The sequence below is a fragment of the Paroedura picta genome, chromosome 4 (assembly GCF_049243985.1).
Source record: "Paroedura picta isolate Pp20150507F chromosome 4, Ppicta_v3.0, whole genome shotgun sequence".
NCBI lineage: Eukaryota > Metazoa > Chordata > Lepidosauria > Squamata > Gekkonidae > Paroedura > Paroedura picta.
The window spans coordinates 85,818,002-86,105,353 of NC_135372.1; the positions used below are offsets into that span (position 1 = coordinate 85,818,002).

At 42.6% G+C, this 287,352-nt stretch overlaps 9 protein-coding genes and 2 long non-coding RNA genes across 17 annotated transcripts in view; 6 read left to right on the top strand and 5 right to left on the bottom strand.

Annotated features, from left to right (window-relative positions):
- Nucleotides 1-9,176, top strand: part of LOC143835724 (uncharacterized) — a 12,008-nt gene extending 2,832 nt beyond the window's left edge. The window contains exons 1-3 of the long non-coding RNA XR_013230330.1: nt 1-1,290; nt 3,522-3,601; nt 9,155-9,176. The exon at nt 1-1,290 is cut by the window's left edge and continues 2,832 nt beyond it. This is a non-coding gene — a long non-coding RNA (uncharacterized LOC143835724). The remainder of the gene's footprint in view (nt 1,291-3,521; nt 3,602-9,154) is intronic.
- Nucleotides 9,177-15,771: 6,595 nt separating this feature from the next.
- On the top strand, nt 15,772-39,452 carry PDZK1IP1 (PDZK1 interacting protein 1). Its single transcript, XM_077333836.1, has 4 exons — nt 15,772-16,008; nt 34,918-35,026; nt 36,070-36,165; nt 38,496-39,452. The coding sequence occupies exons 1-4, from the start codon at nt 15,942-15,944 to the stop codon at nt 38,578-38,580; spliced, it is 357 nt and encodes a 118-aa protein (XP_077189951.1). The 5' UTR covers nt 15,772-15,941; the 3' UTR covers nt 38,581-39,452.
- Nucleotides 39,453-57,381: 17,929 nt separating this feature from the next.
- Nucleotides 57,382-58,299, bottom strand: LOC143835725 (small ribosomal subunit protein uS12). Its single transcript, XM_077333837.1, has one exon. It carries the CDS (start codon nt 58,290-58,292, stop codon nt 57,861-57,863), a length of 432 nt encoding a protein of 143 aa, XP_077189952.1. The 5' UTR covers nt 58,293-58,299; the 3' UTR covers nt 57,382-57,860.
- A 5,601-nt stretch (nt 58,300-63,900) lies between these two features.
- Nucleotides 63,901-88,568, top strand: LOC143835726 (cytochrome P450 4A4-like). The gene is made up of 12 exons (XM_077333838.1): nt 63,901-64,214; nt 66,097-66,238; nt 67,732-67,776; nt 70,574-70,701; nt 71,070-71,200; nt 71,294-71,448; nt 72,297-72,403; nt 72,801-72,991; nt 74,797-74,930; nt 77,974-78,038; nt 81,468-81,550; nt 87,610-88,568. The coding sequence occupies exons 1-12, from the start codon at nt 64,029-64,031 to the stop codon at nt 87,782-87,784; spliced, it is 1,542 nt and encodes a 513-aa protein (XP_077189953.1). The 5' UTR covers nt 63,901-64,028; the 3' UTR covers nt 87,785-88,568.
- An 8,863-nt stretch (nt 88,569-97,431) lies between these two features.
- Nucleotides 97,432-126,120, bottom strand: LOC143835727 (cytochrome P450 4B1-like). The gene is made up of 13 exons (XM_077333840.1): nt 125,846-126,120; nt 125,208-125,495; nt 119,558-119,699; nt 116,822-116,866; nt 115,714-115,841; nt 112,762-112,892; nt 111,072-111,223; nt 110,639-110,745; nt 105,118-105,308; nt 103,986-104,119; nt 101,394-101,458; nt 98,221-98,303; nt 97,432-97,961 (listed from the first exon to the last, which is right to left on the bottom strand). The coding sequence occupies exons 2-13, from the start codon at nt 125,445-125,447 to the stop codon at nt 97,793-97,795; spliced, it is 1,587 nt and encodes a 528-aa protein (XP_077189955.1). The 5' UTR covers nt 125,448-125,495; nt 125,846-126,120; the 3' UTR covers nt 97,432-97,792.
- Nucleotides 126,121-133,074: 6,954 nt separating this feature from the next.
- LOC143835729 (cytochrome P450 4B1-like) lies at nt 133,075-162,331 on the bottom strand. The gene is made up of 12 exons (XM_077333841.1): nt 161,922-162,331; nt 157,730-157,874; nt 155,653-155,697; nt 153,548-153,675; nt 151,496-151,620; nt 148,731-148,882; nt 147,605-147,711; nt 145,943-146,133; nt 141,775-141,908; nt 139,723-139,787; nt 138,150-138,232; nt 133,075-135,274 (listed from the first exon to the last, which is right to left on the bottom strand). Exons 1-12 carry the CDS (start codon nt 162,252-162,254, stop codon nt 135,103-135,105), a joined length of 1,680 nt encoding a protein of 559 aa, XP_077189956.1. The 5' UTR covers nt 162,255-162,331; the 3' UTR covers nt 133,075-135,102.
- LOC143835731 (uncharacterized) lies at nt 142,214-145,935 on the bottom strand. Its single transcript, XR_013230331.1, has 2 exons — nt 144,222-145,935; nt 142,214-142,776 (listed from the first exon to the last, which is right to left on the bottom strand). It is a non-coding gene; the product is annotated as an uncharacterized LOC143835731 (long non-coding RNA).
- Nucleotides 162,332-164,067: 1,736 nt separating the features above from the next.
- EFCAB14 (EF-hand calcium binding domain 14) lies at nt 164,068-204,212 on the top strand. The gene is made up of 11 exons (XM_077333842.1): nt 164,068-164,546; nt 170,337-170,485; nt 172,544-172,689; nt 176,772-176,870; nt 179,034-179,144; nt 181,960-182,058; nt 182,785-182,976; nt 190,394-190,474; nt 193,176-193,284; nt 195,289-195,417; nt 196,255-204,212. The coding sequence occupies exons 1-11, from the start codon at nt 164,308-164,310 to the stop codon at nt 196,428-196,430; spliced, it is 1,530 nt and encodes a 509-aa protein (XP_077189957.1). The 5' UTR covers nt 164,068-164,307; the 3' UTR covers nt 196,431-204,212.
- A 1,932-nt stretch (nt 204,213-206,144) lies between these two features.
- On the bottom strand, nt 206,145-207,520 carry TEX38 (testis expressed 38). The gene is made up of 2 exons (XM_077336323.1): nt 207,374-207,520; nt 206,145-206,724 (listed from the first exon to the last, which is right to left on the bottom strand). The coding sequence occupies exons 1-2, from the start codon at nt 207,390-207,392 to the stop codon at nt 206,222-206,224; spliced, it is 522 nt and encodes a 173-aa protein (XP_077192438.1). The 5' UTR covers nt 207,393-207,520; the 3' UTR covers nt 206,145-206,221.
- A 1,906-nt stretch (nt 207,521-209,426) lies between these two features.
- ATPAF1 (ATP synthase mitochondrial F1 complex assembly factor 1) lies at nt 209,427-224,123 on the top strand. Of its 2 annotated transcripts, XM_077333843.1 has the most exons (9): nt 209,427-209,905; nt 210,908-211,016; nt 215,058-215,108; nt 215,918-215,980; nt 217,279-217,329; nt 218,148-218,195; nt 218,437-218,532; nt 221,443-221,550; nt 222,332-224,123. In XM_077333843.1, the coding sequence occupies exons 1-9, from the start codon at nt 209,442-209,444 to the stop codon at nt 222,530-222,532; spliced, it is 1,191 nt and encodes a 396-aa protein (XP_077189958.1). In that variant the 5' UTR covers nt 209,427-209,441; the 3' UTR covers nt 222,533-224,123. The 2 variants fall into 2 exon arrangements, with proteins under 2 accessions (XP_077189958.1, XP_077189959.1); XM_077333844.1 differs by lacking the exon at nt 210,908-211,016 and having other exon boundaries at nt 209,788-209,905.
- Nucleotides 224,124-235,310: 11,187 nt separating this feature from the next.
- Nucleotides 235,311-278,369, top strand: MOB3C (MOB kinase activator 3C). Of its 6 annotated transcripts, XM_077333848.1 has the most exons (5): nt 241,611-241,809; nt 241,905-242,210; nt 255,887-256,376; nt 263,844-264,046; nt 277,078-278,369. In XM_077333848.1, exons 3-5 carry the CDS (start codon nt 255,959-255,961, stop codon nt 277,105-277,107), a joined length of 651 nt encoding a protein of 216 aa, XP_077189963.1. In that variant the 5' UTR covers nt 241,611-241,809; nt 241,905-242,210; nt 255,887-255,958; the 3' UTR covers nt 277,108-278,369. The 6 variants fall into 6 exon arrangements, with proteins under 6 accessions (XP_077189965.1, XP_077189963.1, XP_077189961.1 ...); XM_077333850.1 differs by lacking the exons at nt 241,611-241,809; nt 241,905-242,210 and adding an exon at nt 235,311-235,395; XM_077333846.1 differs by lacking the exon at nt 241,905-242,210.
- The last annotated feature ends 8,983 nt before the right edge of the window (nt 278,370-287,352 follow it).

The following is a 287,352-nucleotide window of genomic DNA, read 5'->3' on the forward strand; positions in this document are numbered from 1 at the left end:
GAACTTGAATTGTGCTTAGAAATAAATTGGGAGCCAGTGCAGATGGGCTGAGAATATATCTCAAAGTCCGATCCAGTCAGTGGAGGGTGAGTTAGTATTGCATGGATAGAAATGGAATCAGAATAGGGGCAACGGGCTATAACAGTTTGGCTGCTTGCAGATCCTTTGCCTGGCTGCCTTTCTGTGCCCCTGTGTGTGAGAGCAGATCCCAGCACTCTTTCTGTTAATGCCACCGAATTGTTAATGGCACTGATTATCTGCAGTAGATGCATCATCACTCAGCTCTTCCTCACTGTTTCACATTAACATAGCAACTCTGATGAATGACTTTTTAGTTCCAATTAAAAAAATAAGAGCCTCTTGTGGCACAGAGGTAAGGCAGCAGACATGCAGTCTGAAAGCTCTGCCCATGAGGCTGGGAGTTCAATCCCAGCAGCCGGCTCAAGGTTGACTCAGCCTTCCATCCTTCCGAGGTCGGTAAAATGAGTACCCAGCTTGCTGGGGGGTAAACGGTAATGACTAGAGAGGAGATGACTGAGAGGGGATCTGATAAGCATCTTCAAGTATTTAAAAGGGTGCCACATGGAGGATGGAACAGAATTGTTCTCCCTTGCCCCAGAGGGACAGACCAGAATGAATGGGATGAAATTAATTCAAAAGAAATTCCATCTAAACATCCGGAAGAAGTTCCTGACAGTTAGATCGATTTCTCAGTGGAACAGGCTTCCTTGGGAGGTGGGTTCTCCATCTTTGGAAATTTTTAAACAGAGGCTAGATAGCCATCTGATGGAGAGGCTGATTCTGTGAAGGCAAAGGGGTGGCAGGTTACAGTGTCCTGTATAGTGCAGGGGGTTGGACTAGATAACCCATGAGGTCCCTTCCAACTCTATTATTCTATGATTCTATGATTCTATGACTGTAGAAGGCACTGGCAAACCACCCCGTATTGAGTCTGCCATGAAAACGCTAGAGGGCGTCACCCCACGGGTCAGACATGACCCAGTGCTTGCACAGGGAATACCTTTTAAAAAACAAACAAAAGAGTATTGAGTTTGAAAAAATGAATTTCTCTGGAAGAACATGGCAGCATTTGCAGTGCTAAGCCAAAGTCCAGTTGATATAGTAAACTTCATTACCGGCATCAGTGAACTACCTACACTTCCCTTTCATATTTGCTTGGGCAAGAAGAGAGCCTTTCTGTGCCCCTGGAGATTCTATAAGTGGGCAGATTTGGCTCAAGCCAGGTGCTGATCTACACCATGTACAGCAAGGATCTGAAGGCTTTTACAGGTAAAGAGCCAAACAACATCAACATTCACCATATATACAAGCAGTGGTTGCATCTGTATTGGGATATGAAAAGGAACATTGGGACAGAAGGAAAGAAGGGGGGAGACCACCATCTGCTGGTATGATATATAAATATATGAGAAAGGGAATGTCAATTAAGGTGGGTATAATATTTAACTGTTTCTGAAATGTTTCCAGAAATAACTTGAAACATGGCCCTACATCAAAAATCTTATAAATGAAACATTTAAGGTTGTCAAGTGCCCTCTGGGGTGGGTGGGAGATGTTCCATATTCAGTAGGCCTTGCCAGCTGGTACTCCAGTGGGTAATGGGAGAAATATAGACACAATTGCTGTTTAATGTCACCTCTGGGGAATCTATGGAAGTGATGTCACACCTCTCTAGGAATCACTAGAGAAAAATCAGACAATTCCTCTCTAGGAATTGCTGAAAACTCTGTGGCAACTCCTACAGAGACGTGCTATTGTTTCTGGTGTGTCCCAAAAGTGAAGTCAAAGAATTGCTGCCACCCCCACCCCATCCTTATTTCCCGCTATAATTTCCTGCTGGTTGCTAGGTTGAGTCTGGCAACACTAACACAAACTGAGCAATGTTTTCTAAGATTAAGGACATTGTGGAGTCAGTGTCACATAGAATGTACTAGAACAAGTTAATTTTTCCTTGTATTAACTGCCACTCTTGTAAAACGTTTTGTGGTGGGTTACAGAAAATAAACCCGCAGATAAGTATGTTTAACATACTTATAGCTCTTAATATGAGGAGGGCCCCCTTGATGTTTCACACCCCAGCCTGAACCAAAGACCTGGTAAAGAGCTCCATTTTGCAGGCCCTGTGGAATTGTGAAAGCTCCTACAGGACTCTCAGCTCTTCTAGAAGCTCATTCTACCAGGTTGGGGCCAGGACCAAAAAGGCCCTAGCCGTAATTGAGGCCAGGTGAACTTCCCGAGTCCTGGGAATCACCAACATCTGATGATGAGAGTGTCAACGGTTATTTAAATTCCCAGTTATTCAATAATTTAGGCCTAACTGACAGCACCATCTATGCAAACACTTAAGGTATTTATGCAGGGCTACAGTATGACTCACACCTGTCTTTTGTTCAGCAACTAGGTGTGATCCATAGCCTGCATTTAGGTCCTGCTCACAAATGGCTGCCTCTGGGTATTTGGCCCCTCACTGCCCCGCTATATTTGCTTACTGCCAAGCACCGGTAACCAGTGGCTTCACAGATGGTTCTCCCCTCCTGCAGGCCAGAGGCCAGCCACTCCAGTCTAAAAGATTAGCGAAAGGAGAGTTAAGCAAATGAGTCTACCATCTCATTTATGCACAAGTCATGCAAAAATAAGTTTTCTAACAAGGCAGTGATACTACTAGTTTCCAGTCTTGTCACTTTGGACCACAGCAGGATTAAGTACAGCAACCTAATCTACAAGCACATTAGAATGTGTGAAAACAATAATCCCAAGAAGGAAACACATTATCTGGCCTTGTTACTTCACAAAGTAATTTGAATTAATTTTTCCCTAGAGTGGTTAGGGACCACTGCTGCCTGCCCTTCTCTTTTCTCTTTAGCTAATGAAGCTTTACCAGTGACTGTTAGTGAATTTCTATTAAGACCTCATTTTAAAGGTTATTACGGGGCAAAACAATTCCTGCTCCTGGGAAAGATGTCTATGAATTCGTAATTGTAAATCCATGTCTGGTAGGGATTAGCATTTGAAAGGAATAGAATTTGTGTGTGAACCCAGTTGGGGTAAGGAAGATAATTTCAGTGAGCAGAAGAAAAGCAATGTAACATTTGATTATAGTTTACACATTTAATTTTCCCCTGCTCAATTCTCTTGGATAATTATTTTCAGAAAATATTGTTTTCCTCTCTTGCTGCACCTCGACGATGAGCATATTAAAGTGTTTGGTGAAATAACCACTGACCTCTGTGTTATCCTCCTAGATTATATTAATATTCTCAATATTCCGCAAAGATATATGTGTGTGTATGTCAAAAGGGCTTTTGTTCAATGCCTGCTTGTTGTTACAGAAAGGAGACACTTGTAGGGTGATGTTATAAGAGCCTGAATAAGTTAATGAGGAAGTAAGATGTGGGTTAGTAAGTAAGTGCATAACTATGTTCACTGAGATGTCTGAGATTTTTTTTAAAAAGTCAAATTGTTATCTTTTGCATTTATATCCTCCAATTCCTTTCTTACAGTCCAGACGGATTTATGTAAAGAAGCAATGCCAAGGCAGTTGCGGAGTTGCCATGTGTAATCCAGATTTCCCTGTTTCAAGGTGGGCGGGCGTCTTAATTATTTGTTATCACCTCTGTTTCCTGTTTCATGCAACACGGCAGAGAAAGTCATTGGACTTGTTATGGTCTGGAACTGGCTCCTGGAATTAGAGTGCTCTGAATCAAAAGTGGTGAAATGATTCCAGGGAGGGGGCCATGTGGAGGCACCATGCATAAAATTGATGCAAAGAACTCAAGGGTGATTGGCCTTGACAAGGGAGCTGAGGAGAACTGGCAAGGCCCAGGAAAAAGAGCCTCCTCACAGCAGACCCTGATTTCAATTCCTTGAGAAAGTGTGCTGTGATGGAGGAGTGCCATGCAGGGATAATGCTGAGTAGATTGGCCTTATAGGATGGGACACTCTGCTTCAAAGAACATTCATCCATATGATTTAAGCCTCAAGCATCAGTGTTATATGCCAGAAACAGCCTGTGTGTGCATATACCCTGGCCCATTCCGCACAAGGTTCAATGTTGCAAATTGGTTTTGGAACAAAAAAATGCCGTTTTAAATAGTGGAATTCGTCGTTATGCATACCTGCCTTTGTAGTGGGATCCAGTTGCGTTTCTATCGTTCCCCACAGGTTTCCGGTCTCGGCAAAAATTGCTATCCAGGAAGCGATATTTGCCGAGCTTTGTCCCGCCCCTGGCTGTCAATCAAACGAGCATGCTCCCTTTAAGGCAGGTTTAAAAAAAAACACGTTGCAACAAATCTGCGTTGATTCGTTGCAACGGAGAGACCCAGCTAGCTAGCAGTTGGTGTGTGAGCTGCCATTTCATCGTTGCCATGCTCCCCCAAGTGAAAAAAAAATCCACCCCCGTGCACGGGTGCGATTTTCGGCCGAAAATAAAGGGAAAATAAATCAGCAAACGGGGCTGTGTGGTGCTTGGTGACTTAAAACAGAGGGACTGCAGCCGGGGAAGCCTCGCTGGGTGAATCAAGGCTCGCCGGTTCGTTGCTCTCCGCTTGTTCCGAGAAAAAAAAATGGTGATCGCTTCGCCGGAAGATCAGAGGAGAGAGTCAGGGGGAGGGACTTTGCTGAAATTGCAACAATGGTAACGCACAGAACTTTCCCACTAGTGTTGCATATTGGTTGCAAGAGTGTAGCGCTTTCCAGAGGGTGAATCCACTTTTTGAAGCGCTTTTTGCGACTCGGTTTCAGGAGTGTGGCAGATTGTGTACGACGTTGTGCACAACTGCATTTTAGTAGCGATTACAATTTGCCACACTCCTGCTACAAAGAATCTGTGCGGAATGGCCCCCTGTATTTGCTCTGCATGCCTGTGTGAGCTAAGCATACTACTTCAATTGTTGGCTCTTGAGCATTCAGCAGACCTTTTAGGAAGGACGAAGCTGTACCTTGCAAGATCACGCAGGGCTGTGGTCTTTGACAGCATTATAAAATGTCACCCAGCATTGGAAAATTGGGATTTGCACATGCAATAACAGAGCCCCACTTCCTGACACAACTTCCTGTGTTCACTGAACCCATCTTCCCAGTCCTTACTACAGCACAAATCGCATTTTTAACAATTGAGTTATCACATAGCCAATGTTTATTGCTTTTACACAATATCAGTCAGCTTCAAGATTCATAAGACTACCATGATTTTATCAAAATCTGCAGAAAAACTGATTGAAACTTGCAAAAGTTTCACTACAAGTGGCCTGGGCAACTGTGCAGTTTTTTAAATCATGCATGATGGTATCTTGCTCCTTGATTCTGAGTTTGTGCCAACAGCAGCTAGTAGCCAGCTGGCAAGTGTAACAATTCAAGCCATTAACTGGGTGGATAGCAAATGCAGTGCCCACACTTGAAAATACAGACCATTTAGTGTTGCCAAGTAGGAGTTAAACATTCCTGGAAATTTGGGGGTAGGGGTTGGAGTCTGGAGATGGCAAAGTTTGGGGCAGGGTAAAATGCTACAGAATGTTAGCAGAGTAAAATGCTACTGAATCCACTCTCCAGAGCGGCCATTATCTACCATCAGGAGGTCAGCTGTGATACTGGGAGCTCCCCAGACCCCACCTGAAGGTTGGCAATCCTATAGCTTCCACATAAGTAGGAATATTTGGATTTTCCTGGTCCTGCCTACATGGCAGTTATTTCCTCTTCCCCACTCCCCATGGCAGCCATATTTCTCCTCCAGGTACAACAGGGGGCTTTTTGAGTTTTTAAAAAGTAACTGACATACATGTGTTCCACCCTGAAAGAAAAAGCAGGAAAAAAAATCTCCACATAGAAGTAGCTTATCAATTTTGTATCATTCTGTCATTCGACAGGAAGGGCCATTTCGCACGGCTTCAAAGTAGCAGAATGGTTGCTATTTGGAAACGCTACTAATTTGCCATAACCCACGACGTCGTAGACAATCTGCAACAATCCTGAAACCAATCAGCAAAAAGAGCTTCGTTGTGGCGCTTTCAGGGGAATCCAGAAAAGTGGATTCACCCTCCGGATAGCGATACACTCCTGCAACCAATCTGCAACAGTAGCGCTAAAGACCTGTGCGTTACCATTGTTGCTGGTTCTTCAAAGTCCCTCCCCCTGGCTCTCTCCTCCAAACTTCCGGCGAAGCGATCGCCATTTTTTTTTCTCCGAGCGAGCGGGGATAAACGCACCGGCGAGCCTCTTTCTGTTTAGAGGCTTCCCTGGCTTCAGTCCTTCACCTTTAGTCACTAAGCACAAACCACTGAAAAGCCCGTTTGCTGAAATAAAGTCCCTTTATTTTTTACACATTAATTCAGCCGAAAATCGGGCCCGTGAGGGGGGGGGGGGATTTTTTTTTTATCACTCGAGGCAGCGTGCAAACGATCATACAATCAAACGACAGCTCACATTAGGCAGCTGGATGGGTCTCTCCGTAGCAACGAATCTACCTAGATTCGTTGATATGGGTCGTTTTTTTTTTTAAAAAACCTTTCTTAAAGGGAAAGGGGCTGTTTGGGAGCATGCTAACGGCTGCCCATTGGCTGCTTGACGGCCAGGGGCGGGACGAGCTTGGCAATAGCGCTTCCTTTCTAGCGATTTCTGCCGAGACCGGAAGCCTGTGGGAAACGCTAAAAAACGCAACTGATTCCACTACAAAGGCAGGTATGCATAATGACGAATTCCACTATTTTAAATGGCGATTTTTCATTCCGCAAACAATTTGCAACAAAGATCCCTGTGCGAAAAGGCCCGAAGAATTTCACCAAATATTTATGTTCAGACACTGGAAGAATAGCAACATTTTTTTAATCACTGAGGGCAATATAGATGAGGAGATTACTAAATGGTTAATCCTGCTCACTGTGATACGTTGACCCATTATACACAGGCCAGAATGCCCACAGTGGCGGTGGCAGGGCAGCAGCGAAAATCCCTGATTATGCATGCCCCTGCCACCAGCACCATAATTGGCAGCATGGACCTTTCAACCCACCTCACCCCGACCTACGGTGTCTCTATAGGGACACTGCACACCCCTGCTGGGTCCGTGGAGCTGGCAGGGGCATCCCCCTGCCCCCACCATAGCATGTGCAGGGGGCCCGCCCCCCACTCCTCCTGGCCCCTCCCCACCTCTCCCCCCCCCCCGGCTGCTGCCATTTACCCTGCCTGGCAGCCTCCCGGGCTTCCTGGCCCTGGTGCAAAGCGCATGTGTGCGCAGCACGCTGGGGCAGCCCCGTATGCCCCACCCCCATGCGTGCACGGGGAACGGCGGGGCATCCTGCCCCGCCACAATGGCATGGCAGCAGTGCGGAGTAGCTGCTGCCATGCATAAAGGATCATTGCCCCACAAATATGGTCTGCATCCATCTGTTTTTAACAGCAACACTACTAGGGCACACTGCAAGAAAGGAGCTGCTCCATATTGATCATGTTTTGAGGGAAATGCCACTTGCACTGTTTCTGTAAAATGTGAGTAGGGTTAGGCAAAAGATAACCTATGAAGTATGCAGTGCTATTGCATTTAAGTGACTTGGAAGAAAAAGGAGATCAGCCATTACTACTGTGGGAAAAACCAAGGAACCTTTCTGAAAAACAACACTTTCTTTTTTCTTTGTGTTAGTGCTCACCCTGATCCAGTGACTGCAGCATGATTCCTTGTTTGCTGCATCACAGAAAGAGGGCAAGTGCTTGAAAGGCCACTTTTGCTGTTCTGCATGTGGCTCTCTTATGAGTGCATCAGTCCTCGGCATCACTGGCTGGACAATGATGAGTGCACAGTGGATACCATGCCAGTAGACCCTCAGGATCATAGACTAAGAAATCCCATATTTGTCATTTATATATCCGTATAGTCAAGTCATCTCCTCCCTTTCTCCTTGTCTTAAAGGCACATCACAACATACGGCTTTTATAAAGGTTAAACAACTAATTGCAGGTGGTCACCTCTGCTGCTCAGTGGACACCAAACAGAATGAATTATTGGCTATCTCCTTTTCCCTAATCTATACCCTGCATCGAATCAGCAGTGAGATGGGAGCCTGTTTCCAGCAGCAAGCTGCATCCACTGATAAGTGGCAAGGCTGATAGCCCTGGGAAGTCACATGAAAGTGATCATCTGTCACGGAGGCCTACCCATGGGAGGATTTTCTGCCCTTCTTCTACCTTCTCCATTGACCCCAGATGGGATAGGAGATCTCCATTTAATTGCAAGGGGGTGCTTGGGCAGTTTATTTTTCTTCCCTCTCTCCCTCCCTCCCCAGTGGCATTTCTAATGGTGAAAACTGTTTATGGATTTGTCAAGAAATGGCTAAACCCTAACTCAGAGAAAACAGTTTAACCACAAGTCACCCTCTGGAGTGATGATAATTTGACTTCTGTTGGGTTATTTGGTGTCTGAAAGATTGTGAAGGCAAAAGAATGTCTTAATATTTAAAATTATGTCCAGCACGCTTGTGTACAAATATCGAAGAGCACACTGTTGGTGGCACCTGGGCATATGCGCTTGACTGGAATTATGTATGCTTCAGTTGCAACTCTTTACTTTTGATTTACTTCATATTTATGGGTTTAAGTTCTGCTTGGCTGATTCCAATGCTTTAGTTTGTTGTTTTCTTTAGGGTGCTAGAGTGCAAATCTACACAGCAGTTATACTCTGAACAGTAAACCGAGCATGCCAGAGAGTGGCAATGAACTATCCCCCTTCCTTCCCCACATATTGCTTCAGGCCATTGCTCCTCTCAGGTTTTTTTTTCTGGAACTGGAGCTAAGAAGGGAATAAACTTGCCTGAAGCAACCGTTGCAGAGACATAAAGGACTCGAATGGGAAAGGTTCTGTGCTCTGTTTGCTGATAGACGTTCCCAACGTCCCATCGCATTTTATATAAAGAAATGGGAAGGACGTATGAATGCTGGCCCCAACCCATCTAGTTTGGTCTCAGATTCCACTCAAACGTATGTGAATTAAGTCAGTCAAAATCCACTTGTTCTTGTTGGAATATGAAAGATCTGCATGTACACAATTGGGCAGAATATAAAGAGCGTCCCCTTTGGGCATCAGAGAGGATGTATATTTAGCATAGATAGGATAGGAACTTCCTGATGATTTTTGAATTATCTCCTCCAGTGTCCTGATTGGCTCAAAAGGGGACTTCCTTCTTTTTGAGCACACTTCCTCCCTGCTTGCCTCCAGAACTGTTGTTGAAGCAAAGAATGACTGCAGCCAGCTAGTTAGGTCTCTCTCTCTCTCTCTCTCTCTCTCTCTCTCTCTTTTCTATGCATAGCTGTTTACCTTCATGAATAAAATTATTTTATTCTTTAAACAGCCTGGAACCCTGATTTCTCTGCATACATACATACATAAGACTATTGTTTCCAGCCATAGGCCATTACAATGCGATCAATATCGTATCAATATAAAAACAGTAAAAGAATTAGAACAATATATGCGGTAGTCCATAGATAATAAAAGACAATAAGAATTCAGGTTTCTAGCTCTCTGGTGGCGTAAATTTGGCTTGAATGTTCCTTGCTGCTAATGCGAATAGTGAAACATTATAACTAATTAGGGGGTTGGTATCCGATAATAAAAAGACTGTTTTGTCCAAATTCGCAGGGAAGTTCTGGCCACTCAAACATCTCTCAATATATTTGGTTCTTGGCTCCAAGTATAGTGGGCAATCCAAAACATAATGATAAAGGTCTTCAACAGCAGGTTCTCCACAAATACATAGGCGAAGGGCAAAAGGTACCCCGGAAAAACGGCCTGAAAGTAGGGCTGATGGCATAACTTGAAAGCGTAAATGAGCAAACGCCATTTGAAGTTTTTGTACAGAAATGGTTACTAAATAGTCTGATCTGAGATGGACTGTTTTGAATAGTTTAAACAAAGGAGAAAAGGTAGATTTATTATTGTTTGTCTATCCAGTATGGCATCAGTATTAAAGATCCAATCTCTCAGATTAGACCTGTCAACTTGTGCTCTTAATAAATCACCTGGGATGGAACACCGTGATTGTATTTTATCATAACTGGCAAGTCGGAAAGGATCGGTATTCAAGGTTAGGGTTGATTTCTCTGCATAGTGAAACTCTGCCAACAATGCCAATAGCTCCATAAGTTTCAGTGGAATTTAGCCACATCTACATTTCGTTGGGTTGGGTTGATATGTTCAGATTCTCATATCAGTCTTGAGTCCTAATTGCTTTTTAAATTTCCACTGCTCTCAATGCTAGCCACCTTTAGATATAACGTTGTCAATTTTATCTATCTATATTGCAGCGGGGCCACTCACTGCATATTGTAGATGAAGCATACATTGAGGACCAAACTACAAACTACTGGGACATTTGTGTCAGATTTCCCAACATTAAATGCAGTTGTGTGTTTGTGACTGAAGGATACTTATTTGTTAGGGAAAGCAGTGGAGGGGCTCGGAACATTTGCTTCAGCATTCTAAGAGACCTCCCTCAAGTTTCTGTTTGCCTCATGGGAGAAAAGTAGAAGTGTTAATCATAGACGTAGTCTGGCTTTCAGATATCCAAAGATACAAGATCAGTTTCCATGGTTTTCAGCCTTTCTTTTTCTGTGAGCAAACTGAAGATGAGAAGACCCAGTTGCCCAATATTTGGAGGAGCACATTACAATTATGTCTGTCAAATGTAAACAGAAACTATTCCTCTAAAACGTTGAATGGCAACTTCCGGAACTGTCTTTATATTTTATGACCACCAATTCTTATGGTGAAGTCATGGGGTGAGAATCTGGGGAGATAAAATTTCCTGGTGTGATAGTTACTTACCACTTCCTTTCAACAACTGGCATGATTAACTTATCAGATTTTCCTTGGGCTATATATCTGGTTCTTTAAGAACTATTCCACTAACTATATGATACACAGGAAAGTTAGATGGATAATTTCCATCTGATTTCAGGCAATACACTGAAGGGCCTGTTCACGAGATTAATTATATTGGATTAATGAGCTTTACATTGTCATCTTCATGACAAGGAAAATTTAATAACCAGTTCTCCTTGAGAAAACAGCTGTTTGCGAGGGGCACTGGCCCTCTTACCCCCACCCCTATACGACAGTATCTACATAGGTCACCACAGTCCCCACCTTCCCATCCAGCCCCACATCTTTCAAAGGCCAGGCCAGGCAGGCCATGGAGGGGTGAGCTTCTACCTTCATACCTCCCACATTTCCCAAAGGGGGGCTACCTCCTTCCCACTCCTTCCACATCTTCCAAAGGCCAGGCTGGGTGGGGAAGGCCATGGAGGGGGGCTGCCTCTTTCCCACCCACCCCTACATCTCCCAAAAGCCAGGCTGCTCAAGACCACAGGGTATGGGCTACCTCCTTCCCACCCATCCCAGTCTCCCAAACAGCAGCCAGGGAAAGCTGTGGCTAAGGGAACTTAAAAGGCAACAGTGTGGAAGAAGTGGGTGGAAAAAGGGAAGGGACTTTTCACTTTGGGAAGACACAAAAATGTAAGACTAGGCATGGGGCATGTACTCTGTGAACTATTTAGGTGTCTTTATATAATGCAAGTGGCCGTGGGAGATCCTGGAAGGCAGCCCTTATGAATAATTGTAAAGTAGCTCTGGTCTGAGGCCACAGCAGTTTAACCTTTTTATTTGAAAAAAGTCTAATAGCATCTCAGATGTAGGGACTTTCAAGTTGAGTCCTTGGGATGTCTAAAGGTATTCTTTACAGGCTCCTTGATGTTATGCCAAAGCACATGACATTTTATTACAGCAGGTTCTGTTTTGAAGCAATTGGCCAAGCTAATAAATAATAAACCAGATCTGGAAATAGGAACTTTTTCTGTGTTGTTCTTTTGAGATAGCTGTTGGAATTGCAATCAGTAAGTAATTTGGTAAAGTCAGTTCTGAAGGGTTGTTAAGCTTTTTAAGGAGCTGAGCTGTACCTGTGTGCTCTCTAGTGACACATAATGGTGACTCTGAGGTTGTAGTGGAAAAATCCTAAAGACATGGCTGGGGATTCCTTTGAAGAAGAAGAAGAGTTGGTTCTTATATGCCGCTTTTCCCTACCCGAAGGAGGCTCAAAGCGGCTTACAGTCGCCTTCACATTCCTCTCCCCACAACAGACACCCTGTGGGGTGGGTGAGGCTGAGAGAGCCCTGATATCACTGCTCGGTCAGAACAGTTTTATCAGTGCCGTGGCGAGCCCAAGGTCACCCAGCTGGCTGCATGTGGGGGAGCGCAGAATCGAACCCGGCTCGCCAGATTAGAAGTCCGCACTCCTAACCACTACACCAAACTGGCTCTCTGTTTAAGAATGGGCTCCCACCCACTTCCTGCTTTTTCAGGAAGAGCAGATCAGTGTCCTTATTGCAGAAGCAAGCAGCAGCCATTAAGGTTCTGAGCTCTCTCAACCTGCTGATGTGTGAGATGTAGTCTGCCTGCAGCCTAGCCACTAAGGCTTGAAATGTGCTGTTTTTGTAACTACTCATTAAGTTTTTGTATTCTGCTTCAGTAAGGAGACTGAAGCAGATGAATCTGAGGGAAACTATACTTTTTTGTTATTTAGCGCACCCATGGGAGTGGAGGGGTGGTCCCAAGATGCATGAGAGTTCACCTGTCTAGCCTCTCCTTCTACAGTAGTGCCCTGGGGAAGTGGGACCCAGTTTCCTCCTTTGTGGCCCAACGGGCGGTGGAAGGCTGGAAGAGGATGGCCCCTCCCAAGAAGCACCCGAGGCTCCCTATTACATTGGGGCTGCTATGGCGTTTAGGCTGACAGCTAAAAGTGGTTTGTCTCTATAAGTTTGAAGGTGTGTTGGCCAGGGTGGCGTTCACACTGGCCTTTTTCGGGGCCTTCTGGAGCAGTGAGCTCCTTGCGCCTGCAAGAATAGCTCCAGCAGGCCCCACATTAACTGTTAGGGATCAGAAGATGTCCAAGAGGCAATTGGAGGTCACTTCTGTGCTATAAAACAGATCAAGTGGGCAGGGGCAGTAGGATCACATTGCGCAAAACCAGGCACAAAGGGGTTTGCCCGGTGCACAGTGTTCAAGCTTACTTAGCCATGTGCCCTGAGGTGTCTGGATATTTATTGGTGCATCGAGAGGGTCATGTTTCTCAAAGTACCAATTTATGGCAGTGCTCCTTTCCTGCCTGCGCAAACTTAGCATACAAACTCGGGGGCTTTACGCACCGGGATCTTTGTTGCAAATTGGTCACTGAATGAAAAATCGCCATTTAAAATAGTGGAATTCGTCGTTATGCATACCTGCCTTTGTAGTGGAATCCAGTTGCGTTTTGTAGCGTTTCCCACAGCTTCCGGTCTCGGCAGAAATCGCTAGAAAGGAAGCGCTATTGCCAAGCTCGTCCCGCCCCTGGCCGTCAAGCAGCCAATGGGCAGCCGTTAGCATGCTCCCAAACAGCCCCTTTCCCTTTAAGAAAGGTTTAAAAAAAAAAACAGACCCATTGTAACGAATCTGTGTAGATTCGTTGCAACGGAGAGACCCATCCAGCTGCCTAATGTGTTTGAGCTGTCGTTTGATCGTATGATCGTTGCCACGCTGCCTCGAGTGAAAAAAAAAATCCCCCCCCCCTCTCACGGGCCCGATTTTCGGCTGAATGAATGTGTAAAAATTAATGGGAAAATACATCAGCAAACGGGCTTTTCTGTGGTTTGTGCTTAGTGACTAAAGGTGAAGGACTGAAGCCAGGGAAGCCTCTAAACAGAAAGAGGCTCGCTGGTGCGTTTATCCCCGCTCGCTCGGAGAAAAAAAAATGGCGATCGCTTCGCCGGAAGTTTGGAGGACAGGCTCAGGAGGAGGGACTTTGAAGAAACCGCAACAATGTTAACGCACAGGTCTTTTTCGCTAGTGTTGCAGATTGGTTGCAAGAGTGTAGCGCTTTCCGGAGGGTGAATCCACTTTTTGGGATTCCCCTGAAAGCGCTACAAGGAAGCGCTTTTTGCAGATTGGTTTCAGGTGTGTGGCAGATTGTCTACGACGTCGTGCGTTATGGCAAATCAATAGCGTTTCCAATTGGCAACCATTGTGCGATTTTGAAGGCGTGCAAAAAGCCCCTCGGTTTTACAGTATACACTCTTTCAGGATCAGGGCCGACACATAGGCTTTCCGGCAAGGGGCATCCCCTCGGCAGATAATGACGCTGGGCAGGTGGCGGTCAAGGGCTTATAAAGGGTATGTGCATCCTGTGCAAGAAAATAACCGTTGACTTGTTTCAGGGCCACTGTTCCCCCGCCTGCTGCTGATGACTGTGGGCCAATTTTGTGTTCGGGGCACGGCATTATGTGGGAATCTGGCTGGACAGTTCATCTCGGCTTGGGAGGCCACCTGGCATTTTGTTAGTTGGGATATCAGGGACTCCACTGGCCAGTGTTGCTGGAGGTCGTTTCTGGAGCGTTTTTTGACCTCGGGACCCCAGATGTCATGTTTGTACACTTGGGAGGCAATGACTTGCCAGACACTAAAGGCCTGCAGTTGATAAAGCTCATCACACGAGACCTTGAAGCTTTGAGGAGGCGGCTCCCCATGTGTCAACTCATCTGGTTGTGCATAGTGGAGCGGCTGGTCTGGTGGGGGGAACGGTCCCCTTATCAAGTGAACAAGACTGTATGAAAGATCAACAAGGCCGTATCCAGGACAGTTCGGGCATGGGGTTGTTTGGTGGTTGAACATTGGGACATTAACTCTTTGGGCCTGGACATGTACAGGGCTGATGATGTACACTTGTCTAGTTTGGGTATGGATAGATGGCTATGAGGGATACAGGCCATCCTGCGGCATTGGCAGGTTGGCAGGAATGAAGCGCTAAGGGCCCCTGTGTTCTGGTGGCAGTAAGAGAGCCTTGCTGGGTAGTTCGATGTGGGCATTGGTCTTGTTAAGTTGGGGCCTCATTGAGGCAGCTTGGAGCAAGCTAGGCCAACCTGGATGGGAGGCTGGACACTCGCTGAGCCAGGTGGCCTCCATGTCAGAGGAGGTCTGCACATCTCTCTGGCACAGTAGGTTGGAACACTTCCCTTGGGAGTGGCTCAGCGCCTATGGGTGACCTGCCTCTCTGGATGGAGACAGGTGGCACCTTCATGCGCTGGGCCTAGAAGATGTGCAGTTAACACTGCTGGTCAGGTTCTCTTTAACCATGCCTATTTTGTTGCCAACTCTTGTGTGTTAAATTAATAAAAGCTGTGGCCATGTTTAAGCCATCCAGGTTTATGTGTCCTCCTTCCAACCCTCAGACCCGCCTGCAAGTCAAAACTGTTTTATTCCTTTAAGCAGCCTGAGGTTTCGGCCTTCTTTCCATATCTAACTCTGTTAACATCCTTTCCTTTCCTTTCCTTTCCTTTCCTTTCCTTTCCTTTCCTTTCCTTTCCTTTCCTTTCCTTTCCTTTCCTTTCCTTTCCTTTGAAATTTCCACTGTGAGACCTTTTATTAAATGTTAAAGATTTATTTGAGATTGTTTTTTATTTTCTTCTGCATGGTCCCAGATTATATATTATTTGCATTGTGTACTTCCTGACTTTAGTTCCTCAGCCATTTGATGTTCAGTGAAGTGCCTTGCGTCCAGTTCTTTGGGTTGCTTCCAAATCTCCAGGAACTTCAACTGCACTTGTACGAAACTGCAAAACAATCTTTAGTATGGAGCAAAGAGGAAACACACAGAAAAATTCCACCCCTACCTGTTTTGCTAGAATGTGTCAGAATTGCTTGCTTTGCATAGCTAATGGTGAGCTCAGCCCTCCCATTATTGTGTTTGATAATTTACTCGGACTATTACCTGGGCAGGAGGCGTGCTCAAACGTACCTTGGGACCTCAAATTTCACATTGGGCCTGCCTGACTTCTTCTGAGAGAGCACAGTCCCGTGCCTCTGCCTTCAGCAAAGAACCTCAGGTGCTGTTCAGGAAAGTGACAGGGGAGTCATGAACGTTCTTCTGGCTGTTACTTTTTCCCTTTTGGTTGCTTTGGAGCCCGTGAACTGCCAGACAGGTAATACATTTTATGTGATTACTTTGCAAACTTGATACTGCTTAACAGTGGGGGGGGGGGCGGCGGGGGGGGGGGTTACACCGGCATTTAGTAAATGTCACTTTTTTTTTTTACATTCTGTATCTAGGCACTTTCCTAGTTTGTGTTCTACAGGTTTTTAAAAAGTAATGCTGAAATTAAGATCATAGTGCTATTGCTGATATAATGTTGCTTAATGCTAGATGTGATTATTTGAATTTATGTTCCATAACTCCTTTCACTGGTCTAAGGCCCCCGCACCTCTTGCTAAGCAGATATCTATGTTGTTAAAAGTCTGGTGGCAAATTTCCACATAATCACAGGTGTTCATTAATATTTGCCCCTTTATTTTTCTGAATGTATACATACCTGGCCAAGTTTATGTACACACACACACACACACACACACACACTGCTTCTGGAGAATATGCAGATCTTCCATATTTCTTTGGACGAAGACAACGAACAATGCAGCAAGCAAGTTGTGAGAACGTCTTTAAACCGATCCTGCAGAGCGGTCTAAGTAAGCCCTAAGGGGGAGGAGAAAGGGCGGGCCCTGTCCGGGATAAAAACTTGGAGGAAACAATGAAAAAAGAAACAATGAAGCAAGAAATTGCCAGTAAACATTTCAGCCAGAGATTTCCAAGTGTCACTCCAGGGCCAATCGGCCCATTGCCCCATCGCCGCACACAAGGAGAAGCTGCCTTCCCCGATGGCGAGTCCTCCCGCCGGCTTCCCCTCGTCCCCCCACCAGCCACCTTCGCAGGGGAATGCAGGGCCGCCGCCCTCCTTTCCCCTTCAGTAGCTGCCGCCCAGGCCCGTGCTGCCCGCGCGGAGCTTCTCGCCACGCCAGCCACCAGAAGGCTTCCCGGGGCCTGGCGTGCCGCTGAGAGAGGCTCCACGTGGCCTGCAGTGCCTCGCCTGCGGCTACTGGAAGGCCAACGAGCCCCGTGGCCCCGCGTGCCCTGGCGAGGGAGGCTGGTGGTGGGGTCCGACCCTTCGTTGGGGATGGCGCCTCCCGGTGAGGCCCGCCCACGCCGGCCGAAGCCTTCCGCCGCCCCACACAGGGCCCCGGGAAGCCTTCGCCCCATGAAGGCTTCGCCAGGGACCGGTCCTGCCGGCCACGCCTGCGCAGCACGCGCGGAGCATCCTGCCGCGGCACCGAAGGCCCTGGGAAGCCTTCGTCCTGTGAAGGCTTCGCCGGGGAGGGGGCCTAGCGCCCATTTTATTTCAAAATAAAATGGGCTTTCCCCCTAGTAAATAATATTTCAATTCATAAAATAAAATAAATAAAATTCACAAATTACAGAGCATTCAGACTTAAAAGACACAAGAATGGAAATACCAAACCACAGGACCAGTAAACTCATAGCTGTGAGCCCAATCCACCAAATACTCTCTGGAATAAGACGGAATAAGACTAATAAGACTGCTTTTCATGCCTTCTTCCATGTAGTGAGTGAAGGTCCCCTCTTCACCCACTGCAGATGTTTCACAGTTACCTTCAAACAAAATCTCCTATCCATGTGCAATGCTCTGTGAGCAGTTCTAATGGCTGGGTTTCCAGTTACACCCTTGTTTCTGGTGAGTAAGAAAGAAACAATGAAGCAAGAAGTTGCCAGTAAACATTTCAGCCAGAGATTTCCAAAGCCAGCTGCTTGCCACAGTGCTTACTTTGTGATTTAGCACTGAACTGGAAATACAGGAAGTGGTAGGACAGAGAAGAGTTACAAGACAGCACATGTTTTAGTCCACTGTTGGACAAGAATTGCAGCCCATGGTGATCCTGGTGGTGCCCCAGTAGGGAGAATCAGAGTCTGTCTGTCTTTCAAGTAGACAAAAATAGTGAAGGGTAGCTGTGTAGCTCTGCAGGAAAGCAATTGTGTTCAAGTCCAGAAACACCTTAGAGACCAACAAGAGCAGGGGTAGTCAAATTGCGGCCCTCCAGATGTCCGTGGACTACAATTCCCAGGAGCCCCTGCCAGCGAATGTTGGCAGGGGCTCCGGGGAATTGTAGTCCACGGACATCTGGAGGGTCGCAGTTTGACTACCCCTGAACAAGAGTTTCAGGGTCTAAGCTTGCCAGAGTCTGACAAAGGGGGCTTTGACTCTCAAAAGCTTATACCCCCAAACTCTTTTTGTTTTGCAAGGTGCTGCTGGACTCGACTTTAAGTGTACTGATTAAACATCCCCCTCTGGTGGCAGAGGAGGGTCTGGAAACCCTAATAAGCACATCTCGCTGCACTCCTTTGCCTCTGGTGACCCTTGCTATTTTGGGGGGCTTTCCGCACCGGGATCTTTGTAGCAAATTGGTTGCTGAATGAAAAATCGCCATTTAAAATAGTGGAATTCGTCGTTATGCATACCTGCCTTTGTAGTGGAATCCAGTTGCGTTTTGTAGCGTTTCCCACAGGCTTCCGGTCTCGGCAAAAATCGCTAGAAAGGAAGCGCTATTGCCAAGCTCGTCCCGCCCTTGGCCATCAAGCAGCCAATGGGCAGCCGTTAGCATGCTCCCAAACAGCCCCTTTCCCTTTAAGAAAGTTAAAAAAAAAAACAGACCCATTGCAACGAATCTGTGTTGATTCGTTGCAACGGAGAGACCTATCCAGCTGCCTGGTGTGTTTGAGCTGTCGTTTGATCGTTGCCACGCTCCCTCCGAGTGAAAAAAAAAATCCCCCCCCCCCTCACGGGCCCGATTTTCGGCTGAATGAATGTGTAAAAAATAAAGGGAAAATACATCAGCAAACGGGCTTTTCTGTTGTTTGTGCTTAGTGACTCTGTGGAGGGACTGAAGCCGGTGAAGCCTCTAAACAGAAAGAGGCTCGCTGGTGCGTTTATCCCCGCTCGCTCGGAGAAAAAAAAATGGCGATGGCTTCGCCGGAAGATCAGAGGAGAGAGCCAGGGGGAGGGACTTTGTAGAAACCGCAACAATGTTAACGCACAGGTCTTTTTCGCTAGTGTTGCAGATTGGTTGCAGGAGTGTATCGCTTTCCGGAGGGTGAATCCACTTTGGGGGATTTCCCTGAAAGCGCTACAAGGAAGCGCTTTTTGCAGATCGGTTTCAGGTGTGTGGCAGATTGTCAACGACGTTGTGCATAACGGCAAATCAGTAGCGTTTTCAATTGGCAACCATTGTGTGATTTTGAAGGCGTGCGAAAAGCCCCTTGGTTTGTCTAATCAAATGGAACATAGGAGAGAGTCTCAGCTGCTCCCTCCCCGATTGTTCCCCCTCATCCTTTTGTTCCCATTCTCCTTGAGAGCCAGCATGGTGTAGTGGTTAACAGTGACAGACTCTGGAGAACTGGGTTCGACTCCCCACTCCTCCCTATTAGGCCTGTTGGGTGACCTTAGGACAGTCGCAGTTCTCTCAGAACTCTTTCAGCCCCCCCCTGCCTCACAAGGCTGTGGGGAAAGCAGGGGAAGGGGATCACAAACTGCCTTGAGACTCCTTAGGGCAGAGAAAAGCAGGGTATAAAAACCTCTTATCCTACTGAAGCTGAAGAAGTTAAGAGAGAAGGAAAGATAAAGGGGCAGGGGAGTTGCAAATATTGTTCTCAGGTCCAGCACCCTGATTGAACAGTGCCATATAATGGATTTCTTTCTTCCTCACATAACGTATGATCCAGGCCAATCAAGGTGCAAACCTAATTATGTTATAGAGTTATGTTATAGAGTTGAGGGCAAATAAATGCCTGAATTGAGGAAGATTAAAAAAAATGAATGCATCTTGCCATGTCCTGGAAAAGTACCAAACAGATGCAGCCGCTGACAGAAGGGGCTGCAGATTCTGGCTTTGCTGATTGGAGGGGGACCCTTTGGGGGGGGCAGTGTCTGCACATGGGAAGAAACAAGGTGAGGATGTGGTGCATTAAAGTCTGCCCGCTCAAGTGGGGAAATTGATCTCTGTAGTTCATAAATCAGTTGTGAATCTCAGAGAACTTCAGGTGTAACCCGAAATGGATCCCTTGAGGGAAATTATGGGGTATTATAATCAATTGAACATTTATTGAATACTAGAAATTAAGCCCGCTGCACTCCAAATGCAGCGGGCGCTAGTGGTGTGGTTGGCTGGAGGGGCAGAAGGAAGGGAGGAAGAGAGCCAGAGAGAAAGATAGATAGAAAGAAAGAAAGAAAGAAAGAAAGAAAGAAAGAAAGAAAGAAAGAAAGAAAGAAAGAAAGAAAGAAAGGGAGGAAGAGAGAAAGGGAGGAAGAGAGAAAGAGATGAAGGAAGAGGGAATGAAAGTCAGTTAGAGAGGGAGAAAGGAGAAAGGAAAGAATGGAGGATGAAGCTATGTTGGGAGGAAGGAAGCTATGTGGTGGTGGAGGACGTGGGGCATGGAAGTGGTGGCGGAGGCGAGCAGGGATGCATGGAGGCATGGGAGAGGCGGCAGAGGGTCAATAAGGCTGGGTGGAGAAGTGTGCACGGAGGTCCGCATAGAGGGGGGGTCCTGGGAGTTTAAGGGGAGAACGCGGAGGTGAGCGGAGATGGAAAGTGCTCGGGAGCGCGGGGGGGAAACGGGTGGCAGGAAGCGGCGGCGGAGGTGGGGCCAGATGGGGAGGGGGAGAAGGTGGAGGTGATCGGGTATGGGGAGGGCTTTGGAGTGGGGTGGGAGGACGGGTGGCGGGAAGCTGCGGGATGGAAGTGCGTGTACATGGCAAAGGCTGTGAAGCGGGGTGGGGAGAATGCGGTGAGCGGGGATGGGGAGGGCTTGTAAGGGGGGAGAGGGCATGGCAGAAAGTGGCAGTGGTGGGGATCGATCGGCTTTGAACTTGCCTGGTCAGGTCCCAGGCGTAGTCGGGGCACGGCAGGGCCGGCGGTCCCTGGGCCGCATTGGAGGGGCAGGCGGCGACGTGGCTGGCTGTCCGGGAGGCTGCCAATAGTGGAATGTAGGCTAAGGCCGACTGTGGTGGAGGGTGGGCGGATCGGGAGGCGGCTGGCTGGTGAAGTGCTTCATCATTTCCTGGGGAAGTGTGGGCGCGGTGGGGCCAGCGCTGTCTGAGGCGCATGGGAGGGTAGGGCAGGCTGCGAAGTTCGTTGGACGCGTTGGAGGCGCTTCGCGCCGGGGGCTCCCTTGCCGGCGGCCTGACGCGTCGAAGGCGCTTCGCGCCTCCCAACGCGTCAGGCTGCCATCAATGGAGCGCCTCAGACAGCGCTGGCCCCACCGTGCCCACACTTCCCCAGGAAACGATGAAGCACTTCGCCAGTTACTTCCTTGTCAGCCCGGTGGGAATCGGCCAGGCCGATGGTCTGTCCAGAGGAAGGGGCCAATCAGGCCCCTTCCTCATCACGGACAAAGCCCTCCCACCAAGGGCTTAGCAAATTATTTAGTCCGCGGCGCCCATGGTGCCGCGGGCATGTTAAGGATATTAGCAAGAGGCCATGAACTGCAGGATCTTTTTATCTGCATTTACAGGGTCCTTTTCCCAGGTGGAAACTCTTAAATAAAGGACAACAACTTAAGTTTCACTCAAGGAAATTTATTGGGGAAGATATTGGGAGACACACTTAAAGCACACATGAATAAACATAAAAGTTCCTAAGAAATAAAACAGAAGAAAATGGGGGGTTCAGAGTAGAGTCAGGTGATAGTTACCTATTCCAGAAGAGTTGCAGATCAGAGGAGACTGACATGTGACCAGCAGCATGACAGTGAAGGTCTACGTTGGGAGCCATAGAATCATAGAGTTGGAAGAGTCCATACAGGCCATCTAGATGAACTCCATGCTCAGAGCAGAGTCTAAAGCAGAGGTTCCCAAACCTTTTGGGGCTGCTGCCCCCTTGGCTTCCAGGCCACATCTCTTGTGCCTCCCTCTCACATACGTCTTTCCTGATGTTAGGTCTACTGCAAATTTAAAACACACTATATTGCCTACAAGAGCCTCTTGTGGTACAGAGTAATAAGACAGCAGACATGCAGTGTGAAGCTCTGCCCATGAGGCTGGGAGTTCAATTCCAGCAGCTGGCTCTAGGTTGACTCAGCCTTCCATCCTTCCGAGGTCGGTAAAATGAGTACCCAGTTTGCTGCTGGGGGGTAAACGGTAATGACTGGGGAAGGCACTGGCAAGGCCCCCCTGTATTGAGTCTGCCATGAAAATGCTGGAGGGCGTCACCCCAAGGGTCAGACATGACCCGGTGCTTGCACAGGGGATACCTTTACCTTTACCTTTTATACTGCCTACACTTCTTTTTTGGTTGTTGTGCTGTAGCTATATTTTAGTCTGGAAAAAAATATATAAGTGCTTTGTAAAAGTTATTTGTAATAGATACTTTTCCCAATTCAGTGGTACCAGGATTTAAGTCAGGCAAAGGATGCCTCACCCGGAATCTGCAGCCACAACAGTTTCATGTTGCATAATAGATTCAGGTGGGTAGCCATGTTGGTCTGTAACAGCAGAACAAAGTTTGAGTCCAGTGGTATTTTAAGAATAAGCTTTATTCTGGGTATGAGCTTTCATGTCCATGCATACATCTTCAGATACATAAATGTTGCATAATAGGAAGGCTTGCTGTGTTTAGCAGCTTCTCCTCTGAGTGGGTAGGTTGTTCCTACATGGCCTTATGAATAACTGCCCCAACCCAAACACATTATGGACGCTCCTGGTGCCTCTTTCCTGGAACAGAAAATGCCCAACCTTTGCCACACCCCAAAAAGAAAATAAGACCACATATTTCTGAAGCAATAATCTGTTGCTAATTATGGTGGTGTTGTCAAGAGGATTATGGAAATCATGAGCACAAATAGTTCCGTCAAAAGAAGGGCTAATGTGCTCAGTCTTGAATTCACTACTAAAATAGAAATGTACAGTATTGAAAAACATCTTGATGTTCCTGAATTTTAATTTCAGATTTTGAATGTTCAGTCAAGTAAAAGCTCTGGCTGCACAGGACTAGACTAAACTGACACAGGCCAGTAGGTGCTTTTCAACACCTCTCATATTGTTGGTGGCCATATATGAAAAACAGAAATCTGGTTTAAATGTGCATATTTTCTGATAATGTTTCTGAAATGATTGATGGTCACACAATGAGATGCATTTTGTTATTTCATTTATCTCCAGCATTTATTCTGACACAGAATTCAAGGGGGAATACAAGGTATTCCAAGGCAGTAACCAAATCCTGACCTTATTAAGCTTTTGCCAGTTTTCTGTGTCATGCGCCTCTTCCAGTTTTATCCCAGGACTTACATATAATCCAGTCAACCTTCTTGGGCATTGTAGTGATTGCTTCCACACCAGTCCTGGGCAGTCCCTGGCCTGCCCGACTCAGATCCTCAGTTGGCCTGTGGCAAGGGAATGCGGGTAAACCATGTTCCCTTTTTTGCCACAGGCAAATTTGGGATGTATATTGGGCCTGAGTTGTCCGGAAGGGGGAGTATTGGTCAGTGCGCAGCACGGCAGAGCTACTCAGGGCATTTCTTTTTATTTGTAAAAACCTGGTATTGCATTGTTATGCAATCTCATGTTCTTACAAGTAAAAAACTAAAGCAGGACTTTGCTGCCCTGGCTGCCTCATGCAGATGCAGAAATCTGGGGTTGATGAGGGAAGCAGGTCAAATGCTCCCCTGGATGGTACTGGGAAGAATTGGGCTGACCTACCTCAAGCTGGAAACCAGGCAGCAGTGCAGCGCAATGCCTCCTGTGCGGTAATGGTCAAAGACAGCCAGGGAGAGTAGTGATTAGAGTGCTAGACTAGGAGGAAGAGCAGGCACGTTTGGATTAACTAAGAGCCTCTCTCTCCTTCTCTCTCAGCCTAACCAATCTCGTGAGGTTGTATAAGGATAAAATGGGGGATACAAAAACTTTTATTTCACCCTGAGCTCCTTGGGCAGGATAAAAATGCACTAACTAAATAAATGCACATGTGACTTCAACTCTGAGTATCCAGTGTTAAATATCTGCAGTTGGGTTATTTGCATCCATTTTCATTCTTTTACAATAGTGATATTATCTTAAATTGATCTTTTATTTGCCCTAACTTACCATATCCCATCCAGAGAGTTTGTTTTGTTATTTTTCCCTGATGATAAATTAATTAAATTAATTAAAAATAATTAAAAAATTAAAAAGAAATTGTGCAAGGGCTGCTTCTACTCTGAAAGCAATACAAAGGCTTTGGAAAGCCTTCTCTTTCAAGTGTTTCATGTTTGGTCTTTCAAATTGAAAGGAGTTATCCCTGGACATTGTATTTAAAAGTATAGCTATACACTTTTATGGGCTACTATATTCCTGAGGCAGAATTAACCTTTACTTGCTCTGTATTCAAATTTTTGTGTGTTTTTTTAAATGTAGCTCCATCTTTTACATAACTAGTTTGCTCTCCTCTTCAGAAAGTTATCTCATAAGAGAAAAGCAGAAATTAGTACATGAACTCTCCCTTGTGCTTGATGTGTTCCTTGGCTCATTTGCAGGATTCCAGCAGAAAGGGTTCAAACAGTTTGGTGTAGTGGTTAGGAATGCGGGCTTCTAATCTGGTGAGCCAGGTTCGATTCTGCACTCCCCCACATGCAGCCAGCTGGGTGACCTTGGGCTCGCCAGAGCTCTGATAAAGCTGTTCTGACCGAGCAGTGATATCAGGACTCTCTCAGCCTCACTCACCTCACAGGGTGTCTGTTGTGGGGAGAGGAAAAGGAAAGCAATTGTAAGCCGCTTTGAGACTCCTTCTCAAAGAAGAAGAGAAAAGCGGCATATAAGAACCTCTTCTATTGTCCAGCCTTGGTGAATCCTGGGCTAAATCGAGAGAGCAAGCCTCTACAAAGTTCTCACTTGCTATCTTGCAACTTGCCTGTCCTTAGGAATGAGAACATATTCCGCCTCTGACACAAACAAAGACCAGACTCTTGTGTCCATAATATAGCATAGAAGAGAGATTCTCTGTGATTAAAGCTTTTCTCACCTGTACTGTTGCCCCTCCCAGATATTTCTTGCATAACTATTAAAAGTACAGGAGCTAGAGGACTGGGACAGACTCTGCAGGTTGTGTCATTTCCCATTCCCATCTCAAATGAGTCAGAAAACTCCATATGCAAACAACTTTAAAGATGAACTGGCATTCAGATACCCACAGACAACAAACAATGAGAAGAGAATGAAAGGTATGCATAGCAAGGGGTTTGTGTGACAGAGGATTATGTTTTGAGAAAACAAAGCTAGTGAAGGAAGTGTTTGTCAGCATGGAGCTAAAGGGACAGAAAAATTGTCACCTGCTGATTTTCTTTATCATGGTGTTAGTCATGAAGAATAACTGTAAAATAAACCCATGATTATTACTTTTTTAATGCAAAGCACTATGCAGAATGTTGTCTCTGCTAAATGAGGTTCTCTGAAGGGATATCTATGTTAAACTGGGGATTAGAGATAGTTCTCTTCCAACATGTACCATAACCAGCAGCCAAATGCAGGACCCAGTTTGGATCAGCCCAAAGAACTCCCAAACAGCATTTTCCCCAGTAGAAATTCCCCTTCCCTGAACCTGGAAGTTCATTTCAGTAGGGGAAAAAATCCACTATTAATGTCTAGGTTTAATGTCTAGGTTTTGTTTAAAGAGGTGATGCAATGTTCCCATAGTATTTAATTACTTTAAACCAATAATGCAAATTATTTTTGAATTACTCTGAAATAAAATAAGCTCCCTATCTAATGTGGATTGTGAATCACCTGCTACTAGGACTCAGCATTTTCATTAAGCTGCGCCCCCCCTTCCTTTCATGGCAGACAACTACAAAACCTATGAAAAGATGGGGGCAAATGCATTTACCAAGTACAAGAAGCTGTTTTTTCTTTTGGTGCTAAACGTATAAGTAGGGGACCTACATCCCGCTCCACACCTGCTCACTTGGTTAGCTGTATAGCCTTCCTCAGGGCCACCACCACTACTTCTGTTTGCCTAGATTACATGTTGACAGCAAAGGTAAACCATTTGGTTCCCCCTCCCAATTCTTCTCCTCCCCCAGTCACCTAGTACTTGAGGCAGCTGTTCCTCCTCCTTCAAAACAAAGGCTAAGACTTAAGAAGAAGAAGAAGAAGAAGAGTTGGTTCTTATATGCTGCTTTTCTCTACCTGAAGGAGGCTCAAAACGGGCTTACAATCGCTTTCCCTTTCCTCTTCCTGATGTATGACAGTCAAAAATGCCACAAGAGACACTTCTGCCATATTGGAACTCCCTATCAGGGAGGTTGAGATGCCAGGAGTGATGAAAAGATAAGCTGTTCAAAATAATTGTTGCTGCATCAGTTTCTTGATAAGCTTTAAAATCCTTTCAAGAACTACATTCCTTTCTGAGGAAAGTCTGCCAACACCTGAATGATGAACATTCATTGGGATGCAAATTAAAAACTTTGTAACTGCAGTTCCAAAATAAAAACTCCAGCCTGGATGGGAAGGAAGACACCAATGGGCAATAAAATGATCAGTCAGTTTCATTACTGTTTGATAGAACTGGTCCTTAGAGAGTCACATGATGGAAGACTTTCATATTAGGCTAATGTTTATCATACTGGTATATTAAATGTATTTCACCTTTAGGTCATTTTGTAATGCAGCTGGAGAAACTTACTTGGCAAGAAAACTGTTTGCCTGGACCCATGGGGTCTTGCAGCCCAATCCAATGCATATTGGCTCAGAAATAATTTCCACTAAATTCAATTTAATTAACATTCATGGATAATCCATTATGGATTCTGGCATTGTTTGTGTTGTACTGTTTTGTTGCCAGAAATACACCAGAGAACAACTGAAAGATGTCATAATCTATGGCAGCCTTTCTCAAATTTTTTACTGTTGAGAAACCCCTGAAAAATTATTCCGGCTTTGAGAACCCCCAGAAGTGGCACGATCATATATGATCATATCACCCAATTTTTGTAGGTTCCCTGGCAAATGCTAGAAAATTCTAGGGTCCCAGATCAAAACAGGAGGCCTAGGAAAGTGAGCAAGATATTGTTGGGCACTAGCAGCAACACAGTTGTTTCAGGTTCGAATCTTGGGTGTGTGAAGGGAAGCCCAGACTAAAGTTTTTTTTTTTTTTTCTGCTTAACATTTTTATTGAAAGTTTTACACAACCACACAAAAGACACAAAATCTATAAAGCATTACTACCTACACCCCTTAACCCCCAATATCAACTAATAATAAAGACACCTCCCCCACAAACCAAAAACATACAATAACAACAACAACAACAAAAACATTTAGGAAAGACCCCCAACCATCTACAAATCAGGTTCCTTAATTTTCGAATACCACATGCTCAAAAAATATTATTGAAAATCCAAATTTCACAATTAAATCATTCATTGACCATTCATAATTATAATATATATCCTTAATTAAAAATAATAATATGATGAAATACATATTTACAACTAATAAATGTTTACTTTAGAATACACTTCATCCTTGTCTTAACTAATTTATTCAACATAACCAATAATACTACTCTCATTTACCTTATTACTTTTAAGATAATTAACAAATGGCTCCCAATTTTTTATAAAACTATCTAGCATTTGGTCTCTCATTAATATTGTTAACTTATCTAATTCTGCATACTCCTTAACCTTATCCAACCATTCATTTACACTTGGTATTTTTTCATTTTTCCAGTATTGAGCATAAATTATTCTTGCTGCTGAAATCATGTAAAGTAATAGTATTCTCCTTGCTTTTACTATTTCAGGATCCAAAATATTTAATAAGTATAGTTCTGGTTTAAGTTTCAAGTCAAGCTTTGTTATTTTCCGAGTATATTGATGGATCTGTACCCAAAATTTTTTTGCCTCTGGACATGTCCACCAAAGGTGATAAAAAGTACCATCAACCAATTTACATTTCCAACATTTTGTTAAACCATTTTTGTATATTTTAGACAATAATACCGGAGTCAAATAACATCTATACAGCATTTTGTAGTAATTTTCCCTTATATTAGTTGCTAATGTAAATTTTATATCTCTTTTCCATACCATCTCCCATTGCTGAAGCTTAATAGTGTGCCCTATATTTTGTGCCCAACGAATCATTGATTCTTTTATCACTTCCTTCTCAGTATCTTTTTTAAGTAACATATTGTAGATCTTTGCAATTAATTTCTCTTCTTGTTCATATATACACAGATCAGCCTCATTTTTTAAATTTTCAAACTGATAAACCTGTCTATCAGTTTTGAATTTGTCATATAACTGTCTATATAGAAACCAATTGCAGGTACCACTTGCTACTGTTATATCTTCCTTCTGTTTAAATTTTATTTGCTGTTCAGAGTAATCTAACAGATCTTTATATTTTAGATACTCCTCTGAGTGCCATTTTTCCCTACCATATAATGCCTCATGTGGCGACACCCAGTATGGAATTTTTGGCCACAATTGGTTCTTATATTTAGACCAAGTTCTAAACAGTGCCCGCCTTATACAATGATTTTTAAATGTTTGATGTATTCCTGCTTTCCCAAACCAGAGGTATGCATGCCAACCAAATTTTAAGTCATGACCTTCTAACTTTAAAATATAATTATTTCTTAACGTTAACCAGTCCTTGATCCAAACAAAACTTGCAGCATGATAATACAGTTCTAAATTTGGTAAGTTCAATCCACCTCTTTCTCTACTATCAAACAAATTTATTAACTTTATTCGTGGTTTCCTTCCCTGCCAAATAAATTTTGATAATTCCTTTTGCCAATCTCTAAATGGTTTCTCAGATGATATTATAGGGATTACCTGAAATAAAAATAACAATCTGGGTAAAATATTCATTTTAATAGCTGCAATTCTACCTAACAGAGACAGTGGTAAATTCCTCCATTTGTCCAAATCTCGTTTTATATCACACCAAGTTTTCCTATAATTATTATCAAACAATGTATTATTTTTACCAGAAATTACTACTCCTAAATACCTAATTTTCTTCTCTATTTTAAAGTTTGTTTTTGCCTCTAAAGTCATTTGATCCTTCTTTTGCATATTAAGTGCCAAAATTTTAGATTTCTGATTATTTATTTTAAGCCCTGATACTAAGCTAAACTTCTGAAATATTGACAAAGCTTTTTGAGAAGATGATATTGGATCTTCTAATAACAGAACTATATCATCTGCAAAGGCCCTAATTTTAAATTCTTCTCCCTTAATTTTTATCCCCTTAATCTCATTATCTTCCCTTATTTTATTCAATAATATTTCCAAAACCAAGATAAATAATAATGGTGAAAGAGGGCATCCCTGGCGTGTACCTTTTCGTACATGACACATCTGTGAACACTGTCCATTAATCTTAATATTTGTTACCTGTTCCGAATATATCACTCTTATACCTTTCATAAATTTCTCTCCTAATCCCATCTTTTCTAAGCATTTCTGCATAAACTTCCAATTAACGTTGTCAAACGCCTTTTCTATATCTAAGAAAATTAAGGCTGCTGGTTTATCTATATGTAAATTCAAATATTCTATCACATTAATCACAATTCTTAAATTATCTTTAATTTGTCTTTTAGGAAGAAAACCTGATTGTTCTTTTTTAATATAGTCTTTTAAGACACTTTTCATCCTTTGAGCCAATATATCTGAGAAAATTTTATAATCATTATTTAACAAAGCAATAGGTCTGTAGCTTTTAACATCCAATACCTCCTGTTCCTCTTTGGGAATTAGCGTTATATACGATTGTTTCCATGAACTAGGGATTTCCATTCCTTCCAATATGTCATTCATAGTTATCTGCAGGGGCAGTAGTAACTCATCTATACATGTTTTATAAAAGATATTTGAGATCCCATCAGGACCAGGAACTTTATTCAATTTACTTCTTCTTACACTCTCTATAATTTCGCTTACTGTAATAGGTGCATTTAAAAGTCTCCGTTGGTCATCTGTAATAGACATTACATTATGTTGACTTAAATAGCTTTCAATTATTTTTTCATCTATTTTCTGATCCCTATACAAATTTGAAAAAAATTGAACAAAACGTTCTTGAATATTTTTCTCTCCTGTTAATACTTCTTGTCCATCTTTTAGTTTTATTATTCTTCTTTTTGCCTTTTCTTGTCTCAATTTAATAGCTAGCCATCTACTTGGTTTGTTAGCAAATTCGAAATTATTTCTTTTAATAAATTTCATTTTTTTCTCCATATCAGAATCCATTAACATAGAGAACTGCCTTTGAAGATCTTTCTGTTTTTGCCTTAACTCATCATTAAAGGGGTCTGCTTTAATTTCTTTTTCAATTTTTCTCAGTTCACCTATTAATTTTTTCTCCTTTTCTCGCTGTTTCCTTTTTAATCTTGCACTCAGTTGTATAAAAATACCCCTCATAAAAGCCTTAGCAGTGTCCCATACAAAGTAATTCTTGACTCCATTATTTAAATTGAATTTGAAAAATTCTTTTATTTGCTTTTTTCATTGTTCTACCATATCTTTGTTTTTAAATATTGCTTCATTTACTCTCCACATCATCCTCCCCCTGTTCGTATCCTTAAGTACCATTGATACAGCATTATGATCTGAGAATACTTTAGGTTCAATATCTACTTTTAATGTTTTCAAAGCTAAATCTCCTGAAACCCAGATCATATCAATTCTAGATAGTGACTTATGTCTATCAGAATAAAAGGTATAACCTTTCGAGTTCCCATTTTTCAATCTCCATATATCCATCAGATTCAAATCTTCTATCATATCAAAAAAAGGCTTAGGAAGCTTTCCTTTTGGATTCTTAACCAATTTACTTACTTTTTTATCTAATTCTAAGTTTACAACCCCATTGAAATCTCCCATTAAACACCAACTTTCATATTCCAAAGATGAAATTTTTTTAGTTAAATCTGTTTTCTCTCATTTGGCGCATATATTGCTAACATCATAATCTTCTTGCCTAGACAACTAATTTCCACCCCTAAATATCTTCCTCTGTCATCCTCGATAATTTTTTGTGGAGATAATAACGGATTAATATACATCACAATGCCATTCTTTTTAACATTATTTGAAGCTATAAATTCATTACCCAATGATTTATTAATTAACAAATTACTGTTATTTTTCCTAATGTGTGTCTCTAACAAACAAGCTACATCTATCTTTTGGTTCTTTAAGTAATGAAAAACCTTTTTTCTTTTCTGTGGTATATTCAAACCATTAATGTTCCAAGACCAAATTTTATAACTCATCATTCAATAATTAATATAAACAAAAATACAGGTTTTGAGTCTTATCCTCTTGATCCTTGATTTTCCTCTTCTGTCTTTTCTTCTTCAGTTGAAAAGTCTCTTTCAAATTTCTGCCAAAAATCTCTTGCCTGTTGTAATGTTGTCAATCTATATTTTTTTGTCTTCCATTTAAAGGAGACTCCCTCTATTTCTTCCCATTTGAAAATTATTCCATTCTTTTTCAAAGCTTCAGTCAGGAAGCCATAATCTCTTCTTCTTTTTAGAATACTAAGGGGGATTTCCTTCATAATAGGTATCTCCTTTCCTTCACAGACAAGTCTTTTTGTAAAATGCAGTTTTAACACATCATCTCTAGTTTTCTTCCGAAGAAAGAATACCAAAACATCTCTAACAATATTTTTCATTTTAGAATATCTTGAGTTCACTCTGAATACACGGTCTATTTCCACTTCTAAAGCCTCCTCTGTTATGTTAATAAATTCAACCAGTATTTTAATCATTTTTTCTCTAATATCTTCAGCCTCCTCCTCCTTAATTCCTCGAAATCTCAAAGTCCCTTCTCTCTGTCGCAGTTCCAGACGTGCCTGCTCAACCATCAAATTCTCATGAACTTTAACAATATTTTTCTGTTCCTCATTTATGCTTTCCATTTGTTCATTCATCTTTTTAAACTCTGAATTTAACTTTACAGTAACAGTTTCTATAGCTTTAAGTTGAGTTATTTCTTTTTTCAACTCTCCTAGTTCCACATCCATTCTTGACAACTTATCTTCCATTTTATTTAACTTATCATCAATGCCGTTTAACCTTGAGGTTGCATCAGCTTTAAAATTCAGAGAGCATTCCTATTAAATAGTCCAATTTAGTTGATTCAGAATCTGTACTATTTTTTCTCCTTGAGGTGGCCATATTCTCTCAAACTCTCTAAATATTTAACTCAATATAGCCTAATTCACCGTTTGATTTTTAAACAATGAATACCATATGACATATGCAGCTTCCAACTGACATATGCAGCTTCCAACTGAATACCATATGACATATGACATATGCAGCTTCCAACTCCTCTTTTATGTCTGCAGACAGCTTTGTTCAAAAGTCTTCTAATATATAAGAAGGGAGTCCTTGTTACTCTCAAGTAAATTGTTACCGGCAATTAATTATAGCTTGGTATAGCGAAAACTCCTTTTTTTACATCTGTCAAGACCATAAGTCAGCACGTTTCTTTTCCAACCTGGTATGTAGACAGCCTCCTTATTCAAATACATTCATCAATCTTCTTTAAATTGGAGATAACAGCCATTGCCGGCTATAGGAAAACACTATCCACTGAGTAGCTTGATGGAGCCTTATCTCAAACAGCTGGAACCCCTCGGAGTAAGTAACTTCAAAGTGTATCCACGCCGCTTTTAAAAGACTTATCGGCAGCCTGGACACCCCCTTTTCGCAGGGGGGTGGAAGTCTGACAGAGGAATAAAAAAATATATATCCTCTATCGCATACTTGCTCAGTAGTAGTGCTCAGCTAAGAAAGCTGAGCTGCCTAGCCCGCGATAGCCGGAACCGGAAGCCAGACTAAAGTTTTAATGGTAAGCAGTTCTGACTCAATCACTCCTTTGTGCAAGCAATTTTCCTTATTCCCCATTTGAATACCTTGCGTCTAGAAGCATATGCAAACTTTTGGCCAAACCGTTCCTTAGTGATACTTATCTATCTTTTCTTGGGAAACTTTGGGCTATTCTGCACCTGATAAATATAGTGAAATGCTTACCTTTTGAAGATGCCATAATTTTGGCATTATGCATGATGTCGCCAACCTCCCGTGTCCATCCAGCAAACCTCACGCAATGTCTGCCATTTTAAAGCAGTAGTTGGGGAATCACATAACGTGGATTCCGCAGCCTATGTAGCGCAAGCTACAGGAAAGCAACCAGAAAGTCACATGCTAAAGAAATGTACAGAGATGAAGAAGCATTATCTCTGCCTCCAATGTCCCACCCTCCCTCTCCCTTCTCCTGGGGGTGTTTTTTTTTAAAGATAAGACTGCCTGGAGTAATGAATAGGCATTCAATCGTGCAGGCAAAGCCAAAAAGAATTTCCCCCCAAAGTTGTCAGACAAAGCATTCCTATCTATATCCCCCCCAATCAGGAATGAGATTTTTTTTTTTTAAGATTCCATATTTGTGATTCCGTAAAGAAAATTAGCGGGCATTGCGGGCCCTTAAACACATTATGAAAGGGGATTGGCTGCCTGGCTTGACTGACAGGCAGAAGAGAGTTGCGTGTAAAGTTGCTCTCTTCCACCATTTTCAGCAGTGCTTGAGGAGTGTAAGAAACACAAGAAGGTGGCAGATGAAAGCAAGAGAGACAGAAGGTGAGGAATGGCCAGAGGTGTGATAATTTTTCGCATTACGGCATTTTGCTGGTGTAACGCTATTTTTTAAAATGTGTAGAAATTCTCTTCCAGTTATCAGAAACAAACCCATCAAGCTATTGTTTGGGCTTCCAGCACATAGCTCCTATCAGCAAGATTCAGTTTTGGCAATAAATATAGGCTTTCAGGTACATTATGGTGTGACCAGTGACCAGTCTACCTGTACTTTTTTCTGGGTATCACATCAAAATTGCAAGATGCCATAGTCCCACTGTATATCACATTGGTCAGACTGTATCTGGAGTACTGCGTGTAGTTCTGGAGGCCTCACTTCAAAAATGGTGAGGATAAAATTGAGAGGTTTCAGAGGAGAGCAACAAGGATGATCTGGGTCCTGCTCTTTTTAAATATCTGAAAGGTTGTAATTTAGAGCAGTGGTCCGCAACCTTTTTCGGGCTGGGGACTGGGGGGGGGGAGAGGGAGGCCCAGGGACTGGGGGGAGAGGGAATTGCACTGACGCCTGCAAACCAGCCAGCGCGCCTCCCTCCTCCCCTGCAGCGCAGTGCTCGCTGCGCTGGGAGCAATTGGCTGCCTCCTCGCACAGTAAGAGCCATGCTGCGGGGGGGAGGTGTGGTGCCGGCGTGCCAGTGGGCACAAACATGTGCCATCGCCTCCCCCCACAGAGCAGTGCTTGCTGCGCCGGGAGGCGGCGATTGCTCTGGGCGTAGTGAGTGCACACTGCGGGGGGGTGGGGTGGGGGAGGGAGGCGCACCTTTCTCCCCCTGCCACGAACCGGTACTGAGGCCCCCACTGCCCGGTACTGGGCCGCGGCCTGGTGGTTGGGGAACACCGACTTAAAGGATAGAACCCATGGTAATGGCTTTAAACTATGTGTAGGATGGTACTGGCTAGATATCAGGGAATAATTTCAGCAGAGGATTTGGCTGCCTAAGGAGGTGGTGAGCTCCCACTCACTGGTGTTCTTTAAGCAGTGGCTGGACAGATACTTAACCTGGATTCATTGAGCAGGGGGTTGGGCTAAATGGACTGTATAGCTCTTCCAACTCTATGCTTCTATGATTCTGTGATTCTTGTGCTATAAAATGTGACAAGTATGCATAGATACCTTGGTTTTACAATTTGGCAGAATGGCTGTACTGTCTATTCCTATTTAACATACCTTAAGTACCAGAAGTAAGTACCGCCTCAGTGCTAAACAGCAATAGGGATTTCCTCTGTCCAAAGATTTCACTGTCTTGGGGAGATATATTCCAAAGCCTGTAGAAATAGATTAACCTCCTAGTATTAGGATCTACTGTGATCTTGATTTATTCCTTTTTTATTTTTGGCAGTTCGGGGAAATCTTCAGCCATGGATGCAGGGTCTCATTGCACTGACTGTATTCTTGGCTCTGGCAGGGATTGCTTTCATAGTCCATAAATTCTGGTGCCAGGATAAAGAGTAAGTACTTTCTTTCCTTTTCTTCTATCACACAAAGAATGTCGAGGCAACCGTTCTGCCCTTCTTTCGCTGTCAATAATTTGCTCATGGTCTAGGATTTGGCATAGAAGCTATGCACAAAACAACACATGACCTTTTCTTTTCTCATCCATGTTTTATGGGTTCCATTGACTTGGAAAGTAACATTATTTTGATATGTGTTCTAACACTGAGACAATAGTCCAAAGTCTAAATATTGACTAAAAACATTCCCATCTCATTTTCTGTAATGATGACAGTGTTGTGAAACAGAATTTGGATGGAAATGGAAATCTGTTAGTTTTTTAATGGTACAAATTTAATATTAGTCCATGATATGAATATACAAATTTTAGCTGAAAATTAGTGGGTTAGATATAACAAAATTTTCAACTATCAAAAAAGTAGTATCCTTTGATCACCAACAGGCTGTGATGGGGATCATGGGACCTGCATGAACAAAACCTAAATAGGATTATTTATTTATTTCATTCATATGCTGCCCTTCCCTATGACTCAGGGCAGCTCATAAAGTTGAAAATACAACACACATACAAATAAAATAAATAATATTAATTTATAAAATTTCAATAAAATCACATGGGAGTTGTAGCAAGGGTGAAAATTGAGCAAGATTGAACAAAAAATCTGACTGGCTCCAACCCATAATGAAATTATTTTCCTTCATTGAAGTCAATTGATTTAGCAAGATGTTACTCTGCCTAACAGTGCATTGTACATAAACAATTAATACTTTTTCTGAAACAGCAGTACTTTAGTCAGTTTACAGTTCTTGCATGTACATCTATGAATCTTGCTGGGCTTCCATGGTATCTATGGTTGGACCAGAATTGTCTGGGTCTCATAATTCTTTTGTTTTGTTTTTCCTGCTAGACCAGTGTCTAATGAAAATGATAAAAGAAAATAGTAGTCAAATGAGATAAGAAAAGGGAGATATATTTGCATCTCCTGCAAACTCTATCCTCCTGGATTTCTAATTTTTTCCTAATGCATTATTTTGACAGAAAAGACCCAGAGGTCTTCAAAGGAAGCGACATGGGAGATATGGCCATTCCCAATGGTATAGAAGGAGATTATTCTACAACTGCTGCAGATTTCAGGTTAGGATCCTTTCCTAACACAGTAAAACTTTAACATTAAGCAAGTTATGTATACATTATAGGGCACTTGCTGAGAAAGTTAATTTCAAACTAACCTTTGTTTGGTCTTATTTACTTTGATTGATTTTCTGCCTTGTAACCTGACTTGATTGTATGGCAAATCTATCTATCTGTCTGTCTGTCTGTCTGTCTGTCTGTCTGTCTGTCTGTCTGTCTGTCTGTCTGTCTGTCTGTCTGTCTAGGGAACTTTTATGCCACCTTTCCTAGGGAACCTGTCTGAGGTTCCTTACAAAATAATATAATGAAACATAACTGTGGCAATCTGAACAGTCCTATGGAGCCCAGGTGATGTCAGGGTATACAGAATAGCCTGGCTGGGCAGAAAGATGGGCCAAGAGGGATGCCAGGATGCTATGTAGAGAGCTGGGCCAGCTCTGTTGGTGCACAACATTTAAAGATGGTCCAGAGAAGGCTGGGGTAGGAGAGGAAGCAGATTGTCTCTGGCTAAGTCTGGGGCCTCTTATGCATGGCGGCAGCTACTGCATACTGCAGTACTGCTACTGCCCGTTGCGGCAGGCCAGGATGCCCCACCATTACCCGTGTATGCACAGGGGCGGGGCATGCTGGGCTGCCCCGGCGTAGTGCACGCACTGAATGCCGGGGCCAGAAGGTAAGCCAGCACGGCGGGAGTGGGGTAGGTTTGGAAAGCCCGGGGAGGGAGTGGGGGGGCCCAGGCCCCCTCCACAAGCCCAGGTGGGGGCAGGAGGTCGCCCCTGGTCCCGTGGAGCCTGCAGGGGCGCGCAGTGTAGGGTCAGGGACACTGTAGGGTCGGGGCTGGGCAGGCCAACAAGCCTGGGACTGGCGATTACGCATAGCGCCAGCCCGCTGCAGCCCCGGCTTACCCAGGAAGCTGCAGAAGATCCCACAGTTGCTTACCACGGGCCTTCTGTAGCCCTGGGCCGGGATGCACCCGTACTGGCGGCAGCAGCGAGCGTTATCAGTGATTTTAACCGAAGCACTCCTGCCGCCAGCGCGGGCATTCTGGCCCGTGCATAAAAGGCCTGGGGCAGGAAAGCCTTGAGGAGATGGGGGTAGAAGAGGAGGCAGAACAAGGTCATGAAGGTACAGGGTGGGCATGGAGGTATGACAGAAACAATGGTGCTCCAACGGGAAGGCCAAGGAGGATCAACAGAGACTGGAACTGGTCTGAGGCCACAGGCAAGGGTTATAAGAAGAGTAAAAGTTATATATTAAAACCCTGCATTAAAAAACCCTGCCAGAGAATAAAAACAAATGAGACAGTTTAAAATGAATTTAACAATTTTGGACTAAAAACGCAATGTAAAATAATGTTTAAGACCAGTCCCTTTAAAAGCCTGGATAAACAAGAATGTTTTGGCTAAACATTCTAAAAGAAACACATCTAAAAGAAAGTAACATAGGCACCAGGAGAGCCTCAAGGGAAAAGACATTCCACAGATGAGGTACCACAACAGAGAAAGCCCTGTCTCTGATTGCTGCCTGCCTTACCTTTGAAGGTGGGAAAAAGACTACACCCCACCCCCCCGGGCCTCAGTAAAATTGTCAAGCGTTGACCGTTCCCCAGTGTTAAAAAGGTTGGGGACCACTGCTTTAAACTACCAGGCCCAATGTGAGATATGTTTCAGAGAAAGAAACTTCTATCTTTTATAGGACTGAGCCTGAACCATTGGATTGAATTTGAACATGAAACAGAGCTACCTTCTTATTTGTTTACCTTATAATTTCTGCTCATCTACTAAAACACCTGTTCACTGGTCAGTCAGGTGAAACATCCTGTTATCCAGTTCTGCTTTTCTACTCACTACAGAATAGTACTGTTTATTTCACACGGTATCATGTTAGTTGCAAAAGCTGGAAGTTATATTACTCAGTCCATAGACCCTGGCACCTATACAGTTAATTCCAATAGAATGGGAACAAGAAATGGAAACATTACAGCTTTACTTTGGCATGATTGCTTAGAATGAAGGGCAGCAGTGCAAATAATTCATATATTTACATCAAATTCCAGTTTCCAGGCCCTTCACATCAGCATGGTGCAGTGGTTAAGAGGTTCTAATCTGGCAAGCCGGGTTTGAGTCCCTATTCCCCCACATGCAGCCAGCTGGGTGACTGAACAATAGCATCAGGGCTCTCTCAGCCTCGTCCACTTCACAGGGTGTCTGTCGTGGGGAGTGGAAAGGGAAGGTGATTGTAAGCCACTTTGAGACTCCTTCTGGTAGAGAAAAGCGGCATATAAAAACCAACTCTTCTTCTTCTAAAAACTGACCTTGTTCTTAATATTTCAGCTGTGAAGAAGGCTTCCATGTCTATGAAAACCCTATTGAAAATGATTGTGGAAATACAATTGAAGTTCTTTCTACTGAAATGTAGCATCATCCCTGGGCATCATTTCTTGATTTTTGAAAAAAATATCTTCTATCCTACAAGCTCCATAGTCCACACATGATGACACCAACACTTACTCGGAATATGGATTTACTCACTCTACTTGATCTGGTGACTCCATGAAACTCAAAGCACTTTCTGTTTAAACCTGTGTGGTGAATTCATTTGTTGTTGCTATGGGTGAAGTTTGAAGGAACCAACTTTTGCTATGTGGGTTCTAGATTTTTCACATAAGGAGCTGACCACTGGAGTCTTGCATTTTTAAGAACCCATGTGGCTTCCATTTCTTAACCACATATGATTCCTTCTTAGTACATTAGCATATTTTGCTGAACTGCTATAGCCAGCCTATAAAGTCATTGTAAGTCTTCCATAAACCATTGGGATGTTCTCATTCACTATATGGGACTTTCTTCCCTAGAAATGACTGTTTCTCCTTGACAGTAGTTCCTTGTATTGTGACCAGGCAGCTTACAAAGAAGGAAGCAGTGACACAGCAACAGTAAAGTGGGAGGTATTTATGGTGGGGAGTGTATATGGTAATGTTCCACAAGGCTGCTATCATTTTATTTTTGAACTGCTATGGAATTGCTACAGAGTCCATCTGTTATGTGAGTTTGGAGAAGGTTAATATGAAGCAGTATGGCTTGTCTGCTTTCTTCCTTTGCCTCCATCAAAAGAGCATTTGTTATATTCTATTGCATCTTGTCTTCTATTCATTGGGTACAGGTTTTAAAATGCTCCCTTTCCCCCAACATAGAAACAAAATCCCGCTTATAATTTGCCAGTATTAAATGGAATTTACCATGCTATTCATATTTTATATGTTGTCACCAATAAAGATATATGTTTATATATATGTGTGTGTGTGTATAAATATTGTGTGTGTGTGGACATTCAGAACAACTTTTCAAGGTTTAGTGACCCAATGTGGTCAGAATTCCAAAGGGTATGAGTCTCATAGCTTGGATGTGTCCCACCATCAGAGAACCCCTTTGGGTCAAATCCCACAATCCATCAACAGAAAGCTTTGAGGGTGACAAATATTTCCTATGTTCCCTTCCCTTCCAAAGCCCTTTCCAGTCCCAAGAAACATTTTTCTCTGAGACATGGGATTTGAGTGAACTAATAGCCAGCTCTTCAACACTACTTGCTTAATATTTTGAGAACCAGACAAGGTAAGGTAATAGTAGGCAGTCTTAGCTGGGCTGTTTATTAAACATTCCTCTTCTTGCTGTTATGTGTGAAAAGTCCAAGTCTGAATTGGGCTTTGTTTAGTTTACCTGGTTACTTATTTAGCAACATTAACTGAAGGGCAGAGGCTGTGGAAGCAACCATATCCAATGTAAGAGTTGCAAATTTCCCACATTCCCCCCCCCTGAAATTTTGTTCTGCCTTGAGTTTCATGTCTTGTGCATTCCAGCTGAACAAGCAGGTTTTTTAAAAGTAGTGGTAGAATTGAAGAATGGAAGGATTGCCACCATTTGAATTAATTTGCATCTTAATCCTCCATGCATGCACAAATCTAGCCTGTAAAATATGTATTTCTGTTCATATAGTCTTAGTCACATGCTGTAGATTGGAGATTTAATCAAAGTCCTGCACTTTGTATGGAGTTGTATTCTGCCTCAATAATTAAGTCTTGGATCTTGCTCTTAGTTCACTTTATTTACAAACAAGAAAATACAAGCAATAACAAAAATATATTTCTTACCTTTCTTCCACCATGGAATTCACAGTAACATAGATAATGCCATCTAGGTACTGTACAGATCTATACTTTCAACACTATAATTATATCTATATCCTTCTAGCCATTTTCTGGGACCTAGCAAGATAAATTGGAAAGAAAGACTAATATTTGCCCTACAAAATGCTCCTCCACCTCTGGTGCCCTTGGCAATCACCTAGATATGGGCTGTCTTGGGTATCTCCAGTTTAAGGATCCTAGTTAGTAGCTACTGGGGAAACCCCTTCTCTGCTTGAGACTCTGGATAGCCATTGGGAGCCAGAGCAGACAAACTGAGGCACATGAGCCAATAGCCTGCCTATGTATTAGTCATTTAATTCAGTTCTAATTATGAACCCTCAGAATACTTCAGAATGTATGCCTTAACTGTTATGTGTCAGTTCCAGCATTCTCCATGGAAGTTCAGAGATGACAGATTAAGCCAGCATGGCCTATTTACTTCACAGTTCTTTGAATGAGTGGTTGAACATTGTTTAAATTGGATCATCTATTTAGGTTTTCCACTTTGTAAGCATTTTTACCACATAGACGTTAGAACTTTGTTTATGCTATAAGGCTACAGGTGTTAGGCATGTGTCAGAAATTTGCCCTTCTCAGTGAGTCCATGATTCAAACATGAGCAAGAGGAGCACGTTAGTTACCAATTAGATGCAGGGTGAATGTAACTGTTCTGTTTGTAAGGTGGCCTACAGCTGATGTAGTTCAGCCAAAAAGCTTCTCTTACTGGGATGATTTTAAATATAAACATGTGAAACAGAATCAGTTTTCAACTAGCATTTTTAAGTGGATGTACTGTCCTCTACAGGCTACATATATGATCAAAATCACAATCACGCTGGTGAATAACATGAAAACAAACAAACAAACAAAAGCAGCAGGATTAACTGCAGTTCTAAGCAGAATCTCCCTCCTAAGTCAATTGAAACCATTGACTTAGAAAGGTATAACCCTGTTGAGGGTTGCACTGAAAATGTGTGGATAGGCAAACTGATTGATTCTTTATAAAGTCAGTGGGCCAAGAAGTCAAGAGTTTGTCTTTGTTACTTTACAGTCACCTGCCACAATATCTCTTTGAATAACACAAGAATTGTGGCGATTCCATTCCATTCTACCTGAAATCTAGTTGCTGAGAGAGAGAGAGAGAGTCATTCTACTACAGTGGTTACAGAGCTAGATTATGCTTCTAATTCCCATTGTTCCACATGAATTAAATGGCCAACCTTGGACCAGTCATATACTCTTAGCCTAACTTGATTCCTATGATAGTTGTGGGGGTAAAAATGAAGAAGAGGAGAACAAGGTACACTCCTCTGGGTCTCCACTGTAGACAGGAAGGCAAGGTAGAAATGAAGCAAAGAAATAAATATCTGTGATGTTAGAAAGAACTGGATTTCCAAAGAAAATGGGAAGAGACTGAAGTCAACGGCATTGGTTTCTTGTGCATACACCTCTTGTTGGGGGACCTACCTTTATCACTTGGATACATGCTTATTTATTTTATAACATTTGTATACCATCCTCCCTAAGGCTCAGGGCAGTTCACATACGACATAACAGAACAATACATTAAACTGACTGAAACTAACAGTGAGCAATCCACCCATCTCTCTGCCAAGTGAAACTGCTTTTCTTCATATGTAAACACCACTTTGAGTGCAGCAAGAAAATAGCACCACAGGAGCACAAAAGGGAACCATTTGCATACGTAATTTATTTGTTCAGCTTATATACTAAATTTGTTATTAAGAACCCAAACTATAAGCAATGTCCATATTTCAGCTATATGGACATTGACCTATAAGCATCCATTCTAACAGGTATTGTGGAAGGTGTTCCATAACCCTACAAATATACAGCATAGAGTCATGAACTGTTAGTTAAAATGTCAGCCTGTAATGTAATATAAAAAAATTCTGTCTCTGGCATAAATCATACTGACTTCAGCCTGAGCAACATCTGAGAACATTATTTAAATTTTGGGGCACCAAGTTCCTCTGCCTTGTAAGAAATTACTCCGTTTACCTCAGAAACAGCACTGTTAGATATCTTTCTGCAGCAACAGCAAGAACAGTTTGTTGAAATGTTATTTCTATAGAGAGCTAAATTCATTTTTACTTTGACAGGTGTCCCATATATTTGACAGGTGTCCCATATATTAACAAGTTAAATTCTGATTTGCATTTCCTTAAGGAAACAACAACCCAAATTCTTAAAATTCTGGTGGCTCACATATATTTTGCCTTCCCATTTTAAGGACTATAAACTAAATCAAGAACTAAAATTTCCCACTTTAAAATCTGAGTTGTGTCATACCCCATTAAACTTCAGAATCTGAAAATGCCCACATGAATTAACTGTTCTGTTTCTAATCCATTTCTAATCTGAGTAAATGCATATAATTCCAATCCAGTTTTGGCATGTCTTCAGTGCCTCATTCTGTTTTAAGCAGAAGGAGATTGGGAGGTTCTGGGGAAGATTTTCTGGCCAGTCCTGAAAATAACTATCTATTTTAGGGGAACTCAGAGAAGCAAAACATGTCTATTGAGTAGATTATTGTAATAACAATGCCATTCACCCAGCAAGCAGCAAAGAACCAACTATTTCTGGAGAGGCTATAGAGAATAGAAAAAATCAGTTTAAAACTGTTTTATCTAAAACAAAGAGAGATCCCCGTTGTGTGTGCTACTTTGGCAGAAAGTGGTTGTTACTTTGGCGCACATCCTGGAGATACGTGAAATAGTAATGTTCACTACCATGGAAGCAGGAAAGTGTCTCAATGCCCAGGTGATAGCTAGGCAAGAATTTGGCTGCTGCTTTCTGTGTTTGGGTGTGCAGACCTACGGCAGCATGCAAGTTTTCTGCATCTCTGTTCATGTGAAGGAAAGGCAGCAATAAATGCCTTCCTTTGCTGGCTTGTATACCCAAAAGCACTCCAACAAACATCCCCTGAGCCTCTCCTTATCACTTTATTACACCTGCTAGAATGAATAGATTAAAAGGCAGTGGAGGGAGAGAAGGCATAAGAATCCTGCAGAAAGACTGGGTTGGGGGATTGTTAATTATTCTCCAGGGTCTCTAATCTTTAACGGGCAAACAGCATCACTAACTGTCTTAAACCTCCTCCTGGAAGACACTGATAATAAACCATCTGTATGAAGGAACCCATTATCTAGCCCTCTGCAGCCGCCTCTGACATGGCTGTAGTAGGAGATAATAAATGCACAGTATGTAATAATGACACGTCATTTACGATTATCTCACCGATACATGACCTTTTAGCTCTATTGTTTGCACTCCTAAAAAGCAAGAGAAAAGGGAGAATATTTGGCACAGAGCACTTGAGCGCACACACATCCATCTTCCCCAGTCCTGTGATGTAACCTCACTGTAAATGCAACTGGAACCTAACAGGGCTGCTTCAGTGGATTTACGGCCCATCCCCTCAGACCTCTTTAATAAATTGCTGCTTGAATTGCAGCCCTCGTTACCATGGAGATGCAGGGCGAAGGCTACAAAGGTACAGAAAGAACATCAAGCTAAGAGGAACCAATTGGGCCTAACCCTGTGGTGATTAGATTCCTTATCGCTATTACTGACCACCCCCTTCTCTCTCCAGCTCTTTCCCCAGAAAGAGTTGTTTTAAGCCATCCTCAAAAGAGGAGGGTCTTGGCTGCTGTTTCTAGGGCTAGTAACTCAATCTGGTTGTCTTGTTCTAAGTGCATGTGGTGCAATGCTGCTGGATGCAGCTGTAAATGAAGGGAAAGTTTTCTTCTGAGTGGCCTCTAGAACACCACCCCCAAGCAGGAAGCCAGGCCACAGCATCAAGCAATGCCTCTGTTGATGTGATAATCATGCGGCCAACAGCATTTCTTAGCAGCACAGTGTAATCCAGAGCTCCTGTACATACATAAAGGAAACCCCTGTTTGGAAATGAAAAGGATAATTTCAGATTTATGGGTTTTGTCTGCAGAGTTCGATGTGGGTGAAAATTTGTTCATTTCACCAAGTCTCATGTCCCAACTGAACAAGCCCAATCCTGTCAGATCTTGGAAGCTAAGCAGGGATGGCCCTGGATGGGAGACCTCCAAAGATTTGGATGGAGTTCCACCAAGGAATACCAGGGGTCATGACAAGGAGGCAGCAGTGGCCAACCCCCTCCAAACCTTCCTTGCCGACTGCCAGACAATCCTTGGCTCTCCTGGCTACACTGAGCGTGCCACACAATAAATAAATAAAACATAGAGTCACAGACTGTAGGTGTGAAAGGTGTTTTTGTTAAGACAACAGATTGTAATATAAATGTTAAGAACAAGTTGACTAGTTTGTATTTTGTGTTGTGCTTTTGCTCTCCTATAAAGAAGATAAAACAGTAATTGACTCATTAGGAGAACCTGCTTGATTAGGGATTCCAGAAGTGGGACTCGGGACCAGGGAGCCGCTGGCAGCACACACAAGATCAGAACAAAAATGAGGCAACAGGGAATATGTCTGCTTTATTATTATAATAATAATTACTAGTAACAACAACAACATTTCTAAACCATCCTCCCAAGATCAGCTCAAGAACAGCAATTAAAACAACAATAAAACAGCAGCATCTAACTAACAGCACTGGTTGTTGTCTTACCACCCAGGAACTGGCCACTGCTGGTAGGTCTCTCCCAGGGTGGATATCTAGAAGTATCATGACTATGAAAGAATATGTTTAGAAGCCTCCCCCCCCCCCAGAGGTTTCTTATAGCAGGTTTACTGTTTCCAGTTCTGTAGGAATTATTTCATCTGCACAGACAATAGGGATCCCCACTGAAGAGAGTGCTTAGGAGCAGGGCTTTAGCCAGCATTTCTTGCTTGGCAGTATTGTCACTATTTCAAAGAAATGGATGGAAAATAAAGTGATTTCCTCCCAAATTAAAAACAAACAAGCAATCTATTGAATTTGCTATCTGTGTCAAACATCTGAAGAGAGCAGTTATTTTAAGGTTTGATCCGCTCATAATAAACACCTTTCTTTGCCCTTTCCCACTCTAAGCACCATACCATCATTAGAGTCATAAGAGTGATTTCAGACTACTTGAACCTGGTAAGAGTTCAACAAAATTAGAGTCCAATAGCACCTTTAAGACCAGCAAAGATTTATTCAAGATGGTAGCTCACACATTTAAAAAAATTTTGTTGGTCTTAAAGGTGCTATGGGGCTCTAATTTTGTTGTGCTACTTCAGACCAACACGGCTATCTACTTGAATCTATGGTTAGAGTTAATAGTGATCTTGAAAAATCCACCCCAAAGATGAGGGAAGCCACAGAGCTCAAGAGCCCTGCAAATTTTATGTGTGTGGGGGGAATTGCTGTTCATTTTAAACCAGAAATTTTTCTATTCGTTAAAAAAATCAGCTTTTGAGCCATACCGTGACGTGTCAGGCCACAAATTAATTTCTTGTTAGGGTGAGTCAGGTGGGACAGAACGTCCACTCTAGCACAGTTTTGGCCCATGTGACCCCTAGACCAAAGTGCTTCATGTGTGAAGTCTTCTTCAGAAGCCATTTCTCTTCACATCATGAATGCTGGATGGAGAAAACTGTCTTTCCTATTCCCAAAGGGAGAATGCCATTTCTGTTCTCTCTTTAGCACTGATAGGTGCTAGGGATAACATATGAGGGTAAGTCAAAAAGGGTTGCTACAAAAACATAGAACCCTTTATTAAATAAAAATATCAAAATGTGAAGCTATTTTTTCTCCATATACTTAATCTACATCTATATACTTCTGAAGGCAGTGTTTCCAATCTCTCTAACCTTTCCCTGAAGAATGCTGTGCTCTTTAATTTAGACCACCACAAAATGGCAGTTTTGCTGGAAATCCAAGCAAAATAACATATGCTTTCTTTTCCAAAGGAACTGTTTGCTAGCATGTAAATGCTAATTGATCTCTTTTCCCCTTCAAGATGTAGCCCATGGACTATTAGGTATGACTATTTTGTGCTATTGCATTGTGTGCTCAGGGCTGCTTGAACTCCAAGTGTCTCAGATTCCTTACTGAAGCTTTGACCAAGAATTCTCCATGAATGAAGACTTGGAGATTAACTGAAGTGACGTTTCTGTTCCAGCTTCTAAAGATATTTGTACTGGGTATATAACTTTTATATAACTTTTGCTTTAAAGAAAAGGTTACCGGTTTAAGTAAAAATTAATAAAAGATCTCAAGAATGGCAGTTTTGGCATCCTCAAGGAAATCAAATAATGTTCCTTTTAAGTTGAATTTGGGGAACAAAAAGAAGCCTGAAGGGGAAAGATCAGAACTGTAGGCTGGATGGGGTAAGGTCTCCCAATGAAATTCTCATAGTACAGCCCTTATTACCCACAAAGAATGAGCAGATGCAGCATTGTGATGGGAAAAAAATCCTTGGCACAACTTTCTGGCCTTTTACTCACCGATGCAGTTTTCTTTTTTCTTTTTAAGTCACCGTAGTGGGTCTAAGACAAGTGTATTACTGAGAAAATGTGATTGTAGCCATCTTCTGATTGCAGAGACATGTTTAAACATGTTTTGTTTGGAATTAATCTGCGCATGTAGCAATACTTTTTGACTTACCCTCAAACTTATACGGGATGGGATGGGATAATATACTAAGCTAGTTTAAAAGCATCCCTTGTGCCTACAAGAAGCTCAGACCAACATTACCAGTGCCTGGAGAGAAATGGGTACTAAATGAATCTGGGATTTAAATGTGAAGACTGGAATGAAATTTAAGGCACCTTCTTCACATGCCATCTACTTGTTTTAAAATCTGATGTATTACTTCAGCCATTGTGTTAAGGGACAAATCCACCATCAATGGTTCAATAGACTGGATTTCTATTTTTGTTTTTCTTCTTGCTACAATAGACTGACATGGCTACCCCCTGAATCAATAGTTGTACATTTTATAGTATTGTAGCTATATGTAAAGAGAATAGACAAGTGGGTTTTACAACCAAAACATTCTACTTTTTGTAAGATTTCTAATCTAAAGGATAATTGAGAGTCAGCCTTTAAGATATTTCAAGCAAATGCTTGGAATATGTTTGCTGATATTTACTTGTTAACACCCGCGCCATCAGTCTACTTAATTATGCTCTCTACGGCCCTTTGCTGCCACCTGGTGCTTTTATTTGAGATAGTCTCAAAGAGTCTGCCCTCCTCTCTTTTCTTTCTCTCCTGAGGGATTCACACTGGGCTTCCAGAAAACATAGGCATTTCCCAGAAAATTTTATAGGCAAATTTCATTGGTGTCAAGGTGGACCCTATGATTGTGCTATCAGTGAGATCATTACACATTTACCACCTATTGTTGATATATCCCTGAGAATGTTCCATCTATTCACATTCACCTTGTGGTTTCCTCCTTTTATTTCCTTTTGTGCTAAAGCAGTCACAAAGGAATGAGAAATTCCCTTACATGTGCATTCTGTGCCCAACATGCCACACCTGAAATTCATGGCTGGTGTACGTATCTTACCCCTTATTGATTGCCCCTTTCCCCACATTTGAGCAGACTCTCCCAAAATGTTGAATTCCTTTACCTAACTTGCATCAGGTGCACAGCTCATAACACCAATGAGCATGGCTGATTGCAGGTCTGCACTGATTTTCCTCTGGAAGCTGGTCATCCAGAGTTTTGAAAGCAGTCTAAGATTGTGCTTGACTTACTAAATAAGCACATACAGTGGGCAACTAAGAATCTCAGATATGAATAGCAGCATGTGCAAAATATGGGAATGCAAATCTTTCTCCAGGAGGCAAATTGATTCCCCATGGAAATCTTTGATGGAGCAGTGGTTTGCCCTGGCAGGGGCTAGCAAGTGCTGTTGATACCAGGGGCCATTCCGCACGACTTTAATATAGCACTAAAGGTAAAGGTAAAGGTATCCCCTGTGCAAGCACCGAGTCATGTCTGACATGGCAGACTCAATACGGGGTGGTTTGCCAGTGCCTTCCCCTGTCATTACCGTTTACCCCCCAGCAAGCTGGGTACTCATTTTACCGACCTCGGAAGGATGGAAGGCTGAGTCGACCTTGAGCCGGCTGCTGGGATTGAACTCCCAGCCTCGTGGGCAGAGCTTCAGACTGCATGTCTGCTGCCTTACCACTCTGTGCCACAAGAGGCTCTTAATATAGCACTAGTCTTACACTAAAGTTTTTTTTTTAAGTTTTTTTTGTAAGAATATAGCACTAGTCTTACACTAAAGTTTTTGCCACTAAAACTGCGTTCCGCATGATGTCGTGAGCAATCTGCAACACTCCTGCAACAGTAGTGCCAAAATCGCTTCGTTGTAGCGATTTTCGGGGAATCGGGAAAAGTGGATTCACCCTCAGAAAATCGCTACACTCTTGCCAACAACCTGAAACACTTGCAAAAAAGACCTGTGCGTTCTCAATGTAGCGGTTGCAACAAAGTCCCTCCCCCTGGCTCTCTCCCCGGAACTTCCAGTGAAGCGATCACCATTTTTTCCCCCTCAGAGCGGGGAAAGCAACGAACCAGCGAGGCTTCATTCACCCAGCGAGGCTTCTCTGGCTACAGTCCCTCCACAGAAGTGCTTTAAAGCTCCCCTAAGTCCCCAAGCACAACACAGCCCTCTGTTTGCCAGTTCCCTTTAATTTCGGCCAAAAATCGCACCCGTGCGGGGGGGGGGGGTTCCACTCGGGGGAATGTGGTAATGATGAATCGCCAGCTCACATGCCAGCTAGATGGGTCTCTCCGTTGCAACGAATCAACGCATATTTGTTGCAACTGTGTGTGTGTGTGGTTTTTTTAAACTGTGCTTAAAGGGAAAGGGGCTTTTCGGGAGCATGATAACAACCGCTCATTGGTTGTTCCCTTTGATTGATGGCCAGGGGTGGGAACAAGCACAGAAAAAAATCGCTTCTTTTCTAGCGATTCCTGCGAGACCGGAAACCTGTGGGGAACGAATGAAACGCTACTGGATTCCAGTACAAATGAAGGTATGCGGAACGCTGAGATTCCACTATTTAAAATAGCATTTCCACTTTGTGAAAGCAATTGGCAACATTGGTCCTTGTGCGGAATGGCCCCAGGTCATCCCCTGCAGCACAGACTGGTAGAATCAGTTTGCCATTTTTGTTTGGCCTAATGGTAAACCCCTCGCCTTTGTCACAACAGTATCCAACAGAGGAAGCCAGTGCCTGTGGATGAGTGCATAGCAATAGCAATATGGTTTATTTCCAATGAGGACTGCAGCTGTGAAGTGTGAGGGTGTTTCCGCACAAGGACCAATGTTGCCAATTGGTTTCCTAATAAGGAAGATTCTCTAACCCCCTCATCATCTTGCTTGCCCTCCTCTGCACGTCTTCAAGCTCTGCAATGTCCTTCTGGAGATACAGGAACCAGAACTGTACACAATATTCCAAATGAGACCACACCATAGATCTATACAGGGGCATGACAATATCTGCCATTGGATTCCCAATCCCTTTCTTATTGGAGGGGGGGCAGAATACAGCCTTCTTTAACCCCATTGTAGATGGAGATTTTCTCAGTTAGATTGCCATTGGATGAATATTTTATTTGGCAAGTGTTACCTGTATGCAGTTTCCTTTTAGAAATAATAAACTGGGATCAATTTGAAGAGCAATGAGTTTTTTTCCACAGTTTGTCTCTTAAGATGGAATCAAATGCCATATTTAAATCAATAAAGGCCAGGAAAAGTTTGCCTTTTATATATTTTGCACTTAAGAAAAACAGTAGGGAGGTTCACCTGGCCTTGGCCCGGGCTTTTTCAGTCCTAGCCCCAACCTGGTGAAATGAGCTCCCAGAAAAGCTGAGGGCCCTGACAGAGCTGTCAGTGTTCTGCAAGGCCTGCAAGACAGAGCTCTTCTGCCAGGCATTTGGTTGAGGCCAGGATAGGGAGATCTGGTCCCTCCCTGTATAGGCCCTTGTACAGGCCTGGTAATGCACATGCTTGTCATCTGTGCAGGGTCATCTCTCCAGAGGTTGATGGTGTTTTTTCTGTGGAATTTGAGACCTGTTGTCATTGGCCAAAGGTGGGTGGGAGGAAGGATATAGCTTAGGTCTTCCGCCATTACTGTTGATGGTTATTGCTGTTGTGTTTTATTGTGATTTTATGTATTTATGTAATAGCTCTTGTGGACCTCTTTGTGAATTGTTTGGGAATAGTGGTCGAGAAATATAAACATAAATCAATCAATCAATAAACCAATCCTTAAACTGATGAAAATCAACCCTACCATCATGTAAGAATGCACAAATCTGGAGGTTTGGGGTTATTTGGTTGAGGAATGAAAATTTGCTATCAAATTAATTAATTAAGTTTCACTATGTTGTATGGGCAATGATGCGCAAGGTACTGTGATGAGGAGGTTAGTGACTGGCCTTGTCTTTCCTCACATCATATATATGTATTCCTTTCATTGCTTTAAGGAATGGATTGTGTTTTGCTTTTTTTTGCTGAAGTAGTATCACTCTCAAAAACAATTCTTTGTAACTGGGAAGGATTTAAGGAGGTTCCTGCATTGGATGGGATTCACCTGCTCTTATCTCTACTAATGAAAAAGAGCCCAGGTGTGATGCATCCCTGGAATGAGGAGTTGAGAGGCAAGTATAATCAATCAACCTTGTTTACTACTTAAGCTTAGGCATAAAAAGTGAGGTGTTGACTTGGCATGAATGGGCTTCAATGTAGGCTGGCTGAGTGCTGTACAGCTATTGGCTAGGGCCCATAGCTACTATTCTAGAGCTCCTGGTGGCTGCTGAGAGATATTCTTGCTTGGTATGTATGAATGCTATATTGTAATGTCTATGATATCCTATGAATTACAACTACCTGCTTTGTTGTTGTTAGGTGTGAAGTCGTGTCCGACCCATCGCAATACCATGGACAATGATCCTCCAGGCCTTCCTGTCCTCTACAATTCCCTGGAGTCCATTTAAGTTCGCACTGGCTGCTTCAGTGACTCCATCCACCCACCTCATTCTCTGTCGTCCCCTTCTTCTTTTGCCCTCAATCGCTCCCAGCATTAGGCTCTTCTCCAGGGAGTCCTTCCTTCTCATGAGGTGGCCAAAGTACTTGAGGTGGCCAAAGTACTTGCAAATACCATAGCCTTGACTAGACGCACTTTCGTTGGCAGGGTGATGTCTCTGCTTTTTAGAATTCTGTCTAGATTTGCCATAGCTTTCCTCCCCAGGAGCAAGCGTATTTTAATTTCTTAGCTGAAATCCCTACCTGCAGTGATCTTGGAGCCCAGGAAAATAAAATCTGTCACTTCCCCATCTATTTGCCAGGAATCAAGAGGGCCAGATGCCATGATCTTCGTTTTTGTTTTCTTCAAAAGGCAAATCTGCCTGCTAATTGTGCTCAATAAAAAATAGCAGTTTTTCTTATCCACTGGTGTGCTTATTGTTTCCAAATCCAAAGAAAAGAACCATTGCCAAGTTGTGTGGCAAAACATATGTCTATGCCAAATGCCATGCTTCTGAGTACAGCACAAAAACAAATGAAAAGTCAAAGTCAGATATTTATTTTCTTTTCACTTTTCTGTGCCACCCTTCCCTGGGGGCTCAGGGTGGCTTACAATGTATCATATACCAAAACAATATTGAAATAAGTAAATATTTAAAAAGAATTAAGTTTACACTAAAAACAAAAAGCGGCCGCGGCTCAGCGGGCCGCCATTGACGCCGTGGAGGCGGCCAGCGATGATGTGCCTCTAAGGGCGTCATCATGCCGCGCCGTCGCGCGGCCAGAGAGGGGCGGGGGCGCCCGGCTATATAAAGGCCGGGCGCTCGCTTTCAGGCCCTCTTCGTGCCGGACGCCGCGGGAACAGTCACCCTCCCACCCTCCCAGTTTTGGTTGTTAATTTTGTCGCAGCGCGGTCATGCTTGGTGGGGAGCCTGTTGGCAGAGAGGCCCGTTTGCATGCGGGGCTCCCTGAGGTGGGGGTCTCCGTAAAGAGACCGGCCAGTACCTGGGCGCGGCCTACCCGGCTGGGAGGCCAGGGGCCCGGGGGCCAAGAGGCAAGGGGGACCAATGGAGGCGGACGCCCTTTGGGCCCCTTGCGGCCGCTTCCCAGGAGAATCCGGGGTGAAAGGCGTCCCATCCTCCCGGCTGGGAGTGAGGCGTGGAGCCTTAGCCCCGGGTCTGTTCGTGGCAGCCGGACGGCTGACGGGGGTCAGGCTCCCTCACCAGCAGAAGGCCAACCCTCCGTTGGGGGTTGGGTGTTAATAAACGGCTGCGGCCAATTTATTCACCAAACATGGAGTCGTGTCTTCGCTGGGTCAGTCGCCTCCTGAAAGTCAATTAAAATTGATTGCTTCCTCTCTGATAGGGTGGGAAGGGAGTGGGTTGGGTGACCTGATGTTAACTGGAGAGTTGAGCATGCAGATGTTATCACTTATGATTATGTTCTACTTTTCCTTAAGAATCCTCCTCGAGAGGCAGATATATGGGAACTTCATGACCTAGTTTTAAGAGTTTCTGTTCCTCCCAATGCATAAGTTAATTATAATGTGCATCACATTATACTGTAATTGAATTATGAAATATGAACTTTATATGGACACAAGTCAGTACAAGATTGACTATTGCCAAACTAAGAAAAAAACTGGCATGATGCTGATTTCATAGCTGCTACTGGAACCTTTCCCCTGCTGTAGGTGCAAAGGTGAAAAAGACAGAAAGGCCTCTTATGCACTTGTCTTTTCCTTTGCTTTTACCCTGCATTCCCCTTGAGCCAAATCATTTCACTTTGCAAATGGGTTTGGCTTTCATTTTGCTTCTGCATGGATTTATAGAATCATAGAGTTGGAAGGGGCCATACAGGCCATCTAGTCCAACCCCCTGCTCAATGCAGGATCAGCCCAAAGCATCCTAAAGCATCCAAGAAAAGTGTGTATCCAACCTTTGCTTGAAGACTGCCAGTGAGGGGGAGCTCACCACCTCCTTAGGCAGCCTATTCCACTGCTGAACTACTCTGACTGTGAAAATTTTTTTCCTGATATCTAGCCTATATTGTTGTACTTGTAGTTTAAACCCATTACCGCGTGTCCTTTCCTCTGCAGCCAACGGGAACAGCATCCTGCCATCCTCCAAATGACAACCTTTCAAATACTTGAAGAGGGATATCATGTTCCCTCTTTTCTCCAGGCTGAACATTCCCAAGTCCCTCAACCTATCTTCATAGGGCTTGGTCCCTTGGCCCCAGATCACCCTCGTTGCTCTCTCCTGTACCCTTTCAATTTTATCTACATCCTTCTTAAAGTGAGGCCTCCAGAACTGCACACAGTACTCCAGGTGTGGTCTGACCAGTGCCGTATACAATGGGACTATGACATCTTGTGATTTTCATGTGATGCCCCAGTTGATACAGCCCAAAATGGCATTCGCCTTTTTTACCGCTGCATCACACTGCCTACTCATGTTTAGTTTACAATCCACAAGTACCCCAAGGTCTCGTTCACACACAGTGTTACCTAGAAGCATATCCCCCATCCTGTAGGCATGCTTTTCATTTTTCTTACCCAGATGCAGAACTTTACACTTATCTTTATTAAATTGCATCTTGTTCTCATTTGCCCATTTTCCCATTGTGTTCAGATCTCGTTGAACTCCCTATCCACCTAACTATCTGAAAATCCAGATTCCAGTCCTTCAATTTATTCATCAGAACATCATGGGGAACCTTATCAAAAGCTTTACTAAAATCCAAGTAAACGACATCAACCACGATCCAGCAAACCTGTCACTTGGTCAAAAAAGGAAGCCAGGTTGGTCTGACAGGACCTGTTGGAGACAAATCCATGCTGACTTCCTTGGATCACCAAATTGTCCTCCAGATGTCCCTTTAATATCTGCTCCATTATCTTCCCCACAACAGAGGTCAGACTCACAGGTCTGTAGTTTCCTGGGTCATCCTTCCTCCCTTTTTTGAAGATTGGAATAACGTTTGCTCTCTTCCAGTCCTCCGGGACATCTCCAGTCCTTAAAGAGGTCCAAAAGATGATGGACAAGGGTTGTGCAAGTTCTCCGGAAAGTTCTTTGAGCACTCTCAGGTGCATTTCATCTGGCCCAGGGATTTAGCTCCATTGAGGGCTCAGCTGATTTCTCTTTGCTGTATGTCCGTTATCTAGCCGCAGTGCTGTATTAAAATAAATTTGAATTTGTTGTATGTCCGTTTCTTTTCAAAGTCCTGTATTGCCCTGGTTTTTCTACTTTCTTGGCTCCCAAGGCAAAAGAAATCCACAAGCAAAGTAACTTCATCTGTTCTTCTCTCTGCCTCTGAAGCCATGTCTCCATCACCAACATTGTGCTGCAGTCTCCGTTCACTGGTCGGTTTCAGGCAGGGGCTGCTTTTTGAAATTGTATGGAGAGATTTTTAAAGCTTCCTTCACTTCTGCATTGCCATTTAGTAGAAGGTTTTCTTTATCATGCCAAGGCTCTGGTACCAATTAAAAATTTTTTTATAAGCCCTCCTCAATTCTTGTGAGAATTAAGGTTCAGCGTTAGTGTCACAAATCTGGTCACGCCCCCACTTGCCTGTGGCACATGGCCCCCATTGCTGTGGGGGGGGGGCACTGGCGTGACAAAGGTGGGTGGCAAATCTCTTCTGGCGCAGACTAGCCTGCACAGGCAGCTATTCAGCAGGACATGCACAAACGTGTGGCTGGGGTGTGGCTTTGGGCTTCCCGGGTTAAAAGGAGGGCTAAGACACATACCTGGCCTCCTTTGTCTCCCGCGCTGCCCAGGATTGTTGCTCCCATCTGCCCACCCTATTTTAATGTATTTCTAAAGGTTTGTTGTTTGCTTTCTTTGTCACAGCTGCGGTTTTGTTTGGGGCCGGATCCTTTGGGGCTGAGCCAGTGCCTTTGGCCAGGCTCTGCTGAGTTTGGGAGCCTCCTTGTGGGGCTGCACATGTGCATATGCAGCAGTGTCTTCCCACATAGGGAGATGGATGCAGAACATGGCAAGATGGCCAAGAAGGACCCCAATAGATGCTGATGCCCGTGGGCTTCTCCTTAGCTTCACTTTCCTGGCATTTCGGCAGGCCTGATGGAGAGGGGGAGCTTGACAGGCATGTTGCTCGGACCCCATGGACAGGCCTGCCGGTGGGTTCTCCTCCCCAAGGGACTGTGGTCGGCTGACTGCAGGATGGGGAGGAGTAGTTTGTTGGATCCGCCCCCGCACATTGGTTTGCCGATGCTCATTTGTATAACAATAAAAGCTGTGGTTGCAATCATGCCCAACTGAACATTATGTGTCTGTGTATCCTTTATGCGCCAGTACTGTCCTTAAGAGCCTCTTGTGGCGCAGAGGGGTAAGGCAGCAGAAATGCTGTCTGAAGCTCTGACCATGAGGCTGGGAGTTCAATCCCAGCAGCTGGCTCAAGGTTGACTCAGCCTTCTATCTTTCCGAGGTTGGTAAAATGAGTACCCAGCTTGCTGGGGGGGGGGGGGTAAACGGTAATGACTGGGGAAGGCACTGGCAAACCACCCCGTATTGAGTCTGCCATGAAAACGCTAGAGGGCGTCACCCCAAGGGTCAGACATGACTCGGTGCTTGCACAGGGGAAACCTTTACCTTTACCTTACTGTCCTTAAGGAGATGTAGCTAGATCACAGGCAGAAGAAGCTGTTGCAGGAGGATGGTGTAAGTCTTTTTTGACTTGCTCATTGACTGCTATGAGATTCTTTTAATGTAAATTTGTGCCTTCTGGCCAATGCCTTCTCAGAGCAATCAAAGGAGGGAGACACTCAGGTGTTTCCTACACGGAGATTGTGTGGTTAATAAGGTTTGCAATTTCAGAAGTAAGGAATACTTTTGTCTTCTGTGTTCTCTCTCTACCTGTGTTTGTGCATGTGTGTGTAGGTGTAGAGAGGAGTGCAGGACAACCCTCTACCCCCATCCCAAACAGCCCTTTCCTCCAGGGGAACTGATCTCTCCAGTCTGGAGAAGAGCTTTCATTCTGGGGGTTCTCCAGATCCTGCCTGGACGATGGCACTCCTGACTAGTGGTGGGGATGCTGGCCTCCACCTCAGACATGAAGATCCCACTTCTGGGGGTTCTCAAATCCTGAAGAATATTTCTGGGGTCTCTCAATGGTAAAAAGTTGAAAAAAGCTGACAACCATTTTTTTTATGTTTGACTGTATCATACAACTGTTTTTGATTTACTTTGATATTGAACTGAAGAACTTACTAACTGAATATTTGCATTGAAAGAAGAAACTGTGACAATTTTATGCATTATTTAATGTTTATTGTTATTAGCAATTACTGACATTCAGCATTTTTTTGTTTCCCACCTGGAGCCCGGCATCTCTGCACCTCCATAGGATCCGAAGCCAGTGCTTTTCTCCAGGGGGAGAAATGACCTGCAATTCTAGTAAATTCCCAGGTCCCAAACTTTCCCATCCTGCAACCTCTCTGCCACAGAGTCCCCCCCTCCCAAGTAAGCCCTTTCTTCTCCAGGAGCCTGGAGATGAGTTGTTGTTGTAGAATCCCCCCTCCAAAACAGCCATATTTCCCTGGGGAGCTGATCTTTATAGTCCAATTCCAGGAGATTTCCAGGCCGCAGCTAGATGTTGGTGACCCCGGGGTCAGGAATGTTTCTTGAGGTTTGGAGGTGGAACCTCAAGAGTCCAAGAGTGGGTATGAGCTTTTGCCATGTAGCCAGCCCCCAGGAAGGCCAAATGCTGGAACAGTTCAAAAGACTCTTTCTCATAAAACATATCCTTCCAGTTTAATGCTAACTAATGGAAGATTCATTTTGGATTCTGGATCAATTAATCACATTTGTAATTCTTTAGAATTTTTAATGAGCTATTTGATATGCCAGAAACATCTATTTTCATAGGGAATTGACTATGCCTTAAATCTACACAAAGGGGAAATGGATTTTTTTTTTTTTTTTTTTTTCAGATCTCACAGATTTTAATAGACCTGGCTTCTGAAACAATGTATACAAGTTCACATTTTTAAACTAATCAATGGGAGTACATCACACCAAGCCTCTCAGATTGCCGCGAACTCACATGTGAACAAATATATTTACTTAAATTTTCCAGACATTTCCAACTGACAGAAATATTCATTAATATTTTGCGATTTATGCTAGCAGTTTAATTTCTTTGGTTAAGAAACAGTCTTTTGCAATTTATGGTGCAATCTTATAGAGAACTACCCTAATTTAAACAAATTGATTCCAATGGACCTAGACTGTACTTACTCTGTACAGGACTGCACTGTTAGACTACAATGCTTTATGTACGTACTAGTCAGTAAGCTTCAGTGAATTAAATAGAGCTACTAGAGATTAAACAAGTTCTTAGTCAGAATGTGAGAATCCATTCATTCAGAAGATTCATAAAACCCAATTTACTCAAGACAATTAGTTCTTCACAGAATAATCCTTCCATGTTATAAACAGCTACACAATTATACAACAGTCCATAAAAGTTCTTTGTTAGATGAAGATATTTACTAGAAATGTAAGTAGCATCACAGGAATTACGATCTTGGTCTCTCTTTCTTGCCTTTGTACAAAGCTAATAGAGAAACATTGGCTACTTTGACAACTTTGAAGCGAACTCCTGGGATGTCACCAACAGCGTGACCCTTCCGACCAAAGCCAGCTACCAGAACTTCATCGTTCTCCTCAATGAAGTTCAAACAACCGTCATTAGGAACAAAAGCTGTTATTTTCTTGCCATTTTTGATAAGTTGGACTCTGACACACTTCCTGATGGCTGAATTCGGCTGCTTGGCCTCCACACCAACTTTTTCCAGGACGATTCCTTTGGCATGGGAAGCTCCCCCAAAAGGGTTGGCCTTCAGAGCGGTGCCCAGGTGAGCCTTCTTGTACTGCTTGTCATGCCATTTCTGGTCCCGGCGGTGACTGCGCAGCTTCCTGGCAGTACGGAGCCCACGGCACTTACCCATGCTGCAGCCACCGGGAAATGGATTTTTGATGAGAATGCTAGCAAATGCTGAAAAACCAGAAGCTGAGACAAACAATAAACACAAAGTAAATTTAGCGCAATCCTGCAGCCACAGTATGTGTACTGATGTTTGACATAAGAAGCTAGGGGCTATTGCTGCCATGAAACTAGCCAGACTATGAAAATAAATCAGTTGCCTGAAGGGTTCAATTCATTATCCTGTATTAATAATGATAGTAACTGTGGGCACTCCTATCTTGCTCCCACTACACTTGAATCCCCAAATAATAGTTTAAGGGACCAAGGTGCTTGACCTCTACTTCTCTACCCAGATAATCTCTCTGCTGTCATTTGAATCTTCATAAGCCAGAAGTAAGTCATCAATGCCATTTGGCATTATTGTTCTTGGTGTACAGGCACAAGTCAGCTTCACTTTTTAAAACTAACAGACAAGATGTTTCTGGTATCTTTTAAAACATGACTGAATTAGATAGTCCTATGAAATGGCAGGAGCCAAAGGGAAGGAGATGCCACTAACAAGAACAAGTTTCTCCATCCACACAATCCTAGAAAAATGTGCTATTAACAGCCAGCTTCATATAGTAGGCAGAAGGTATAGTTTTGACACATACGGGGTCATGCACTAGTGAATGCTTAACTGCACTATTTATTCATGCCCTAAACATGGAAGCACAAGGTACAGATTCCTCTGAAGAAATAAGGTTTATTTAATGGAAGAAACATGCTGACATCTTAAAACCAATCCATAAATCTCTTCATTTATTACCAATATAGTTAAAGTGTCACAAAGACAGTTCATGTTCACCCACTTTTTTGACAACATCACATGCTCAGAGTATCAAAATAGCCAATTCATTTTCTGCAGTGTCATAAAGTGTTGTACGTCAGAGCAACACTGTGGCAATTGCCTTGTTCTCATCACATGTTGTTCGGCCGGAGTCTTCTTGCAGGAGGCTTCCATTCCTTAGAAACTGCAGTTCATTGGAAGGTGGCAACTCATCCTTCTCATCCCTCCATGGACACTGTATACATGGCTACTGCTGCCAGCTAGATGGTAAGCCAAGTGGCCATAAACAATTATGTCTTATGCCTGATCAGGAAAAACTATACACACACACATAGATGCACAGACATAGATGCTTGAAAGGGCTGTCATGGATCAGTTGTCAGCATACTTGGAAGAAGCTTCAGTCCTAGACCCATCCCAGTCAAGTTTTCGGCCTGGCCATGGGGTAGAGACGGTGTTAGTTGCCCTGACAGAAGACCTCTGTCACCAGTTGGACCAGGTTGGGTGGGCACTGCTTGTATTACGAGACCTCTCAGCAGCGTTTGACATGGCCGATTATGGGCTTTTAGCTCACATCCTCGCTGATGCCAGGATCAGAGGAACTGCCCTTCAGTGGCTGATCTCCTTCCTCCGGGATTGCGGACACAAGGTAGCACTAGGAGAGAGCACATCAAGCTGTCACCAACTGGCATGGTGAGTCATAGAATCATAGAATAATAGAGTTGGAAGGGACCTCATGGGTCATCTAGTCCAACCCCCTGCACTATGCAGGACACTCACATCCCAATCGCTCATCTACTGTAACCTGCCTCCCCCTTGAACCTTGATAGAATCAGCCTCTCTGTCAGATGGCTATCTAGTCTCTGTTTAAAAATTTCCAAATATGGAGAACTCACCACCTCCGAGGAAGCCTGTTCCACTGAGAAACTGCTCTAACTGTCAGGAACTTCTTCCGGATGTTTAGATGGAATTTCTTTTGAATTAATTTCATCCCATTCATTCTGGTCAGTTCCACTGGGGCAAGAGAGAAAAATTCTGCTCAATCCTCCATATGGTAGCCTTTTAAATACTTGAAGATGGTTATCAGATCCCCTCTCAGTTGCCTCCTCCTTAGGGCAGAGTCTGCACTTACTTTATTTATTCCATTGTCAATCCTATTGAATTCAGATTGCTTTGAACTTGGGTCTTCCTCTCCCCCCCTCCCCATTGAAACAGGAAAGTGTTCTGCACGTGGTTAGGGTAGTTCAGAAGGGGGGGGGGAACCAAGCCTCTTTCTTTGTTTTCTTGAAGGGGGGAGAGAAGAGCCAAGGAGGGAGCCTCTTTCTTTTCTTGGAGGGGGGGAGATCGAAAAAGGCAGAGAAGGGAGAAATAATCCAGGACCAACAGAAGTTGTGAAAAATTAGGGGCTTCTCCTTTAAGGCAAGCTTGTAACATGAGCAGGTGTGGCCTATCAGAGGTTCCCTACCACGGAGCTTGCTTTTCCAACCTGGATTTGAAAAATATTGAGGATTAAAAGCACTCTAAGGTATCACACAATAAAGGTAGGGTCACTCCGGATCAATCCTTCTTGCTGCAGAAGGAAAATTTAAATTGCCCAAAATCCAAACGGAAATCGCATTCTGTGTAGACGGCAGGGACTGAATCAACCTGGGATTGTAATAAAAGCTCCGTGCAGTTTAAAAAAGGTAAAGGTCTTTCCTGTGCAAGCACCGGGTCATGTCTGACCCTTGGGGTGACGCCCTCTAGCGTTTTCATGGCAGACTCAATACGGGGTGGTTTGCTAGTACCTTCCCCAGTCATTACCGTTTACCCCCCTGCAAGCTGGGTACTCATTTTACCGACCTCGGAAGGATGGAAGGCTGAGTCAACCTTGAGCCAGCTGCTGGGATCGAACTCCCAACCTCATGGGCAAAGCTTTCAGACAGCATGTCTGCTGCCTTACCACTCTGCCACAAGAGGCTCTTTCCATGCAGTTTACACCTAGGCTAAACAGATCAAGCTCCCCCAACCTTTCTTTATACGTCTTGGTCTCCAATCCCCTCACCATCTTTGTTGCCATCCTCTGGACACATTCCAGTTTGTCAACATCCCTCTTCAACTGGGGTGCCCAAAACTGAACACAGTACTCCAAGCGAGGCCAAACCAGAGCAGAATAAAACGGTACCATCACCTCCCGTGATCTGGACATGATACTCCGTTTGATACTGCCCAAAATCCCATTTCCCTTTTTAGCCACTGAGTTACACTGCTGACTCATGTTCAATGTATAGTCTACTAAGACTCCTAGATCCTTTTTGCACATGCTACTGCCAAGACAAGTCTCCCCCATCTTATATTGGTGTATTTGGTTTTTCCTACCTAAATGCAGAACTTTACATTTGTCCCTATTGAACTTCATTTTATTCAGTTTAGCCCACTTCATGAGCCTGTCAGGATCATCCTGTAATCCAGTGGCCCCCAACCTTTTTATCACCAGGGACTGGTCAATGTTTGACAATTTTACTGAGGCCTGGGGGGGGGTAGTCTTTTGCCAAGGGATGTCGCCGCCACCTGAACCCCTGCTCCACCTGTGTAAGGAGCTGTGGAGGAGGAGCTGTGGCCCGGTACCGACTGATCCGCAGACCGGTACTGGTCTCTGGACCGGGGGTTGGGGACCACTAATCTGTTGCTGTCTTCAGTTGTGTTTGCTACCCCTCCCAGTTTAGTATCATCTGCAAATTTAATAAGTATCCCCTCTAATCCCTCATCCAAATCATTTATAAATATGTTGAACAACACAGGCCCCAGGAGAGATCCTTGGGATACTCCACTTGTCACTCTTTTCCAAGAAGATGCTCAACCATTAACAAATACCCTCTGGGTACGATTTGTCAACCAGTTATTGATCTACCTGATAGAATTAGGATTCATACCGCATTTTACCAACTTGTGAACAAGAATATCATGTGGAACCTTATCAAAAGCTTTACTGATATCCACATAAACTATGTCCATGGAATTCCCCTGATCCAGCAAGGTAGTCAGTTTCTCAAAAAAAGAGATGGTTGGTCTGGCAGGACTTGTTCTTGCAAAACCTGTGCTGAGTCTTAGAAATGACAGCTCTCAGTTCCAGCTGCTCCAGGACCGAGTGTTTGATTATTTGTTTCAAAATTTTGCCAGCTACAGATGTCAAGCTGACGGGTCGATAATTACCCGGATTCTCCCAGCTCTTCCTCCCTGATGGATGGCTGCCTTGAATCTCCCCCAGAAACATTAGCCAGCTACCTGGAAGCAGTGACGGGGTGGCTCAATCAGGGTTGTCTGAAGCTCAACCCTTCAAAGACAGAGGTCCTGTGTCTGGGCAGGAAGGGCCCAAGCAAGGAAATGTGTCTACCCACTTGGATGGAGAGCAGCTATCAGTGGCCCACTCTGCCAGGAACCTGGGCGTGATTCTTGATGCCTCCCTCTCAATGGAGGTTTAGGTCATGACAGCAGCATGGCAGGCCTTCTACCACCTTCACCAAACCAAAGTACTAGTGCCCTACTTGGCCGTGGAACATCTAGCCACAATGATCCATGTGACGGTCACCTCTAGACTGGCCTTCTGCAACTTGCTGTACGCAGGCTTGCCCTTGACTTTGATCCAGAAACTGCAACTAGTCCAGAACGCAGCTGCCAGCGTCCTCACAGCAATACCTCAGAAGTCCCACATTCAGCCCATCCCCTAGTAGCTGCGCTGGCTTCTGGTTGAATTCCACATCAGACTTAAGGTTCTGGTTACCATTAAGGCCATACATGGTCTGGGCCCTTTGTACCTGAGGGATTGCCTCTCTGCTTACACTGCCCAAAGAGCCTTGCAATCTGGCACTTTCAACTTTCTGGTGATGCCTGGCTCCAGGGTAGTTCGCTTGATCCCAACCAGAGCTTTCTCCATCCTGGCCCCCACCTGGTGGAATGAGCTCCCAGAGGAGATTAGGGCCCTGACAGAACTTAAACAGTTCTGCAGGGCCTGCAAAAGGGTGTTCCTCCATCAGGTATTTGGTTGAGGTCAACCTGAACCACCACTTCTCATGGGAACTCCCCCTGAGCCTCCCTCCTATGGCACCACTACAATTCCACCCAACCCACTGGGCTATCTTGATGCATTAATCTAATGTTTTCCATATTTTTCTACTATTCTGTGTTGCTTGCTGTTATCACTTTACCATGTTAAACTAAGTTATCTGTATTGTTTCTGTTTTCAGGGAGGGCAGACTATAAATATAATAAATAAACAAATAGTTTTCTTTCCTGGCAAGCATTCTGTAGAGTGTCAGCAGCTCACAGGAATTTTGCCTAACCAAACCTGGCTGTTGTGCAGGAGAACTTCCCACTGGGTCATGAGGTGGGGAAAAGGAAATGAGAAAAGTTGCATCTCCATTCTTATCCATGTCTGAAGGAAGGGGCTTATTCTCTGAAACTTGTTCTGATGTCTAAGATGCATTTATTTCATGATTATTACTAAAAATGATTTTGTTGTTTAGATCTGCTCTAGGTATTGACTGTGCTGCGGATGCCACTACCCTACAGGGTTTCCATAAGTCAGATGTGAATTGATGACAAAAATATTGAGGAGGGGTGTGTTAAAACTATCACTTCCTCAAGCTAATGTTTTCCCTGCACCCAGATATTGGTGTCAGCTGCCAGTGTAAGCAATGTGGGATGCAAAACAACTGAAATACCTGCAAATGTTGAAATGCAGGGTATTTTCTTTTGCTCTGCCCCAGGAACTTTGCTCTCTTTTCCTTGTATAATGATTCTCCTAGGGTGACCAAGCAAGTAGTTGAAAACATTCCAGCACGCAACACTGACTGAGAAGGAGGGGTGAAAGGCATGCTGGCTGCTGCTCCTATACACAGAGTAAAAAGCCAATGTAAAAGCAGTTAGGAAAGCAAAGGAATCTGCTGTAGCATGGCTTTCATGTCAGAGAGAATGATGATCACCTCTCCCCATGTTCTGCACTTACTTATTGGGCTCAGTTTCATCTTTTTGTTACTGAAAACTATTCAGTTATATTGGAAGAGAAAGGAACTGCTAAATGCCTTCAAGAAGTTCCCTGGACCTCCCAGCCATTGGTTTTATGGCCACAACAAGGAGGTAAGGAAGGAGGCTTTGGGATAGGGAAAAGGGGAAGGTTTTAATAGAACACCACAACTAAGGTGCAAAGTAAGATGGGAAGACTTCTATATATTTTTTCTCATTAAAATTTCCTCATTAAACACTGGCTATGGTTATCCTTATAATCTGAATTTGTACCTATTTGATTGAGAGCCAGTTTGGTGTAGTGGTTAGGAGTGCGGACTTCTAATCTGGCGAGCCGGGTTCGATTCTGCGCTCCCCCACATGCAACCAGCTGGGTGACCTTGGGCTCGCCACGGCACTGATAAAATTGTTCTGACCGAGCAGTGATATCAGGGCTCTCTCAGCCTCACCCACCTCACAGGGTGTCTGTTGTGGGGAGAGGAATGGGAAGGCGACTGTAAGCCGCTTTGAGCCTCCTTTGGGTAGGGAAAAGCGGCACATAAGAACCAACTCTTCTTCTTCTTCTTCTTCTTCTTCTTCTTCTTCTTCTTCTTCTTCTTCTTCTTCTTCTTCTTCTTCTTCTTCTTCTTCTTCTTCTTCGGTGCTGCCTTCTGGAATGGGAACCGCGCCTTTCATATTTATTAACTGCATGATGAATTCTAAAAATCTGTTAAATTTAGAAGTTGGGAATTGCAATAATTTCAATAAAAATAAATATATTTTTGATGTTTCCCGGGTTGTAGGAAAATGCCTTTTCTTTCAGTGACAGAATCTATGGAGATGTCAGAATCCACGGAAGTAGCCGATCCATTTGAGCGGATCGCTGCCGTTATCAAATCCCTTGTTAATTTAACATACAACAAAACCACCTCTGCAAAATGCTGGCAAATAGATTTTTTCAGTGGCAACTCATTTAAATTGGAGAAGAGTGCTGCAGCTTTTGTGGATATTGTGCTGCCATGCTTAGTATGCAGAGCTGGTTGTAACACAATTTAAATGAGATGCAGAGTCTGTGCAAAGTCCCACAAGGATTTTTTTTCATTTTGCCAAGTATGACGGCCCCATCCACTTCTCTCCCTCAGAGGCAAGATTCTCCCTCCGCTTTTCTTTCCCTTCATATATTGAGCCATGCTAGTTATTGTTTTTTTCCCTTCCTGAATAATTCTGGCTGTCCCACCCTGTCACAGTATAATATTTTGGGGGATTTTCTGCACATCTTGACCTGGAAATTGCAACTGGTAAAGAACACAGCTGCTATGGTCCTCACAGGGACAACTTGGAGGGTCCATTTCCAGCCAGTGCTGAAGCACTTACATTGCTTGCTGGTGGCATCCCAGGTCAAGTTTAAGGTTTGGTATTGATCTTCAAGGCCATTTGTGGTCTGGCCCCCACATACCTGAGGGACTGCCTAATACCTTATGCCCCCTGCAGGGCCAATCAGTTGGTGACCCCCAGCCCAAGGGAAGTGTGCCTGGCCCCGACCTGGTGGAATAAGCTCCCAGAAGAGCTAAAAGCCCTGAAAGAGCTTTCACAGTTCCACAGGGCCTTTGAGCTCTTCTGCCAGGTATTTGGTTGAGGCTAGGCCAATTAAGATCTATGGCTCCTTCCTTGTCTCAGCTGGGACAACATACTGACCCTCATACACACTTCCCTCCCTGAGCAATGGAATGGATAGAAGGGGTGCTTGTGCTATGGGAAATGGGTGGGATTTATTTATTTATTTGTTTGTTTGTTTATTGGCTTGAATGCCGCTGGAATTTTTAAGGGAGTGGGATCTTTTATGTATTTTTACTGTGGGGTTTTAAGCACTGTAACCTGTATTGAGCCAGTGGGTGTGGCAGGTAATAAATTTTTAAAAAATGAAAAAATGATCCAAGTATTTATGGGACAAAAAATCTGCTCTACGATTTTAACAAATGAGGTGCTTTATTACTTGTTATCATATTTTCTGTTGTAGATCCAACAAGGACAAGAATTTAAAAAAATCTCAGAATGGGCAGAAAAATACCCCTATGCCTTTCCTAGATGGTTTGGTGGCTTTTCAGCTAGTTTACTAATCAACCACCCGGATTATGCTAAAGCTGTGTTTGCTCGACAAGGTACTTATCTGTTATTCAATTATCAGCCTTTAGTAGCTAAATAGTTACTTTTGCAGAGCTGTTTATACACATATTCCTTATAAAAAACATTTTCCGCCAGATGGGTTCTGAGGAAGATTAAGTAAAATATTAGAATGATCAGGAAAAACACAACAATCATTAGCTGCAGCTAAACAACAATAGCAGCAAATATCAGCAATCTACTGTCTTTAATGTAGGGTTGTAACCATCAATACATAACTCATCAGGACCTAGGCAATCACACCCAGACATTAGGAGTGTGCACATAAAAGTGTGATTCTATCCTACTTTCCTCCATCCTCAAACAGCCTCCAAGACACTAATGCTGGATGCTGCAGAACTTGCATAGCCAAAGATCCGAATGACCTAAGGGGCTTCAATGAAGAGGTACAACAAAGCAATAACTTACCCACCTTTTCCATCAATGAACATTATGGTGGCATAAAAGTAGTTTTCCCAAAAAGTAGGGCTCATAATTAGAACTGCCCCCCCCCCAAAAAAACAGGTCAAATCACTGCCTCCTTGACCACAGGCAGCACAACTCCCACTCTCAAGGAAGCATTTACCACTCCTCTTACCCACTTGGCCTGCCCCATCTGGCAGTGTTACCTTTCTTCAGTGTGTATTTTTGTTCACTTTGCTCTCCCAGCCTCAAGAAACAGCACCAAGAAGGTATCAGGAGGATTCTGGAGAAGGGTAAATTGGGAAAGAACTTCATCCTTGTACATCCCTACAGATGTACTCTGTAGGGTTCAAGCCAAAGCAATCCTTGCTTCTATCAGTGGATACTACCCTCCTAAAAAAAACATAAAAAAGGAACAAAGAAGCCTATGTGAACCAAAACGGTTTTATGTGACAGAAATAAAAATGGTCTTGTGACAAATAAAACGAGCAAATTTGAACAGCTTTGAAGAGCTCCAGATGTCAACCTGGTATAAAATGCAGAACACAAGAGTACAGAGTACAGAGCAGGTTTTGTTCAAAACCAGGAGAAGGTTATTGAAGAGAGCCCCTTGAAATACCCTTATTTGTTTAAGAACATTTAACATCCAGTGGATATGCAAGGGACCTCCACTTGAATATAGAAGTTGTTTTACCACACTGGTGATTGAAAATGATATAAAACATATTTTATGTATATCTGTGTTTTTCTAAAACAATTGTGTGTACTTAACATTGACCTCTGAAGCAGAGCTGTATAGGTCAAAATGTTACGTCTTGGATGTTACGACATAACTAACTTATATATGTGTGACTCGTGTCACTCCCTACTGTTCTTATTGTTTTTTATATATTTATATATTTGCACTCCATGAATAAAATTCAGATGAAATACATTTTTTATTATAAAAAGTAGCATTTTCTGAATTTAAAATAAACCAGTCTTGGAGTATTCACCATAGGGACATTTAGCTCTTGACCAATGTTGTCCTATGCTTGATTATAAAAATCTTCTAAATTACATTTTTCAGATCCTAAGAGTATGCAGGTCTACAGGTTCTTTATTCCCTGGATTGGTAAGTAGAATTATGATTCATCCTTTATAAATATATATAGTATGCTTGGTTACCCAAGGAACAGAAGTTATAAGCAGAGAAGCTATAATCCTCTCCAGCCCTGATTTAGGAATCTTTTTAGTCTCTTTTTACCAGATTCTGAATTTGGTGCAGTATTTTTTATCAAGTAAGAGAAAGACTTTTCAAGTACAAAAAGTGGATGGAAAAAGAAAAGAAAAAGAGGAGACAAAAATAACAGCAATTCTCCTAATTATTTTGTATTATTTCTTAGAAATAGCTGTTAAAAGCAATCATCTAGACATTTTGATTATCCCAGATCATTCTATGCCCCCTTTAGTCCTTCGTGGAAATGTGCAACAAATAACTTGAATTTTCCCTAGATTTTTATCAAAATATTGGTGAAGCTTCATATGAAATTTAAACGATATGATGACAATTTAATGCAAATGTATTGTAAATTTCTTTTCCACTGTGTCTGGTTTCCCCATTTCAATACATACTCTGTCTTTTCAAACACAGTTCTTTTCAGAGCCCTTTACACTGATGATGTCATCAGTTTTTTGTTATCCAAATAATAAGTAGGTGGTCTCTGTTACATACTGTATTGATAGTGCCTGTTATATATTAATGATGCCCTGCTTTCTGGAATGCAAACATCTGCCCCCACCTACTATGTACGTAAGAATTTTAATTGCTTATAAAATGGAAACACTTTTACCTAACAGCCTGAAATTTGGTAGGGATGATCCCTAGAGTACTGGGTATAATCTCTGAAAATGGTATCCCGGCTGGATTTGGATGAGCTATATAGTCATAAATGTGTTTCCCCTTGAAACAAAGAATAAATATTTTTCAAATGGACATGTGCTGTACAACAACGAAAAAGAAGAATATGCATTTAGAATGAACCAAAACAGAAATGTAGAAATCTTTGTCATTCCATTCACTATGTACAAAAAGTTGCTTTTGGTCAATATCCATCCATAAAACGCCCGCGGCGCCGTGGGCGCCACGGACTAAATAATTCGTTAAGCCCTTGGGGGGAGGGCTTTGTCCGTGATGAGGAAGGGGCCTGATTGGCCCCTTCCTCCAGACAGACCATCGGCCGGGCCAATCGGCAGGTGCAAAGCGCCTGCCGAATGGCCCGGCTGATTCCCAGCCTGCTGGGAGCACGGCTGCCGGGGGCTCCCTGCCCGGCAGCCGGGGGCTCCCTGCCCGGCTAAGCGCCTCTCGCGGCTTCAGGCACAAAGGGAATCCCCAGCAGCCGTGCTCTGTGCGACTGCCGGGGGCTCCCTGGTCTAGCGCCCGCTGTATTTAGATACAGCGGGCTTGATTAGTAGTGTATTCATAAACTGTACTGTTTACACTGCAACCTCTCTAGGTCTCCCCCACCCAGTCCCAACCCCCACAATTAAGCATGCAGAATAACATCCTTAAGCCAAGAGAACTCATAAGAATATATGATCACTATCTGTAAACCGCTCCACAGGAGTGGTAGGAATAAAGCACTAAGGGCAATGTGGGAGGAGAAAGGGACGGGGTGAGTCTGGGATAAAAAATTTGAAGGGGCTGATCAGGAGCCATAAAGCGTCTGAGACACGCCGGCCCTGCTCTTTTCCCCAGGACAAAGCGGCGGCCTTGGGTGGGAAGGGGGCAGGGGGAGCGGCTTCATCCTGGGGAAAAGAGCAGGTTCGACGCGTCTGCGATGTGCGGGCCCTGCTCTTTTCCCTGGGACGAAGCAGCAGCCTCGGGTGGGGAGGGGGTTGGGGGGAGCTGCGGGGGCCTTCTGCTGGCCCCAGAAGCAGCCTCGCAGGGCTGTCCCTGCGCCCGGCAGAAGCCCCAAGGTGGCCAGGGAGCCGGCCAGGGGGGGCTGCTGGGCCCACACCTCTCTGCCCCACGGTGAACCCCTGAGCCCCCCCCCACTTGCAATCACACTCCGCCACTGCTTCTCAGCACCCAAGCACCCAGCCACCCACTACTCTCTTCCCCTGCGACCCCCCTCACCCCCTCTCACTCTGCCTCTTTCTCTCCCTCTTGCTTGCTCTGTTTCTCTCTTTCTCCTTTCCTTTCTTTCTCCCTTTCTTCCTTTCTTCCTTCCTTCTCTCCATCCATCCACCCACCCCTTCATCCCCTTTCTCGCTCCTATGCACCTTTCTTTCTGCCTTTCTTTCTCCCATTCTTGCTCCCATCATTTAGTGGGCACCAAGAAAGGTGGCACCACTGCTTTTCAAATATTATTTTCTGTCACGGCCCCAGACACTGTATGTCATTCAGTATATCTGTACAAAAAGGTCCATATTAGGAATGCCTTGCTCCTCTAAAATCCCAAGCATCCCTCAATTAGGGTATAGCCTCTTGTGGCTTAGAGTGTTAAGGCAGCAGACATGCTGTCTGAAAGCTCTGCCCATGAGGCTGGGAGTTCAATCCTAGCAGCCGGCTCAAGGTTGACTCAGCCTTCCATCCTTCCGAGGTTGGTAAAATGAGTGCCCAGCTTGCTGGGGGGTAAACGGTAATGACTGGGGAAGGCACTGGCAAACCACCCCATATTGAATCTGCCATGAAAATGCTGGAGGGCGTCACCCCAAGGGTCAGACATGACTCGGTGCTTGCACAGGGGATACCTTTACCTTTACCTTAATCTGTTTAGGCTCTGCAATATTCTTAAATTTCTCTTTCTTTCTTTCTTTCTTTCTTTCTTTCTTTCTTTCTTTCTTTCTTTCTTTCTTTCTTTCTTTCTTTCTTTCTTTCTTTCTTTCTTTCTTTCTTTCTTTCTTTCTTTCTTTCTTTTGTTCCACAGGCAAAGGGCTGCTGATCCTAAGCGGACCAAAGTGGTTTCAACATCGTCGATTGTTGACTCCAGGGTTCCATTATGACATTTTAAAACATTATGTACCCCTGATTGCGGATTCAGCCAAAGAGATGTTGGTAGGTATAATATTGATGTTGCTGTTTTCTTATATCTCTGAAGAGAGAAGAGTAAGATCAAGGGGAATAAGAGACTGATGAAAAATATTACATTTCTGTAACACTAAAAATACTTATACAACAAATTCAAAATAATGAAACTGACCATTATGTTCAATGAGCATGAAATGTTCAGTATGCTTATAAGCCAAGCCAGTCCTCCCCAGTCCATTCCCCTTGCACAAATGTACATAGTTCGTTAAGGTAGTAGTTACCAATTTTATCTTTGTTGAAAAATGTGCTCACATAATAAGAATGTTAACCATAATAGCCATTCCATTTAGCTATGCCACAGTGTCTTGAAAACTAACTTTCCTTATATATTTTAGGATAAATGGGAGAATCTGATTGCCAAGGATGCCATGAAGTCACTGGAGGTGTTTGAACATGTCAGCTTGATGACTCTAGACAGCATAATGAAATGTGCATTCAGTTACCAGAGCAATTGCCAGACTCATAGGTTTGTATTGTCTAAATCCAATAGTAATTTTTCTTTGAACTGTGACTATTATCATTAAAATGAAAAGATTTTAAAAATAAATTTTGTCTCCAGACAGTTGGATTATTATGTCAAAGCTGTATATGACCTGACCTATCTACTGTCTCAGAGAGCCCGCACACTCTTGCTTCGGAATGATCTCATCTATTGGTGCAGTTCAGATGGGCGTCATTTCCGGGAAGCCTGCAAATTGGCCCATGAACATACAGGTACCACCCCACTTTCCATTCACAGAATGAAAAAATACTAAAAAGCACATACTGTATGGCAAACCAATCATTAAAAATCCTTAGAATTGCAAAACAGGAACTGGATTAAACTTAAACATACTGAATAAATGTTAAAAAATTCTCTCAAAAAGCACACATGCATAACATATGCTAAATGCACCTTCACAGAAAATCCATCAAAAAGAGGCAAAACAGGCATTTAGTATACTGTCCTCTTTTAAATATATCTTCATCAGAAAAAAGCAGTGTGGAAGACAGTCAAATAAGTTTTAAAGTGATAACAAATATATGTTTGTATTCAAACATATATAACTACCCACTCATCCTTGCCAAGTTTCCTCAGTTCTTCTGTCTGTGTTAAACTACTCTGTCAGGACTGAATTCCAAATCTATCAGTACTCAGCTCTTCTCAGATAGGGCTGAAATCAGACTAAATTCTTCTCGGCATCCAGTTCAGACATTTTTCTCTGCTCATCTGATGCTAACCAGTCAAATCTGTTGGAACAGCCTGTCACTCAAGACTCTCTAGTTCTGTGAATAATCAACCTTTCACAGTCTGATCAGTTTACACAGCAATTCTAAGCCTTTAAAAGTACAGTCCATCACACCACCTTTAACCACTACCTGAAAAGACCATGCTAGAGACTGTGGGAGCCAAGTGGCCAGAAAAGCCATATGAGGTAGGACTGTAGTGAGAAAGGGAACTCAGGGAGATACCTCCACCTTTTTTAAATGCCAGCAAAAAAGATGATGGGAATCAATCCAGTGTTATGACTTCAGGTTAAAGCCACCATGTCAGTAAATATCTTCTCTAATACATGTCACAGAAAAAGTCATAGAAAACAGGAGGAGATCCTTCAAGGAGAATGGAGAGCTCGAGAAGATTCAGAAGAAACGAAACTTGGATTTTCTAGATATTCTTCTTTGTGCCAAAGTAAGAAACTTTAATCTGATGTCTTTGTTATGTGCTGTTAGCCTAACTAAATAACCATTCTTCCTATGTGGCATTGTGTATATTCCATGAAGACAGCAGGGGTAGCCATGCTGGTCTGAAGCAGCAGAACAAAGTTTGAGTCCAGTGGCATCTTTAAGACAAAGTTTTATTCAAGATAGAAGCTTTTGTGAGCAGGCACACTTTTTCAGAGTAAAGGTATTACTGGACTGTGTGTATTCCAATTAGGCATCAACAACATGTTAACATGTCCCAGATTTCATCTAACTTGAGTTTAAAAAGGAAGCCTTTTATCTTCCCTTGACTTTTTAATGTAGAAAATGTTTTTATGTCTCAATCAGTTTTGACTAATCTAATAGCACATCTTCTTGCTTATCAGGATGAAAATGGAGTTGGGTTATCTGATGAAGATCTGCGTGCGGAAGTAGACACCTTCATGTTTGAAGGCCATGATACCACAACCAGTGGTATTTCCTGGATCTTACATGCTATGGCTCAGAATCCCGGACATCAGCAAAGATGCAGGGAGGAACTAAAGGATGCTTTGGGAGAACGAGACACAGTGCAGTGGTGAGAATTATTATAACCTGATGTCTTTGTATTGTTTGTTTTGAATCAGTGATCCCTGACAGAGTTCCTAATACAGTTTGGTTGCAATTCAATATGTGCTTATTTTAAATAAACAGAATTTGGCCACTACTGAGTTTTCCCTACTTTGATTCATCTCATTGTTACCAAACCTTTTACCACTCTGGGATACTATTGCTTTTACATTCATGTGTGACCTCTCATCCAACCATAGCAAGCTTCCACATCTGGGGTTTATTGGTTTGTTTTAACTTACAGAGGAACCTGTTAATATGATATCAGCTTTTGATATATTATTACATGTTTTCTTGTTGGTAAAAAAAATCCCCAACTCATATGCTTTGGATTCCAATAGTGCCTTAAGATTATGTGCAAGAAAATACCATCGTAGAGTTGGAAGGGACTTCCAGGGTCATCTAGTCTAACCTCCTGCACAGTGCAGGAACTCACAACTATCTGCCCACCCAGTAACCCCAATTTCATGCCCAAGTGATTCCTCCCCCCAAAATCTCCAGAATACAACCTGGTCTGGAGGAAATTGACCTACCATACCCCAGTGGTGATTAGCAATTCCCTGAGTATGCAAGGAAGAGACAAATCCTGGTACATCCCTTCCTGCCCACCTACTCACAATTGCCTAAGTTCATAAAAACAGCATTTCTGTCAGATTACTATCTAGGCTCTGCTTAAAAACTTCCAAAGACAGAGAACTCACCACCTCCAGAGGAAGCCTGTTCCACTGAGGAACCGCTCTAACTGTGAGGAACTTCATCCAGATGTTTAGCCGAAAATTCTTTTGAATTCATTTCAACACATTGGTTCTGGTCAGACCCTCTGGGGCCACAGAAAACAATACTGCTCCATCTTCTATATGACAACCCTTCAAGTATTTGAAGATGGTTATCATATCACCTCTTAGTCATCTTCTCTCCAGGCTAAACAGGCAAAGCTCCCTCAACCTTTCCTCAAATGACTTGGTCTCCAACCCCCTCACCATCTTCATTGCCCTCCTCTGGACATGCTCCAGTTTCTCTATGTCTTTCTTCAGTTCTAGTGCCCAAAACTGAACACAGTACTCCAAGTGAGTTCCTACCAGAGTGGAGAATGCGATCTGGACACTACTTTCAATACAGCCCAAAATCCTGTTTATCTCTTTAGCCACCGAATCACACTACTGACACATGTTCAGTGTATGGCCTACAAAGACCCCCAGATCCTTTTCACACATGCTACCTCCAAGACAAGTCTCACCCACGCTATAGTGATGCATTTAATTTCTCCTACCTAAATGAAGAACTATGAGAGCCAGTTTGGTGTAGTGGTTAGGAGTGCGGACTTCTAATCTGGCATGCCGGGTTCGATTCTGCGCTCCCCCACATGCATCCAGCTGGGTGACCTTGGGCTCGCCACGGCACTGATAAAATTGTTCTGACCGAGCAGTGATATCAGGGCTCTCTCAGCCTCACCCACCCCACAGGGTGTCTGTTGTGGGGAGAGGAATGTGAAGGCGACTGTAAGCCGCTTTGAGCCTCCTTCGGGTAGGGAAAAGCGGCATATAAGAACCAACTCTTCTTCTTCTTCTTCTTCTTCTATTTGTTGATCATTTCATTATAACTGCTATCATAGAATTGGCCTCACAGGAAGAAAAAGAGAACCAAAGTTCCCAACATCCAGTGATGTATGAACACTTGCTTTATGCCCATGTGTTGCCTAATGGTTGGTAGTTACTGTCATGAATGTGAGTGAAGGAGTTGCTTAATCCTTGCTCTTCTACTTGGTTCTCTCAGGGAAGACCTTGGGAAAATGACTTACACCACCATGTGTATTAAGGAAGCCCTCCGTCTTTACCCTCCAGTCCCAGCTGTGTCACGACAACTTAGTAAACCCATAACGTTTTGCGATGGCCGCACCTTGCCTAAAGGTTAGTTTAGATTTGTCCTTTCTGGAGCCTAAGTTCTGTCTTTTAGCTATGTCTTTGTTTAATGTGAATAAAATATTTGGAGAATGAAACATTTGTTGTTAAAGGTTATATTTCATTCATTTCATTGAGAGAAAGTTAAACATATGCTTAATTATCCAGGTGAAGTAAATATACTGGCCTGTATCCAACCACATTCTGAAGACTTAAGAGGGAGCAGTGGTCTGCTGATTCCCCCACTAACTACAGAGGCCCCATTGTGCTGTTGTGAGGATCTGCTTATCTTTAAGAATAAAGGGTTTTTTGGGGGGGGGACTTGGGCCACCTTAAAAGAGAGGAATAAGTGAAAAATCAGCAAACAAGCAAGCAAAAGGAATGCTGTTTGCTAATTCAAATATACATAGTAACTATAGTAAAGAAAATGGGGCTTAAAATATTAACTTTAATAGGACCTTGCCTTTTAAAAATTTAAATAACAGTTCAACTCAATTTATTATGCAAGCACAAGTTCAAAAATAGTGTTGGGTAGCTTTCAATTTGAATTTAAGGTTTATTTTTATTGCAGAAATATAAAAGCTTTAAAAGTATGTTTCTGTTTCTGTTCAAAAGGATTTATACAAAGTGTCCATGGAAGATCCAAACTTGAGGCAGCTTCATATATCAGTATTATTTCTACTAAATCTCCAAGATCTTAGAACGATACCTTTCACCTAGGATCTTCTAAGCTGAGATGTCAAAGATTCAGTCTGCATCCTTCTGTATCTCAAAACCTGCTGTACCCAAATCACATGCCGTACTATTGAGCCATGATCTAGTACTAGGGTAAGGTGACCAGAATTTAGAAATCGTAAGGCGAGACGCGCCGCCATCACTGCCGCCGTGGCACGGGGGCAACCTGGGCGATGGCAGCAGTGGTGCGGAGGCCACCATCTTCCCTCCCTTCGACTGGGCTCACCTCGCCTCCTGAGTGCCTCTCCCGCGAGCCTCCCACGCACCTTTCCTGTCATGTGCACCTGCGCAGCGTCAGCGCAAGCCAGGTGGGGTCTGAGGGTGGGGTCTGATGTCATGTTGCCGATGATGCAGTGACACTTGTATTTGGGCATCACTTTATTATAGTGAAGATGAACAAGTAACTGTGTTTGGCAGCTGTAGTAAAATCACATTGTAACTCAGGCAACAAATCTTAGGCTCCCCTTTTCATTTGTGATGAGTCACTGTTTCTGATTTTTGTCACAAGAACAGTAATTAAAAAGAAGAAACTCTATGATAGAAGTAATTCTTACCACAGTTTTTGCCCAAACACTGGAATATCCTTGCATTGCTGGGTATGTGATGGTGTCACTTCTAGTGTACACCTAGGTTTTCTTCTGCCTTTGTAATTCCCCCATTGGCCAACTTATTGGCTTCAGGGCAGGCACCTAGGATCAGGGAATTCTTTGCCCCTGGTGGGAGCCTGACATGCCTCTTTAGTACCCACTGCTGTGAGAACAATGGCTGTTGTAGTTAAACAAATCCACCATAGCAGTTCCCCCCTGATATCTCCAATTGAACATAAGACCTAAGAATGTAAGAAGAACTCTGCTGGATCAGATCAGTGGCCCACCTAGCCCAGCATAGTGTCTCACAGATCGATTATGCACAGGGGAAAAAGGCTGGGCCAGTGCCTACATAACAGTGAGGCAAATCCCTGCTTATACATGACATCACCAAAGGCTCCGCCACCTCCTGGCCCTAGCCTGTTTTAGGGACTCCAATACCATGCATTAAGGGAATTATGATTTTTGTACTTTCCCTTTTTTAATGCAGGTTCCATTGGCAACTATGCTGGGCTGGGCCTGTGCATGAAGGGTAGAGCCAGGTTGTCCAGGCCCGTTTCCTCTCCCCTGCCTACGGTGTCCCAGGAGGGTCACAAAATGTCCTGCTTGACTCCACGGTGCTTTGCAACACAAAGAGCCAAACAGAGCGTTTTTTCACCCCCATGATGATGGGATAGAGTTGTGACTCTATCTCACCTTTGTGCTATGCCCCCCCTCCCCGCTGCCCTCCATTGCCACCACAGTAAGGCACGGTGGACCCTTTCTGTCCTGGAGTTGTGCACACGCACAACTCCAGGGTGAACCATGTGTGCCAGAGGATTTCTTTCCTTGTTAGCTAAACTAAAATTTCAGGTTGCAGAACTCAGTCCTACTGTACAATTTTTCATGTTGTTGCATGTCCGGTTGCTGGGAGACTGTATATAGGGTTCCTCCACAGTCACTTCAGGAAGACTCTGTTGAGCCAAGAAAGGATGGATGGGTGTGGCAAAGCAACATGGTGGAAGCAGCCGCTGCTCCTAAACCAGTTTCCCTGCACTATCTTTCCCATTCCCCTCCCCCCCATACAAGAAATGTGGTTGTAATGGCATAATTCTGAACAAGCTCAACATTTAACCATGACTCTTCCTGACAGGGAAGTGTCACTGAATATTAGCATAGAGTCATATCTTCTGACAGTACATTGGTCACAGTATTCAGAACATGTAATCTCTAGCACACATTTGATAGAAGGAGAAAAAGTGGTTATGCGAATCCTTAAGATATCAGATGAAGGGAGCTCATACCCCCAAAATCTTGTTGGTCTCATTATAGAACTCAAATATAGGATAAATCAGGAGCTGAAGTCATCTCTTACATGAATCACAATTTGCAAAGTTGCAGCACTTCAACTGTAGAACCACAATAGTTTATTTGAGCCCTTTTGTTATTTATATTTTAGTCCCAAGGTGACCTATCACAACAGAAATGGGGCATAATAAGTGATTTTCATTTCCTGTTTCTGCACCAACAAAGTTAGATGACATATTTATGAATCTTTACATTTAATAAAATTGTAACATTCATTGTTTAAAAACGTTACTTGTAAAAAGCCTGACAGAGACTGGAGCTGCAGCTCTATGAATACATGATTGTGGGAGGATATGTTCGATTCAGGAGAGCTCCTAGCTTGCTAGATGTTAACCTAGTTATCACTTTATTGATGTTAACTTGGTAATCACTTTGTTTTGCAGGTTCCAAAGTGGCAATTAGCATTTATAATATCCACCGAAACCCAAGCATATGGGAAGATCCAGAGGTAATCTGTTTCTTTGTAACAAAGACAAACAATAGCTTTCACCACTAATTCCAGAATATGTTAATATAGCCCAGGGATCTGCATATTTTAATTAATGACAAAAATATGTATCAATGAAGAATGTGTAAAGTCACAGCTACTGGACATGCTGCACATAGTTTGTGACATTTTTGTACTGAAATTGTTTATATTAAATCAGGATATGAAATTATGTTTCCTTAGTTTCTTAAAAATATTTTGAAATGGGTTTCTCTGTGTGTGTGAAACAGCCATCATCTCAGGCAACTTATGGCAACTGCAGGAAGGGGTTTCAAGGCTAGTGAGAAGCAGAAGGCATTTGCCATTGCCTCCCTCTGCAGAGTCTTCCTTGTTTGTCTCCCTTCCAAGTACCAACATTGTTTAGCTTCAGAGATCTGGGCTGAATCTGCACGGAGCTTTTCTCCAATCCCAGGTCGATTCAGTCCCTGCCGTCTCCACTGAATGCGATTTCCACTTTGATTTTGTGCGCTTCAAATTTTCCCTCTGCGACAAGCATGATTCATCTGGAGTGACCCTACCTCCCCCCCCCGCAATATCATAAAGTGAATATAACCCTCAGTGTTTGAAAAATCAGCATGAGAAAGCATGAAGCTGTCTGCTTTCCCTGAAACAACTTGCTGCTGTGTCTCCATGGTAGAGAAGCCCTGATTGGCCAAGGCTTCAATTCAAAGGCTTCCCTTTTATTATTATTATTATTATTATTATTATTATTATTATTATTATTATTATTATTATTATTATTATTATTATTATTATTATTATTATTATATTTGTATTTATACCCCACCTCCCCCCGAAGGCTCGAGGCGGCTTACATAACCCCGTCCCCTAAAACCATAAAATGACAATAAAAACCGATAATTTACAGTAATGGCAACAGCGATGGCATAATCTACTCATTTGCTCTCCGCATCCTCAACTACAGGAGGGGGGTGATGCTCTCTACCGCCAGTTTGTGAGGGGGGGCTGATCTTCTTTCCGCCCGGCCTCAGTTATAAGCCTGGCGGAAGAGCTCCGTCTTACAGGCCCTGCGGAATGCTGGTAATTCCCGCAGGGCCCTCAGCTCTTCCGGGAGCTCATTCCACCAGGTTGGGGCCAGGACCGAAAAGGCCCTGGCCCTAGTCGAGGCCAGGCGGGCTTCCTTGGGGCCGGGAACGACCAATAGGTTAGCCCCCACAGAGCGTAAAGCCCTGCGGGGGATATAGGGCAAAAGGCGGTCCCTCATATATGCTGGGCCTAGACCACGGATGGCCTTGAAGGTCAAAACCAAAACCTTGAACCTGATCCGGAAGGCAACCGGTAACCAATGCAGCTGCCTCAGAACTGGATGGATGTGAGCCCTCCATGGTGTAGCTGTGAGGAGTCTAGCAGCCGCATTTTGGATGAGTTGCAGTTTCCGGATCAAGCCCAGAGGCAGGCCGGTGTAGAGCGAGTTACAGAAATCTAGTCTAGAGGTGACCGTCGCATGGATCACTGTGGCCAGGTGTTCGGAGGACAGATAGGGCACTAGTAGCCGAGCCTGGCGAAGATGGAAAAATGCCCGGCTAGCTACCTGTTTAACCTGTGCCTCGAGTGTTAGTGAGGCATCAATGGTCACCCCTAAATTCCTGGCCTGAGACGCGATATTAAGTTGCGTCCCGGCCAGAAAGGGTAAGCGCGCTTCCTGATCTGCCCCCCTACGGCCCAACCACAGAACTTCCGTCTTGGAGGGGTTGAGTTTCAGGCGACTCTGCTCGAGCCATCCAGCTACGGCTTCCAAACATCTGGCAAATGGATCTGGGGGGGAGTCCGGGTGGCCATCCATGAGGAGAAAGAGCTGGGTGTCATCAGCGTACTGGTGGCAACCCAGCCCATAGCTCCGTACCAGTTGAGCCAGAGGGTGCATAAAGATGTTAAATAATGTAGAAGAGAGCACCGAACCCTGTGGGACCCCACAGGGGAGCCGGTAAGGGCCCGATACTTCCTCTCCCACGGCTACCCTCTGTGTCCGGTTTTGGAGGAAGGAGCGTATCCAGCGTAACGCTGTACCCCTTATCCCTGTACCGGCAAGGCGGCTCGCTAGCAGCTCGTGATCGACCACATCAAACGCGGCCGACAGATCTAAAAGAACTAGCACAGCAGAGCCACCTCGGTCAAACTGGCGACGGAGGTCATCCAACAAGGAGACCAACACAGTCTCCACCCCATGACCAGGGCGGAAGCCAGACTGGTATGGATTGAGTGCCGAAGTTTCTTCCAGGAACGCTAGGAGCTGGTCCGCCGCAGCCCTTTCCACCACCTTACCCAGGAACACTAAATGCGCTACTGGGTGGTAGCTTGCAGGGTCATGCGGGTCCAGGGATGGCTTCTTGAGGAGAGGGCACACCATCGCCTCCTTCAGCATCTCAGGAAACCCCCCCAACTGGAGAGAGCAGTTAACAATATCCCTGAGCTGCTCACCCAGCTTGTTCCCAGGCTGCAAGCTTGCCTTAAAGGGGAAGCCCTAACTTCTCTGTCACTTATGGTTCTCTACCTGTGTGAAGAATTAACCCTTCACAGTCCTTTATCTGTTTATACAGCATTTCTAAGCTTCTAAAAAAAAAATACAGCCCATCATACTGCATGGTCCTGTCCCTTTCCATGATAGTATGGTACCTAGAATCCAGCAACCAGAGTTGCATATGTGGTTCCAGTCACAAACTGCTTTCATCAGAGAGTTAATGGCTTGAGTCATAACATTTACCACCTGTTGGGAAAATGTGATGGCACAGAAACTCACATGCATAATTTGGGGTCAATATCGTTTATACTTTTTTATTTATATCTTCAACTTATTTTCCAACAAAGCTCTGCAGCCACAAGAATGTATTTAGTTATATATTTATTTATTCATCCATCCATCCACCATCCCTAAGGCTCAGGGTGGTTTACATAAAACAGGGAACAATACAGTTAACTCAATACTTTTAACAATAATACGGTAGAAACAGTTAGAAAATACAATAGATTGGTAGAACAATGGAGAGAACATTCACAACTATTGCGTACTAACAGCCCTGTGCACTGGATGGATCGGCAGTGGTTTCCATAAGAAGGAGGCTCAGGGGTCAATGGGAAGTGTTTGGTTGAGGTCAACCTCAATCAAATGCCTGACGGAGGAGCTTCCTTTTGCAGGCCCTGCAGAACTGTTTAGGTGTACTATACTGTACTTTAAGAAGTACTTTAAGATTAGTGTAATTTTAGAAGAAACAAGAGTTTGGGAATCTCAAGATTCTAACAAGAGTCTGCAAGTATCCAATACACATATGGCCTAGAGTTTGCATGTTACCTTCAAGTGCATCAAGATAGTTTTCAAAAGTGAAATAATGTATCAAAAGCTCCTAAAAAGTTATTTGCATTATCTTCCTCTAGGTGTTTGATCCCACAAGATTCTCATTAGAAAACTCTTCTCAACGACATTCTCATGCTTTTGTGCCCTTTGCAGCTGGACCAAGGTGAGCAGATTTTTAATTTTTGCTGATCACAATCTTTCTTTGCATTCAGAAGGCCCTGTACACAGAAGACTGAAAGAAGAAGAACAAATGATATATGACGGAACAGAAAGAGAAGAAGGCTAGCTTGGTTTATAGTGAAAGACAATGCTATCAGTGCTTGAATCAGTATATAGACCAAATACATTCCTGAGATCAAGTCTAGAACAATTATAATTGTATAGGAGACTTTTCCCTCCAAATATCATAAAATGATGTAAACTGTCTGCATGCACATCATTTCAAGGTTCAATATTTCCTCTCTGGGGCTGCTTTCACATGAACTGTTTCTTTCTGGAACTGTAACATGTTCATGTTTGAAAGGTTTTTTCCTAATATGATTTCTTAAAAGCATTCCAGCATGCTGGTTGTAATATAGCTGAGTCACAATCACAGAATCATAGAATCATATAATCAAAGAGTTGGAAAGGGCCATACAGGCCATCCAGTCCAACTCCCTGCTAAATGCAGGATCAGCCCAAAGCATCCTAAAGCATCCAAGGAAAGTGTGTATCCAACCTTTGCTTGAAGACTGCCAGTGAGGGGGAGCTCACCACCTCCTTAGGCAGCCTATTCCACTGCTGAACTACTCTGACTGTGAACATTGTTTTCCTGATATCTAGCCTATATTGTTGTACTTGTAGTTTAAACTCATTACTACGTGTCCTTTCCTCTGCAGCCAATAGGAACAGCATCCTGCCCTCCTCCAAATGACAATCTTTAAAATACTTAAAGAGGGCTATCATGTCCCCTCTCAACCTCCTTTTCTCCAGGCTGAACATTCCCAAGTCCCTCAACCTATCTTCATAGGGCTTGGTCCCTTGGCCCCAGATCACCCTCGTTGCTCTCCTCTGTACCCTTTCAATTTTATCTATGTCCTTCTTGAACTGAGGCCTCCAGAACTGCACACCGTACTCGAGGCGTGGTCTAACCAGTGCCGTATACAATGGGACTATGACATCTTGTAATTCAATGTTATGCCCCTGTTGATATAGCCCAAAATGGCATTTGCCTTTTTTACCGCTGCATCACACTGCCTGCTCATGTTTAGTTTACGATCCACTAGTACCCCAAGGTCTCGTTCACACACTGTGTTACCTAGAAGCATCCAGTAGGCATGCTTTTCATTTTTCTGACCCAGATGCAGAACTTTAGACTTATCTTTATTAAATTGCATCTTGTTCTCATTGCCCATTTTTCCATTGTGTTCAGATCTCATTGAACTCTGTCTCTATCTTCTGGAGTATTTGCCAGTCCTCCCAATTTGGTGTCATCTGCAAACTTGATGAGTAGTCCCTTCACCCCCTCATCTAGATCATTAATAAATATGTTAAAAAGTACCAGACCGAGCACCGAGCCCTGAGGTACCCCGCTACACACCTTCCTCCAGTCTGATGAAACACCATTGACAACAACTCTTTGAGTGCGGTTTTCTAACCAATTTCCTATCCACCTAACTATCTGAAAATCCGAATTGCAGTCCTTCAATTTATCCATCATGGGGAACCTTATCAAAAGCTTTACTGAAATCCAAGTAAATGACATCAACCAGATTTCCACGATCCAGCAAACCTGTTACTTGGTCAAAAAAGGAAACCAGGTTGGTCTGACAGGACCTGTTGGAGACAAATCCATGCTGACTTCCTTGGATCAACAAATTGTCCTCCAGATGTTTGCAGATTGTTCCCTTTAATATTTGTTCCATTATCTTACCCACAACAGAGGTCAGACACACTGGTCTGTAGTTTCCCGGGTCATCCTTCCTCCCTTTTTTGAAGATCGGGATAACGTTTGCTCTCTTCCAGTCCTCCGGGACATCTCCAGTCCTTAAAGAGGTCCCGAAGATGATGGACAAGGGTTCTGCAAGTTCTCCGGAAAGTTCTTTGAGCATTCTCAGGTGCATTTCATCCGGCCCAGGGATGTAGAAATGTACACAGTCTGGAATATTTCTGAATTACTCTCATGCAGTTATCAACAGGATTTGTGGCTCTGTAAAATTTCCCACTGATTGATGAAATCATGGACAGATTAATGAAAGTATCCCTGAGGTCCATCATGAATCAGTCACTATCCTGAGGCACGTTTCCTTGGCCAATGAAAGATGCAGTTATACTATCATTACTTTAAAAAAATTCTAGAGAAAAATTATGTGAATTCCTTTTGAGATGGGGAGGCAAGGAAGCTTGTAGCCGGACGCGGATGTTGGATTTTCGTAGGGCAAACTTTAATAAACTCAGAGACATGATGAATGTCATACCATGGACGAGAATGCTGGAAGGGAAGGGAGCATGTGAAGGGTGGGCACTACTCAAACAAGAGCTATTGCATGCTCAATCAATGACTATCCCAGAAAGACGAAAACAGTGCAGGAGCTATAAGAAGCCTATTTGGATGAACAGAGAACTTCAAGAGGAACTGAGAAAGAAAAGGGAAATGGAGGGAAATGGAGGGAAGGACAGAGCTCAAAAGAAGAGTACCTACAGGTTACTAGGCACTGTAGATCAATCATCAGAAAGGCCAAAGCTGAGAGTGAGTTAAGATTGGCCAGGGAAGCCCACTGTAACAAGAAAAGATTTTTCAGTTATGTGAGGGACAAAGGTAAAGTAAAGGAGGCAATAGGCCCACGGTTGGGTGCGGATGGACAAACTCTAACGGAGGATGCAGAGAAAGCAGAAAGCCTCAGCACCTATTTTACATCTGTTTTTCCCCACAGGTCAAAGGGTTTAGGCACATCTAGAGATGGCAGTAGCCAAGAGATAGTGTCTGGGTGGCAGGTTGACATGGACAGAGAGGTTGTTGAGAGGCATTTAGCTGCACTGGATGAGTTCAAATCCCCTGGGCTGGATGAAATGCACCCGAGAGTGCTCAAAGAACTTTTTGGAGAACTTGCAGAACCCTTATCCATCATCTTCAGGACCTCTTTAAGGACTGGAGATGTCCCGGAGGATTGGAAGAGAGCAAACATTATTCCGATTTTCAAAAAACGGAGGAAGGATGACCCGGGAAACTATAGACCAGTGAGTCTGACATCTGTTGTGGGTAAGATAATAAAGCAGATATTAAAGGGAGCAATCTGCAAACATCTGGAGGACAATTTGGTGATCCAAGGAAGTCAGCATGGATTTGTCTCCAACAGGTCCTGTCAGACCAACCTGGTTTCCTTTTTTGACCAAGTGATAGGTTTGCTGGATCGTGGAAATTCGGTTGATGTCGTTTACTTGGATTTTAGTAAAGCTATTGATAAGGTTCCCCATGATGTTCTGATGGATAAATTGAAGGACTGCAATCTGGATTTTCAGATAGTTAGGTGGATAGGAATTTGGTTAGAGAACCGCACTCAAAGAGTTGTTGTCAATGGTGTTTTATCAGACTGGAGAGAGGTGAGTAGCGGGGTACCTCAGGGCTCAGGGCTCGGTCCGGTACTTTTTAACATATTTATTAACGATCTAGATGAGGGGTGGAAGGACTACTCATCAAGTTTGCAGACGACACCAAATTGGGAGGACTGGCAAATACTCCAGAAGATAGAGACAGAGTTCAACGAGATCTGAACACAATGGAAAAATGGCAAATGAGAACAAGATGCAATTTAATAAAGATAAGTGTAAAGTTCTGCATCTGGGTCAGAAAAATGAAAAGCATGCCTACTGGATGGGGGATATGGTTCTAGGTAACACAGTGTGTGAACGAGACCTTGGGGTACTTGTGGATTGTAAACTAAACATGAGCAGGCAGTGTGATGCAGCAGTAAAAAAGGCAAATGCCATTTTGGGCTGTATCAACTGGGGCATCACATCAAAATCACAGGATGTCATAGTCCCATTGTATATGGCACTGGTCAGACCACACCTGGAGTACTGTGTGCAGTTCTGGAGGCCTCACTTCAAGAAGGACGTAGATAAAATTGAAAGGGTACAGAGGAGAGCAACGAGGGTGATCTGGGGCCAAGGGACCAAGCCCTATGAAGATAGGTTGAGGGACTTGGGAATGTTCAGCCTGGAGAAAAGGAGGTTGAGAAGGGACATGATAGCCCTCTAAGTATTTGAAAGGTTGTCATTTGGAAGAGGGCAGGATGCTGTTCCCATTGGCTGCAGAGGAAAGGACACGCAGTAATGGGTTTAAACTACAAGTACAACGATATAGTCTAGATATCAGGAAAACAATTTTCACAGTCAGAGTAGTTCAGCAGTGGAATAGGCTGCCTAAGGAGGTGTTGAGCTCCCCCTCACTGGCAGTCTTCAAGCAAAGGTTGGATACACACTTTTCTTGGATGCTTTAGGATGCTTAGGGCTGATCCTGCGTTGAGCAGGGGGTTGGACTAGATGGCCTGTATGGCCCCTTCCAACTCTATGATTCTATGTGGCCCATTATTGTCCTACCTGTAATTTTCCCTTCCTGGTCAAGATGATTATGGCACCAGCTGCAGACCAACACCAGGACTTCTTGGATAATTCATTTTCTGTAGACCCCCTTCCAGCATTTTTTCTGGCAGGCTAATGGCTTTAGTTGATGATCTTTATTTGTATGTAGACAAGGGCTGCACATGCTGAATTTATCAGCAGCCTTTGGTATGCCAGACCATGCCATCTTATTGAGATGCCTGGAGAAGAAGTAAGGATCAAGTGGTGTGCTTTGGATTGGTTCAAATAGCTCCTTATGAATCACAATCAGAGGATTTCTGTTGGAGAACAGTTGTCCTCAGTGTGGGTCTTGCCCTGTTGAGTCCTTCAAGGCCCATTGGCCAGGAGACCTCTTAAATAGTAAAGTTTTCCACAGGCTTGGGATCCTTAAAATAACAGCCTTGCATATTTCCAAATATTTATGAATATTTCCAGAAATGTTTGAGATCTCTGCTTGTCCCGAACCAACTAGCTGTCTTGAGCCTCCAATGCTGTAGAAAAGCCCTGATTGGCCAGGGATCAGTTCAAAGGCTTCCTTGTCCCCAAGCTGCACAGTTACTCTTAAAGGGGAAGCCCTAACTTCTCTTGGCAGAGATTGGCCTCTTGGTTCCCCCCCTCCTCTGCTGTTTCCAATCGTCTCCCCCCACTTCAAGAAAAGAAAGAGGATCCTGCTGCGCTTGGCTCCCCACCCCTTCTGGGCTTCCCTAATCACATGCAGAAAACTTTTCTTTTTAAATTGGGAGGGGGGGGATAGAGGAAGACCTGAGTTCAAATGGATCTGAATTCAGCACAATCCACAACTGAATAAACAAAGTAAGTGCAGAATCAGCACAGTATTCCCAAGAAACCACAGCCGTTTGTGGCCACAGGGCAAGAAGTGAACAAAAAAGGGGAGGGTTTCCTGTTCCTCCCCTCAGATACATGGTTGCAGTGAAAAGCCATCTGGGCTGACTCTATTGGCAGACCAGTCCAGCCAATCAGTTGCCTGGGGTCATCTTCGAAGAGCAGGGCTTCAGTGCTTCACCCTTTAAAGCTGGTCTGCTGCGTCTGTCTATTCTCAGTTGGCTTCAGCTTCAAGAATCACAAATGTCAGCTGGGTCTCCTACCCTACATATTGGTAGGACATTTTTCAGGTATGTATTTGGACAGTATATATCCAAGGACACATCCCTGTTTACACCTGAGCATTCTCTGTTGTGGCTCCCTGGTCAGGAGCCTCCACATTCCTATCATTTTGCAGAATGTGTAAAACAGTAATGGCATTTTTATAAAGGAAATGGGTTGTAGTATAATGGAATTGGCTCAGGGGGGATGCTTTTATAAAGATTATAGGATTGCAGATTATTTCACTATTTATTGTATGTACCTTCTTGCCATTACTATACTGCCTTTCACTTTCATAATCCATTCCCTATAGTGTTTACTGTGTGCCATATCTTATTCTTTTCCCCTATAGTTTTTTAATTTTGTAATCCTAGCCCGCACTGCTTATTCTTATGATGCCTTTTTGATTTTGTGCATTTTGTGATTTACCTTGATGCTTAGAAAGAAAGGCAGACTGTATTTAGTAACGGAAATAAGTAAATAAAATTTATCTCACTCTCTGTCTCTCTCTTCAATCAGGAACTGCATTGGACAGCAGTTTGCCATGAATGAAATTAAAGTGGCTATTGCCCAAATCCTGCTCCGGTTTGAAATCTTGCCTGATCCAGCAAAGCTTCCAATTCCGATTCCTCAGGTTGTCTTGAAGTCACAAAATGGGATACATATTCTGCTAAAAAAACTTGATGGACAATGAAGGATGGAACATAAATGTTGCTTTTGGACTGAAAGGAATGATTTCCCTTCATTACTGCAAATTTTGTGAGCACTCCCTTTAATTTCTGTACAAGACACAAGCAATTTTTTAATTTTAATTTTTAAGGCAACATGATTTTTAAATTAACAACTGCCATAAAACAATAGGATTGAAATAACAAAGGACTGGAAACATTTTAAATTCAAAGCCTGGATGGAAAAATGCTTTTACCTGGCTCCTAAAGTCAATAGGCTAGGCGCCAAGCAAGCCTTAAGGTGAAGGATGGTCCACAGAGAAGATGCCATCACTGAGAAAGCCCTGCTCCAGGTTGCCACTCACTCTGTATCCCCAGGTGAAGGCACTGAGAGAGCGAAGGGCTTGGCCCAGGAGCATGGACTCTGCAGAATTCCAATCCTGCCTTGTAGGTTCTGGAGAATAATGCTGGGAGACTGCTGCTCTGACATATAGAAGCTGTCCCAGGGAAGGAAGCACAGTTCCCTCTTGTCTCCTGTGTTATTCAAAATCTGCAGTGCTGAAAGTTGATATGCTATGTTTAGTAGCAACTTTCTAACTTTTCCTCAATTCCCACAACTTGCTCATTGGTGGAAGAAGGTGAAAATCTTCCTTTTCCCTAAAGATTTTATAGCCTAAATCAGCGTAGGTCAGCATTTGTTGATAACTAGCTTTATGGATATACTGAATTGTATTGCATCGCTGTGACCGTTTACGCCAGGGGTAGTCAAACTGCGGCCCTCCAGATGTCCATGGACTACCATTCCCAGAAGCCCCTGCCAGCGAATGCTGGCAGGGGCTTCTGGGAATTGTAGTCCATGGACATCTGGAGGGCCGCAGTTTGACTACCCCTGGTTTACGCTCTGGAAACTTCACTGCCCCAGCTTCCATGCAGGAGCACAAATCAGGGGTGGATGAGGTGCACCAGGCCAAATGTTCCACCATGTGGGTGCAGGAAGAGGTGGGAGAACCCGCCACAACTAAAACTCCAGCCTGCAGCCCAGCATGAAATCTCCAGTACATAAATGGTCAGTGAGTCACTATGCGATAACTGAAATACAGGATTATAATAATTGAACAAATAAATGTTTTGAGAGACATTACTTCATTAACTACATTGTCCTAGTCTTTTGAAACAAGATCTCATTCTATAACAAGCAGCTCTTATGCAGCAAATTTAAAAGCCTGAGAGCTTGATGCCTCCCCATTATGGCAGCTACATAAAGTTTAGGGGAAAGATGGTGGCTGGGATGTGGTGGCTGGGATGGCATCCAAGAGTTTCACCCACAGACCCACTGTCTCTCTAAAAATGTCTCAAGATCCCTATCCTGATTGGGCCTGGAGCATGGTAGGGGCGGGATGTTGATTCCCCTTTTCAAGTGGCACTTGGAAATGTGGGTGCAGGAGGATACCTGTCTACACAGATATATCTCTGCTTCAATATTTAAAGTAGGTGAGGCAACAGTAGCTTCAGAATGGGGTTGTCAACCTCCGGGCAACCTCTGGAATTACAATTGATCTCCAGACAACATAGTTTATTATTTATTTCTATATTTAAAACATTTATTCCACTTCTGAAGAAAACAGCTGCTTTAGAAGGTAACTGTATGGCATTATACCCTGCTGAGGACCTTCCTCTCTGTAAACCTCACCCTCCCAAGGGCCTCCCTTCAAATATCCAAGAATTTCTCAACCTGGAGCTGGCAGCCCTAGTTCAGAATGTGGTTACTACCTCAAACAGAAGCCCTGGAAAGCTCTGGGGGAGAGGCAACAGGAGGCAGCTGGACGTTCTGGCCTGAATAAATAAAGGAAAACAAGTGGAAAGTCTTTGATTGTTCCATAGAATGTCAAGTACCTAGAACACACTTTGGGGCATTGGCAGCCCCAGGATTCTGAGAATGGATGGCCCAAAAGGCTGTCCCTAAACCAAAAGAAGCAGCTTACAGTAGGGGTAGTCAACCTGTGGTCCTCCAGATGTTAATGGACTACAATTTCCATGAGCCCCTGCCAGCAAACACTGGCAGGGGCTCATGGGAATAGTAGTCCATGGACATCTGGAGGACCACAGGCTGACTACCCCTGGCTTAGAGGATAATGACAGGGCCTTCTTTCCTCCAACTGTTCTGAAGCATGGGAGGCCAGGATTTGGGTGGATAGGCCATTACTTGTGTAATGAAAGGCCGCAGTTACTACATTTCTTTGATTTTTTTCAGTGGCCAATACTCAGGAGGTATTCCTTCACATGAGGCTACCCAAAGGTTGCCATGCTGTTGGGGATGGGGTATGTGTGTGTGGAAGATCTCTAGTCCCCAGCAGGCCTTGCCCATTGGCATTCAAGTGGCTGAAAGGAGAAAGAAAATGTTTTTTTTTTAAATGCCATTGAGTGGTTTGAAAATGGAGGGATTGAATCAAATACATGCTGGTTAAATACTAAATGTTTGTCATACTAATAGGAGACATTTGTGATATTGTGTTGGTTAGAAATAAGCCCCTGAAAGTAGGAGACTTATAGATGCTGTGTTAAAAATAATATTCATTATTTGAGTAGGGGGGTCCTTCTTGGCAGAGGATATATAAAAATACAAGCCTCTGGACTGAAAGCTTTCTCAGATAACCTAGTGACCTGTTACAGATAAGCAGTCTGTCACAGAAAGCAGAGGGCCCCAATGTCAGAATGGAATTAAATCAGATGGGTAATACAGCCTGGTATAGTAAAAGGTGTTGTCAGAAGAATATTAATAGTGCTATATGTTATAGGGCAAAGAAAGATAATCGTTAGCAGGAAATAGATCACTAGAGAAGTAGTAGGAAGCCTGGTTTATGTCATAGTTGATGTCTGATGTACATTGTGGTCTATGTTAAAACTCAAGATAGATAAACTTTCTGTATAAATACAGCCAACTAATAGTGTCCTGGATGGCATTTTCCCTCTGCTCTTTGAGGAGAGAAGAACCGTCCAGCATAACTTTTTGGCCCAATAAATTATGCTGTTTTTCTGAGACTTTGCCTCTTTCCTGATTGGTACCAGGGAAGAGAACAAGGCACACCACCAAGACATCATTGCTGGTGAATGGGGTTTGAAATCACATCACCCCTCTTAAAGAATCACTGAGGGCCATTCTGCACAGATTCTTTGTAGCAGGAGTGTGGCAAATTGAAATCGCTACTAATTTGCAGTTATGCACAACGTTGTAGACAATCTGCCACACTCCTGAAACCGATCCACAAAAAGCTCTTCGTTGTAGCGCTTTCAGGGAAATCCCAAAAAGTGGATTCACCCTCCGGAAAGCGCTACACTCTTGCAACCAATCTGCAACACTAGCGGAAAAGTTCTGTGCGTTACCATTGTTGCAGTTTCTGCAAAGTCCCTCCCCCTGGCTCTCTCCTCTGATCTTCCGGCAAAGTGATCGCCATTTTTTTTTCTCGGAGTGAGCGGAGATCAACGCACCGGCGAGCCTTCATTTACCCAGCGAGGCGTCCCCGGCTGCAGTCACCAAGCACGAAGCAACACACAGCCCCGTTTGCTAGTTTATTTTCCCTTTATTTTACACTTTATTTTTGGCCGAAAATCGTGCCCGTGCGGGGTGTGTGTGTATTTTTTTTCACTTGGGGGGAGCGTGACAACGATGAAACGGCAGCTCAAACGACACCTGCTAGCTAGATTGGTCTCTTGTTACAACAAATCAACGCAGATTCGTTGCAATGTGTGTGTGTGTGTGTTTTTTAGAAACCTGCCTTAAAGGGAAAGGGGCTTTTCGGGAGCATGATAACGACCGCCCATTGGCTGCTCATTTGATTGACGGCCAGGGGTGGGACAAAGCTCGGCAATATCGCTTCCTGGCTAGCGACTTTTGCCGAGACCGGAAACCTGTGGGAAACGATAGAAACGCAACTGGATTCCACTACAAAGGCTGGTATGCACAACAATGAATTCCACTATTTAAAACGGCGTTTTTTCGTTCCGCAACCAATTTGCAACATAGATCCTGGTGCGGAATGGCCCTGAAAATTCTATAGTCCTCAATCGAAATTGCCAAAAATGCTATGGATTTACATTGTCCTAGTCTTTTGAGGTAGACATTGCCCCAGTCTTTTGAAACAAGTTTTACAGGTATTATGAAAGTTACACTGTCAAGCAAGACTGAGATTTTTATAGTGGACTCTAAATTGTGAGAACTTTGGCTTGCTTTCCTCCCTATCCTTTATCTGCTCTTTGACCTGCTGATCTCTAAGCAACTAACACAGCAAAGGGACTTACCTCCCATGAAAAATATAAAGAGAATTTATTTCCCTTTTCTCCCTAGAGGAATTTGGAGTTTTCTGGTCAAGCCTGTGATTTAGCCACTACACCTCATTGACTCTTCAGAAGGAATAGAAAATGATAAAGGTCTATGAAAAAGACATATAATTGAAGAACACAACATGAAAGGAATTAGCCAGGTGTTATAATGTGTGTCTTGGGTCCTGACTAGTGTTGCTGCAGGCATAAGAACCTCTGCTTGCTAGCCCTGATCCCCCCCCCCCAGCTTCCTGTTCCCAGGGCACTACCTCCTCCCCTGGAATAAAATTTGGGATGTAATCTGGACTGCCACAAGAGTGGGAAATCACAAAAATCACATTCCACAACCATTTTACTGACAGAAAAGCTAACTTGGACCCAAAGCATCAATTAGCTGTGGAAATTTCTACAGTGTATATATTCATTGAGACTGGTTGCTGCATTCAAAAGTTGGTAAGGAAAGAAAGAAGTTAAAGACTATTTGTTCTCAAATGTATCACATTTCTATATGTAGTTTTGCAAATAACAATGTAATCAATCATAAATGCAAAACATACATGCCAATTCAATACATATGGGCTGTGGCTTGGTGATCCTGGAAATCATTTGGAAATAATGGGTAGTTTTCTTGTATGTAAATGAGTAACTTTCAAACGTAAACAGGTAAGGCAGCAGAAAGCAGAGCAAAATTTGAGTCCAATGGCACCTTTAAGACCAACAACATTTTATTTTAGGTGTGAGCTTTCATGTGCATGCACACTTCCTCAGACAATTAAACAGGGATCATCACAGTGCAGATATAAGGAAAGAGTAAATTAGAAGGAAATTAGTTAACAGCATAATTTAAGTATCCCACAAATATGCAGCAAAATCTAGCTAGATTAACAGTTTGAGTTCAATTGCCATTCACAAATACAAAGAAAACAGTTAACTGAGAAAACAAAAGGCAAGACCAATAAGAGTTTGTTATCCTTTTCTATATAGTTTTAGTATTGTCAACAGGTCTGGAGAAAAATGTCCTGGTCTGGCAGAATAGAACATGGATTTCCAATCGGGCTTCTGTAGATCCCTGGGAGATTGTAAGAGCTCTCCAGGGGCTCCATGGCCTTTCTGAAAAGTTTGTGTGGTCATTGACATCACTAGACATCATTGGATCCCACTTCTCATGAACCTCACAGACTGGGATGGCTAAAACCATGGGGCTTTTCGCACACCTTAAAAATCGCACAATGGTTGCCAATTGAAAACGCTACTGATTTGCCATTATGCACAACGTCGTTGACAATCTGCCACACACCTGAAACCGATCCGCAAAAAGCACTTCCTTGTAGCGCTTTCAGGGAAATCCCCAAAAGTGGATTCACCCTCCGGAAAGCGCTACACTCCTGCAACCAATCTGCAACACTAGCGGGAAAGTTCTGTGCGTTACCATTGTTGTGGTTTCTACAAAGTCCCTCCCCCTGGCTCTCTCCTCTGATCTTCCGGCTAAGCGATCGCCATTTTTTTTTCTCCGAGCGAGCGAAGTTCAACCCACCAGCAAGCCTGTTTAGAGGCTTCCCCGGCTTCAGTCCCTCCCCAGAGCTGTTTATTCACTAAGCACAAACAACAGACAAGCCCGTTTGCTGATGTATTTTCCCTTTATTTTTCGGCCGAAAATCGGGCCCGTGAGGGGGGAGGGATTTTTTTTTTCACGTGGGGGGAGCGTGGCAAAGATGAAACGACAGCTCAAACACACCTGCCAGCTGATGGGTCTCTCCGTTGCAACGAATCAACACATATTCGTTGCAATGGGTGTTTTTTTTTTTAAACCTTTCTTAAAGAAGAAGAAGAAGAAGAAGAGTTGGTTCTTATATGCCGCTTTTCCCTACCCGAAGGAGGCTCAAAGCGGCTTACAGTTGCCTTCCCATTCCTCTCCCCACAACAGACACCCTGTGGGGTGGGTGAGGCTGAGAGAGCCCTGATATCACTGCCCGGTCAGAACAGTTTTATCAGTACTGTGGCGAGCCCAAGGTCACCCAGCTGGCTGCATGGGAAAGGGGCTGTTTGGGAGCATGCTAACGGCTGCCCATTGGCTGCTTGATGGCCAGGGGCGGGACGAGCTTGGCAATAGCGCTTCCTGTCTAGCGATTTTTGCTGAGACCGGAAGCTTGTGGGAAACGATAGAAACGCAACTGGATTCCACTACAAAGTCAGGTATGCATAATGACGAATTGCACTATTTTAAATGGCGATTTTTCGTTCAGCAAACAATTTGCTACAAGGATCCCGGTGCGGAAAGCCCCCATATGTTTCCCTGCTCCATTGCCCCACATCCAATAGGCCCCTCTCCCTCCTCTTCATCTTGGGTAACCCCACCCCTCACTGGCTGCATCCACATCATCATCAGCCCACCCCCTGGCTCAAGGAGACAGCCTTTCTAGCACAGTAGCAGGTAGAGGGGTGAAGAGCATCTGGTGAACCAGGTGGGCGGAAAGGCTGCAGCAGCCTGCACCAGCCACCACTTTTGCCACTCCAGTATGAACATGAAAGGAGATGCCAGTTGCAAAATCGCTGCCAGCAGCTGCACCCTGCCCTGTCCAGTGAGAAAGTGAGTCAATCCAGGGGGCAGTCAGGCCTGGGCATGTTCTTCTCTATACCCTTTGCACAGTGGTTGCCTCAAGCTGTGGTGCTGGGGATGGGATGGATAAATTGCAGGACAATTGGTGGCGAGGGGCAGGAAGGGACATGGGATGGTAGGGCACTGGGAGACAGACAATGGTGGGGGCATCCACTCTTCAGAGCTTGGGGATGTAACCATAAAACAATATAGTACCATACTAAACAAATGGTTTCATGGGTAGCCATGTTAGTCTGTAGTAGTAGAACAAACTTCATATCTGAGATGTTTTTCTTTTTCCCACACATTTGTTTCTATAACTAGCAACATGAATTTCAGTCTTATTTTCCCTCTCACATTTTCTCCCCCCCCCCACCCCTTGCCAAGCATTCTCTTCATCTTCATCACACTCTTCATCACACACACTACAGAGACACTAATGGGTCATGTAATGCTCCCTTTGCTTTGATGTAGTTGTCGGAAGCGGTATGGAGCAATGAATTAAATGCAACAATATACATAAGCAAATCTATGTTATGACTTGCTCCAAAGTTTTAAAAGCCTTTCTCTAATGCTTCAGCATTTGCAGACTGGGACCTTTTCTGCAGTTGAGAAAAATTCCATTCCAGCATTCTTAAAATCCCAGGGAATAACAAAAGTTTTACACAAAAATCTGGCTCTTAAGTAGATCCAAATGCAATCCCTTTTTACTTCATGGTTTTTGAATCTTCAGAGACCGTGATTCCAACCCCCACACCTGGAAGGCAATTTGAGTCTGCTTTCCTCCTTCATTCCCGCCCCCAGTGGTGTCATCATAGATACATATTAACTCTGTCTACTACCCACCTCTCCTCTCATCCAACCCCCTCTCCTGTCCATATATTTTTAAATTTTTGAACATGAATACCTTACAATGTACATTTTTAACAATAGTGCCGGCTTTTAGGGAACACTCCAGAATGTTATCCTATGAAGTTTTGTATTCTGTCCAATCTTTCTCACCTATTGTCCTTAACTTTTGTGCTGACAAAGAGTTGCGTAATGGCAGCCAACATGTTTTGTTGCGTGGTGACTGAGAGCATATCAAAATAAGATACCTCCCCCCCTTTGCTTCCATGATCTGAGTGTCATGGAAATCTAGGGATGGGAGGATGTGATAAGTTTGGGCTTGTGCAGGAAAGGAATAAAAAGGAACTAGAACATAAAATTGCACTTCAAGCAAGAAGACTCACAACTGGTGAGTGTCCACAGGCTAAATTATTGTGAGTGACAGTTTTAATTGCATTATGACAAAAGTGCTTTATTGCACATGCACTGATCAAAAAAGGGGGGTAGCAAGACGGGAAGTGGAATTGCCCATTCTCTTAACAAAAATGCAAAACGCATGCCACACATTGAGCTCTGACCAGTGACAGAAGAAAACCACAGATGCAGAATGCCAGGCACAAATTTGGAGTCAAGAACCTAAAAAGGTCAACACACAAAAAAATGAGCTTAAGCCTATACAGGGTGATTTTTAAAAAAAATATATAGTACCGGTACTTTTATTATGGCTGATTCTTTACAGTTTTTAAATCTAAAATGACTGGTGCATTATAGCTATTCTAGTTCTGTTTCCCTTGCACCTAACTTGTTTCATGCCAATGAAGGTATTGTAATTGTGTAGTACCAGGATTTATTAATCAAGTTAAAAACCCAAGGCTTTTTGTATAGCCTCAGTAAAATCAATACATGCTTATATATTAATGCCTCCTCTGACCAGACATGTTTTGGCATTGCCACCTTTATCAATGATCAGACATCAAATAACACCAGCATATGTAAAATATACCATAAATACAATAATTGTTTTCGCCAGTTGGCTTTTTTTACATAAAACCATTTATTCAGGACACTATGGACCTATAATCACTTTATTAGACCAGAAGGCTAGATAATATTTCAAAAACAGGCCCTGGTCAAGGTAAGCACTTTCAGTGTCCAGTAAGTGTCTTGTAATTAGGAGCCAGACTTCATCAAGAGTATGTGTTCCTTATTTAGCTCAGTCAAAGTTTGTTATTTAACATACTGCACACACAAATTAAACTAACTTCTCATGCAACAAGCATTTTGTTCTAATAGTGAAGCCATGCATACTATAACTCTAGCAATGCAGTTATTATATTTATATGCTATAGTCAAATGTAGCTGGGAATGGGGTGGGGTTAGACACATCAGTTCTGGTGATGCAGGAGGAGATGTGGAGGCCTGGCTATATCAATACCTGCGATGTGGCTGTCGGAGTGGCCTGGCCACAATCAGTAGGTATGTCTGGGTGATGTCATTTCCAGTGACACATCACTTCTGGAGGGTGTAGCCAGCTGGCAATATTTCCAGGGCTCCTTGAAACCTGAAAGATATTTGAGGGGCTTCTCCACAGTCAAATGGTTGAAAAAGGCTGGTACAGAAAAAAAGCAGCTGAACTTCTTAATCCATATTGCTTATAAAAAGGTTGAAAAGAAATGGAGCCAAAATACAGTGCTGTTTGATAGTTGTACCAAGGATAATTAATTTGTTTAACTGACCCCTTTGTCCACATTTAATCTGAGCTATAGGACAATAATAGTTTTTGAATTAAAAATAGTAAATGCTTATCCATTGATGTTGCTTCAAGTTTTCCCCCACAGACATAGCCTTGGGATATTGCCCAACACAGCCTTCAAATACATGAAGAGACGACCCATCAGCCGAAGATGAATAAACAGACAGAAATGTCCAAGCTGACGATGGCAAAAAGCTTTATTCAGAACGAGTTCCTAGGTATAAAACCTCGTTTTCGTATTTTACTTCTTCAGTAAACTGCAACTATTGCCCAACACAGCCTTCAAATACATGAAGGCAACTGCCAATGTACTCTCGCTTCTCCTGGTATACTTCTGAGCAATATATCAAAGACTATGGCAATGATCAGTTGTCTTCCCCTCTATTCTAAAAGCAACCTGCTCAATACCCAGAACAGATTTTTTTCCAGCCAGGTTAAGAGTTTCATATAGATACAAAGCATAGAATGATGTATTGGATATAATAATAATAATATGTACAATGACTGCCAATATATATAGCACTGTGGAAGTATCATGCATCAGTGGAGACGCTTCAACTTAATGAAAATCCCATTCTTAGATCGTACGATAACCTGTGGAATGGGAATGGGAGGGCGATCGGGATTAGGCAAAAGTTCAAACCGCAGAAGTGTCAAGGCGAGAGCCACTTTCATCTCATTCATAGCAAACTGTTGTCCAATGCAGTTTCTACAGAGAAAAAGAAAAAAGGAAAATAAATTCAAAAGGACAGCATATAATGTATTTAGGCAAAGAATACTAATCCTGAAATGTACAATTAACTGTTTACCATTTCACCAGGTTCCAGAAGATATATTCTTCTCAGGCCCATCTGCAGTTTTATAACTAGTAATAATATAGCCATGCTTTGCTATATCAGAATTATCCTCATAGGGGAAACAAAACAAGCATATACAATTCAGTCTAAAATGTAGAATGAAGCTTTTACCTTGGTCCAGCAGAAAATGGAAGGAACGCATATGGATGACGATTAGATGAATTTTCTGGGGAGAACCTTAGAGGATCAAAGACCTGTAGCAGAAAAGAAAAAAATATGGAGATCTAAATTAATGGGGCCACTATGCTGGCCAGGAAAACATCACTTGGACATTTCTGGGATCTGAAGAGCAGTTCTCTTGGACTGGATGAATTCATGCTACATGCTGTAAAGAAATGTGGAAAATCATGACAAATATGATGAGAATGAAATTCTGCAAGACGGATGTGCATGTGTTTATTAAGAAATTGATTTTTTTTACACTTTTAAGAAAAAATAAGGAAATTAGTTAACACTTATTCAGAATAAGAACTCTTTTGGCGTACAAAAATATGACAGAAAAAAGTTTTTATTACTCTTATTCTCATACATGGCTAGGTTGGTTTGGACAATTCTTTGAGATCTTCAGGCCACTGGGTTGGCATGATGAAAATTTGTGGACGGTGTAGTTTGAGGAACACAAAGCTCAGCAAGGATATGATGGCGCTTTATGATGGCAGTCCTATGAAGCAGCTTCCAGTGAAAGCATTTTGTGATGTCACTTCCCAGAATCCTACCCCTTATTGTGAAATTACTTCCTCCTTTCCACATTTACATCATTTCCCACCCCCATACATACTGCTTGTAAATATACTAGTCACTGTATTGCTTTGTGTTTCCTTTTGTGCAAGGGACTGAACGATGACTAGAAGAAGAGGACTGAGCCAGTATTGGATTGTGTGCCACTGATCAAGTCCAGCAGCAAGTGCAGTAGCTACCACTTCACAGCTGGTGTTATATGTGTCTGTGTGTGTGTATGCAGTTAAAAGTTTTAAAAGATGCATTTAATGAAATCATTACCCATGATGGCAGCTGAACACAACAAACCTACACCATTAATTAAAACCCTATGTTTGGTATGGTGGTTAAGAGCAGCATTCTCTAATCTGAAGAACCATGCTTGATTCCCCAATCCTCCACATGCAGCCAGCTGGGTGACTTTGGGCCAGTCACAGTTCTCTCAGCCTCACCTACCTCACAGGGTGTCTGTTGTGGGGAAAGGAAGATGATTGTAAGCTGCTTTGAGACTCCTTCAGGTACAAAAACCAGCTCTTCTTCACACGGACCCATTATGCACGGGAGGAATAACGCACATTCGGGGTGGAATGGCGGCGACTAAAATCACCGATAATGCACGGAGCCGGCTGCAACCGGCTGCAGCTTCGGTGCGTGCCGCCGAAAAAGCCGCGTCAGCGAAACGCGGAAGAAAGCGCAGTTTCCGGGTGACCGGGACGCAACCAGAAGCGGCGCCGGGATCGCCGCGTGCATAATCGGTTACTCTGGGTTTTGCCGCCGTCGCGCCCCCTCCCGTGCATAACCGGTGTGCTTCGCGTCTTCCCCCTCCGCGTTTTCCATGTGACCCGAAATAGCCATTTCGGCAGCCGTGCATAATGGGCCACAGTTCAGTCCCTTGCATGAAGGGGAACACAAAGAAATGCCATCAATCTGGAAAAGATTCACCCTGAGACTGACAAAACATGTTTTAAGTCTGACTACAACAGCTGCAAAGCTGCATTTTGTTTATTTATAGAGCTGATTCTTTGCCACCAACCTCCTTCATTGGCACACAAGCACAGGAAGAGTGAAAGGCTCTGTAGAAGGAGATGCAGAGGGTTTATTTTGTGTGCAAAACTCAAAATCTCTCTCTCTCTCTCTCTCTCTCTTTTTTTATAGTGTTTGGGCTTCAGGCTGAGCTCGGAATCCACTGTATTCCTTTGAAAATCTCAGCTTAATGTTATTTTTTTAAGTTACAAGATTCTACTTCTAATATGGGGAATAAACAAGCTGGGACGTAATCAGACTGACAAAACATGAGGGGGAAACCAGGGAAGGGTAGAGTCTGGGATGGATAAAATTTAGCAGGGATGTGAAGCTACCCTCTAATGCTGCCATTTTCTCCAGGGGAGCTGATCTTTATCATCTGGAGATCAATTGTAATTCTATAACTCAGGCTACATCTGAAGGTTGGCAAACTTAATTCCAAGTCAGGTCTAGGGAAATAGAAGTGTTTACCTGATAGCAGAAGGTACCTGGCTTTATGCTCCCTTAGCTCAAGCTAAGGGAGAGAGTTACAACACAATGAAACAGGCAGGGAAACTTTTCAGCCAGTAGAGCTGAAAACTTGTAAGACAAGTTTTTGCCCACTCCTTTAAATTTTCCAGTTTTCCCACTAGGGAGCAGGAACTAATCTAATATAATAACAACAAAAATGACAATTATCCAGGCCTCGTCATAGAATAATTATTTGTTTATTGCATTTTATACTGACCTTCCCTCATGGGCACAACTTGAGCCACTCTGCAATTCCCTTAAAACCAAAAGAGGTTTTCTTATGATCAGATTTAAAGAAGGTCCATGAGTATACGTAGAATGGTCCTGATTTCACATAGATGTTCCCATTTAATTCCCATTTAATTACATGCAATACATTTTTTTCCATATGGAAGCAGTCAAAAACAGTTTGCATCTTATTCACTGCAATGCATTCATATTTAAAATGATTTTCACTGAGTCTTATTGATAGGTCCTTCCTGCCAAAGGCAGATTGATAAGAGAACAAACATTCAACAGTCTTTGTCAAGAAGGATCCTTTCATTCAGGATACAGTCATTGAGAATCTCCTCCAAAATAGATAGAAAACTAACAGAAATATAATTTGTATTTAATTGCCTGTGCTATTGCTTTTCACTTCTTTTTGCCTTCTGATTTATTGGGTAAGAGACATAGTCTTGGCATAGTTTACTTTCATAGGATGGAAAAAGCATCAGCTGGAAATGTTTTTTTCCAGTAGAAATCAGGGAAAGTTAAAACTATAACACAAAACCAAATGTTCAGAAACAATAATGAAATGTGGTAAATAAACACGTTTGCACTCCATTACCTTGTGATAACAAAAAGTTAAGGAAAGAACATTCTTGTCCAGATACATTTTTGTCCAGTGCCTATATGACTACTAACCTTCTTGTTAAAGGTTCTTTATATCTCTAATACATCACTATATGTCACTGTTCCATTATTTCAGCCTCACCAGAGAGGTCTTGCCTTTAGCCATATCATAAATCAACATTATAATGGTCATCAGTTACCTCAGGATTGTCCCAAACCTCAGGATTTCTGTGAAGAGTATAAATGTACAGCATAACCTGAAACCCTGTGAGAAAATAAATAATATATTAGAAGTTATAGACCTAATACACACACAGAATTTACTGTCAATTTTATCTATCTAGCACATGTAGCATGTGCTACAAGCACTGCACATCCAGGGGCCCTGCTTAATACCTTCCCTTCTATGGTTCACGGTCATAGTCTCTCTCCTCCTCGCCCTGCCTTCTTTAAGGACACTCAGAGTGACATCCCTTTCACGGTGGGGGGCCCATTTGCCCCCAGTCTGGCTGCTCTCACCAGAATTGTACTCCACTAGGGCCCCGCAAATCCTTAAATTGGCTCTGGAGCTATGGGCCCCGCGAATCCTTAAACCACTCCTGGGTATGAAGTGAGGTGGTGCTGGCTTAGATGGCTTTTAAAATATGTACTTCTTGCCTTAATATGTATTTCAAGACTTGCTTATTTGGTTTTGTTGCATCATTGTTTTGACCTATTGTGTTTCCTGACTTGGGCTCCACTTTGGTATGTGAGAAAGGCAAGCCATAATAAACAAATTTATACCCAAGGGAATATCTGTACTACATGTTGGTAGAATCATAGAATCATAGAATAATAGAGTTGGAAGAGATCTCCTGGGTCATCTAGTCCAACCCCCTGCACTGTGCAGGACACTCACAACCCTATCACTCATCCACCGTAACCTGCCACCCCCTTAAGCCTTCACAGAATCAGCCTCTCTGTCAGATGGCTATCCAGCCTCTGTTTAAAAATTTCTAAAGATGGAGAACACACCACGTCCCGAGGAAGCCTGTTCCACTGAGAAATTGCTCTAACTCAGGAACTTCTTCTGGATGTTGAGACAGAATTTCTTTTTAATTAATTTCATTCCATTGGTTCTGGTCCGTCCCTCTGGGGCAAGAGAGAACAACTCTGCTGCATCCTCAATACGGCAGCCTTTTAAATAGTTGAAATGGTTATCAAATCCCCTCTCAGTCATCTCCTCTCCAGGCTAAACAGACCAAGCTCTCCCAAGCTTTCTTCATATGTCTTGGTCTCCAAACCCCTCACCATCTTAGAATCATAGAATCATAGAGTTGGAAGGGGCCATACAGGCCATCTAGTCCAACCCCCTGCTCAATGCAGGATTAGACCTAAGCATCCTAAAGCATCCAAGAAAAGTGTGTATCCAACCTTTGCTTGAAGACTGCCAGTGAGGGGGAGCTCACCACCTCCTTAGGCAGCCTATTCCACTGCTGAACTACTCTGACTGTGAAATTTTTTTTCCTGATATCTAGCCTATATCGTTGTACTTTATCGTTTAAACGCATTACTGCATGTCCTCTCCTCTGCAGCCAACATAAATAGCATCCTGCCCTCCTCCAAGTGACAACCTTTCAAATATTTAAAGAGTTATTGGTATTATATTCCTGAACACCAGAAGCTGAAGACAAAGGATATGGGAATAGGAGACAAGCATAATTTTGGAAGTAAGGGCAAGTTTAGTTCAGTGAGAAATGTATTTACCAGATTTATCTATGGGGATGGGAAGCGATGTAATGCATGACTTTTAGATTTAAATCTGGATAGGAGGAAGTAACCTCACAAGAAGGGTGGGGTTTTGAGAAGTGACTTCACAAAGTGCTGTCAGTTGACTTTTGACCTGAAGGTCACTTCATAGGACTGCTATCATAAAATGCCATCATATCCTTGCTGAGCTTTGCTACATCCTCTTAAAAACATCATGCCTACACACTCAAAGATCTGAAAGAATTTTCCAAACCAACCCTGAGTAGGCATGAGAATAATATTAATAAATATTAACAAATTTTCCTATTTTTTCTCAAAACATCTATTGCAGCCTCAAGAAATCTGCATTATATCAATTAATTAAGAGAAGAGTTGATTTTATACCCCACTTTTCACTGCCTGAAGGAGTCTCAAAGTAGCTTACAATCACCTTCCCTTCCTCTCCCCACAACAGACACCCTATGAGGTAGGTGAGGCTGAGGGAACTTTGACAGAACTTTTTGGTCAGAACAGCACTATCAGGGTAGACACACATTGTAGAATGTCATACATTATTTAGAAAATAAGTATGCCTCTCTCCAGACCTGTTTAAGCCAGCTCAGAACTAAAAAATTAAAGAAGCCAAGTCAAATCAATACAAAATAGACAGAGCATAAAGGCACATAAAACAGAGTATGCTAGAATTATTGTTTTAAGGTTAGGCTCATACCATAGAATAGGTACAAAGGCAGAACTCCTTAGATAAAAGTCTGGGTAAAGATAAAAGTATTGGATTGTCATTCAAAGGAAAGCTTCAAGAGAAAGCTTTTAATGAAAAGGCCTTGCCTATCTCTGGTCGACACTTGGCTTACCTCTGCAGATGGAGGTATAGAGGACAGAGCTTGAGATGAGGATCTTAACAGACACCCATATATACATGCAGAGGGGAAACATGTTGTCCAAGTGTAAGAGAATGTCCAATTAAATATTTAAAAGGAAGCCTGAAAAGGTTATTAAATAAGTAAAGGTTCAAATGGAAGTCTGTAGAAAGAAAAGGACCCAACCTTTAGGTATGGTTCGTCCATCAGCAAATGTCACTGGTGCTCCTAATTCACGAGCTATCATAGGTACAGGAGGGTAAAGGCGAAGACTTTCTTTGATACACATAGTCAAATAAGTCATCTTTCCCAGGTCATCCCTGCAAGAAATCAGAAAGTGCATTGGATTTTAAGTCTCATAACATTCTATAAAACTGAAGTGAAAAAGAACACCAGTACAAATCCAAGTATTGCGTGAATTCAAATAGAAAATGTCGGCTTGCAATTTCTTACCTGGGGCCTAAAGCAGGTATTGGGGGCAGGGGGAGTTATTTTCCATCAAAAATAATGAACCAACACTTTGGACACAGTCTGCTAGTTCTGAGCAGTGTGGCCAGCTGGGTTTTTGATAACTCCCTAATTTTTTAGTGCCAAGAAGGCAGAATCCCTTATAGGATACTATGCAAGGTTAGTTGACTCTATTTTGCTTGGTAGATCATCAGTTCTGAAATCCACCATATGTTTTTTATTTATTTATTAAACTTGTATGCTGCCATTCCCTGAGGCTCTTTTAAATGTTCTTTTAAATTGAGGGAACAATACAGTAAGAAACCTTGCACTGACATTTGCTAATCTACTAAGGTGACCAGATTTTAACATTGGTAAAGCGGGACACTATTGACCTGGGGTGGGGTTCTTGATTAAAAATGTGGTCTATATGGAGCAACAAAAAGTTTCATAGAATGCATAGAATGCAAAAATAGTATGATTTGAACAGCTAAAGAATTGCACCACAAGACTCCCTACATAACTCTGCAATATGGCCTTTTGTTACACATATCAGTGTTTTTTTTTGTTGGTTATATGTTTGAAAGAAAAAATGACACAGTACAGGCATGCAACCAATGAAATAACACATGTAGAAAAAATATTTTTAAAGTACTCATTAAAAAATGGAAAAACATCTAGGGAAGATTGATGCAACCACTAGAGGGAGAAAACCATGTACAGAAAATAAAAGAAATGTGGTATGGGCACAGAACCAACAAAATAACATGCACAGAAAGACCAAGAAATGATATGTACTCTTATTTTTAGAAATCTCTGAACAGTTCGAAAATATGACCCAGATTCAATGTAAACAGATATGAAGTCTGACCATTGAATAGTTTCCTGTTCTCCAAGAAGTTCTTGTATCTCCTCTCTGCATCTCTGCTGATGTTCAGGATTCATGGCCATACAATACAGGAGCCAAGAGATTCCACTAGCTGTAGTATCATGACCTTCAAACATGAATGTGTCTACTTCAGCTCGCAGGTCTTCATCTGATAACGGATTTCCCTTTTCATCCTAGCAACACAGGGGAGACAGGGAATTATGGCTTTTTATAGACCAAAAGTATATCCAAGCAAAAGATCAGCAAAACCTCAAAACAGCCCAGAAAAATAAAGTTATTTTGCATGGTATCTAATAGATAAGTCCCTGTGCCAGAAAGGCCACACTAGAGAGATGATTACACTTAGACAGGGCACCATCTAGAAAGGCTAGATCTTCCACCAGCAATCCTTGCTTCCTGGTGTTGCTCTTTTAGGTGGCAGGAAAATGGCACTGATTTAAACAAATCAGTGCCATTGTTTATGATGTGATGTCACTTCCAAGTTTTCCTTGGAAATTATATCACATCACTTTATGACAGGCTTTCTCAACCAGGGTTTTGTGAAACCCTGGGGTTTCTTGATGACCCTGGAATGGCTACCCAAATGTGTGGGAGTTAATTTTTATATATTTTTAAAAATGTGTTAAACATTTATTGGGTGATGTGACCATATATAGTCATGCTGACCTGCCTTACCCCTCCCAAGGTAGCCAATGATGGGCCTGGAGGGGGTAGGAAGGGGAAGGGCCCTTGGTGAGCATGTACACACCTCTGCTTCCCAAGCATATTCTCCACAATTGCGCCACTTCTGAGGTTTCTTGAAGCCTGAATAATGTTTCAGGGGCTGCTCTAGGAATTGCCATAAACAAAAATTTTCCTGTGTATTGCTGAAACCTGGGCAATTTCATTATCTGTAAATTTTCCCTCTCTCTCCATCAAACTGGTTATTTTCATTTCATGATTTTATATCTAAGGAAGTGTGCGTGCACACAAATCCTCATACCTTGAATAAAACTGTCGGTCTTAAAGATTCCACTGGACTGAAACCTGAAGCAACTCCCTTCTTCACCAGACCCCCAACCAAGAAAGCAGGTGCTCAACCTAGCTGCTGTTCCAAAGACGTGCATGACAGGGCTTGGGAATATGTATGACTTTTCTGTTATAAGCAATGTAACAATTTAATTTAAAAAGCAGACAGTGAAGGTTCATGTTTAGCATGATGTGGGTGAATAGAACAAGAAAGGTAGACAGCAGTTAACAGAACAGAGGATATTGCTCTGTATTCCTGTGGTAACCACATTGCAATGCAATCACGTTACTACCCATGTGCAAAACAAAAACAAGGCGAATGGCATCATGGGAGTTTGTGTGAACTCCTGAAGCCATTGTGGAATGCAAGCACCAATATGGATCCTGGAAAACCAGAAGAAAAATTGACAAAAAGGCACAACAGCAGAGTGACTAGAACTAATTTGATTAGCCCATTGAGGATTCAACATGGTGAATAAAGAAGGCAACTTTGTACTTCAGAAATCCCCCTTCCCCTGCCAGCATATTTTCCAGTTCTAAGCTAGACCTCTCAGGTCAGGAGCCAAAGGCTTATACTGTCATAATAGGCACAAACTCTGTGAAGACTAGTGTTGCCAGGTCCATCTATGATGCCAGTGGAGGATTTGGGGTATGACATGCTGACATCACCCAGAAGTGATGTTGACACATTGGAGTTTTTGGAGCAACGCTCTGGCTTTGGGGCAAAACTCTGGTAGAATTTGCTTCAAACCATAGAACATCCATTTTCAGACTTTTGATCAGAGAGAACCCCCTGAGATATTTTTTCAGGCTTCGAGGAGCCCCAGAAGTTATGTCAGCTAGCCACACTTCCCTGCTACACGACTAGAAGTTACATGTCACTGGAAGTGACATCACCACCCATGTTAACAGACAGGCTTGAGGAGGACGGGGGGGGGGGTAAACAGGAGGTGGTTTAGGGTGCAAGCTCTGCCTCCTCTCAGGTGCAGAAACTGCAAGCGAACTCACCCATACTCATGAGGGGAGGGGAGCAATGGAAGTAGCTGGTTCCCTAGCTTGTGGTCAAGTCCATTAAGGGAGGAAAGGAAAGGCTGTGGACCCCCTCCAAAGCTCCCACAGTCCCTCATGAGTTCACAGACCCCTGGTTGGTAATCCTTGCCATAGAGTATGCCCCCAAACCAGAGTGGAGGAGGAGGAGTTGGTTCTTATATGCCACTTTTCTGTACCCGAAGGAGTCTCAAAGCACCTTTCAGTCGCCTTCCCATTCCTCTCCCCACACCTGTGAGGTGGGTGAGGCTGAGAGAGCCCTGATATAATTGCTCTGTCAGAACATCTTTATCAGTGCCGTGGCGAGCCCAAGGTCACCCAGATGGTTGCATGTGGGGGAGTGCAGAATCGAACCCAGCTTGGCTTGATTAAAAATCCGCACTCCTAACCCCTACACTAAAGTGGCTCTCTGTGTCCCCACTACTCCTGGCGACCCAGGCATGCCGTCACTTCTGGGTGATGTCAGCGCATTGTGATGTTCTTCTGGGTTTGGGTGATTTTGTGGTGGGGGAAGTTAAGGGACATGAGTTGCATGTGGAAAGTGGGGAACCCCCACCAGTAGACCAGTAGACTTGTCAACACTAGCAAAGGCAGCTAAACACATAATGCTGTTGACATTACAAGAGCAGAAACAACCACTCTCTTCTGAGACAGAAAAGAAATACAAGTCCAAGTTATCAACCCTTGTCTGAATTATGGAAGGAGATCTTATAACACATGCATAAAATACAGCCTCTGCTGGCTAAAAGATAAACTGTCAAGTACAAATCACACCATTGGTTTCCCTCTATAGTTCTATCACAGGCTTTTTCAACCACGGTTTCGTGAAACTCTGGGGTTTCTTGACAACCCTGGAACAGTTTCCTGAATTTTATATCTATCCATCCATCCATCCATCCATCCATCCATCCATCCATCCATCCATCCATCCATCCATCCATCCATCCGTACCACTATATATTTCTAGTAAGGGTTGGTGTGAGGAATTGGTCTCATGGCTTAACTGCCACTCAGAATGACTATCCCACCCCTGCCTGCATTGCCTGTATATCCAATGGGCAGCCAATCATGTTTAGTCTCCCACCCCTGATCACCACCTCTTCCTTTGGAGGCTCCAAGGCTCCAGATCCCTGCCACATGAGAGCCGTGTCTGCCTGTGACCTTCCTGCCTGGGGCTTGGGGCTCCATGGCAGGGTGCTCGGCCCTATATGGCAGAGCAATCCAGCTGTGGTCTCAGGGTGGGGAGAGGGGGGAGGGAAGCCCCAACCAGCACCCCTGCTGCCCTGAGCACCTCCAGCCCTGTCCTTGCCAGGCCTTGGTGGGGCTGCTGGGATGGTGAGAGGAGGGCTGCACTGCCCGCCAGTGCACCTCCCCCTGCCCTGCAAAGCACCCATTGTGGCCTCTGCAGGCTTCACCAGGCGTTTTGCGGGTGGCAGTGGGAGGGGAGGGTTTCCTGCCAGCACTCCCTCCTCACCCTGCAAAGCACCCACTGAGGTTTCTGCAGGCTTCACTGGGTGTTTTGCAGGCAGTGGCAGGAGGGAAAGGCTCCCAGACATTGCTTTCTCTCTCCCACCCAGCAAGGCACCTGTTGAGGCCTGTCCTGGGACAGGGTGGGGCAAGCGCCTGTTGTATTGTCATATACAACGGATTTTGCTGCTAGTATATATATAAAATTGGTTAAACATTTATTTGGTGATATGACCAAATATGGTCATGTTGACCTGCTCCCTCCCAAAATGGACAATGATGGGCTTGGAGCAGATGGGAAGAGGAGGGGCCTAGTCTGCATGTCTGCATGTCAACACCACTTCTGGGGTTTCTTGAAGCCTGAGGAATGTTTCAAGGGTTTTTCAACAGTAAAACAGTTGTGAAAGGCTGCTCTAAGCAGACCTTTTGGATTGAATGTGATCATACTCTTGCTGGCCAGAAGGATGTGATATGGTGAACTGAGGCACTAGCTTAAATGACTTTTAAAACATCTACTCCTTGCCTTGATATGTATTTCAATAATTGATTAATTGGTTTTGTTGTAGCATTGTTTGAACCTATTGTGTTTCCTGCCTTGGGTCCCACTTTGGTATGAGAGAAAGACAAGCCATAATAAACAAATTTATACCTTAAAGGTATCCCCTGTGCAAGCACCAGGTCATGTCTGACCCTTGGGATGATGCCCTCTAGCATTTTCATGGCAGACTCAATATGGGGTGGTTTGCCAGTGCCTTCCCCAGTCATTACTGTTTACCCCCCAGCAGCAAGCTGGGTACTCATTTTACCGACCTCGGAAGGATGGAAGGCTGAGTCAACCTTGAGCTGGCTGCTGGAACTCCCAGCCTCATGGACAGAAAGCTTCAGACAGCATGTCTGCTGCCTTACCACTCTGCGCCACAAGAGGCTCATTTATACCTTAGAGAATATCTATATAATATGGAGGTATTGTATCCCTGAACACCAAAAGCTTGGGACAAAGGACATGGGAATTGGAGAGAAGCATAATGTTGTAAGTAAGGGCCAGTTATTTCAGTGAGGAGTGTATTTACCAGCTAGGCTTGTGTGCGGGGGTGTCCAAATCAGCCATTTCAGGATGACGCAGCCAGTGCCGCCATGCAGGGGGAGGGGAGGCGCGGGCACCAGTGAGTAACTTGGTGCACATACCCTATTACCAGCTTTATCTATGGGGGTGGAAAGTGATGTAAAGCATGACTTAGAAATTTAAATTTGGAAATAAGGATGTAACCTCACAAGAAGGGGTGAGGTTTTGGGAAGTGACTGCACGAAGTGCTGTCACTTGACTTTTGACCTGGAGGTTGCTTCATAGGACTGCTATTTTTCCTCCTTTAAATCTGTCAAAACTGCCAGCATGAAGACCATAAGAATCTTTATATTTAGTCTGTTCATCTCAACAAGTTCTCCTGAGCTGTCCTTTTCTTCGGATCTGCCTTTATACTGAGGACACCATTATTTTAGAAAATTGTATAATGGTATTTGGACATTTTATGTATTTATTGTTTGATTTATATACTGCTCCTGTAGATTAACTTGTATTTTTTGTGATTGTTTTCTTATAGCTAGTTGATACATTGTTCTTTTATTATTATTATATTTGGCTGATGGCTGACAAGTGGCAGCGAATACAGGGTGACCCAATATGACATTCAGAATGGCTTGGTTTGCCACTGCCTGCCACTGTGACTTTCTTTCTGGCCTCTCATCCAAGTGCTAACCAGGACTAAACCTGGTTAGCCTCCAAGATCTGACAAGATTTGTCTAGAATATACCATTTAGGTTAGAGCTCTCTTATTGATATTGATAGTTACTAGAATTTACTCTGTTATAAGCTGCTTTGAATCTTGTTAGTGTTCACTTGGGAAAGTGGATAGGCCCTTAAGCATTATTCAGCCAATATCAAAAATAAGCTTCACTTTTCTGGATTTGAATGAGTCACTTTCACCTTTGCACAAAGAAGAATGTCCAGAAAGTCCAGGCGCCTTTTCTTCAGAATTTTTTCAAGTTCTCGCTCATTCTTCAGGGCTTTTTTCCTCTCTTTTATTACATTATCTGTATATTAAATATAAATAATGTGTAAATATATGTATGAGGTGAGCAAAGAAATCTATCTGCATTGTATTTGTTGCTTAAAGAAACTGATAATCATAAATACACGACTGTTATGACAAATTGTCCATGGATGAAGTTTACCTTTATTCTTCTTTTCAGCCTCTACAATAGCCATTTATATACATTTCTCTTATCTTTACTTTCTTTCCTCAGATTCTCATTACCAGCATATTGCAATTCTAAGGCATTGTGGAAGCTCTAGAAATACTTGTTAGAAGCCACAGAAAATTCCTAAGTAGGGATGATTGGAAGACTATGAACTATACCTGTATGAAGATGAGCTGTTTTGCAACCTTTATGAAACTGACGTCCTTCAGAAGTCAGCAAATAAATGAGCTCATTCTGATGAAGAGGTTTCTTCATTCTTTGATAAAACATGAGGCAGAGATCATACACAGTTTTAATGTAGGTATTGTCCCTGTGAGCAGAGAGAAGACAAGTCAGAATCAGAAAGCAGATTTCAAGACATTGTTTAAAGCTCCATATTCACTGGGAAGTCCCACTGAATATTTGTCATTCTTTTAACTTAGTTCATATGCTTAGGATCAGGCTGAACATTTTATGAAGTGAAAGCAAAGTTCAGTAGGAAATAAACAAACACATTTATCATAGAAACAAAGAAATGAGATAAATATTCAGACCTAGAAAACATAATGCCTTAAACAACGGAATAGAGCTTTACTACAACAATACAAAGAAATTTCAAATTATGTGAATAGGAGCCTTCTTGAACAAAAGTGACATGGATTCTGAAAAAAAGTGTATGATAGTCCAGAAGTGCAATTAGGTGTCTGGTCTGGATGTTTTTACAGAGGTAGAATCATAATTCCTGAGGAAATGTTGGTATATGATATGCCTATATGGAAACATGGTAGCCGAACCGTCGATTCCTCCAAATCATGAACCTAAACCAAAAGGAGATCTTTTGGAAACATGTGCTTGGGAGTTCCTGGACTTGTGGCTGTGTCATGGGCTAAGGAATTGGCAGATGAAGAAACTGAAGACCAGAAGGGAGCTAAAGTCCTTGGACCCCAGAAAGAAGCATCCAGGAGCCCCAAGAAACTAAGGCACCTCTCCTGCATTTCTACTCAGACTGCTACAGCCCTTGAAGTTTCTCCACAACTTACCACTCAAGTTCTATAAGGCTAAGGCACATCTCAAATCCAAGGGAGTACTCAGCTTCATGACCAGGCCTGACACATTAAAGAGCTAGAGAGGCAGGGCATGTGTCTCCACATTCTTTAAGATCCCATTCCTCCTGAACCTTTACTAGAACAACACCCAAGCATTATGTACTGTTGACTTGGAGAGCTTAGCCTTAAGCAGGACAGTGGGGCCTGGTGATCCCTCTGAATTACAACTGATTGCCAGACTACAGACTACAGACTACATCCACTGGTCCAGGTTCCCCCCACACACACACTTTTCAGATGCACCTCACCTCCCAAACACTCCCCAAACATACCCTAGTTCAGAAGAACATTGTGTTAAAATGTGGTGTGTTGGCATCACCTGGAAGTAACATTGCCACATTGGGGTCATCAATGGGCTGACACTTTGGTTTCAGGGCAAAACTCTATGGCTAGAATCAAAAGCCAGTCTGTCACCCCCTAACGTCTCCAGTATGCCAGTGTCACTTCCAAGTGGCAACCGCATGCTGTGTTGCTGCTCCCAGAAAGTGCCCCCCATCCCCTGCCAGCAGATTAACCTGGCAACCCTACTACAGAGACCTGTTCCCCTGGGGGGCAAAGCAGCTGCTTTGGAGGTCAGAGTCTATGGTACTGTACCCTGCTAAGGTCCATCCCTTTCTTAAACCTTGCCCTCTCCAGGCTTTACCTCCAAATCTCTAAGAATTCACCAACCCAAAGTTGGTAACCCCACAGGACAGTTTGCTTTGCATGAATCCTTGTCTGTGTGTAGATTCTGCCTTACCAGAAGAAGCCATGTTATACTGACCTATTTATCTGACAATTGCTTTCATAGCTGAAGGCACATTTCATGATACTATCAAGAGTCATCAGGCTGACGTGTTCAAACAATTCCACTGATGTTTTGGTGTCTTTCAGGACCAACTTTTGCCATTTGTCCTATTCATATCATAAAGACACAGTTAGAAATGTAAATGGGGAATTTTCCACAGAGACTTTCTGATTTAAATTCCAATCCTGACCAATGTTCTGTTAGTGCAGAGGATTTATTGAGACATCATGCAGAATGAAAAACTGGAAAATTCCAAGGGATACTACCTAAATTAAAGTAAATTAGAAACCCCAGACAATGCTTTTTCTTCAGTGGTCAATTCCTTGGATTTTTAGATTGCAGAAAAGCTCCAAGTCTTATTGCATTGCTGTCTACTTTATAGTTATATTTTCAGTATTGCTCAACACATTTTCTGTGTCTCTTGACCAACCTACCAGAAGGACCACCAATGCTTTCACTAACCTACCTGACTGCTATTATCATCTTCCAGTGTCTCAGATTTGGCTTTGTCTTTAGCGGTGGTCAGGGGGGACCTGACAACCTTAGCAGAGAGCTTTCTTGGTAGCGGCATCAAAATTCTGGAACTTTCCCCTCAGAGAGACATGCTTTCCCCTTCTATTGCTTTCTTCAGCCAGCAGATGGAGTCTATGGCTAGAGTGACACAGCTGGACCATAGTTTTCTCAGGGTGAAGGAAGGAAGGAAAACTGAAGGCAGAGAGGCAGATAAAATAATGGGCTTCACTAATTGGTTGCAAGGAGAGATAGGTAGCAGAAAAAAGGGATGATGCTATGAAGGATTTCTGTGAAGAGAAAAAGGAAATAGCAGTGGAAGGTATCCCACTCGCATGAACTTAACAAGTGTCATGAATGGCCCTGTTCATACCACAACATGAGCGGGGGTGGTCTCCCAAGTCATGCCACACAGGGGTTCCAGCAATGGGCTTTGGTTCATTGCCTTTCTTTTGACCAGACTCCCATAATGCTTCATGCATTGTTAGGAGAATTGTCTCCAGTCTATTCTTGTCTTCTCTCTATTCCCAGGAAAAGAGTGTTATTTTGTAATCTCATTGTGTTATTTCATGTTATGATTTCATCTGGACTCCAAAGCCTTGTCTATGAGCCACAGCCTTGCTCAGAGAAGATTTTCAAGGGCTTGCCAAGAAATCCTGAGGAACAGCTTTAGGCTATATCACCATTGTTTGCCTGTGAGTGAAGCCTCATGGAGGTTTTGATACTTAAGAAACCAACTGAGCCTAAGTTTCCAAGCCAAAACTGGAGAATCCAGTCTGGAGATTCCTATAGACATCTAAATTTCCATTTAAGTTATAGCTCTTGGTTTAGTAATTTTACTCATGATGTTGTTTTAAAAGTTATTTTCTGTGGTTAAAGATTTGATTTGCTTTTGTTCTGAAGCTGTGTTTATGCCATAAACCAGCTGCAAAGATTGATCTGCTTGCTTTTTAAAATGTAGTATCTTAATCTGGAAAGAATGCCCATTAAATCTCAGACTTATTTGGGCTTGATTTAAGTGAAAAACAAAATTATATATTGGCATCTAGTGAGAGCCAGGATGTTTATGTTAATTGTAGAATGCTTTTGCTAATCATGAGAAATGCTTTAGCATCGCCTAATTAGTGATGTACCTGTAATACAGGCCTAATGTATACTTTTGTCAAATGATGCTTTGTGGTCAAGTGACCTATAAGGAAGAAGGTTGCTTATGTTAAAAACATACTCTAACAACATAAGTTTGCTTTATCCTGAATTTGTTGCTAGTCTAAAAATAAATGATCTAGTACTATGCCACACCTGGATCTGCTTTATGGGCTTTGAAAGTCAAGGTTCTGGGAAAAAGAAGTTGTTTCCAATTTCATGGTTGAGCATTTGCAAGAAAGAATCACTGCACAGGAAAAAGCAGTTGAACCTCCCCCTTGGCTATTTCTTCCCAGTCATCCTTGTGTAGGCGCATCCTGGCAATGGGGAAACTTCTGTGTGGAAGGACTATGGAGAAGGATTTGCAGGTAGAGGGAAAATTAAACTCTTCCCATCATTTATTGAGTCTTCTTTTGATGGGTCAAAATTGCACCACCCTTAGTCAGCTTCATATTTGATGAGCTTGTGTAAGAAACTGCATAGCTCATTAAAGAGTGGCTGGATTAACGTGCATGCTAAAGCAAATCTTCTTACATTTTCATCAACTGATTACAACATGAACATTGGACTTGGATATTTCTTTTGTTATTAATTATATTAATTACAAAATAAGTAGTGCAATTATAATGAATATGAAAATAAAATAAATTCCCCATATAGATATCATATAACCCCCAAGCCCCCAACAACAACCCTATGGGCCACATGCCAACCCACATGCCATAAATATAGTAAAATGCTTATCTGGTGAATACACTACATTTTTGGCATTTCATATAACGTCACCAACATGCAGTGGACAAGCAGCAAGCTTCTAGCTACATCTTCCATTTTAAAGCACTTGTTGGGGAATCATATAAGGTGGATTCCCCAACCTAAAAAGCACATGCTACAGGAGAGCAACCAGCAGGCCTCATGCTAAAGAAAGAAGCGCTAGCTCCACCTCCGCTAGCTCCGGCAAAGAAGTGCTAGCTCTGCCTCCAATGTTCCGGCCTTTGCACCAGCCTCCCGTTCCTTTCTCCCGGGGATGGGATTTTTTTTTAAGCAAATGGTTTGGTGCAATGGTACAAAAATGTTCTATGTGACTGAAGGAAAGCTGTGCAACGTCCATTATTTGGTTGGCCCCACCTCCTTCAGCAGAGATTTTGTGGCAGGCATTTTGTGGCTGTGTCCACACTGTGTCAGAATTCCAAGGTACCAATCTGTAGTCTGAAAATGTTTCAGAACACTGATGTAAGGAACCCTAATATAAGGAATGGCAGTAGCATTTCTTACCAGCATCACTTTGACTGAGTCTTCCATTAGAGAAACATATGGCCTCAAGACTTCATAATGGAACCCTGGAGTCAGCAGCTTCCGGTGCCGCTGCCACTTCGGCCCATTCAGTATCAGTAACCCCTTTCCTGCCAGCAGATGAAGAGACATGTCAAGGGGGACATGAGTTAGACATATTTTACACCACCTTAGTTACATGTTATTTTATATAATCTAAAACAAGGAACTGAAGTTATAGAAGAACAGTATCCATATTGGCAGTTATTGGTAGTCTTCAGGCAGTGGCTGGACAGATACTTATCCTGGATACTTTAGGCTGATCCTGCATTGAGCAGGGGGTTGGAGTAAATGGCCTGTATGACCTCTTTCAGCTCTATGAGTCTATGATTCTATTTTGTACATGAAATTAAAGATGCTCACAAATACCCATACCTTGGTTCAGCCCATACCTTGCCCAGTGATCAGAAATTGGCAACTGACCCTTCAATGGGCTCCCCTGCTGTTCACCCAGCACCATACATTAGAAAGCATGGTACAATGTGTTACAATTTATTTTCTTTCACATGCAGAAATAATGGAGAGCAAGAAGCCCTCTCATTCTCTTTCTTTCAGAGGTGAGGAGTCACCCATTGGAAGAGTATCAAGAGAGACAGGATGGGGAGATCCAAGCACAGTTGTCTCACCTGCCAAGCTTGCCTGCTGCAACATTCACAGAATCCTTAGTGGAAGGAGGTGTGCTTATTTTACCTAATCAGTTCATGGGATTGTGGCGAGCAAAGTGAGAAGCCTCTTCCATGATTTGATAAATCATATTTGAAATGTTGTAGGTAGAAACTGTATTTTTGACTGCCATTAATATGTACATTTTTAATGTAATACCACATCTCATCTTCAAAATATTACCATGTTCAGAACATCCTCTCTTTTTGGTCTTTAAATGTCTATTCACAAGTAACATTGGAATAAATTTGCTGCTCAAACAGCTACAGCTGTGTGATAAAATCAACTGGAAGGGAGCTGTCTAGCATTTCCTAGCAAGCTCTGCTAGACAAGAGTTTTTTTAAAATTCTGAAACAACAGTTCATACAGAATGCTTGACAATACATACCAATCCATGGAACTAGGTAGTCATATATAACAAGTGATTTGGGATCTGTATAGTTTAGTAAACAAGAGAAACAGCTATGTTAGCATGAAATTACATATAAACATTCATAGAACAAAACTCAAATAATTCTAATTTTATAAATGCCACCATTTAGTAGATTCTGTTGAACCCTTAAAGCTCTGACATACAGATTGGCAGACATTTACTGTTCACACATAAATATCTTTCTCTATGGAAACATTTATCTTCCATTATTTAAAGGGGAGAAATTTAAGCACATTTTAAGTTTCCTGCTGTAAACAACAGGAGTTGAAGGTGCTTAACTTTGCCCTTAGTTTGGTAGTTATCTTGTACATGGTTTTTCTGGCTTCCATAGAAAACAGTTTGGGAGGATAGCTGATCTGTAGTCAAACAGTTAGACTGGAATTCATTAGCACATTAAACACTAACAAAAGATTTTCAAGGTAGAAGCCCTTGAGAGTCAAACTCTCTTCATCAAATGCCTGAAGAAGTATCTGATGAAGGGAGCTTTGACCCTGAAAATCTTTTGTTAGCGTTTAAAATGCTAGTCATAGGAAAACATGCTAAACTACATACAATCTACATAGAACAACATGTAAAGGTAAAGATAAAGGTATCCCCTTGTTCAAGCACCGAGTCATGTCTGACCCTTGGGGTGATGCCCTCTAGCATTTTCATGGCAGACTCAATACGGGGTGGTTTGCCAGTGCCTTCCCCAGTCATTACTGTTTACCCCCCCCCCAGCAAGCTGGGTACTCATTTTACCAACCTCGGAAGGATGGAAGGCTGAGTCAGCCTTGAGCCGACTGCTGGGATTGAACTCCCAGCCTCATGGGCAGAGCTTTCAGACTGCATGTCTGCTGTCTTAACACTCTGTGCCACAAGAGGCTCTAGAACAACATGATCAAGGTTTAAAATACAAATGTTTTTATTGAAATGAAATTGTACTAATTTTAATACAAAAGCAGACACTTTCCTGGATTCAATTATTTTACAAATATTTTGGTGAGCAAGAAAAAGTTGGTTAAAAGTGACTATCTGCAGGCATGGGCAATTTATTCAGCATTGGAAACTGACCACAAACAGAAGAGCCACACACAACTAATGTATATCTTTAGTAATTTACATCATATGCACATCTTTTTTACTGTTCAGATCTTCAGCTGCACTCTGCAGTACTAATGGCCCAGGATGCCCTGTATGATAGGGCAATTGGGGCTTGTCCCATCCTGAGGCTGTTCATGCATCAAGATCCTGTCTGTTGGATATCTGTCCTTGGGGCCATGATTCATTTCTGGGGTGGAAACGGAAGTCCCCTGCTTTGGTTTGTGTTCTCTCCTGCCCTTCTCCCTTGTAGGAGAGTTGCCCAACCAGACTGCTGTTGATGGGCTGAAGAGTGGTTTGGGACACCTAGTACATCAAGAACACATGTATAGTCTCAGGTCTAATGCTGCCATAACAGATCCTTTGAGCACTCCAGTTGAGCACTGTCTATCCTCTGGCTACCCACTCCTCTGTGGTGGTGAGACAGAAAGGCTGAAGGTCACAGAAGTGGCCAGTGATGAAGCTGAGGTAGCTGTAGCATGGGCTACATGGCATGGGTGGGCCCAATGACTTAATATATTACTATCCTTTCCACCCAGGCCATTTGCCCTGATGTTCTCAATCAATGTTGTGGAATATGTTCATGCCCTGACCCTTCAAGATGAGCCTGGGAAGTTGGTCATCTTCCTGACCATGGGCATTGGCATCTTCATGGGGTTAACATCTGTAAATGAAGTATTGCAGAAGGCAGTCTCCATGTCTTTGGGTAGGAATAGGATGGCCACCTCAGAAGCAACTGGGGATAGGGTCTGGTGCACTGTCACTGCACTGGCATGCCAGGTTTAAACCAGAACTGATACAAGGGGATGCTCTAGCATTTCATAAAACCTCTATGGTTTTATCATGGAGTTTTTACAGAATGCTAGAATGTCCTCTGTCACTTCCAGTTTAAACTACAAGTTATGTAGTCATGCCAATGTAACTCCAATACACCAAGCTTTTTCTCTTCCCCAATTCCTCCTGCTAGTGCCACAGGCTCTGGAGGATATATAGAGGAATTGCCAGGCAGAATATTTCCCTCCATGAGCAGTACAGTAAGGCACTGTGCACCTGGGTATTGAGGAAAACCCATAACTCATGATGGGAACCTTGCACTCTAGAATGGGTACAGTAGCTTTTTGAAGGAGTGGCAGGATTGAGAGCCAGTTTGGTGTAATGGTTAAGAATGGCGCTTCTAAGCTGCCGATCTGGGTTTGATTCCCTACTTTTTCACATTCAGCCAGCTGGGTGACCTTGGACCAGTCACAATTTTTCTCAGAGCTCTCTCAGCTGCACCTTCCTCACAGAGCTCCTCACAGCTGCACCTTCCTGCACCTTCCTCTCTCAGCTGCACCTTCCTCCACCTGTTGTGGGGAGAGGAGGGGAAAGCAGTTGTAAGCCACTTTGAGACTCCTTCAGTTAGTGAAAAGTGAGGTATAAAAACCAACTCTTCTTCTAAAATCAAGAAACTGATCACTACTATGCACATGTAGCTCATATCTGCTTTCTGAATGTTAACATTCAGTTGAAATTTGAATGAAACAGATTTGAATTTATAATCTTAATACATTCAGGTACTGCTACAAGTTTCCTCTTGCTTAGCCACTTAGACAAAGTTATAAAATTCCTTACCGCCTCTGCTAAATACAGCTTTTGCATATTCAGGATGGTTGATGCTTAGGAAAGCTAAGAATCCCCCATACCATATTTGATGACAATGTGGATATTTTTTTGTCCATGATTCAACATTTGAGAACTCTTCTTCTGGTGCCATCTGCATAATTCAGATAAAGATAAATTCAGGTCATTGGGACTGATTCACTTAGTAATACCAGTATTAACAGATGACCAAATAAAGAATGATGCTTAAGCATGAGTCAATGGACAAGTTGAACTACTAGTCATAGACACCCAGGGTCAATGTTAAACCAACAGATGACCTAAACATGTACGTTATTCCCTGTCTGTTCTGCACCAGCCTCCTCCTTTCAATCCCAAATGAGCCTTTTGAAAGCAGAGAAACATAAGCTGATAAGTATGAAAAAACTATAGAATTTGTTATGTTTTAAGGAGCTCACATTAACCTCAGGCAATGAATGTGCAGAAGTATGATATGAGAACATATTTATTTATTACATTTGTTATTACATTCAATTTCTATATCATCCCTCCCTATGGCATCTCAGGGCAGTGTACATGGAACAATAGAACAAAATACATTGAAACATTTGCAACAATATGAACAAAAGGCATAATGATAATGAAGTCAATGTCAATCAAAATTTGAGAATATTGCACACTGGATACTTGCAATAGATCAGATCAGAAGCGGTGGTAGCAGCTGAGCAATGTCTTTCGGTTAGGGTGTGTGGGTATCAGAAGTTGCTTGGCAAGGGACCAGGTTGAGGGAGGCCCCCCTCATCAGTCTCATTCAACAGCCTGATGGAAGATCTCTGTTTTTCAGACCCTATGGAACTGTTTGAATTCCAACACTGCCATGATTCTGTTGGGGAACTTGTTCCACCAGGTTGAGGCCAGGAAAATGTCCTTGGGGTCAGGGACCACCAAGGAGTCAGTCACTCTTCGGAGAATATAAGCAGGCAGATGGTGCTTGAGATATGCAGGACCCTGACAACATATGGCCTTGAAAATGAGTACCAGCACCTTAAACCTGGTCCAGTATTTAACTGGTAGCCAGTGCAGCTGCTGGAGGATTGGGGTGATGTGTTCTCTCCATGGTGTTCTGTTGAGAATATGGGCAGCTGCATTTAGTTTCTGGAGCAATGATAAGGGAAGGCCCATGTAGAGCAAATAGTAATAATCCAGTCTAGAGGTGACTGTTGTGTGGATCACTGTGGCGAGGTGTTCTGGGGCCAAACAGGGCACTAGCAGCTTGGCAGAGATGGAAAAATGCCGTGCTACTTTTGTGACTTGTGCTTCCATGGTTAGGGAAGTGTCATGGATCACACCCAAGTTCCTGACCGACTGTATTGTTGTTGTTGTTGTTGTTGTTTTTGTTGTTATTTATTAGACTTGTTACTCGCCTCTTCCTGGAGGCTCGAGGCGAGTTACAGCATAAAATCCCCAATAAAACCAAACAATAAAATCCATAAAACCCCAATGCATAGTAATACACAAAATAAGATAATAGAACAGATGCGGCAAAAACTCCAATAATATCTATATAAGTTACCCCAGATATCCCTTCTAGAGGGGTGATGGGTGATGGAAAGCAGAGGATGCTGATTATACTTTGCTACTGCTGCCACACTGCTATAAGGGGGCCCAGATCTTCCTGGCGGCCCAGCCTCATCCAGCGACCTGGTGGAAAAGCTCCATTTTACAGGCCCTGTGGAATGCTGTGAGCTCCCGCAAGCATACCATTTTCAGTTGCATACCATTCAGGTTGGGGAGGCATGCTTCCTGATTTGATTCTTTCCTACCTATCCAAAGGGCCTCCATCTTTGAGGGGTTGAGCTTCATGCGACTACACTGAAACCATTCTGCAACAGCCTCGAGGCATCTGGCCAAGGAATCAGGGGGGCTGACTATCCATCAGGAGACAGCTCGATGTCATCATCATACTGGTGACAGTCCAGGCCATAACTCTGAACCAGCTATAAGAATTACATGAAGGAGTTCTGTTATAAGCATGAGGATTAGAGGGAAGCTGCTCTTTGAAAAAACTTTAAAGCTAACATTTTCTTACTTTGCCCCTCAGTTTTTGTATATCTTAGTGAGTTGCAAACAAGATTGCTATGGCTTATGCATCTTCACCTTTGACCAGTTCCTTTAAGAACTATATGCATGTGGCCTCCTTTTTCTCTGGTATCCCTCTGTACCTTCCTCAATATGTGCTGAACAGGACTACATATTGCCAGATATCTGTCTAATGGCTCAGTTAACCCACTATAATGAAAGAATTAGCATGCTCTCATCAGATCTCAGAAACTAAGTAGGGTCACGCTGGCTAGTATTTGAACAGGAGACCTCCAAGGAATACCAAGCAATGGCACACCACTTCTGAACATCTCTTGCTTTAAAAACTCTATGGAGTTACCATATGTTAACCGTGACTTGACAGCACTTTCCACCACATACTCTATGTGGGACTCTATAAATCTACAGGAATAGAGAATGTGATATCAAGCAAACAAAAATGGGAGGATTAAGGGGGTTTCACTTACCTGTAACTGTTGTTCACTGAAGTCTTGTGTGCAGACACACATTGGGACTGCACAAGTGGGGCGCATGTGTGCGGTTTCCCGATGGAACACACATGTGATGCGGGCAAAGCACCCCCTCATCCCTCAGTTCCAAACTGCCACAAAGAGCCTAGGCCGGAACACCCCAGCCAAGACCCCGACACAGGCTCTCAGTGGGGACAGAGGGAGGAAATGTGTATCTGCACACAAGACTTCAATGAACAATGGTTACAGGTAAGTGAAACTCCATTTTCATTATCAGTCTTGTAGCGCAGCTTCATATTGTGACCTTCACGAGTTAGTACCTGAGGATGGTGGGGTGATCCCTATAAGGAATGCAGCACTGCTCTTCCAATCTCTGAGTCTCTCCTGTCCTGGAGGTCAATAGCATAATGCTTCGTGAAAGTCTCTCCTCTCACCCAGGTCACTGCATGACAGATGTCCCCCAGAGGAACTTTGCGATGGAAAGCAGTTCCATTACGGTAGCAGGGAAATTAGAGGGCACAGGGGACCCACCACATGATGGTAGAATAGCAGCATGCTGCTATCCCACCATTGGTGTGTGTGTAAAAATGCCCCATTCAGCTCCTCAGCACACCAAATATGAATGGGGCATAGGTAGGGGGGAGAAGCTGGGCCTTTGAAGCCCAGCTCTTCCCTTATGCATGGCCTTGGCCTCTGATGGCAGCCATGGCAAAAATGGGAATGCGGAAAAATCAGCATTCCCTTGCCATGGGCCATTGGAAACCCTAATACGGGCCAGGGCCAGGAAGAGGCCAGGCTGGCAGTAACATGGGGATTAGCCCCATTGCGATGCTGTCACCAGCTTGGACTTTCTACCCCATGCATAATCAGTGAAGCTTTCCATTTCCTCCAGATTTCCCCTTGCTCTGACAGCCATTTACAACCCTCGGAAAATATATTTTGAGGTCCTGCTAGATAGCCAATCTCCTGCTGGTGCCTGGAGATATCCCACAGTTACAAGTGAACTCCAATTCACATAGATTATTTCCCCTGAGGAGAATTGCTGCTTTGCATGGTGGGCTTAATGAGATTAGTGCTTCTTTGTTTTGTTCAGGCAAAGTACTGAACAAATAAAAATGAAAGTATCTTCTTATTTAACTATCATTTTATTCTACTAGTGATGTGACTTCTGGGGGTGTAGCAGGGAGGCATAGGGAGTAATCACTTCCGGGGTTACTTGTAGCCTGAAGAATATTTCAGGTTCAAAATGTTGAAACGGGCTTCCTTGGAGAGACAATCAACCAGGCCTCATGCTCCACTCCCTACCCAGTTTTCTTTTCCTCCCACTCCTCCCACACACCCCTCCCAATATGTGCATTAAGTAGTTCCATTGCTCCTCCCAACATCATATATCCCTAAAGTTCTACATCAGTTCTTGAGGAAGGAAAATATATCCCCAAACAATGCATTCTATTAATTTAAAATCTTCAGCATACTTTCACTCATAAATCAAACAAATCATAGTGATATGATTATCTCTTATATTATCATATGGCTTAATTTAGGTATTATGACATAGTTTACTAATTTGCCACAATTTATTTTGCCTTACATCTCTACACTTATGATGGTTGTTCATTTAGTCTGAGGAAGAGTGCATGCCCCAAAAGTTCATGCCTTCAATAAATCTTTGTTGGTCTTAAGGTGCTATTGGGCTCAATTTTTGTTGTGCCACTTCAGATCAACATAGGTACTCATTTGATTCTAATTATCTCTTTAAATTCTTTCATGGAACTAGCATTCCAGTCTGTCAGTCCACTAAAGATTTGTTTGTCTTCCATTCTTTCTGGTAGAAACAACATACTTTCAGAAGCTATTCAACAAGTTGAGTTGACATTCTGCTTCTGGAATGTACAATAGAGTGGAATAATCATTGAGTTCTTAGCATGTTTAGAGTTGTAAGATGATATGTTGAGTTTGCCAGTTAGGATTTTTTACCACAGGTTGTATCAGGTATCAGAAGAATGTTTGTTTCTACTGTCAAGAGTAAAGTCTTTCTTTGAACACTGAGAGTTTAATGTTTGTGATTCAGCTTGAAAACTGTTGGCAAAGTAATGGTGATGAACTTTGTTATATATGTACTTTATCCACTCCTTAAAAATAGTATGTAGTGCTAAGAGGCACTACTGGTCTGACAAGTATGGCACAAATACAGAAATTATGTAGTACCTTCTCTCCTATTCATACTGTGATTGTATAATTTGGTGAGGCAGTTTTATGTAGTGGTTAGGAGTGTAGACTTCTAATCTGGCAAGCTGGGTTTGATTCTGCACTCCCCCACATGCAGCCACCTTGGGCTCGCTGGTGCTGATAAAGGTGTTCTGACCGAGCAGTGCTATCAGGGCTCTCTCAGCCTCACCCACCCCACAGGGTGTCTGTTGTGGGGAGAGGAAAGGGAAAGCGACTGTAAGCCGCTTTGAGACTCCTTCTACTGAGATTCAACTCATTGAACACATACTCAGTTTTCTTTCCTTCATCAGTCTAAAAGATATCATTTCCTAACAGTTGTCTTTTTGGGATCGTTTTAATTAAAAATTGTAATGCAGGGATATTAGAAGCTAACATAACAAACGAGGAAAGGCAACTTTCAGGCTATCTCCAAGTGCAAATAACCTTTTTTCTAGTAATCTTCAACCAAAGCAGCTATGTTTATTCCACACATTTATTCCATATATAACAGTGTCTGTCCATTTCTCTCCCTCAAAAGCAAGATTTTTCATCTGCTTTTCTTTCCCTTCTGTGACTAAGCCATCCTAGTATCCGTTTTCTTCTTTCTTGTCCCACCCTGTCACAATCTAATATTTTTAAAATATACTATCTTAGTGTATCAGATAAAACCTCTTCACTTCTTTTCCTTTTCTTTCTTTTACATACTCTTTACTTTTCTATTTTTCCTTTCTATTTGGCAATTTGGTAATTCGTATTTTTCTTTTCTTCTTGTCTATGATGCATTATTAAAAGTGAACCCATCTGCCTATCTCAGTGTCAAGCTCTTTAAACACACAAACACACACACACACACAAAAGGATCACAGTTCTTGTAGTCACCTTACCATTTTGAAATGACCATAAAGCCAATGGGTGGGAGGTCCTGGAAAACATCTGAGTACTTTGATCAGGTACTGCTTTTGCTGATATAGTTTCAAGGCTTTCAGGACCATGTAAGTGAGGCTCAAGATAGCTATCAGCTGAAAGATCTGACACAAATCGTGAGGCATCCAAGACCAAAAAGCTGCTAGTGGAATTTTTGCACTTTCTTCCATGTCAGCATTAGACTTTGATTCCTCCTCCATTAGATTCCTTTAGTTCAAACTGTCAGGCGTCACACTGTAGGAAGCAACCTGTCAGTCAAGGTCCAAGAGAAATGTAAATAAACTGATGATGGCAAATAATCTATTTCTGACAAAGTGTAGTCATCTCAGTGAACAGTCAAACAGTCATAATGAGTCCCTAGGTGGATATCTCATTTTGAATAACTTCTTCAGTGACTGTATACATAAATAAAAATACTCAGTAATAAATTCTATACAAGAAGTTCAGAAATCATATCTTATATAGCAGCATACCTTTTAAGAATAATTTCTCTTTTTCATAAATTAAAAAAAATTCTTCACACTCATGTCTATAAAATACATGACAGCATATATTTTATTTTCCAATCAAGGATATTAAAAATGTTCAATTAACTCACCTTCAAAATATCACTTCCACACAAAAGTTTTTTTACTCTCAATACAAACTGGGGATCTAGTGGACTCAGACTGAAATTCTCCCAACAATCCTACTTCTTCCTCATAGTTAAGCAAAAACAGCAATGAATCAGTCTTTTCCTTCAAGTGGTACCATATTAATACAAAGGTATAACACTGTCAGCACAGAAAAAGGACTTCTAGGAGAACCAGAAGAATTACTCTTCAGAAGAAATGCATTATCCTGATTAAGACGTACACAGCAAGTCCATAAGACTGTTAGTGCCAAAAACAATAACAATCTTTCAGCCAATAAGTAAACTCTTGCAACAGTATCCTCCTCTGATTAGTGGGAGTCACTGTGCCAATCATGCCTTGTTTCAATGCTTGACGAGAGAATACTCATGTTTCAACGGTTTGTTTAAATTTTATAGGGCAACCAATAATATTATTTCACTATGTTTACAACGTAGATTGCCAAATTAGATGAAATTAGGCAGTTGCCTGAGTCATCTCTCAACTATTTAAAATGCAGCTGTGCTTACTTAACACTCTTATCCATGAACCTTTTTTTTCTCCCCAGTCAAAATTACATTGTCAGAAACCTCATCTGGAACATGATGTTCTGATGGATAAATTGAAGGACTGCAATCTGGATTTTCAGACAGTTAAGTGGATAGGGAATTGGTTAGAGAACCGCACTCAAAGAGTTGTTGTCAATGGTGTTTCATCAGACTGGAGGGAGGTGAGTAGTTGGGTACCTCATGGCTCGGTGCTCGGTCCGGTACTTTTTAACATATTTATTAATGATCTAGATCTAGATGAGGGGGTGGAGGGACTACTCATCAAGTTTGCAGATGACACCAAATTGGGAGGACTGGCAAATACTCCAGAAGATAGAGACAGAGTTCAACGAGATCTGAACACAATGGCAAAATGGGCAAATGAGAACAATATGCAATTTAATAAAGATAAGTGTAAAGTTCTGCATCTGGGTCAGAAAAATGAAAAACATGCCTACTGGATGGAGGATATGCTTCTAGGTAACACTGTATGTGAACGAGACCTTGGGGTACTTGTGGATTGTAAGCTAAACATGAGCAGGCAGTGTGATGCAGCGGTAAAAAAGGCAAATGCCATTTTGGGCTGTATCAACAGGTGCATCACATCAAAATCACAAGATGTCATAGTCCCATTGTATACGGCACTGGTCAGATCACACCTGGAGTACTGTGTGCAGTTCTGGAGGCCTCACTTCAAGAAGGACATAGATAAAATTGAAGGGGTACAGAGGAGAGTGACAATGATGATCTGGGGCCAAGGGACCAAGCCCTATGAAGATAGGTTGAGGGACTTGGGAATGTTCAGCCTGGAGAAAAGGAGGTTGAGAGGGGACATGATAGCCCTCTTTAAGTATCTGAAAGGTTGTCACTTGGAGGAGGGCAGGATGCTGTTTCCTTTGGCTACAGAGGAAAGGACGTGCAGTAATGGATTTAAACTTCAAGTACAACGATATAGGCTAGATATCAGGAAAACAGTTTTCACAGTCAGAGTAGTTCACAGTCAGAGTAGTTCAGCAGTGGAATAGGCTGCCTAAGGAGGTGGTGAGCTCCCCCTCACTGGCAGTCTTCAAGCAAAGGTTGGATACACACCTTTCTTGGATGCTTTAGGATGCTTTGGGCTGATCCTGCATTGAGCAGGGGGTTGGACTAGTCAAAGACCTTCTTCTCAGGATCACTGAAATCACAAATACCTGTGAGCAGAACTAGGCTTATAATACTCCCCTTGAGGGAAAATTAGAGAGCTTAGCCACACATAATCCAGCTTTTTAAGCGTTTATAGCAACTTTGGCCAGAATATACCTGGAGACACTTCCCTGAGAGGCAGGATTTAGACAAGGCTACTTATGCTCTGATTGTCTCTGGAAAAAATTATTGAAATGAAACTCCCTTTCATGACAATTTAGAAATTTCAGCTGGTGCACCTTTTACAAGTTTTAGTACAGTGTGGCAACTGTGATTGCTGACAGATTTTTTCTTTATGCTAAATACAAGTTTCATTGATGATATTTTAAGTATTTAGAAGTGTGCTATTTGTTTTTATTTGCTTTAGGATGCTTTGGGCTGATCCTGCGTTGAGCTAGATGGCCTGTATGGACCCTTCCAACTCTATGATTCTATGATTCTTTGATTCTAAGATTTTATTCATTTTGATGGGATTTATTTGGAACTAGTTGTATGATTTGACTATGTGAATCCAGTTTTGTAACCCACCTCAGAAACTTTTAATTGTGAGCGAGAGACATTTAATTTTTGAAACAGATGAATGAATAAATAGCTTGCCAGAGCTGTAGACAGAACGTTTCCCCCCCCCCCATCTTGCAGTTTTTATAAAATGCTTAAGAGAAAAAACATCTTTCAAGCCATGTTGTTGATGCCTCTCTGTCTGCCTAGGGTGCTTAGGAGAAACCAGTGGGCAAAGAGTGCAGTTAGGAGGTTTTTACTAAAACATGAAGTACAGGGCAAGCTTATTTCTCACAAAATTAAAACTAAACCTAGGTTGCCACATAAACTAAAATACATGTGAGCAGGTGCATGGAAACAAATGGTCATGGAGAACTCCAGCAGAAATTTCAAAAACATCTATGCCAATACCCACTGGTGTCAAAACCAGTTTGGTTCTGTCAAATTGTTGTGGTTCCAATGTGTATCTTTCTGCCCCCCACACCTTATTCTGCACATAGTTACCACTACTGAAGTGTAACAAACTGATGTGTCAATTGTCTTCTTGCAAAGAACTGCTTTTGTGTTGTAAATCTTGTTGGGATTCATTGATGCATTGGACTGTAAGAGCTTTGAAATCTCCAGTTTATGCTTGCCTGAGTCTGGACACAGTCACAAACCATTTGGAATGTCTGTTCTTTTGCAACGCCATGTCTATGCTGTTGGGTTATTGCTGTTAGATGGGTAGATCAACTCTAGAAAATTTATTGCTCCCTCCTTTCCTTTCCCCATTTGCACTCCCCCCCCCCTACATCCATCTCTTTGCCTTTGGCAGAGTCTAACGAAGAGAGCTTGTACTCGAAAGCTCCCACCTTGAATAAATCTTTGTTGGTCTTAAAGGTGCTACTGGACTCTGATTTTATTGTGTTTCATTGGACTATGTCCTTGGATTCCCTGTTATCTGAAAGTTGCTTGGTTTGTTTTCTCTGTGAAGCTTCCCGCATTACTTGGGTTCTCACAGGTGATGGTGGGAGTGGAATGGTTATATGCTTGTTCAATCTCCTACACCCCAGTTCCGACAAAGCATAAGTTGGGTTTGTTTTCTTGCTTTAGAATAAACTTATCTTTTGCACCATCAAAGACTGTGTTTTCTGGGCAACTGAAGAAACTTGACAACTGGGAGGCCTATTCTGAACTTCTAAATATACTTTCCTGAAAGTAAGGCCCAATGAATAAAATGGAACTTACTTCTATGTAGACTTACTTATTGTTGCCTCCCTAGTTTTGTAAGAGTAGCATCATATTGGTTGGTTGTTCTACATTTTTGTCTGCCTTGGCATCCTTTTGTAGATGTTGCAATAACAAGTTGCAGTAACAATTTGCTACTCTGAAGCTGTTGCAACTCCAAGTGATTTCAAAAATAGTTTGCAAGGATTATAGGATCAAACTCTCGATTGTTTTGTCAAAGGAAGCTACCCTGTGTGTTAAGAGACCAGGCCCAGGCATGAAACATTGGCTTTTATCCCATAGAAACCAGTCTTGTCAACACTTAGAAGGCACAAAATTGACTTGGGGCTGACCCAAAGATGAATCGCATCCCAGAATCCACCTATTAGATCTGTGGGTTCAGTAAACACAGATGAAGTAATTCAATGGAGCATGCAAGGGGAAAGGATCTGCAGTGTCAGCTGGTTTGAAGCAAAGAAGCCAAGGAGTGAATTGTGGTCCATAAGAACAACAAAGGGTTGACTGTAGAGATAATTATGGCATTTCTTAACTCCCACTGCAATGGCTAAAGCTTCTTTGTCTATTTGAGCATAACTGTGCTCAGCAGATGACAGAGTTCTTGAGTAGAAAGTGATAGGGGCCTCCTGGGCATCTGGCAACAGGTGACTTAGTACAGCACTGACTCTGTGAGGAGAGATGTCACAGATGGCAATGACAGGATGGTGTTCCTTGAAGTGAATGAGGAAGCTGTAGGATGATAGGAATTATTTGACAGCATCAAAGGATGACTGTTGACCCAGGGAGACTTCTTGTGTAATGGACTGTATAGTGATTCAGCAATGGAAGCATTATTATGCAGGAATGAATGCTTCATGCAATCAGGTGGTCAAATTCAGCACTGATCTTAGGTTTGAGTGCAAATGGCACTCGAAAAGCCTTCAGCCTGATCAGCTTCATGGTAGGATTAAGGAAGAGCAAGATGGGTGGACCAGTGTAACAGCCGAGTGTCTCATCAAACATAGAAGCGAATTTGTTGCAGACAGCATCTAGTGGTGATGGCTAGATACAGTTAGCTCCCGATAAGGTGATGCTGAGAGGTGCAAACCAATCAAGGCCAAGAAGATTGGTGTGGTGTGGTGGCATTCCATGATGACTAGCTGCAGGTGTTCAGAGCAGCTCTTGAATTGGAATGTGCTGATGCTGATGACAGGAACTCTGTTCATTCTGAGGTCAGTCGTTGGCCCTGTGGTGACAAGGACGTGAGAAGGTTCATCTGGAGATGATGGAAAGGGTGGACACAGAATTGATTTCCATTACACAATGAAAGCCTTCAGTCTTACAGTGACATGGATTTTCTTCCTGGATGGACATGTTGACTGATCTTGGATGACTGATGAGTTGATGGTGTTGGTCTCAGCGTGCAGTTCAGCATGGAAGTCCTGGAGCACGCCTTCTAGTCTGAGACAATTGCAGTGACAAGCAGTCTGTCGACGGACCACAATGTTGCTGGTGATGGACTCACCTTCCTTCCGCCAACCCCCTCCCAATTTGCCCCCTCACTACTCCCCCCCAACCTCCCGCGGACCCTTCACACTCCCCCTCCTTCCCCCACTCCCATCCCATCCCATCCCATCCCACCTCCCTCCCTTCCTGACTTCCTCTATTTCTCTCTCTCCCTTCTGCCTCTCTCTCTCTTTCCCTCTTTCTCTCCCTTTCACTTGCTTGCTTTCGGCCTTTCTGTCTTTCTTCCTTTCTCCCTTCCTTTCTTTTCTCCCTTCTATCCATCCCTTCACCCACCCCTTGCCCTCCTTTCACACTCCCATGCCTCCTTCCCTCTTCTACCTTCCTTTCACACATTCTTCCTCCCAATCCACTACCGCCCACTGTATTTTTTCTACAGAGGGCTTAATTTCTAGTTGGACAATAAATGAGGTATTTTGTTGGCTGCAACAGATAAGTAAGATTGGCTGCTGATTGGCTGCATTATGATCCCTACAAAAATAATCACAAGCATGGTTTAGTGTCTGCATACACAACACTACCCACCATGTACTTGCTGCAAACCTGAATATGAAGGGAAGGAATAGAAGCAGGATAAAGGCTTTATAAGCCCTGCCGACTATCTACATATGTTCCCCTTAGGATTAGGCTGCAGGTGAAATTGGAGAGGACTCTATTATCTCACCTGAAGTAGTCTAAGCACTTCCAATCCTGAAGGAACCAAAAAGAAATAATTTACCAAGTCCTATTCCCTCCAACATAAGGAAAAGTAATTTGATGGCAACAGATTCAAAGGAAAAAATATAATTATGCTGAAGGAACTGGCAATTTTGGTAGAAAGTAGCTGCTCATAAAGTCGCACCCTGATATGCAGCAGCCACACGCTGAGCCGAGTTCAGTCTGGTCTCCTGACTTTTAAGAGCTCTCAGAATACCTTTCCCAGCACCAAGATCCTTCCACTGAAGGAGACAGGAAGCACTGACTAGGCTGCTGAGCAATAGCTCTTCCCACTGCATAATGAGCACACAGAGCTACAATGTTTTGGCCTTCCCAGCATACTGTATTATGGCAGTATAGTAGCCATTGTTTTCTTTGCTATGATGAATTTAAATTGTCCCTCAGGTTCAAGGATCAATTTGGGGATCTTGAATGCAGCCTGTATATACATTTGCAACTTCTGTAATCCTCAAAGAGTGTGTATTAATTAATTAATTATTAGAATTGATAAAACATCACAAAATAATATGCACACTATTTTGTTATGCAAAATGTTCATTAAATATTAATTTGAGAGGGAAATTTGCTTAGTAAGAGGAGAGTGACTGAGGTCTTTTGTCATGTATATATGGGAGTCCAATTCCTATAGGAAATCTTGAAATAAGCAAGCCTGGGTCCATTCCACACACATAGGATAATGCCCTTTCAATATTGCTTTGGCAGCTGGATTTTCCTGTGCAGAACAGGAAAATCTACTTCTAAAGTGCATTGAAAGTGCATTATCTATTGTATGCAGAATAGGCCATGATCTAGTTCCAAAAGGATTTTGTATTTTATTAAGAGACACAGAGAAAAACATGCACACACACACTAGGTTCTACGGGGGGGGGGGAGTTAACTAGATAGAGGAATAGTAAATATACTGCGCCTGTCCAAAGTGGAATGGGTCCCAGAAAACAAAGAGATGATTGATGACACCAGGTGTGGAGAGATCATAACCTACACAAACACACTCAGCAGAGCCCAGGCTCTGACAGATAAAGGGTTTGAGATTCCCATACCAGCCCGCAGACTGGCCTGCAGGGTGGTGCTGCATGATGCAGGTGATAGGTGATTGGTTATACATTAAAGATAAAACTGATAGATGGGTTGGCATGTGAGAACGGGAGTGGGTGGTTCATGGTTGTGTTGTGTAAGCCTATCAAGTGAAGCAATACCTTGGAAAGCATATCCTGAAAAGCAGTGGTCCCCAACCTTTTTATCACCGGGAATCAGTCAATGCTTGACAATTTTACTGAGGCCCGGGGTAATCTTTTGCCGAGGAATGTCACTGTCGCCACCTGATCCCTGCTCAGCTTGCTTTCCCGACAGCGCCCCTGACTTCCAGCCGCCCACAGGGGTGCGCTGCCAGCAGCAGCTGCGCAGTGCCACGCCGAGGGGGAGTCCCAGCCATGGCAGCTGCTGGAAAGCACCAAAGGGGAGCTGGCAGCAGTGTGGCAGGGCAGCCCCCAAGGCAGCAGCCGGGGAGGAAGACTGTCAAGAGCAGACAAAACTCGCAAACAAGCTTCTATAGAAAGAAAGCTTTAATTGGAAGTAGATTTAAACACTTTAACATTCGAAGTCAAGACTGTTCAATATTCAAAGAGTCAACAGTTATCAATATAATTCTCCCGCCGAAACCCAGCGTTCCCAAGGGGAGGGGGTTACTCTCTCACCCAGGTGCCATCCCAGGCTTCCTGCCAAGGTGCCAAAGTTAGCACGGCCTTGGTCAGGCCGGCGCCTCAGGCTACCAGATAAGATGTTTACAGGAACACGGGCAACAATGTATCACAGCAGGGAGACTATGCAGTGTGAAAACGAAGAGATCAGAAAGAGGGGGGAGATCAAAGGAAAACTACAGGCATAAGCATTCTGGTTACATGAGAAAGTTAGCAAGGACAAAATACAACAAGATGGAGTCTCTTAGGTTCACTGAACTCAAACATGGCAAAGAGCAGGGACTGATCCTGACAAAGACGAGAGGGGCCACGACCAGGGGTTGGGGACAGCTGCTGAAAAGATTAAATGTATCTATGGCTTGGAGTGTGGCTGACAATTTTCTGCCTAAATTTACTCAATAGCCCATATCATTGCCCATTTAACGTAAGTCTGTTAGAATGGCCTAAAGGAAATGGAAGATAAAGGAATTTTTCTATCTTGTTTTAGCAAACCCAGATACGATGGAGACCTGGCCTCGACTCCTAGTCCAAGAAATAAATCCAATGACTTCCATATTAAACAACTGCCTATCTGACCCCTGTGTGTATCACACCGCAGTGCCAAATATATGCTAGGTACATGCAAGAGCCAGTTTGGTGTAGTGGTTAAGAGCGGTGACTTCTAATCTGGTGAGCCAGGTTTGATTCTGCGCTCCCCGACATGCAACCAGCTGGGTGACCTTGGGCTTGCTACAGCACTGATAAAGCTGTTCTGACCAAGTAATATCAGGGCTCTCTCAGCCTCACCCACCTCACAGGGTGTCTGTTCTCCGTGCGTGTTCAAAACACAAATATAACCCTTGACCTGTGCCTGTTTGAATGTGGCTCTCTTTCTAATTTGAGCCAAAATCCATAGGAAATAGCTTGAGTGCAAGGAATAAAATTTTCCTCCCAACCCTTTTCACTTCAAATTAAAAGAGATCCCTGCTTAGATTTTACACCTGATTTAGGGTCACCTTTGAATCTAGGCAGCAACATACAATGGCAGTAAGGGATTTGACAAAATTATGATGCCTCTTTAAACTCGAATGGAACACTGAGAGCTGATTTAAGTGAAATGGAGTTTATTATACAACTTGACTGTGCACTGAAGAGGGGTTGGTTCATAGTCCTAAGAGTAACTCTTAACACAGTGAGATTATCTTTCCAGGTGCATTCAGGGTGTGTTTGGACTTGAAGGCAGTTTTGGCCTGATACGGAGCTTTGGCAGGGAATTCAAATAGCTTAAATTGAATTACTGCGACAGTCAGTCTAAGGTGGAAAAAACTCTTTTGGAAATACTAATGTAACAGGAAGTTAAGAAGAATTGGCCCTGGTGAGTATTTGGATAGTAGACATGATGATCTTTAAGTCAGATATTTTCATAGACTTATGTAATTGCCTTTACTGCATTGAATATCTGCTTTTGTAATAACATTTTCTGCTTTTTCATGTATCATCTTTAATACCTATGCTTTATTTCAGATTTTTGCTATCCTTGTCCTATTCTATTGACTATTAGATGTCTCATCCTACTAACTCCACGGATGTATTTTGTGTAATCCGTCTTGAGTCCCAGTGAGAATGGTAGACTATAAATAGCAAATGAGAAAGACTGTTTTGGAAGGGATCTGAATGAAGGTGTTCCTGATCAAACACAGCTATAACTGTCCTGCAGCATTGCTCGAGCTTTCATGAATGCTCATAATAATGAATAAGAGACTACTGTTACAAATAATGTGTAGGCCATGGTTCTAAGCTTCAAAATGCTGTCCAATTATTTTATTAAAACAAACAATTTCATTCTGTATCTGGTCTCCTTTCCAGATCATGATTGCGTCTCCTCTTATTTCAGGATCATTTGATTTTCTTCAAGGTAAGGTGTATTCCATTGTGGGAACGCAAGATAAGCTGAGGCATGGGAATGGGAGGAGGTTTAGCAGGATCAGGTATGAGTTCAAATCTAAGCAGAGTCAAGGCAAGGGCCACTTTCATCTCATTCATGGCAAACTGCTGACCAATACAGTTTCTGAAAAGATAAAAAGACATGTTTACAAATGTGGAGGTTTGTTAGAAGACTTCTTTCCAGCCCTTATCCTTCTTTAAAAGCTTCTTAGTGCTACACAAACTAGAATTTGGCATTATTTATTTTAGATATATTCTCTACAGGGAATCTAGTGTGATAGATATATAAACACTGCTCCAGCAACTAGTTATTATTATATTTAGAATTATATACTGGTAAGATCTTGAAAATTTACTGACATTGTCTAGAAAACAGACCCTTATAAACACCATTAATCATTTCAGTTATTAACATCATAAGTTCCTTCCATGAAGTGAATGAAGCAAATGAACTTTTCCCCTCTATGCATTATATTTTTCCTTAAGCACACTAAAGTGGATATATATGATTCCCCAGTATTTTAACAAAAAAATTTGTGATGAGTTAGGAATATTTTTCTGACAAGACAAGCAGAATGATTTAAGTGGGTAGCTGTGTTAGTCTTTAAAATGTGCCACTGGTGCCTTAATTTACAAAAAATTATCTAAACCTCATTTACTGAAGAGTTCATAAATATAACAGGCCAGCACGGGTGCAGTGGTTAGAGTGTCTGACTCTAACCACTGCACTGTGGGAGACTCAGATTCATATCCGCACTCTCTTTTGGAAGCTCACTGGGCAGTCTGAATTACCTCATAGGGTGGTTGTTGTGAGTATAAAATGGAAGGGGGAAGAATAATGTTATACACACCTTTGGGTTCCCTTTGTGAAGGAAAGCAAGGTAATCTAACTCTGCCTTTCCATGTAGGTGTAAAGTCATCTGTATTAAGGCAAAAATTTACCAACTTCACATGATGGGATCTAAACTTGCAGTAACAAGCTAAGAAAGGGATTTTGGAGTGCTAGTGGGCAGCTCACAGAAAATGTTGGGTGCTTGCTGGGCACCACATCTAAAAAAAGAGATTTTGTAGAGCCTAGAAAGGTATAGAAAAGAACAACTAAAATGATCAGGGGGCAATCCATAGAAGTTGAAGTACTTCTTCACAATTCCATAATGAAATTGTGGACCTGATGGACTGCCACAAGATATGGTGATGGCTGTCAACTTGGAAGACTTTAAAGGGGGAATAGAACATTCATAGAAGATGAGGTGATCAATAGCTACTAGCCATAACAGGTATCTACTACCTCTAGTACCAAAGGCAGTATGCCTGTTTATATCAGTTTCTGAGAAGCATGGGTAGGAAGATGCTGTTGCAGTCATTCATAGCTAGGTGAACAGAACACTGGACTTGATGAGCCTTTCATCTGATTCAACATAGCTCTTCTTATGTTCTTATCTCTTGATCTGTTTCAATGTTACAAAAGGCTTTTGCAAGCAAAAACTTCACAGCTCATCCAATTGCCCTGGACTTTGTTTTTATGATTTTACAGCTTTGGAACAGACATGTGGAATTAAAATAATCTTAAATCAATATTCTAAGATCTATGAACAACTTTTGTGTAATCTCTGTGAGGGTCAAACTACACAGAACACTAAATATTAAGAATAGATATAAAACATCATAGATATAAAACATATCTTAAACATTTAAAACGCCTTATTTCTCCCACAAGCAGATATCCCTCCTCTGTTAAGTTCATACTACCCCATTTATTTATTTCATTTATACCCCATCTTTCTCCCCAGCAGGGACTAAAATGGTTTACATGTTACCTTCCCCTCCATTTTATCCTCACAAGACTAGTTTAGGCTGAGACTGGTCCAAGGTCACTCAGCAAGCTTCCATAGATTCCCAGATCCTAGTTTGACATTCTAATCACTCCGCCATCCTGGCAGTTCTCTGTAACAGCTCTGTTTGCAACCTCGCTGGGAGGATGAAAAGAAGAGTTGGGGTGTTGTGGGCCTTGCTCTTTACTACCCAGGGTAGACTCAAATTGGCTCACAATCCCCTTCCTCTTCCGCAGACACCCTGTGAAGTAGGTGAGGATAAGAGAGCTCTGAGATAACTCTGACTGGCCCAAGTTCATCCAGATGGCTGCATGTGGAGGAGTGGGGAATCAAACCTAGTTCTCCAGATTAGAGTCTGCCACCACTCTTAATCACTATACCAAGCTAGAAAGTAGTAACTCCTGCTCCCCCTAAAAAAAACCACCTTTTGACATATTTTCAAAACATATTTTGCAAATTTGCTCTCCTAGGACACTAGTGTGCTGCAGCAATAACTGTATCATCTTTAGAGGCCTCCACTAAAAAGAACACATTCTCAGAGCCTGCAGTCTGACTAAAATAGTCCTGCCGCTCTTCAGCATCATACAGGACATGGCTAAATTCAGTGCCATTAATAATTTCTGAATCTAATTCTAGTACTACTGTAAGTTAATCTTGAGCATATGTGAGATGCTTTTCACTTTTCGTTTCCTAATTGTACTCATATTTTGTACAGTGGTGCACAAACATCACTGAAACAGCGATGATACATGAAATTCCAGGAATTCTAAGTGGAGCCCTGACTTCATTGCCAAAGAAAGTTGTCCACAAAATTCTGACTAGCTCTGGATTGATTTGGACAATGAACTTATCATCAACAGCACATAGACGTATGTTGTGACAGGTGTTATGCCTCCCAACTGAGTGGCAGTATGAGTGGGGGGGGGGAGCAGGAGGGAGGATGGTAACATAGCATGCTGCCTAGGAGAGAATTTATAGGTAACCACCATGCCAAAAATAGCCATCTAAGCTCATGCTCACTATACTAACGTCGAAACTCCCCTATGCTAGTTCAGTGCTTTTAGATAAACTGGCATTAAGTTTGACCACAAGGTTTAAGTTTGACCATTAAGTTTGACCACAAGGTTTGATATTACAAAGCCCACATTTATGACATATAAATGTCACCTTGGTCCAGCAGAGAAAGGCAGGAAGGCATGGGAATCTCTGTTTGATATGTTCTCAGGAGTAAATCTCAGAGGATCAAACACCTAAAACAAAGAATTAAGTTCCATTATTTTATTTTAACAATCTAATTTGGCTTCTGTTTTCAAAAGCATGCTGCTCCTGCTATTGATAATACAGAATTATTTTGTATTCTTTCCTGGATTCCAAAAAACAAAACAAAAAAAAAACAACAGCTTCTCCTGATATTGAACAAAGGTTGATAGTGTTGCTGAAACCTGAACAAGCTTTTGTGCAAATCTCAGTTTCTTGGACTGATTTCATTTGGTGTGGCCTTAGGATAAGAACAAGTTCCTTGGAAGTGGGCAGCCAGCTTCACCCTTAACTATCCTACCTTGTCACAGTTTGCTACTGGAGATTGTAGAGCTGAGTATAGGAGATAGCAAATGCTTCTACAAAGAAGGAGGCAGTGCTAACTCTTGAAGGACAGTCACAAAATCTCTGAAGAAGCCATTCCTATATCAAAACAATTTTAATTATTTGTTGCTTAATTCCAGATATTCTTGGCAGAAATTAATTCTCTAGACCTATTTCAATGTAGCTTCAAATCTGTTCAAATCTGGGGACTAAAATGGCCTCTGTTACTCTGATGGATGACCTTCACTTGGAGAAGACAGTGGCAGTTTTGGGTACCATCAACCCTTCCTTCTGGCAGCCTTTGGCACCATCAATCATGGTATCAGTATCATAATGGGATGCTGGGGGCGAGAAAATTCATGTTTAATTTCATGGTATCTTTGCTGTAAAGTCCTGCAAAGTTCAATCTTGTTCCCTGCTCTATGTATGTCTCCTGACTTGAGGTGGGTGGCAATCAGTGACAGGACTTTTCCTCTGGTGGAGCCTCAGAGGCAGAATGCCTTCTCCATAGAATGGAGCTGTGTGAACACTTTCATTTTTGCCTGTGGTTCTAAAAATTCAGTTGAAGGTCTTCAGCACTTGTTTATACTTAATATATATTACATGAATCTTCTATTGGTAATCTAGTTATTTTAAATATTTCTAGCCTGCTTTTCTCCCAAAACCAAATTCAAAGCAGTGCTACAGTTGTTTTAGAGCTGAACTGTTTTTAAGCTTGAGCTCAACTGTTTCTTGCATTTGTGCTTTGCACTTAAGGGTTACTGCTGTTGAATTCCACTGCTACACAAACGTCTGCTGTTTGATAAATTGTATATCAAGTTATTGTTTTTGTGTCTCCAGTGGAATTTTATAAAACTTATCCAGTAACCTGCCTTGGGCATTCATATAGAGGAGCAGAAGCAAATGCTCTAAAATAAAGTGTCACCTGTGAGGCATTTCAAACTATTGCTTCATGTTTATAAATTCCCATTTGCACTATTCATAAATGCCAGCTAGGCTTTTGAAAGGAGGGTTGGGGTAGCCAGTACAGTTTCTCAGCAGTGTACAAGAAAAGCGTATTTTTGCAGAGGAAATGGTGCCCAACAATGACTTTGCTCTATCAGACTGAAACAGTATTACTGCATTGTGCGAACATAGTTACACTGACAAAATAGCATACCTCAGGGTCTTTCCATATGCTGGGGTTCCTGTGCATCAGATAAAAGCTTATTGCCACCCAAGAACCTAGGAAACAATCAGTGTTAGTAAGAAGACAAGTCAACCATGGCCTGAAATGTCAGCAGGCACTCTTAGACTCAAACTTGTATATCTTATGATAGATTCAAGTGGGTAGCCATGTTGGTCTGAAATAGCACAACAAAAATAGAGTCCAGTGGCACCTTTAAGACCAACAAAGATTTATCCAGGGCATGAGCTTTCGAGTGCAAGCACTCTTCCTCAGACTAATGAACAACCATCATAACTGTGTAGATATAAGGTAAAAGCAAATTATGGTTAATTAGTAAGCTGTGTCATAATATCCAAATTAAGCCATATGATGCCACATGACAATTCTTTGCTAAAACAGCTAATCAGTCCTTTTGAGTTCAGTTGTAGTTCACAAAAATACTGGAGAAATAAAATTGTCTACATCAGTAATTAATGGCAGAAACTTTCCCAGTTGTAAACAGAAATAATTAAAAGAGACTAATTACTAGGGTAAACAATATTAAGATCGCTTTGAGATGCTTGAGTTCATGCTTCCTTCTACTGAGAATTTAGATTGTACCCTGGATTCCTTTAGGAGTCATTTTCAACTACCTTTTTCTGTTTACTCCAAGATAAACCTGTTGGCATTAACAGTAAATTCACAAGTACCTTTGTTTCACTGGCCCATTCCGCATAAGGTTCAATGTGGCAAATTGCTTTCGGAAAGAAAAAACTGAATTTTAAATACCTGCCTTTGTAGTGGAATCCAGTTGCATTTCAATAGTTTCCCACAGGTTTCCAGTCTCGGCAAAAATTGCTAGAAAGGAAGCTATTTTTTTCTGTGCTTTGTCCCGCCCCTGGCCATCAATCAAATAAGCAGCCAATGGGCGGTTGTTACCATACTCCTGAAAAGCCCCTTTGCCTTTAAGAACAGGTTTAAAAAAAAAAAAAAACACGTTGCAACAAATATGCCTTGATTCCTTGATTCATTGCTTCCTCCTAACGTAGAGACCCATCTAGCTGGCAGCTGGCCTGTGAGCTGCCGATTCATCGTTGCCACGCTCCCCCGAGTGAAAAAAAAAATCCCCCCCCCCATGCACGGGCGCAATTTTCAGCCGAAAATAAAGGAAACTTGCAAACGGGGCTGTGTTGTGCTTGGTGACTTGAGGTGAGCTTTAAAGCAGCTCTGTGGAGGGACTGCAGCCGGAGAAGCCTCGCTGGGTGAATGAAGGCTCGCCGGTTCGTTGCTCTCCGCTTGCTCCGAGAAAAAAAAATGGCGATTGCTTCGCCGGAAGTTCAGAGGAGAGAGCCAGGGGGAGGGACTTTGCTGAAATCGCAACAATGATAATGCACAGAACTTTTTTGAAACTGTTGCAGATTGTTTGCAAGAGTGTAGCGCTTTCCAGAGGGTGAATCCACTTTTTGGGATTTCCCTGGAAGCGCTACAACGAAGCGGTTTTAGCGGGACTGTTTCAGGAGTGTGGCAGATTGTGTACGACGTCGTGCATAACTGCATATTAGTAGCGATTACAATTTGCCACACTCCTGCTACATTAAACTTGTGCAGAATGGACCACTGAATTTACTGAACTGAATGGCTGACACATTGCTGGCAGTAGGATAGTGTAGCAGTAGTGAAAAATGAATCAGCAGATGAAATCTGAAGATAGGTTTTGGGTTGCAGATAACTAGCCACATGGTGAGAATTGCCCATGTACTTGCTCATGTATTTGCTCAGGTGCAAGTGACGATGAGAGCAAAGTACATTACATGTATGCTATATGGAGAAGTCTGCAGTACAGTCCCACGCATATTTATTTAGATATAAGTTCCACTGAGATCATGAATTTATTCCTTAATAAATGTATTTAGGATTGCAGCCATAGTAGCACTTTGAATATGTCCTCTGTTAGACAATAGCATTTTCAGCTACTTTAAAATGATTCTCTTCTACATGGGGTAAGAGTGAATCTAGATGTCTAGAAACCAGTTCCAGCCACAAAAGTATGAGACGCAAACAAACCTTCTTGTACGGTCCGCCCATCGGAAAATGTAATGGGTTTGCTGAGTTGTCGGGACACTCCTGGCACTGGAGGGTAAAGGCGAAAGCTCTCTTTGATGCACATAGTACAGTAAGTCATCTTACTGAGGTCATCCCTGGAAGATTCAAAAGCAGGATAAACCAATGAAGTAGTGAAATTCCTCCAGAGATGTTTACATAGCCAACATTTTCAGCTAAAATGACACATGTTGCATGTTCCTTGTGTGTGCTGATTATTTCCCTGGCAGATCTTGAGCTTGGTCTTCCCTTCACTTATTTTCAAGTTTCTGCATGGTATATCATACTGCAGTAATGGATGAAAGCCTGCTAACCCCTCCCACAGAGTGCCCTAATATGCAGACACCTGTAGTTAACAACAAAAGAGGAATCCATTTGCTAATAATCATGAGCACAGAACATATGAAATAAACACAGCTTTTATTGAACTGTTGTGGTTACAGTTTAACTATGTGACAGAAACATGTGGTTATGAACTTTAACATTCCTGCAGGGCCCCATCACTTAAAAACTGCATGACAGACAGCAATGCAACAGGAGCATTTTTCCTTAGCAATACATCTTCTGTTGAGTACAGCTGCATTGGTTTCTTTACTATTCTGGAAAACATAGGAAACCTGAGAGGGAAAAGGGTTTCTCAGTGGTGACTATGGCTGATGTAACCCTCACTTGTGGGAAGAACATCCTTGCTTCTGTAACAGCCTGTGGATAGACAACAGAGACATGGGATGATTAGGTAGGACACCCCCATCTTGTGGACAATGAAGGATGCTTCCACTTTGCAGATTTTCCTCAAGCACTCCCCCACTGGCTGTACACTCACCTAGTAGTTCCACTGGCATCTACATTTGCAGGAAATGTGACATTGACCTAATGAGAATATTCACCAGCCCAATGCATTGAATTGCATTGGAATTCTAATTGTAGTTCCTCTTTGTTCTGCTGCTATATACCCTTGTTTGCATCCTGCAAGGAAAAAAGTATCATAAGTTTTTAGCCAGCAGCATAGTAGAATATATGGTGTTCATCAGCAGAAGTGGCAGGGTTCCCCATAACTTGTGCCACTGCAACATGGTAGTGGACTTGGTTTGTGGCCAATATAGCCTGCTCGCCTTCCTTCATTGAGTTCCCTTAATAATCTTTACTGTTCATGATTGTATGATAGCCTATTTAGGAAGGGAGTGTCTCTCCTTCCCGGTATTAGCACGGAAGGGGATCTGTCTCCAGGCATGTTCAAGTGCTCTGAAACCTGAGCAAGCTTGAGCAGTATTAGCCTGCCAATTTGGAAGACCTAGGCCATTGCCAAGAGCACAGAGGGGCAGGGGGTGCCACAGGTGACAAGCGGCAACCACAAACATTGCCCTTGCCCCAGAGCTGTTGTCTTGGTTCACAGCATACCTGCTGGCTGTGGACTGCTTGCCCAACCTGCTTTCCCCTGTCCTGCTTCCACCTGATAAAGGAAGATGAAAAAGCAGGTGGCCACCAACTCTGCCACCAGCAGGCTGCCCAGCCAGCCAGCTCATAGCAAGGTGGTGGCCTACGCAACTCAAGCATGGCAACTCAGGGCATGTCTAGGTTTTTGTGCACCCACCCTGGCTGCTCAGTACATATCTTGAGATGGATCCATGTGCACCCGCCAGAGTAGCTCAAGGTTTGACCAGGTCTGTGCTCACTTGCAGAAATCGGGGCATACCAAGTCACTGACCACACACCTGGTGACTCCCCATGAGCTCAGGTTCATGACCATATGCCTCTCTGGCTCCAGGTGATTCTGGCACGTGACAGTGTGCCTCCACATGTGTGCCAAACTAGTGGCAAGGAGGATGCTCAGCCTACAGCTGCTCTAGGTCCCCCTTAGGGCTGGTCATGTGCTTTAGAGGTAGATTCAGGGTAAGGATAAGCACTTCAAAGAGCAGGACATCCCCCCCCCCCCCCACACACACACTGATTACCTGTGTGGCATGTCTCTTCCTTGTTGCCTTAGTTTCAGGGATGGAACGGGAATCCTGGAAGGTAGGTGTGTTCAGCCTCCAGAGGTCAGGCATCTTTAAGGTTCTTAATAAAGCAAGTGTTATTTACCAAGCCTTCTTTCTCTTGCTAGGACCTTGGCTCTTCCACAGTATACTTTCATCAAGTATCCCATCAGGGGGGTTCCCAGTTCTGTGCTCACAGGGCTCTAGGTTCAGACCAGAGAAATGAAGCCCTCTGCCATAGGTCTTATTATGTGTGTTGAGTTCCCTTGTAGGGCGTATATACATCTCATTCTGTTCTGTGTCTGACACCTGAGTTCTACTTGTTATTTAGGAAAGTGCTATGTCACCTCTCTGGAGAACCTGCTTGAATCAGCTGACAAAGTAATGTCATAACATGGCATACAAGTCACTAAAAATTAAACTATCAAAAACACAGACCTTAAAAATCCAGCCATAACAGAGAACACAGAAGATGTGAAATGAGGCAACTGCGTGAGCGGTCTATTGACTACGGTAGCAGGATCTTAATACTTAGTTTACATATATTGTGACATACTGACAACTGCTGTATGGTGCAGGGAAACCTCTGAATAAAAACAGTATTGTTTGACTAAACTCTGTTTCTCTTCATTCGTCCCCCCACCCCTCATAACCTGGATTTTGCCAGAAGTTGCTTATAGTTAGTTCAGTGGTAGAGGGTTCACCCAGCCAATAAACACTATTCCTATTCAACCTGGCACACAGCTCTAGAGACTTTGCTTAGCTAGACATATCTCAAACCCCAAATTCTAAAATGAGAAAAAGCACCCTTCTTTTCCTAGTATGAAGATGAAACATCCCTTTGTATTCTGCCAAAGATACATACATACATAAAAAGACAAATAAACAATTTTTTGGTCAAGGGAGTGGGAGCAGAATTACACATTAGAAATAAGGTGTGTCTCCTTAGAATCATAGAGTTGGAAGGGGCCATACAGGCCCTGCTCAATCCATGATAAGTAGCTGTACAGGCTTGTATTCCTGGTTGCTTCCCGAAACACAAGGCTATTTATCTTAACACATGGCAAATTTCAGTGGCAATAGTTAATGTTCCCCCCCTCCCCCAGTTTTAAAATATTCTGCAGATTTGTGCCATTCTACTTACTCTTTCTGAAACAGGGTTTTTAAAAGAAAAAAATTGAAGGGGTGGGGGAAGCAAAGAACACTATACTGGTGGCAAGCAAACATACTTGCCACGTACTTCCATTGGTATGAAGACAAGAGCCAAAGTATACCATACACAAGACCAGTCACGAGTTCACAACCAGGCTTGCAGTCAGACATACATCAGGGCACTCACCTTTTTAAAAGCTTGTTTACTTGGTGCTTCAAAAGAATGGCATACTTATCTGACCTCACATGTCTCAAATATCAAAATCAACCCAGCCTGGGGTTACTGGACTGATATTAAAGGAATACAATCAATTTCAAGTATTTTACATGATATCAAGTATTTTCCATTCTGGTCTAGTTGTAGTTTCCGGGTCAAGGATAAAGATAGGCCCAGGTAGAGTGAGTTACAGAAGTCAAGTCTAGAGGTGACCGTTGCATGGATCACTGTGGCAAGGTGCTCCAGGACCAAGTAGGGCACTTCCAGGAGGCAGGAGGTTGGCACAGTGGAGTGCAGCCAGCTGTCCTCCCTTGTGCTGCTGGTGGCCAGTATCCTCCCCCAGGACTTTGGCTCACCACCTGCCAGACGCTGCTCCTCGTTGGAAATGGTGGGAAGCAGCACAGAGGAGGAAGACAGAAGCAGGGAAGAGTTTCTGACTGGCCTTCAGTGGGGGAGAGACCTTTCACTGAGGGCCAATCAGAGGGCCAGCATGTCATTGGCAGCATATCCTACTATCTCCTCTCCCTTTACTGTTGGCTGCTAGTGGAGCAGTGGGGAATGGAAGCAGTCAAAAGGTGGTGAATGGTAAGGGCTAGCAGCAAGTGATGCTTATGCAATTCTCTGACCATCTGAGCCATGGTTCCAGTAGAAGCTTGCAAGTTGGACTAGAGAGTATCACTTCACTCAGCTGAGGGCAATACATCACTGTATGCTTGGTTTCTTGAGAAGAAGTCAGTCTCCTCTTAAAATATGTGGTAGAAAAACTATGAAATAAAACATGAAAGCTCACCATTGAATGGTGTCATGGTCCTCCAGAATAGCCTTTATCTCTTCTCTACATTTCTGCTGGTGCTCTGGGTTCTGAGCGAGGCAATACAGCATCCAGGAGATTCCACTGGCTGTGGTATCATGTCCCTCAAACATGAAAGTGTCCACCTCAGCACGGAGGTCTTCATCAGATAGTCCAACTCCATTTTCATCCTGAAAAATGATAAACCTCACTAGTGGTAGCATTTTTTCCCCGGGAATGATGTTTTTTCTCTCTCTTTCTCTCTCTCGGCTGCATGATTTGCAGCATTTATTTTCAGAGAATGAGTTTGCCTGGCATAGTGGGTATCTGAAAAATTGTCCAAAAAGAAGCAATGGACTAGAACAGCCTTTCAACTTTTTCACCATTGAAAACCCCCTGAAGCGTTCTTCAGGCTTCAAGAAACCCCAGAAGTAGTGTAGTCATGTAGAATATGGTTGGAAAGCACAGCCATGTACACACCCACCTGGTACCCCCCTTTCCCACCCCCTCCTGGCCCATCATTGATCATTTTAGTCAACTGAAGTTGAATCCTTCAAAGACAGAAGTCCTACGGCTGGGAAAGAAAGGTCCAGAACAGGACATGCAGCACCCTCTCCAGGACAGAGTGCAATTAACAACTGCACATATTGCCAGGAATTGGGGCATGATTTTGGATACCACCTTGTCAATGGAGGCTCAAGTCATGAGAGTAGTAAAGCTGGCATTTTCCCATTTTTGCCAAGCCAAGCTATTAGTGCCCTATCTGGCTCTGGAGCACCTTGCCATGCAATGGTCACCTCTAGACTAGATTACTGTAACTTGCCCTATGCAGGCCTCCACCCTGGGCTTTAATCTGTAAATTACAACTGGTCTAAAATGCAGGTTTACAAGTCCTCACAAATACACCATGGATAAAGTGACCAGAATTAAGGGAACTTAAGGCAGGACGTGCCACTGCCGCCCGCCCGCCCCCCCCCCCAACTGGGCTGAAGAAGGGCGGTGGCGGTGGAAGCGTACACAGAAATCCTAAACATCAAGTGGGCCTCTCCACCAGTTTGGATTCATCAGCCACCTGACTCTGGTTATATTAACTGAATGGCAGTGAGCTGCTATTTAACTGAATTTGAATTGTATTTACAGAATGCTTTTATAGAATTTTAAATATATATTTATTATATTCCTTTATCGGGCATTGTTATTGTCTATAAGTTGTAAAGATGCTCTAAAATGACTGGATCAAGAGGGGTGGCCTATAAATAAATACATGTATTCATCTAGAAAAGTGTCAGGTCTGAGATCTATTAACATTATAAAATTGTATGATCCCAACAAATAATCATATATCAGCTGGACACTACAGATCTTAGATCTCTTTAGAGGTCAAAACTAGCACCCTAAACCAAGGGCTCCTTGAATCTCCCCCCTCCCTTTTAATGAGATGATGGATCACTATTTCTGCATCATCAGCCACTTCCAAACATCCCTAAAGAAACATTGTGTATAATACAGTGGATTATAGCAGTTTAACCTTAAAATAGGAATTATAATAGTCATGGGCTTACTTGATTAAAAAGAACCACAGATACCCCAAAGTACACAGAAATCACCACCATACGTTTTAACTGGTTTGATCATCGAATTAATGATTTTTCTAATACTCACTTTGGCACAGAGAAGAATGTCAAGAAAATCCAGGTGTCTCTTTGTCTGAATCTTTTGCCGTTCTTCCTCATTTCTCAGATATTCCTTTCTCTCCTTAATTATCTTATCTGCATTATAAATTTATTATTATGACTTGCTAGAAATTACTGGCCACAGAATTCCAAAACGTATATCAAAGTTCGTCAGCAGCAATGCCTGTTTCTAGATGTCTTGTATGTGTAAATGTTTGTTTGTTGCATGCTCATGCACATTAATAGGAATATTTCTGCATGATTTTAACAGAAAAAACCCTATTCACTAAAAAAACTCTAATCATTCTAAATCTTTTTCTATTTTGAACAGCTTGGTGGTTATTGTTAGGCTGCAAACCCTAGACCAGAGATTCCCAACCAGGGGTCTGTGGACCCCCAGGGGACCATGGGAGTTCCAGAGGGGATCTGCAGCCTTTCCTTTCCTGCCTTAATGGATTTGGTCACAAACTAGGGAACTGACTGTCTCTGCCTGGAGGGCTTGCTGGGTAGGCTGTGAGTGCCTTTAGTAAAATCGACTGTAAAGAATGTTACAACAGAGTTGCAGCTATGTGGGACTGGAATCTTTGCAAGAAGTATGGTTTACCATCAGCCAGAAAATCATGGCAGCGCATACCAGAAAAGATCATGGAGAATGATGAAACAGAAATTCTTTGGGACTTTCAATTACTGATAAACATCTAGAGCATAATGATATTACAATTGTAGTGGGGAGAAGAGATGACTTCCACAAAATGTTCCCCAAATTTGGATCTGAATAAAATATGTATATTTGAAAATTTGTATAAATATCATGCGTGAACCAAAATTCTGAGACAGCACCTTTTGACAAAGGTGGACTTATAACTTCTACTTCTAAAAATATTATTCAAATATATTTGGTGTATTTGAACTAACTAATTCTATTTTAGGTACCAGTGGGGGGTTGCCCTTTTTTTTTTTCATTTTCCTGGACTAACTGGGCATTGTCCTTTCCTTTTTTCGAAAATAGTTGAAACCACTCTTTTAGTCTTTGGAGTAGAAACCATAGCATTGCTTCAATGCACTCCCACAACCCAAAATCTGGATCTGACATATAAAAAGACCAGGAAAAGTACCAGTATGGCGGTGCGCGACTTGACAGGCCTTCCGGAACTGATATCCTTGTGGGCTTAACCAGTAAATAAGATCATTCTGATACAAGATATGGTACATTTTTTCATTTATTAAGAAGCAGAGGTCAAAGACAGCTTGGACGTAGGCATTTTCTCTGAGGAGGAAACAAACACAGAATCAGAGAAAACAAACAGAATACTGTGAGAGTAACTACTAGCACCTATTCAGATCTCAGTGTACCTTCAAAGCATTCTCTATAAATTATACAAAAGTGAAGCGATGACTATATTAAAAGGGCATACTAAAATGAAAAACACATGGATTTGTTTATTAGCATTTATTTTACCTTTCCTCCAAATAGGAGTAACATACATGACCCCCTATCCACTGAAGCAGGGTAAGCAGAAGAATAGTGATTTGGACCTGATTGACACTCAAACCATTATGTTACATGAGTTCTGTTATTTCAACTCAATTGCAAGCACTTTTCTCAACCATAAGTTGCTTTTATCTTTTTTTAAATTCTTATGTGAGTGCTTGTGAAATTATAAAGCAGACTTTTACCATAAGAGATCACTGGGAATGGCAGAGTCTGTGAATAATGCGAGGCAGAGACGCCTACTACCTCCAGAGAGGAAACAAAACAACAAGAATTCTGGAAAGTTCCTGTTCCTTCACCTTCAGCCTTGCTGGAACAACATCCATAATACACTGTTGACTCTAGCTGCAGTAAGTTGATTCCTGGACCTCCACCTCAAGCAGGAGACAGCTGTCTCATGAGTTGCTTGGCTGGCAGCAACAGTGGTTGCCATCACCACGAAAGTTGCCAAGCAGCCAAGAATGCCACTGTGCCAGCTTGGTGCACTGATTAAGAGTGGCAGCTTCTAATCTGAGGAGCCAGGTTTGCTTCCCCACTCATCCACAGGCAGCCAGCTGGGTGACCCTGGACTAGTTACAGTCTTGTTAGAGCATTTCTCACAGAAGAGTTCTGTCAGAGCTTTCTCAGCTCCACCTGTGTCAAAGGGTGTCAATTGGGGGATTGGAAGGAAAGGCAATTGTAAACCACTTAAACTACCAGCTGGCACCAGGGATCATCCATCAGAGCGACCAGTGCAGTCTCCACCCCATGACCAGGACGGAAGCCAGACCAGTATGGGTCTAGAGCTGAGGTTTCCTCCAAATCTAGTAAAAAACCAACTCTTCTTCAATTCACCTGCTATGTAGGAATATTTGGTTACACTCCATTCTAAATTAAATCAAAAACTAGTTGTTTCAAGTCAGCATGGAGACATCCAACCCAATATGCCACCAAAATTTCAGGAGCAATGGAACTTTCTCTCCTGAAATTGCTGGAGTGTTTCAGGTTTTATGGAAGACACAGGAATGGGGAGAAAAATACCAATATTAGTTGGTATTTCTTGGGAACAGACATCAAACAACAGCTGATTATCAGCTCTACCTATGGCCTTTTAAAATTTAAAAATAAAGGATCAAGCTGGATTTACCATGCTGACATTATCTGCTGGAGGCTTTGCCTTTCCCCTACCCCACAAACTAAAAAAGGAAGGCCAAACCTGTTTTAGGAGCTAGTATGCCAAACCTTAGCCCAAGGTTATTATTTTCCTATTTAAATCGAACACCAGCACCCATATGTGTGTGTTTTTGGTGCCCCACATATATTGCTGGCTTGCATGTAGGCTACTTTCCTTCTCAGAGATGTTGGTCATTTTTGTTGGAGCCAAGGACTCCTTAACATCGTGACTGTAGCTATAGTTCCCCTTTATTCCCTCTCTTTATTCCTGATCAATTGCTTATTGTGTGCTAGTTTGGTACCCATGTTAAAATTCCCCTCAAAACCACTTTCATTTCTAAGGGAATAAACTGTGGTATACACTGGTGGAAATCCCACTGGTGACAGCTAAATTCCCCTATCAACATATATGTTGAGTATCATATCCATACTGTTCTGCACACTTCCTCCATGCATGCAGGCATAACACTGAAGAGACAGAGATTACGGGGAGGCAGTGAGCAAGGCCAACATGATCAGGCCCACTTTTCCTCTCCCAGTCTATGAAAGGGTTATGTGCTCAGGAACAGCCACATCATGGGGTCAGTCCTCAGGCCATGAATACATGAAACCTCAAGGCACAAGCCAGCAAATTGTGAGGCTCTACTGCTTGGTAGTCATATATCAGGGGTCTGCAATTTAAGGCTTGAGAGTCAAGTATTCTTTTCAAAAAGATAATCAAATCTTTCAATTAAGGTCTATTGGAGGGTTGGGTAGGATGCTAGATTAATCAATATGTTAAATGAATGGCACAAAAAGATCTTATGCGATGAATAGAGCCATCCTAAGCAGAGCTAGGCCTTCTGAGCCCATTGTGTTATTTTGTGTATGATGTTTTCTAAGAAAATGCTTGAAAAAAAAACAGCATTTGGGCTACAGAGCAGATTATTAATATGTTAGTTATCAGTGTTACACTGTATTGTTTCAATTATGCAAATAGGTTCTTTTATACTGGCTCTTTGTTTATCTCTTGCTCTGAATTTTGATATAGTTTAATTGTGAAGCATTGCATATCCTTCCCATATGCATTATGAGCATCAGATGGAATCTGTCGCACATTTCATTACAGTGAACCATTATGTGGAATGGAAATTCATTGTCTGGGATACTCAATTGGATCATTTTTAATCACTGAACAATATATTCCAAATCTGCTAAGGAGACTTCATTCACAGGTCAAAGATTATAAATACTAACCTGTCCATTTGACAGTTGCTGTTGTAACTGAAGGCACATTTCATGATGCTATCAAGTGTCATCAGGCTTACATGTTTGAAGAGATCCACAGATGTCTCCTGTGTCATCAGATGCTCCCATTTGTCCTAAATCAGAAACGGTTCAGAGCTCATAACCCCCATTTGTCCCACACAAAGAATGCAAAACACATTTAGACTCTGCAAATAAATTATGTGATTTCTTTAGACAAATATACTTCACAATACCCTACCTCCAGTTCACACAAAAATAGAAGAAAAGCTGCTATGGTACCTTTAAAGGTTTGGATACTCCCTGCAGGGCCATTTATAATTCAGTTAGGGGAAGTTGCTTTGGGAAAACAGCAAAGAAAGGTTTCACTTGACCAATTCAAACCTGCGCTGAAAAACTAAATTTTTTGATGAAGTTTCCATTTTCTTACTTGCTCCATGCACTAAAGGTGCCATTTTGTGACTAGCAGTTCCTAAGGCACTTGGAAAAAAAATAATAACTCCTGAAACAAGTCTAATTTCCCATACTCTCACAAAAATTACAAAAAATACGTACTCTGATTTTTTTTATTATTGTTAAAAGCTTTTATTTCATATGGTTTTGCTCCATGCTGCTTCATTTTGTCTCCTTGGCAGGCTCTGCTGGGTAGTTTAGTTTCAACTGAGTTGCCAAGCAGAGCCTGTGGAAAAACCTTTCCCCACAGGATCGGCTCCTGGGCAGTTTGGTCTAAACCAGGCTGCCCAGTACAGCCTTAGCAGAATCTGCAAGAGTAGTCTCCTCAAAGAATTGGCTACTGGGTGGGCTCTATTGGAGTCCCACAGGATCAGCTTCCTATGAATATATTTTTTCTGTAGTGATCCAAGTTTAGTGATACTCTATCATTAAACTCATCCCACATAACCCCCCCAAAAAAAAAACAACAACAATTTTATATGATGGAAAATGTAAGCACCAATGAAGGAGGGAGGGAGGCAGAAGATTCAGAGTGGGAAGAATGATCTCAATATGGGCGGTAGAGGAGTGGCTTCTGAGAGCCAAAAAAAGGACGGTGGGGTAAGGGAATCTGTATGCTTTTGAATTACCTTTGCCTTGGAAACGTAGAAAGCGGGAAAACCACTACAAAGCCAGTCTCAGAAAACATGGGGAACAATGACTAGAAAGCAAACTGAGTGCTGAAGGAGGAAAACTGATGCAGAATAAAAAAAATAAAACCTTTTGGACATGCAAGGTGAGGAAAAATGCAGAATGAAAAAGAAAACCCAACAGACATGTACATTGAAAGTATAATAAAACACCTGCACATAAAATACCTTTGTCTCAGCAAGTTCAGTCCCCATTCACCTACTCTTGAAGGTGAATTTTTTTTATCCCAGTATACATCACCTCACACTTACTGACACTGAGCTTCATTTGCCACACTGTTGCCATTCATCCAAATTATCCTTCTGGAGCTCTTCACAGCCTTGGTTTTCACCATCCAGAATAATTTTGTGCAGTTGACAAACTTGGCCACTACACAACTTACCCCCAGTTCGAGATCATTTATGAAAAAAAAAAATAGTACTGGCCCCAATATCCATACTTTCATGACTCCACTACTTCCTTCCTTCTATTCCTATAATTTGCTTCTTGTCGGTTAACCAGTTTTTAATCCGTAAGAGAACCTGTCCTCTTGTTCTTTGACTTCTAAGTTTATTAAAGAGTCCTTGGTGAGGAAACTTGTCAAAGGCATTTTGAAAACCCGAGTATATAACATCTATCAGATCACGCTTGTTTACATACTTGTTCAGGTTCTCAAATAACTCCAGAAGGTTGATGAGTCAGGACTTGCTTTTCCAGAAGCCAAGCTGATTTTCCCTCAGCAGGCCTCATACCTCTGTGTCTAATAAGACTAACATGGCAGGATCTGTTATTTTATAGTATTGCATGTTTATTTGGATGTTCCTTCTTTTGCAGGATATTGCTATATGGGTCGCATGGATTATATGACAGCTATATCCCAGCCCAGTTTTTTAATTCCACAATTCCTATGCCAGCACTTACCAGCATTATTTTTGTGGAGTCTGCCATCAGTGCTACATAGGGTCTCAAAATATTATAATGAAAACCTGGAGTCAGCAGTTTCCGATGTTGCATCCACTTTGGCCCATGGAGCACCAACAAACCTTTCCCTAAGGAGATCATAAATTGCTATTTTAGACTATATAAACATACAGTTCTGCAGGTTATTGATTTACTGTGATTCTCAGAATTTCCTGCAGTAAAGGAATTTCTGCTATTTCTAATGTTACTTCCTCAGTAGATGAAATCTGAGATCACCTCCTTCTGCTCAACCAGCTAGGCAGATGGTAAATTCTCTAATCTGTCTCTGCTGCCCAGCACAAGGTACATACAATCAAAATTGGCTTCTGTCTACCCAGATGATTCCTGAAGGAGAAAGACTCACAGAAACTAATCACTATCACATATACCCACCCACCCATTCCTACCTTCCAGTTTCAGTTTGGAAAAAAGATGTTTTACTCAGTTGGTGCCAGTTATGCTAAACTGACATTAGCGCTATGCCAGCAAAATGGTGTAATGTTAAAAAATAACACACCTCCGGCCATTCCTCACCTCCTGGCTCTCTCACTTTCCTCTGCCACCTTCTCACACTTCTTGGCACTCCGCACGCCTGCTTGAAATGACGGAAGAGAGCAACGCACTTTACCTGTGACTCTCCCCCACCTGTCAATCAAGCCAGGCAGCCAATCACCTTTCTCCATGTTTTAAAGACCCCGCAATGCCAGCTATTTTTTTTAAGTAGAACTTCTCCATTGAGATGCCTATGCATCTAATCATAGATGCATAGTGCTTTTTTAATGCCACCCCTTTTGCAATCATGAGCCTTGAAGCTTTTAAAAATTAATCTCGAGTCCAATTTTTTTTTTGGGGGGGATTTTAGAGAGGCATGCTTAGTGTGTTAACTGGTGGGGGGATATTTTTCTTTTTTGCTTTGCCTGGATGATTTAACGTCTATTCGTTACTCCAGGCAGTTTGCTTAATTTTTTTTTTAACCCTATCCCAGGGAGAAGGGAGAAGGAGGAGGGTTCGAGGGCAGGCACTGGAGGTGGAGATAGTTCTACTTCAGCTCCACACATTTTCTTGGCGTGTGGCTTGCTGGTTGCTCTCCTCTGCTCGCACTACATATTTTGGGGGATCCACTTTATATGATTCCCCAACTAGAGCTTTAAAATGGAGAATGTTGGGATGCTGGATGTTGACGATGTCGTGAGAAACAACAAAAACATGGCATCTGCAAACTGCAAACTTTCACTATATTTTCTGGGTGCGGAATGACCCTAAGCATTCATGGCTTCCTGTATAAGTTAATCACTTGTTACACATGCTCATTTGCATTCAGGCTTTACATTTTAAGGGGAAGGGGTCTACATTTTAGCGGGCACCTAAATAATTTAGTTATTTGGTACAGAGGACCATCTCTTAATGTAAAAGGTCAGAGAAGACATAATATTCAGATACTATTAAATCATATTTCCAAGACATATGCATTTTCTGCCATTCTCTGGAATTAACATTTCTAAAGCCAAATTTAGCATTCTCAACTTCCCCCCCATATCATTTTCCTATAAAATCAGAATTTAAAAATGTCACTTTTCATTCTGATCTTACTGCTCAACAGATGTATTATATAGCATTACATATTTTATCTTCCATCTCCTTTGAAAATGGGTAGGAGGCAAACTGGAATTCTAAAACAGAATTCAGAACTTTGTCCTAAGTATGTGTCCTAAATTTCATTCATTCAAGAAAAGAACCATGAAGACAAATTCTAATTTTGCATAGTCGATAATAGACTTTGTAATTCCATATTTTGCCAAATCACCTGAAATGGCAAGGGCTATCCCATCAATGCAGTTTCATCTGTAACAAAAATACTAGCAGATTATCATTAATAAATACTATATCTGAACTAGTACCAGCATCAAGTTTGCCATATTAAAAGATGCCATCTTAAAAGAAACTCAAGTTTCTAGGTCACTATGATCCATATATCTGTAATCTAGAAAACTAGAGAAACCTATGGTACTGATTTATTTCCTGTCCTTAACTACATTCCTTATCAAGAAAACCTTGAATATACACACCAATCCATGGAACTATACTCCGATATGCATAAGCATCCTTTGGCTCTGGAAGAAACAAGTGAACAGGAAAAAGAGGGGGGGAAATTTCAGTATTAACTCATAGTATGTATAGAACAGATGATAAAGCTAGAAGTGGTGTATTTACTTAAAGAATGTACAGTTGATTAACATGTTATGATATTTATATATGAAGGAAGTACACTGGCTATTGCAACATAAAAACCAGACTTACACAAATAAAATTCTAAATGGACGTGATAGTAGCTAATATTGCCATGTATTACAATATAATTATTATTTATTATAATATCATGTAGAGTCAGGTATTAAAACATATAATGAGCTTGAATGGCTGCCAAAGAATAACTTTTAATTGTCTATTCACATGAATATAGCTTCTGACCTATCCCTGTTTTCTTTTACAGAAATTCATGAGGGCCACTAAGGATATCCCGGCTCCCTCTCTATTGAACTAGAACCTGGCAAAAGCTGTAGCAGTCAGTACCTCAATAATCTGCCAGTCTACTTATGTTCCTTCTCCATCTCACCCACATTTTTTGGGCGGGAAAGCACCATACTAATTCCATCAATCTTAGAATTCTTCACCCAGTGTACAGATTATTTATAAAAATATCTTAACCCTCTCCCCAATTTATATTATGCTAGTGGTGTTGGATATTGATTATTTCTCACACAGCTGAGGTAGCCCAAGAATCACCAGATCATATGGAAGCAAGATATGCTGCAGTCCCTCCTCAGACTAATGACCCTCTTCCTGAAGCTACAGCAACACTGGTAGGAGGATGCTTCTTCCACTTGGCCACAATACTTCTCAAGTGACTTTGGCAATGTGAGAAACAGCTCCACATAACTGGCTCCCATTCTTGCTGCATAATAAGGAATACTAGAAAGTTCCTGCTCAGAGGAAACTACCAATTTAAGTAAATACTTCCATTGGAATAATTCAAGGCATTTAGAGCCATCAAGAAATATTTTACTACAGAGCATCTTGACAGCAGTTTTTTAAAAAAATGGCAGCAATTCCTAGGCATACATAACATCCTCTAACTATATAAATAAGACATCACAAAATGCCATATTTGTGATATTCTTCTGGGATTGAGGTGAATAACTGTTGTCAGAGTAATCAACACAGCAACAGTGCACAAACTGATTAAAGAATAGTTTTATTAAGAACTAACACACTTTATAGAAAAAAAGAGAGACGGAGAGATATTCCTAACTACACTGAGAGTGAAAGGACAATATGGAATGAGTACAAGCCTAGGCTGTTTTGAAAACACCTTTGTGGCGTTCCACACAAGATTTTTAAATGAAAAATAACAGCCAAACATGTGGTTAAAATATCATGACACATTAGATTTCTTGCAAAAGGAATGTAAAACAAAATCAAGAGAACAGTTGATAATAGAAGGATATGTCAATGGATTTTTATCACAATTAGGTTTAAAGCAGATTTAAAAAGTTATAGTTTCGAACAATCCAAGATGGAATTTGATGAACATGTTACTGCAAAAATGTATAAACCTTTGTTGAAATTTGAAACAGAGGAAGAACAAGTGAAAGAATCTATGATAAAATGGACTAAAAACTGTGGATATAATATACAAATAGAACAATGGGAAATATTCAGCTAAAGGGTCTTAACATTAAGCTCCAAACTCAAAGAGAGTTTAATATAATGATTGTATTTGTCATAGAGAAAATCAGAGCTCTTTTCTTTAGATATATCTGTATATTTTTCACTTTTGTTTTAGTATTCCCCCAAACAACTTTTCATAAAAACTCTTTTAAGGGGGGGACGGGACTGAGTGTGACACTTTGAAGAAGAAGGGAGAAATTGACCAGCAATCTGGAGGCAGTAGATAGGAGTTGACCTCACAGTTCTAATTGTCCTCTTACTGCCCCATTTAGGGTCTGCTTCTCTTTGTACACCAGACTTTGCCTTTTCCCACAATAACTAGAAATTATTCTTGTTGTTTTTAGTGTGTAACTGTACCATAATTATGATGATATGGTTGCAAACTCACCAACTATTCAGAGACATTACCCTTACCTGCTCTAGCAAGCAATGTTTTAGCATAATCAGGATGTGTGATTATCAAACATGCAGAAAAGTTTCCAAACCATATAGGAAAGGCAAATGGATAAACACGGCTCCAAGACTCCACTTTCTTGAAAATGCGAGACATGGGAAGAACCTGCAATAGTACCAAAATGAGTAGAAATGAATGAGGCAGTCAGTAACACACTTTCTTGTGCTGATCAAGGCAACCTTCTCTTTAGCAGATGGAATTGTCTGTAACATATATAACCTCAAACAAAAACTGGTTGTTGTTGTTATGTGCGAAGTCGTGTCCGACCCATCGCGACCCCATGGACAATGATCCTCCAGGCCTTCCTGTCCTCTACCATTCCCCGGAGTCCATTTAAGTTTGCACCTACTGCTTCAGTAACTCCATCCATCCACCTCATTCTCTGTCGTCCCCTTCTTCTTTTGCCCTCGATCTCTCCCAGCATTAGGCTCTTCTCCAGGGAGTCCTTCCTTCTCATGAGGTGGCCAAAATATTTGAGTTTCATCTTCAGGATCTGGCCTTCTAAAGAGCAGTCAGGGCTGATCTCCTCTAGGACTGACTGGTTTGTTCGCCTTGCAGTCCAAGGGACTCGCAAGAGTCTTCTCCAGCACCAGAGTTCAAAAGCCTCAATTCTTTGACGCTCGGCCTTCCTTATGGTCCAACTTTCGCAGCCATACATTGCAACTGGGAAGACCATAGCCTTGACTAAACGCACTTTTGTTGGCAGGGTGATGTCTCTGCTTTTTAGGATGCTGTCTAGATTTGCCATAGCTTTCCTCCCCAGGAGCAAGCGTCTTTTAATTTCTTTGCTGCAGTCCCCATCTGCAGTGATCTTGGAGCCCAGGAAAATAAAATCTGTCACTATCTCCATTTCTTCCCCTTCTATTTGCCAGGAATTGAGAGGGCCGGATGCCATGATCTTTGTTTTCTTGATGTTGAGTTTCAAGCCAACTTTGGCACTCTCCTCCTTCACCCGCATCAACAGGCTCTTTAGTTCCTCTTCACTTTCTGCCATTAGAGTGGTATCATCTGCATATCTGAGGTTGTTGATATTTCTCCCTGCAATCTTGATCCCAATTTGTGACTCCTCTAATCCCGCATTTCTCATGATGTGCTCTGCATACAAGTTAAATAGGCAAGGCGACAGTATACAGCCTTGCCGAACTCCTTTCTCAATTTTGAACCAGTCAGTGATTCCATGTTCAGTTCTCACTGTTGCTTCTTGACCTGCATATAAATTTCTCAAGAGACAAATAAGATGCTCTGGTATTCCCATCTCTTTAAGAACTTGCCACAATTTGTTGTGCTCCACACAATCAAAGGCTTTAGCATAGTCAATGAAGCAGAAGTAGACGTTCTTCTGGTACTCCCTAGCTTTCTCCATGATCCAGCGTATGTTGGCAATTTGATCTCTAGTTCCTCTGCCTCTTCGAAATCCTGCCTGTACTTCTGGAAGTTCTCGGTCCACATATTGCTGGAGCCTAGCTTGTAGGATTTTGAGCATAACTTTGCTAGCATGAGAAATTAGTGCGATGGTGCGGTAGTTTGAACATTCTTTGGCATTGCCCTTCTTTGGGATTGGAATGTAAACTGACCTTTTCCAATCCTGTGGCCATTGTTGAGTTTTCCAAATTTGCTGGCATATTGAGTGTAGCACTTTTACTGCATCGTCCTTTAAGATTTTGAATAGTTCAACTGGAATGCTGTCACTACCACTAGCTTTATTGTTGCTCAGACTTCCTAAGGCCCATTTGACTTCACATTCCAGGATGTCTGGCTCCAGGTCAGTAACTACCCCACTGTGGTCATCAGGGATGTTAAGCTCGCTCTTGTATAGTTCTTCTGTATAATTTTGCCACCTTTGTTTGATCTCTTCTGCTTCTGTGAGGTCCCTACCATTTTGGTCCCTTATCATACCCATCTTTGCATGAAACGTTCTCTTCATATCTCCAATTTTCTTGAAAAGATCTCTGGTCCTCCCCATTCTATTGTTTTCTTCTATTTGTTTGCACTGTTCATTTAAGAAGGCATTCTTATCTCTTCTAGCTTTTCTCTGGAATTCTGCATTCAATTGGGTGTATCTTTCTCTTTCTCCCTTGCCTTTCACTTCCCTTCTCTCCTTAGCTATTTGTAAAGCTTCCTCAGACAGCCATTTTGATTTCTTGCATTTCTTTTTCTTTGGGATGGTTTTAGTTGCTACCTCTTGTACAATGTTGCGAACCTCCGTCCATAGTTCTTCAGGCACTCTGTCTATCAGATCTAATTCCTTAAATCTATTTGTCACCTCCACTGTGTATTCGTCAGGGATATGATTTAGTTCATACCTGAGTGGTCTAGTGCTTTTCCCTACTTTCTTCAATTTAAGCCTAAATTTTGCAACAAGAAGCTCATGATCTGAACCACAATCAGCTCCTGGTCTTGTTTTTATTGACTGGATAGAACTTTTCCATCTTTGGCTGCAGAGTACATAGTCAATCTGATTTCTGTGTTGACCGTCTGGTGATGTCCATGTGTAGAGTCGTCTCTTGGGTTGCTGGAAAAGAGTGTTTGCTATGACCATTGTATTCTCTTGACAAAATTCTACCAGCCTGTGCCCTGCTTCATTTTGTACTCCAAGGCCAAACTTGCCTGTTATCCCGGTTATCTTTTGGCTTCCTACTTTAGCATTCCAATCCCCCATGATGATAAGCACATCATTTTTGGGCGTTGCTTCTAGAAGGTGTTGTAGGGCTTCATAGAACTGATCAACTTCATCCTCTTCAGCAGCAGTGGTTGGGGCGTAGACCTGGATCACTGTGATGTTGAATGGTTTGCCTTGGATTCGAACTGAGATCATTCTGTCACTTTGGGGATTGTATCCCAAGACTGCTTTTCCTACTCTCTTATTGATTATGAATGCTACTCCATTTCTTCTACGAGATTCTTGTCCACAGTAGTATACCTGATGGTCATCTGAATTAAATTCACCCATTCCTGTCCATTTTAGTTCACTGATTCCTAAAATGTCGATGTTCAGTCTTCTCATTTCTTGTTTAACCACGTCCAGCTTGCCTTGATTCATGGATCTGACGTTCCAGGTTCCTATGGAATAAAAATCTTTACAGCATCGGACTGTCTTTTCGCCACCAGTTACTTCCACAACTGAGCGTCCTTTCGGCTTTGGCCCAGCCGCTTCATTCATTCTGGCGCTACTCGTACTAGCCGTCTGCTCATCCCCAGTAGCATATTGGACACCTTCCGACCTGAGGGGCTCATCTTCCAGCGTCATATCGTTATACCTATTGGAACTGTCCATAGAGTTTTCATGGCAAAGATACTGGAGTGGTTTGCCATTGCCTTCTCCAGTGGATCACCTTTTGTCAGAGCTCTCAGCTATGACCTGTCCGTCTTGGGTGGCCCTGCACGGCATAGCTCATAGCTTCACTGAACTACGCAAGCCCCCTTGCCACAACAAGGCAGCGATCCTTGAAGGGGGCAAAAACTGGTACAAGTGAATTATTCACTGCATGTGAAAAATAATTTTAAATTGAATAAAATATTTATTTGTTTCTGCTAACCATCTTGCACAAGTCTTTGATGAGGTGGCTTATCAATCCTCCAAATATGTAATTATGTGCAGGGTGCACCCAGCTTCCCCTAAAAGCAGAAAGTACCCCACCCCCTTAAATATAATGAATTACAACATGGAAAGAGAATACTGCTGAAATCAGAGTTTGAATATGCATCATTTCAGTCCCATACCTCATGTTCTCTGAGACTGCTTCATTTTCACCTGTATTGCTTGGCTGTAAAATGTCTGCATAACTTAACTTCCCTCAGCAAGAGCTAACCATTTGCAATCTTAAATTAATATTGCTTATGTTCCAATTTATTCTGTGTTTGTAACTGCCAAAGCAAAGACTGGGGCAGCAGAGGGGTGTGGTTGGATCATGTATCCACAGCAGCAAACCATAGCAATAGTTTTATGGAGGTGAAATTCTGGTTCCTAGTATTTTGGTGGTCCAATACCTTGCTAAATCAAACCATCCTATTTGGTTCTTGTAATGCTTATAGATTTGCCTGTAGGCTTTATCAACTGCAAGGACAAATTTATCGAGCCTTGGAGCAGCCCGCCAACACTAGAGGGATGTTTCTGTCCACGTTGGGAGGAAAAAAACCCAAGACGGTACTTACTTCAAGAATATGTCCATATAGCCAATGCGTGGGGGCCCCTGGAAAACTGCTCATCGTTTTCAGAAGCGCCTGTCTTTGCCGGTACAGCTGGATGATTTTGACCAGCATCCAGGTGAGGCAAAAGACCACAACAAGGTGCAAAGCCCGGGAGAGATCCATGACACGGCAAGAAGCGAGCTTCGGTGCAGACTGGCTTCTCTGGCATCTAGGCGTCAGCGGACCTCCCTCGGGCAAAGTGCAAGCGAGAGGGGAGCGTTCGTCGTTTCTCAATTCGCAGAGTGTTGTTAATCGGCAAGATGAAAAAGAAGAGCCCGTGGAGATTTCTGGCAACATCAGCAGCCAGGAGAACACACATGAAGGAAGACGGCCCGTTTGTTTGTTTGTTTGTTTTAAACGTCCCTCTTAGTACCGGAAGCGGGGAAAGAGCGTTTCAATCTGTCATCCTCCCACTGCCACTCTCCCACAGATAAGCGCACTGCAACTAAATTTTCTTTTTCTCTTTGATCTGATAAAGAGTTCCACTGCAACTGCTTAATTGTCTTCCTCTCTTTGATCTGATAAAGAGTTTCCAATTTAGTTTTCTTGTAAAGCTCAAGTGTCGTTAATCATATGTAGATCATAGGTGGATCAATCTGTGGTTTGAAACCTTGAGCTGTACATCACCGGTCATCTTTTATTTCTAACCGTAAATAAGTTCTAAGGACATGGCAGGCTATTGCTTGTCAAATGATAAATGATAAATTTACCATTTACTAATTGTTAGTTGATAAAAAACACTGGGCTCAATGGAACTTCTGAATAAGTATTCTCAGGATTGCACTATTAGTTTCAAATCAGTGCCAAAGTTTTAAAGAGTGTACTTATTGTTAGGGTTGCACTGAGTGTGCTTGCTTTCTTTTCACTTGACCTTCAGTTTGCATGCAACAGGTCCCAAGTAAAGATATGGGAATGTTACCATGGCTTAGTGACTCTGTGTGGTGACCATAATGTGCAATTTTGTTCACGCTGAAAAATTTCCATGTGTCTTTCATCTGGTTGGGATTTGAGATTAAACTGAGCTGCCAAAAGACAGCAAGAAGGGAAAGTCAGTCTGAAGAAGAGTTCTGGAGAACTCAAATGCTTGTAAACTATTGTATAAATATGAAATGACTTTTGTTCTTGGATTTTACATAGTTGCTCTCTAACGTTTACTTAACTGGATCTAGCAAACTCAAAAACCTTGCAAGTGACAATCCGTATTTATAGACCCACTCATTGTCCTACTACAATGCCAAGAAATTATATAATACAAAGTCCAAGTGGCTATGTGGTATTACTACTTTTATTACAGAATTTGGGGCCATCAAAAACGCTTTCAAGCACTTCAGTAAACCAGATTGTCGTTACAGTTGTGGTCTTGATCCCATAAAACAGGCATTCCTGACGTTAGGCACATGAGGTTACATGATTTAAGATTTAATTCCACCCAAGATTTACAGTTTGCTGCTCGCCTGGCTTCCAGCAAAATATGCGTTACTGAAACGTCAGAAATAAACGAAGGCTAGAGTCCTCTCCACCTCATGAGAAGGAAGGACTCCCTGGAGAAGAGCCTAATGCTGGGAGCGATTGAGGGCAAAAGAAGAAGGGGACGACAGAGAATGAGGTGGCTGGATGGAGTCACTGAAGCAGTCGGTGCAAATTTAAATGGACTCCGGGGAATGGTAGAGGACAGGAAGGCCTGGAGGATCATTGTCCATGGGGTCGCGATGGGTCGAACACGACTTCGCACATAACAACAAGAGTCCTCTCGGGCCCTTCTGTTTAATAGAGTGTTCACAATAGAGGTGCCGAAAGATAGAGCGGCCCGATAATGAGCCCTAGCCAATGGCGGGTTTCATGTTAGCGGAAGTTCAGGATGCGGGTTTCCGTTGGCCTTTTTTTTTTACTCTTAATATTTGCTCCTTGACCAATCCACCTGAGGCGGAAACGATTCTATTATTGTCCTATGTCCAGTGAAGAACCGCCAATACCGGCTGCGGGAGCCAAAGCGGAAGTCCCCTTGTCCAATCAGAGCAGTTGACACTGGTCGTCGGACGACGAAGCCGCCCGGTTTCCTTCCCGTTTCCGGCCAATCCGCCCGGCCGGTGCTGGCGGGTGGGCGGGGGCGGGCGCGTGCGGGGAGGGGTGAGGCGACACTCGGCCTCCGCGGCTGCCATGGCTGTGGCGGGTCCAGTGGCCGGTCAGGTGCCAGAACGGCGCCACCCCCGGCGCCTGAGGCCGCCGCGCCGACCGCTCTGAGACCGCGGGGCGGACCGAGGCGCCGAAGCTGGCGAGCCGGGCGTCGGGGTTGGGAGCTTCTCCCGGGTTGCGGAGCTCGGCGGCCCCGAGCCCGGCCCAGCACAAGAGGATGAAGAAGCGCAAGGAGCTCAACGCCCTCATCGGCCTGGGCAGCGGGAGCGGCGAGCGCGGCAGCGGGAGCGGCGGCGGCGGCGGCGGCCGCAAGAAGAAGCGCCCGCGGAAAGGCTCCGGCTCGGGCCACCGGCTCCTGCGCACCGAGTCCGCCGAGAGCAGCAGCAGCAGCAGCTCTTCGGACCCGGATTACGGCGATGGCTTCGGGCTCCCCGGCAGCCGCTCACGCTTCGCCAAGTGAGACCCGGGAAGCGGCAGGGGCGGGCGAGACTCGGAGGCTTCAGTTTGTGGAGGCAGGGCATGGAGGGGTGCGTGTGATCCGGGGATCGTGTTTAGGGACTTGGACGGGATCGACGCGGAAATGGGGATCACGACGAGATTAGAGTTCATCGTGGGGTGCGGTGGCTGGAGTGGGAGGTTATGACACGAGATAGTTTGAGAGTCGGTGGCATATGCGAGTGGAGGTTCTGGGGGCTGCCTACTGTGCTTGTTAATATCCTCATGCAAAGGTGGGGTGTGGTCATGTGGTCTGGGTTGTCCCCAGTAGGTGGATAACAGCTCTCCAGTTGAATGAAGGGTGGGTGTGGAAACCCTGAACTGGTACCAGGAGGTAGTCTTGGAGACAATGAAGGTTATTAAACAAGAGCTCAGTCGCCATAAAAATGGAAGCACTCCAAGTGAGTGGGAAGTCTGGCACAGGATTTAAGGTGTTATCTGTTCTAATTGGGGTTAGGCTTTCCGTGAAGAAACAAGTCTGGAGGTGCTCTTGGATTTAGGCCTACTGCTGGATAAGATATGGCCACTGGTGTGTGCCCCAGTTAGGTCTAAATTTGATTAATGTAATGTGTTGTACATTAAGACTACCCTTGAGAAGTACTCAGAAATTTCAGTATGTGTAGAATGTTGAGATAAATGTGTTGCAAGGAACCACATCACTTCAGTCTTGATTCATCTACATTGACTCCCAGTTTATTTCTTGGTGTAGTTCAGAATTCTTGTGCTGTCCTTTAAAGCCATATATAGTTTGGGGACAACATACCTGACTGACTGCCTACTCCCTGATGAAGACACCTGACCACTATGGTCATCTTCAGAGGCCCTGTTCTGGGTGCCACTGCTTTTTGAGATTATGTGGCTGGCAATTCAGGAGAGTGCCTTCTTGGTAGTGGCACCAAAATTGTGAAACTGACTTCCCAGGGAGACTTATACCCTTCTTTTGTCATTTTCTGAAAACTGTGGACATTTTTATTTCATTTGGTGTTCCCTTAATGATGGGGTAGTTAGTTTTAATTAGTATAACATCTGATTTTATGTGCATTGTTTTAATTTGCTAGCCACCTTGATGGCCCTTGTGATGTCAGAAAGGTGGGGTGCAAATTTTATAAAATATAAAGAAAAATACACATACCTATCTTCAGGAAGCTTTATTTAGCAGGAGGTTGCTAATGTAGTGCGTTGTTGCTCACAATAAGGAAGTAGTTTAACATAACATGCAATTTGGAAAATAACTTGTGGAAGTCATTGTAATTATGTTGATATGTAATTTACTATAGAACAGGACGTAACAAATTGCATTGAAACTTAATTTTGTACTTCTGGCACCCTAACCGGGTTTTATTTATTGATAGATTTATTTTGTAGATCTAAAGCTTTCTAGTGTCATTCCAGTCGATTAAAGGCATTGGTGGACTAGGAATTAAGATTTTGGGGAAAGCAGCAGCAGTATAGTAGTAACTATAATATAGTAAACTTAAATTAGATTCCAAACGTTAACTGTCTATTTGGGTAAAGCCCTGAGAGAAATTGCTAGTTAGTACTGCATGGAATAAGAAAATATTGTTCACTAAAGTAAATCAAGTAAAGTTCACTAAAGTAAATACCTGGACATGACTTAGCACACACACAACACAAAAATACCCCCCCCCCATAAAACACCAGGTTGGGCAGCCCTGAGAGGTCACAGAAGACGATCAGAGCCATCCCCCTGCAAAAAACTCACCCAATCCAACCACATCACGTAACCCCCCCAGTTAATCCAAAACCCAAGAACTAAGCAAGAAAGCCAGGGATTAAGGTTCCCTAGAATTAAACCATTAGTTATCCAAGAAGAGCCAGCAAAACATCAGACATGGATGGCCCACAAACAGCAGGCACAACATCAACAGGGGACCCAAGGAGGTCAGGAATCCTAATAATAAGGGAAAGAGGCAGGGACAGCGGTGAGAGGAGGTTGGACAAAAGAACGGGCTTGAGATACAATCAAGCTCAGGCCCCTTCTAACCTCGGCCCCATCTCTCGGGCCACTAGAGTGGAGGCAATGATGAACAACCTACCTCCAACACTGATGCTGTGCAACACTAGGTCCATCAACAACAAAGCCTCCACTCTGCAAGCCTCTTTTGCAGAGCAGGGGGCAGACTTGTTGTGCTGACGGAAACCTGGACCAGGGATGGCGAAACAATCGCCCTCAAAAAACTGGCCCCTGCCGGGTTTTCCGTCAACCATCCTTCAGTCGCGGACTGTGGGGCAGGGAGAAGGAGTGGCAATCCTGATCCCTGATAAGATCCCCTTCAGAGCTCTCCCTGTGCCGAAAATCCCAGGAATTGAATGTGTTGGTCTCAGGTGGGGCATAACCGAGAGCGTGGCCATCTGGCTGGTGTATCGCGCACCCCCCAATGCACCCGCAGATGCCCTGTCAGCCTTGCTGGAGGTGGCTGCCTCCTGGACATTACAGTTCCCTAGACCAGTGGTCCCCAACCTGTGGGCCGCAGGCCGGCGCCGGGCCACGAAGGCCTCGGCGCCGGGCTGCGGCTCCTTCTTCCCTCCTCCCCCCGAAGCGAGAAGCTCGCCAGGCCGCGAGCAAATCGGCCGCCAAAGCGGCCGAATAGCTCATGGCCCGGCGAGCTTCTCACTTCGGGAGGGGAGGGAAGAGAAGCTTGCTTTAGCGGCTGGTTTGCTCGCAGCCCGGAGGGGCCGGGAGGGGAAGCCGCGGCCACCGGCACAAACGCGCGTGCGCGGACTGCCGCCCACGCGCATTTGCGCCCCTGCCGGGCACAACCACACATGAGCAGCAGTCCGCGCACGCGCGTTTGCGGGCCTCCAGGCCACCCTCTCCCCCCACTATGCCGCAGTGGTCTGCAGCAAGCGGAAGCTTGCGGACCGCTGCCCTAGACCAACCTTTTTCAGGCTGCGGACCGGCGGCGGCAGGGAGGGCGATCTCCCGGCCGCGCATGGTGCGCATGCACGGCACTCCTGCGCATGCCTGCATGTAGGGGGGGAGGCAGGCGCGGCTGCTGGCGGCCCGGTACCATGGCCTTCATGGACCAGTACCGGGTTGCGGACCGGGGGTTGATGACCCCCGCTCTACGGGACCCAATGCCTCCTGGCGCTTCTCTAGTTGGACTGGTTGGTGACTGGCATGACAGGATGCTGGCCGCCATTGATAAGATAGCTCCCAGATGTCCTCTCTGCCCTCGTCTCAAGTGGGCCCCCTGGTATGCTGAGGAGCTACGCTGGAAGAAACGAGAGCTGAGACGACTAAGGTGATTTTGGAGGAAGAATCTAGAGCATCTTATAGAATGCAGATGAAAGCCTATGAGATGGTGGTGAAGTCAGTCAAACACAACTTTTACTCGACATGCATCACGTCTGCGCACTCATGCCCAGCACAATTATTCAGGGTAGTTCGATCCCTCACTGCCCTCAATGAAGGGCACCAAAATAATAGCCAATTGGATATTAGCTGTGAGGCATTTGCAAGTCACTTCACAGACAAAATCTCGACTCTCCACCATGACCTTCCTCCAACCTTGGATACAGAAAGTGAACTAGAGGCCCCTTGGCCGTCTTTGGAGAGAACACTGAGTTTCTTCAGACGGCTTTCAAAAACTTTAGTGGACAGGATGCTAACAGCAATGAGGCCAACCACTTGCTCACTAGACCCATGCCCATCACGGCTCCTAAAACAACGGAAATAAGAATTGGGGGCCCCCTCTGGGAAATAATTAACCTCTTTCTCACAATGGGAGAATTCCCAGAAGTACTAAAAGAAGCAGTGGTACGCCCATTGCTCAAAAAACCATCCCTTGACTCTCAGAAGCCTGACAACTACTGCCCCATCTTACACTTGGCATTCCTGGGGAAGTTAGTTGAAAGGGCTGCAGCGGACCAAATATCAGTGTTCCTGGAGGAAACTTCAGCCCTTGACCTATTTCAGTCGGGTTTCCGGCCTGGCCACTGGGTGGAAATGGCGTTAGTTGCCCTGATGGATGACCTCCGTCGCCAACTAGACCGAGGCGGGTCAGCGCTGCTTATACTATTAGATCTATCAGCAGCATTTGACACTGTAGATCATGAGCTCCTAGCTCACCGCCTTGCCGATGCCAGGATACGGGGGACAGCTCTCAAGCTGATCTCCTTCCTCCGGGGTCGTGGACAGAGGGTTAAAATAGGATAGGGAGGATCCAACCGTCATCAGCTCACATGTGGAATCCCACAGGGGGCAGTCCTCTCTCCTATTTAACATCTTCATGCGCCCTCTTGCTCAGCTGGTACAGAGGTTTGGGCTGGGTTGCCACCAATATGCAGATGACACCCAGCTCTTCCTCTTGATGGATGACACCCCCCCCCCCCAGAAATCTTAGCCAGATGCCTGAAAGAAGTGACAGAAAGGCTCAAACAGAGTCGTCTGAAGCTCAACCCTACAAAGACGGAGGTCCTGTGGCTGGGTAAGAAGGGACCACGTGAGGAAGTGCACCTACCCAACCTGGACAGAGTGTGTCTAACAGTAGCCCACGCAGCCAGAAACCTGAGGGTGATCCTTGATGCCTCCCTCTCCATGGAGGCGCAGGTCACAAGAGTAGCGCAGCTGGCCTTCTATCATCTACACCAAGCCAGACTATTAGCTCCCTACTTGGCACCAGAACACATAGCCACAGTGATCCACGCGACGGTCAGCTCTAGACTGGACTTCTGCAACTCGCTTTACGCGGGCTTACCCTTATCCTTGACCCGGAAACTGCAATGGGTGCAGAACTCAGTGGCCAGGATTCTCACTAACACACTGTGGAGATCTCATATCCAGCCTATACTTCAACAACTCAACTGGATCCCAGTTGAATTCCGGATCAGGCTTAAGGTTTTGGTTCTTACCTTCAAGGCCATACGCTGTCTGGACCCAGTGTACCTGAGAGACTGTCTCTCCGCCTATAACTCTAAAAGAGCATTACGCTCCACCACTGCCAACTGGCTAGTGATCCCTGACCCCAAACAAGCACGTTGGTCCTCAACGAGGGTCAGAGCTTTTTCCATCCTGGCCCCCACCTGGTGGAACGAGCTCCCTGAAGAGATCAGGGCCCTGCCCGAACTCCCACAGGGCCTGCAAACTCCCGCAGGGCCTGGCATTTGCCTGAAACTGACCACAGGTCTCCCCCCCCACCTCTGACATCCCCTCCATGGCCTGAAGCAGGCTGACCTTTCTAGGGGGTTTAGCTTGTTATGTTGATATTGTTGTGATTACAGAAGTTGTTGTTTAGAACCACTGTGGGGTTGTTATTGTTGTATATTGACTATGTTGTATGTTGACTCGTTCCATGTATCCCCTTATGATGTTGTATGTAAACCGCCCTGAGCCATATGGAAGGGCGGTATAGAAATAAAATAAAATAAATAAAAATAAAGGAAAGAACGGTTTCGTAATGGCGACATTATTTCTGTGCTGCAAAATGTGTTTTCTAAATTATTGGAACATGAGGGGAAAGTGAAGCAAGTAATATTCTTGCTCATCAAGATGCTATATGTAATTTTTTTTTTTTTTTTTAGTGCCAAGTGGCCAAGAGTTTGATAACAGTAAAGCTTCATAAAACAGTATTTCCAGACGAATGGCCATAATTTGTTTAGTTTTTGTTCATTGACTGAATACAGTAACATACTATATTATGTTCAGTATATTGAAACAAGTTGTGCCATTTTTGTTAAATACTTAAGAATGAAGCTGAGCAAATTAAGTATTTTGTTTTTTAAATTTAGGACTGACTACCTGCGATGCTGCAAGTTTTGCTACCCATTGTGTGCTTTTGTTATTCTGGCTGCTTGTGTGGTAGCTTGTGTTGGTTTGGTGTGGATGCAAGTTGCTCTCAAGGAAGATCTGGACGCTTTAAAGGAAAGGTTTCGTACCAGTAAGTACTAATATCACATGTCTGTCTTCTTTATATTCTAGAATAAAGTTGGCATATTTGTTTCTAGCTTGTCTAAGCTAGCAAGATCAATGGTTCACTGCCTAAAGTGAGCAGCCTTTTGAAAGAAAGTTATTTGTATAGTCCTTAAATAAGGAAAACACGTATTTTTGATCCCTCATTATCCATCCAAACTGTTAATTGACAGATATTTTAAGCTGCAAATATCTGGAACAACATTTATTTTTATTTATTATGATAATTATATTCTACTAGCTTCAAAGCCTGTTCCTAAGAATGAGCCCTGAAAGGGTCCCCTCCACTGGCCCCTGGCCAGACAGCTTAAGGTGGCTTTGGGTGGCAGCTTGCAGCCAAATCAAGTGGGTGGGCGGGGGCTGGGCAGCTTGTTAGCAAGGCCGAGACAGAGCTCCTTAGCAGGCAGTCAGCAGGCCGGGAGGCCCTCATCAGCAGGCCCAGCCTAGCAGGCCAGGAGGCCCTCATTAGCAAGGCCTCCACCACGACCCTTTGCCTAGGGCCTCTCCCTTTACCTGCTGCTGGCTCCAGGCACTGAGGCGTCTGAGAGCAAAGAGGCTAGAGTCCAGGGACAGAGGGTGGGAGCCACAGGAGTAGGGCCAATCTGGCTGCACTCTGATTGGCCCTATTCCAACTTGGACAGCCAGGCACGTCCCACCCCCTAGGCTGTTTCAGAAATATATAGAGGAACAACAATGGATAAGGATTTATATGCCACCAGTCCCAGTACAAAAATAACGAACTGGGAGGGGTGGGTCCCAGTGAAGAAACAAATTAGAAAAATACAAATGCAGTGGTAAACCAATATGGCAATAAAATATCCAAATTGGACTTATATAGAATCTTCTCTCTTCAGTAATTCTTTATTCTTATTATTTCACACAAGTCCTGACGTGTTTCGCCTTACAGCTTTTTCAAGGGACAATGGTTTTTATATTTAAGGACCAACTTCAGCTTATTAAGGAATCTCTTGACAGAGTATAAGGTCATGCTAACAATAGCTAAACTTAGCTTGCGGAGTTCCTGACAACTCCCCCCTTCCCCAGCCCGCCTTTCCATACATTGGCTCCAGGTGATGGTGTAATGGCACACTGGAGGAGGGGAAGATCTTCCACCTGGCCTCAACCAAGGGCCTGGCAGAAGAGCTCCTGCAGGGCCCTCTGGAGGAGATTGTGAGAAGTTCAGTTTGCCTGTGTGGATATGATTGAATCTGCTTTTATTTAGTAAATATTATTAGGGCAATGGGATTCTTCTTCTGGTCTGAGGTTTTTCAATTTTCCTAACATCAAGTCTGCTTTCTGAAGCATTCTGAAAATTTGAACTTGGTCTGCATTGCAATAAGATAAGTACACTGTGATAGCAAGACTTACTAACTAGATCAGTGGTTCTCAACCTTCCTAATGCCGCAACCCTTTAATGCAGTTCCTCATATTGTGGTGACTCCCCACCATAAATATTATTCAAGTGTTCTTTCACTGAAATTAAACCGAAATTGACCAAAGGCGTGAAGATCCATTGTTCATGATTGTATATAAATTGGTTATAATTTGCCCTGCGAAAGGGCCGTTTGACCCCCCAAATGGGTCCCGACCCCCAGGTTGAGAACCACTGAACTAGATGAATAGGAGACCACCTGAAGAGCTTTATGAATGCTGGAACTTCTTTTTAAAACATGTTAAACCTTAATGTAGTGGATTAAGTGCTAATTTTCTGTTCTTTTCTTCTCTATTGTTAAATGAATATTAAAATTATTTTAAAGTGTGCTTGGAGAAAAGCAGTGAGCAAAAGTTACAGTGGATATCAGAAAGGCAGCCCTAGAGATTGTGAGCATACAATATAAGGCCTGTGCTGAAGATTTTAGTTGGCAGTCATGTACATGTGGGAGCAAAGTTTAATTACTTCAGTGCGATGTTTCAACAATCAAATGTCAGACCGAGCTGTAGTTATGAAAGCAGTGTACATGCACCTGCGTGAAACAGGCATTGTGTGTGTTTACAGATGTTAGTGACTATTACCTTTGTATTCTAGTGGAGTCTAAACAAGAATCATCAATCCAAGAAATCCCTAGATTGTCTGAAGATCTGCTCAGTAAGCAAAAGTACCTGGAGAAGATTGAAACTGGAGATAGGGGGTTAAACAGAATATGGGTAAACATCACTGATATAAGTAAGCAGGTAAACATCTGTTCAAAGAAGGTTGTGTGAGAAATAATTTTAAAATGAACTATGGCCAATGACTATTAATAGTAAAAGCTATTAATGCTATCGAGTTAGATTTTTTCATACAATAGAAGGCAAGCTTATATGTTTAATAAAGTTCTTGAATAATGCTGTTAAATCTGTAAGATGCAATCTTATCACACATAGCTGGAACAAGTTTGCTCAAGCAAAATGTCCCTAGTTTTGAATTCTCTGAAAAGGTTCTGCTAAGGGGATTCTCTAGATCAATATACAAATGACCATATGTACTCGAGTATAAGCTGATCCGAGTATAAGCCGAGGCACCTAATTTTACCACAAAAAACCTGGGAAAACTTATTGACTCAAGTATAAGCCAAGGATGGGAAATGCATAAGCTGCTGGTAAATTTACATTAATTGAAGCATCAGTAGGTTAAATGTTTTTGAATATTTATTTCAAAGAAAAATAGTAAACTAGCTCTGTAAGTGCAAAAGGGGGTCAACAAGAACAATATGGTATCAACAATAACTTTAAAAGTGCAAAAACCTTAGCTCAATCAGCAACCAATCTAAAAGATGACTCAAAATCCTTCATAACTGGATTCCTCATCATCATCTGCATGTCCAAACAGAGCTTCAGCTGTAGCTGATGTGAGGTTATCAGCATAGACTGAGTTTGCAGTCATCACCATCACTGCTGTTGTTCTCATACAAAGCACTGTCTTCACTGCCATCCATAGCATCAGAAAGCAAGGATGGAGTGTCACATGAATACCTTCCTCCTCCTTAGCAGGATTATCACTTGAACCTACCCTACTGACCTCCACTGAAGGAGCTCAGGGTGGCCTAAGTGTTTAATCCATGCTCAATCATCACAGGCTCTCCCATCCAGCCTCCCCCCAACAAATACAGAAAAGTCAGGAGGATGAATAGCTGCTGATCTTTGTACCCTGCTTTTCACTAACCAAAGGAGTACAAAGTACAACAGCTACCAAACTTGGAGAATGGACAGCTCTAACTACAACTACAGTACCCCCCCCCCAGAACAAAACACGGAAGTAAAGAACTGTAAAACTGAACACTGAAAGAAAACTGTAAAAATCAACTTTTAAATGGGACACAACGCCAAGAAGAAAAGCCAAACAATGCTGCCCCTCAGATAAAAGAAGAAAGAAACACTATGAGAAAGAAACAGTGAATCCCAAAGCACCCCGAAAACCCTCCCCACCCACCCCCAGAAACCAAAAGAATAGTTTGGAAAAAGAAAAGTGAAGGCAAGAGGAGAAAAAGATCAGAGCCCCTCAGTTAAACCTTTGATGTCCTACAAGCTGCCGGAGCAAGCTCGGCTTACAATACTGGCTGTTTAAAAGAATTTATTTTAATTACCTTATATGCCCGAATATAAGCTGAGGGGGGCTTTTCCAGTGTGGAAAAAAATGTGCTGAGAAACTAGGCTTATACTAAGAGTATATATGGTAACCAACTTTCCCCTGTAGTTGATCCAGTGGAGCATGGGCAAATGATACCTAGTTTTTCATCATTGCAGTCTGTTGTGAACCATAGGTTATTTGTTGAGCACCCTCCAGCTTTTTACACAGGCTTTTTATGGCATGCTAGGGAAGGGGAGACCAGGGAACATTCATATGTACAAACTGCTTCCATTCATTCATGGAGAAACTCAGCTGATAATGTGATCAATGAGTAACTTTTCTGAATATTCATATAAACTTATTTTTGTGATTAATTTCTTCCTTTGCTCTGTTTTGCAGTACTTGTACCAGTGCGCCCCCCCCCCCCTTTAATATGTACTAAATATGAACCTGGGTCTGGATTTAAACAAAGTGTAATTTGGTACAGTTCTATAAAATTGTTGCAGAATTACTACTTAGAATGAGTTATGGGAATATAGTATAAGAAAAACTTGAAAGCTAACATACATACTCAATTTAATTTGAGCATTGAATATGTTGGTAGTTCTCTTTCTTGGCTCGGAAGGCCTATATGATACTACTTCCAAAAACAGTTCAACAAGAAAAATTGTTCTGTTCCAGTTTATTTTGCTGTTTAATCCATAAGAACATCTTCCTTCTGAACTTAATCCTTGAGATGAAAAGACATGGTTTGTATCACATCCTTGTGGTGAGATGAAATTAGGGATCTGTCCTTTCTAGTCTATATTTGATGGTTGTGAGTTACCTTACTACCATTCCCTTTTCCCAGTGGTTTCTTAATCAGAACCCAAACTTTGAGTATATATACCAGGTGTTGGGAGTCTGACATATTGGTAACCCTGTTAATGTAGCCCCCCCCCACACACACACACTGCCAGATAGTGACCCTGCTTTGATTTCTCCAGATGGTCACAAATCTCACATTGGAGTGTGACAAGTTTTTGATTCTCAAAGACTTCTGCATTCACGCTGAGGTGTCCATGTTGGCCTGGTTCGGGATTTAGTGACTTCTGTAAAGCCATCAGGCTGTCTCTAATACATCATTTTCACTACTAATATGTCAAGATATACCCTTGATTTGGTTTTATGATTTTACTTGAGGTTAGATTATTCAATAGTACAACTAGTAGCTGCCCTCTAATCAATGAATTACCATTATTTAATTAACTTTAGGTTTATGGGTGCAGTGCAGGATTAAGAATACATTAAATTTTGTTTACCTTCAGAGGGTGATGGATCCAGAATTATCCCTGATAGTCTTGTGGCACTTCCTATTGACATGGCTGGCCCTAGTCTGCCCTAGGAATATAGAGGTGACTCTGGTAGCTAACACAAGCACTTCAGAAGGCCTTTCGTTTCATAATTATGACCTCCTTGAAGGAGGCAGTTCAAAACTGCTCCTGAAAACTCCCTCCCTGGCCATGAATGACTTGATATTCCCTTGGTTAAAGGGTGTAAGTGATGATATGGGGCTTTTTTTGAGATAAGAGGAATTGTCTAGTGTTATTTCACTCTAGTTTCTGTCCCTGCTTCATTAATGAAATTGTTTTGATTGCACTGACTGGGTAACTTAGAGGTATGAAGATCAGATGTGCATTTCTGATGCTAGTGGGCTATTCATGCCTGTTGATACCTTGGCATTCTTCTAGCCTGAACTAATCAGATGGATATTGGAGGCACCTTACTCTGCTGTTTTTATTCTTGTTTGGCTGATGAGTGTCAGATAATGATTAGGAAGGAAGGGTATGATATGAACTAGCTGTGTTCCCTCACTCAGACAAAGAATGTTTTGTCCTTTTCTTCCTGAACAACCCTTTTATAAATTTTCTTCTTATCTGAAGATTTTTGGCTGTCCCACCCTGTCACTTCATTGTATTTTGATTCTGGCTCAACCCACTTACTTGAGGGAAAAGGCAAGATCTGAAAATGGCACATAAAAAGCTTTTAAAAGTTCAAAAATAAAATCTTTTATTCAATGTAGAGGGGGAAAGGTCAGGTAGAATGAGGGGTAAAATGTCTAATAAATCATAAACTGTGAGATAATTTGTATGTTTCCAGCAAATGAAATTTAAAGTTTTTCACAAAGTTTTAGAATCTTAGAATTTTAAAGTAATTATTATAAATATTATAGAAACTATTTTATTTATGGGATTTTTTAGGCCACCCCTTTCCTGACATCAATAAATGGGCTCCCCTATGTGAGCATTGGGGGTTATAATTTTAATCTGGACCTACTGAACCTTGGTTCATGGGGAGTTTTGTGATGGAGCGGTTTTCATCATTTTAGGAGTTTTTAAGTAATTTATAATGGGTTTTATAGTTTCAGAACATTTCTATATGTTTTTAATATTGATAGCTGCTCTGAGACTGTTGCAGGAAAAAGGCAGCCTAAAAATCCCATAAATAAAATAGTTTCGATAATATTTATAACAGTTACTTTAAAATGGCAATATAAAACAAAATAACTGAGCCATGGTAGGGGATATGTACCTTCAAGAAGCTAGTTTACCACTTTGCTACATGCTGTTTTAGTTATGTTTATCTATTATCAGCAGCACCCACTGAGAGACAGTGAATGAAGTCTTCATTAATATAATAATATATGCATGTCCCTTTGTGGTTTCAGATATCTTTATTGGTTTCAGCAGTGAATCATCTCAAAGCAAACATTAAATCTGCTTCTGATTTGATTAATCTTCCCATCACAGTAGAAGAGCTTCAGAAAGTAAGTACTATATATGCCTTATTAATCTAAAACTTTAACTCTTAAAGCCAACTATTAAGAAACAAGAGATATGTATGACTGAGATGCTGCTGCATGGCTTTGACCTAATATTTTACCTGTAATATTTTAAAGACTAGATTTAAAGCCCATTTTAATTGAAAATAAAATGGGCGCTAGATGCCATAGGACCTGGCCCCGACACCCAAAGGCTTCTGCGTAGGCCTGGACTGGATCCGTGGGGCTGCAGAAGCCTTTATCTTCCTCCCCCCAGCGGATGACAGAAGGCTGAAGCGGGGCCGGGGCTGGATTTGGGGGAAGTGGCCTACCTGTCTCCGGCAGCGTTGGGTCCTCATGGGCCGGGAGCTGCGGGGACGCTGGTTGCGGGCGGGCCTGAGGCGGCTGACCACATGGCGCGTCACGGGAGTGGCGGCCAAGGCGGTGGGCCCCGGCGGCGACGGCGAGGACAAGGCAGCGGGCCCCGGCGGCGACAGCGAGTGAGCGGGAGCCTTCGGCCGGGCGGTGGAGCGTCGTCGCGGGGAGAATTCGTGTTGGGCAGGTGTTCCGGCAGGCCCCGGCAGCGACGGCGACTGATGGGAAGGCTTCTCCCGGCCGGTGGAGCGGGCCCGCCACGTCTGCGAGGTGGCGAGGCCGCTCCAGCGGCCGGGAGAAGGCAGCGGGAGGCGACGGCGAGTTAGCAGCTGCCTTCTCCCGGCCGCTGGCTGCTCCAGCAGCTGGGAGAAGGCAGAGTTGGGCGGGTGTGCGGGTGGACGTGGCGGCCCTGCTCCTTTCCCCGCATCGAGGCAGAAGCAATGGTGGTCAAGGAGGCAATGGGGGGGCGCGCAAAGCGCGCCTCCCCATTGCTTCCTTGGTCCAGGATTGACACTCAGAGGAGCGAATCAGGAGCCGTTTCGCGGCTCCTGATTCGCTCCTCTGAGTTTTTATCCCGGACAGAGCCCGCCCTAACTCCTCCCCACCAGCCCTTACTGCTTTATTTAGTCGCCGCGGGCGGTTTAAAGATAGTCTCAGTATGCATTCTGCTTTTAATTAAAAGCTGCTTCCTTTGCTGTGACTTGAAAAAAAATACTATTAATACTTTTGCTGTACTAGGAAGGAAACTTCTAATTCATATTAAATGTATAGGAACAAAATCAGAAGATGGGGATTTATAATCTGGTCTGCAAGCTAGTTTGTCTGCTGTCTCAGTGGAGTACAATGGTTACTGGATCCAACCAGGTTCTTTTTACTTGGTCTCACCTCTCCATACAATACCTCTCAATCATCATGGCTTTTGTCCATGCAGATTCCATGATCTTCAGCATAGTCTTTTTAGTGGTTATAGGGGACCCTTCCTGCTTTCATCAGCAGATGATCTGGTTGGAACTAAGTATGAATCCCTAAGGACTACTTATATTTTATATTGTGCATCTCTGAGGGATATTTCATGTACAGCAGTTTGAATACTTTTATATGTAAATTTGTATAGCCAGAGGATGTATCTTATGGCATATGTGTAGACAGATAATGTAGTTCTTAATTTTCCTATTTGTGCCAAAATAAATACTTGGCCATCTCATGAGAAGGAAGGACTCCCTGGAGAAGAGCCTAATGCTGGGAGCGATCGAGGGCAAAAGAAGAAGGGGATGACAGAGAATGAGGTGGCTGGATGGAGTCACTGAAGCAGTAGGTGCAAACTTAAATGGACTCTGGGGAATGGTAGAGGACAGGAAGGCCTGGTGGTAGAGTGGTAGAGGACAGGAAGGATCATTGTCCATGGGGTTGCGATGGGTCGGACACGACTTCGCACCTAACAACAACAACAAAATGCATGTGATTATGTAAAAGCTGCTTTTCCTATACTGAAATTATTTATGTTAAGAATAGTCCTGAGTCCATGAAACAGTCCTGAGTGGATCATGCATTTCATATACAAAAAATGTGACTTACTTGGTAAATTACATATTTATCAGTACCTTACATTTTATCACTTATGATGAAATAGACCTTTGCCATCTAAAGCTTCCCCCACCAAAGGTACATTAAGCTGCTCCAATGCCTTAATTGCAGCTGTTCTGGAATTAACAAATTTTTTGTATATCACATTCTTAAGAATATTGCCATTATGTGTCTGGGACTACAAAAGTATTATTTGCTTATTTGTCCTAGAGTGTTGCTACTATAGGAAGCACTGTAACCAGTGTTCATCACGATGTTGAGACTCTGCAGGGAGCAATTGAAGAACATAAGAAAATCATAGAAACACTGCAAAGTGATATGGTAAGGACATGTACAGAGATAATATATACTGAGAGAAAATATACTTCATGTATGCCCACTGTGCAATCCGGTATATATAGTAAGGAGTTATGAAAGTTTTCGGTAATATTCATGAAAAAATTGTTAATCAGGACTGGAAAAAATATTTCAAATTCTAACCCTTAAACTATTAAATCTGAGTTCAGTAGCACCTTTAAGACCAACAAAGATTTATCCAGGGTGTGAGCTTTTGAGTGCAAGCACTCTTCCTTGCACTCGAAAGCTCATGCCCTGAATAAATCTTTGTTGGTCTTAAAGGTGCTACTGGACTCTGATTTTGTTGTGCTGCTTCGGACCAACACAGCTACCCTTAAACTATTAGTTATTTGAAGATGGAAAATGTATGCTAAGACTTCATGTAGGTAGTTGCCTAGGTAACTGATTCTATAAAAAGTGTTCTATGTTTTATTCTGCTTTTGAATGGTCAGTAAGAAGTGCAACTGAACTGATATTTTACATCCAAGACACTAACCAGCAGTTTAAGAGCCACGTGCAGTGGTTCAGCAAAATTAGGCAAAGTTAGGGAATTTTTCCCTGTTAGGTGGATGAATATCCAGATATTTGGGATTTTCCTAAATTTTTTTTAATAGAATGAAAACTCACTGTGTTGGGTTCAGGAAAGCCTTTAACAATAGTACTAAAAAATTAAGAATGAAAACTCACTGTGTTGGGTTCAGGAAAGCCTTTAACAATAGTACTAAAAAATTAAGCAAGGCAATATGAATTATAAGTTTCTTGAATATTTGACATTGAGGGAACAATAGTATGTAGCATATAACTACATACTATGTGACTGCATTACAGGTATACTGTCTTCAGACATGTTGACGATATTCAGACATCATGACAACTCCCAGTTTTTATATTACCAACATACATAGTTGATCCTTATGCTCACACAGTTGGTGTAGTAGTTAAGAGCAGTAGCCTCTAATGTGGAGAACCGGGTTTGATTTCCCGGTCTCCCACTTGCAGGCAGCTGGAGGATTTTGGGCCAGCCATAGTTCTCTCAGAGCTCTCTCAGTCTCACATATCTCTCTGGTATCTGTTGTGGTGAGAGGAAGGGAACATAATTGTAAGCCACTTTGCAACTCCTTCAGATAGTAAAAAACAGCTCTTTTTTCATCTTTGTATGTGCAGCTGAGGTTGGAGATTTCCTAGTTCAGAAGATATTGTGGTTTTACTATAATGTCCAAATGGAGTAGTCCTTGTCACAGACCGTATTAATAAACTGAACTGAACACATGGGGCAGTAAACAAAGAATACTTTGTTTCTTGGGTTGCAAATCAGTTTTGAATTGTAGCTCAAGCCTGAATGCATTCAGGCATCATAAATTATGGCTTATTTGTGCAAACTCTGGTAAGTCTGTCAGGTATACATAACTTGATCCTGTTTGTGTGTAAACCTCTTCTCTATATTGCTGTTTCTGTAGCCACATGTTAAGAAGGGACAGTGCAAAACTGTTTTGTGAATTCAGTCTTTGCGACAAGCCACAAGTAGTACAGGCTAGTTAAAGAAGCAGCTATAACCAGCTTGAATTTTGAATGATTTGTTAATTGGCATTGAGACAACACAACTAAATGGAATTGATTAGACATCACAATAAATCATAGTTAAATGCAGCAAACTCAGATTTCATGTTTGTAGACAAGAATGCAGCCACAGCTTACCGTATATACCCGCATCTAAACCGACCCAGATATAAGCCGAGGCACCTAATTTTACCACGAAATCTGGCAAACATTGACTCGCATATAAGCCGAGAGTGGGAAATGCAGCAGTTACTGATAAATTTAAATTAATTGAGGTTAAATGTTTTTGAATATTTATTTCAAAGAAAAACAGTAAACTAGTTCTGTCAGTGCAAAAGAGGGCCAGCAAACCAGAGCAGAACAACAGTACCTGAAGTTGGCAACCTCCTACAACAAGTACAACAGCTACCAAACTGGGAGAATCGACTACTCTAACTACAGCTACAGTTCCCCCCCAGAACAAAACACTGAAATAAAGAACTGTAAAACTGAAAGAAAGAATTGTAAAAATCAACTTTTAAAATAAACACAACCCCAATAAGAAAAGGCAAACAATGCTGACCCTCAGAAAAAAGAAGGAATAAACATTAGGAGAAACAGTAAATCCCAAAGTGCCCCCAAAACCCACCTCACCCCACCCCACCCACAGAAACCAAAAAGAAATAAAGGCAAAAGAAAAAAAAAGAATCAGAGTCCCTCACTCAAACTATTGTTGTCCTACAAGCAGCCCGAGCAAGGAAGCTCCAGCTTGCAAGAGGTTTGCAAAGCAATGTAACGATTGGCTGACTGGGAGCAAGCTGTTAGTTCAATTACCTTATATACCCGCATATAAGCAGAGGAGCTGCTGTGCTGAAAAACTCGGCTTATACACAAGTATATACGGTAAGTGTTCCTGTTCAGATGTTAGAGTCAACTGTTATGAATTTCAAGCTGGATACTTTCAATTTCAGCTCTGTTGAGAGTAAGGGGGAAGAAGTTCTCAATCCACTTACAGTATTTGAGGAATTGGAGAAAAGCTTTCAGTCCAAACATAAATTATCTCATTCTCTCAGAAACTAATCAGAGTTAGTATTGAAATACCAGGACTGCCACAGTTTTGTGCCATTAACAAAGAGAACTAATATGTTGTGTGTCAAATTCTGCCTGGCTTTAGTTATTTTCCTAATTATGTCTTTGAATGCTTAAGCTCAGTGCTCCAAGATGAAGAATTAATGTGAAAAATACATGTTCATGTTTTTTTCAGAGTGAAATCACAAAAAGTTTTAGAGGAAAGCAGATGTCTCCAACTTCCATTTCTGTTCCTCAAATAAATGACAAGAATCTGACAGACATTTGTAAACAGGTACTTCTTGCTTGCCAATTTATGTGTATCTAAGATGTATCCTTTTTTAAATACTTTAACTGTGAAGGTTTTGCAGTGTTGTACTCATTGCTTAATGTTACTATTTGAAACATAGAGATTAGTAGTAAGACTGAAAGTTATTTTTGATGTGTTAAAACCAGTGACTGTCAGTGTTTGAAAGTAGATGTAACAGCAAGAAAAGGAGAACAAATAATTAAATCTGAATACAAAGAATTAATGTTCATGTTGTTATGAATGGTAATAGTTGTCTTGATTGTTTCAGTGGTAAAATTGCATGACAGTACCCTAAGTAGCTATTAAACCTGGTTGCTAGTCACTCAGAGGTTAAGGCTCTTAAGTATAGACACATAAGCAAGAAAATTATTTTGCATTGTCTGCAAAGGCTAAATATTCTCTGAATATAGTTTGCATTAATATATGTGCTTGCAGTTTGCCTTTATAATCAGTCTTAGAAGAGCACACTAGTTGAAGCCTTAGTTCCAATTTCAAGCAATTAAAAATAACCTTATATAAGAAGTTGTGCAGTTTGACCATCAATATAAACCATCTTTATCTCATGCTGCTTACTTTGTGTAAACATACATAGGATCAAAGGTCAATGAAATGGGATGTACCCACGATACTGAAGACACTTGCTGGCTTTTCTTCTTGCTGTTTCTCTGCTTCCACATTCCAGTAATGAAAATTGATATTGTGTTTAAACAGGATAACCAGTATCTGCATGCCTCTCTAGAGGAGGTAAACTCAACTTTACTATCATACCAGAAACAGAATGATTTAAAACTTTTCAATATGGATTTCACAGTCAACAATTTAAGCTGGAGAGTTGCTTTGTTAGAAAATCGTACGGAGGGTTTGAGTAAACTGGAGAAAAAAGAGAACCTGACCCTTGCTGTGGTAAGTGTCCAGCAACAGAGCTCCTGAGAAATGAAGCTTTACAAAATGGTAACTCCTGCCACAGACTTCAGTATACCAGTTTTGCTGCACAGATAATGAACTGTGTCAAAATCCACTTCTTGAAAGTTGGTGAAAGGTGAATCTTTCTTGGCATATGAAATGGTGGGGGAGGAAAATAATGAAGAAAAATTATTACCTTGGTATCTCTGTGTTCCCCGGTGGAATTAATGACCTAATACAACAACTATATCTGTCACGGAATAGATTGCAGCTGCCTCACCCTGGATTGCATAATAATCTTAGATGTCTCCTTTGTTGAGTTTCTGTGGGTTATGATAATTATAAGCAGGTGAACTTTGAACATCCATGAGTAATGTGCTGCAATTTTTACAAGCAATTACATAAGGACAAGTTGTAATATATGTGGACAAAGTACTGATCATGTTGGAAAGAAGCTTCTTTCTGAATCATTAGTGTATTTGTGCAGCTTCTGAAGACACTAAGATTGTGCATTTTAGATAAACCTTCCATAGTCAGTTGCTGAGGTAGAACTTATGCAAAGTCAATTTCTATCCACTTTATCTTTTTACCAGGTGAAGACTTCTTTTTCTGACACTTTTTTTTCCTTGAGCCTTTTGGGATTGAAAACAAGAAACAAGTAGACTTTTGGCTAGTCTGAAGGTTTGCATGGCCACTACACACACACAAATAAGGCTCAATTTCCCTATTTCTGCTTCTTTACATTTAATAGGGCAGTGATGGGACTTCAGGAAAAAAGAAAGGACACATTGTGTGTAGTTGCTATGGTGGGTAGAAGCCCTAGTTATACAAACAGCTACATGGTAACCTGTTGGTGCAACTGGAATTCTTAGCCTTTTTAGATTCTGGTGTATCAAAAGAAGATACAAAAAACAGTTCATTTGTACTAATTCTCAACTGAAACGGAGCTTCAGTAGCTATAATAGCACATATGCATATTTCAAACATACTGAGACAGTCTCCACATGGCCAAGCACAGAGGCGTTTCTATATTGCAAGATTTTATTTCCAAGTCACTAATGGGGTGTCTGATTGTCCTCTGAAATCATACACTGACTCTTGGGGTTTGATCTGATCAGCTGCTGCACTATTATAGCTGATATTTGTGAACAGTTTCAATTTTATTTATACCTTTATTTTTAATTGCTGTATTTTTAATTGCTGTAGTAGTAGTTTATTAATACAGTCAATTACTAGCAAAAATATGTGTGTGTATGTATGTGTATGTGTCCGTCCTGCGCTTCCGCCTACACTGGCCAATTCAGCCGCACCCAGCAAAGCTGGGGGCAACCAGATTGGGCCAGCCCCTGGAGCGCTCGCCTCATGGAGCCGGCCATGAAGCATGCTGCCTAGCTGATGAGGATGTCGCTCCTCTGCTGCCTTGCCCTTGCCCCAGCCAGCAATCTGCCCACCTATGGACATCTCACCCCAGCTACCAGCACCTGCCTAGCCTGCTGCTGCACCTGTCTGCTGGTGGCTGCCGCAGCGGCAGAGAGGTGGCAGCTGAGGATGCAACAAGGCAGCGGGGAGTCACCAGGCGAGGAGGTAGAGCCAGTGCCACCAAGGAAGTGGCAGGCAGCTGGCAAGTGCTGCGGTAGCAGACTCCAGGCTGCGAGGTGATAGGCGCGGCATCAAGGAGGCGGTGGTGGCAAGCCCAGCGCTGCCACCGCACATACCCATCAGGAGGCGAGGCCGCTCCGCGCCTTGCGGAGCTGCAGTCCCCGTAAGCCTGCCACATCCCCCCCAAACACCTCCCCATTAGCACCTGCTGCAATTACGTTTGCAGCAGGCTTTTTACCGTCTGTGTGTGTGTGTGTGTGTGTGTGTATACACATACACACATACAGTTGATCACCAAATACAAAACAAATGTTTAATTTTTAATTGTTTATTTTAATGAGCTACAGCTCTTTCAAGTTATATTTTCTTTAGAGTGTGACTAACCTTGATAGCCATGATAGGTAGGAGTGATTTTTTCTCCTTAGAGGATGGCCAAAGATGTCAGCTGAGTATGAAAGGAGACAGGGTGTGATTAGGGTGACACAGATCTTTTCTGCACTGAAACTGCCAAGATGTGATGCTGCCTTGGTTTTTTGATCTGTACCCAGTTGCCACAATGTTTCTTACTTCCTCACTGGAGTCTCTTGTCTCGCGTATCCCGCTGTTTTGTACCTGATTTCTGCTTCCTGATGTGTCAGCCGATTGATCAGAAGTCAGAACTTCTAGTTTTTTTTTCCTTTTTTGTCTTGTCAATCAGTGTCACATGGCAGAAACTTTCTTTTTTTTTATTGTAATGAATTTTTTTTATTTTCATAAAGATAGAAATATAGGATGCAACACGAGTTATTGATACAAAAAGCAGTAAATAAAATATAATCATCATTTGAAAATATACCACCCCACATTGACTCCACAGTGATATAAACTTTTGCCCAAAACTCTAAGAGCCATGAGTCTAAGAGCCATCCACATTTCCACTACATTAAAAAAAAGGCCTGTTTAGATATACAAAAGAAAAGTTATTATTAATCAACTTACTTGAGAGATCGTAGACCTCACGTTAACTTCTTGATACAATCTAAGAGCTATCCTGGCAGATATTTCTAGGTTTAAGTTAGATGCTTAACATTAAACATTTCTTATAGAACAGCATGAGTTTTGGCCCTGTATCAATACCCTGATGAAGGGAGAGGAAAGTAGGGCTTTGCCTTAAAGATGTACAAAGAAAAAAAATTACAAAAGGATTTCATAATTTCTCCTTATCCTTAATACAGATACATCTACAAACCATTTATACTTGACCCATTCTAAGAGCCATCCTGACAGGTATAAGTTGAGAGCTTTGCATTTTCTACAGATCAATATGAGCTTTGGCCCTATAACAATACACCAATAAAAAAAATAAGGGGGGAAAGCCCCATTTTATATTTCCAACACTAACGATTATATTACCTATATGCCTACTAAGGAAAAGAAACAAGAGAGAAAAAAGGCACTGCTTCCCCTTTTTCATAAAAATAGCAATGTAGGATACAGTATATGTTGTTAATACAGAGAGAACAATATAAGCTTTCAGTCTTCTATAGCTTCTCCTTATCCTTAATTCTTATACGTCTACAAAACAATTTATACTTGACCCATTCTAAGAGCCATCCTGACAGGTATATTTTCAGATTTAAGTTGAAAGCTTAACATTAAACATTTTCTACAGGTCAGTGTAGGCTTTAGTCCTAGAACAATACACTAATAGAAGAAAGAAAAAATAAGGGGGGAGAACCCCATTTTATATTTCCAACACTAATGATTATATTACCTATATGCCTACAAAGGAAAAGAAACAAGAAACAAGAGAGAAAGAGACACTGCTTCCCCTTTTTCATAAAAATAGAAATATAGAATACAGTATAACATTAAACATAAAACAATATGAGCTTTCGGTCTTCTTAAGGGGGTCTCATCTCGAGGCTTGCTACATCTTGTCGTTCCCGTAGACTTATATTCTGTCCCATTGGCCTTTGGCGTAGAAAGTGCAGTTGTACTCTTTCCTGCAGAATATGCATCGATAAATCTTGAGGCCGTTGCACCTCCTGGACTCCAGTATCAATACAATTTTTTCCCCAAAGAGCTCCTTTAAATCGGTTACTTTCACTGCAGATCCATATTTCTTTTGATTGATTTTTGTACACTGTTGCTTTGAGATGGCTTTATGTCTTTTTAAAAAGGGTGTCCTTATCTGGGCTGCAGAACTCCGGCATCCCATTTTCCGTCTCCAGAATTTCAGATTTATCTTCTACTGTTGGTTTTCCACCTTGTTTAGAGCTGTCATCAGCCACTGTTATTGATCCATCATTCCTGTTAAAGACTTCTTCCTTGGCATCTTGGATCTCCTTGAAGATATGAATTTCAGATTTCTCTTCTGCTGTTGGTTTTCCACCTTGTTTAAAGCTGTCATCAGCCACTGTTATTGATCCATCATTCCTATTGGAGACTTCTTCCTTGCCATCTTGGATCTCCTTGGAGATATTTTTGACCAATCCATCTATAAATACTTTGTAATCTTGGGTTTGTATCTCTATTAGATGAGCCAATCTTTTTAACATAGACATGTTTTTGACTTTAAAAAAAAACGGCCTCAAACAATTTTACAAGTGACCAGTAGAGGTCCTCTGTTTTATCCTCTGGCATGTGACGTATTGAAGTCAGTTAAGGCAGGTATTCTCGTGCTGGCACAGAGTTCTCGTGAGATCTTCCCATTCACAGCTCTTATCTCTTATTTCCGAAAACCAAAACAATTACAATAAGAGCTTTTGCCAATTAATTCGAGTTGATTTGAGTCCTCCTTCTGCTTAGTTAGGAGAATTAGCCTGCCTCATAACGAGGTGGCTTCGGGCAGAGCAGAGTAAGAGGAGGGGGGAAACAAAGGGCTTTGTTGCAGGAAGAGAGACGGAGAAAAAAAAACGAGAGATACTTGCAGTAAATGATGTTTTGGAACTCAGCCGATGTCCTCCCCTCAGTTCAAAACGTTCATTTGTGGTAAATCATCGTGTAAGATTGAAGCAGATACTTTAAGATTAAAGAAAGAAAAGAAAGTCCGAGATAGAAAATGGCAGTCGTCCTCTGGACCTGGAACGCTGACAGCCTATAATCCAGGGAGATATACTCCCTAAAGGATTGGAGACGGCCCCAAGAACTTCCTGGGTAGAAAGGTGAGGTGGGGTTTGCGTACCCCTCCTCTTTTCTGCCAATTGCTTGCACAATTGACCCCTGTCAGGCTTCAGAGATAGCAGAGCAGATGCCCTGCCACCCTCTCAGGATGACATCTTTAGCCACACCCCACTGCCTTGAATGGCATGAATGGCAGAAACTTTCAATTGGCTTCCAGCGCCACATTTGAGCACCTCCTCTTCCCATCCACCCCCTTCCAAGGCTGAAATCAATCTAGTTTAATTTGTTTTTAAAGAAAAGACTGGAATTGCATTAATGAAATTCCAGTACACTTCCCCCACTCCTCTACTAATATATACAGTAACAAGTATTTGTCTGCTTAATTTTATAAAACTAACAACCAGCCTGTGTTTTAGCTTGGTGCCTAAAGGACAGTTGAGCCTCAAGGGGGAATGGGATTCTCAAAGTCTGAGATTGCCTCTGTCAGTTCAGGCTGGTAAAAGCTGGAAGCGACTGTGACCAGAGTTGCACTGCAGAGCCAAGTGAAAGCAGTGGGGGTGCCCTACTGCTTTGGAGCCAAGGGAGAACAGCGGGGCCATTGCCTCTTTGGCTCAGCCATCTGCACTTCACCTGTCTGGGCTTTCTGAGGGCATGTGTGGAGGGCAGGGCTCAGAGCTCATTTCCTCTTTCAGGGACTGACACTACCCCACAGCACTCCCCACACCTGGCCTGCTAACCTGCCTCCCCCACCCTCTGTGATGCCCCATTCCTTGCCTCCGATCGTATCAGTGGCACTGCTTGTCCAGCCCTCCCTTCCTTCATCTGCCCCTTCAGCAGTTCCCTCCTTGCCCCATTCACTCGCCGGCTTGCAGGGCTGGGAATGAACCTGGCATAGGCTCCCTCAGCTTGTGGTCTTAAAGGGCTGGGTGCATATTTCCCTCCCTCTCTTCCATCAGCAGAGAGGTTTTCACTGGGCTCACATTCTAAAAGGGCTGACTGGCTCTGCAGGCCCAGCAATCGTGGTGGGGGTGCCCTTATGCTCTCCCTCAGATCCATAGCACGGATGTGACAGAAGCAGTGCTGTGGAGCCAAGGAGAGCATTTAAAATATTTTTATAAGGTGTTATTGCATTGTTACATAATAATCACTTATAATTTTTTTAAGTGTTTCCCTTGGCTCTGCAGCACAGCTCCAGGGCAGGAGAAAGACTCTAACCAGCATTTTAAGTGGGTTGAAACAAAAGGGGAGGAAGATGGAAGTGACACTCGGGGCAGGGGGGTACGAGGGTGGGGAAAGCTCGCTTGGGACATCATGGATTTTCTATTTCCTGATGGCCTTGGTGCAACTTTCTGTCTCCTGTGCCAAAAATGGGACAGTGGATTTATCTGCATTCCTTTATCATGGGGCAACTGACAGATGGCACAAATGTTATCAAGAAAGGGGAATTAGGCCCACAACCAGACAAGCACTGAACCATCACAAAATTCCTTGTGTGGAAAAGGTCTGAGAATTATTTCCTTTATTTCTTTCTCTCTCAGATTAGTATTGCTATTTGTTTATTAGTTGAATTGCTGGGAAAATGTTTTAGTATGGCTACAGTATAAGTAGTAGTAGGAAAAGAAGCATTTGAACTGTCCTACTGTGAAGCAAAAACAAGACCTATCAGCCACAGATGTACTCCTGTTTATCCTTTCCTGCATCTTGCTCCCTTGTCTTTCTGTTCTTGTTTGCCTCCTGTGCTAGGCAGCAAGTGCTTAGTGACTGGAGCTGCTTTCTTATATTGTGTAAAGCAGGGGTCTCCAACCTTTTTAAGCCCGTGGAGCTCTTTGGAATTCCCACACAGTTGGTGGACAAATTCACAAAACGACTGCCTCAGGTGGAGGAGCCCAACTACAAATGGTTGCCTCAGGAGGTGGAGATACACAGAGAGGAAGCGGAAGTGTAAGGAGGATGTGGGGTAATTAAAAATACACTGGGGAAGAGTGGCATGAGAACGTAAAACAAACACTGTACCACTGAACCAGTGCCATTTTACTCTGCATAGACAGTCAGATCTTCAGTGGCAAATCTGAAGTCCTAGTTGATGGGAACCATGGCACCCATGGGCAGACCGCACTGTAAAGCATCATATGCATTAACATTGTTAGTAGTAGTACTTTTACTGCTAGGATCTCATGTATACAGACTACAAAACATTTTTGGTTTTATTGGCAAGATTGCACTACATTCTTACTAGAATTTGGCTTACAAGATTCCTGCTCCTCCCCACTGGTACTTGTATTTTTTTTTATTATTACCACTATTGTAATTATTTGAATGCTGTGCTGTTGTGTTTAAATGCTATTTGAGATGTAATATAATGGCACAACATAGCCTACTTGCTGATATGCCATTAATTTCCAGCCTGTCTTCCTTTCCTCTGGTCAATTAAATATCCAACCCGCTTTTGTCTGCTGCAACTCAGACCTTCCTGTAGGCTGCCAGTACTCATCTATGCACAGAGAACCCTCTCTGGTATTACTACCTTTCCTTCATGTAGATTTTTATATTAGTCTTTCTAAAAGTTTCTCATGCAAATACAAGGGACAAAAATACCTAATATTTAAAGGGCATTTTAATATTTATGAAACTAGGTTTCTGTCGTCTTTGGATTTTTTTTGAGAATCTAAACTGTTTAGCCCTTTATATACTAGAACTTGCCTCTCTCTTGCAGGTGGGTGACTTAACTACCTCTCTGAATATAGAAAAAGAACCAAGAAATGAAACAACTTCTGAAAATGTACAAAATATGGAGGTAACTAAAAAAAAACAAGAACTAGTTTCTAAAATAAATTGCCCTTGTATTAAGAGTTTTGTACTGATATTCTGCATTTGCCCCCAAAGACCAGAGGGCAAGGTAAAGAATTCAGTTTGGGGAAATACAGTAGAGAATCACATTATTAAACTACTTAACTCTTTTCATCTGGACTTTGTCATGAACACTAGAATCCTCTTACCTGGGTATTTTAGAGAACAAGATATGCATTGTGGTTTAGAGAGTCTTATATGAGAAACTCCTGCTGATGGTTATACAGTTTTTCATTGATAACTTTCAGTATCGCTTTTTGATAACAAACACAATTAATGTTTTCATTGTAAATAGAGATGGTTAGAGTGGTATTTTTCACAAATTAGCCCTTGTACATTAATACTATTGTGTGTGGATTCCTGGAACAGTGAAACTTTCCTATGGTGTACTTTGGGAAAGTGAGGTGTCATTAGTTTTTACATTTCATATTCCTTCTCCTACTGTGGGATCCTATATCTGCATAGCTAATTCAGCGAAACAGTTAATTATGCAATTTTAGCACTTCGTATGGCAAAAATGGAGTCCAATAGCACCTTTAAGACTTAAGAAAAAGATTTATTCAAGGTGTGAGCTTTCAAGTGCATACACTCTTCTTCAGACTAAATGAACAACCATCATAACTGTGGAGATACAAAGCAAAAGCAAATTGTGGCAAATTACTGTATTTGCTAGCATATAAGACTACTTTCCCCCCCTGAAAAACGTGCCTCCAAGTGGGGGGGGGTCGTCCTATACGCCAGGTGCACTTCAGTTGGGATAGACATAGCTGCCCATAGTGGCCTCCCGATGCCCGCCCAGTGCCCATAGTGGCCTCCCAGTGCCCGCCCACCTCATTCTACATACCATCCAATATTGCGTGGTATCCAGCGTGGCTGCGGTGAGCATCAGCAGCGAGACGGGTGCCAGCCTTTTCAGCATGACTGGTCCTTTCTGCTCGACAGGAAGCAGCGGCACTCCGGCCTGCCCCTTGTCTACGCAGAGCTCGCACATGCGCACTTGCACACTAGTGGCGGTTACAGGGAGATGCAGGGGTGGGCCGGGTATATAACAAACTATATATTTTGAGTGGAAATGTTGGGGGGTCATCTTATATGCCCATTCATCTTATACGCCAGCAAATATGGTAATAAACTGTGTCATAATATCCAAATTATGCCATATGATAATTTTTTGCTAAAACAGCTAATCAATCCTTTTGAGTTCAGTTGTAGTTCACAAAAATATTGGAGGAAAAAAACTCCATGCTAGTAATTAATGGCAGACACACTTCCAGTTGTTGCTGGCCCCGTCCATCTCCACTCAAGCCGGGACACATCCCTGCAAGTGACAAGCTGTGCTGAGACCAGAGAGTTAAATTCAAAATTACGTTACGTGTTACTAACATCACATTACAGTCACATTGTCCCAAATAAAATAAATTAAAAAGAAGAGAGGATTGTAAGGAACGTGGATATGAGAGTTGAATGAGGTTAGCATGCATAGTGAGATTTAAAAAACCTGTGTCCTTTTTAAGTCCAGGGTATGCCATTGTTTTGAGTGTTGTAATAACTTGCATTTCTGTAATCTCCCTTTCTAGTCTGTTCTTGAAGTTCCTTTGCAATAAAACAGCTACTTTGAGGTCCCTTATTGAATGTTCTGGAAGGCTGACGTGTTCCCCTACACCGGGGGTCGTCAACCGCCGGTCTGCGGCCCGATACCAGGCCGCCGGCAGCCGCACCTGCCTCCCCCCCCCCCCCCCGCAGCAAGAAGCTCGCCAGGCCGTGAGCGAAGCAGCCACTCATGGCCCGGCGAGCTTCTCGTTGCGAGAGGGAGGGGAAGAGGCAGGCGTGACCGCCGGCACACCGGCGATGCAAACACGCATATGCGGAGCTGCCGCACATGTGCGTTTGCACCCCCTGCTGGCGAAAACGCGTATGCGTGGCAACTCTGCGCATGTGCTTAGCGCCCCCTGCTGGTGAAAACACGCATGCATGGCAACTGCGCATACGCGGCGCCCGGGCCGTCGGCTCTCCCCCACTTCCGGAGGCGGTCCTCGACCACAAAAAGGTTGGGGACTGCTGCCCTACACTGATGCTACATTGTTGGTATACAGAGGTTCCAAATCCATGGTGGCTAAAATTCTCTGGAAGGTAGTTCAAAGAGTGTATTTTCCTCTGAAAGTCTGTGGTGTCATGAACATCTGCCATTAATTACTAAGATAGACAGTTTTATTTCTCCAATGTTTCTGTGAACTACAACTAAACTCAAAAGAACTGATTTACTGTTTTAGCAAAGAAGCATCATATGGCATAATTTGGATATTATGACACAGTTTACTAATTTGCCACAATTTGCTTTTGCTTTATATCTCCACAGTTATGATGGTTGTCCATTTAGTCTGAGGAAGAGTGCATACACTCAAATAAATCTTGAGTAAATAAATCTTGAATAAATCTTTCTTGTTCTTAAAGGTCCTATTGGACTCTATTTTTGTTGTGCTACTTCAGACCAACGCATTATATGGTAATACATGAGCAATATAATTACTTTGCATATAGAGTACTTTGACCTAGCATCTTTGAAATGTTTTATTTGGAATAAGTTGTGCAACTCATTTACTGTGAAAGAAGTGAGGGTTGTTAATGAAATTTTTGGTATTGGTGTACAGAAAATAGAAAATGGAGAGTCTCAGGTATCCAAACTCAGAGAGAAGCTGCAGCTGATCAATGCTCTGACAAGCAAGCCTGAGAGTGACACATCTGATGCAACTAAAAAAGGTAATTTATTCCATCTAAACTATATAATGACTTGATACCTATCAACTTTAATTCAGACTAGTAATGTTAGGCTCTTTTACAAAGGCAGTGTTGGAAAGAGTAGAAATACTTTTGATAACTTTTTCTTCATGGTGCAGGCAGATGTCTCAGGTCTCTTAGGGTTCACGGACAAGAAGCTTGCAAGAGTAGCTGCATAGGCCAGCTCATAGGACTGTTATGTAGCTCAATGGAAACATCATCTCCTAATGCAGTCAGGCTACAATGAGAAGAGAGAAGTTGGAATGGCCCCTCCTTCTTGTTGTACCAGTATATCCTCTATTGGAGGAACAAGGCTTTTTTTTTTTTTGCGGAAAAGAGCTTTACCTTTAGATAAATTGTTTCCTCCCTAGAAGAACTGTGCATGTTGCCAGAAGCTGCCCATACTACAATTTCAGAGCAAATAGATTTTGCGAGTTCATCATGACCCAGAATTAAAAAGCTTCCCTTTATGAAAAACACTAGGAATAAAGCCCATTTTTAAAAATGGGCAGAGTAGGGCCTTCGGGCGGTGGAGTGGCCCCGCGCATAGGCGGGGGTAGGTGGATGCATGGTGGCAGGGTCCTGGCAGGGGAAGGACGGGAAGTGGCATGGCTTGTCGGGGGTGGTTGGGGGGATGGCGCGGGTGACGGGGAGGGCCGAAACGCATGCGTGGAAGGTTGCGCATGCGTGGTGGAGAGGGTGGGGCAGTCCTGTGGCAGCGCGCTGGGTAGGGAACCAGGCATGTGCAAGAGTCCGCGAATGCCTGGCTCAGTCTAGCGCTGTGGCTGGGGCCATGCAGGCTGCGCGGCCTAGCCACAGCGCTGGAGGGATGGCTGGAAAGGGGCGGCGCAGCAGAGGAGAAGGAAAAGGTAAGGAGGTGCGGGCTGAGCGGCGATCGATCGGGGAAAGGGAGTGTTGGGGTGGGGGTGGGAAGGGCGAGGATGGCGGCGGAGTATGGCGGTGTGGCGGGGAGGGGTCTGAGGGGCATGGGGGGTTATTGTTCGATGGGTGGGTGGGAGTGTGTGTGTGTGTGCATCCGTGTTTGTTGCGGAGGCGGCGGCGTGGGAAGGGGTCTTGGGGGTGAGGGGGGGGTAGTCTCCGAGGGGTGGGTGCATGTGTGTGTACGTGCGTGTTGTGTAGCAAGCGACAGCATGGCGGGAAAGGGTCTGGGAGGCAAGGGGAGGTAGTTGTCGATGGGTGGGAGCGTGTGTGTGTGTGCATGAGTATGCATTGTGGAGCAAGCGGCGGCGGGGCAGGAAGGGGTATTGGGGGTGAGGGGGGGTAGTTTCCAAGGGGTGTGTGTGCTTGATTGGGCGGCTCCTGATTGGGCCCTCTTTTACCCGGACAGGGCCCACCCTACCTCCTCCCAAACAGCCCTTACCCTTTGATTTAATCTGCTCCACAGGAGCGGTTTAAAGATGTGTTTCTTTAAAGTCATTTTGCTGAAATTTTCCAGATTTTATCAAGCCTTTCCACTTGCATTCATGCTCCTCTGGTCCCTTTCTACTCAGCCACAGGACCTCCCATCTTAAAGGGGTTGAGTTTCAGCCAGCTTTGCTTCAGCCAGACCATCACTGCTTCCAAATAACTGGCAAATGTTTCTAGTAGGGAGTCAGGGCAGCCGTCCATCAAGAGATATATACTGATGATAACCCAGTCCAAAACTCTGGACTAGCTGGGCCAGAAGGTGCATAAAAATGTTTAACAATATGGGGGAGAGTATCGAATCTATTTAAGCAGTAAGATGATATCCTGACAGTGTTTTTTCTTACTCAAAAGAGGCAAGAAAATCTCATGACGATGCTATTTGTGGGGTGCTTACATTCTTAATTAGTACATTAGTAAAATTTTGTTTGTCATAGTGCTGAGGTTCACTCTTCTGCTGTATGTTATCTGAATGCAGTCCCATGGCAACTGTGTATTTTAGAGCTATTGTTATTTCCCTCTTGATATAGTTCTAACTATTCTAAAATTACTTGGCAATAGGAAAACTCCAGAGTGCCACATCAAAGCCTACAAAGCTTCCAAGACTTTCTTCAAGATCAGATGGCAACAGTTTTGAGCAAATTAGATACCCAAGAGGATTGTCCTTACCAGGAATATCCAGCATAGATGGCAAGTCTGTTTAGTTTTGTTGCAGGTGGAATTTTTTCTCATTAATGTAACAGCAATAAGCATTCTACAGTTACCTTTGGTGTAGTAAACTGTTAATAATTACATTTAAAAGTTGGCATGTCATGGACTTCTGGAGGAGAAATTTGGAGAGACAAAGTAAGTGAATAAGAATGCATATTTTGTTGTCAGAAGTTACAGAGATAAGAATCTCAGTACAGCTAGAGCTGTGTAAAGAGTGAACAGGTTTTGTCATAGAATCATAGAGTTGGAAGGGACTACCAGGGTCATCTAGTCCAACCACCTGCAGTATGCAGGAAATTCACAACTACCAGCCCACCACAGTGACCCTAATGCCCTGCCCAGATGATGCCCCCTCCATAAAACCAAAATCACTGGCTGGGCTGGGCTGGAAGAAATTCGCCTTCTTGATCACAAAATGGTGATTGGCTTTTTATTTATTTATTTATTTATTTATTTACATTTATATTTTCCTTGGGCATGCAACAGGCCACAAGAGCCAAGCACTGACAATCCTTCCTGCCCACCCATTTACAATATGCTTAAATTGTTAAAAGTACATAAGTGTTTATTGTCCAGAACAAACAATATTCCATAGATACAGATTGCCTTTTGAGCTATTTCACTTAGAAATGAGAATCCCCAAATTTATAATGTTGCCTCTGTTTTGTCTTTGAATGCACACAGAAATGTCCTTCTGATGAATCAGTGTTACAGATTGGAGTTATTAGGTTTTCCGTGTCTCCATTGCAATGGGGATATTTCATTATGTGTGCATGCTTCTTGCCTGCCCTCTAAAGCTTTATTTCCTTCTTGTAGACCTTCAGGAATTATTCAGGGTCACCAACAAAGGCACTGATGGCAAGCTCACGTACAAGGATCTGCAAAGTCTGGTTGGAGTGACACTGCATGATTTACAGAGCTTTAAGGAATTTGATGAAGATAAGGATGAAAAGTATTCATTACCAGAACTGAGAGCTGCTTTAGGTGTATAGTATCTGTGTAGAAATTCAGTATTGAAGGACTAAAGTAGCCACTAAAAATCCATGAAAATTAAAAGCTACACCAGGCACTTTTCCAACTGGTATATTAACATATGGAGCTAGTTTAGTGTACATGTTGACACCTCTTCATTTGTGTTCTTTGAAAATATTGTTCTTTTAAAGTTTTATTTGTAACGAGATGTTGATTGCTGTCTGTCAGTTCTCAGGCCCAGTTCCAGAGGAAGTTAGTTGTGCTTAAAACCTGTGGAAACCAATGGACCACATTAATTGCAAATGATTTATATCCTCTTGAAATGCATGGGTCATGGCCCCAGGATGACACCCTGTCATGATGTTGAATGGCTGAAAGCCATGGGGTAATTGCACCTTAAGCAATGCTAACTCAGAGTTTTTATTTCCCTTATAAGGGAAGTTCTTGTTTTCAAATTTAGAATGTGTGTGTATATATTGACAAAACTGTATTTTATATTTCTAATAAATTTGCCTTAAATTAGCTGCACTTTAGAATATGAACAAAGAATCTGTCTTTGCAGGATGGGTGTTTCCCTGTGTAAATACTTAGAACAGAATAAATTATGCCTATTTGGAGAATTTGGCACTAAGGGTACTAAAGTGGTAATATCTGTCTGCACAGTATTCAAAAGCCTGAAAGATACATATTTCTTCTAGAGATTTTACTTCCTGACACACTCATTATTGCCTGTAGACTTGTCTACATCAGCGGTCTGCAAGCTTCCGCTTGCCGCGGATCGCTGCGGAGTAGTGGGCGGAGAGGGTGGCCCGGGGGCCCGCGCACGCGCGGCAGGCCCAGCACAAACGTGCATGCGCGGACTGCCGTGCATGTGTGTTGCTGCCCGGCAGGGGTGCAAACGCACGTGCGTGGCAGTCCGCGCGTGCGTGTTTGCGCCGGCGCCGGCGGCTGCGGCTTCCCCTCCGGGCCGCGAGCTAATCGGCCGCTTTGGTGGCCGATTTGCTCACGGCCTGGCGAGCTTCTCGCTTCGGGGGGGGGAGGGAAGAAGGAGCCGTAGCCCGGCGCCAAGGCCTTTGCGGCCCGGCGCCGGGCCGCAGCCCGCGGGTTGGGGACCACTGGTCTACATCATATTTAAGGTCATATTTAAGCTTTGCCGTTTTTATGGTCAAAGATTTTGGGTGGACCCTAAAGAAGATTAAAACAGAAGTCCCGTGGCTCCTTAAGAAGACTGTTCCCTTCTTAAAACTCAGTTGTAAGAAGTTCTTATTTATTTTATATTCCTGAAAGAATGTAGGAATACTGTTTCCTTTGTTATTTTAAATTTATTACATATTGTTTGGTATTTTAACTTTTGGAAGACAGGTAATCATATACCAATATTACTATGACACCCATGTATGCTTTTCTGAATATGCACTGCAATTGGTTTCCCTTATTGTGGCTGAAGCTTTGTTGGAATTCTGTTTCTTCACCTTCAGTGTACATCTCACAGAACAGGAGTAGCACCAATGGTTGCCATTATTTACTATTGTATTTTAGTACTTTCATCAGAAACAGGATAAGGAGATTTTCGACCGCTTTCTGGTTTGTAAACTTGGTAGGTTTGATATTTTAAAGCTATGCTGCTATTGTGGGAAGGGCTAGAAGGTAAGATGCAGGTCAAGGCTAACTTGTTAAAGTAAACAGTGCTCTATATACTGATTAGAAAATACTTCACAGTAGAGTTTCCAATGTGCTATTAATTTTGTGAATCTAAATTTGAAAATACAACTCAAATTTCCTAGAGCATTTTATTAACTCGTTAGCCTTTTTACATTTAGTATAAGAAATTATTGGCAATGTAACTTGATAAAGAAAAATCCTTTCAAGTAATGGACAGTAACAATGATTATTATCAAGAGAATGCTAGAGTTAGCATTAACAGTTTGTGTGATTCCAAAGTTGGTAGAACAGAACTATAATGTTATTACAATGAAAGGAGTAGGGAAAACTAAATTCCCTTAATCAGCGGTTGAGTGTTTCCCCAACTACTTTACAGACCTAGGCATGTTGACTTTGCCTCGTGACGTTCTGAAATGCAATATCCTGCATGAAGACTGAAAAACAATCGCTTACATTTTCTGTATAAAATATTGACCAGTTTAAATAAAGCAATAAAAATAACCATGCTAGTATTTTTGTTTATACTTATGCAGTACAGTTAGCCTGTACTGTTGAAGGTGTATATATAAACAGTTTAGATAATATGAAAAGAATGCAAGTAGTCACAGTATTAAGTTAATAGTTCTGTGTACTTTTGGCTTGGGGATTTGTTTTTGCAATTATAGAGAATTTCAGTGAAAAAGTATGCCGGTTTCATTGTTGATTCAGATCTTCAGTGTCTAACATAGTCTAGCATGCATACCATCGATCCAGTTATGCGTTGTTATTTAGGAAACTGCTATGCTGTCTCTCTAGACATCTTGAGTCTCAGAAATAGAACAGTGCACTTAGTCCAACTTTTGTTACTGGCAAGGAAACCAGGATAGCATAGTAACATCTGTAAGAAGCTATGGAAGTTGTTTCAGCTGCTGAGAATGCGCATTTCCTTTTGTCTGAAAGATCAATATAATTCAGCAGACTTATATGGGTGTATTGTTTATCCTACGGAAAAGAAGTTCACACATAGCTGTAGACATTAAGCTTTATTTCTCAGCATTGAAATAGTAAGCTTCGATGTAGCACATTATATTTTTTTTAGAAGAAGAGATGGTTTTTATATGCCACTTTACTAGAAACAGTCTCAAAGACCAATTATGCATGGCGGCAGCTATGCCAAGCTGCTGCTGTGCCGTTGCACTGGGGCCAAAAGCCCCGCCATCCCCCAATTATACAAGGGGGCGGAGCTTTCTGGGAGCACACTGGCTGCCCTGGCGCAACAGCCCCATGCAGGCAACGTGGAGCCAGGAGTGCCGGGTGCCGGCAGCAGAGGGGGGATTGGGTGCGTAGCCCCCTGCTACATGATGGTGGGGAGCAGCATGCTGCTCTCCCATCATGGTAGGGGTGGGAGGATGCCCCTGTCAACTCCGTGGAGCTGCAGAGCTGGCAGGAGCAAGAGGCATCCCTGCAGGGATGCCGTAATTAGGGGAGGAGCTGGGCGTGAAGGCCCGACTCCTCTGAATATGCACAGGGCTGGCCCAACCCAGCCCTTGCCTGTGCCCACTGCCCTCCCTAACCCGCGGAAGAACCCACGTTCCGACAGCCTGGGTCAGGCCAGGCCTCTGATGACAGCGAAGTCGGACATAATCTGGGATTTTCCCCGAAGTCCTGTTGCCACCATGTCGGGTATTCTGGCCCGTGCATAATCAGTCAAAGTGGTCGCCTTCCCTTTCCTCTCCCCACAACAGATACCCTGTGAGTCTGAGAGAGCTCTGACAGGAGTGCTTGGTCAGAACAGCTCTATCACTGTTGTGATGAGCCAAGGTCACCCAGCTTGGCTGCATGTGGGGGGAGTGGGGAATTAAACCCGGGTCGCTAGATTAGAAACTACCACTCCTAATCACTACTTAGAATTTGTAAGTAGGACTACCAGATGCAGGTAGGGAAACTGAAGATTTGGGGATGGGATCTGATAAGAACAGGGACTGCATTGGCATACAATGCCATAGTGTCCCACCTCAACCCAAATTTCTCATCCCCACCCAAGTGTCCCACTTTCTTCAGGGAAACATCTCTGTAGTCTGGAGGTTGGCATCCCTATTTGTAAGCCAGAAGGTAAATCCCATGTTAAACAGTTGAAGCTGCTGAGGCTTTAATTTGTAGTGCTCAGACTTTTATTGGTCTTAAAGGTGTCCCTGGACTCTAAATTTGTTCTAGTGCTCAGAATGTGCAGGATTTTCTTTGACTTGCAGACTTGAACTGTAAATTTAATAATTGTATAACAAATTGTGCTAAAAAACATTTTCTTACTAGTAATGGTTTGTTTGCTACCCTCACATTATAGTTTCCAGGCCACTTCTGGTAATATATGAAGCTTGGGCCTGTACATTTATCACTCTTTCAATGTGTACCCCACTGCTGGTGACATTACCTGGTACGCCTGGGACCACGTGTTGCTCTTGTGCATCTGGAGCAGAAGTTGTTGTCAGGGGCAGCAAAGTTTTGCCTCTACCCCTGTAACAGAAAGGTGGCTGAAATAATGAACTGTGGAAGGTAGTTTTTCAGTCCGTGTGGTTAATAGACTTCATTGAGTTGCTGTTATAAAATAGACAAAGCCCTGCAACAAAATAATATTGCTTGTGTAGTAGTCAAATAGCCATTACATTGCTCAGCTCCAGGTCAACCTGTGCTGCATATTGAACCCTAGTTGGGAGCACTGCAGCACTGTCTTTAATACGAAAGTGCATTGTTCAGAGCTGTCAGGCTGAACGCTATATAGAGTGCATATATATTTCTATAGAATAAGTACCATACTATGCCATTCAGATCTGGGACTGGCTGCACAGCAGCATTTCTATTGTGTGCTCAGTTGCTGGAGAACTGTGCAAGCACACCTTAATGGCATAGCAGTCGGATGGCTAGTGTGCGGGAGGAGTGATCTTTAACCTTTTCTCCTCTGTTATATGGGAGTACCAAAGAGGGGGATTGCCAAAAATAAAATCACTGGTTAAAAATTCCCCATTTGTGTTCCATGCTAGTCTCTTCAACACTGTTTTGTGGCCTTTGATGAAAATGCTCAGGTTTAAAACATTTAAGGTTTCTTGCAGAAGGCTTGGTATGAATTCTGCATTATGTACTGCCTTTGGAATGTTTCCAATGTACTTTGTATTTTATACTTACCTTACTATTCTTTCCAGCCCTCTTATGAGCAATCACCAGAGCTACGTATTTAGTGATTGATAAAGTAGTTTGCTGATCTTTATTTACAAGAAAAAAGCTGTATGATTTGAGATGGTAAATTGACATATCCTTTTAAGAAAGAAGTCCTGTTTTCTCAAATCAGCCCAGATTTCACATACCAATAAAATATGATCTAAGGACTCAACAGATCTACATTAACCAACTCTGCCTGAATACTTTATGCTTGCAAACTGGCCTTCCAGTATGGATGACAGAAAATAAATTAACCAAGCTAAATACTGTTTTATAATCAGGGATTGTTAGTTGCTAGGGATAGCATAAGAGAAGGGAACTCCAAAGAATATTAATAAGGATATACCCCATGCCCTCAGTAATGTACTAGTTCCTCGATAAGTAATTAGTGCCAAGCTCTGTGCTTACGTTTCCAGTGAATTCTGGGCCAATTCCGCTTGAAGAGCAATACCTGAAACACAGCCTGGTACACAGCATATTTTGCAGATAAATTAACCAAGGAGGTTTATTTTATTATTAATTATATTTGTATACCGCCACACCCAGGAAGTTGATCAAATGATTTATCCACCACATCTACGATGTGAGAACTGAATACCATGTAATTACCACCTTGAATGAAGAAGAATCAAGTAACTACATTACTAATGAAACTAGCTTTTTCGATACCACTAGTCAGATGGGCCTTCCAGCTCAAATTTGATTGGCCAATAAACAACCCTGTCTTACCACGCCTTATGCAAATAATTTCATCAGTTAATTGTCCTTCAATACCTGCAGGTAACTGGGTAGAAGATTTAGAATAGAGTTGCTTAATTAGCTACTTTAAGCATTGTTCAATTGAAGAGTTTTCTAGCTTAATCAATAGTCTCTTTGGGAATGGACTCAAATGTCTAGTTGAAATCAATAAAAGTTGAAAACAACTCTGTTTACCAATGTATATTTGTCAACAAGAAAGCAAAGAGTTTAATGTTGATCAATGGCTGAGTAATGCTTCTGAAATACAGCTTATTCCAATCAAAAATTTTTAGTTGGTTGGAACCAAAAGACTAATTTGCCATATAAAGAAGAGGTGTACAGTTTACCTATTAAACTGGGTAATTGGGTGGTAATTTTGCAGGTCTAAACTGTTTTCCTTTGTGTAGATTGGTACTATTATAGCCTGTATTATTTGTGAAAAGACAAGAGTAAGAATGCCTCGAATGAAGGTGACAAGCTCTCTTTAAACTTGTTATTCCAGTTTCACAACAAATATAATCGAGACCAAAGATCTCCGCCAAGACTGGGATTGAATTAGTTCAAAATTGGTAAAATGGCAACACACAGCAGTATACAATTTGATTTAATCTGATGGTCATATAGGGCCCAAATGCAGCAACAAAACATAACTTGGTTGAACTATATATTTGTTGAATATGCTATACAGAAGGATTTACTGAAGCCCGTACAGAACCAAGAGCGAGTTTATTTTTCTGTAAAAGACCTAGGTTAGCTTTAAGGCACAGGTTTCATTCCTGCTTTCTCTTATAGCAATAGGTCTAAAAAATAATAAAATACAGACCTACTGAACTATCTTCAAAGGTTGCATGTGAATTCTAGATCTGAGTGAGATAATTTGTTTTAAAATCTTTTACATTGTTTTTATTTGATTGATGGTGACCTTCCCTATAGAATAACTAAAATGCTAACTTTCTAAACAAAATGGACTACGTGTAGAAATGTGCAGACATCTGTTTATGAAATGTATATGAACTAGTTTTGGCTACTGAGTTTTGTACCTTTCATGCACTGTGAATGTCAGATTTAAATAAAGTATCTTGTTTTGGGTGTATTTCTTATTTATAGTGGATATTTATGACAAACAATTGTTTAGCTTATGCTGCAAACCATGTTTATTCACTATACTGTAGTTCTGTTTGCAGTGGGCTAGATTCATAAATCATAAATTTAGTATTATGCACATAATAATCTTGCTATGGTAGAAGGTAAATTTGTCAATTTGGCTCTGATAAGAAATGGGCTGAAAGTAGTTTATTTTAATGCTTTAATTCCATGGGTTAATAAATATCAATTTGTGTTTAGTACATTTCTGTTCGTTTTAACAGACCGGCATTCCTTTGATGGGATACACTGCTTTTAGAGATTGTAAAGGAAGGACTACAGAGTAACTTCCTGGGCTGGAGCAGGTTCCAAAGAAAGATCATATGTTCACATTAATGGTAACCAAATCTAGTTCAACTGAAGCCAAATTCTAGGTCACTGGAGGGCAGGAGGGAGCTTGAGCCCATCTACCCTTCTTGTCCTTGTTGCCAGGTAGTTCCTTCTGCCTGCTATTTGTTCTTATAGTGCTGGGGATGATTGCATCACTCCATTGGATGGGAGCCCAAAATATTTCACATACTATAGATTCCCCCCGTACCAATACTGTGTTTCAAAGTGCCCCCCAAGAGGAGATTGGATGAAGAGAGAACTTTTGGACAATGTGTGCTTGAAGATTTACTCATTGTATGTGATTGATCTCCCATGATCCTTTGCATCATCACCACAAAAGACAGCAATAGCTATGGCAGTAATCTTATGCATACATCATACTAGTCAGTGTGGGCCAGTCACACACTCTTAGCCTAACTTCACAAGGTTATTGAGAGTTAAAATGGAGAATGGTTTAAGCTGCTTTGGGTCCCCATTGTGAAGAAACACAGGGTATAAAGAAAATTAAATCTCAGCGAAAAAGTATTTGTTCCTAAGTAAATTGAGCTGTGCATTTTGTATTTGGAAATATATGTTGCTAATTATTGTTATTTAAAGGTTGTGGATACCTTGGTGTAATTAGTGCCACTTCAGCAACTTGATTACCATGCTGTGATTGCATACATACGTGCAGATTTATACTCATGCTGTACCACATGCAAGGCCAAACCATGCAAATAAAATGAGATTATTTTAAATAATTAAGTGTTGTTGTTTTTTAAGCTGCAGATCCTCAGAATTGCAGCATGGGAAGATACACAGGCGGCTTGCTCAGATCTCCTCAAATAATGTACAGCGGGGGCACAAGAAGAAGAAGAGTTGGTTCTTATATGCCGCTTTTTCCTACCCGAGGGAGGCTCAAAGCGGCTTACAGTTGCCTTCCCATTCCTCTCCTTCCCAAGGGCAATCAAGGACACCTGTATCATTGAACTATCATTTTAGAACACCTTCCTCCTCTTACAGTTTTTTTGAGGTTTCACATTTTTCTGCAAGCATGGGGCTTTTCTCAGGTCTGTCTTTTCTATCCATGGCCCGAGTCTCTGGATTCAATGGGGCTCCATTGAGAATATATTGATCTAAACCAAATGTTGCAAGTGTCAGCCACATCTAAGTTAGAAGTTTGAAGTACTGGCTTTGCCCATCTTTGAATACAAATGCCATTTTTTTGAAGTAACATATTAATTATTGGCTGACTTCATGTAAATAGCTAGCTTTCCCTGCTTGTTCTCTGTACTATGTTTATCTACCTTTCTTTCAAGGAGCTCCAAACAGTATATGTGGTTCTACCCTCCCTATTTTTGCCCCTGAAAACTTTAGGTTGAAAAAAGTGAATTACAGGTTGCTCAGAGCACTCTGGAGACATGTACCCTGCAGAGTTAATCATTACGCTCTACGCAGGCCTGCCCTTAACCCTGACCCGGAAACTACAACTAGTTCAAAATGCAGCAGCCAGGATCCTCACGGCAACACTGTGGAGGTCCCATATCCGGCCTATTCTCCATCAGCTGCAATGGTTACCAGTTGAATTCCGGATCAGACTAAAGGTTCTGGTAATTACCTTCAAGGCCATACGCGGTCAGGGCCCAGTGTACCTGAGGGACCGCCTCCCCGCCTATGCCCCCAAAAGAGCTCTACGCTCTACTGCCTCCAATCAGCTAAGGATCCCTGGCCCTAAAGAAGTCAGTCTGGTCTCGACCAGGGCCAGAGCATTCTCTGTTCTGGCCCCTACCTGGTGGAACGAGCTCCCAGAGGAGATCAGGGCCCTGACGGACCTTAAACAGTTCCGCAGGGCCTGCAAAAAGGAGCTCCTCCACCAGGCATTTGGCCGAGACCAGACGTAATCTACAGTGACCAAGGGCCCCTGCTCCCCCCCCCCCACCCCTCAGAATTCAATCAATAAGCCACCCCCCTCAGAATCCCATCAACAAGCCCTGGACCTGTTTGTATTACGATTGTTTACTGTTATACTGTGTTGTGTTTGGTTGCAATTGTTGGTTATCGATATACATGTTCTACAGACTGTTTTATGTATGGTTCTCTGTTATAATGTAAACCGCCCTGAGCCTCCGCGGAGGTCAGTATAGAAGTATGATAAATAAATAAATATAAATAAATTAAAATTAATTTAATCATTGTCATGTTAGCATTTATTTTACTGCAAACTCTTACCTGAATGAAGAAAATAGTATCTACTTACACTTGATTTTGTAATTAATGCTTTTTGTGAAATTTGGTAGGGATTATGGTAGGGTAGGGACTGTTGGTGGAAAGGGAAAGAGATGGTGTTAGGAGAACAGTATGTACCTAATTCTTGGACTGCCCAAATCTTGCTGCCTAGCTATAAAACTCTCTTCTCAACCTGCTCACAGAAGAATCAGGCATTACTTTGCAACCCTGAATACCAGACATTTGTGAAACACGTTTGTATTATTTTGCATGATTTCCCGTGTGATTTTTAGACCTACCAATTACAATGAACTACAAGCCTCCGATAAAGCATATCTGTTCCTGTAAATGTGTTAAATGAAAACTTAGAACTGAGATTTCAGTTTTGATGTCTAAAGATAACTTAAATCAGCTGTAGACCCTTGCTGTCCTCCGAGTAAAAAACACAATACTGAATTTCGCAAGCATTCTGAAGCCAATCTTTAATTGAGGTGCTTATTAATGCAGAATTGCTCTATTGCAGGGCTGTCTGCTAAATTGGCTGTTAAGCAGATATGTTGCTACCAACATGGTGTGACTCATTTTTCAGCATATTAAATTTCAAGGGTGAGTTGAATGGAGTGCTTGTGGCTGGAATATTAGAGCAAGGATAGGAGGCTGAATGCTCAAGCAGTGGTGGCAAGTGAGCAAGAGCACTGGCACAAGACACTTCATGAAATACTGGTTTGTATGGATCTGCATCTGGAAGGGAAAGAAAGGAATCACACGTAGTATCTTTAGTAGCCTCACTGAAGAAGTGGCTTGCTCCTTGCTTTGAAATGTTTTTAGATTCTGGAATAGACACTTCTGTTTTGATTCCAGGGTGAGCGTCATTGTCAGCCCAGGAAGCCAATGTGCGGTGGAAAAACCATTCTGTTTTCATCCGCTCCACCCATGCTTTTGCACGGCGTTCTCTTTGGATTCCTTTCCTCCAATGAAGGACTAACATACAACTAAATACCAGGATGCAACAAAAAGCTAAGCCTCCAAAATAGATAGGCAGCAAACCTGCAATCAAGAACAGATTGTAAGAGTATTAATTAATTAGGGATGCAAACTGTAGTGAAGCAGGATTGTTCTGTAGAACATAATTGTAAGCATGTGCCTAATATATTAATAATAACATTCCAAGGTACTTTTGTAAGGTAATGTTTAAAAAGAGCCTTTTGTGGCGCAGAGTAGTAATGCAGCAGACATGCAGTCTGAAAGCTCTGCCCATGAGGTTGGGAGTTCAATCCCAGCAGCAGACTCAAGGTTGACTCAGCCTTCCATCCTTCCGAGGTCGGTAAAATGAGTACCCAGCTTGCGGGGGGGGGGGTAAACGGTAATGACTGGGGAAGGCACTGGCAAACCACCCTGTATTGAGTCTGCCATGAAAACGCTGGAGGGCGTCACCCCAAGGGTCAGACATGACTCGGTGCTTGCATAGGGGATACCTTTACCTTAATGTTAAAAACTTGCCTGCTTTGTCACTTATACAAGTATGGTGTCTCTTTATAACACATTTCCATTGGGCGCTAGTCACACCATGCCATCCTCACATACTCTTCAACTAAGTAATTCCTATATCCACTTACTATAATAATACTATAATCAGTATCTAACATCACTCTTACAGTAACATCAATAATTTAGAAAGTGAGTTTATGCTACTTACCATTTGATATAAGCATCATTCATGCCCTAAAAGCGTTTGGAATGTGCCAAATCTCTCTCTCTTTGGGTGTTTTTATGTTTTCTGTCCTAGGGACAGAAAGTCAACTGAGATCTGGAAAACCAGAACACTGAAGTTATGTCATTGGAACAGAATGACCAAAAGGTCAACATTCTAAAGCTACCAATGAAACAATGGAGTTCCTAGAGTTACTGTACAGAGGTTTCTCAAGGCTAGATAATCTAATCTGTATATTATGCAACTAGTTTCCTAACTTTCCAAATCAAGTATATTCATTGTTGTGTAATCTAGCAATCCCCAACCTGTGGGCCGCGGACCACATGTGGTCCTTCGATTAATTGGAGGTGGGCCCCAAAGGACGCCTTTCCCCCCTGCCCCCGGCCCTTTACAACACACTTTGGGTGTCATTGTCTCCCATCACTCCCAGATGGGACTATTTCGTTGCAGAGAAACAAGCTCAGGGTTCCCATTGATTTGTCATTGTCATGAGTTAAAATTTTCATTAAAATAAAATGTTCCTTATGTTCATTGTTGTGGCGTGTCTGTATCTTATTTTGAAGGGATGTTTAAACATTACCATAGCGATCAGAGAGCGTTAGGGCAGTGGTTGAGAGTACAGGAGTAAACTACCCCCCCCCCTCCAACGAGCCTCAGTAAAAGGCGTTGAGTGGTCCCCGGTGATAAAAAGGTTGGGGACCACTGGTGTAATCTACCAGTTGCTTCACACCTGTTAACTACCATAAAAATACTGTAGACAAGATATAGAACAAAGTTCGAGTCGAGTAGAATCTATAAGAGCAAAGAAGTTTTATTCAAAAGATAAGTTTTTGTGTTTATCTTTGTTCATGCCAAAATTCGCTCAGGCTATCATCTGAGACAATAGCAAGGTTTTTCTGGGAGACAGAAATAGAAATTATTGCAGTATAAGATCAAGAAACCGTAACAATTAATAGTTGTGGTTTTAAAAATTGTAGAACTGTTTTCCATGCCCGGGGTTATACTTATATTTATGCAGACTGGCCTGCCTAAGAGAAGTTTATCAGGTGTTGAAGAAATGAGTTTCTTCAAAAGAGAGATCATAATATATAGTAATAGCCAAATAGCCAAGGAAGTCATTTGTGGTGAAATCCCTATTATAGGCTGATTAATTTTGGGGGGCTTTCTGACCAAATTCCCAGCTTAATTTTTAAAAAGCATGCCTCTGAGTTGCCTAGGTTGGGAGCTAAGAGGGCTAATTATGAATACTGTTTTCAGCTTAATAGATGTAATGGAAACAAACCCATTGTACCTTGCTTTAGTTCTATGACGTAAGTCATGGTCATGCTTTGCAGGCCATGCAGAACCAATTGTTTGTTTATGTGTTTTTAATTGAATTACCTTATAATTTAAACTAAATTAAAGTCTATTTTTAAATGTTTGGTGCTTCGTGGAACCTGATCAATTAGAAAGGCAACAAAAGGATATTTTAAATAATTTTTTGTATTTTGTGATTCTTAGACTTTAAATAGCTTCAAAAAGTCAGAAAGTTTAGGGGAAAACATCTCATGCCCTCTTGTGAATTTCCAAAGTACCATGCTCCTCCCCCCCCAGTATATACAGTAATGAACTTACTCTCTTCAAATGAGTAGCCCTATTGGTCTGAAGTAGCACAACAAAATCAGAGTCCAGTAGCACCTTGAAGACCAACAAAGATTTATACAAGGCGTGAGCTTTCGAGTGCAAGCACTCTTCCTCTCACTATGAACTGATATATTCTGAGGAAGAGTGCTTGCACTCGAAAGCTCACGCCTTGAATAAATCTTTGTTGGTCTTCAAGGTGCTACTGGACTCTGATTTTACTCTCTTCAAACACACAAATGGGCAGAATTTCTCAATCCCTTTCCCACCTCTTTCTATAAGAACAGCAGAAAAAGAATCTTTATATTTTTCTAAACTGGGAAAGTAAACATTGCGTGCCAGGCAGCGAAAAGGAACAAAACTGGCAGCACTAACGAGTGGAGGGAGGATAGGGGGAGGATTCGTGGCTCAGCTGGAAGCGCATCTGCTTTGCATGCCGCTTTCACGTGCAGCCCCCAATCTCTCTCGACACAAGCGTCCGGTGCTGGCTGATGCGAGAGACCTCAGCCCAAGCTGCACGCCTGACCTCCCTCCCTCCCTCCGTCCGAGCGGCATGCCAGCCAGCCGCGCCCAGTTCCGCTTGCGTCTCTTCGGCGGAACCTTCGTGCCGGGCTGCGAGGGCAGGCCGGTTGGGGTTGCGCGTTGCTCGGGGAGTCTGCGGGCGGCCAGGGAAGGTATGGCAGCTGGGCACGTACAGCAGCTGTGGGGAGCGGCGGCGCTGGGCCTTTCCCGAGGAGTCTGGGTGGGCCGCTTTACCGCCCTTCGGCCTCTCGGCATGCTGCTGCCCCCGCAGCCTCGGCCGCTGGTGATGTGCGTCCGGGGAGTGGGAGGCGACGGCGCTCTGGACGAGAACCCCTTCTACGCCAAATACCAACGCAAGATCCAAGAGCTGCGCAAGTAAGGGGGGGAGGGGACGGGGGGTGGGAAAGAGCGTGTGAGGGAAATAATCCTGGCGCACGAAGGCGGTTTCGGAGAGGCTGAAGCCTGGCAGGAGTCCTGCAGCCCCCTGCTTAGCCCTGCCCTTTTCTCCTTCAGGCCTTTTGCTCCACCTGTTCCGTGAAGTCAGCGGAGATGATCCTACAGCCGTTTTTCAGCCCTCCTCGTCCTACTTTGGAAGGCTGTAACTCTGCTGAGGATTGCACGGTGCCTCTGGTGCTGCAGAAATAGGCAGGAGTGTGGTGGCACCTTAAAGGTTATATTATAATGCATTGGATGAGATCCCAAACTGTGGTTCTCCAGATGCCCATGGACTACAGTTCTCATGAGCCCCTGCCAACAGTATGCTGGTGGGAGCACATGGGAATTGTAGTCCATGGACATCTGGAGAACCACAGTTTGGCCACCCCTGACTAGCCATCGAAAGATTGCGTCAAAATACATTTATTTATTTATTATATTTATATACCACCCTCCACAAAGGCTCAGGGCGGTTTACATAGGAACATCCATGAGTCTTTAAAGTGCCATAACATTCCTTTCTGGGAACTTGAAAAGTGGTGTGAGCATTGTGCTAGTTTTATTATTCTGTATTGTGGATTAGTTTGGAATTAATTTCTGAACAACTGTTTTTGGAAAAGCGGAATATGAGAAAAAGAAATACTTGTTGGTTGCTGATTTTTGGCACCATTGATTTTGGATGTTTGCCTCAACTAAGAGTGTTGTGGATTGCAGTTTTGTTTGTATAGCAGTTCTTCCTTGGGTGTTTTTCGGCTGTGAAGGTTGCTGGGTAAACAAGGACAAGTCATTCCCCCTTGTCTTAATTCTCTTTCCAGGATTAATTGTGGAAATAAATTGTCATGAGGAGTGGTTCACTCTGAGCTTTTAGGAGAGGATGGGAATAAAATGTAAATTAATAACAGTGGCTTTTAGTAGTGATAAACAGTTCTAATTTTGATTCAGATCTAATCCTGATATTTTTGCAACTCGAATGGAGACAAGGAGTGATGAGAAAACACAGCCAGTGGGACACTCAAAGCAAGCAGAATTTGTCAGATTCATGGAGGAAAAGGCAAGGCTGATTTTCAAAATTAACTCACCTGGTATTTAATTAACAATGGGAAGCCTGGATTAGAAAATGCCTGCTATGTTCCGAAACTTCTGAATGTGGTGTTTAATTTAGTGTTGTTGTTTTTGTGGGGTGGTTGTTTTGTTTTGTTTGCAACTTTGTGGGGATGAATTCTTAATAAGTGGCATTTCAAAAAATGCAATGCTAAATTATGGATGTAAAGCATGAAATGTTTTACTGAGTCAGTGATAAAAGATTGGTTTACTGTTTATGTAATGTAAAACTTTACTCAGTTTCCAAGGCCTGTTCAATTTTGAACAATTGGTGCTTGTAGAACGTATGTTTTCCAATGCTAGCTTTTCTGTTAATCATCTGCATATAAGCCCGTTAGTGGAACATTTTAATGTGTTAATTCTTTTTAACTGAATAAGAGCAGAATCAAGAATATAGTTGTTCCAAAAGATATTATTTTACAGTGAGAACCAATCATCAAGGAAAGTTCTGTTTATTTCTTTTATTTAAAATATATATCCTGCTATATCTACTTAATTGTGAGGTGGCTAACAGTGTACCAACAGGTTGCAAGGATGCTAAAAACAACAGTCCATTAGAAATATAAAAATGCATAAATTAAAAATGTAGCCAAATCTGTCAAAAGAGTTTAGGTAAAGGTAAAGGTATCCCCTGTGCAAGCACTGGGTCATGTCTGACCCTTGGGGTGACACCCTCGAGCGTTTTCATGGCAGACTCAATACGGGGTGGTTTGCCAGTGCCTTCCCCAGTCATGACTGTTTACCCCCCCAGCAAGCTGAGTACTCATTTTACCGACCTCGGAAGGATGGAATACTGAGTCAACCTTGAGCTGGCTGCTGGGATTGAACTCCCAGCCTCATGGGCAGAGCTTTCAGACTGCATGTCTGCTGCCTTACCACTCTGCACCACAAGAGGCTCTCAAAAGAATTTACCTCCCTTCAAATGGCCCCTGAAATAAACCCATTGTACACACCTTCCTAAATATAGGAAGTGAAGGTTCTTCTTGAATATACTCAGCCGTTCCAGAGGTTTGGACCACCAAGAAAGGATATCTGTTGTTGTAGGTGGATTCTTTTAGGACTGTCTGTATAAACTTAAGGCTGTTTGAGGAGCATAATTAGCATGTAGAAGTATAATGCCAGTTGCAGTATAATGCTTCTTGCAGCAAGAAGGCCCTAGGCTGTAATGGGCTTACAAGGTACACTTTGAATTGTACAATGGATTGGGCCTGGAAACAAGTGCAATTAATATTTTGTTTTTATTTATTTACTGTATTTATATCCTGCATTTCTTCCCCAATGGGGCCCCAGAACATCTCATGTTAGTAATCTCATTGTATCCTCACATACACCCCTTCCTAAATAGAGCAAGTTAAGCTTCACTATTCAGCCATTCCAGAGGTTTGGACCACCATGATGGTCTCAAAAAGAAAATCTGACCAATCATCTTAAACCATTCTACTATTTTTATTTCCTAGATACTGGTGGGAAAACTATAGTGTAAAGTGGTTCTCCTGAGGGTTTTCCCTTGTTTTAGGGTCCTGGCCTGGATAGGGCAGGCAATCCCAATCCTGTCAGATCTCAGAAACTAAGTAGAGCCAACTCTGGTTGACATCCCTTGCTTGGCTGCCAGACAATCCTTGGAACTTCTAACTATACTACACCCAAAATCCTATAGATACATTCCCCTTTTAAACTCTTTCATCTGGTTTTATATCACCAGGAAAGTTGTATTTCACATCGATAGCCCTTCTATTTTCAGCTCTAAGTGCTCTCCCTGTGACTTTCACAGGAACTGTCAGTGTCCTGTAGTCCAGCTTCCTGAGGCAATCAGTGCAATTGCTGATATAGTGACCTTTGAAAGTAAAGCATATCCAGGGGATCTTTTCTTGCATTTTAAATTTTATATTAATGGATGATGATGTTTGTTGTGAAGTTAATAATCGTATAAGTTAGCCTTCACTGCAGGGCTATAAAGAACAATTCCTTTCCCTACGTAGCCACAATAGACATATTACCCACATCCTTGTACCATGTAGTAGAAGAATAAGTCACAGCAGGCAGAGAAGCTTCTGTTTGTTCTCTCTAAAATTCTGCACATCAGCTAGGCACTTGAAGTTTGAAGAACAAGTATGGTTCCTCATTCATCAACACTCAGGAATCTCATAACAAGGAAGACAGGATCCTTAAGCAGGCATGTGTTTTATAAAGAAAACTCAAATCATTTTTGTTTAATCCTGACAAAGACTTTAAGGTTCATTCTACATATTCCTTCTCTCCTGGCAGATGCTGTAAATAATACTGGTGTCTGTGGATCCTTAAGATTCTAGGCAGATTACAAAATTACAAAAACAATATAATAGATACATAAGTAGAATATATCCAAGTATGGTATATCCAATAAACAATGCGATAAAACTGGGTTAATCAATCACAGAATGATGGAATAAATATAATACATCCAGTAACAAGGCAGTATGAAGGGGATGAAAAAGAAAAAAAGTGCCTGAATTTTTCACAGACAATTAAGATTACAAGCCTTGAAATCTTTATGCAGAGTGCTGTCTTGCATTCCCATTTTGCTGCATTTCTGCACTCTTTTTCTCCCAAGGCCTACATGATGTTTTGCCCAAGGAAGAAGAGAAGAGAAACTGACAATGGCAAAAACTTTATTCCAGCAATGTATTTCAAAATCAAGTCAAAAGGTGGATTGCTTGTTTTGCCAGTCCTTGCTGGGGGGTAAACGGTAATGACTGGGGAAGGGAATGGCAAACCACCCCGTATTGAGTCTGCCATGAAAACGCTGGAGGGCGTCACCCCAAGTGTCAGGCATGACCCAGTGCTTGCACAGGGGATACCTTTACCTTTAATCCCCACTAGATTCCTATGGTATTTCTGAAAGTGAAAAACCTTTTTGTTGAAGTAATATGCTTATAGTTGTTTGGGATTTTGCTTGAAAAATTCTGACTTGAAAAGAAATTTCCTTACAAATATAATAGAAGTTGGTTCTTCTATGCTGCTTTTCTCTACCTTCAAGTGGCTTACAATTGCCTTCCCTTTCCTCTCCCCATAACAGACACCCTGTGAGGCAGGTGAGGCTGAGAGAGCCCTGATATTCCTGCTCGGTCAGAACAGCTTTATCAGTGCTGTGGGGATCCCAAGGTCACCCAGCTGGTTGCGTGTGGGGGAGCATTGCAGCTTTCTGAGATGACTTTTCCCAGAATGTGCATAATGCATATGGTGACATTTTATTGAGGGAAGGCAGATACTTATTTATGAGTAGGTGGAGATCTGAAGATGTGTAGAAGTTCCTTGTCTCTGGCAACAGGAAGACAGAGATGTTTGAATACAGGGAGCTGCTTCTGGTCATAAGACTGACATTTTCTAAAGTTCTTAGTCTCATGTTTGCTGATCATAGTGCTAAAGAAGCCAGGATAATTCAAGTCAAGGGATGGGAAGCAATATAAGAAGAAGAGTTGGTTCTTATATGCCACTTTACCAGAAGGTGTCTCAAAGCAGCTTACAATTGCCTTTCCTTTCCTCTTCCCACAACAGGCACCCTGTGAGGCAGGTGAGGCTGAGAGAGCTCTGATATTACTGCTCAGTCAGAACAGCTTTATCAGTGCTGTGAGGATCCCAAGGGCACCCAGCTGATTGCATGTGGGGGAGCACAAAATCAAACAGTCCTAACCACTACATCAAGTCACTGAAGTAGTTTCTCAAAAATGAGCAATCAAACTGGGGACTCATTTTGACTTGATTTTGAAATACATTGCTGAAATAAGGGTTTTGCCATCATCAGCTTCACGTCTTCCTTGGATTTCTAACTGATGGTTCATTCTTCACTTCGACTTCAGACCTCATGATGTTTTGCCCAAGCTGTAGCAGAATACTATGATTTTATAGCAAGAATATATGTGCAGCATCTTGACAGCTGAGCTATTTTGTCATCAAGTAGGTTGTAATGGCATGTAATAGCAATTTTAAAGCTGTTGTTAATGTTCATTTTTAGGCAAATGCCTTGGGCAATAAAGCATCAAAACCAGGATTCATGAAAAATAAGGTAAGTTTAATATTTTCAATTAAACAGGTGGGTTTTAAGCTTGCTATTATTTATGATGTTTTGCTCCTGGTACAGTATATCTCTGTGTGGTAGAGCTCCCAAGTTTCAGTTCAGGCATTGACATCTGTGTGTCTTTTGAATGTGCTTGTTTTGCAATCAGACATGGATTGACTGAAGAAGACCATACAACTTAGTCTACTGGAGGGGTGGCCAGACTGTGGTTCTATGGACTACAGTTACCATGGACTACAGTTACCATGAGGCCCTGCCATAGTTTGGCCTCCGCTGGTCTACTGCATCCCATGATCAGTCACAGTTCGAACTCTATGTCCTCTCTGCCTGCCTGCCCTTCTGTCTCAATATATCTTATGCTGCTTCACTGCATTGTTCCTCCTATTATTGAAACTGGCTTTGCTTAATTGAATTTGCTTATTTTACTTCATTTATGGCTCAACTTTTCCCTCCACTGGGGACCCAAAGCAATCTACATAATTCTTTCCTCCATTTTATCCACTCAGTAAACCCTGTGGCGTAGGCTAGATTGATTGTTTGTGTGATTGTCCTAAAATCACCCAGCAAGTCTCCATGGCAAAGGAAGGATTTGAAACTGGGTCTCCTAAATCCTGGTTTGACCACTGTACCGTGCTTATTTTAAAATCACTAATTAAATGATTGCCAAACTAGTACTATTGTGCCTTTGTGAATCTTGTGTGTTGTAGCTCACAGGTCTAGAGGTGTATGAAGAAGAATGCAACCTTCTGATTTCTCTAAACTAGCAAGGAGCTTTATTGTTGTGATTTTTGTTGCAGACGCTTGACTCTATACTTAATGTTGATATGGTGAAACAGAAGAAACCTGAAGAAATAAAACAGGTAACCCCACCAAAATGATAGAAATGTATTTTGATTCGACACTTTTGTAATTCCTTTACTGCATAGAACTTTTCATTGTGACCTTGTGAAAGCCAATCTAAGCAGAGGGCATAGTGTTCATAACTTAACACGCAGTGTTGCTTCAGCCAAGCCCAGTTTGAGGATTTTTAGAACCTGTAGCCCCCAGATCCAGTTTAAGGATTCATAAAGGCCTAGCAGAATACAACTGGCTCTGTTACTTGTGCTGCACAAGTAACTATGTCCCCCCCCCCCCCAAGGGATAGTTGGAACTTTGGAAGCAACTGACAGCTTCACTTTGCTGAAAACATTTTTCAAACCTTGGTGGGACATGCAAGTGCAATGGGACCTTCCAGCGCAGGCTGGAAGTTAGTGAGAGTGCCAGTGGGCAGCTGGGGGCCAAGTAGGCTACATCCTGTATAGTTCAGGTGTTAGGGTTGCGGCTACCAAGTTACATGGCTATGGCACCTGGCCACAGTAATTCGTGGGGGGGGGGGGGAGAAGGCATTGTGTGGGGCCCCGGGCGCCATGGGGCTTACAGCGTGTCCTACATAGATAAAACCACTATTGACTTCAGTCATTACTGTATCTTAGGTAAAGAGATTTTCTGTGCAGATCCATATGCTGACTGTTATGCATGAAGTATGGTGTAACGGTATTCTCATGTTACAAGACAAGGCAGATGCTCTGCCAGTTCACTTGTCCAGTCGGCATACTTGCAGTCTGAAGCTACATTTGTGCCTCACTCCATGTAACTTGGTTAGCTACAGAGTTACCGTGTAACCAACAGCAATGTGTGAAGTAACGCTGAGCTCTTCTGAGTGATTAGCACGAGGCGCTCATCAGACTGAAGGATGCTTCAGTCAAGGCTTGGCTTAAGTTTGGAATGCCTCCCCCTTGAGGTTTTCTTTCTACCCAGGCTTTTAATGAAGGGGTTTTATGTTTTCAGGTGTTTATGGTCTGAATTCTATTTTATGGATGTCTGTTGATGTTACATCCCTGGCTTGTTTTACCTTTATGGTGATCTTTTGTGATGCTTTATTATTTTGTTGGCTGTATTGGTATTATTTATAAGCCAACACCAACAAGTTTCTAGAGATATGTTTTATAAATTCAGGGAACAAATAAGTAAGCTTTCCTGTAGCAAAATCATTTGGTGTTTTCCAAACATACATGTGGTGTGGAGTCCATTTGAGTATGATGATTATTGCATTCATCTGCAGTTACCGTTGTGTTCCATGATGGTCTCTGAAGTTAATGGAGTCCTTTCTTTCATACAGATATGGAAACAATATTTTTCTGGAGAAGACACTGTTTATGCTGTTATTCCTGTAAGTGTGTGAGAATGTCTGAGATCAGGCTTGAAAGATCTGCTGAGTGGGCTTACTTTTGCTAGGGTGCATTTGTTAGAATGGCTAAATTGAGGGTATTTTTAAAACTAGTCACCTAGCAAACACAATGAAACTGGTAATTGAGGTGATCTGAATTGAGAGGTATAGACAAAATTCTTAATGTAATGCCTTAGTGTTGTACCCTAGTGTTGAATTTGGTGACAGAAGCTGTTCATGAGTAAAGGTTCTCCATTTGGTGAAACTGAAGGACCTGGTCTAAAAATGCTTGTGTGTGTGTGTACTGGCCTCTTCAATAAATTAAATAACATTATTGTGAAATATAATTTGGGCCAGGGTATGACTATATAGCACAGTATTTGTTTCTTTATAACGTTTGAGCCACTTTTCTATCTTATATGAACTTAAGGCAGCTTACAGTGTAAATAATAAGAAAACACAATCAAAATATAAAATGCATAAAAACAATAGTTAAAATCTATAATTTAAAACTGCTGATAGGCTGAAGAATTAATGAAATCCATGTCTTCAGCTGCCTCCTAAAGATTGGGAATGAGGGGGTGGGAGTGAGCGGGCTCCCCTCTCTGGGGAGATTGTTCCATAATGATGGGACTGCCACTGAAAAGGCCCCCTCTTGTGTACCCACCAGACAAGACATTAGACTTGTTACTGTTTTTAGTATATTATTGATAATGTAAGCAATATAGGAAAGGCCAAATGTAAATGTTTTCTATAAACCATGACACTGCCCAGTATTTTACTGTGTTTATTTTGTTGTTGTTTTTCTTTCCTTTCTGAAGGGGAAGACCTTTGATTTGATGTGGAAGCGAGCTCAGCACTGCCCATCTGTAAGTCTGGCATGTGTTTCTAAATAAACGTTTTCTGTCCAATTCTTGCAGCATATGTTCTGTTTCTTGCACAGGCACCTTCCAAATGAAAATAACCCATTTTTGTAATGTCTCTCTCCCCTCCCCCACATTTTGGCATAGCAGGACCCAAAAGCCTTGCCTGATTTCTATTTTTCTTATTTCATCCCCAAATGAACCTGGTTAATTAATAAATCCTTTGTCTCTCCCTCTCACCCACCAGTTTCTGTTTGCATTGCCAAGGAAGGAAGGCTATGAGTTTTTCGTGGGTCAGTGGTCAGGAGCAGAACTGCATTTCACTTCTCTCATAAACATTCAGGTACATGATTTTCTTTGGAAATAGATTACCAGTGGTTGGTTTAAGATTTTATTTATATACCACCCTCCCCGAAGGCTCAGGTCGGTTTACATGAAACGGGAACGATACAATGAACTCCATTTATAGTAATGTGGTAACAACAGTATAACAAGATAATGATCATTTCCCTTCTTGTGTGAATTAGGCCACAGACACCGAAATATTTATTGAGATCTTCCTGCACTTTCCAGACGCACGGGACTGATGCTGGTCTGCCTGTCTGTGTCCCAGAATACAAATAGTTGCTGGTAAGGGCTGGTCATAGCCCAGGAGGGAAACACCTGCACCACTCCCTCCCAACTCCAGGCAAAAATGGCTTCTTTGAAGGCTGGACTCTGAGGCATTGTACGATTTTGAAGTTCCACCTCCAAACTTCCAGGAATATTTCCAACCCAGGGGTAGCCAACCTACAGGTGGGGCCTGGAGAGCTCCTGGAATTACAACTCACCTGCAGAGTATAAATATCAGCTCCCCAGGAAGAAAGGGCTACTTTGGACAGGGTTGTGGTAGAGAAGAAACATTTAAGGCCTCCCACACAGGTTGTTGTTGAAATGAAAGACTTGAGGCCTACTGCACAGGGTTGTTGTGCAGATGAAACATGAGACAAAAGAACCATTTTTGTCTGCAGAATAACGCTGTGCAGTGGACTCAAATCTGCAGAGAGTTGCAAAGAAGAAATATACATGGCTTAGCTGTGTCTAGCCACCGGCCAGAGCAGTATTGTAAGTGAGAAGGAGCTTTTTTGTGGCCTCCCTGTCAGCCAGCTGTTTGGCAGAAGGGGAAAGTCTCCCACCCTCAAAAGGAATACCCTCCGGCTCCCCTGCGTTGCTCTTGGGAAGGCCTCCCTCCCCTCAGTCAGGCTCCTTCCCAGCAGGCCTGAAAGGAGGGGGAGGGAGGGAGCACACTCACCAGCCTCCTGGCAGCTCTGTCAGGGTTTTGAGGCAATTTACAGTTGGACATGACAGTTAGGACAGCTTTGGGGTGAAAAGGGCTGGCGCAGCCTGTCCAAGCCTCTTTTCTCATCCCCCTTGGCAGCCCTACTGACCTCCTCTCCCTGTGGTGGTCAGGAGCAGACTGGCAGCCATGTCTCCAGATTGCCCTGGAACTCTGGTCTGTCCTGGTGAGGGACTTGTCAGTCTGGGGCCAAGGGGCCAATCCAGGAGTTTTGATCACAGACAGAGCCCATCCCAACACCTCTTACTGTTTTATTGAGAGGGAACAGATATTTCCATATATATCAGGCCACTCACCTGTGTGTTGTTTTTCCACTGGACTCATGAAACTATCAGACCTCCCTGCTAGTTAGAGAGTCCATTCCCCAAAATGGTTGACTGTTCATACCCTATAATTGTTGCCTTAGTTGGGAAGCTACTGTGTTAAGTTTTCCAGATACATAACCTAATCTGGATAGTGTAGTAATACGGAAAACTGCAGGGGTTTAAGTTGGAGAACAGGCGCTGTTCTCTGCTGCATCACCACAGTGCTCTGATGAAACCTCACTAGTTCTGTAAACTGAAGATACTGATTTGTCCTTTAGTATTTCCTCAAGTGGGCATCTTTGTTTACATTTTTGACTTTGTTGCTGATGGTGATGGGCTTTCTTGACTTCTCTTTACCTACATATACTTCATGATCCAATTATTTATTGACTGTTTATAGCCTTTCTTATTGAGACTCCAGGTGGATTATGCAGCGTGAAACCATGCATGTCATGAGGGATTTAATGAGCAATTTTAAATCTGTTTAATTTTGTGAGGCTGATAGTTGGGAGGACTGTGTTATTTCCTGGTGAAGGTTTGATTTGTTCCCCTATAAACAATTTGGATGTATTAGATACAGTATTATTCCAGCCATTCTTAGATAAAGCAAATACAAACTATGTAATATAAAACATTTAAAAATAATATTAAAATTCTTGGTCCTCTGTCAGATAAAGCATAGGGGAAGAATCACTACAGAAGGTAGCATTTATTTGCTTCCATTATATAATTTCTGTAGTCTAATGGCCGTTGAGCAAAACTTAGTTCTCTGCTTACATACAGCAATACTTTGGACACATCATGTGATCAGACTCATTAGAAAAAACATTAATGCTCGGCATGGTCAGTGGTAAAAGGAAACGTAGTTGCCAAAGGATCTGCTGGCTCAAAACGATACAGGGATGACCATGAACAAACTGAAAGAAATGGTCATTGACAGAGACAAATGGAGAAAACTTTCCTATAGAATCACCAAGGGTCAGACACGACTTAACAGATATCATCATCATCATCATATAGTGATATTCCCTTCTCATAAGAGAAACTTAATTTTTCCTTGGTCAGTAATGCCCAATGTCTCCTTGAACAGACAATATAATTTTAGAATGGAATGTTGCATAAAATGAATATCTAAAGAGGACTTGCTGCAGTGACTCCAAATCTCCCGGCCTACATGGGCATAACCTCTCAGTTCTTGGGATTCCCCAACAAACAAACACTTTAACGTTACCTGTCTAGTGAAAACAAATTGTCCTAAACATTTCACATGGGTAAAGTGAAGCAGCTCAGATATTCTTCCTGTTGGTTCCACATTATTGTCTGAAGTTATTGTTCTGTAAGTGCATTTATATTCTAACCTGCATATTATTTTGCATCCAGGCACAGGATTCCACTGGGATTTTCTCAGTTTATCTCTTATGAGTACTTTTTTGTGGGGGGGGGAATTCTGTGGTGCATAAACTGCAATCTTGAAATGACTGGCTTCTTTATTAATACTTCTCTCTTGATCTTCTTTAGAGGGCTATATTATTTACCTATAGGACTGAACTTCTCACTGCATGTGGGGTCTCCCTATGGCCCCAAACACTTAACATCTCTTTATTTTCTGCAGACCCAAGGTGAAGCTGCAACTAGCCAGCTGATCCTATACCATTACCCTGAGCTTCAAGAGGACAAGGGGATTGTACTGATGACAGCAGAGATGGATTCTAATTTCCTGGTAAAGGAAGCTGAGTCTTAAATGCCCCCCCCCAGTAATGCCAATAGGGGGAAAACATTCAGACAAGCTGTTGCAAGTGTTTCATGATCTAATCACACCTGCTTGAAATTGTAGTAATTTCCTGTTCCGAATATTAGTAGAAAGCCAAACTTTTGCTGTTAGTTCTGTTGTTTTATTTGGAGGGGCTTTGGGCTGATCATTTTAACTCCTTTAGCATTCTGATAGTTGAATGAACAAGAAAGGGGCTGTGTTAATTTTCCCATGTGCTCTGCGTTAGCATCACCACACCACTGTTACTTTCCTTGAGATGGACTGAGCAATGGCATCGGAATTCACAACATGCATTTTACTTGTGCATTTTTGCTGTGTCCATTTTTTAGGCTACAACAGTTGTTAGCGATATTGCCATAAGTGTTTCCCTGGCATGGGATCAGAATAATGCCCCAATGAATACGAAACCATTATTTGATATCTTTTAAAATGATCTTAGAGTTCTTTTGTACATGGAGGAGCTTTCAATCTTGAGAGAACAATTCTGTGGAAGTGGTTAATTCAGCCTCATGACTTTGGTACTGAAGGTCTCAGGAAGAGGTCACATTGTAGATGTCTAATCCAGCCTTAACAGAACATGAGCAGGAGAGCTGAAGTGGATCAGTGTCTCAGCTTGAAGTTCTGACTTAATAAAGTTGGTAGATAGGAGATATGATTGGAGGAGGGGGGCTTGAAATGATAACGAAGTGTAATTATTGTGACAACTTGCATGGTGTGTTTACATCCACAGAATGTGCCAGAAGCTCAGTGCCTAGCCAGCCAAGTGCAGCTCTTTTATGCAACAGATCGACAGGAGACCTACAGTTTAGTGGAAACGTTTAACCACCAGCCTGATCAGTTTAAGTACATGTCTGTCATCACTGAGCTTGAGCAGAGCAGGCTTGGGCAAGAACTGAGACCTCAGCAGGACCCATCCATGCCTACTGCTTGAGGAGTGCAGTAGCCTCCAGCAGATGCAAGTGACATTGACATGTGATGATGTCTTGGCACAGGCATTTCTCTGTTGTGAAAAGGCCATCCGTGGAATCTGATGAGGAGAAGAATGTCATCTTTCAAAGTGGGCCACTCAGGCTGTGGGCCCAATGGAGGCACTTAGGAAGCCTTATCTGGCCAACTGTGTACTGCTTCCATAACATATACTGAATGACAGAAGAAATGGAGAAAGAAAAATGCATTCAGCCATTAGCGTATATCGGTATCCACGGTGTGTTTGAGATTGCACAGATCCAATTAATTTCCACTTGTGAAGATTCTAAATATCTCCAGTTCATTTAGCAACAAGAGAGGATGAGCCAAAAGGGACTCCTGTCAATTGAATGAGGTGATGACTTTGTGCTACATTTTATGATTATTATATTTGTATAACATCAATGTATGTGAGGCTTTACAACTTAAGGAAAAGGACAGTTCTATACCCTATATACAAAGTTAAAATTAAGTTTAAAAAATGACAAGGGAGAAGAAACACATGTTTTTGGGAAATGTGAAAAACATCACCAAAATACCAGCCATTTTGCATAATTGAAAACATGAATGGATATTTTGTTTTAAAATTAGAATTTAGTTTAAAAGTTCTGAGTGCCTGCTGAGTATTGTGGCAAACAGATGGTTTCCTTAATAGTGATAGAGAGGGCTTTTAGCCTTTAAAGTGCCTTTATGAGATGCTGTCAAATTGTCATTGAAACAAGAAAGATTTCATAACCTATTCTCAATTCTGAGAACGTTAGAACCCTGCTCATCATTCATTTGTAAAATTAGCTAGACCTCTTCCCTATCCCATTTCTCATTTCCTCAGGCCCAGATTTGCATTTGGGAACCTAAATGAGAGGGGGACAGGCATTAGGTTCAGAAGATTCCAGAAACAGCTCATTCTGGTTGGTATTCTATAAATTAGAGTTTACTTTATGGAGGGGAATCCAAGATTGGTTCCTTTCTCAAGCTACAAAATAGATGCCTGAGATGTCCCTTAGATACATCATAAAAAGCCAATAGCATTAATAAGCTTGCTCTGGTCTAAGATTGAGAGCAGAAAAGGAAATGTTCTTTTGATTTGGGGAATATATATATTTTTAATCAGGTTGTGAGTTTGAGTCATACACAGTGTCCAAGTATTCTTTAGTCTATGTCTGGTGTTCATTCTCCTAAGAAAATCTCAATTACATCTTAAGGATATGTAATTCAAAACATAATACTGTCTTGTACTTTCAAATAACTTGCTTAAACTCATTTTTGTTTCTTTGAAAACCAAAGTATTATGGTATCTTAATGAAAACTAGAAGTGAAAAAAGTAAAAAAAGTAAAAAACAGACCCAATTTAAAGAAATCTCACTTGATTGATTATATATGGTTTAATTAAAATATGCATGTATTTGTGTATGAATAAATACAGTAAATAGGGGGGAATGGTTTGTTTTGAGATGATACACATATGTAGACCCATCAGGCAGTCTCTTTAAAGAGGCATTTCCTTTTGTGTCCATATCAGAGGGAAATAAATCTTTTAAGATGGCACCTGCCACCTACAGCTTTTCCTATTATTTGTTATTAAAAACTACTGAGGCCATCTCTTTAGTTGATCAACAGGTTTCTGATCAATGTAATGTTCATCAACTAAATGTTACAACCTGACGAAAAGAGGGGAAGAGCCTTAAGAACCTTGAATGGACTTCTGCTCATAAACTACATCTTTCGTGCCTCCATTGTCTTGCTGTAATGTTTCTTCCCCTTACAAGGAGCAATGTAGGATGCAATGTAAGGAGTTGTATGTAGGCAAGAACCTGCTGAAATCATGCTCCTCCCCCTTTGTACACCACTCATGTGGGGAATAGCTGTATCTAGGCCAGGCTCGGGCCATCTTCTTGACCAAGGATCTTCAGTCTTTCCAGACTCATAACATACCTTTTAATCTCAGGCAGGAAGTCATTACATTAGTCATGTGAGAAGAAGAGAAGCCAGTGTCTAGATGCTTTAAAAAATCCATTGAGTGATTGCACTTTTGTGTCCCTTTGCTGTTCACTGAACACATGCATAGAACTACAAAAGTTGTGATGATCTGGCAACCTACCCATGTGTTCTAGCAGCAAGTCCTTTCAGAAAACAGCACTAAAATGCAGCTCTGCATGGGCTCATAGTGCAGGAACTGGGGCTCCTCAATCACTCCGCTTACTGCTAAAGACCACTGGTACAACAGAAGAATGATCAGGCAGTCACTGCTATATATATATATATATATGTGTGTGTGTGTGTGTGTGTGTGTGTGTGTGTGTGTGTATATATATAGCTAGCAGTATAGGCTGCTATATAACCAATATAGGCTGGCAAAGACATGAAAATGTGAATTTAAGCTACTTTTTCAGAACTACTGGCAGTGGCTCGTGGCAACTGTACTCCATGGTCAGCTGGAGAGCCACAGTTTGGCTGCCCCTGGCCTGGGATATGGAGGATATTTGACAGAATAGAAGCCATGTTCTTAAACTATAGAAGAGCTACCATTTTACACTTAAAATCTCTTAATAGCATTTTGATTCTGTTTTGATTCTTTCTAGTCCTCTCCCACCCCTCAGAATACAGAAACATAATTTATATTTAATGTTAGGGATGAGGGAAGAAATCTATATAATTTTAAAATGTGAAGTTTGGTAGCATTATATAGTATTTTAAGAGTTGAGATTACTTCTCATGGATTATCTCCATAATCCTTACAACAGTTTTATAACATAGGTCTGTGCTTTCACTCCCATAGAGCAGGTGAGGCTAAGAGATGGGGTTTTGACTACGATGAAATTTGAACTCAGAGCCACAGTTCATATTCTTAGTCACCATGTGATATCAATGTGTGTATGTAGATCCTGTATAGAAAATACATATTCAAGGTAAAACAAGGAGGACCAAGAATCCCAGCTTCTGCTTACTGTATTTGCCGGCGTATAAGACGACCCCCCAGCATTTCCACTCAAAATACAGTACTATGGGCCACTGTGGGCAGCTATGTCTATCCCAACTGAAGTGCACCCGGCGTATAGGATGACCCCCCCACTTGGAGGCATGTTTTTCAGGGGGGGGAAGTAGTCTTATATGCCAGCAAATACTGTATATTTGTGTTCTATTGAATCCAAGGCTTTTGTGAATAGACCAACTTGTGCAAGTAATGTTCACAGCCTCCCCTTCTCCCAGCAGCCCTCTGCACTATGCATAAAAGTTCTGCTGAAGATAATGGGACCTTCCATGACAGTGTGGCATTGTGGGAGCTGCAGCAGAAAGGGGCGTCCACTGAAACCTTTGTCCCTTTAATCTTGCTTGAGTAGAATGGAGAAACCATTTTTGCTTCCTTGAACAGCCCACGCCTTGTGGTTTCAGAAGGTCTCCAGGCCCTCAGCAGTGGCAGTGTGTGAGGATGTTGTGAATGGTGAGGGAAGTCAAAGCTGCTAATTGTAATTGGATCCAGTCTGTAACTCTGAAACCCATTTAAAGTCTGGCTTCAGTAGGGTTATTAATTACAGGATAAGGAATATGGGTTTTCCTGTTGCAACTGGGCCTCTACCCTTTTGCTGCAGAACTCAAACACCAGCTTAGTCTTGGAAAACAGCAAAATTAAACACACAGCCCAAGAACAAACACCAGAGGGCAGAATTGCTTAATATTTAGTATACATCCCTTCTCATGATGTTTCCCTTTCTGGCTTCGTTTATTTCCAGTTTTCCATTCATTCCTCTGTTCTAAGTGTGCTCTTTACGCATGTATAAGAAGAAACAGGAAAAGTGATCCAAGTAATGATGGCTGTTCAGAAAGTTGTGGTGCTTCTGTGCAAGTAGATATTCAAGGATCTGCCCACAGGGTCATGCTTATACTTGTTATTTTTCAAGAACACAACAGTACAATTAGCACCTTTCAGTGTAAAGACGTTCACATCCTGCTCTGTGATGAGACGTGCATCTGGAAATTGTACATTGTGCAGGGAAAAGCACTGGAAATGTGGAAAGAAAACTAGTCAGTCACTCATTTAGCAGTCACCCTAACTTCCTCATAACAAAAATGACAAACAGGAGTCCAAATCAGAGACAGTGACCAATTCCACACGGAGGCGCAAAACTCATGCTGCCTGTAGCTTGCAAATGTGCGGTTGTAGGTCACGCATTTGCAAACCTCCTCATGGGAGACCTCTCCCCCCACCTCAACTTGTCAAACACAGCAACCACCAATCAAAGCACAGTGATTGTCTTGGGGACTCAAACTTCTGTCCCCCTCTAACCCTGAAATTAATTTTTTTAAGTGCACTTCTGTATTGCTATACATGTTGCTATGGAGAAACACCACAATGATAAAGCATTCTCCTTTTTGGGATTCATGGTGTTTCACACTATATTTTTGGGTAGAGTGGTGAGACGCTGGACATGGAAACTGGATCCCAAAGAGTGATAGTGTGTAAACAGTAGGCTTAAAAACAAAGACGCCTAGCTGATCGGGAGAGGGCTGCTTCATCACATGCCCCCCCCCCTTTCCCCGTTTGTTCACCTCCACTGGAAAACACAAACATGACTGTGTTTTGCCTGCCCAATCCCAAAAGGACTGTGGACACTTTAGGGAAAATTAAATTTTCCCTAATGCAAAGTAGCTTTGCAGTCCCACGGCAATGCAGATCATGCCATTAAAAAAAAAATTCTCGGAGCAGGAAATGGAGAGGCAAGGGCGGGCAAAACGCTGCAGGGACTGTCTCATGTTTCTCCCTCCAAGCAAGCTCCCTGATGTTAAACAAGATAACAAGTGGCAGATCAGTCTGGCAATTTCCCTCATCTTGAGGCAACTCTGGCCAAAACTCGAGCCAGCCCCTGGATAGCCTTGGCACGCAGACAATGTCATGTGGAGGAAGCTCTAAAACCCATGAGCGACCCGAGACTGTCCAGGGACAGATTCCTCATGTGGAATCAGTGTTTTAGTACAGGTATGAACTGCATCAGCTTACATACTCTATTGCAGGGGTGACCAAACTGTGGCTATCCAGATGTCCCATGTACTACAATTCACATAAGCCACTGCCAGCATACTTTTGAAAAAGTAGATTAAATTCAAAATGTTATGTCCAGGGCACCTACATATCCTTTTCTTCCTTTACTCAAACACACCACGTTAACCCAGCAGTAGAAAACATGTTCTAATTGTGTACTTGGATAAAGAACAACTCTTAAATTTGTGATGTGGCAATCACACTTGCCCGGGTGCCCTTCAAAGTTTAGCCACAGAGTTGAGTGAGCAGAACAGGTTTATGCTTTAGTAGAGAGTTCTGCCCCCTTCAAGGATCGCTGCCTTGTTGTGGCAAGGGGGCTTGCGTAGTTCAGTGAAGCTATGAGCTATACCGTGCAGGGTCACCCAAGACGGACAGGTCATAGCTGAGAGCTCTGACAAAAGGTGATCCACTGGAGAAGGAAATGGCAAACCACTCCAGTATCTTTGCCATGAAAACTCTATGGACAGTTCCAATAGGCTTAATGATATGACGCCGGAAGATGAGCCCCTCAGGTCGGAAGGTGTCCAATATGCTACTGGGGATGAGCAGACGGCTAGTACGAGTAGCGCCAGAATGAATGAAGCGACTGGGCCAAAGCCGAAAGGACGCTCAGTTGTGGAAGTAACTGGTGGCGAAAAGACAGTCCTATGCTGTAAAGATTTTTATTCCATAGGAACCTGGAACGTCAGATCCATGAATCAAGGTAAGCTGGACGTGGTCAAACAAGAAATGACAAGACTGAACATCGACATTTTAGGAATCAGTGAACTAAAATGGACAGGAATGGGTGAATTTAATTCAGATGACCATCAGGTATACTACTGTGGACAAGAATCTCGCAGAAGAAATGGAGTAGCCTTCATAATCAATAAGAGAGTAGGAAAAGCAGTCTTGGGATACAATCCCCAAAATGACAGAATGATCTCAGTCCGAATCCAAGGCAAACCATTCAACATCACAGTGATCCAGGTCTATGCCCCAACCACTGCTGCTGAAGAGGATGATGTTGATAAGTTCTATGAAGCCCTACAACACCTTCTAGAAGCAACGCCAAAAAATGATGTGCTTATCATCATGGGGGATTGGAATGCTAAAGTAGGAAGCCAAAAGATAACCGGGATAACAGGCAAGTTTGGCCTTGGACTACAAAATGAAGCAGGGCACAGGCTGGTAGAATTTTGTCAAGAGAATACAATGGTCATAGCAAACACTCTTTTCCAACAACCCAAGAGACGACTCTACACATGGACATCACCAGACGGTCAACACAGAAATCAGATTGACTATGTGCTCTGCAGCCAAAGATGAAAAAGTTCTATCCAGTCAATAAAAACAAGACCAGGAGCTGATTGTGGTTCAGATCATGAGCTTCTTGTTGCAAAATTTAGGCTTAAATTGAAGAAAGTAGGGAAAAGCACTAGGCCACTCAGGTATGAACTAAATCATATCCCCGACGAATACACAGTAGAGGTGACAAATAGATTTAAGGAATTAGATCTGATAGACAGAGTGCCTGAAGAACTATGGACTGAGGTTTGCAACATTGTACAAGAGGTAGCAACTAAAACCATCCCAAAGAAAAAGAAATGCAAGAAATCAAAATGGCTGTCTGAGGAAGCTTTACAAATAGCTAAGGAGAGAAGGGAAGTGAAAGGCAAGGGAGAAAGAGAAAGATACACCCAATTGAATGCAGAATTCCAGAGAAAGGCTAGAAGAGATAAGAATGCCTTCTTAAATGAACAGTGCAAACAAATAGAAGAAAACAATAGAATGGGGAGGACCAGAGATCTTTTCAAGAAAATTGGAGATATGAAGAGAACGTTTCATGCAAAGATGGGTATGATAAGGGACCAAAATGGTAGGGACCTCACAGAAGCAGAAGAAATTAAACAAAGGTGGCAAAATTATACAGAACAACTATACAAGAGCGAGCTTAACATCCCTGATGACCACAATGGGGTAGTTACTGACCTGGAGCCAGACATCCTGGAATGTGAAGTCAAATGGGCCTTAGGAAGTCTGAGCAACAATAAAGCTAGTGGTGGTGACAGCATTCCAGTTGAACTATTCAAAATCTTAAAGGACGATGCAGTAAAAGTGCTACACTCAATATGCCAGCAAATTTGGAAAACTCAACAATGGCCACAGGATTGGAAAAGGTCAGTTTACATTCCAATCCCAAAGAAGGGCAATGCCAAAGAATGTTCAAACTACCGCACCATCGCACTAATTTCTCATGCTAGCAAAGTTATGCTCAAAATCCTACAAGCTAGGCTCCAGCAATATGTGGACCGAGAACTTCCAGAAGTACAGGCAGGATTTCGAAGAGGCAGAGGAACTAGATATCAAATTGCCAACATACGCTGGATCATGGAGAAAGCTAGGGAGTACCAGAAGAACGTCTACTTCTGCTTCATTGACTATGCTAAAGCCTTTGATTGTGTGGAACACAACAAATTGTGGCAAGTTCTTAAAGAGATGGGAATACCAGAGCATCTTATTTGTCTCTTGAGAAATTTATATGCAGGTCAAGAAGCAACAGTGAGAACTGAACATGGAATCACTGACTGGTTCAAAATTGAGAAAGGAGTTCGGCAAGGCTGTATACTGTCGCCTTGCCTATTTAACTTGTATGCAGAGCACATCATGAGAAATGCAGGATTAGAGGAGTCACAAATTGGGATCAAGATTGCAGGGAGAAATATCAACAACCTCAGATATGCAGATGATACCACTCTAATGGCAGAAAGTGAAGAGGAACTAAAGAGCCTGTTGATGCGGGTGAAGGAGGAGAGTGCAAAAGTTGGCTTGAAACTCAACATCAAGAAAACAAAGATCATGGCATCCGGCCCTCTCAATTCCTGGCAAATAGATGGGGAAGAAATGGAGATAGTGACAGATTTTATTTTCCTGGGCTCCAAGATCACTGCAGATGGGGACTGCAGCAAAGAGATTAAAAGACGCTTGCTCCTGGGGAGGAAAGCTATGGCAAATCTAGACAGCATCCTAAAAAGCAGAGACATCACCCTGCCAACAAAAGTGCGTTTAGTCAAGGCTATGGTATTCCCAGTTGCAATGTATGGCTGCGAAAGTTGGACCATAAGGAAGGCCGAGCGTCAAAGAATTGAGGCTTTTGAACTCTGGTGCTGGAGAAGACTCTTGCGAGTCCCTTGGACTGCAAGGCGAACAAACCGGTCAGTCCTAGAGGAGATCAACCCTGACTGCTCTTTAGAAGGCCAGATCCTGAAGATGAAACTCAAATACTTTGGCCACCTCATGAGAAGGAAGGACTCCCTGGAGAAGAGCCTAATGCTGGGAGTGATCGAGGGCAAAAGAAGAAGGGGACGACAGAGAATGAGGTGGCTGGATGGAGTCACTGAAGCAGTAGGTGCAAACTTAAATGGACTCCGGGGAATGGTAGAGGACAGGAAGGCCTGGAGGATCATTGTCCATGGGGTCGCGATGGGTCGGACACGACTTCGCACATAACAACAACAACAAGAGAGTTCTGTGGGGTTTTATTTTTAAGTTGGGTAATTTTTGCTGTCTTTTGGTTTATAGACCATTAATCATTTGTAAACCATCTTGAGTATCACAGGACAAATAAATCAATTTTTGCTATGCATACATGCCCCAAAATATTCGTATCAGGACATAAAAATATCCCTAGTGCTTTTCTACATCTCTGGTATTGAGAGCAATTTTGAGCTCAGCCAGATATATTAAATTTAAGAGATGGGATATTAGTTTCCCTCAAGGTGAAGGGGGGGAAATGCTGTCATTTGAATGGGAATGAATGAAGCATAGTCCTGGTCAGATCAGAAAGCAGGGCTGCCAAATAGATTCATTCATTCATCTTGAAGGGCAATGTGATCTAATTGAAGCAGATTAGCTTAATTTTGTACCTGTGGGACTTTGGTGTCAGTAAAAGCCATAGCATTTGAGTGTGTAAGCTGGCAGAGGCATATGATTAGCCCTGTATTTTTTTATTCCAGTAGGAAAGTTAATTTTACCCAGCCTTTGCAATAACAAACATGCAAGTTTACCATGATAGTTTTTGTGAACTCCTGAAAAGGGGGTAAGCTTATTTATTGGCTGTGTATTGCCACACTGCAAATAAGGGCTAGACAAAGTCTGAGTCCTAAGACTAACAAAGTTTTAATTGGGTGCATGACCAGGGGGGCCTTAGCAGCAGCTGCCTAAGCCCCCAAGGTCAGTGCAGCCGCTGCCAATGCCTTGGGGGTGGGTCAGCTATTGCCTTGACCCCAGCTGGATGTGCAGAGGTTGCCTAGCCCCCTCTTCATCTTCTGGTACACTTTGGGGGGGGGGGCAGGACTAAAAACGTCATGTCCATATTAATTTCCGTTCCATGATACATGCTAGAAGATAATCATGGGAGCTTTAATATGTCTGAATATTTCCATATTCTATTAATATTTCTAGCATTTTGGGGATCCATTTACTGATATTCCAGAAGCACCACCTGAACACATATCTGGAGAAGGGGAGAAACCCATGAATTATGCAAGACGGAGCTCTTCCGCCAGGTTTACGGTTGAGGCCGAGGCTAACATCTATGCCCCCACCGGGGACCCGGGACCCGGGACCTGGGATTGAGATTGGGGATTAGTACCATCAGTATCCCCTCTCCACCTGCTTGTAGTAGGAGGGGGAGGTTGATTAGCCTATCTTGCCAGGTTAGCTTGCTAACCGATAATGTTATATTGTAATTGTTGTTGAGGGATTTTAATGGATTTTATTGGGGGTTTTAAAATGTTGTAACCCGCCACGAGCCGTAAGGGAGTGGCGGGCAATAAATCGAAAGATAATAATAATAATAATAATAATAATAATAATAATAATAATAATAATAATAATAATAATAATAATAATAATAATAATAATAATTTTTTTGATATCTATTTGGTGTGGACTTATCTGAATGTACATCCCTAGGCAGACCACCTGCTTGGCATCCACAATACCTCCAGTTCAGTCCCCAGCATCTCCAGTTAAGGATTAGGTAACACGTGATATGAAAGACCTCCCACTGAGACCCTGGAGACTTATTTCTAGTCTCAGTAGACAATCCTGACCTCAATGGACCAGTGATCTAATTCAGTATAAGGCAGCTTCATATATTGTTCACTAATGATAATGGGAAGAGACTGTGAGGCAGTTTCTTTCGATTTCTAGAACATGAAGTGACAAACTCACTAGTAGAGCCTGTGCGGTGTAACGGGGTGCCAGACTAGGATGCAGAAGGCACAGATTTGAATCCCCTCTCTGCCATGGCTAATTTTGAGCCAGTCCCACAACTCAGCCTAACCTACCTCAAAGTTTAGGTTGCCAGCCTCCCAATGGGACTGGGCATTCTCTTGCATCCTGTTTGCAATGCAGGATTGAGCCATTTTTATGGAAACTTTTTTTCCTGTTCTTAAATATTTTCTGTGTTTCTGATTTAATAGAGAGTCATACTGTTTTGAAATGTCTGCAGTGCATCCATATGTGCCACCTTTTCTGTTTTCCCACATATTTCCAGCCTATGCTTTATCACAGACCAGCAGGCATTCAGCCTTGTCTGGATTCAAGTTTATTGGCCCTAAACCATTCCACTACCTTCTCCAGGCATGAATTCAAAACTTCCACAACTTGATATCATCTCTTCAGTTCAGGTAGACCTGTAGGGCAATCAGGCTTCCTTTATGATTTATCACTGTCCCCCATAGTACTTCCCATAACTTGCCATTAATGTCTTGTTGCAGGAAACTATGAGTAATACTTCACACAGTTTGCTCAGTCTTCACCAAATGGGAGGGGAACATTAGTTCGCTTTTTGCATGGCTTCAAAATCGCACAATGGTTGCCAATTGGAAACGCTATTGATTTGCCATAACGCACGACGTCGTAGACAATTTGCAACACTCCTGAAACCGATCAGCAAAAAGCGCTTCGTTGTAGCGCTTTCAGGGGAATCCCAAAAAGTGGATTCACCCTCCGGAAAGCGCTACACTCTTGCAAACAATCTGCAACACTAGCGATAAAGACCTGTGCGTTAACATTGTTGCGGTTTCTTCAAAGTCCCTCCTCCTGAGCCTGTCCTCCAAACTTCCGGCGAAGCGATCGCCATTTTTTTTTCTCCGAGCGAGCGGGGATAAACGCACCAGTGAGCCTCTTTCTGTTTAGAGGCTTCCCTGGCTTCAGTCCTTCACCTTTAGTCACTAAGCACAAACCACATAAAAGCCCATTTGCTGAAATAAAGTCCCTTTATTTTTTACACATTAATTCAGCCGAAAATCGGGCCCGTGAGAGGGGGGGGATTTTTTTTTTATCACTCGAGGCAGCGTGGCAACGATCATACGATCAAACGACAGCTCACATTAGGCAGCTGGATGGGTCTCTCCGTTGCAACGAATCTACCTAGATTCGTTACAATGGGTCTGTTTTTTTTAAAAAAAAACCTTTCTTAAAAGGAAAGGGGCTGTTTGGGAGCATGCTAACGGCTGCCTATTGGCTGCTTGACGGCCAGGGGCGGGACGAGCTTGGAAATAGCGCTTCCTTTTCTGCCGAGACCGGAAGCTGTGGGAAACGCTACAAAACGCAACTGGATTCCACTACAAAGGCAGGTATGCATAACGACGAATTCCACTATTTTAAATGGCGATTTTTCGTTCAGTGACCAATTTGCAACAAAGATCCCGGTGCGTAAAGCCCCTCGTAATTAACTGAGATTGAGTGACATCTCATTATTTTACATGAGAAACAGAAACTTTTTCAGGGGCCCCCAGCCCAAATAGTATTGCCTCAATAGGAGGACAGAGCAGTGAAAGAGAACTGGCAACAGGCATCTTCAGCCTCATGGCAGAAGCAGAATATATTGGCTCTGGAAAAGGTCAGCCAGCATTTTGACTATGTACTTATTCCATGGTACATCTGTACACTGGGAATCTGTTGGATGGGTTGGAAAGAAACACACTTATTTATTAATTAAATTTGTATACCACTGCTCCCAGCAAGCTGGCTCATGGCGGTTCACATCATATAAAACATTCCATAAAATATCCAAATATTTCGACATTCCCACCATACAATAAAATCCCCCTGTAACAACAATTAAAACAACAATACAGTTGGTATTTAAGCAATTTACAATTAACAAATAAAAATAATTAAGATGGCGGTAGTAAGGTTGACTCAGCCTTCCATCCTTCCAAGGTCGGTAAAATGAGTATCCAGCTTGCTAGGGGGTAAACGGTAATGACTGGGGAAGGCACTGGCAAACCACCCCGTATTGAGTCTGCCATGAAAATGCTAGAGGGCATCACCCCAAGGGTCAGACATGACTCGGTGCTTGCACAGGGGATACCTTTACCTTAGTAAGAACCAGTTCTTAAAACATGTTGATTGCCACAGAGGTTTCAAAGAAATTTTGCTTCTTAACATTAGCTTCAAAGAGATTCAGAATAAATGCACAGATTCTTTGACAGAGTTTATGGATCTTCAGTGAAGCTGTGCTGGTTTGCAGCCTTCTAGGGATCTATCCCCAAGAATGGTGGAGACATCCTGCAGGAGAGAACAGGTCTCGGAAGAATAGCGAACTAGCTAAGTCAGTTTTTCAGCACTCCCGCCCCCACAAGCTCATTGTTAACAGGAATGCAATTTGAAATCACAGACCTTCCTTCTTTTCCCTTCCTCCTCTTTCAGTTGCTTCTAAAACCGCATGGCCTGCAGCTTAGAAGTCAGTCTACTGGCTGTGCTGGAATTCAAAGGGGAAGTGTGGAGACCTTTGATGGGTAGGTGTATAGTTTCTGGTCTCTTCTGATCTTTATGGTTTGTTCAAGGTAAACAACCAAAGTTCAGCCTGATTGTAACAAGCAACAGGAAGCAAAATTATAACTGTGTATCCTCCTTATCCATGTTTGTGCTGCAGATGTCAGGAGGTGGTTGGTTCTAATAAAGTATTTTTAATGGAAGGTAGAAGAACAATCTCTTAGTCATATGTGTAATATTTCTGGATTTAGTGAGAAAATAATTGGCATTGAGACAGGAAATTTGTGGGTTTTTAGAATCATAGAGTTGGAAGGGACCTCCCGGGTCAGTGTTAAACAACAGGATTTGCCAATTCTGATTTTATGACAGCTAATGTGATATAGTAGTTAAGGGTACCAGACTAGTGTCTGGAAGATCCAGGCTTGAATCTCCACTTATGCCATGGCAGCTCACTGCAGAACTTGGACAAGTCATAGTCTCTCAGTCTAACCTATCTCATAGGGCTGTTGCTAGGACAAAATGGAGGAGAATGATGTAAGCTACCTTGGGTCCCCAGTGGAGAGAAAGGTGGGGTATCAATGAATTAAATAAATGATTAAAAAGGATAATTTTTCCTAATTGGGTGTAATGAAAACTAGGTAAGAGACAGATGTATCATCACATGAGAATGAGGCCAATGTCCGGATATTTATACTTCTAAATAAAACTGAAGTCCAGTGATACTGTAAAAACTAACAACTTTTATTCCAGCAAGAGTTTCAGATGCAATAAAAATAAAGATAATTATTTATCCATAGTTTTCGGCACATCCTGTACAAAAGCAAGGAAATTGTTGAGTTGTACCATCTTTTGTCTATTTACTTTGCAATGAATTATATTAAGTTTTATGGAGTTAACTCCCATGTGTTGCAGCCTTAGCCTTATTAATCATACTTCTGAGAAATGTGCATAGGATTCCAGCCTTAGTTACCTCTCTCCCTAACCATTGGTTATTTTTACATGTTAACTTAAGTATATACAAATTTAAAATATTCTGAATAGCCAGTATTTGAGTGTCATCTTCAGGATCTGGCCTTCTAAGGAGCAGTCAGGGCTGATCTCCTCTAGGACTGACCAGTTTGTTCACCTTGCAGTCCAAGGGACTCGCAAGAGTCTTCTCCAGCACCAGAGTTCAAAAGCCTCAATTCTTTGACACTCGGCCTTCCTTATGGTCCAACTTTCGCAGCCATACATTGCAACTGGGAAAACCATAGCCTTGACTAAAAACACTTTTGTTGGCAGGGTGATGTCTCTGCTTTTTAGGATGCTGTCTAGATTTGCCATAGCTTTCCTCCCCAGGAGCAAGCGTCTTTTAATCTCTTTGCTGCAGTCCCCATCTGCAGTGATCTTGGAGCCCAAGAAAATAAAATCTGTCACTACCTCCATTACTTCCCAGGAACTGAGAGGGCCGGATGCTATGATCGTTTTCTTGATGTTGAGTTTCAAGTCAATTTTTGCACTCTCCTCCTTCACCCGCATCAACAGGCTCTTTAGTTCCTCTTCGCTTTCTGCCATTAAGTGGTATCATCTGCATATCTGAGGTTGTTGATATTTCTCCCTGCAATCTTGATCCCAATTTGTGACTCCTCTAACCCCGCCTTTCTCATTATGTGCTCTGCATACAAATTAAATAGGCAAGGTGATAGTATACAGCCTTGCCGAAGTCCTTTCTCAATTTTGAACTAATCAGTGATTCCATGCCCAGTTCTCACTGTTGCTTCTTGACCTGCAAATAGGTTTCTCAAGAGACAGGTAAGATGCTCTGGTATTCCCATCTCTTTAAGAACATGCCACAATTTGTTGTGTTCCACACAATCAAAGGCTTTAGCATAGTCATTGAGGCATAAGTAGATGTTCTTCTGGAACTCCCTAGCTTTCTCCATGATCCAGTGTATGTTGGCAATTTGATCTCTAGTTCTTCTGCCTCTTCAAAATCCTGCCTGCACTTCTGGAAGTTCTCAGTCCACATATTGCTGGAGCCTAGCTTGTAGGATTTTGAGCATAACTTTGCTAGCATGAGAAACGAGTGCAATGGTGTGGTAGTTTGAACATTCTTTGGCATTGCCCTTCTTTGGGACTGGAATGTAAACTGACCTTTTCCAATTTTGTGACCAATGTTGAGTTTTCCAAATTTGCTGGCATATTGAGTGTAGCGCTTTTACTGCGTCTTTTAAGATTTTGAATAGTTCAACTGGAATGCTGTTGCCTTCATTAGCTTTATTGTTGCTCACGCTTCCTAAGGTCCATTTGACTTCGCATTCCAGGATGTCTGGCTCCAGGTCAGTGACTACCCCATCGTGCTTATAAACCATCCCAGCTTTATGGTTCTGTAATTTAGTAATAGGGGAATAGGGTAGTAATCAGTTGACATAACTAAGAGCTTAAGTGTTCTACGCTGGAAGCCTGATGGTTACTGTCTCTAGCTATCATTCTGCCACAGGACTTCTGTCAATGGGCAGAGCAGCCACAATAAATGAAACATTGGAGTTTATTCTAGGGTGGACGGTGTTCCTCCAGAGTAGCGATCCCCAACCTGTGGGCCGCGGACCACATGTGGTCCTTCGACTAATTGGAGGTGGGCCCTGAAGGACGCCTCCCCCCCCCCAGCCCTTTACAACACACTTCATTGTTGTGGCGTGTCTGTATCTTATTTTGAAGGGATGTTTAAACATTACCATAGCGATCAGAGAGCGTTAGGGCAGTGGTTGAGAGTAGAGGAGTAAATTCCCCCCCACACACACACACACTGGGCCTCAGTAAAAGGCGTTGAGTGGTCCCTGGTGTTGAATGCTCCCTGGTGATAAAAAGGTTGGGGACCCCCGCTGCAGAGGGACATTTCTTGGGGCATAACAGACTGCAGGTTTGGTATCTCTCTGAGGTCAACTCTTTTACTGGAAAATCACACTAGGAAAGTAAGGTAAGGTCAGGTAGTCAGGGCAGTCAGTTTAACAGAATCAAGGCAAAAGGGTATTTTCATATAAAGGTCCAGCTGTAAGTTAAAAAGGTAAAGGTATCCCCTGTGCAAGCACCGAGTCATGTCTGACCCTTGGGGTGACGCCCTCCAGCGTTTTCATGGCAGATTCAATACAGGGTGGTTTGCCAGTGCCTTCCCCAGTCATCACCATTTACCCCCCAGCAAGCCAGCTGGGTACTCATTTTACCGACCTCGGAAGGATGGAAGGCTGAGTCAACCTTGAGCCGGCTGCTGGGATTGAACTCCCAGCCTCATGGGCAAAGCTTTCAGACAGCTGCCTTACCACTCTGCGCCACAAGAGGCTCTTAGCTGTAAGTTACATGTATGTATTTATTTATTATTTGATTTCTATCCCACCCCTCACAAAGTCTCAGGATGGGTGACAAAATAAGGGTTTATAGTAAACTGGAGGAGTAGTATATAGGGGTATGGGAGAACCTTTGAAACAGAAGATGGAGTCCAAGCCTGAATCCTGTGGGTCCCCAGAGCTACTGTGCATAAGAAAACAATCCTTGAAAAATAGATATATAATTTATTTGGATAGTATTTTAGTAAGAGTTTTACTCTAGGCAATACACAACCCTATAGCAAGGAAAGGGAAGGAAATACTAGCTTTACTATCTAACACTTTTGAAATGTGCATTAGATGGCACAATCTTACAGTCCCAAAATCAAGGGCCACAGCAAATAGGATTATGTTGCTGTCCATTTGTAATCTCAGCATATCATAGTCCAGCCTTTTAATCCATCAGAATCCAAGCTAATTTTCTTCTTCAGGCTCTTAGCCCAAATACAAATTTTTGGCCAACCAACATTAGGTGAAGATGACAACCCAACCAGGATGCATTCTTACTGGAACTCTCTAGAAAATTACCTCACCACTCCTGGTTCTCCCCTCTCCCTTCCTGTGGGCTTTAGGTTCTCATGAAGAGCCCAATTATCTCATTCCTAACTCTGGCCTTGAAGATGATAAGGGCCAAGTAGGCAGAGAGGCCTAATTAGTAACACCTGTAAGATACAATGAGCACATTCCTAGAAGTATTAAGCCTTGGGAGGAATCAGGGGTGCTTAGCCTCACACAAGGTAAACTCTCTTGATTTCTCTTTAATATTATTTTATTGGTTTCTGGCAGTAGCATATTTGCTTTACCTTTTGTCAATGCCAATCCTTATATCTACATATTCCAGATCTGGAGCAGAGATATACTGCTTCTATATATGTTGATCTACACAGTTGTATATGCTGCCATGACTGTTGATAGAGTGTCATCTCATAGTTTGTCTAGTCCTTTATATATATTATTTGTTTAATTATTATTTGATTTATATCCTGCCCCTTCTGGCATTGCCAGCTCGGGACAGCTTCCAACAGAGCATAAAACAATATACCCATCTAAGTATTAAAAAAAAAAAATAGCCAAAAACACAAGGGAGCTGTTAAATGGAGCCTTCATGTACAGGAGCAGCATACTCCAAACACCCATGTTCTGCACCTTAATTCCTTGTAATACTTTGTTTGTGGGGAGTGCAATCAGATTGCTGGACTAGATGGGCTTTGATCTAAACTAGAAAGCTGCTTTCTACATTTTCCGTGCAAATCTACAAGATCAGAATTACCTTTCATAAGAGTAACAGTTTATAAAAAATGTATAAATATGCTGAACAACACAGGCCCCAGGACAGATCTCTGGGGTACTCCACTTGTCACTCTTTTCCAAGAGGACGCTGAACCATTAACAAGTACCCTCTGGGTACAATCTGTCATCCAGTTATTGATCCACCTGACAGAATTAGGATCCATACCACATTTTACTAACTGGTCAACAAGAATATCATGTGGAACCTTATCAAAAGCTTTACTGAAATCCAGATAAACTATATCCACAGCATCACCCTGATCCAGCAAGGTAGTCACTTTTTCGAAAATAGAGATATGGTTGGTCTGGCAGGATTTGTAAACTTTTGAGAATAAATCTGAACTGGTTTGCACATGAACATACATCACTTTTGATTATTCTGTTTCTAGCGACTCACCTTTGGATGTGTGCTCTGTCTCCATTAGATGTATATATGGGAGGTGATGTGACAATTCTCTGTCATCATTCACACATGCAAATCAATAACATGCTGTAGCAGTGGGATTTTCCCACTCTTCCCTCCTATCAAATTTCACTGAGCTTGCCCATATTCTGTACTTGCAGGTCAGCATACTCTCAGGCACAGTTTAAAGGGCAATCTGAACTAAGAGGGGGAAACTGAAAGAAGTCAGGGCTTCGTGTTCTGCAAATGACAATGCTGTTCCATCAGAGGATACATGGTATTCTTGAGGTTTTCTTGATTCTTATAAGGATGCAAAGCCTTCTGTTGGATAAATGGTACTTTTAATTTTAGGATGACTCCTTTTTTACCCCCACATTAACAGTATATACACAAGCACAATTAGTGTGAGATGAACTCTGAAATCACTTTTAGTGTCTGAATCTATCCTAAAATAATTCATATATCTCTAAAGCAGATTATTGGTATGCTATGAATGATACAGTATGCACGTATTGTTAGATCCATGAATTCAGAGGTGGACACAGGCAGTGGTAGTGATTTGAGCTCCTTAACCCCAGCATGGTACAGGACGTAATGAATTGAACCGAGCAACCCCCCAGAAAACCCCAACAATATAAGCAAACAAGTTGTCAGTTTAAGTTTAAACTGACTGGATCTCACAGAAGGATCTAGCCAGCATTTGGTCAATTACATTGTAAGCTGCCATACTGCCTTGAACTTCAAGCTTGGTCCTTGGCAGGTCTACAGACACCACAGGTACCCCCCCCCCCCCATACTGTTCTCTGTTTGTGCCTCCATGGTTCTGTATTGCAACCAGTTTTTCTCTCCTGAGGTAGCAGGAAAACTCTAGAAGGGAGGTCTGTGACTTTTTTTCTGCTTTCTTAGGTTGATTGATAGAGAAAACAATTCTGAATCTGAAAGGTCCAGTTCATCCTCTAGAAGCTTGTGGAAATAATGGCAGACATCTGAATTTAATTTTTCCAATGCTTTTTCAGGTGTCTAAAAGTTTCTTTAAATCTTGAGCCACTTAAAAACAACACAATACTAATGTTAAACAACCAACCTTGAGGGGGTTGCTGGGAGAGAGGCAGAGAGAGAATCCCCCCCCCCCTTCTGTGTTCACAGGGAGGAGGCGTAGTCGGGAGGGGGTGAAAGAAAGATCTGGCTCGTTCCTGCAAGGACAGCTGCAGACCTCCAGACACAATCAGGATGTGACATCACTGAAAAGTCCAGCAAGGGCTGCTTCTTTGCGATACTTTGTCATGCATCGGCTGCTTGAGGGGAACGGAATGGCTCGCTCCCGTTGGCCTTCCCCGGCCCCGCAGAGGTAACGCGTTTTCTTCAGGCCGGCTGTGGCGTGGAGGGTGAGTCATTTTCTTTCCCGCGGTTCGCTTCAGCACAAGGCAAAACTCCGCCAGGTTCCTATTAGCTTCTCTCTTCCCTCTGACGTCCTTTGCAGGTAGGTGGCCGCACGTCTGCAGCCACGCGGCCCCCTTAAAAACCCGGGCCTTCAGGCCGTCCGTGGACGCGGCTTGCGGCACTTTTCAACCCAACTTGCTGCCAGCAACAGGTCTGGAGGCGGCGGCGGCGGCGAGAAAGGGATTCGAGGAAGATGGCTGGGTTGGGCTACGACGGTTACAGATGTTTTCGGGGGCCGAAGCTGCCTGGGACCAGCTATTAGGCAGGGAAACAGATACAAGGAGAGCCGGTTTCCGGAGTAGAAAATTCCCGTGCGGCTCAAGTTCATCAACTTTATTCGGGGACGGTCAGTATTGGATAGCTGCCAATTGCCACTTGGCAACAACACCAAGGAAACGACGAGCACAATGCCCGATAATCCCTTGTAGACAGACTGAATCATCACATAATGGTGTGTTCTGAAAACTGGTTCCAGGGTGTTTGGAAAACAGCTTAGCTAAAACCACACTCTTTGTGTGTGTGTGTGTGTGTGTGAGAAACCTCTCTCACAGCTTTTCACAGTTACTTATATGGGCACTTCCCATCAAACCTTTCTAATCTGCACCAGGTATTAGCTGCAGCTTTACCTTTTGGTACCAGGACTGACTGTGATGTTTTGTTCAACCACTGCCCCTTTGCTATGAATCCTGTGATACACATTAGTGACTCTAGCTATGTGCAGAGGATTTAACACGAATTCATAGCTTCACACACTGACAAGTAAGGTTCTGAGCTTTGAGGCCAAATATATTTCCTAGTCAGGATGTTTGTAGAAATTAAAGATTGAGTTTAGGTCTGTAAAGCACAAATCCATATACAGATGTGTAGGAATTCATATAGGCCAGAAGTGGGCAAACTGTGGCCCTCCAGATGTCCCTGGACTGGAATTCCCATGACTGGAATTCCCTGCCAGGGGCTCATGGGAATTGCAGTCCAGGGACATCTGGAAGGCCACAGTTTGCCCACCCCTGATATAGGCCTTGTGGGTTAGATTCAGGATAAGAGGTGAAACATTTGACAGTGTTTTAGTGGAGGGGTCTCCAATGGATGCCATGGAGCCCACCAAGACCTTAAGAAAAACCCAAAGGAGGGAAGAAACCTCACATTAAGCCAGGAACCTGAAGGTTGAGTAAGCCAAAAGACAGAGTGAAATAGAACTATTTATTACAAAATATGCATAATTAGGATTTTAAAATGATATTGTATATCTTTTATAATGGTTGTCAATTTAAATCTTAATTATACGCACTGTGTAATAAATGTATTTTTTTTCTTTTCTTACTGGCATTGCCTTTGGGTTCTTAGCTCCCCCCCTTTTCCTGGTTACTGCCAAGTATTTTTAGAAACTGGATAGGGCCAGGTTGGACTACTAAGCAGTAGGGCTTCTGATTGCCTATTGAAGATATGATTTAAAATTGCATTGTTTGGGCAGCACAATGCCACTGCAGTCTTCTCTCTCACTCCCCTTTTCCAGTGTATTTTTAAATGTCACTCCATTCATCTTCTCTATGTGGGCTTCCTCTGTATGTGTGTGTGCAGTTATGCCTCCTGTGGGTTTCATTTTGTGGTTGTGCCCATCATTAGAATTCCAAAGGTGTCCATGCACTCAAAAAGGTCGGGGACCCCTATTTTAGAATTTCAACAGAATCATTAAGAAACTGTTGTTTGATCTGAAGGGTTCTCTAATGTTTGTTGCCCAGACCCAGGATGTCTTAGCTTTCTGTAAGAAATAAAGCTCATAAATCTTTATTCCAAGTTCACTAAAAGTGATATTTACTCAGTTTGGATCAGGTTTTCATGTTGGCCCTGAAAGGTATCAATACTGTGCTGGAGGGTGGGGAGGGTGATACTTCTCTGGGATAATTTCACATGCCCTGGAACATGTCTCACAGCAGCATGATGAAAGCACGGTTATTAGTCATTTGTATAGAATTACTTTCAATATACAATAGGTTTGGCAACTGCCTGGTGGGGAGAAAAGCACCCTGTCTTTTGAGTAAGGGATTAATGGGAAGTTGTTTACCAAATGATATTATTTACCTGCATGCCATAGAAAGCTTCAGCTGCCCATTTCTACAAAGTAAACCTCGGTTAAAAGGACAGGACATTTTTATCCAGGCTTTTTGGCCAACCATGTTATACAATGTGGCTGAGAACTCTTTCTCTCACTCTTCCCCACTGTGACTCTGTGAGGTAAGCTAAGAAAAGAAGTTATTATGAATCTGGGTTTTCCATCTTCAGACCCAAAGCTCCATTCACATCCTAGGAGCACAAAGTGGCACAATATGATATTTTAAAATGTTGTTAGAAATCTGCAGTCTGATCACTTGCATGTTTACTCCTAAGTAAGGGTGTATCTGAGGACTATGGTTGTCATTACATTCCGTGAAAGATGATACTTTTGCTTCTTCTAGAACCCTGAATCAGGGGTTCATTTGATAGATTCTGTTGTCAGAAGCTACAAGTTAACATCATAATAATATTAACTGCCATGATGTTGTACAGGACAAAATGTACTGGAAATCCCCAAGTTATGACTGATTGTGGAATATGGGAAAGTTGCCTTGGCTCCCAGACAGGCTTAATCTTTAGTAGGTTTTTTGTTTATTTTGCCTGAGATTTTATTCCACTTTTTCAAGATTTCTCATCAGGCCTTTGCCAATGATCTCTTCTCCTCCTGCTGCTGTTCTGACAGCCATTGCTTGGAACAAGCTTTGGAATTTTCCACATTATTTAGATAGCTGAGTAAGTGAACTCTGGAAACTAAATGCTTGAGAGTGAGTTCTAGTCTGAAATGGCAGTTTGGTGAAAGAGGAAATAAAGTACAGTAAACACTTGCAGAGGAAGCACTCTTAAAGGATGCAGTCAAGATGATAACATTCTCTAGTCTTTTCAAGTAATTAATTAAACTAAGATTAGGATGAACTCTCCCCCCCCCCCCCAAGTTCATGTCACCCAAATCAGTGGTCCCCAACCTTTTTATCACCGGGGATCACTCAGTGCCGGGGACCACTCACTGGGGACCACTCAACGCCTTTTACGGAGGCCTGGTGGGGGGGGGTAGTTTACTCCTCTACTCTCAACCACTGCCCTAGTGGTCTCTGATCACTATGGTAATATTTAAACATCCCTTCAAAATAAGATACAGACATGCCACAACAATGAAGTGTGTTGTAAAGGGCTGGGGGGGGGGAGAAGGCATCCTTCGGGGCCCACCTCCAATTAGTCGAAGGACCACATGTGGTCCGCAGCCCACAGGTTGGGGATCGCTACCCCAAATCATCGTCTTTGGAATCTTTAAGATTCTTTTCCTGATCTGCTGCTACTAAAACACACATATACTAACATGACAGCTAAGTAGCTGTACAGCTAGATTTGTGTCCAGTAGTGCCTTAGAGGCCAACAAGAGTTTCAGAGTATAAGCTTTCAAGAGTCGGAGTTGAATAGAAATAGAGATCTTAGCCCTTCTATCCTAATTAGAATCTGGGAGAGGTGTTTTCAAGAAAGCTTGTAAAAATTCAAATGTATATGGAAATCAGCTTCCTTATAGCAAAGGGGAAATGCTTGGGGGGAGGAAAAAGAGCATCCATAGAGCATCCAGAAAAAGAGCATCCGTAAAAATCTTATGTCCCTACTCAGTTTTTTGGGGGGGGGGATTATTTTGAACTTTGTGAATTCACTCAATAGTTATTTATCTTTGCGAGACTTGAAATGAACATAGTTTTCATTGGCTAGATACTGTTCAATTTCATGTTTTTTTGTCATTTTGATATTTAAATTCAGCCTTTGAATTCTTAATGTTTAATTATGTTGGCACAGTTTAAATTTGCAAAAAGGGGTGTGTGTTGTGCCATCAAGCAGCTTCTGATTTATGCAGACCCTAAAAATTAATGTCCTCCCAAATATTTTCTCAGCAACAGCTATTCTCAGGTCTTGCAAACTGAGGGTTGTGGCAGTCTTTATTGAGTAAATCCATCTTATGTTGAATCTTCTCCCTTTCCTGCTGCCTGCAAGTTTTCCAAGCATTATTGTCTCCTTCAGTGACTCTTGCCTTCTCATGTACCAAAGGATGATAGCCTCAGTTTAGTCATTTTAGCTTCTAGGGAGAGTTCCGGCTTAACTTGATCCCGAACTGGTGTATTTTTGGTGGTCCATTTCATCTGTGAAACTCTCCTCCCAACACCATATTTCAAAGGAAGATACTTTTTTTCCCCTTTCAGTGTTCTTCATTATCTGACTTTCACACCCATACATGGACATGAATTAAATACATAGGACCTTTATTGTCATTATACAAAAGAAAACCATGGACATGAATTTAACTTGATCTTGGTTGCCAGCAACATTTCCTTATGCTTCTTTTCTAGTTCCTTCATGGCTGGCCTTATTGTTCGCAATCCCCTGATTCTTTGGTTGCAGTTTTCTTTTTGGTTTATGATGGAGCCAAGGAATTTCAATTCATTCATCATCCATCTTAAGGTTGTGTAATTTCCCAGTAGTCATTATTTTTGTCTTCTGGATTTCCAGCTGTCATTCCATTTTGGTACTTTCAGCTTTAACCTTTGTTTCAAGTCGTCACTGTTTTCTATCAGTAATGCCAATTCTGGCCTCACTGGTGGAACTCCTGATGACACCTGGTTTTGTTGGCCACTTTATGACACAGAGTATTTACTGGATGGGCCATTGGCCTGATCTTACTTGGCTTCTCTTATGTTCTTAAGTTATTTATTGCAGCAATAAAATGAACTGGAGATTTGTTTGGGCACCTCCCAGTCTATTGTCTGTTTTGATTGTCTACTACAAGCTGTACTTGGTATGCCATGCCATGCCATGCCATGCCATGTTGTTGTGTACTGGATCATAACAACACATCAAAATTTCCTTGTATTATTTTCTAGGTGTCTCATGTTGTTAAACACCCGAAAGACTTATGGTTTAACTGCATACCAACATTAGAATTCTGTTAACATAAACTGGATATATTAGATTCTGTGCATAAACCCCAAACAAAGGGAGCTGATTCTGCCTTCTGCAAATATGTTTCCCTTCTTCAACTGACAGTCTAGGACTAGGAACTGCATCTAGTGAAAAGGAAGGGATGGAATAAGAACAGTTGCAGATAAATTTTGTGAAAAGGACAGCAATTGTTCCTAATTTGTAGACAGTTATCTAAGCAGGAGGAAGGGAAGGCAACATGGTGTAGCCTGATATCATTGAATCTTGAAAACTAATCAGGGTTGGTACTTGAAAGGGAGAATGCCAAGTGAGATTCTGCAGAGAAAGGCAATGGCAAGTCACCTCTGTTTTTCACTTGCCTGTTTTTCACTTGCCCTTGTAGTTACCACACGTCAGCTGTGATAGCATATTACATACAGATCTAGGAAGGGACATGATGTGACATGGGCTCTAGTTTGGGAGGTTGCTAGTTTGAATCTCACCTACCAGTTCCCAGGTGCTTAAGCCACTTTCTCTTTGCTTTGGCCTTCCCGTATGACTAGGAATCATGCTGGCCTCACAGGGCTGTTGTAAAGGTTGCAATAATGACTGGGGAGTACTGTGAATACTGAAAGCAGTCTATTATTAAGCAAAACAATCACACCCTCAGTGGTGCAGTGTAATACCAGGGCTAACTCAAAGGATTTTTAAAAAAATCATTAGACAAATTAAATTTTTGCTAAACATCCCCAGGTTTTAACACATGCGGAACATCATAAAAATAACAATAGGGTGTCTGTCTGATGAAACAAGCATTGAGACTCAAAAGCTTATACCCTGAAATCTTATTGGTCACTACCATCATCCTGGACTGGTATATACGAGTATGCCCCCCAAAGAGTGTTGCGCTCTGCAAATTCCAACCTATTGGTAATCCCTGGTCCCAAAGAAGTGTGGTTGGCCTTGATATAGAGCCAGCCAAGATCTGAGCCCTATCTGAGATGGCAAAGTTTCAAAGGGCCTGCAAGATGGCACTCTTCCAACAGGCTTACAGTTGAGGCCAACACAAGCACAATATGACATCATAAAGCCCCCCCCCCCTCGATAGAAGACTGGTTGAACAAACTAGTGGACTTTGCTAAGATGGCCAAACTGACACTGATAGTTAATGGAAAATCAGAAGAGGTGTTCCAAGAACAATGGGGCCCTTATTTGAATTATTTAAGAAAATAAACTAAAAGGGGACATGAAAAGGGGACTTAAGTGTAACAAATGAAAAGCATAATCTATTTTTCTTTGTATTAACAACTTATATTATCTGTTCTGTTTCTATATTTTTATCTTTATGAAAATAAATATATATATTTAAAAAATAAGAAAGCCCCCCCCCCTCCACCTCCCTATCCATCTTGAAATTTGAATTTTTCTGACCTAGTGGTCAGATTCGGGGCACTCTAGTGAGTTTTTAAGGTTAAGAATTTTTAAACTTACTGTTGAATGCTTTTATATTTACTCTGTATATTTGTTTTTATCAATGTTAGCCATCCCGAGTCAGTCCCAGAGAGTGGCAGCCAATAAATCTAATAAATAATAACTGTTCTGCTGCTGGCTAACAGAGCTGCCCACTGAAATCACTGCCACCATCATAGTCAGTATGCAAGAGGTCGCCATTTTTAATGCCCGCCACACCTTTTCCCCTTTGATAACTGCATCTGCACCCTAGGAGGCTAATGGCAATCAGAAGATGCTCCTGAGATAGGTTCTTTGACATGCAGGAACTACTGAAGCACCCCAGTGGTGCTTAACTGTTTCCGTGCATTTCCTTAAAATGGTAATGGCTCTTTTGCCAGTAACCTTCCTAGCTGAGGTTGATGCCCTTAACATTTTGACATCTCAGGGGGTTGCCTAGGTCACCTCTGTATTTCGGCTGACCCCATGTGTAGTACAGTATATCTTTAAAGTATTGAAAGAATGCCTGATGAGCCTAACTTGACCTATCAGTTTGTCTTTTAGGTTTTTTAGAGAGTGTGAATTTTAGGAAGAGGATAGGAAATACACTTTGCAACGTGACAGAGAAAGCACTAAGGAAGTAGGCAGTTATTGTGTCAAGAGAAGGCCCTCGGGCTAGATCATCTCTTTGGGGAAGAACTGCATGATTTGGAAAGGAAGAGGAAGTCAATCACAGGCTTCCATCACTCTGTGCAACTATGGTGACAAATCTCCTGGTAGCTTAAGACTGCAAGCATGCCCTAGTGTCTGCCTGTTTCCAGCATCTATTGGGTGGTGCTCCTGTTCATTTATAGTTTCAGTAGTGGGCTTCTTTTAGATTGCAGGGAATGTATTACTGCTGCTCTGTGGTTCAACATATATGGTAATCAAGAATACAACAGTATTATACTGATTTGAGCTGGACAGGAAATGTGGATTAGAAACATTTTAAATAAATAGAAGGCAATTTTAGCAGAACTTCAGAGAAGATTAAAAAATCTATATATTAGAAGAAAATGCAAGTAGAACAATATCTCAAAGACTAAATGAAGGCATTCTGGGTATGTAAACATCTTAATCCTTAATATGATAACAAGGACATTTTGGCCATGGGGTCCGGCTTGAATGGTACCTCTTAGCCATGCAGTGTGTAAAGCACTAAGTAAGTACTACAGAATGTCTTTCCTACACTACTTCATTGATTTTGTTCGCACAAACACCTCGTCCCCAATAATTCTTGTACATTTATTCTGTACCCAGAAATTGTTAATTCCTGTGATGTACCCTGGGACGGGAACACACATTGAGGTCCTCTTAGTTTTATGGTGCACAGACTCATTTATTTTGACTGTTTTCATTCCTTATTTTAACTTTTACACTTTTGTTCATATTTCTAAGAATGACTTGCATCAGTCCTCATCAGTTTCTTACACTTTGATAACCTTCCATCAACACCACCCAGAATAACGAAACAGTGACTCGTGTGGGGGCTCATTCCTTTCTAAGTTTATTTCCAAAAAACGTAGTAAATGTTTAGAGGACTGATTAGAGGATGGTAGGTTTTATGAAGAATTTTCTCAAGATTTGCATCTAATAGCTGACAACTGCTGTGCTTGTGTGATTCCTTTTCCTAATAGGACGATCTGGACAGATTAGAGCAAGCTTTCTCAACATGAGTGTCATGAAACTCTGGGGTTTCTTGATGGCCCCAGAAGGATTTCACCAACTGGGTGCAAGTTAATTCACAAAGGAAGACATTTCGACCCCAAATGAATCGTTTTCAATTCACAATAGTCTAAAGGTAAAGGTAAAGGTATCCCCTGTGCAAGCACCGAGTCATGTCTGACCCTTGGGGTGACGCCCTCCAGCGTTTTCATGGCAGACTCAATACGGGGTGGTTTGCCATTCCCTTCCCCAGTCATTACCGTTTATCCCCCAGCAAGCTGGGTACTCATTTTACAATAGTCTACAATAATACAAAACAAATTTTTTTAAAATTAATAACCACCAAAATACAAAGTTTGCAATACAGACATATTGAGTCAAAGCAGACTCCCCTATGATTCAAATGACCCCCAAAGATATTCACACCCTCAATTATGATGTGATAAGTTTCTACAAAAATGAAAATAATTCATGAGCAACATTTGGACATTATTAATGTCAAAGAAAACATTTTAAGACAGGATAAACCTTTTTAAAAAATGAGTCAAAGCATGGACTCACCTTGTGGTTCAACAAAACCTCAATAAGAGATCAGACCTTCAATTTTGGTGTGTTTAATATCTGTAAGAAAGAGAACAGATAGCTTATAAGCAACAATTAAGCAAAGAAAAAGGACACCAAAAATGTCTGACAAAACGCTTACCCCAACATCTCAATTTACTATGTCCAAATGGCTCTGAGTGATTTAAAATTGTTGGTAAAGTAGCATTGAAGCCAAAAAGTTTAAAAGGACAACCCCTAAAGAGTTGCTATTAACAAGATACAGAGCCAGCTTGGTGGTTTCTAATCTGGCATGCCGGGTTTGATTCCCCTCTCTTGCACTTATGGCAAGCTGGGTGACCTTGGACTCCTGATGGCCATGAAAAAGCTGTTCTGACCAGGCAGTAATATCAGGGCTCTCTCAGCCTCACCCACCCCACAGGGTGTCTGTTGTGGGGAGAGGAAAGTGACGGTGATTGTAAGCCACTTTGAGATTCCTTCTGGTAGAGAAAAGCAGCATTTGAACACACTCTTCTTCATCTGTGTAACTAAGGCAACTCTTGCTAAAGAGAAACCAAACATTATCAAAATTGTCAATTCAAACTATCTCAGTATTGTGATTGCAAAGGACACTAATCCAAACTAACTGAATCTTACATTTCCAAATTTAGTAACAAGAAACAATCAAGGCAGTCAGTACAAAATAGGTTGACAATTAGAGTAGACCAGTGGTTCTCAACCTTCCTAATGCCACTACCCTTTAATACAGTTCTTTGTGTACTGGAGTAGACAAATAAACCACATTTTTTCCTGACTATTGTGAATTGGAAAAGATCCATTTTGGGTCAAAAAGTCTTCCTCTGTGAACTTTACAATTCTTTTCTGATTTCTTTGAAAATTCTATAAGCATTCAATCTCCTTTTTTTTTAATGCAGTTTTTGCCTGTAAATATTTTTATTGTAAGCATATCTACTAGTACTAATTTTGACCATTGCATAGTATATTTCTGTTTGTAGTCTCTTAATAGGAGGCATCTATAAGGACAGATGTGAACTCTTCACAGACTTTGACTTGATTGGGTTCCTATGGACATTTTGTTGGCTGAAGCAAGTCTCTCTCTACCTTGGCAACAAGATATTGCAGGGGGTTAGGGGATTCTGCAGAAATCAGAGGGTTCCAGTGGAAAGCAGAATGTCCAGATAATCCAACACCAAGTCATTCCTATGCAACCTTCTGTTCCATTCAGAATGGGGGGTGGGGGTGGGAAAGGATTTGTTATTCTTGCTAGCTAGTACTGCAGCTTGAATGCTGAGTGTCTTGTTATAGTTTGGCACTTCTCAAGTAGAATCTTATGGCATTAAAATATATGTGCTTTGCAGTCTCTGGTAGCTAATTATTCAAACACACACTTTGGCAATGAGTTCATGTATTCTCCAAATGAAGACTGGATTTTGAGATGGAAAGAAGTCATCTGTATGCTTACAATCTTAGTTGTTCGGTTTTCAAAAGCTCTTGGCATTGGATCGTCTGTTCTCCAAGAATTATTTATATCATAAAATATATTTCCATTATCTGGTAAATGGAGAAAAGTTCAAAAGAGTAATTTTCCAGTGGTAATAAATCTTTAGGAGGATAGTTTAAAGATGACATAATCATAAGAATGATGAAGACTAAAATCAAAGCATTAAACTTCCTTTATAATTTGTGCCTTCCTGAGAACATTGGATGTTTCTTTTACTGAAAAGGTTGAGAGTTTATTATAACCTGTCAAAGTTTTATTTTTCACAGTAAAAATATGAGATTCTTGTCTCCCAAAGAATTTACATTTGGAAAATATGAGCATAAAACATTGGAAATTTGCCTTAGACATTGCAGCTTTCTGAGATGACTTTTCCCAGAAAGCATAATGCATATCCAAGACTATGGTGACATTTTATTGAGGGAAGGCAGATACTTATTTATGAGTAGATGGAGATCTGAAGATGTGTAGAAGTTCCTTGTCTCTGGCAACAGGAAGACAGATGTTTGAATGCAGGGAGCTGCTTCTGGTCATAAGACTGACATTTTCTAAAGTTCTTAGTCTCATGTTTGCTGATCATAGTGCTAAAGAAGCCAGGATAATTCAAGTCAAGGGATGGGAAGCAATATAAGAAGAAGAGTTGGTTCTTATATGCCACTACCAGAAGGTGTCTCAAAGCAGCTTACAATTGCCTTACTGTTCCTCTTCCCACAACAGACACCCTGTGAGGTGGGTGAGGCTGAGACATCCCTAATATATCTACTTGGTCAGAACAGCTTTATCAGTGCTGTGGTGAGCCCAAGGTCACCCAGCTGGCTACATGTAGAGGAGGAGTGGGGAATCAAACCCAGCTTGCCAGATTAGATCCCAGCTTGCCAACAATTCTTACTACAACGCAATCTGACTCTCATAGTATAGATGGATAGGGTAAAGATGGATTAATGCAATGAAAAGGACTACACATTTTATTTTAAAAATAACTCACATCATTATAATGCAGTAATTTTTTAAAATGGAAATGTACACATTGTTACAAAGTGGAAAACAGTTTTCCGGTGGTGGTGGTGGTGGTGGGGAAATGGTGACCATGGTGAAGGGCCTTAGGATAATGGAAACATTATGAAAAGAGCCTGCAAGTATATACACATGGTATTAGCTGTAAAAGGTATTCTACGTGTAAGTCTTTCCTTAATTAATACATTAATGATAACCAGGAAAAGAACAGGTCTTGGAAAGGAGTAGGCGTCAAGACATATGTGTCTTGGAGGGAAAAGCCATTTTATACACATGAATGGCATTTACTGCATACAGTTGAATTTATTGTATTTCAGGAACAATACTACTTGAGGAAAATATGCATGGAGGTCAACCAAAATGACCAAGAAGTTGGAGCATCTTCCCTACCAGTAGCATAAGAGATTATTGGACAACATCTGAGAAGACTTAGGCTGAAATCCTCTCTCTTCACTGTGGCTTATTGGGACAGTCTTCTACAGACTAAGCTTCCTTAAGGGGTTGCTGTGAGAATAAACTAGAGGTGGGAAACCATGTATGCGGCTCCAAGCAACTAGAAGGAAGGGCCAATTAAAAATGTCTGTTTTGGGTTGTTCTGTTTTTTTTAGGCTTAAGAACAGACGGCCAAGTGGGAGCGTGCCATGATAGATGTTTATAAAATGATACGTGGTGTGGAGAAAGTGATTAGAGGTCTTTTTCTCCGATAATACTAGAACCTTCAGTCACTGTGTGAAGTTTATGGACAGTAGATTCAGGAGAGACAAATGGACCTTCTACTTCACTCAGCAAGTGCCTAATGTGCTGTATTATCTGCCAATAAGAGTTTTCATATATGCAAAGCACGTTTTTACTAAGAAGTCATGACCTTTCCCCTGGAATGCTGTGTAGCATTGTGCAAATGGATACTTCATTATGTTTCTGCACTTTAAAAATGCCACCAAATGCCGCTTTTTCTTGCCGGTCCATCTAAGACAATGAATGGTAAAATGATAGTTGTGCTAGAGCAGTACTGCCGTTGTGCCTTGCTTCTTCACATGGCTCAACAATGTATTGGTTGTTCTCGTGGGACACCATTGTACTTGAAGCTGAAGCCCAAGGGTTTTCCATTTTAAATAGAGTTCACTGTAAATAAGTGCTTACACTGGGAGCTGCAAAACTGTGTGAATTGCCAAACATCTGTATTCCCAGTAGATACAGAGGGAGTAGCTAAGCTAGTGACAAAGCAAACGGAGTATTTTCCTGGGCTGAAAAGACCACAGCTGCTGAGGAAACCCCTCCTCTTCCTCCCAAAACATGCATACATATTTTTAGACCTGCCTTGAAGTGAGGATATGATCTTCTGTTCTGAAGCAGAATTTGACCAGCAGTTTGTAGATAAGAGTGTTTTATATTCAGCGATAATCTTGGAGCACTAGATGAATGGTTCAGCTTTTGAGAGGAAGTGAGGGAGCATTTGCCTTAGGTGCATGACTGGAGATGGTATTTGGCATTTCTGAAGGTTATTGAAGTATAATTTTTGTAGAAGTGATAGAAAATGTATACATTATACAAGGAAAGTAGCACTTATGGTTATAGCAACATGGTTATAGCAACATGGTTGAGCAATCCTGCTGAAAGTTGTGGGCTACGGTTATAGCAATCTTTGTTAACCTTATAGTAAATAGTGTGATAATGTCCTTTATAATTCAGTGTTAGTAGCTGAGAGAAACTTTGATTCTGGTACAACTTGACTTTCACTAACTGACCTATGTAGCTTGATTATAAATGGCAATAAGCCTAAATTTCAAAAAGCAATATATATATATATATATATATATATATATATATATATATATATATATATATATATATATATATATATATATATATATATATATATATATATATATATATATATATATTAAGCTGGTGTGATCGTTATTATGCAACATGGAAGAATGTCTTGAATCCGGCCATCTTCCCTGATGGCGAAAGCGGGAGGAAGGATCCATGTTGATCATAGCAAAGGCTCTGTCAGGCATTGTGGGATCTGATTGGGCAAAGGCCATATAGGAAGGGGGTTGAAAATAGGTGGGGAAATTGGGTGAGGTAAAGAAGAAAAGCTGATAGGGATATGACCCTATGTTCTCATACGTCTTTACTGCCACACATAATGGGACTTCCAGTAAGAATTCTGACCTTTGTACTCCTGTTTCATTATATCACCTGCATAAAGAGCCCTGAAGTTTTTATCCTCTTACAAGTTTGCCAGCACTAAGTTTTCCTTTTACTTTCCTAGTATTTACTCCACAGCAGCCTTCTTGCCATTGGCTTTCTTCTCAGAAAAGTGGATATACAGAGCTAGTTAGTAAGTAGTGAATTTCATTTATTGATTTATTTGTTAAATGTATAGCCTACCACTCTCTGTAGACTTGAGGTGGGTTACAGAGCATGTAAAACCCCATTAAAATTACAACCCCATAAAACCAGCATAAAAAAACCTAACCAAGATTAGCAACATAACACCATAACAACCCCCCTTGGGAGGGGGGTGTTTGTTGTTATAATACATACATATTTAAAACACGTAGGTGGCTTACCAAGGTACCTGTATTGTATTTTTAATTATCTCAATCCTTCATAACAGGCTGAGTGCTGCTGGTATTCACTTTTGCAGACTGATTAAATAGAGGCAGGAATGTTGGCCATTAAGGGGGATTCTGTGGAGGCTGGTGTCTGAATTCCTAGTCTACCTGATGATGATTCTATCAAACTTCCACATTAATCAAGTGTTAATGCAAATGAATTATTATTTTTGTAAAAATGTACATTTTATCTTTCAGAAGTCATCCTCAATTTCTCCTTTGGAACAAATACTCCCCCACCCCCTTCATCCTGGCTGGCTCCCATTCAGCATGGCTTTGTGCCTTAAACAAGTTTTTAACAAAGACAAAACATTTCGTCCCCGGAAGAAATTTGAACCAGGCACCCAGCGGTTTGAGCTATACAAGAAAGCGCAAGCCTCACTGAAATCAGGACTGGACCTGAAAACTGTAGTCCAATTGCCCCCAGGGGAGAACATCAATGATTGGATTGCTGTGCATGTTGTGGACTTCTTCAACAGAATAAACCTTATCTATGGCACCATGTCAGAGGTCTGTACTGAAAAGAGTTGTCCCATCATGTCGGGTGGGCTCAAGTATGAATATCGATGGCAGGATGACCACAGATTTAAGAGACCTACCAAGTTATCGGCACCACAGTATATGAGCATGCTGATGGATTGGATTGAGACTCTAATTAATAATGAGGACATCTTTCCTACCAGAATAGGTAGGTCGAGTATGGGTTCTTCATTTTTTCAAAAGGTAGGGCTGGTTCAATACTTTTTTCCATTCCAAGAGGCTCTATCCATGCCTATTATTAATTGGCTCTTGCTAAATGTTTCAGCAATATATAATTTTCTGTGGTTTCCATGGGTCTATTCAAGGGAAAAGGTATTGTTCAGAAATGTATTGTTCATGTGTATGTGATACTGCCTGTGAGATTGTAAGAAGGGGGATTATTATGTATAGGAAACCTGAGAATCTCTGTCCTAGCAATCCTGCTGAAAGTTGTGGGCCACGGTTACTGAAACAGAGAATGATGCCTTCCACATCTTCTTTAGCCCCAGATTCTCACAGCTTCATTTTCAGTCTCCCCTCCACTCCCCCTCCAGGTTCTAGTCATCTGGAAGATGAGTGTCATACCATGGATGAGAATGCTGGAAGGGAAGGGAGCATGTGAAGGGTGGGCGCTACTCAAACAGGAGCTATTGCATGCTCAATAAATGACTATCCCAGAAAGACGAAAACACTGCAGGAGCTCTAAGAAGCCTATTTGGATGAACCGAGAACTTCAAGAGGAACTAAGAAAGAAAAGGAAAATGTTCAGGAAATGGAGGGAAGGACAGAGTTCTAAAGAAGAGTACCTACAGATTACTAGGCACTGTATATCAATCATCAGAAAGGCCAAAGCTGAGAGTGAGCTAAGATTGGCCAGGGAAGCCCATTGTAACAAGAAAAGATTTTTCAGTTATGTGAGGAGCAAACATAAAGTAAAGGAAGCAATAGGCCTAATGATCTAGATGGGTGTGGAGGGACTACTCATCAAGTTTGCAGATGACACCAAATTGGGAGGACTGGCAAATACTCCGTAAGATAGAGACAGAGTTTAACGAGATCTGAACACAATGGAAAAATGGGCAAATGAGAACAAGATGCAATTTAATAAAGATGAGTGTAAAGTTCTGCATCTGGGTCAGAAAAATGAAAAGCATGCCTACTGGATGGGGGATACGCTTCTAGGTAGCACTGTGTGTGAACGAGACCTTGGAGTACTTGTGGATTGTAAACTAAACATGAGCAGGCAGTGTGATGCAGCGGTAAAAAAGGCAAATGCCATTTTGGGCTGTATCAACAGAGGCATCACATCAAAATCACAAGATGTCATAGTCCCATTGTATACGGCACTGGTCAGACCACACCTGGAATACTGTGTGCAGTTCTGGAGGCCTCACTTCAAGAAGGACGTCGATAAAATTGAAAGGGTACAGAGGAGAGCAACGAAGATGATCTGGGGCCAAGGGACCAAGCCCTATGAAGATAGGTTGTGGGACTTGGGAATGTTCAGCCTGGAGAAAAGGAGGTTGAGAGGGGACATGATAGCCCTCTTTAAGTATTTGAAAGGTTGTCACTTGGAGGAGGGCAGGATGCTGTTTCTGCTGGCTGCAGAGGAGAGGACACGCAGTAATGGGTTTAAACTTCAAGTACAACGATTTAGGCTAGATGTCAGGAAAACGTTTTTAACAGTCAGAGTAGTTCAGCAGTGGAATAGGCTGCCTAAGGAGGTGATGAGCTCCCCCTCACTGGCAGTCTTCAAGCAAAGGTTGGATACACACTTTTCTTGGATGCTTTAGGATGCTTAGGTCTAATCCTGCGTTGAGCAGGGGGTTGGACTAGATGGCCTGTATGGCCCCTTCCAACTCTATGATTCTATGATTCTAAGAAAAAAAAGTAATCAAAGGAAAGCGAGTCATAAAAATGTATTAGAATAGATAGATTAGAATATGACTGGCATCATTAACTGTGTTGATTACAGCAAACCTTGTTTTCCTGAACAAAATCGGTTAATATACAAAAGTTATCCCCAGAAGCTGGCTTTGTTTTTGAATATCCCATGCTTTCGAATCAGTGTCAGCCTGGACACTGTTAGGAATGGGGCACTAGGACAAAGGGGCAATTTATTTGGCTTGGAGCCAAGCTGTACATTTCTTGGGATATCTGTGCTTGCAATCTGTTTCCATTGCTATTAAAACAGCCACGGGGGTTTTGAATGGGGGAGGGAATGGGGGTGGACCACTAGGGAAAGCAATTAAGGCAAGAAGAGCAGGTACATTTTAAAAATCCAGAGTTTGCCATAGGTCAGGGGATGAATGTTCTCAAGCTAGTAATATCTTTCAGCAGTGAAAAATCAGACAAAATGATGAGAAGCTCTTGAGGGGCATCTCGTTGCATTGTGTTACAGCATCCAGTAAACTTGATTCATTCACCCAAGGCTTAATCAACCACTTGTGCTTTTCTCAATTCAGAAACTGCTTTTCATGCACTTTCCTAAAGAACCCCAGAGGCTGTGTGTGTGTGTGTTTGTGGGGTGCGGGGTACTGGATTCTCCTCCCATTGTAAAAGAATAGCCACTCTGATCCAAACTGGTCTAGTTGTTTTCATAGCCTACCAGTTTAATACATTCTTGCTTGTGTTATTCCCCTCCCCATCCCCTGCTTTTAAGATTAATGCAATGAAACTATTTGCAGCTGTTCCCATGTCATTTTCAAGTGCCACTTAAAAAAATCAAAATACAAAACTTATTTATTGGAACAAGACGTTCTGTGAACAATTCCTGTGGTTCGTAGGATTTTAAAATGACATCACCTTTTCAATGAATATTTGTTTTGAATTATTATACCTTCCCATGGTTACTTTATAGTTATTAATATTAAGGAATCCCATTAACTGCCTCCATTTGTACACACCAGAGAAATTTAGCCTTGGGGAGACAAAGACTTTAATATGTTTTCCTGAAATGTCATGGTGCTTAGAGCCTCTCATTTAAAGTGATGCTAATATGGCAGCTCTCATTATTTCCTTGTTGGATTCAGTGGTGCTATGACAAGCATTTATCTCTGAGCAGAGTGGTAGCCAGGACAGAGTTTCAGAATTGTGATCTGCATGGTGCCATTTTGTTGCCCGACTCCCTGTACAAACAAGGTTGTAGATCATATTTAAAGAGAGTTAAAGGTAGCATAATTGAGAATGGTGTGCATAATTATTCCATTATCATCTTTGCTCACAGATTTTGCCAGTATTTATCATGTTTAAAAAAACAAACCCATAAACTGTGTCTGAATCAAAACAGAAATAGTATATGTATCAAGTCATATGAACCCACCTTATACTGAATCAGACCACTGGTCTATCAGCATTATTGTCTACACAGATTTTGAGAGGTACTTCAGGGTCTCAGTCAAAGATCTTTCGCATGACCTAACATCTGATCCTTTTAACTGGAGATGCTTAAAACAGCCCACAGTACTGCCTGTAAAACTGAAGGAGGGCAATTCCATGACCTTTTGGGGGGTTAAGAATGGCTTTATATAATTTCTCATTTTTGTAGTTTTTATTTATTCTATCAGTGTTTAACAAATGTTTATTGCTGCAATTTTTCAGTGTATCATTGTTTTACTGCCCTTGTAGTACTGGAATTTAGTTGAAAGAACTGGGGATGCTGGGGACTGAACCTGGGACCTTTTGTTCCAACACTGAACCTCAGCCCCTCCCAATCAACAACAACCCTTCCCCCTTCCTATTCGGAGTTCATGATCAGTGAAATTGAAGGTGAAAGACTATGATATTCCCTCATTGAACCACTACCTGGAATTAATAAAAGCAACCCCATTTTTGCAATATTTAGTAAAACAACAATCTAGCAAGTGATAACAGAAAACAAAAGTCCATCTAAGTGAGCCCAGAACTGCTGGGTGGCCTCTTATAGCACAGTCTTTTCCAAATGGAATCACAGGGGGTGACTAGAGAGCCTTCAAAAGTTTTTGAATAGTCCCAGTATAGGACAAAAAGAGGATGTCTTGCTTATCAGATTTCCAACACACTTCCTGCTTACAGGAAGGTTGTGATCCTCTTTCAGACTACCATATGAGGCAGTTCCTGCCTGCAAGCCTGTTTTTGACAACTTGGCTCATTGTTTTGACAATATAAGGCACAATTGGATTTTTTAGACTAATGCCCACTCAAATTTCTATACACTGAATAAATCATACTGGTGGGGCATATTCATTCAGCAGTCAGGAAAAACTGCATTGCCTTGTGCAGAGATTATTATTCATGTTGCACTTTTCAGTTAGTGTCGGATTTTGTCTACATTCTGTGAGAAATTAAGCAGAGAGATAAAATAATCTACTGAATTTGAGGGCTGAGCGAGATTAATTTAGAATGGCCATCTCCCATGCCCAAACGGAACAATAGGGCACTCCGTAACAATTCCATCTTCTTTCCAGTGAGGTCACTGGCTGCAGCAATATTGTAAAACTCAGAAAGACTAACAAGCACCTTGAAGCGTTCATTTCCGTCGATTAGAGTCTGTTTCATCAGATGTGGATGCAGAAAACATAGAGTCTTGTTGGATATAATTGCCAGAGGAAGGAAACAGATGAAAGAACCAAGTAAGGAACACACAAGCAAAGAAACCACATCCGCTTTGTATTCTTTCTCGACAGTAACTTAAAAGTGCACCGTGAATTTCTAGGTGGCAGCTCGAAATACTGCTATACTCTTGGAAACATCCCTAGCATATTCATTTTCCCACCAAAGAAATGCTGGGAAACTCTTGAAGATTTGGGGATGGAGTCTGTGTTGGCCAGGGACCTCAGTGGGATACAATGCCATAGAATTCATCCTCCAAGGCATCCATTCTCTCCAGGGGAACTGCTGTCTGTAATTTGGAGAGGAAGTGTAAATTTTAGGGGATCCCCAGATCTCACCTGAAGGCTGGGATTCCTATGCTTCAATGCATGCTAAACTGGCTATAAAGGCTGCGTGGCTTAGAATTTTCCTATAGGAGAAAACATGCTCTTAAAAAGACTTTCAGACAAGGCCATCTCTGAATGCATTTAAAAGAGTTTTCAATAAACTGTAATACTAGTAAGCATTCAAACTTACTGCTCTTAATACAGAATGTTGGAAATGAATATGGTCAGAAGAGAAGCAGCCCCTGTATTTCGGGTGGCCCCACAGACCTGAGAATCCAGCACCGGAGAATCTGAAGATCCTTGTAACTCTTGGCCACTGAAATTGTCACTTACAGAATGCAGAATAAATAATTGAGCTCCAGGCAGCATGGCAACAGCACTTGGTAATTTGTTTTTCTTTCCAGTTATTCCATGTTGTGTTGCATAACTCTGCTTGGATGCATTCAGCAAATAAGCCAGAGTTCATTTAGTAGGGCACATTTAGTAGGGCACATTCCACTGATGCATTAGCAGGAGGCAGTCTAATACCACATAAGCTAAATAAATCCAGAGTTTAAGGGAATACCATATCCAGCATTTTGCTACTCTGAGAGATGTTCTCTGTAAGATATCTGTATTTTTAAACATGAATATTATACTGTAATGAGCAGACCAGAGATGGCTTTGTTGAGAGGAGGCAGTATAAAAATCAAAAACAAATAAATAAATTTGGTGTGTGGTTTTCAGTCAAATGTCTTTGAGTTAATTAGTGGGAAACAGCAACAAGCTGATGCCTATTTGAAGCAAAAACATAATAATAAGAGCCATTCAGCCATTTTTTCCTTCTTTATTGAGTGGCTGTTTCCCTTTTTGTCAGTGTATTGTGGATGGTGGCTAGGTCAAATGCATGGGATGCCATTCAAGAGAACTGTTCACTGCATTTTCTATTAGCCACTGTTATAAACCTTTCTGAGAGTCAGAGCTTTCCCATCTCCTTCCCCTTGCCCTTCCCCCATACTATCAGTCCCAATGGTTTTAGCATACAACTCAGTCAGATTCTAAGCATATCCTATAGCTCCCTCTGTGGGTGTAGCATGTAAGTAAACATATAGAACAGTCTCATTGAAATTCACATTGTTGTGTGAAATTAAAACTCAGTTCCTAAAATGGCAGTTAAGTGTTTGAGCCACTAATGTTAATAATAGACTTGAACCATAAAGTGGCCAAGGGGAAAGAGGCGGAGTTCACTGGCAGAGCTTGGCAAAATGATGGTCCCATGTTTAATACCTGGCATCTCCAGTTTCAAAGATCTCTGATAACCGGTTTAGAAGAAGTTGGAGACCTTGCCGGAGACCTCGAAGAATCGCTGCTCCTCAGGAGGCTAAGTTGACAACTGTTGTGACTTGGATGACTTCATGTTTTTGCTATATGACGGACAGCCCCAAGGCAGAATTGTCTACATACCAAATTCTCTCAGGTTGTATAACGACCCTAGGAAGTGTTTGGTCTTCCCCATAACATAGACAGAAGACCTCTGTTCTGCCAGCGTTGTGGTATAGTGTCCCTCATACAATTAAATGGATTACTTAATTTTATGTGGAGGAACATTTTTCCTGATCCCAGGTTTTGCTATACTCTGAAGTGAGCTAAACCATCTCCATTGAATATCCTACAGAAATATAATTGGGCACATGTCCATCCAACATGTTGTGGTAATCTTTGTTTCTGCAACCTAAGTGTCTGCACTGGGGAGGCTGGAATTTCTGGCCAGTGTTGGAAAACAGGATGCTGGACTAGATGGATATTTGGTCTGGTTCAGCAGGTGAATTCTCTCACCAACAGAAGTCCATGCAAGGAAAAGCCATCCCTGCTTGATTTCTGCCTGTCATGTAGCTATCAAAGGTCACTGGTTAGACTAGAACCCACTCTCTTTCCAGATTTGCCTTGAAAAAGCACAGGGGACCTTTACATTCATTACTGTGGCTAGGTCTGGCACATTTGAACATACATATGTGACTAATATCAAGTTCTTGCAAGCTGTAAAAAACACAATGAAAGTTTGCTGTTTTGAAATCTCAGTGAAACTTTTTAAGGACTCTGAAAATGAAACATTGCCTTAAGAATAAGAGAAGTTCCTACTCATTGCTAGATGATAAACAGGTTGTTTTCATGTTATTGTCAACATGGAGCATCCCCTATTAATAGGTGCACAACAAAATACTTCAAAAAATTGAGTTCAGGTTCCATCAGTATTTTAGAAGATCAAATATAAAACTGATTTTGATTGTTGCTTTTGAGTGTAGCCAGTTTATATAACTGTGGTGTTTTACATATTAGAAGATAATCCATAGTAGATTACAAATAGGATACAAATAGGAAAGTAAAGCAGTTTTGTGTTCCCTCTGTCAGTGTTTCTGACTAGAGAGGGATGATACTTCTTGGTCTGCAGAGCAGACACCAGAGTTTACAGGAATCCTGAGTCTGAGGCATTTTGCTGGTTTTCACTTCCGACAGCTGGGAATGGAGCAGAATTGTAGTGAGTGATTAGAAATTTAGTTGTTAAAAAATAAAACTTGTAATCCTATTCTGAAGTACAGGAATAATTTTTTTTTTAAAAACCTACATGCATGGAAGAATGAGAATAATTAACTATGCCAAACATCACCTCAGAAGGTTTTGCTGGGTAAAGTCTTAATACGTTATGCTTGCACCCTGAAATCCTCCCCCCTTCTCTCTTGCAGGTGTTCCTTTCCCAAAGAACTTCCAGCAAGTCTGCACAAAGATCCTCACCCGTCTCTTCAGAGTCTTTGTGCATGTCTACATCCACCATTTTGACAGCATTATCAGCATGGGTGCAGAAGCTCACGTCAACACCTGCTACAAGCACTTCTATTACTTCATCAGCGAGTTTAGTTTGGTTGACCAAAGGGAACTGGAGCCACTGGTAAGGATGTAGATACTGTTACATGCTCCCTAATTTCCCTCAGTAAGAAGTTCCAGGGGCAGCACTACTGGGCTTAGCTTTCCTTGGGATAGGTAGCCCTGCACACTTATGGTAGTTCTGTCATGTTTATTTTATGAACAGTTGTATGAGCCAAGTGTATTGGAAGCAAACATAAAATCCTTCAGCAAGCAGGAAATCCCCAGTGGAATCCTACACTGCTACCAAAAGTCTGTCTGAATCTTAGAAGCTGCTTGTTGTTGCTCGGTTGTTTCTGTCTTGCCTGCATCAGTGTCACCTTCAGCTGCAACCACATTCTGACTTACTGTGGCACAATAAAATCAGAGTCCAAGAGCACCTTTAAGACTTTGTTGTTTATTCAAGGTGTGAGCTTTCGTCAGACGAAGGGTGCTTGCACTCGAAAGCTCACGCCTTGAATAAATCTTTGTTGGTCTTAAAGGTGCTCCTGGACTCTGATTTTATTGTGCTATTTCAGACCAACATGGCTACTCATTTGAATCTGACTTCCTGTGGATGGTTGCTAAACTACTGCTTCATAATGCAATCTTGGCTCATGCAGGAATCATTCTTAGAGGGAACCCCATGAAAAGTCATACTGGGTAGATATAACTGTTGCTGGAGGCAGCAGAGTCCAGAAAAGTTCTACCATTCTCAACATCCGCTTTCACAGGGTGTTGAAAGAATTTCCTCTTCCTCAGTGATAGCACTGTTAGCACTGGGAGCAGTGGGAGGGAACCATTATGCAGATCAATATTGGCAGCAGATCTCATACTCCTGGGCCCATTCTGCACACACAGGATAATGCACTTTCAATGTGCTTTGGTAGCTGGATTTTCCTGTGCGGAACAGGAAAATCTACTTTGAAAGTGCATTGAAAGAGCATTATCGATTGTGTGCAGACTAGGTCCTGGTTTCAGTTCAGAATTGGCAGCTTACTACCATTTGAGTCATCTTTCAAGCTGTTGACTGCAGTTGAAACTTCACTGCAGGATTTTCTCATTTTTTAATGTGCAAACAGGATGACTGCTAGACCACTAGCTAGTTCCCTCATGCCTGTTTTCTTTCTTCCTCAGTGTTGGAGTTATGAAATAACCAGCTGTACTTCTGGCCTTTTGGGCTTTGTTGTGTTTCTAGAAAGTATTTTCATTGCAGTGATACAGCTGTTAATGTGCACAGGTGTGTTATTGTTGGTGCAGCACAGAAGATTCAGTAAATAGTTTCAAACAGCAAATAGGTACCTTTGGTTAACACCATCACCTTTTGAATCAGAAGGGCAGTTTCAAGAGATGACAATGAGACAGACAGAAATAGAAAGCAGTATCTGTTCCCTTATAACAACTATGATGGCCAAACACCAGGATCAATTATGGACATCAGTCTACCTGTCTTGGCTTGAACTCTAAGCAAGAACATTGCTAGTTTTTTCCCAGTTACAGGATTACTGTAACATTTTGTGCATTTACTCAGAAGGAAGCCGCTAACAAGTTCAATGGGATTTACTTCCACATAAGTATGCATAGGATTTCAGCCAAATGTGATTCTGCTTTAGCTGAAACTTACGAAACTAGGGGTATCTTTTCTGTCTATCAAAAATAGCTGCTTGCTATCAGTAAACATTCCCCTGTCTAGAAAAACTGACACGTTTCAGATGATCTCTGACCGACTCCTCCCTACACTTCTACATGAAGCCAGCTGAGTGATTTTGAGTCAGTCACAGAGCTCTCTCAGCCCCACCTACCTCACAGGGTGTCTGTCGTGCGGAGAAGAAGGGGAAGTGAATGTAAGCCTCTTTGAGACTCCTTCAAGTCGTAAAAATCAGGGTATAAAACCCAACTCTTCTTCTTTCTCCTCCTCTTCTAATTTAAACCCAGGAAACCAAAAAGTGTGAGAAAGGAAAACAAACTTTAATATTTTACTTCCCTCTTTGCTCCAGCTTCCCTTAAGACATAATAAGAGGAAGTTAGTACACACACACAACCCTTTGTGAAATGACAACAACTCCACATTTGTGTTGTTAGGTGGTTGTATTTCCAAGTGTGAATGTGTGTGTTCTGTCCCTGAACCATAAACAATAAGGCAGTGGTTCTCAACCATTTCTTTGCCATGACCCCAACTTTGGAGCCAAAGCCCAGCAGGGACCCAGCTGGAAGAACTGCCAGCTAGTGCTGTGGAGGTGCTTCCACCAGCCCCCCCAGCCGTGGCCATGGACGACCCCCCCACAGGAGGTGACTGGAGGGGGGCGAGGGCCCGGCCTGGGGGAGGGGGCTGCTGCCGCCACCGCCACCACATCCACATTGCTCACTGTCCAGCTCCGGGCCAGGTTTGCACACGTGTCGTGCTCCCTTGGTTCACTGCTTCTCTCCTTTCTCCCTTCTTTTAACCACCGGGGGTTCCGCAGTGGCCCTGCTGCAGAGCACACGGGGCTTGCCGGATGGAATCAGGCAGGGTGGGGCGACTTAGGACCCGTGGGGGGACAGGGTCGCTTTCATACCAGCTCTGAAAGAGCTGAGTGAAGCATTTCATCGCATTCCTTAGCAGGTGCTGGCATGACCCCCTGGGCCGACTGGGCAGCTGCAGAAGGATCCAGTGGGGCACTAGAAATGAATGTGCACATGAATGTGCACAACAATCTGACATGGCTCTGCCTCCTCCACCAGCCACCCCCTCCACCGGCCACCGGCCGCCACCACCGGCTGCCACCCACTTCCGCTGCCTGCCACTGCCTGCCACCCAGCACCACACGCCTCCATATGCTGCCACCTGCCACCGCGGCACCGGGCAACCTGGAGACCCCAGGGAAGAGGCCAGGCGACCCCAAATGGGGTCCCCAAGGTTGAGAACCACAGCAATAAGGATAAGATACTTTCTCAGGAAGATATGACTTTTTGGTTGTTTCCTGCACTGTCAGATGGCTATCTAGCCTCTAAAAAATTTCAAAGATGGAGAACCCACCACCTCCCGGGGAAGCCTGTTCCACTAAGAGACCGCTTTGTCAGGAACTTCTTCCTGATGTTTAGATGGAATTTCTTTCAAATTAATTTCATCCCAACTATGCTCGACCCTCTATATGGCAGCCTTTTAAATATTTGAATATTAAATATTTTCTCCACACTTTTTGTTGAATACTGAATATAATTTCCAAAGAGATACTGTTCATGGTCTTATCCTTTGATATTGCTCCTCTGTGACACTCCATATCACTTGACTTGGATCTGTGAAAGTGATAATATGGTTATACCATATTAGACCTGCCTGGCTTTCAGAGTTGTTGATGTTTGGGTCTTTGCTTTGCACCAGTGAGTTCTGAGATCTTCAGGTACCTGTTTTTGTGTATCATGGTTATGCATACACACAATTCTAGGGGCTCCTCTTATGTATGGGCCACAGCCTTGAGTAATTTAGTGGTATGTAACTGATACATCCTGCAGAACTCTCTCTGTGGGCTCAGCTTCTCAGCAGTTGTTTATCTTCTTGCATGTTTTAATTCAGCTAGAACAATGTCAACAAAGCATATCTAGTTACTATGGCTTCTCATTCCCTTTTGCCTTCTTTGAGGCTTCTTCAGCTAAATCTCCGGAATGCACTAAAAAAATCACTCAAAATGAGAACAAAATCCCCACAGCCCATGCTTCTTGGTCATATCACAGTATCGTATGAGGCCAAATTACAGCTGGAGTCATCTGCAAAAAGATGGTCTTCTGTTGGGGGAAAAGCTAGGAAAAGGTGCCTCACTGAGCAAAAGTCTCCTCTCTTGAAGCTTTTCAGTTGTTTATGGCTATGGGTGATGAGATTCCTTACGGAATGTCAACAGAAGCCTCTTGCTCTATCACTGTTGCCTCAGAAATAAAGTTTCTGCTTATGATGGAAAAGTACTGTCAGAATTTGAAATCCATTTTGGTCAAGATGACAGAGCTGTCACCAAGTGCTTTATTGACTGCTTATGGCAGGACTCCTCAGAGTGACAGGGCCACATTAACAGAATATGTCCTTGACATTTGAGGAAACAAGTTAGAAATTCTGCAACTGGGGGAAGATAAATTTCCGATGGGACTTTGCTTCTTCAACCACTAGGAAATATTGTCCATTTTGGCCTCTATTGAATACCTCATGCCTTACCTAAAATTAAGTTTCTTCTTCTTTGATATTAAAGACTGGTATTTTTTCTGTCCTCTGCTTTACATGGCCAGCTTGGTATAGTGTTTAGGAATGTGGACTTCTAATCTGGCGAGCCAGGTTTGATTCCATGCTCCCCCAAATGCAAACAGCTGGGTGACTTCAGGCTCGCCACAGCACTGATAAAGCTGTTCTGACTGAGTAGTAATATCAAGGCTCTCTCAGTCTCACCTACCTCACAGGGTGTCTGTTGTGGGGAGAGGAAAGGGAAGGCAATGGTAAGCTGCTTTGAAACTCCTTCAGGTAGAGAAAACCCGATATATATAAGAACCAACTCTTCTTCTTTTATTCTGATTATTGCTGGGGAGATATAGAATTACTACCATTTTTTATATTCTTAAAAGATAATAAGATCAGTTTTACTGCTACTGTGTTCCAGTAGTCTTGCATGCTTCCTGAAACCTGTTTGTACTCAGCAACAATTAACCTAAGTCTGTGACATATCAGGTATTCCATCTTAATACACTAGATTTTACAGATTGGGGCTTTTCCATTATGCCCTGAGGTTGCACACTGTTCTATGATATTTGATTGGTCTGAATATGAAGGAACTGAATTATTTTAGGAGATTTTTTTTCTGGACCAAAGCAGTTATCTACAGACTTTGGGCACTGTAGTAACCCAGACTTCCAGTGTAGCAACTTAAGAGTATGCTTTCCCTGACAAACAGGCCTCTGCATGCATCCTGAAGTGTACAGTTATGGAGAACTGTACCATATGGCTCTTGGATAGCGAATGGACTTTAAGACATCTGAGGAGGTTGATGTGAATGACTGCCCTTCTCTTTGGCATCACTTGATGTGAGCATGTTTTTAACCCCACACTGCAGTTAGAAAACATTCAGAATTGTGAAGCAAACTTTCAAATCACTTACAAATAGCAAAGTGATCAAGACATGGAACTCTGGATCCATGAAGGAACTTGTTTACCAAAAGGTTCTTGAGCATCACATAGGTTTCTTCTGCCAGTCTGATGCTCATGCTATAGATTGTTAGTGTTCTTTTCTCTCACAAATGAACTCAATTTCCCTGGAAAAAATAGTGGGAGATGAATGCTTGGGAAAACATTTTGCTGCAGTTTGTTTTTAGCTTTGTAATATGTGGGCAGGTAGACAGAGGCCACACCATAACAGATGAGGGAAGGACTGTAAAGATAAAACTCGCACTCCTTTCCCCAGGCTTTTGTTTTGTGTTCCTTTCAGGGTAAGGGGAGAGAGGGTCACAGATCTTCGGACTGCCTTAGGTAAGAGATTGTGGCTTCAGTTCTCATTTCACTTAAAACAGTAAAGAGCCCAATAGAACAAATGTTCTGCATACCATGTTCCTTAAGAAATGTAATGAAAATGATCAGGAGGGGGTGGAGAAGAGAACAGTAAAGGAACTGGCTAGAATGGGATTAGTTCAAATTAAGTACACTGATGACAGGCATTGTCTCATTCTATAATGTGTTTCTGCTGTCAAGATTTAAGAAGAAGAGTTGGTTCTTATATGCCGCTTTTCCCTACCCGAAGGAGGCTCAAAGCGGCTTACAGTCGCCTTCCCATTCCTCTCCCCACAACAGACACCCTGTGAGGTGGGTGAGGCTGAGAGAGCCCTGATAGCACTGCTCAGTCAGAACAGTTTCATCAGTGCCATGGTGAGCCCAAGGTCACCCAGATGGTTGCATGTGGGGGAGTGCAGAATCGAACCTGGCATGCCAGATTAGAAGTCCGCACTCCTAACCACTACACCAAACTGGCTCCCAACCATTTGCCTAGTGGCCACAAACCAATTTCAATGTTACAATTGAGAGCCAGTTGGCACAATCACTTTACTTTGGGGGGTTTGTGCCTCTGCCTGTCTTCTGTGCCAATAGGGTCTCAATGACTGCAGGGTCTCAGTTTTCAATGACTGCAAGGTACCATTTTACTTCCCTTACTTCACTGGCATTTATTGTAGCATGCAAAATGGCAGCTAATATTATTGCCTGACATTATAGGTAATTAGTTTCCCATCAGAATGAATTGCCAGGAGCAGGAATAAACTGCACATGAGTTGCACACAGAGGCGTTTGAGTCAGCCTAACATTGGCTCTTTGGTAACTTCATCAGCTATTCCTTCTTTGTTCAGCTCAGAGCGTTGATGTTGTATTCTTCCATGCTAGTCATGGAGAAAATAGTTTAAATGAGCGAGAAAGAAATGAGTCCTCAATCAGCTCTCATTATATAACTCATGGGAATCGTGGTCAAAGGTCAGTTCCAATTTTAAACATTGTGCCTAAATTTTCACAGTTGCACAACAGCCATGGGAATGGATAGAACACCATGACTATGCTTATATACTGCAAGGTCCTTCAACTTGAACTATTTTAACAAGCCTCTATTCCTGTCAGTGTAGGGCAGGTCAGCCTATGTCAGGGATAGAATCAGTTTTTGTCCTCATCATGTGTCCCCAACTGCTGTACTTCCTTTTTCATAGGAATTAATGACATCCTTTCACTTTCATATCCCTGGCTTCTATTTCTTTTTCTTGCTAGAATGTTATGAAATGTTGGGCAGTAGTGTTCGTACAGATGGACGTAGCATACCTAATCAGATGTGACCAAAAACATTCATTTCAGACTTTCCATTGCTTTTGATGTCTTTAGAGTAGATTTTCCTAACTTGTTCACAACCTCAAACCAAAAAGAAAGGTGGGATGTATATGTTTTAATAAATACATTTAATAACTATCCCATAAACTTAATTCTTCAAGTTTCTTCATTAATGGGAACTGTTTGAGTATCATGAACTCTCACAATGATAGTTCACATCTGATGGCTGTTCCAGCCTGTGTTGCATGATTATATCATAAAGTATGTAGCTGTATAAACAGAATAGCAGGAGCCCTTGTTTATGTATATAGAAAATTCCCAGTGATATTTGCTTTCTTTTGGATTATGGACCTCATTGCCAAAGTGAAACTGCTAGGCTGTAGCAAGTTCCCCCCCTCTCTCACACACACACCTTTTTGTATTTGTGAAAAGAGAAAATATTGAAGAAGTGGAACTTGGATTTCAGTCACAACACAACCTTTTATGCATTTCAGCTTCTTTTGAACCTTGTGTTTATCACCAAGGCAACTCCTCAAGAGGCACTGAAACACTGCTTTTGCTGCCCATGCCTCCATTCAGCAATTTATTTCTTTCAAAACTAAAGCCTTCAGGCTTTTCTAAGCTGAAGCCATTTAGAAGTTCAATAAAGATTCCACAGAAATATTGCATTGGTGTTTTTAAAAAATGAATTAGAGTTAATTGTGAAATCAATTAATTGGAGTGTTTAGAGTGATAAATTTATTGATTTGGGATCATTTCATTAAGCTGGTATAAACTGATATCCATCATATATAAATGCATTTAATTTAATCAGAACCAGGAAGTCCATAATACAAATCTCATCTCAGTGATAAGACAACAGAATCTCATCTTTGAAACCAAGTAGACAATTTGTGTTTAAAGCTTAGAAGGAATATGGCTGATTGGAATTTATTTATGAAGCCTACATCCTCCTCCTCCGTCATAATTTTCTTCTGCATGTGTTTGTGACTCAAAGGAGCAAACATAGGCAAAGTGGACAGATTTAATGCCTTAGCAGGTCATATGAGTTTTAGGTAGAAAAGATAGGTAGAGCTTGGAGTCATCTGTGTATTGGTGACACTGAAGCCGAAACTTCTTAATGACCTCTCCCAGTGGCCTTATGTGGAAGGTAAATAACATGGGGGATAAGATCAAACAGGCCAATGGCTATGGGCAGAGCAGGAATCCCCTTATGAAACCAACATCTCAGAGAGGACTAGAATTACAATAACATGGTGCCCTCCAGTTGCTCTGGTTGATAGTATTGAAAGTTGCTGAGAGATTCAGCAGAACTAGCAGGGTAACTTTCCCCATCTAGTTCTTTGTAGAAATCATCAACCAAGGTGACCAGAGTACACTGCTTTAGATCATAGCCTGAAGCCAAATTGAAAAGGATCCAGAAAATGGATCCTGAAAAGCAACCTTCCACTCAAGCACCTTTCCCAAAAATATAAGATTGGACATTGGAGACTGGCCGGAAATTCTCCAAAATAGCTAGGCTTTCGGAGGGTTTTTTCACAGCAGGTATAATCACTACCTCCTAGAGTAGTGTTTCCTGACCAGGAGCCCAGAGACCCCCAGGGGTTCATGGGGGGGGGGGAGTTGGAAGGGGTCCCTGGTATTTCCCCTTGCTGCCTTAGCTAGGCTTGGGAACTGGCCATTTCCCTGGTTCCCCCTTCCCCTCAGAGATGAGTGGTTTAGTCTGCTGATGGTTTTCCAGGCTAGAAGGAAGTTGAGCCTGATTAATTATTAACTTAAATTGCCCACGCTCTCTCCCCCCTCCCCACACCCACAGTCCTTGTCAAGGCTGCTTGTTAGTATTTATGCTCCATGGAGAATGTTCCTTTCCTGCAGTCCTATTGGGAGGTTCTGTTTTTCTGCTTAAAACCATGAGCTTTAGGAAGGAAAGGGATCCAGGGTTTGTGTGGGGAGGGGGGGGGGGGGAGAAAGAGAGAGACAAATAGAAGGTTGTCTCTTAGTAGTCCATAGCCCCTCCCCCTACTTCCTCCCCTGCTGCATGCCCTGATAGCAAGGAAGAAGGCAGAAAGCCAATTTGGGGAGGGGCATTTTTTGTATAAAACTGGTGAAGTTTGTGAAGGAAAGAGGGCCAGGGCTTGTGTGGGGATGGTGGCTGGGAGGGAGGGAGACATGAGTCTGGTTCTTAACTGCCCATAGCCTGTGTGTCTGCTTCTTCTCCCCATAGCAAGGAAAAACACAGAGAGCCAGTGGTTGGAGGGAAGGTTCTGCCTAAAACCGGTGAGCTTGCAAAGGAAAGGGAGTCAGGGCTTGTGTGGGGAGGGTGGTGGTGGTGGTGGGAGCTGGCCCACAGCCCCTCTTCTGTTCCTTATTCCAATAGCAAGGAAGAAAGTAGGGAGTCCCACCTGGAGGCTGGCATCCGTGGCACTGTGTGAGGCACAATGCCACAGAGTCCACCCTCCAAAGCTGCCATTTTCTCCAGGGGAACTGATCTCTCTCAGCTGGAGATGAGCATTAATTCCAGGGAATCTGCAGTTCCCACCTGGAGGCTGCCATCCCTAGCCAAGAGGTACTACACCTGGCTCTAGTGCAAGAACTGTGCACAGCCTGAATAAGGACTCCTTTCTTTCCAGGTTTCGCATTGTCCTGGCAGCCATTTCTGACCCTGAGAAGTCTTAGCTTCTAGATTGCCAACCTCCTGGTGTTGCCTGGGGATCTCCCCAGAACACGTCCAAATCACACAGATCATTTCCTCTGAGGATAATTGCTGCTTTGCATGGTGGGCTTTATGACAACTGAGATGAATACTTCCTTGTTTAGCTCAGAAAAGGTTTTCTACTTAGCATATTGTACACACAAGAATGAAACAAACTTATTTAACAAGTAGTTTATTTTATTAGTGAGGCTATGCACACTGGCACTTTCCCATCACAGGAATTGGGGTTCCCAGGCCCCTTCCTCTATCACCAGAATTGACATATCTATTAGACCCACCCCACTCCCACCTACATTTGACTTTCACACATTGCAAGAGATGCCAACCTCCACGGGAGGTCTGGCAATCTGTCAGGATGATAGACTTGAAATAAACACTTCTCTGGAAATAAGAAAGTTGTTTTATTCAAAGGAGCATTTCCAGGACTTACAAAGCCGAATCTGGCACCTAGGGCACAAATTACAGTTCTTAACCTTACACTTTCCCACCAGTGCAAGTTCACATCCCCCTTAGACAAAACACCCTTCCAGTCCAGGTGCCCATCTGGGAATCCTTCCAACTTAGAGAGGGGACTCAGCTCCGACCTTGGGGAGCACAGCAACAGTTACACAGTGATAACATAATGAGCACGAAGACAGTGGAAAGTTTCAGAGTTACAGAGAAGTTCAGTCTCAAAAATGGCTACACTTCAGTTAAGCAGACACATATATCATGGCAGAAACCTTACCAACTGATCTCCTATGCTTCATGAACAGAACAATACCTGCCCTCTGGGCTCGTTGTTTGCTCTTCTTCAGGAAAAAGGTACCTGAGATGGATTCAAGAGGCTGTGGCCAAAACCTTAGCAAGGGGGCTGGATCTCTCTAGGCAAGATGAGGTGTCTTCCTTCTACCAGAAACCTAGAACCCAGTTGCAGCTTATTCCTCTTCACCTTCCTGCAGTGTGACCTTGCAGAAGTCAGCCCTGCTTCTGACCAGGAATATTTACCAGATGGGCTGTCAGCTAACCATAAGAACATGAGAGAGGCTGTGATGGATCTGTCCAGCCCTCTATGTCACATGGTCACCAAATCCCAGGGATTAAGAGGTCAACCAGCAGGACCAGAACACCAGAAGCCCTCCCACTGTTGCCCCCCAAGCATCAAGAGTAAGACCAAAAAAGGTGTCATGTTGGATGAGGCCAATGGCCCATCCAGTCCACCAGTCTGTGGCCAAATCTTGAAGGCCATCAAGAGCCCTTGCACCACACAGGGAAGTCGCAGAGTCCCTGTGCCAGAAACCAACCAATGGGAAAGTGCTTCTCTAGTTCTGGCCCTGCTGGTGGGCCTTCTGATGGCATCCAAGTTTTGACCAGCCCCCCACCCCCAATAGGCATCTCTAGCAATGTGTGAAAGTCAAATATAGGGGTGGGTGGGTCTAATAGATATATCAATTCAGATGACACAGGAAGAGGCCTGGTAATACCACTTTCTGCAATATGTGAGTTGCCTGTTGATGTCACATCCAGTGGGAGTGTCTGGGTGATTTCACTTCCAGCAGCACATGACCTCCAGGGGTGTGGCTAGCTATCACTTTTGGGGGTCCTCAAAGCTTGAAGAATACTTCAGGAGATCCTTCATGGTCAAAGGGTCAAAAAACACTGTCCTAGAACATGGGTAGAGCCCCTTATGGCGCAGAGTGGTAAGGCAGCCATCTGAAAGCTTTGCTCATAAGGCTGGGAGTTCAATCCCAGCAGCTGGCTCAAGGTTGACTCAGCCTTCCATCCTTCCGAGGTCGGTAAAATGAGTACCCAGCTTGCTCGGGGGTAAACGGTAATGACTGGGGAAGGCACTGGCAAACCACCCCGTATTGAGTCTGCCAAGAAAACGCTAGAGGGCGTCACCCCAAGGGTCAGACATGACTCGGTGCTTGCACAGGGGATACCTTTACCTTTAGAGCATGGGTGGCACTATTTACATTCTCAAGGAAACATTTATTACTTCCCTTACTGACTTAGCCAGCCCATGTCGGGCAGCTTTTATCAATCAAGAACGGCAAGAGTTAAAAGCACAAGTGGTAGGTCTCACCTCTCTAAGGATCTTGTCCACATCATTGGATTCCACAAGCTGAAAGGCACCCATATAAACTGGACAAGCAGGTGCCAAAGTTACATCATCTGAATGTGCACCCATGTTGGCATCTAATTCAGACAGCAGATTTGGGGAATTTTTGTCTGCAAAGTAAGTAGTTAATTGGCCATGCTGTTTGGCTGTACTGTTTTATCTTTTTAAAAATCATTGTTATGCCAATAAAGGTATTCTGTATTCTGTAGTGAATTGATTAGAGTAAGCCATGATCTTGTCAGAATCCACTTTCCTGAGGCTATGTTGTAAAAGTTCTTGAACCACAAAAAACAGCACAGCTGGACAATTGCATGTAGATGGCCCCTTATGCACGGAGTGGAAGGTCTGCATTCGGGGTGGAATGGCGGTGGCTAAAATCACTGATTATGCATGCCGCAGGCATCAACCGGGTGCAGAGTCAACGTATGCCGCCGAAAAAGCCGAGTTAGCAATATGCAGAAGAAAGTGGAGCTTCCCGGGACCAGGGCGCAACCAGAAGCGGCTCCGGAGTATCCCCGTGCACAATCGGATACTCTGGGTTTTGCCACCATTGCGTTCCGTCCCATGCATAATCGGTTTGCTTCACTTCTTCCTCCTCCTCATTCTCCATGCCACCATTTCAGCGGCCGTGCATAATAGGCCGATGCGAAGATGGCAGAGAAACATTGCCTTTTTGCCATCATAACTGCCACAATACTGTGCTGTGTTTGATCAGTCTTGCCCTGCCTTCTCCACCAGCTGTGCTCTGGCCATCATTCCTCCTTCATTTCCATCAATTCCCCAGTAAACCCGGAAAGACTGTTTGGCTCTCTCTGGGTAGAAAGGGTCTTAGGAACAGTTGTCTCAATATCTTGGATCTCTTCCCTGTGGAAGAGGTTTGGCAGAACTAATAGCATGCTACATTATGTTACCAAGAAGTCTTTTTTGATTAAGCATGTTATTAATTCATAAATTTGTATGTATTCTTCACATTCCGGTATCTATGTCCAAATTAAGAACAAATATTATAATCCTTATGACTTGTTCATGTTTTGGGAAAAGGTAGAATCACAGGCCAGTCAATTAGCTCAATTTCAATTTGCTTGAGGGATGAAAAGACACCAACAGTTATAGCAGTGTATGTTACATAACAACAAAACATTCCAAAATCTGAATGAGATATGGTATATACATTTAATACAAATAGAGTAATATGGGGCTGTAGTAACTATTAGGCATTAGTAAACTGTTGTCTACTTTTTGAATTCTATAACTAAAATGATGAGCACTGTGATGAGCTCTCTACGATTATAGGGTGGTAACAAAGTTCTTAGATACACTACTACTTTTGACTCATTGATCGGGATACCAAAGATTCAAGGTACCTTGCATGCAAAGTTTATTTAGATGCATACAGTTTATTTAGATGGATATACTGACTCAGACTTCATATCAAATTCCCTTTTTTCCTTGCAGAAAGAAATGACAGAGAGAATTTGCCACTGAAATCATATGATCAGCTTTGAAGAGTCATTGTTTGTTCAGATGATGGAGTATAATTTGATCCAGTAAACTACTACGGATTTGAGGAACTTCCTGATCCTGGAGTCAATCCCTGAATTATTATTGGGACTAAAATGGAAAGTCTTCACATCATCTCCAGTGTGACTAGTGGTTCTAGTCCCCTACCCCCAATCTTTAGCTTCATCCTCCTGAAATCCATCTTGAGTCTTACATTTTTCAAAAGTATAATGAAAGTAATCTGGGAATTTTTCTTAAAAACTCTTAAGATTGGAAAATTTCAAGAAAAAGAGTACTTTCAACCTCTTTGAATCACAAAGAATCACAACAAAAAGCTATGCATTGCGTGGGAAAATGCTTGAATGTCTCTACATTCCTTTAGCAAAGAGAATGACTGCAAAATATTTCTATGTGGTCAGAAAAATGTTCTGCTGGAGGGACAGAGGTACTAGAAAGGGACTAGACTGTTGGAAATACCAGAATTCTTTCCAATCATACGGGAGTTATAGAAAATTACAGAAATTATAGAACTGTGAAGAAACCAAGAATTAATCACCCTGCAAGGCAAGATGATCTACAGCAGCTGTATGCAAAAACCATACCAATTCAGTGTGCCAAAACCAAAAAGAAAATGCTCCAACAGCAAGGCAAACAGCTGTAGGTTACAGTGATGTAAGCCAACACATGTACTAAAAAGAAAGCATATGTTTTGCAGATACTAAGCCTAAGAAGGCAGTCATCACAGCAAAGCAATCACAAATTTCTCAATAGAGAAACAATCAGATTGTGTGCTTTGATAAAATTGAGTAACAAACTACAAAAATTACATTGTTAATAGAACTTGTGAGCTTCTTTATGCTGAACCAGATCAGTGGTCCATCTTGCCCAGTAGTATCTAGATTTGTTGTGGCTTTCAAGGAAAGAGCCATTTTCAGCCTACCTAGCCAAAAACCTTTAACTGGAAAGTGAGGGATCTTCTGCACTCAGAATGTGTGGCCTATCACTGAGCCGTGGCCCTTCCCCATAATTCTCAGAAATAATTTTCCTGCTGGTTGATAACTACTACTTTTTTATAGAATGGATATAGTGATTTCCATACCTTTTTAAAAACAATGTTATCTGAGCCACATATATGGATACATTTTACCAGTTTATTTGGTATAGATTTTGTACTTTATGTATTTATATCTTGTGTTGCATTGCTTTTTTTCTGCCTCTGAACTTATTAAAATTGCAGTTTGACAGTACTGATTTGGAAAACTTTGACATACTTTTGCTCCAGGGAAGTCAGTAAAGGGGAAAAAACACACAATCAGATTGTGAGGAAATACATAATCTGCCAAAATCTGATTCTGCTTGCACTGCTGCCGCCACCCATCATCTGCTCCACCCCTGCCCCTGGCTCTTTCATCCTGGCATGAAGCCAGGAGATTGGAGGCTGCAGCTGCAGGAGGAATGGGTACAGCAATGGCTGGTTAGGCCCAGCCCTCAGCCCTACTCAGTCCTCTATCGCTGTCACCTGAGCTGCCCGTCGCATCTACTGGTGCATTCCTTGGGGTGGGACAAAAGGACCATGTTTGTAGTCATTTCCATTTCAGGGAGTGCGCCAATAGATGTTTCCACAGCAAAAAGCATTAAGGTAAAAAGGTAAGTACAAAAAAAAATTGTAATGGAAGAAAACAAAAAGCAGAGCTACTACTTATTTGTAGTTCTTTGGCATTTTTTTCTGCCTTGCTAGTGTCAGCACTATAGATGTACCACCAAAAGGAGACACACAATTTTCATTCTCTTAGCAAAAAATGATTGAGAGTATTTCTTTATCTAGCCTTTAGAGGCAGTAGCAGGAGACTTAAGGTATCACAACCAATATCATTCTTCAACCCATTTTTATGATATCTGCTTTCACACTTCAAGAGATACTTTAAAAATGTGGGGGAGGGTTCAATAATGGCAATGTATTCTTGTGGCACAGAGTGGTAAGTGGCAGAAATGCTGTCTGAAGCTGTCTGTCCATGAGGTTGAGAGTTCAATCCCAGCAGCCGGCTCAATGTTGACTCAGCCTTCCATCCTTTCGAGGTCGGTAAAATGAGTACCCAGCTTGCTGGGGGGGGGGGGTAAACAGTAATGACTGGGGAAGGTACTGGCAAGGATCAGACATGACTCAGTGCTTGCACAGGGGGTACCTTTACCTTATATGAATATAGGATCTGAGGGCTATTTCCATGAACAAAAAGCATTCCTGCTAGGGGAGTCTTTGCAATTTCCATCAATTCTCCCTCAGAGCTGTATTCCTTGCTTTATTAGAGGCTGCAACTGGTGCCCAATGATGTGGCTAGACTGCTGGTTGGGCCTAGGTATGTGATCCCAATATTGCAGCATTTACATTGACTACTGATCCACTCCCACGTTTAATTCAAGGTGTTGGTTTTGACCTTTCTATGTGATTTGGGATCAGAGTATCTGAAGGACCATCTTCTCCCGGATGTACAAGTCAGGGAGAAGCCCTCTTGACTGTACCATTATTCCAAGAAGCTTGTTTGGTGGGTACATGGTGGAGGGTAATTCTTACAACCCTCTTGAGGCAGATGCTGATATTGTTCAGATTACACTCAGCCCTCTTGTGTAGAAATGCTCAGCGACTGCAAATTATCAATCTGCCACAACAGCTGCTCCACAAGGCTCTAATCTTGCCTGGGAATGACTAAATAAATTGGGGCAGTTACCAGACCCGTCCCACACAAAAAATCCTATACTCTGCAGAGTTGGAGGTCATTTATCAATGATCTGGACAAGGGGGTAAGAGGACTCATTAAATCTGCAGATGACACCAAATTGGGAGGAGCAGAGAATACCCCAGAAGATATTGAGTTCAATGAGATGTGAACATGCTGGAAAAGTGGGCAAATGAGAACAAGATGCAATTCAATAAGGACAAGTGTAGAGGTCTACATCTGGGTCACAAAAATGAGAAGCATGCATACTTGGTGGGAGATACACTTATGGATAGTACTGGATGTAAACACGATCTTGGGGCACTCGTGGAGTGTAGGCTAAATATGAGCAGACAGTGTGATGTGGCGGTAAAGAAAGCAAATGCATTCTTGGGCTGTATCAACAGAGACATCACATCAAAATAACAAGATGTCATAGTCCTGCTATATAGTGCATTGGTCAGACCCCACTTGGAGTACTATGTGCAGTTCTGGAGGCCTCACTTCAAAAAGGACATGGACAAAATTGAGAGCGTTCAAAGAGCAACAAGAATGATCCAGGGCCTGGAGACCAAGCCCTATGAGGAAAGGCTGAGGGACTTGGAAATGTTCAGCCTGGAGAAGAGGTGGTCGAGAGGGAATATGATTGCCGCTTTCAAGTATTTGAAAGATTGTCACTTAGAGTGCAAGGTTCCTGTTAGCAGTGCTGAGTTTAAACATTGTGTAGAATATTAGCTAGATATCAGGGGGAAAACATTTTCCAGTCAGAATAGATCAGCAGTGGAATCAACTGCCTAAGGAGGTAGTGAGCTACCCCTCATTGACAGTCTTCAAGCAATGGCTGGAAAGATACTTATCCTGGATGCTTTGAGCAGATCCTGCATTGAGCAGGGGGTTGGACTAGATGGCCAGTATGACCTCTTCCAACTCTATTTCTGTGATTCTAGGTTCCAGGCAAAGAACTGAAGACAATCCCTGGCCAGTTCTCCAGGAAAACATTCCTGGGATCTTTCACCATTGCATGATTGGGGCCATGGTGCCTGAAGGCCAGGGTTTCAGCCACCCCCCACATGAACATAAGGCTGGACTGAGTTGTAGGAATCAACATCATTGGGGTGGCACCTAGTATTGTGCAAGAAAAACATGGAAGTAGGTCTGGATTTCTAGCACTTGCTTACATGTCAGTACACAGTCACCCCTTCAGGTCCAGCCTCTGGAGGGGAAGGGTACATGTTAGGGTTCTGAAATGAGACATGTTAGCCACACAACATGGACTTTGCTCTCCTTGGGTGTTTGCACTAAGTGCTTTTCAAGTAGGGCTAAGTAATCTGTGTTTTCGCTATCAAACAATGGACCATGCTGTTGTCTCTAAGTCCACACAGTGAGGAAATCTGAAACAGAGCCCCATGTTGCATATCCTGGCTGGGGTTTTTGTGGGTGGCGAAGCAGCAGCAGCAGCAACAGAAGAAGAGTTGGTTCTTATATGCCGCTTTTCCCTACCCGAAGGAGGTTCAAAGCGGCTTACAGTCGCCTTCCCATTCCTCTCCCCACAACAGACACCCTGTGGGGTGGGTGAGGCTGAGAAAGCGCTGATATCACTGCCTGGTCAGAACAGTTTTATCAGTGCCGTGGCGAGCCCAAGGTCACCCAGCTGGTTGCATGTGGGGGAGCGCAGAATCGAACCTGGCATGACAGATTAGAAGTCCGCACTCCTAACCACTACACCAAACTGGCAGTGATTGGTTGCTGGGGAGGGGGTTTGCAGGGGAGGGAGGTGACTGTTTGAACCTGCAGTCAGCATCCAGTGCTCCTCCAGGCATTTGGGGTGGGCCTGGGCTGGTGGTGGGGCCATTAAGAAGAAGAAGAAGAGTTGGTTCTTATATGCCGCTTTTCCCTACCCGAAGGAGGCTCAAAGCGACTTACATTCGCCTTCCCATTCCTCTCCCCACAACAGACACCCTGTGGGGTGGGTGAGGCTGAGAGAGCCCTGATATCACTGCCCGGTCAGAGCAGTTTTATCAGTGCCGTGGCGAGCCCAAGGTCACCCAGCTGGCTGCATGTGGGGGAGCGCAGAATCGAACCTGGCATGCCAGATTACAAGTCCGCACTCCTAACCACTACACCAAACTGGCTCTCTCTTAAGCTTTTTGTTTGCATGGACCTGTACGAGTTATGCCTTATTATGCTGGTGCAACTTGCTGCTGGGGCATTTCACAGCTGAAGTAGCTTAGGGAGCCACCACCCCTTGGTCTGCTCACTTCTGCATTAGCACTTGGGCCTATACCACTGATGGGTGGCTGCCAGAGGTTTAAATCAGTGGCCTTGAGTGACAGAGTAGCACTTAGGTGCTGCACCAATGCAACTCCCGCATATGCTGATGAGTCTCTTACAGCCAGCATAACAGCTCATTGATTCCCTAGGAACTTTCACTCCCAGCATTAGGACTGCACTGTAAACCACTAGGTGGTTCAACTAATGAGCTACTGCTAAAGGCCTAGTTTTATACACAACCAGCAAGACTTAAAGCTACTTACTAGGTTTTATGGCTGAACTGTTATATGTTACAAATGACCATAGGTAGCCTTGTATATTAAAAAAGAAGCATGCCCAAAGGGAGGGTGAATTATTTGCATGCTCCCTTTTCATGCTCCATGTAACATGCAAGTGGGAAACGTGTACATTTTCCTCACAGTGACCTGTGACTGCATGTGGGACACATATCGAACAGCAGGAAAGGTTATTTCCTATTTTACCTATTACACAAAAGAACTAAAAGAGATTCCACACATCATAACTCTTTCAAGGGGATTTTTGTCTTGTCTTGTGTCATCTAAAACTTCTTTCTAATCCAGGGTTTTAAAAACATCTACATCCAATCCAAATAGGGGAAAGCTAAATACAATGACAAAGAGATCTGTAGCTTTATCTTTTCTGAAAGAAAGGTGGGGGATCTTAATTTGTTAAGAGAAAATTTGTCTCTGAAATATGCTGGTATTTGCTAACTTCACCAGGGAGTAGAAATAATAAGACTTGTGCCTTCTACAGTTTGGGATTTTAAAAAAGCTTCCTTCTTTACATGTACCATGGGACTAAGTTGTTGATTAGTTTTGTTCCTGCCAATTACCAAGTCGGATAAATAGGTAGACAAAAGGAAACTGAGAACTAATTCAATTAGCAATGAAAAGCAAAGAAGGTCCCCCAAGATAAACAGCATCTTTCAGCTTACAAAGGGTATCGTAATACAGTCCCCCTGGATGTGACCGTTCAATCTGTTGCATGTTAATGTGAATCACATAGTTGCCTTGTACCACTCTTCAGGCTGAAGTGAATTTGGTATGACACATTTCTAGTACCAGTGTTTTCAATTTGGTGGGTCAATGGACATAGCATTAAGGCCATCATCTTGCAGTTCACATGCACTGCCAAATACCAACAACTGTAAGTGAATAACTGATGATGTACAATCCAGAAAACCCAGGTTCCATCCCCACTGAACTGTGGAAGATCTAGACTCTGTGTTGACATTCAAATCTGTACCACATCTGTGCCAGCCAGTTACCATTTAGGGTTCCCATAAACATGAGAACAAAAACACTTGGGAGTAAAACAGCTCTAAAATTAAATGAGGAACATTTGCACAGGTACGGCTATCAGGCAGGTTTGAAAATTGCTATGAATACTGGGACGTGGCCAACAAGGAAGAGGAGCAGGAATGGTCCTAGAACTGAGGCAGATCCATGATGAAACCTAGGGACACCTTCTCCCACGGATCAGTTGGTGTGGGCAGCGGCTGCAATGGGTCTGCTGGCTTCCCTGACAAACCATTCCCCTGTTGGCAGAATTTGCAGGATTCATGGGGGATCCTATTTTCTCCCGCTGGTTCTTGCCTTCCCCTCTCCAGCATGGCTTTTTCCTTTCATTTTGGGCACATTCCTCCCCCTCCCCATTGCATGCACACTTCTCTATTTTCTTTCACCTACTTAATCCCCAAACTATGCTTTCCTTCATGCACTTTTCCTGTTGCATAATCTTGTGTAGCATTCTAATTCTTCATTCCCTCCACTGCAATGATTAGCCTACCTCCTTATATCCATAATACTGGCCACAGGCTCACAGGCTTACGATGGCCTGCCAACTACCCAAATGGCAGTTTTTATCTCATTACATAGAGCTATAAAACCTTATTTACTGTTTTGAGGGTCTCTTCTTAATAATTGTAAAACAGGGTTTTACAAAACAGAAATCTGGGGGGTTGCCAGCATGTATGGGAAAATATCCTCATCTGAATCTGGCCCCATTATGTAGATTTAAAAAAATTCATACCTTAGAGTTCAAATTCAGAATGAGATATAAGTTGCCACATAGTGCTGCAGAACATTTAGTCTTGATGCTATATCCATGGGGAGGTTTTTGTCTGCTTGGGCTTCTAAATGGCAGGAGAGGGTTTTTTGGTTTTGCACATATCACATCATCCTATAATCTACTTTTCTTTCTTGAAAGGACAATCCAAGCACATTATTTATCTATTATATTTATATACCACCCTCTCCGAGGGCTAAGGGCAGTTTACAGGGAACAGAAAAAGATACAGATAACATATGGTAACAGGTGATAACAATAACAACATTCTAACAATAAATTAACATGATCATAACAACATTAGAAAATGGAATTGCAACAACCTCAGCTCAACTCTTACTGGGACCCAGTGGGTAAGGCCGATTAGTGTCTGTCGTAGTGGGGGGGGGGGCTTGGGGGCCAATTGAAAGCGATGGTTTGGGTCAACCTCAACCAAATGCCTGGCAGAGAAGCTCCCTGTGGAACTGTTTAGGTTCTGTCAGGCTCCTGATCTCCTTTGGAAGCTCGTTCCACCAGGGCCTAGTCTGCACACAAGAGATAATGCACTTTCAATGCACTTTAGAAGTAGATTTTCCTGTTCCGCACAGGAAAATCCAGCTGCGAAAGCACATTGAAAGTGCATTATCTATTGTATGCAGACTAGGCCCAGGTGGGGGCCCGAATGGAGAAAGCTCTGGCCCTGGTTGAGGTCAAGCGGGCTTCCTTGGGGCCAGGGACCACCAGGAGGCTGGAAGTAATAGAGCGCAAGGAGTGTAGGTAGAGAGGCGGTCCCTCAGGTATACTGGGCCCAGACCACGTATTACCTTAAAGGTGATAAGCAACGCCTTAAGCCTGATCCGAAATTCAACCGGGAGCCAGCACAGCTGCTGGAGGATGGGCTGGATGTGGGACCTCCGAGGTGTTGCTGTGAGGACCCTGGCAGCCGCATTCTGGACCAGTTGCCGTTTCCGGAACAAGGATAAGGGCAGGCCAGCATACAGCGATTCACAGAAGTCCAGCCTAGAGGTGACAGTCGCATGGATCACTGTGGCTAGGTGTTCCGGGGCCAAGTAGGGCACTCGCAATTTGGCTTGGCGAAGGCGGTAAAATGCCAGCCGTGCTACCGTCAAGATCTGAGCATCCACTGAGAGGGAGGGATCAAGTATCACTCCCAGGTTCCTGGCGGAGTGGGCAACTTTTAGCCGCACTCCATCCAGATTGGGTAGGCGCGCTTTCTCAGTTGGGCCTTTCCTGCCCAGCCACAGGACCTCCGTCTTTGAAGGGTTAAGCTTCAGAAGACTCTGCTTGAGCCACCCCGTCACCGCTTCCAGGCAGCTGGCTAATGTTTCTGGGGGAGAGTCAGGGCGGCCATCCATCAGGAGGAAGAGCTGGGTGTCATCAGCATATTGGTGACAACCCAGCCCAAACCTCAGCACCAATTGGGCAAGAGGGCACATAAAGATGTTAAATAGGGTTGGAGAGAGAATTGCCTCTTGAGGGACTCCGCAAGCCAGTTGGTGACGGCTCGATGAGCTCTCTCCTAATGCTACCCTCTGTCTACCATTCTGGAGAAAGGAGATCAGCTACGGAAGGGCAATCCCTCCGATCCCGGCATCGGCGAGGCAATGAGCTAAAAAGCTCATGATCTACTGTCTCGAACGCTGCTGAGAGATCTAATAATATAAGCAGCACTGACCTGCCCCAGTCCAGCTGGCGACGGAGGTCGTCCATCAGGGGAACTAGCACTGTCTCTACCCCATGGCCAGGCCGGAAACCAGACTGGGATGGGTCTAGGACCAAAGCTTCTTCCAAGTATGCAGACAGTTGACATTGACAAGCTATGTGAACAGGAAAGATGGCACATTTTCTTTTGCATCCATGTCACTGTTGTTTTTTGTCCCAGATAGTTGTAAAGACGTCCGTATGAGCTCCTTTCCCCGTTCCTGGAGCTGCAGCATTTTTATTTCAATTATATCTTATCACGTGCCAAAATTATATAAACAGATACAAATTAGAGCATTGTATAAAACATAATATGTAAAACGAAATTCAAACAATACCTCAGATTGCTACCAAACAATTCATAGTTTGTTTTATGCTAAGTATAGCACTTGGGTTTAAATGTCAAAATACATGCATAGTGTAATCAGTTGTGATTTGAGCATTCACATTTACATCGTTGGATTTCACCTCAGGAAACACAGAAATTGTAATAAATAAAGCTCCCTCTTGACCATAATTACTGCAGAGAAAATTGATCATAATGCATGCATAAACAACAGTAAGAACTGACAGTGTTACCTACAAGTTGTTTCATCATTTAAAGTTTGGTAGTTTTTGAGCACTATGTTCCATTAACATCAACAATTTGGTGATCCCTGACTTTGACTAGAGCTAGGGCTTTCTCTGTCCTGGCCCCCACCTAATGGAATGAACTCCCAGATGATGCCAGGGCCCTGTTGGAACTAAAACAATTCTGAAGGGCCTGAAAAATGGAGCTCTTCTACCAGGCTTTGGGTCAAGACAAGGAAACAAATTCACCATCAATCAGAGCCCACAGGGCCCTCCCATCACCAGCTGTACATTCACCAGAAGAGGTAGCCCAAGCTGGTAACCATACTTAGTACATGAACTTTGGTCTCAAGAAAATTACTGATGTTTTAACTGTTAGTATCTCTTCCTCCTCCTCCTCCTCCTGCATGGCAGTAAGTAGAGCATAGGGTTAAATGTGATTATGTACAATATACATGCAAGAAATGAGAACATTGCAAAGTTGTTCAGCCAATGTGGTATCTTCTTCCAAATTACAATTCTCATCAGGCAGTACACACAAAGCAATTAGAGATCTTGGATTAACTCCCCCCCCCCAATTTTTATTTTGAACATTTGCAGATGTTGTTTATAATTAGCAATCTAATTACAATTTGAGCTCCGTTAAGTTTGACCATACAAAGACATGGGTGACATCTGAGTCCAATAGGATATCAGAATCAGAAGACCTTTCTTAGCATACATAATAGGATATGCAACAAAGAATGTGTAGTTTTTGGAGAAAAAAATTACAAAACACCGCTTTAAGCAACAACCCTTGTTTTATAAGAAAGTTCTCTTATTCAGAGAAACAGCAGTTACATAATATAATAAATGATACCACTGCACTACAGACACAACTTTAATAATA

Excerpts from the sequence above, each read along its gene's own strand:
- PDZK1IP1 (XM_077333836.1), top strand. The coding sequence starts at position 15,942 with ATGAACGTTCTTCTGGCTGTTACTTTTTCCCTTTTGGTTGCTTTGGAG. Across the intron at positions 35,027-36,069 it reads TTCTGGTGCCAGGATAAAGA|AAAAGACCCAGAGGTCTTCA; the intron begins GTAAGTACTTTC and ends TTATTTTGACAG. Across the intron at positions 36,166-38,495 it reads ACAACTGCTGCAGATTTCAG|CTGTGAAGAAGGCTTCCATG; the intron begins GTTAGGATCCTT and ends TTAATATTTCAG.
- LOC143835725 (XM_077333837.1), bottom strand. The coding sequence starts at position 58,292 with ATGGGTAAGTGCCGTGGGCTCCGTACTGCCAGGAAGCTGCGCAGTCAC.
- LOC143835726 (XM_077333838.1), top strand. The coding sequence starts at position 64,029 with ATGGCTTTCATGTCAGAGAGAATGATGATCACCTCTCCCCATGTTCTG. Across the intron at positions 72,992-74,796 it reads GAACGAGACACAGTGCAGTG|GGAAGACCTTGGGAAAATGA; the intron begins GTGAGAATTATT and ends TGGTTCTCTCAG. Across the intron at positions 78,039-81,467 it reads GCATATGGGAAGATCCAGAG|GTGTTTGATCCCACAAGATT; the intron begins GTAATCTGTTTC and ends ATCTTCCTCTAG.
- LOC143835727 (XM_077333840.1), bottom strand. The coding sequence starts at position 125,447 with ATGGAGGAGGAATCAAAGTCTAATGCTGACATGGAAGAAAGTGCAAAA. Across the intron at positions 105,309-110,638 it reads ACATTCTTCTTTGTGCAAAG|GATGAAAAGGGAAATCCGTT; the intron begins GTGAAAGTGACT and ends CTGTGTTGCTAG. Across the intron at positions 98,304-101,393 it reads AGGTTTGGGACAATCCTGAG|GTCTTTGATCCTCTAAGGTT; the intron begins GTAACTGATGAC and ends TTTCTGCTACAG.
- LOC143835729 (XM_077333841.1), bottom strand. The coding sequence starts at position 162,254 with ATGTTGCCAGAAATCTCCACGGGCTCTTCTTTTTCATCTTGCCGATTA. Across the intron at positions 155,698-157,729 it reads AACATTGCTTGCTAGAGCAG|AGCCAAAGGATGCTTATGCA; the intron begins GTAAGGGTAATG and ends TGTTTCTTCCAG. Across the intron at positions 146,134-147,604 it reads ACATTCTTCTCTGTGCCAAA|GATGAAAATGGAGTTGGACT; the intron begins GTGAGTATTAGA and ends ATCATTTTTCAG.
- EFCAB14 (XM_077333842.1), top strand. The coding sequence starts at position 164,308 with ATGAAGAAGCGCAAGGAGCTCAACGCCCTCATCGGCCTGGGCAGCGGG. Across the intron at positions 176,871-179,033 it reads CAGTAGAAGAGCTTCAGAAA|AGTGTTGCTACTATAGGAAG; the intron begins GTAAGTACTATA and ends TATTTGTCCTAG. Across the intron at positions 179,145-181,959 it reads AAACACTGCAAAGTGATATG|AGTGAAATCACAAAAAGTTT; the intron begins GTAAGGACATGT and ends TGTTTTTTTCAG.
- ATPAF1 (XM_077333843.1), top strand. The coding sequence starts at position 209,442 with ATGCCGCTTTCACGTGCAGCCCCCAATCTCTCTCGACACAAGCGTCCG. Across the intron at positions 217,330-218,147 it reads CTGTTTATGCTGTTATTCCT|GGGAAGACCTTTGATTTGAT; the intron begins GTAAGTGTGTGA and ends TCCTTTCTGAAG. Across the intron at positions 218,196-218,436 it reads GAGCTCAGCACTGCCCATCT|TTTCTGTTTGCATTGCCAAG; the intron begins GTAAGTCTGGCA and ends CTCACCCACCAG.
- MOB3C (XM_077333845.1), top strand. Across the intron at positions 256,377-263,843 it reads CATCTTTCCTACCAGAATAG|GTGTTCCTTTCCCAAAGAAC; the intron begins GTAGGTCGAGTA and ends TCTCTCTTGCAG. Across the intron at positions 264,047-277,077 it reads AAAGGGAACTGGAGCCACTG|AAAGAAATGACAGAGAGAAT; the intron begins GTAAGGATGTAG and ends TTTTCCTTGCAG.